This window comes from Pristiophorus japonicus, chromosome 11 (genome assembly GCF_044704955.1).
Source record: "Pristiophorus japonicus isolate sPriJap1 chromosome 11, sPriJap1.hap1, whole genome shotgun sequence".
NCBI classification, from domain to species: domain Eukaryota; kingdom Metazoa; phylum Chordata; class Chondrichthyes; family Pristiophoridae; genus Pristiophorus; species Pristiophorus japonicus.
The window spans coordinates 211,196,910-211,485,267 of NC_091987.1; the positions used below are offsets into that span (position 1 = coordinate 211,196,910).

The following is a 288,358-nucleotide window of genomic DNA, read 5'->3' on the forward strand; positions in this document are numbered from 1 at the left end:
TTAGTGCTTCATTAAGGTGGTCGCCAAAATCACACAGTGCAGCTAGTCTTCTTAAGTGTGCAGCATACTTGGCAATTTCTTGGCCCTCAGGTCGCCGGTAAGTGTAGAACCGGTGCCTGGCTGTGAGGATGCTTTCTTTCGGTTTTAGTTGTTCCTGTATGATTGTTACAAGTTGCTCATAGCTCTTGGTGGTTGTCTTCTCCGGGGCTAGTAAGTCCCTGATGACACCGTAGATGGTGGGCCCACAACTGCTAAGCAGGATGGCCCTGCGTTTGTTTGGTAGTGTGGCCGGTGTGTGTCCGTCCAGGTCATTGGCTTTTAAGAAGTGTTCCAATCTTTCCACAAAAGCGTCCCAATCTTCACCCTCTCTAAATTGCTGAAAGTTGCTGAGGTTAGACATGTTGAGCGTGTGGTTTGTGACCTCGTATTCCCGTCGCCAGTTATAGTGTATGTAGGCACCTTTAGTAATGACTCCACGAGGCAGGGTATGATACTTAAAATGTGTGGACCTGCCGTCCTTTATTTGCAGCTCCTGAGTGCCGACAATAAGCTGTGAGTTCGTTTTTATACTGGGTGTTCATGTAACCCTTGGGTCTCCAGCAGCAGCGCCTTCTGGTGTACAGGTAAGGTGTGTACAGTGTAAGGGTACATTCAGACATCACACAGTAAACAGGCATGCATACACAACTGTACAAGAGTAAGATTGTACCGAGCTTTGTTGAGAACACACATTGACTACTGTGCACAGTTTTGGTTTCCTTATTTGAGGAAGGATAAACTTGCGTTAGAGGTGGTGCAACAAAGGTTCACTGGATTGATTCCTGGGGTGAGAGGATTGTCATATGAGGAGTAATATGTCCTTACTATACAGTATAAATGCACACGAAGCCCATACTTGAGAGAAGGTCACACTGTGACCAGTTACCTTTATTACCAAGACCTCAAGAGACTGAAGGTGGGTGGAGCTTCCTCTTTTATACCGGAAAGTCCAGGTTAGGAGTGTCTCCCGCAAGGTCGCCCCCTGTGGTCAATGTTCTCAAGGTGTACAACTTAGGTCAGCTTATACATGGGTTACAATGATCGTTGAATACATGACAAGGAGAATTGTGTAGAATGGGCCTATACTCTCTGGATTTTAGAAGACTGAGAGGTAATCTTATTGAGAGGGCTTGACAGGATAGATGTTGAGTTTTTTTTCCCTCTGACTGGTCTAGAGGGCATAGTCTCATAATAAGGGGTATGCCATTAAAGACTGAGATGAGGAGGAATTTCTTTACTGGGGTGAGAGGGTTGTGCATCTTTAGAATTATCTGCCCGAGAGGGCTGTGGCTGCTTAATCATTGAGTATATTCAAGGCTGAGATGGATAGATTTTTGGACTCTTAGGGAAACAAGGAATATGGGGATAGGACGGGAAAGTGGACTTGAGGGAGAAGATCAGCCATGATCTTATTGAATGGCGGAGCAGGCTCGAGGGGTCATATGGCCCACTCCTGCTCCTATTTCTTATGTTCTTCACGGTGGGGCGGACAATAATCAAGGGAATAATGGAGGCATGTGAAAAAGCAACGGCAGTAATCATGGGGGATTTTAACCTACATATCGATTGGTCAAATCAAATTGCACGGGGTAGCCTGGAGGAGGAATTTACTTGCCACAGAGGGAGTGCAACGAAGGTTCACCAAATTGATTCCTGAGATCGGGGATTGTCCTATGAGGAGAGATTGAGTAGACTAGGCCTATATTCTCTAGAGTTTAGAAGAATGAAAGGTGATCTCATTGAGACATACAAAAATCTAACAGGGCTTGACAGAGTAGATGCAGAGAGGATGTTTCCCCTGGCTGGGGAGTCTAGAACCAGGGGTCACAGTCTCAGGATAAGGGGTCGGCCATTTAGGACTGAGTTGAGGTGAAACTTCTTCACTCAAAGGGTGGTGAATCTTTGCAATTCTCTGCTCCAGAGGGCTGTGGAGGCTCAGTCCTTGAGTATATTCAAGACAGAGACCAATAGATTTTTGGATATTAAGGGAGATATGGGGATAGTGCAGATAAGTGGAGTTGAGGTAGAAGATCAGCCATGATATTATTGAATGGCGGAGCAGACTCGAGGGGCCGAATGGCCTACTCCTGCTCCTATTTCTTATGTTTTAAATGGAAACCATTGTTTTAATAAATGAGTCAAAAAATAAAAGTCAGAAAATAAAATAAGCAGCTTTTGTCACCATTGTTGTGGTCACAATGTATTCAGTCAGTTCTTTAATTTTATGTTAAGGGAGCACACAATGTTCACTTGAATGGGTGGATAATTGAGGGCTGGTGGGCACAGAGGGGAACGTTCCTGGTCACTGTCCAATTGTGTACTTGACTGATACAGGTGGTTAACTACTTATCTACAGCAGCTACAAAGAACACAAGGATGCCAGGTGCACTATGCAAATATCACTGCAACATAGTATGAATGGAATAAAGCGTGTAAGAATTGCTGATGCAGTTAGATTGCAGTACCTTTCTCTGCCTTCAAAAGTGTTTCAGCAAAAGATTTATTTAAATATGATTCTATGGGGGCCGAAATTCAGCACCTCACCGCCCGCTGCCGCTGACATTCCTCCTGAAGACCCGCCCAGTGCCACTTTCGGGGCGGGCGTGAGCGGGCGGGAGGGGAGAGCCGCCAGGAACCGCCCGCGGACGGCCGAGTGGCGCAACTGAGCTCCCGCCCGCCCAGCTCCCAGATTCCTGCGGGCGGGAGTCGGCGGGAGAACGGGGGGGGGGCGGGCCGCTGGCTGGAGGCCGGTCTGTCCCCCTGACGGTCAGTCTGAAGATCCTGAAAAAAAAGGTAAGTGAAAATTGTAATTTTTTTTTTTCCACAGCGACTTACCTGCGTAGGGTCCCCTGAAGGTCTTCCAATAGTTTAAAAAAAATTTTTCATTGCAGATTTTCTTTTTTCAGGTCTTCGACCCTCCGTGGGCCCGACTCCATCCTCGGCGGCACTTGGGCAACAAGCGCCTCTGCCGCCGAGAATGCGAGCTCCCGCTCGCTGCCGCCCAGATTGGCGGCGTACGTCGTCCATTTGCCGCCCTCTGACCTTCGAGGGTCGTCGGCCATGAATATCCCGCCCAAAGTACCGTCCGGTACCCCAGCGGCACTTGGGCGGGCGGAGGGAGGCCTGGCTGAAAATCGGTCCCTATGACATCTGCCGAGAGGCGCGACCTTTTTTTTCTGATGTATGCAATAGAAATAACTTGCATTTATATAGCACCTTTCACAACCTCAGGATGTCCCAAAGTGCTTTACAGCCAATGAAGTACTTTTTGAAATGCAGTCGCGGGGAAACGCAGCAGCCAATTTGCGCACAGCAAGCTCCCACAAACAGCAATGTGATAATGACCAGCTAACCTATTTTAGGTGTTGATTGAGGGATAAATATTGGTCAGGACACCAGGGAGAACTCCCCTGCTCTCTTTGGAATAGTGCCATGGGATCGTTTAGGTCCATCTGAGAGTGCAGACAGGGCCTTGATTTAATGTCTCATCCGAAAGAAGGTACCTCCGACAGTGCAGCACTCCCTCAGCACTGCACTGGGAGTGTCAGCCTAGATTTTTGTGCTCAAGTCCCTGGAGTTGGACTTGAACCCACAAGCTTCTGACCCAAAGGTGAGGGTGCTAGGTGTTGATTGATGGATAAGTATCAGCTAGGACACCAGGAGAACTGCCCTGCTCTTCAAAATAGTGCCGTGGGATCTTTTACGCCCACCTGAAAGGGTAGATGGGGTCTCAGTTTAATGTCAAATCCGGAAAACTGTTGTTTTGTTCAGGATAAGTTAACTATAATTTCTGCTGAGCTGTGATGCATTGGAAAAATGGGAATCATTTGAAAAATGGTAAATATCTAAACGTGTCATTTCCCCCCCTCCATTGGAACAATTGGTAAATACACTGCCCAATGGGAAACTGAGCCAAGCAGATCAGGAAGCTTGCAGATAAGGTTACTGAGCAGCCCGAAATTAGCTGAGTTTCATCATCATCATCATAGGCAGTCCTTCAAAATCGAGGAAGACTTGCTTCCACTCTAAAAATGAGTCCTTAAGAGACTGAACAGTCTAATGCGGGAATTACAGTCTCTGTCACAGGTTGTACAGACAGTGGTTGAAGGAAAGGGTGGGTGGGGAGTCTGGTTTGCCGCACGCTCCTTCCGCTGCCTGCACTTATTTTCTGCATGTTCTCGGCGATGAGACTCGAGGTGCTCAGCACCCTCCCAGATGCACTTCCTCCACTTAGGGCGGTCTTTGGCCAGGGACTCCCAGGTGTCGGTGGGGATGTTGCACTTTATCAGGGAGGCTTTGAGGGTGTCCTTGAAACGTTTCCTCTGCCCACCTGGAGCTCGCTTGCAGTGTAGGAGTTCCGAGTAGAGCGCTTGCTTTGGGAGTCTTGTGTCTGGCATGCGAACAATGTGGCCCGCCCAACGGAGCTGATCGAGTGTGGTCAGTGCTTCGATGCTGGGGGAGAAATTGAGGTAAGTCTCTTTCTGCCATCTGCGGACTCCTGCTGGGAAGGCCGTTCGATGGCTGTGAGTTGGGAAAAAAACCTGACTTACCTGTAATCTCATTCAGTATTGGGTCTCACACTTGCAGGATGGCCTCTGGGCGAGGTACCAGAAATGCTGAGTCTCTGAATATAGTCAAGGCTGAGACAGATTTTTGGACTCTGGGGGAAGCGAGGGATATGGGGATCAGGCAGGGAAAGTGGAGTTGAGGTCTATGATCAGCCATGATCTTATTGATTGGCAGAGCAGGCATGAGGGGCAGTATGGCCTACTCCTGCTCCTATTTCTTATGTTCTTATCCGCCAGGGCCCATCAATCGTACTGCAGCATGTGTACTGACCAATATTTATCCCTCAGGCTACATCAGTAAAAACAGATTATATTGTCATTATCTCATTGCTGTTTGTGGGATCTTGCTTTGCGAAAATTGGCTGCTGTATTTCCTATATAACAAAAGTGACTGCACTTAAAGTACATCATTGGCTGTAAAGTGCTTTGAAACATCCTGAGGTTATGAACGTCATGAGGTATTATCTCAAGTACCAGTTATTATCTGCTCCAGACGGTAACTTAATATTTGTATGATTTCACTATATTATTATTATTATTAAAAACAGATTGACAGGTCTGAACTTTACTGAGGAGCCTGGGTTCAACATCTACCTTGGCTGACCTCCTGCACCAGCTTTCTGCTTTCCTGTGAAGATTTGTGAATAAAATGAAGAATGTTGACGAATTTACCTAAAAGACAAATCGCAAATTAGCTCAAGTTTGCACTGATTACTCTGGCTTTTGATATTTCCGTTTCAAGTATGAATTTGCAAGCGTACCAATGATGTGGTTGGTTCATCCGCGTCAAAAAAATAGTTATTTCGCATTCTTCCCAAGGATTTCCTGACATATTTAGCTGGGAAAGAAACCCCTTCCCAAATTCAAGTTTTGGTCTTGAATGGCGAATAATCAATGGCCCTGGGATTCTGATTCGGTCTTCCCGCGGGCATTTTAGAGAAAAAATCCGCACTTACCTTAAGCTGCTGCCCATGCCCGCACTTCCGAGCCTGTGGCCTGAGCTGACCGCCAGTCACAGCACGTGCACGTGGGGACGTTCGCAGTGCTGGAGCTGGCGTCACATGGCTCTGGGCAGCCAATCAGGTAAGGTATCATAGTAATAGGAGTTCCGCAGGGTCCTAAACTCCTATTACTATGATTGTGATAGAGCCTCAAACACCCAAAACACTAATAAAAAATAGAAAATAATTACACTACATTCATTTAAATTAAAGTTATTAATGTCTTAAAAAAATAATTTCCCGATTTTTTTTTTTTTAAAGTTGTTTTAAATAAACTTACCGTTGTGGTGAGGGGGCGGGGTTTAATGATAATATATGTTTTAATAACTTTATTTTTAGATGTTTCTGTGTTTTTTAAAACACTTGCACCTGTAAAAGTAGGCTTTTTCAGGCGCAAGATTTTTGAGGCCATTTGTAAGCGTAAATATCGGAAATTTACACTTACAAGTGCCCTCGCTCCCGATCTGGCTACGATCTGTCAAGCCAGAAACTTGACAGATCGGAAATTTCGGTTTCCAGCGCGTGCACATTGCCCGCCAAAAACGGCATTTCCGATGCCTTCCCGCGTCCGTAGGAACTCCGTTCGGAACCGGGTAGGCTGAAATTTCAGGGCCATTATTTTGTCTGAAGGCAATGCACAATGTTCCCTCAGTTTGACTTTCCTCAGCAGAGGAGATATGAAAATGGTGGAAGAGAAAAGCAGAAAGCTGGTACAGGAGGGTAGCCAAGGTAGATGTTGAACCCAGCTTCCTCAGTAAAGTTCAAACCTATCCGTCTGTTTTTAATAATAATACAGTGAAATCAGACAAATATTAAGTTACCGCCTGGAGTAGAGAATAACTGGTACCTGAGATAATACCTCGTGATATAGCGCATAAAATAAAATATTATTGTGTTATTTGGGGGTGTAATATTACAGTAATAAAGCTACTTCTGATATTTGAGTGGCACTGCTACTATGATGCAATCGGAGAGGCATTTCCCAGATTTTTTCCTCCCAAATTGGCCTGGGTTTTTTATCTGTTTATTTGCCTCTCCCAGGAGATGACATGGTTTGGGGTGGGGTGGAGTGTATGTGTTGTGATACACAAGGTATCGCAATTGTGTGGGACAGGCTCGATGGACCCGATGGTCTTTACCTGTCCGTCATTTACCGCATGTGTTCGTATCTCTTCTCTTTGCAAGGTCCTTTTTGGTAACTTTCAAGAATAGGAAAGAGCTCATTTTAATCAGTTTGTAAATGAACCTTTTCTCATGCGATAAGTGGATAGAGGGGGTGAGTTGTCTATTGGATGACACGATAGCCTAAAAGTACTGATCGACGGTATTTTAAACACATGTGCTGACCTATTTATTTTAAGTAGGGTAATATTGTGGGAGATTTTAACCCATTGGACAACTGATAGGATCGGGTGAGATGCTGGTTATAATCCCAACCTAATTTTTTTTTCTCCATTGAAATCTTTGGAGAATAATATTGAGCGTGGTGTAAAACCAGCATTTCACCCGATCTTGTGGGATTCCCAGCCATTGGGTTAGGTTAAAATTATCCTCAAAAATGACACTGATCAGAAAATGTAGGCCCATGTATATTTTATCGATTGGTGGAGTTCATGTATGAAGTGTAGTCACTGTTGTTATTTTAAAGAAATGCCAATTTATGAATAGCAAAGTGCCCAAAACATCAAAAGAGGAAAATAATTTGTTTTGCTGGTGTTGGTTGAGTGGTAAATGTTGTCCAGGATACTAGGAAAGCTCCCCCATAGCACTCACCCAAAACATAACTCCTCTGACACCTTCAGTACTGCACTGCCCTGAGGTGTCACTCTAGATTCTGTACTCAAATCCTTGAATGGGGCTTGAACCCATGAGAGGACTACTGTACAACTGACCCATTTATTTTAAATGGATTACGTGTGTCTAAACTAATGCACAGGCGAATGCTGTACGAGTGCATCGACGCTGCATATAGTAAAGTAGTGATTGTGTAACAGGAGTAATAATCCAGAGAACAGTTCAAATCCCACCGTGACAATTGGAAAATTTGAACTTGGTTGAAAAAAAATATCTGGAAATAAAAAGCTGGTAGCTTTAAAAGTGGCCGTGAAACTAGTGGAATATCACAAGAACGCAACATCAGAACATAAGAAACATAAGAAATAGGAGCAGGAGTAGGCCATTCGGTTCCCCATGCTGTGCCAGGACTCTGGAGTCAGAATAAAGAGACTAAGGTCACACTTACTTAAGTCTACAGTACTCAGTCACATTGCTTTATTTGAGACATAACAAGTATACTCTGTGTAACTTCATTTACCCTCCCATGCACCTGACTGTACCATAAGAACATAAGAAATAGGAGCAGGAGGAGGGCATATGGCCCCTCGAGCCTGCTCCGCCATTCAATAATATCATGGCTGATCTTCTACCTCAACTCCGCTTGCCTGCATGATCCCCATATCCCTTGATTCCCTTAATATCCAAAAATCTCAGTCTTGAATATGCTCAATGACTGAGCATCCACAGCCCTCTGGGGTAGAGAATTCCAAAGATTCACCACCTTCTGAGTGAAGAAATTTCTCCTCATCTCAGTCCTAAATGGCCGACCCCTTATTCTGAGACTGTGACTCCCGGTTCTAGATTCCCCAGCCCGGGGGAAACATCCTCCTTGCATCTACCCTGTCAAGCCCTGTAAGAATTTTGTATGTGTCAATGAGATCACCTCTCATTCTTCTAAACTGGTCGCTTTAGGGCAGGAAACCCACTGTCCTTACCTGGTCTGGGCTCTATGTGACTCCAGTCTCATAACAATGTGGTGGACTCTCAACTGCCCTCTGAAGCAAGCCACTCAGTTACACGCAACAGCTCAAAAAGAAGACCAACACCACTTTCTCGGGACAACTTGCTCATGGGAAATAAAAGAAAAAGGGCTCATGCATGAATGTCACCAATCATGAAATGTTTCCTGTGTCCATGGGCCACATGAATGTTATCTAAGGTTGATAAAAGTATATTATAGCATGTTATAAGCTTGGTCGCATATTATAGGATATTGTAAGGCTAGTTGATTATAGGATCTTGCATTGGAGGCTGTTCAGAGAAGGTTCACTAGGTTGATTCCGGAAATGAGGGGGTTGACTATGAAGATAGGTTGAGTAGGTTGGGCCTATACACATTGGAGTTCAGAAGAATGAGAGGTGATCTTATTGAAACATATAAGATAATGAGGGGGCTCAACAAGGTGGATGCAGAGAGGATACTTCCACTCATAGGGGAAACTAAAACTAGGGGACATAGTCTCAGAATAAGGGGCCGCCCGTTTAAAACGGAGATAAGGAGGAATTTCTTCTCTCAGAGTGTTGTAAATCTGTGGAATACTCTGCCCCAGAGAGCTGTGGAGGCTGGGTCATTGAATATATTTAAGGTGGAGATAAAACGATTTTTGAGCGATAAGGAAGTAAAGGGTTATGGGGAGCGGGCAGGGAAGTGGAGCTGAGTCCATGATCAGATCAGCCATGATCTTATTGAATGGCGGAGCAAGTTCAATGGGCCAAATGGCCGACTCCTGCTCCTATTTCTTATGTTTCTTATGTTTGAATATTATAGGATAGTGTAAGGTTGGTTGCATATTATAGGATTTCTTTTTATTCATTCATGGGATGTGGGCATCGCTGGCAAGGCCAGAATTTATTGCCCATCTCTAATTGTCCTTGAGAAGATGGTGGTGAGCTGCCTTCTTGCAGTCCGTGTTCTGAAGGTGCTCCCACAATGCTGTTAAGGAGGGAGTTCCAGGATTTTAACCCAGTGACGATGAAGGAACGGCCAATATATTTCCAAGTCAGGATGGTGTGTGGCTTGGTGGGGAACTTGAAAGCGATGGTGTTCCCATGTGCCTGCTACCCTTGTCCTTCTAGGGGGTAGAGATGGTGGGTTTGGGAGGATATTGTAAGGGTGGTTACATATTATAGAGCCTTACTTGAGATTCTTTGTGAATCAAGGAGTAATTATGTAGAATTTCCCCTCAGGACACCGAGTGAGATAGAGCCCATTGGTCTGAGTGGGAGGTGGTGTGGGGCGGGTGCGGGGGGGAGCGGGGCTTGATGGGCCAAATGGCTTTTCTTCATTCCACGTTTTCTTGTTTATTTTTCTCTTTTCGTTGCCATAACTTGACCTTTCGAACCCATTGATTGAGTCTGAAGGCACCAGGATGGTTCAAGGCAGAAATGTCCTCCGAACATATAACTGAAATATCATCAACACCCTTCCGAAAAATTTTTTCATTAGAATAAAGATTTAAAGAAACAAAAATGCCAACAGGAGAACCAGTAGATGTGGTGTATTTGGACTTTCAAAAGGCCTTTGACAAGGTCCCACATAAGAGATTGGTGTGCAAAATCAAAGCACATGGTATTGGGGGTAATGCACTGGCGTGGATAGAGAATTGGTTGGCAGACAGGAAGCAGAGAGTTGGGATAAACGGGTCCTTTTCGGAATGGGAGGCAGTGACTAATGGAGTGCCGCAGGGCTCAGTGCTGGGACCCCAGCTCTTTACAATATACATCAATGATTTGGATGAGGGAATTGAGTGTAATATCTCCAAGTTTGCAGATGACACTAAACTGGGTGGCGGTGTGAGTTGTGAGGAGGATGCTAAGAGGCTGCAGGGTGACTTGGACAGGTTAAGTGAGTGAGCAAATGCATGGCAGATGCAGTATAATATGGAGGTTATCCACTTTGGGGGCAAAAACACGAAAGCAGAATATTATCTGAATGGCGGCAGATTAGGAAAAGGAGAGGTGCAACGAGACCTGGGTGTCATGGTTCATCAATCATTGAAAGTTGGCATGCAGGTACAGCAGGCGGTGAAGAAGGCAAATGGCATGTTGGCCTTCATAGCTAGGAGATTTCAGTATAGGAGCAGGGAGGTCTTACTGCAATTGTACAAGGCCTTGGTGAGGCCTCACCTGGAATATTATGTTCAGTTTTGGTCTCCTAATCTGAGGAAGGACGTTCTTGCTATTGAGGGAGTGCAGCGGAGGTTCACCAGACTGATTCCAGGGATGGCAGGACTGACATATGAGGAGAGACTCGATCAACTGGGCCTTTATAGACTGGAGTTTAGAAGGATGAGCGGGCATCTCATAGAAACGTATAAGCTTCTGACGGGACGGGACAGGTTAGATGCGGGAAGAATGTTCCCGATGTTGGGGAAGCCCAGAATCGGGGACACAGTCTTAGGATAAGGGGTAGGCCATTCAGGACTGAGGAGAAACTTCCTCACTCAGAGAGTTGTTAACCTGTGGAATTCCCTGCCGCAGAGAGTTGTTGATGCCAGTTCATTGGATGTATTCAAGAGGGAGTCAGATATGGCCCTTATGGCTAAAGGGATCAAGGGGTATGGAGAGAAAGCGGGAAAGGGGTACTGAGGTGAAGGATCAGCCATGATCTTATTGAATGATGGTGCAGGCTCGAAGGGCTGAATGGCCTACTCTTGCACCTATTTTCTATGTTTCTATGTTTCTAAGCATTATTTATTAATAACACTTTCTCTATGAATTCCAATCCTCATTTGTAAATAGCCCCACAGCTAAACATCATCATCATTTCAAACAGAATTAAATTCAAGGTCTGAGGGGATTTATTTGTTAACGATTAAATTGTGCCACCTCACAGACCTACACATTTCCCAGTAATGGAACAATCTTTCATCCAAAGTTACAGTTTTCATACTTCTTGTGTGTTTTCTACATAATATTTAATTGTTCGCACCACAAAATATAAAACTCTCTCTTGTATCCTGTGGCTAACACAAAGTTTGCTAATTCCCTGCTATTTTTATCCGAGGTAACTTAATACTTGTCACACTGAAAACACCCACACGTTATCTTCAGTCAGTGCAAATGTCTTTCTCTTTATTGTGCCTTGGCATGCCACAATGGTTCTGCTTGACTTCCATTCTTATTCCTAATTCCCTCATTTTTAACTTATGGCCCCTGCTGTTGAAGCCCTGAGAATAATCGAGTTTGCTATTCCCCTTCATAATCTTGAAAATATTAATGAGATGATATTGAGGTTTCCTGTTTTCGAAGAAAATAAAGTTAACTTCTTTAACGTCTCCTCATTACCTCTTAATCCTCCGAATCATTGCTCCCCTTCCTCTCTCCTCAAAAGCAATAATGGCCCACGTTTTGCAGTCGGAGGCTTCCCACGGGCTGCTGCCTCTGACCCGCAAAAAATCTATGGGCTCCAGTTTCGGCCTGAGTTGCTCCTATATTTTGGAGCAACTAGTTTAGAATGGAGCATCTTAAGAAATTGCAATTCTCGGCATTTAGTTTGCTCCAGTTCTAGTGAGTTAGAACAGTTTCATTTTAGAACAGTTTTTTTTTAAAGGGGGGCGTGTCCAGCCACTTACGCCTGTTTTGCAAGTTTAGGCAGCGAAAACTTACTCCAAACTAACTTAGAATGGAGTAAGTGTAGATTTTTGTATGCTCAGAAAAACCTTGCCGACACTTAGAAATCAGGCGTAGCGATCGCGAGATGGTGGGGGGGGTGGGGGGAAAGGGGGGTTTACAAACATTAAACACTTCACTTTTACAATAAGCCATCATCAATAATAAATGATAAATAAATCAATAAATCAATCAAAAAAATGTAAAAATAAAAAAATTAATAAAAATAAAAAAATCACTTTATAAATAAAACATTATTTCTACTCACCTACTGCAGCACCAGGGAGAAGATAGGGGGAGGGGGGAGAAGAGAGGGGGATGGGGGAGCAGAGAGGGGGAGAAGTGAGTGGAGGGGAGTAGAGAGCGGGGGAATAGAGAGGGGGAGGGGGGAGAAGAGAGGGGGAGGGGGAGAAGAGAGGGGGAGGGGGAGAAGAGAGGGGGAGAAGTGAGTGGGGGGAAGTAGAGAGGGGGAGGGGGGAGAAGAGAGGGGGAGGGGAGAAGAGAGGGGGAGAAGTGAGTGGAGGGGAGTAGAGAGGGGGAGGGGGGAGAAGAGAGGGGGAGAGGGAGAAGAGAGGGGGAGGGGGAGAAGAGAGGGGGAGAAGTGAGTGGAGGGGAGTAGAGAGCGGGGGTGTAGAGAGGGGGAGGGGGGAGAAGAGAGGGGGAGGGGGGAGAAGAGAGGGGGAGGGGGGAGAAGAGAGGGGGAGAAGTGAGTGGGGGGGAGTAGAGAGCGGGGGTGTAGAGAGGGGGAGGGGGAGAAGAGAGGGGGAGGGGGGAGTAGAGAGGGGGAGGGGGAGAAGAGAGGGGGAGGGGGAGAAGAGAGGGGGAGAAGTGAGTGGGGGGGAGTAGAGAGCGGGGGTGTAGAGAGGGGGAGGGGGGAGAAGAGAGGGGGAGGGGGGAGAAGAGAGGGGGAGGGGGGAGTAGAGAGGGGGAGGGGGAGAAGAGAGGGGGAGGGGGGAGAGGAAGATGAACGTGGGGGGACGGTGGGAGAGGAAGATGAACGGGCCCTGCCGAGGACTTTGGGCGGGGCCCGCCCCCAGCGAAAGGTCGGGCGGGTGGGCCCCACCGACGAGGTAAGTTGCGTCAGGCCACTCAGCCCGGGATAGGGGTTACGTCCCTTTGGTCTGGGATAGGGTCGGCGCTCGGGAGATGGGACGCGCTGGGAGGGCCGGGAGCTACTGAGCACGCGCACAGCTGCCAGCACTGTTTTTGACGCTGGGCTGTAGCTCCGCCCCCCCAGCAGCTCCTGCTGCGCCACACCGAGCTAGAAACGGGCCTACAGCTATCGGAGAATCGCGAGGTAAGTATTCGGCGCAATTTTTGTTCTATAATTTAGGCGGGCCTCACCGATGTGCGCCGTTCTAGTGGGAGTCCGAAACTTGAGCGCTATGAGTTTACCTGCTGGTCCCGGAGGTTCGGTGACTTGCGCTCCCAGGCCTCTCCGCGTAGACCTGCGTAGAGGCCCACGAATCCCAGGAGTGCGGGCGTTTCGCGAGCGCCCCTGGGATCGCGTGGTCTGGCCCAACCAATGAAAATTTCATCTTCTGTTGGTGTCCCTCCATGTCTCACATTGTGAAACTTCCTTGTCTCAGTCTCAGTTTATTGACAACGTCAGAGCCTTATACTCTGGCTATTTGAAGGGGCACGTATGAAATAATAAATAATAACTTCAGTTGACGTCGTGCATTGTTAAATAGTGGCCACAGTACAATTAATTTTAGGTATTGTTCGAAAAGAATATTTCAGTCGTATCAATCCAACCACAGGTGATGTGGTTACAGACACCTTTTGTGTAGGCCTTCGGTCGGCTTTCTTGATTGGAGACTAGACAATGCCATTGAAGAGCAGAGAGAAAGCAAAGGACTGAATTCCCTCTGAGTGCTACTTTTGGCTCAGAAGAACATAAGAAATAGGAGCAGGAATCGGCCATTCGGCCCCTCGAGCCTGCTCCGCCATTCAATAAGATCATGGCTGAACTGATCTTGGCCTCAACTCCACTTCCCTGACCCCTCCCCATAACCCTTTACTCCCTTATCATTCAAAAATTTGTCTATCTCCACCTTAAATATATTCAATGACCCAGCCTCCACAGCTCTCTGAGATAGAGAATTCCAAAGATTCTCGACTCTCTGAGAGAACTTCCTCCTCATCTCCGTTTTAAATGGGTGGCCCCTTTATTCTGAAACTATGCCCCCTAGTTCTAGATTCCCCCATGAGGGGAAACATCCTCTCTGCATCTACCCTGTCGAGCTCCCTCAGTATCTTACACCTTTCTTCCCCCGTTGATGTACATACATTGATCTGTGTTATTTTAATGCACACACTAGCCTGTTATTTTAAACATGGTGATATCTGCGTTAAAATATCACGGGAGAAATGAAAGCTTTTGAAGGGAAGAGAAGGAGGGGATAAAACCTTGAGTTTTTTGAAAATGCACACGTAGGTTTCAATAAATATATCCATTTGCAGCTTTGCAAACGTTAACTTTTAAAGAGACAATGTCAAATAATTGGGATGGCTGCTGTAATGTTGTGTACAAGCCACACAGTGGGTTGGATTTTGATGTTGTGCATTGTGTAATACGGGTGACAGCGAGTCGACGGCATGTTTTACATCTCTCCCGAACGGAAATAGTAATCAGCAGAGAGATATCGCTTGTTTTACGCTATTGGACCAAATCAAATTTAAGGGTACGGTAACGTAGTGGTTATATAACTGGACTAGTGGACTGGAACCATTGTGGTGGCATACCACCTGAGGGAGCAGTGCGAGCTGGTGCAGGAGAGCGACGTCTTGGAGGAGGGTGACTGGATTGGACGTCACCATAATCCGGGTCGGTGATTGGAGCGTGGGCAGGTACAGCAGGAGCGGCGAGGTTGGGGCGCAGAAATGGCGAGAGATTGTAGAGCGACAAGATCGGGGCCCAGGAGAGGCGTGAGTTCAGGGCCCAGCAGAGCCGAGGGCCCAGGGGCACGGGCCCAGAGGCACGGGCCCAGCCCACACTGCGATATGTGTGCGCACTAGGCCCGTGCAGCAGAGCTGGTCTCCAGTTGTCTTGGTTAACCCGTGCCACTGGACCAAGACCTAGCTCTGTCAAGCCCGTGTGGTGGCTGGTGTGCAACAGCCACCCCATGTTAAAAAAATCCACGCACAGGCATCTTCCACCCTTCAACATGCAGTTAGCGACCTGGAATATGAGTTCCTTCATTGAAACACCTTTTTGGTGTGGAAGCAAAGCATCCTCGATAGGAGGAGCCGCCGAAGATGCAGTAATCCAAAGACCTGGACTAATGATCTGGAGACATGAGTTCAAATCCCACCACGGCAGCTGGGGAATTTAAATTCAGTTAATTTAATAAATCTGGAATAAAAAGCTAGTATCAGTAATGGTGAAAATGAAACTGCCGGATTGTTGTAAAAACCCATCTGGTTCGCTAACGTCCTTTAGGGAAGGAAATCTGCCGTCCTTAATGTGACTCCAGACCCAAGGCAATGTGGTTGACTCTTAACTGTCCTCTGAAATGGCGGCTCACCACCTTCTCGAAGGCAATTAGGGACGGGCAATAAATGTCCGCTTTGGAGGTTACGCCCACATCCCGCGAATGAATTAAAATCAAAATCTACCCCAGTGTAATTGTGATGACTCAGCAGCGGGTTCTGATGTGCCGTTGTGTTCATCAAACAGAAATAGAAACATAGAAACATAGAAAATAGGTTCAGGAGTAGGCTGCAGCTCCATTCAATAAGATCATGGTTGATCATTCCTTCAGTACCCCGTTGCTGCTTTCTCTCCATAGCCCTTGATCCCTTTAGCCGTAAGGGCCGTATCTAACTCCCTCTTGAATATGTCCAATGAACTGGCATCAACAACTCTCTGCGGTAGGGAATTCCACAGGTTAACAACTCTCTGAGTGAAGAAGTTCCTCCTCATCTCAGTCCTAAATGCCTTATCCCTTATCCTAAGATTATATACCCTGGTTCTGGACTTTCCCAACATCGGGAACATTCTTCCTGCATCTAACCTGTCCAGTCCTGTCAGAATTTTATATGTTTCTATGAGATCCCCTCTCATCCTCCAGTGAATACAGGCCCAGTCGATCCAGTCTCTCCCCATATGTCAGTCCTGCCATCCCAGGAATTAGTCTGGTGAACCTCCGCTGCACTCCCTCAATAGCAAGAACGTCCTTTGTCAGACACTTATCTGCAAGGAAGGAGCCTCTCTAGTAATTCATCCCAACTGCTCATTTTAACAGCGTGTTCTTCAGCAATGGTTAAAGCAGCCTCACATTCACGAGAAAGTGTTTGGCAAACGGCGGGGATGGAGAGCGGCCACAAAGTGTTGCAACGCATACAAGTGATATTGTGATACATTTGATGTGCTACGTTAAATGAGTCGAGTGTTTTCAAACAACAAGCGTGTTTGGCAAACACTTTAAAATGAAGGCAGTACTCTTTTAAAGCCTTACCAATTTCTGTCACCACACATTTTATACAATCTTAAAGTAGTCTATTGCAAATTTATAATAGCATTCTTTCACAATAGCTCTATGCGTGACCGCGATCTTTTTTTTAAGTCAAGCCTATTTGTATGTATCAGCTAAATGCAACTGATTGTCCAGATTTCATACATTTGTGTATCACTTAAAACTGTAAATTTTCACCAGCGTTACTTACCAAATGTTTTCGGTTTTCTGGGCGGGCAATTGGGCATTGAGGGGCTCTCGGGAAAGCCTAGCCCAATGTCTTATTATTTCTTTCCTAGTTTCCTGGCTGAGAGCAGAAGAATGTCCCGGCCAACTCTCCTGCTTTAGTCGTGACTGATAGGAAGATGAGAATGGCTTGGAATGACATCCCTTTCACACTTCCCTCCCTCCCAGCGGGGCAGGCGGATGTGCTCAGCATCTCCACACAACTGCACGGCTGATAATCAGGACCGATGGAATCGTGGGCATACTACTGATGTCCCACCACTCCACGGATTGGCACAGTGAGGGGATGCACTATCCCACTCCCCTTGTTCCAGGTGCTTCACTCTGATCTCCAACCATCATTATCATAGGCAGTCCCTCGAAATCGAGAAAGACTTGCTAACGCTCCAAAAGTGAGTTCTCAGCTGGCTGTACAGTCCAATATGGGAATTACAGTCTCTGTCACAGGTGGGACAGACAGTGGTTGAGGGAAGGGTGGGTGGGAAGTCTGGTTTGCCGCACGTTCCTTCCGCTGCCTGCGCTTGATTTCTGCATGCTCTCGGCGACGAGACTCGAGGTGCTCAGCGCCCTCCCGGATGCTCTTCCTCCACTTAGGGCGGTCTTTGGCCAGGGACTCCCAGGTGTCGGTGGGGATGTTGCACTTTATCAAAGAGGCTTTGAGGGTGTCCTTGAAACGTTTCCTCTGCCCACCTGGGGCTCGCTTGCCGTGTAGGAATTCGGAGTAGAGCGCTTGCTTTGGGAGTCTTGTGTTGAGCATGCAGACGATGTGGCCCGCCCAATGGAACTGGTCGAGTGTGGTCAGTGCTTCGATGCGAGGGATATTGGCCTGATCGAGAACACTGACATTGGTGCATTTATCCTCCCAGGGGATTTGCAAGATATTGCGGAGACATTTATATGACTTAGGCAGCAGAACCCTAATGTAAACAAGGCACTGCCTCTGCCATTGGAGGAGCAGTGGCGATGTTCAGCTGTTCCTCTAGGGCCAGAAATGCCAATGGTGCCAAACTGCGATGGTTGCTGCTAGGAACACATGACACTCTTCTTCCTGGCTGTGGCACTGGCTCAGTGATACATGTTCTCTGGCGTCTCTGATGGATACACACCTTCTCCAACTCAGTGGAGGGGGGGGCAAAGTCCAGCCTTTGAACGATAGTGGCACCTGCAACTCTCAATCAACTGCTGATACGTTCGCATGTGCATGCACGGTTGTTACTGCATTGGTGCCAATGCTGCAGAACTTGTAAATGGCAAGGTAAATCTGACCGATCGATTCCATTGAACCATGGGTATCAGCATATTATGGAAGTTATGTTGCAGTTATATGAAGCTCTGGTTATATGCCATTGAGAGTACTGTAGTGAATGATGGCTTGTGACTTTTTGTACAAAGAGGTGTGAGACCTGGGCTCCTGATGTGAAATGTAACATAACTGTAATTAAACTGTTCAACATTGGACTGGGTTTTGTCTCCTTGTAAGTTTGGTTGCTTATTTTTCAATTAACATAATGTGATTTACATCAAAAATCAGGCCAGGAATCCTCGGTACCCGGCCTGTTCCGGATAAGGGATTTTTCCGGACGAGGGGTGGTCACGTTAAATTGGATGGTACAGGTACTGAGCAAGGGGATATCAGGGCTGGCTGGCTTGGGGCTGGGAGTGCGGCAGAGAGATCATGTGGGGGGTGGGGGGGTGGGGTTAGTGTGGTGGATCGTGCGGTCAGGCTAGCGATTGCGGGAGTCGGCAGCGAGGAAGGACTTCAATTTGTTTAATTTGTTCATGTCGGAGTTCTGCGCATGCACCACCCGGTGGCCAGGAATGATTCCGGACGAGGGGTGGTTCCAGATGAGGGAGTTCTGGATAAGGGAGGTTCAACTGAAGTGCACTGAGTTCTGGGCACTGCAGCTCAGGCAGATTATATTGGCTTTGGAGCGGGTTGTATCGCAGATTCACCAGAATGATACCGGAGCTAAAAGGGTCAAACTATAAGTACAGGTTGCATAGACTAGGCTTGTATTCTCTTGAGTAAGGGAAATTAAGGGGTGATGTAATTGGGGTGTTTAAGATGATTAAAGGAGTTGATAGGGTAGATAGAGAGAAACTATTTTCTCTGGTGTGAGAATCCAGAACTAGGGGGCGGAACCTTAAAATTAGAGCCAGGCCGTTCAGGGGTGATATCAGGAAGCACTTCGTCACACAGGGTAATGGAAGTCAGGAACTTTCGCCCCCAAAATGCTATTGAGACTGGGGGTCAATTGAAAATTTCAAAACTGAGATTGATAGGTTTTTGTTGGGTAAGGGTATTAGAGACATGGAACCAAGGCGGAAAACATAGAAACATAGAAAATAGGTGCAGAAGTAGGCCATTCGGCTCTTCGGGCCTGCACCACCATTCAATATGATCATGGCTGATCATTCACCTCAATACCCCTTTCCTGCTTTCTCTCCATACCCCTTGATCCCTTTAGCCATAAGGGCCATATCTAACTCCCTCTTGAATATATCCAATGAACTGGCATCAACAACTCTCTGCGGTAGGGAATTCCACAGGTTAACAACTCTCTGAGTGAAGAAGTTTCTCCTCATCTCAGGCCTAAATGGCTTACCCCTTATCCTTAGACTATGTCCCCTGGTTCTGGACTTCCCCAACATCGGGAACATTCTTCCTGCATCTAACCTGTCCAGGCCCGTCAGAATTTTATATGTTTCTATGAGATCCCCTCTCATCCTTCTAAACTACAGTGAATACAAGCCTAGTCGATCCAGTCTCTCCTCATATGTCAGTCCTGCCATCCTGAGAATCAGTCTGGTGAACCTTCGCTGCATTCCCTCAATAGGAAGAAAGTCCTTCCTCAGATTAAGAGACCAAAACTAACACAATATTCCAGGTGAGGCCTCACTAATGCCCTGTACAACTGCAGTAAGACCTCCCTGCTCCTCTGCTCCAATCCCCTAGCTATGAAGGCCAACATACCATTTGCCTTCTTCATCGCCTGCTGTACCTGCATGCCAACTTTCAATGACTGATGTACCATGACACCCAGGTCTCGTTGCACCTCTCCTTTTCCTAATCTGCCGCCATTCAGATAATATTCTGTCTTCGTGTTTTTACTACCAAAGTGGATAACCTCACATTTATCCACATTATACTGCATCTGCCGTGCATTTGCCCACTCACCTAACCTGTCCAAGTCACCCTGCAGCCTCTTAGCATCCTCCTCACAGCTCACACCACCACCTGCAAACTTGGAGATATTACACTCAATTCTCTCCTATAAATCATTGATGTATATTGTTAATAGCTGGGGTCCCAGCACTGAGCCCTGCGGCACCCCACTAATCACTGCCTGCCATTCTGAAAAGGACCCGTTTATTCCGAATCTCTGCTTCCTGTCTGCCAACCATTTCTCTATCCACATCAGTACATTACCCCCAATACCATGTGCTTTAATTTTGCACACCAATCTCTTGTGTGGGACCTTGTCAAAAGCCTTTTGAAAGTCCAAATACACCACATCCACTGGTTCTCCCTTGTCCAATCTACCAGTTACATCCTCAAAAAATTCTAGAAGATTTGTCAAGCAGGATTTTCCTTTCATAAATCCATGCTGATTTGGACCGATCTCGTCACTGCTTTCCAAAAGTGCTGCTATTTCATCTTTAATAATTGATTCCAACATTTTCCCCACTACTGATGTCAGGCTAACCAGTCTATAATTACCCGTTTTGTCTCTCCCTCCCTTCTTACAAAGTGGTGTTACATTAGCTACCCTCCAGTCCATAGGAACCGATCCAGAGTCGATAGACTGTTGGAAAATGATCATCAATGTGTCCACTATTTCTAGGGCTACTTCCTTAAATACTCTGGGATGCAAACTAACAGGCCCCGGGGATTTATCGGTCTTCAATCCCATCAATTTCCCTAACACAATTTCCCGCCTAATAAGGATTTCCTTCAGTTCCTCCTTCTCACTAGACCCTCGGTCCCTTATTATTTCTGGAAGGTTATTTGTGTCTTCCTTCGTGAAGACAGAACCAAAGTATTTGTTTAACTGGTCCGCCATTTCTTTGTTTCACATTATAAATTCATCTGATTGCAAGGCAATCACTAATCTTCACTAATCTTTTTCTCTTCACATATCTATGGAAGCTTTTGCAGTCAGTTTTTATGTTCCCAGCAAGCTTCCTCTCATACTCTATTTTCCCCCTCCTAATTAAACCCTTTGTCTTCCTCTGCTGTATTATAAAATTCTCCCAGTCCTCAGGTTTGCTGCAGGAGTTAAGATACAGATCAGCCATGATCTCATTGAATGGCGGAATGGGCTCGAGGGGCTGAATGGCCTCCTCCTGTTCCTATGACCCTGTCATAGAACCACTCCTGCAATGTACAGAGTTATTATTTTGTGTCGGGGTAAACATTTACTTCTGCGGACAATCATTTCAGGAGCACTAAACGGCAGCGAACATCTGACTCTCATTAAGGAAAAAAATATATTGTTAAATCCTTTCAGTCTTGGTAGGAATAATGCATCCCGACCCCTTCTCTTTTCCTTTTGAGTTATATTTCAAGTCAAATCTCTGTGACTCTTCCAACTAATTTATTCATTTGAACATTATTACAAAATATATACAGTGAGCTAAATACATTTAATTAAACGGCAGAGTGGAGAACCCGATGAATATCTTTCTTTTCAGCTGGATGATCGGAGGTGGAATCTATATATCCACCTTGGTTAAAAAGAGCAGGCTGGGTGAATGAATTATACACTTATTTACATTTCAGCGTTCACTATTCATTGAAAAGATAAGTGCAATATTGTGTCACAAAATGAAGTATTTTGGTGATGACCAACAGCTTAAAATGGATGCATGTTTCCCAACTTTTACTTCCTGTGTTCTGTTAACTAACATGACCGCCGAGAATGGACACCGGGGATCATTACATGGGTTTCTGCGACCAACGGAGCTTTGTGTTTGCAGCTGGGAACTGCACCTGATCACCCAGGGTGTATCCACTGTCCATTCTTTTACTGAAGGTGCAATTTTAACTGTGAACAGGAAAACCCTCTTATATCCTTCCCTGCTACAGACAGAGTTTGACTCCTCTGATGTTTTGTGAATCGCATTTATGCCATCGCACATATACACAAAACCAGTTTGAATTTGAAGGGGACTTTAAGATGTGCCTCATTGAATATGGATGTGGCAGAAAAGTAGCGTAACTTGTACGGCATGGTCTAACTGCCTATATTACCAAAATAATTACATTTCTGTAATCGCTTTCAGAAATGTTTTCATATTGTCTACTCTCTTAAACTTGGACTAATTTTGTCTCATTTGCCATCTATGTTTGTGCCTCCATGAGATTAAGATAGGTCAACTCTTGGGTTTCGCTTCTCATCATGAATCTTGTTCTTGGTTGACCAATCAGGAAGTGATGTTGATCAACCAGGAAGTGATGTTGACCAACCAGGAAATGTTGTTGACCAACCAGTAAGTGATGTTGTCCGACCAGGAAGTGATGTGGGAGTGTTGACCAGTGCAGGAGAAGACACCTTGTCCAGGTAGGTTTCTTTGCTGACCATGCCTGCCTTAACTGAGGGCTTGCAAATCTTGCTCCTATCGCAGGAGCGTCCAAGCTGTTTGCTTTCATGGGCTGCTTAGGTAACACCATGGAGCCTCAGCGGCTGCATGTAAAATCTAAATCAAATTCCTATTCATCTGCACATGCCTCAAACCTCCTCCAGCCCTACAGACCTACAACCCTCCGAGATCTCGGCACTCCTCAAATTCTGGCCTCTTGCGCAGCCCTGATTTTCTTCACTCCGCTGTTGGCAGCCGTGCCTTCAGCTGTCTGGGTCCTATGCTCTGTAATTCCTTTCGTAAATCTCTCCGCCTCTCTATCCTCCTTTAACTTGCTTCTTAAAACCTACCTCTTTTGACCAAGCTTTTAATCACCTGTCCTAATGTCTTGTTATGTGGTTTGGTGTCAAATTTTGCCTGATATCGCTCCTGTGAAGCACCTTAGGAAGTTTTACTACGTTAAAGGTGCTTTATAAGTGCAAGTTGTTGTTGTTGTCATGGTGTCCAATTTAGGATTTAACTTCCAGTGAGACAACAATACTAAGATCAACCCTTTGTGAACCTCTAAGGTCTATGTTATTCAAACGGGGATAATTGTGATGGAACACTCTCCGTTTGCCTGGATGAGTACAGCTCCAACAACACTCCAGAATCTCGACACCATCCAGGACAAAGCAGCCCGTTTGATTGGCACCCCATCCACCACCTTCAACATTCACTCCCTCCACCACCGGCGCACCGTGGCTGCAGTGTGCACCATCTACAAGATGTACTGCAACAGCTCGCCAAGGCTTCTTCGGCAGCACCTCCCAAATCCTACCGCCTAAAAGGACAAGGGCAGCAGGCGCATTGAAACACCATCACCTCCAAGTTCTCCTCCAAGTCACACACCATCCTGACTTGGAAGTATATCACCGTTCCTTCATCGTCGCTGGGTCACAATCCTGGAACTCCCTCCCTAACAGCACTGTGGGAGCACCTTCACCACACGGACTGCAGCGGTTCATGAAGCGGTGGCTCACCACCACCTTCTCAAGGGGCAATTAGGGACGGGCAATACATGCCGGCCTTGCCAGCGGTGCCCACATCCCATGAACAAATAGAAAAAAAAGTAGATTGACTGAAGAGCCATCTGTGACCAGTTCAATCCAACGTGACTATTTGATGAAGCAGATAAGGTCCTTTGTACTCTCCTCCAGCAGCCTGTGGGCTCACAGTGGGAGTGTTGAAGAGCAATCATCTGTCTCTTATCTGATAGTTTGTTCTTAAAAACTCTATGGACCTGAGGAATGACTAGTTACAGGTTAAATGCCTTCCTGCCATTTGACGGTATAGTGTGTACTCTGGGGGCCGATTTTCAGCATCTCACCGCCCGCTGCCGTCGACATTCCTCCTGAAGATCCGCCCAGTGCCACTTTGGGGGTGGCCTGGAGCGGGCGGGAGGGGAGAGCCGTCGGGAACCACCCGCTGCCGTCCGCGGAAAGCCGAGTGGCGCAACTGAGCTCCCGCCCGCCGAGCTCCCAGATTCCTGGGGTAGGAGTCAGCGCCAGAACGGGGGCGGGCTGCTGGCTGGAGGGCGGTCTGTCCCCGACGGTGAATCTGAAGATCCTGAAGAAAAGGTAAGTGAACGTTTAAAAAAAAAATTTCAACACCGACTAACCTGAAGGTCTTCCGATAGCTTTTAAAATTTTTACCGTTGTTTTATTTTCAGGTCTCCGTGGGCCCGACTCCATCCTCGGTGGCACTTGGGCAGAAAGCACCTCTGCCGCCGAGAATGCGATCTCCCGCCCGCTGCCGCCCAGTTTGGCGACGTACATCGTCCATTTGCCGCCCGCCGACCTTTGAGGGACCTCGGCCATGAATATCCCGCCCAAAGTACCGTTCGGTACCTCGGCAGCAATCGGTGGCACTTTGGGCGGCACTTGGGCGGGCAGAGGCCTTGCTGAAAATCGGCCCCCCGGTCTCTAGTTGGCAGTCCTTGGAGGTTAATACTGGTTCTCCTGCACATGAGGGTTTAGCATCTTCCTGTGACTTGTCATTGTCCTGCAAGTTGGTAATTGCCTCAAGGCTGGGTTCAGAAGACTGGCTTCATTGGCTTCTCTATGAAGACAAGTACAATACTCAGTTAATTCCTTTGGACGACAGTTGCATAGAAAAGGAGGAATGCAGATGCCAGTCAGAATAATTTATATATTTCAAGAAGAGCAGAGGAATATTTTCACATGCTTTCATGACTTTGCAAAAATATTAACAATGTGAACAAGGCTTTCATTATACTTTTACTTTTACTTTATTAGTGTTGAAAATCAATTAAGACTTACAAAACTAGGATTCCGTGGAAAATACTGTCTTTCTTATCTAGAAGTTTGAAATGTTTGGTAATCATGAAGTTCGGCCAGTCAGTGTCTTATTTTTGACTCTTTGTGATTGGGCTTTTTTGTTTTAATCGACTCTGATCCTTGCCGATCTTCGGAGGGATTTGATATGTTCATAGCAATCCCGGGCGCTCCATGGAATCTTCGAAGCTTTGTTGACTTGATGTGTCATCTTGATCTAAGCCTTCTCCGTCTGTGGTTAGGTGGGAAAACATTTTGTACCGAAAGGCCTCCTTTGTGGAATTGTTTGACTAGAACAAAGAATTCAGGGGTGAAATTGCCCCTTTGAAATGACATTGTCCCGGACGTTTGGGGGGCGCTGACCCGGCAGCGCCGTGCCCCACGGATAGCGCCCCGGGCCGGCGAGCAACCGCCGATGATGTCATCGCCGTGCGTGCTGACCCCTTAACGCCCCGCGGGAGGAAATTGCCCCACGTGTCGCGAAGCTGGAGAACATCCGCCGCCAGGGCTGCCCTTTAAAGGGGAAGCCTTTAGTGCCCCGGGCCGCCATCTTTGTTTGCCGTCCGTCTCTTGGGTTGGCCCGACAATGGTAGTCCTGGCATTGACCGGGCCGCCATCACACAGCCCGGCACTCCGCTTCGGCTACTGGGCCGCTGGCTCGGTCGATCGCCTCCTAGGTGGCCCAGTGGCGGCCACCAAAGGGCCTGCAGGGTGAGCAGCGACCCTCCCCTTTATTGGAAGGGGAGGGGTGTTGTAGCGTTGGCCTGTTCTGTGTAGCCCTGGACTGTGCACCGCGCTACCGCCCCGGAACCCGCCCTCAAAGGAAGCGGAGCGCCGGAGATAGCACTTTGCTTCCTTTGAGGGGCGCGAGGCCTAATTCCGCGTTGGGGGTGGGACCTCTGGGTCAGGCGCAGGAAGGTCCGTGCCCCTAATTGGGGCGAAGGGCAATTTCTTGCTCGTCAACATTTTAAAAATGTGGTCCTCTTTGTCTTCTAGCTCTTCTGTGTGTTTCCCACCTTCACAGAGCTCGATTAATTTGCTTCCACTTGTTGAGGAAGAAAACTTAAATAGCTTCAACTAACTTCTGACTGTTGGTCTACTAAGATTCTGGAGCTTGGAATAGGCAACATTCTTGACTGTGCAGTAACTGCTGGATACCTGTCTATTGTGTGTCTTTTGGGCTGAGTACCTGTGTTTTATGAAGCCTGGTGGGCCAAATGTTTAAATCAATGGTTCCTGTTAGTTTACGTATATTCATGGGTACCATACAGCCCTTAGTGTTCTGATGCAGATGGCAGTATTAAACAAGCAGGCCCCAAGAAATTCAAACAGGATTAACTAGCAGGTAAGAAATATAGGCACAGATAAGATGGAATTACCCAGGCTTTGAGAAACGGGTTTCCAGGGATGCAGGCTCTATATTGCCTTACTAACTGACAGTCTGAAAATCACCTTCAATCTTATCCTGGTGACCGGATACTCCTCTTTGAGATCCCGACATGAACATTAAAGATTATCAATATTTTCTATTTTCCCAATGTTTAGAGGTGTAGTTGAACCTAAGGTGGTGTTACTGATAAATATTTCCATCTCATCGCTCTGTTGACATTTAATGGCGACAAAATCCTTGCAAACTACCCGTACTGTGAATTTCACGAATGCTCTTTTACTGAAATTACAGAACATCGTTGCTCTTTCCTGGAGTTGCACCAAGCATTAAGGAAGTGCAACACACTGCCATAAAAATGCCTGAATTACAATACACTATCCCCCAACCCAATGAAATGGTAGAGATTATATAAAATATGATTCCAGAGAATTAACTCATAGCATCAATCGTAATCTCTAGGTGTCAAATGTTGCCTCTAAATTGCTCGAACTGCACTGTTGGTACTTTTATTTCTTTCCGAATATTCTTCCCTCCATTCCGCTGAACCTTGCCAGGGTACGATTTTCAGGCACTACCTTTTAGTACCTTACTTAAGTTTTTTTTTTAATTGATTCTCGGGATGTGGGTGTCTCTGGCAAGGCCAGTGCAATGTATGCACCAGTGAGTATGCTCGCAGGTTTGTGGAGCTGTTGCATTGTGAATGGTTTAGCCAGTCATGTGATGTTCACAAGACTCAATAAAACCCCAGCCCGTTGGGTCTCAGTCATCCACGATGAGGTATGCAGTTGTGAGCCTAGTGGATGAATGGGTAATGTGTAACGTGATTGTTAAACATTTTTTAATAAACCAACTAGTTCTTAATAGCAATGTGTTGCTATAAATTCTTAAGCAAAGAACCCATGAAGCAAATACATTATAGCCAGCATTTATTGCCCATCCCAAGAAGGGGGTGGTGAGCCGCCGCCTTGAACCGCTGCAGTCTGTGTGGTGAAGGTACTCGAGAGACAATTTTTAAAATAGGCGACTAGACATGAGTGTCAAGAGGCTTTCCGACCGTGGAGGTCTTCGTAGCCTCATCCAAAGCTTACAGCACTCATGTTTCCAGGAGGAATCCTCAGATCAGGAGTGGGAATCCAGGATGATATTTTCCCTCACCAGAAGAGGAACATTGAGACAACTTGTAGTAGGCCAACTGCTGATATCAAACTATCGCTGTTAGAATAGAATTATAGAATGGTTACCGGACAGAAGGAGGCCATTCACCCTGTTGAGCCCGTGCCGGCTCTCTGCAAGAGCACTTCAGCTAATCCCACTCCCCCGCCCTTTCCCCGTAGCCCTGCACATTTTTTTCCTTCAGATACTTATCCAATTCCCTTTTGAAAGCCACGATTGAATCTGCCTCCACCACCCTTTCCGGCAGTGAATTCCAGATCCTAACCACTCGCTGTGTAAAAAGGTTTTCCCTCATGTCGCCTTTGGTTCTTTTGCCAATCACCGTAAATCTGTCAGTTTATGACACTCCCAGCATCTCTTTATTTTACATAGGTGAAAAGGGAGATTTACATTTTTAGCTTGACTTGGCTGGAGTTTGATCTCCAGGTAGTTTGACCTTAAGTGCATCTGGTTTGCTCAGCTCTGGGAGAGCCTTATACCATTCCTGTCTTCAAGACGTCACTTTTATGCTAGACATAAAGTGGTGTAAGTGAACACTGATTCAGGGTTTTGAATCCGTGACTTGAAAACACTGCCCCAATCAACTAGTCCATAACGACACAGATAACAAGGACTTCTGTGGTCCAACACGAATTTCAGTGATTACATTCAAAGTATAACATAAACTCTTTGTTGTATTGTTGTATTGCAGTGTTGGGCCACCATCTCTTGTTGGCATGTTGCTGGGCAATGGTTCGTGATGCTCCAAGCTAGTGTTCTGAAGTGGGCAAGAGGATGGTGTCTGATGTTTACTGATGAGAATCACTTTTTCTTTTTATTTACCAATCCAAAATTCACTGGTCCGTTGACCCATAAGCTCGCAAAGCTCACTGGCCCTAAACCAATTTTGGGCAGTCATGGAGTGGTAATTACATGGAAATTTCGAGCCATGCAGATGGACCTATTTTACATCGGGGTTGACTTTCAGTGTTGAACAGTCAGATGACATCGCGTGTAAAGAAGCACTAAGCCCCGTTGTGTCCTCAACTGAACAAATTTCTGTTTTCTCCATTCTTTTCCCAATCCACAATGACACACAAGATAGATGCAGTTCGTGTTTAGAGAAGAGCATACAAGGTGTGTCATCGACGAGCAAAGTCATTTCTGTACACTTTCAGGTTGGAGCTTAGAAGAAAGAAATGTGGTGCAATTACATCCCTTTGGGCACGTTCTTCAGCAGTGGAGGATTTTGATGAAAGCTTTTCTGAACTCCACATTGAAGGTGGTGTAAATGATTGGGTTCACGGCACTATTAACGTATCCCAGCCAGGTGAAGGCACTGTACATGGCTGGAGGGATGTAGCATTTTGTGCAGTGCATGTTGAGGATATGGGTGATAAAGAACGGCAGCCAACATATAATGAAGACACCTAGAAACAAGGGGAGCAGAGATTAGTATTCCGCATTGAAGGCAAACTTCATTCAAAATCGATGACACCTGTGAGGAAACTGTTTAGTTTCTAGACTCAACTATTCCAATGGTCTCCTGGCTGGCCTCCCATCTTCTGCCCTCCATAAACTTGAGCTGATCCAAAACTCTGCTGCCCCCATATCCTAACATAACATAATATAAGAAATAGGAGCAGGAGTAGGTCATTTGGCCCCTTGAGCCTGCTCTGCCAATCAATAAGATCATGGCTGATCTGATCATGGACTCAGCTCCACTTCCCTGCCCACTCCCCATAACCCTTTACTCCCTTATCATTCAAAAATCTGTCTATCTCCACCTTAAATATATTCAATGACCCAGCCTCCACAGCTCTCTGAGGCAGAAAATTCCATAGATTTACAACCCTCTGAGAGAAGAAATTCCTCCTCATCTCAGTTTTAAATGGGCGGCCTCTTATTCTAAGAATCCCCGAACATGCTCCAAGTCCTGTTCCACCATTACCCCTGTGCTCGCTGGCTTACATTGGCTCCTGGTCTACCAATGCCTCAAATTTATATTTCTCATCCTTGTGTTCAAATTCTTCCATTGCCTCGTTCCTTCCCTATCTCTGAAACCTCCTCCAATATTACAACCCTCCGAGAACACTGCATTGCTCCATTCTAGCCACTTTTGCATCCCCAACTTCTGTCACCGCCCCTCCCCCCCTCCCCCACCATTGGCAGCCTTGCCTTCAGCTGTCTAGGTCCTAATCTCTGGAATTTAGTTCCTAAACCTCTCCGCTCTCTCCACTCCGAAAGGCACTTCTTAAAACCTACCTATTCTTTTCCTAATGCCACCTACTTTGGCTCGGTGTCTATTTCTGTCTGATTACACTCTTGCGAAGCGTGTTGGAACGTTTTACTGCATTAAAGATGCTACATAACTGCAAGTTGTTGCTTAGCAACCGTTTCTGAGATCAATGCTGTGAGATAGTTTAAACCCCCTGGGTTAATCGCTACTCCTTGTGCTCCGTGAGGCAGGAGGGATTTTGCGTGGGGGAATAATTGGGTTAAGCAGTGGAGAAGTGAGGATAGATGAATACTCTGGCGTTTTGCTTGATCTTTGAAGATCAGGCAGTATTTATACAGAATTGTCTCTCAGGAGATTAAATGAGCTGGCTGGACTCTTGATCAGATAGATTGTATATAGTTTACGGAGCAAGTGGGCTTGATAGACGGAATGACCTCCTCTCAATCCATGAGTTCTTGCATCTTACTGATATTGTAGAGCCACCATGCCACCACCATTACTTTTGTTTGGCCGGCTCCCCCAGGATATTAATAGATAGATAAATAGAGCTGAAGCGCCGGACCCTGGGACATCGGGGGCCGCCCCGATCTGTGTGAGACCACCACCCCAGGTCGGGGCTATAAATAGAGCTGGAGCACCGGGCCCTGGAACATCGTGGGCGGAGGTGCGACGAATGAGGGTACGGGGCCCAGAAGAGGCGAGGGCCCAGGGGCAGCATGGACCTGCCCACACTACGATACGTGTGCGCACTAGATCCGTGCAGCAGAGCAGGCCTCCAGTCGTCCTGGTTAATCCTTGCCACTGGATAAAGGCCTAGCTCTGTCAAGGAACCGTGTGGTGGCTGGTGTGCAACGGTCACCACATGTTAAAAAAATCCACGCACAGGCATCTTCCACCCCTTCAATTAGAGTTCAGGACCGGAACATCGGGTCCTTCATTGAAACATCTTGTGGAAGCAAGTCATCCTCGCTCGAGGGACCGCCTATGATAATGATGATGATATCATCAATGCTGGAAGAATTATACCTAGAGATGTAAAGGCAAATTTAGGACTAGGTACAATGCACATCATGAATGGGATTATTGAATGAAAGAGGGGAGGGGGTAATTGAAGACACACTCCCACCACCAACCCCCAAGAAAATGTTGCATTTTGACACCATTTTATACATTTTCCAGCATGTATGTGTATGTGTGTCTTTTATATAATCTGTGTCATATATGTATACTCTGTATATACTATGCTGGTACCACTAGAGGGTGCAACTGTGGGAGGCCCAGGCAGGAGCGGTATAAAAGGCTAATCACCACATTGCTGCCTCATTCTGAGTTTGAATCAAGGGACTAAGGTCACAGCAGTTCAAGCATAGCACTAGGCCACGTGGAGTTATTCTACAGATAAGTAGAGACATAGTAACTAGCGACGAGAACAGATCATGGACTTACACACAGAGATGGCTGCCATTGGTAGTTTAGAAAAGTTTAGAGGGTGAAGCCTTTACTCGCGTTTCGTTGACCAGGTATTGCTTCTACACACACCGCTGCACCAAGGGCTAGGATTTAGCGGAATATTTCAGGCTCTCCTTAGTCCACCCTGACCTCAACGATCAGGTGGAAACCAGGCGTTATCGGCAAAACATGTACCATGATCGCGCGGCTGTATCACGCGACATCACTGTAAACGACCCGGTGTTTGCGCTGAATCATGGTCATGGCCCCAAATGGGTCGCTGGCACTGCTTTAGCCACGGAGGGGAATAGAGTGTTTTTTGTCAAACTGCTTAACAGACAAATGCGCAGAAAGCATGTGGACCAGACCAAATTGCGATTTACAGGTAACCAGGAACTACTGGGAGAGGACCTTACCTTTAGCGAGCCACCTACACACACCCAATCAGTCAGCAACAGACCTAACTGCCAACCACGAGGATGACCCCACCATCTCCAACAGTCCTGTCAGACCAACAGCGCTGCAAGACAGCAGTGGCCCGACCAACTCACCCATGTCAGAAGTGACACTCAGATGATCAACCAGGGAGCGCAGAGTTCCGGATCACCTCAACTTGTAATTAACTCGCATCAAAACATTTGGGGGGGGGAATGTTGTCATATATGTATACTCTGTATATACTATGCTGGTACCACTAGAGGGTGCAACTGTGGGAGGCCCAGGCAGGAGCGGTATAAAAGGCTGATCACCAGATTGCTGCCTCACTCTGAGTTTGAATAAAGAGACTAAGGACACAGCAGTTCAAGCACAGCACTAGGCCTCGTGGAGTTATTCTACAGATAAGTAGAGACATATTAATCTGTACATTTAAATGAATCAGATTGAGCATGTGTTGAGGAGTGAGAGTATATTGAAAGAGGAAGTAGAAGAATGGATGGAAGGAAACCAATCAAGAGGGAGGAAAAGAAGCTTGAGTTTGGACTACCTGAAGAGAGGAAGATCATTTGGGAAAATTGAAAAGAGAAGTACATGTCAGAAAGGTTTGGAGAAGAGAGAATGGGCCCAGAACCGGTCTGAGGGTGATGACTAATGATGATGACACTCAGTATGCCCACAATTACATGCTGCCAAGAAAGCAGAGGACACACTTGCCTTGAGAAATAAAAAAATGAGTATACTCTGTGTACCTTCATATACCCTCCCTATGCACCTGACTGTACCATAAGAACATAAAAAATAGGAGCAGGAGGAGGGCATATGGCCCCTCGAGCCTGTTCTGCCATTCAATAAGATCATGGCTGATCTTCGACCTCAACTCCACTTTCCCGCACAGTCCCCATAACCCTTGATTCCCTTAGAGTCCAAAAATCTATCGGCAACCCTCTCATCGCAGGAATCTTTGTTACACTCCCACTAAGGCAAGTTTCCTTAGGTAAGGAGACCAAAACTGTACACGGTACTCCAGGTGTGGTCTCATCAAAGCCCTATACAGTTGCAGCAAGACCTGCTTACTGTTGTACTCCAACCCTCTTTGCAATAAAGGCCATCGTACCATCATTCGTGTAGGGAGGAATGTTTTATCTAAGTCCTGAATTTAGACATGGGGCCATAAATCGCAGGCATACGAAGGAAAAGGGCCTCCGCGGGCGGAGCGTTGGGCTATTTGCCCAACTCCCGCCCGGCAAATGTCCTTCAAATTCTTACACTGGTAAAACCGGGCGTAAGGCCTGCTTTTACCAGTGTAAGAGTTTAAAACAAATAGAAAATATTGAATTAATTTTCAATTTGTAATATGTTTTTAACATTTTATTTCCAGTGTTTGTGATTTTGGGGTATTCCCATTCATACTCATGTGAGCTCCATACATACGGAATTACATTAAGTGTGAATGGGGATTCCTCCCTACTCTGATAGGTTGGGCCGGCCCACGTGATCCCAGAGATGAGTACGAAACCCATCCGATCCTGGGATACGTGAGCCCCCACGCTGGCCTTCGCGTAGAACCCCAGAACCACAAGTCGTCGAACCTCCGGGACCGGCAGGTACTTCCGTAGAAATTATTGCGTTCGGAGGCATCCGCCCGCGGGAAGACTATGAACGCAATTTTTGACCGTGATATACAAGCAGGAGGGCTTTGGTGAGAATGAGTCCTCTTGCCGAGGTGTTTGGTCAGGATGGGATGAAGCAATACTTGCTTAGTTTAAGTTTCTGATTTTAAGTATAAAAACCCATCTTTTAGCCCAATGGATCAGTTTGCTTATTTGATTTTTTCTTGTGGGTAAGGTCCAGAATCTCTTTGAAAAGTATTATAATGGTATTGATTTTGTTAGCTCTAAATATATTTTTAGATTATGTAAAGATTATTTAATATCTGTGGCCTTTGCCTTGCTGAGATGATATCTATTTACTGTGCGTCTGCTCATTCAATTTTTATAATGTAGCTGAATGAATGGAATCTCTTTAGTGGTGAATAAAAGTCATTTATGTTTAATCACATCTGGCTGACTCCTGAGTTGAAATGAAGTAGAGAGAGTCTGTGTAGAGAAAGTAAGGTCACAAATACAGAATCAGTGCGCAGACTATCCATTAGAGCCATTGGAATGTTATAGTGTCAAATCTCCCCTGTGATAGATAACCAATTGAGAGAGATATATATACATACACAGCCTTTTCTACTTCAAGAAAGAACTTACATTGACAGAGAACCTTGCAATTTCTCGGGATATTCCAAAATGCATCACGGCCATTCGATTACTTTTGAAATGCAGCCTTATTATTTTGTTGAAAAACGCAGCAGCCAATTTTGCTCACAGCAAGGTCGCACAAATAACAAGCGAGATATGTGACTAATTTAATCACTTTTGGTGATGTTGGCTGAGGGCTAAATTTTGGACAGGATATCGAGGAGCACTCCCTGCTTTTTTTAAAAAAAGTGCCATTGAATCATTTACGTCCACCTGAACAGTCAGACGGGTGGTTAAACTTCTCATTTAAAAATTTTAAACGAGATTATCCACTTTGGCAGAAAAAAATAGAAAAGCAAATTATAATTTAAATGGAGAAAAATTGCAAAATGCTGCTGTACAGGGGGACCTGGGGATCCTTGTGCATGAAACACAAAAAGTTAGTATGCAGGTACAGCAAGTAATCAGGAAGGCAAATGGAATGTTGGCCTTTATTGCAAGGGGGAGAGAGTATAAAAGCAGAGAAGTCCTGCTACAACTGTACAGGCTATTGGTGAGGCCACACCTGGAGTACTGCGTACAGATTTGGTCTCCGTATTTAAGGAAGGATATGCTTGCATTGGTGGCAGTTCAGAGAGGTTCACTAGGGTGTAAAAGAAAAGATAGCCATCTATGGCTAACTACAGAAATAAAAGATGGTATCCAATTTAAAAACAAGGATATACAAAGTGGTCAAAACTAGTGGGAGGACAGAAGACTGGGAAGCTTTTAAAAGCCAGCAAAGAATGACTAAAAAAATGATTAAGAAAGGGAAGATAGACTATAAAAGTAAACTAGCACAAAAACAGATAGCAAGAGTTTCTATAGGTATATAAAAAGGAAAAGTGTGGCTAAAGTAAATGTTGGTCCCTTAGAGGACAAGACCAGGGAATTAGTAATGGGGAACATGGAGATGGCAGAAACTCTGAACAAATACTTTGTATCAGTCTTAACGGTAGAGGACATTAACAATATCCCAACAGTGGATAGTCAAGGGGCTATAAGGAGGGAGGAACAATCACAATCACAATCACTAAGGAGGTGGTCCTCAGTAAGATAATGGGACTAAAGGCAGATAAATCCCCTGGACCTGATGGCTTGCATCCTAGGGTCTTAAGAGAAGTAGCGACAGGGATAGTGGATGCATTGGTTGTAATTTACCAAAATTCCCTGGATTCCGGGAGGGCTCCCAGGAGATTGGAAAACTGCAAATGTAACACCCCTATTTAAAAAAGGAGGCAGACAAAAAGCAGGAAACTATAGACCAGTTAGCCTAACATCTGTGGTTGGGAAAATATTGGAGTCCATTATTAAAGAAGCAGTAGCAGGACATTTGGAAAAGCATAATTCGGTCAGGCAGAGTCAACATGGATTTATGAAGGGGAAGTCATGTTTGACAAATTTGCTGGAATTCTTTGAGGATGTAACGAACAGGGTGGATAAAGGGGAACCAGTGGATGTGGTGTATTTGGACTTCCAGAAGGCATTTGACAAGGTGCCACATAAAAGGTTACTGCACAAGATAAAAGTTCATGGGGTTCGGGTAATATATTAGCATGGATAGGGGATTGGCTAACTAACAGAAAACAGAGAGTTGGGATAAATGGTTCATTCTCTGGTTGGTAATCAGTAACTAGTGGGGTGCCGCAGAGATCAGTGCTGGGACCCCAACTATTTACAATCTATATTAACGACTTGGAAGAACGACTGAGTGTAACGTAGCCAAGTTTGCTGACGATACAAAGATGGGAAGATGGGAGGAAAAGCAATGTGTGAGGAGGACACAAAAAACCTGCAAAAGGACATAGACAGGCTAAGTGAGTGGGCAAATATTTGGAAGATGGAGTATAATGTTGGAAAGTGTGAGGTCATGCACTTTGGCAGAAAAAATCGAAGAGCAAGTTATTATTTTAATGGAGAAAAATTGCAAAGTGCTGCAGTACAGCGGGACCTGGGGGTATTTGTGCATGAAACACAAAAGTTTAATATGGAGGTACAGCAAGTGATCAGGAAGGCCAGTGGAATCTTGGCCTTTATTGCAAAGGGGATGGAGTATAAAAGCAGGGAAGTCTTGCTACGGTTATACAGGGTATTGGTGAGGCCACATCTGGAATACCACGTACAGTTTTGGTTTCCTTATTTACGAAAGGATATACTTGCTCTGGAGGCAGTTCAGAGAAGATTCACTCGGTTGATTCCAGAGTGGGTGGGCCTCTACTCTTTGGAATTCAGAAGAATGAGAGGTGATCTTATCGAAACGTATAAGATTATGAGGGGGCTTGACAAGGTGGATGCAGAGAGGATGTTTCCACTGATAGGGGAGACTAGAACTAGGGGACATAATCTTAGAATAAGAGGCCACCCATTTAAAATTGAGGTGAGGAGAAATTTCTTCTCTGAGGGTTGTAAATCTGTGGAATTCACTGCCTCAGAGAGCTGTGGAAGCTGGGACATTGAATACATTTAAGACAGAGATAGACAGTTTCTTAACCGAGAAGGTAATAAAGGGTTATGGGGCACGGGCAGGGAAGTGGAGCTGAGTCCATGATCGGATCAGCCATGATCGTATTAATTGGCGGAGCAGACTCGAGGGGCCGTATGGCCTACTCCTGTTCCTATTTCTTATGTTGATTCCAGAGATAAGGGTGTTGACTTATGAAGATAGGTTGCGTATATTGGGCCTATACTCATTGTTCAGAAGAATGAAAGGTGATCTTATTGAAACATATAAGATAATGAGGGGGCTTGACAAGGTAGATGCAGAGAGGATGTTTCCACTCATAGGGGAAACTAAAACGAGGGGACATAGTCTCAGAATAAGGGGCTGCCCATTTAAAACTGAGCTGAGGAGGAATTTCTTCTCTCAGAGGGTTGTAAATCTATGAAATCTGTGGAAGCTGGGTCATGGAATATATTTAAGGCGGAGTTAGACAGATTTTTGAGCGATAAGGGAGTAAAGGGTTATGGAGAGCGGGCAGGGAAGTGGAACTGAGTCTATGATCAGATCAGCCATGATCTTATTGAATGGCGGAGCAGGCTCGAGGGGCCAAATGGCCGACTCCTGCTCCTATTTCTTATGTTCAGTTCTCCCAACGCAGAGGTGAGGGTGCTGAGCCAAACTGACATGTATAGAAAGGGCTGAGGAGCGACTTACGAGAGGTCTTTCTTTTTAAAAAAATTAGTTCCGGGATGTGGGCGTCGCTGGCAAGGCCGGCATTTATTGCCCATCCCTAATTGCTCTTGAGAAGGTGGTGGTGAGCCGTCTACTTGAACCGCTGCAGTCCGTGTGGTGAAGGTGCTCCCACAGTGCTGTTCTCGGGAGGGAGTTATGAAAGAGTTTGATAGGGTAGACCTAGAGAAGGTGTTTCCAGTTGTGGAGGAGACCAAAATTGAGCGTCATAATAAATATAAGATGGTCACTAATAAATAAAATTAAGGAGTAAATGAGAACTTTATTCTGCCAGAGATTAGAATATGGAACTTGCTACCACATGGAGTAGTTGAGGCGAGCAGCACAGATGCATTTAAGGGGAAATTAGATAAGCATACAAAGGAGAAAGGAATAGAAAGATGTTCTGATGGGTTGAGATGAAGTCTGGTTGGTGGAGACTCGTTTGGAGCACAGACCAGTTGGACCAAATGGCCTGTTTCTGTGCTACAATTTCTATGTAGTTCTATGAAAATGCAAGTTCTTTCTTTAACTGACTTGGATGGAACTTTAAGATGATCCCTCATTTTGGATTCCTCCACTGGATGGAAAAGTCATTTCTGTCAATTTGCTTCTTTATTTCAACATCTCCATCTAATGATCCCTTCACCGCCTCATCCTGAGCGAGTGATTAGAGTGGAGACCTTTTGTTGAAGCAATATTGCTCAACCTATGTTACATTTTGTCAGAAGCTAGTTGGGTGAGGAGGGAGCGGGACTTTTTTCCCCTGTATACCAGCTGTTAGGTTTCATCTCTTCCATATCAGTTGCGGCATTAGCTTGATTCAAAAAAGTAAAGGTCCTTCAACTCTACTTCAACATTGTACTTTAGCCTGAAATCAGACAAGTAACTACCCAACCCCAATCCCCTGCCACGGCGATTTAATTTTATCCATTTCCTACGTTAGTCATGCTTCTGACAGTACTGATTGAGATTGGCGACTTAGTGCCGAATTATGCACACCTTCTATGTGGCTTGATTTTCCCCAATTATCTGCGCCGTATTTTTGCACCAGCGTAATTCACTTGGGTAGCATTGTTTTAGGCTACGATGTGTGTCGGGCCACAGTCACAAGTTAAAACGGGGAAACTTTCAACTTTTTTTGGGGCGTAGTCGGGCGTGACTCTTCAAATACGCCCAGAAAATGGCATTGGGGAAAATTGAGCCCCGTATGATGTGGACTGCACCCAACGGGTGCTGGGTTTAGACTTTCCAAACTCACTTCGCATTGGACCCTTACAGCGAGTATGGAGAGGGGTGCTGCACACTGGGTGTTGAGGTTGAGAGTCCCCCTGTAGTTAATGCCATGGATTGCTGCCTCTCCACAGTCAGCCGAGAAGCTGCACTGACCAGAGGTGAAGCATCTCGCCATTAAAATTTAGAAGAGCAACGAGATTCATAAGAAATAGGAGCAGGAGTCGGCCATTGGGCCCCTCGAACCTGCTCCGCCATTTAATAAGATCATGGCTGATCTGATCTGGGGCTCAGCTCCATTTCTCCGCCCGCTCCCCATAACCCTTGACTCCCTTATCAATCAAAAATCTGTCGACCTCCACCTTAAATATATTCAATGACCCAGCCTCCATAGCTCTCTGGGGCAGAGAATTCCATAGCTTCTGAGAGAAGAAATTCCTCCTCATCTCAGTTCTAAATGGGCGGCCCCTTATTCTGAAACTATGCTCCCCTAGCTCTAGATTCCCCCACGAGGGGGAAACATCCTCTCTGCATCTACCCAGTCGAGCCCCCTCAGAATCTTTTATCTGTTTCAATAAGATCACCTCTCTTCGAAACTCCAATGAGCATAGGCCTAACCTGCTCAACCTTTCTTCATAAGTCAACCCCTTCATCTCAGGAATCAGCTGAGTGAACCTTCTCTGAACTGCCTCCAATACAAGTATATCCTTCCTTAAATACGGAGACCAAAACTGTACACAGTATGAGAACGGTCAGGAAGGAAAATGAAAGCACGCATTAGCGGCAAGGTCTACTGGAAGAATTATGTAAAGGGAGGTCAGTACTAACCGAGGACAATGGCCAACATCTGAGTTGCCTTCTTCTCCTTTTGCTGGGACAGCTTCCTTCTGCTCAAGGTCTTGAGCGAAGTTCTCGTTTTGCCGTTCGGCAACGACTGGATCTCAAAAGCTTTGGCTGCTTTGGTTATGTCTTTGGGGTGTCCGTTCTTCTCCCCTTTCATCGGGCTGCCTGCCGGTGTCGGCCCGCTGGAGCTGGCGCCTTGGTTGGCGGGAGCTGGCACAGCCAGCAGGCGGTTGACGACTGCCATTTTGAGCCGGGGTTTCTCCGGCGGCAGGCTGGCGGATGACATCATCTCCATCTCCATCTCCAACTCGTCCTGGTGGTTGACCGCTTCCTGGACCAGGATCAAATATCCCAAAACAAAACCAAATAAATATGCAATGTGCATGTTAGGCCACTGAAAATAAATGCCAGTAAGAACTGGACCCTGTGAGGACATTGAGTAGCAATTTTACAGCAAGATAGAATCATAGAACGGTTACAGCACAGAAGGAGGCCATTCGGCCCGTCGAGCCCATGCTGGCTCTCTGCAAGAGCACTTCAGCCAGTCCCACTCCCCCCGCCCTTTCCCTGTAGCCCTTTCGGGTACTTGTCCAACTCCCTTTTGAAAGCCGCGAATAAGTTTGACTCCACCACCCTTTCAGGCAGTGCTTTCCAGATCCTAACCACTCGCTGCGCAAAAAAGCTTTTTCTCATGTCGTCTTTGTTCCTTCTGCCAATCACCTTAAATCTGTGTCCTCTGGTTCTCGACCCTTCCACCAATGGGAACAGTTTCTCTCTATCTACTCTGTCCAGGCTCCTCATGATTTTGAACACCTCGATCAAATCACGTCTCAATCTTCTCTGCTCTAAAGGGAACAACCCCAGCTTCTCCAGTCTATCCACGTAACTGAAGTCCCTCATCCCTGGAACCATTCTCGTAAATCTTTTCTGCACTTACCTCACATAAGCAGTGATTAACACTCGGAAAGCAGCTTTGAGTAGGATACTGAAGGCAAGATGTCTCATTAAAGAGACAGTGGGAGGCTGTGATGGGGGGAAACGATAGGTTTTTCCGGATGGATGGATAAGCAAAGGGAAACTGAATACTGTTTCGTATCAGTATTTCTTCATGCAATTTCTGTGAGTACGCTTTAATGCACTGATAGTGAGCTGCTGCTCACCAAACAGGGACAGAATGTAATCTATTCAGCAGTCAGTTCTGCACAACATTGACATGTTGCAGAAACTGAGAAAATATACTTTCAGTTCAGTTATCTGGAGAGACTGGAGAAGCTGGGATTGTTCTTCTTGGAGCAGAGAAGGTTGAGGGGCGATGTAATAGAGGTGTTCCAAATTATGAGGGCTTTTGAAAGGGGGTCGGTGGGTCGGTAACCAAAGGTCACAGATTTAAAATAATTGGCTAAAAAGCCAGTGGGGAGATGAGGAGATGGCTTGTTTTACACAGCGAGTTGTTATGATCTGGAACACGCTGCCTGAAAGGGCGGTGGAAGCAGATTCAATCGTAACTTTCAAAAGGGAATTGGATCTCTACTTTAAAAGGAAACTTTTGCAGGGAAAGGGGGAATGAGCAGGGGAGTGGGACTAAGTGGATCGCTCTTTCAGAGACACCGACACAGGCATGATGGGTCGAATGGCCTCCTTCTGTGCTGTAATAAAAACTAATCGCCCGGCGAGAAAATGGATCTTGCACCATTATTCTTGGCAGTTTTCTCGGCGGTTAAGTAAAATGGGTGTTTTTTTAAAAATTTAGTTCGAGGCTGCGGTTGGACTCAGGGAGTGGGGAAAACTTTAAAAAAAAATTATTAAACAAAAGTTTAAAAACATTCCCAAGACACTTTTACACCTAATCGCCATTTTACAATTTAACTTACCATTTTTTTACAGAGTGCTCACCTATCGCCCTGTTTAAGCAGCTGTCACAGGGCGGTTCCCTCGGCGATCTGGACGGGCTTTCGTTGAGACAAAACTTACGCCCTGGTGATTTTCACACCGGTGCACGGCGGTGGTTTGGTGCCGGCGGGTGTTTTCAGATTTGGGCAATACCATTAAAAAAAAAAACAAAAGGGGGAAATTTTCGCCGGGCAGGAAAAGAGCTGTACCGCCGAGAAAATCGCCGAGAACCCGCCAAGAATGAAAGGAAAGTTTAGCTCTGTGATTCTACTTGCAGAGCATTAGGTTGAACAAAGAGTTCAGACGCCGTGCCACTTTGTGACATTGATGCGACGTGCTAGCTGTGTGCTGGCACACAAGGAGCAGGAAATCCTGAGAGACCCAAAGTAAAATGTTTTGATCGTGAGGTGAAAGATGGTCCAGCCTCTGCTTACCCAATGATAAAAAAAAAATGAGCCAATCACAGATCAGGGCTCTGCATGCGGGTCCAAATAAAGATACACTGAGACCCTTTATGGGTGATACCTGGGCGAGCCGCAGGGACGCGCAGTGTAACTTGTGTTTCCCCAGCATGTTTATCGCACCGTTCTGGGATTGGTCGTTGGGATACATGCAATAAGTCAACAAAGTGATAGATTTATTGACACTCACCACTTTCTTTTTATTGACAGGGAAGCTTCCGTTTGACTTCACGATTACCGTGCACAACTTTACATCCTCCGGGTGAGTGCATTTGTCCTAAATATACAAACAACACATTTAATCCATTTTGTGTACTTTGTTTTGTCATTTTGCATCATAAAAACATTAAAATGCAAAATCCTCTTTAAAGTGATAGGAAATGAGACATTGGATAATGAGCTCTCAAAGTGGTTCCTATACAATGAATTACTTTGAAGTGCAAAGTTGTCAGATTGGCAAATGAGTCAGCGATTTTGTGAAAAGTAATATCCCATCAATAGAAATAAGATGAATGGGTAGGTAATGTGTTTTTGGTAATAATGGTTGGGGGAGGAATTTTAGCAAGGCACCAGGAGAATTCTTCGCTCTCCAAATAGCGTTGTGAGCTCCATTTAACATAAATTAGAACCTTCAGGACCATGGGGACAGCACCTTGGTTTAATATCGTGTCTAAAGTATGTTACCTCCAGCAATGCAGCATTCTCTCACTACCCCACCCCGTTTGGGGGCAGTAACGGTGAGGAGGTGCGAGACTTAGCGGCAGGCGCTGAAGTCCCGCCCCTCTCAAAAAAATTCGGGTTACCGCCCGCGGACGGAAGTGGAGCGTTAAATCGAGCACTTCACTTTGCTCCTGGGGCGGTAATGGGGCGAACACCTCAGCAACACTGCACACTGGGCCGTACAGCGCTGCGAGTGTCCCAGGGGCCCGTTGCTCACTTAAAGGGAAGGGTCCATGCTGCCAACTCTGCAAATGAGAGAGAGCCCGACCTGGAGCACTGTGGAGTGGGGGTGGGGTGGGGGGTGCTGCTCGAGCAGAGTGTCGGGCTGAGCGATTGTGGCACCGACCCCGGGAAGAAACCGGGGATCAGCAGCGCCAACAAGAAGTGAGTTTTTAAAATGTTTCACTGGGCCACCTCGCCTTTAACCATCGCCCCCGGTAACGGCTAGGCCGCCCAAGCCGCGCCTCCTGCTGCCGCCGGTGTTTCCGCCCGGCGCTGCGGTCGGGGACGCTCGCCGATGATGTCACGGTCTCCGGGCGCCAGAGATCGGGGCGCAAAACCGTAGCGCCGGCGCTAAACTCGCACCCAATATGGCGGGGGTGGCTGGCAGCGCTGCACTCGGGCAGCAAGGGCATTTGTACCCCACTGGCGCCCCCTGGGGGCACTAAGGGGAGGCGCCCATGCACCCAGTTTCTAGCCCATATGTCCCTCAATCCTTGGAAGGGGCTGGAACCCAGAACTGTACAAGAAAATTGGGGCAAGTCTGCAACGCTCACCTTGCGGCAGCAATTTACCTTTAACGGTGCCCGGATTTCCGACTCAAACCTGCTGCTTCTCTTTGTGTTCACGCGCTTTCTCCTCTTCCGCAGCACTACGTAAATCTGGACATAAACGAGCAGCGTGACAATGAAGGGGATGTAAAACGAGAAAATGGACGAGTAGACAACAAAGTCAGGGTTGATAATGATGCAGACGGTATCATCCCTGGTGTCTGTAATGTAGAAATGATTCAAAGATTATTCGCTCTTTCACTGAAGAGAACTGCTGCATAATAATGTGCTGAGTTTGGCTCATTTGTGCAAAACTGGAACATCAGAGAATACTGTTGCTAGGCATCCATTTTCTAATCCTAGAATCCTCTTGGCCATGAACAACAGTTGCATCTGCTCAGCATCTCCTCCTGTCAATAATTTCAGAAGCAAAGTCGGCCAAAATACAAAACTTGTCCTATTGATCAAAATCATCGCGGAGTTTCAACTCACCCACCCCCCCTTCCCCCTATTTTTAAAATGTATTCATTCACGGGATGTGGGCAAGAGCAGCATTTATTGCCCTCGAGAAGGAGGTGGTGAGCCATCATTACTGAGGATAATTAACAGTCAACCACATTGCTGTGGTGTCTGGAGTCACATATAGGCCAGACCGGCAGATTTCCGTCCCTAAAGGATATTTGTGAACCAGATCGGTTTTTACAACAATCCGGTAGTTTCATGGTCACCATTACTGTTACTAGCTTTTTATTTAATTCCAGATTTATTTAATTAACTGAATTTAAATTCCCCAGCTGGCTGTGGTGGGATTTGAACTCACGTCTCCGGATCATTAGTCCAGGCTTCTGGATTACTAGTCGAGTAACATTACCACTATGCTACCATTCCCTTGAAAGACTTGCATGTATATAATGCCCTTCACAACCTCAGGATGTCCCAAAGTGCTTTACAGTCAATGAAGTATTTTTTGTCGAAACACTTGTGTTAAATGCATCAGCGAATTTGTGCACAGCAAGCTCCCGCAAACAGCAATGTGATAACCAACCAGAGAATTGATTTATTTTTGTTGTTGGATAAATATTGGCCAGGATACCAGGGAGAACTCCCCTGCTCCTCTTCGAAATAGTGCCATGGGATCTTTTACATCCACTTGAGAGGGACTCAGTTTAATGTCTCAGCTGAAAGATGGCATCTCCGACAGTGCAGCTCTCCCTCAGTACTGCACTGGGAGTGTCAGCCTGGATTTTGAGCTCAAGTCTCTGGAGTGGGATTTGAACCCATGATGTTTTGACTAAGAGGCGAGAGTGCTACCCACTGAGCTACAGCTGACACATATAGTAGAAACTGGGGACTGGAACTGGCATTGTATTACCTTGTAGCATGGTGAACTGATGCATTAGCATACTGTGTCACTGGACTGAACGTCGGGGTTTAATTTCCATTCACGCAAAATTATTTTGCACAATATCCAAGGTTCTTTATTTTACACAGGCTAATGGCTGTGTTAAAATATTACAATAAGGGATCTGATGCAAATATCTTGGTCAGTGTGCTATCGGAGAGATTTAAACAATATATATCTATGATTTGGATGAGGGGACCAATTGCAATATGTACAAGTTTGCTGATGATACAAAGCTAGGTGGGAATTTAAGTTGTGAGGGCGATGCAAAGGGACTTCATGGGGATATAGACAGGCTAAGTGAGCGGGTAAGAACATGGACCCGTTTATTCCTACTCTTTGCTTCTTATCTGCCAACCAGTTCTCTATCCACATCAGTACATTACCCCCAATACCATGTGCTTTAATTTTGCACACTAATCTCTTGTGTGGGACCTTGTCAAAAGCCCTTTGAATGTTCAAATACACCACATCCACATCAAAAGGGAGTTAGATGTGGTCGTTACGGCTAAAAGGATCAAGCAGTATGGAGCGAAAGCAGGAGTGGGGTACTGAAGTTGCATGATCAGCCATGATCATATTGAATGGTGGTGCAGGCTCGAAGGGCTGAATAGCCTACTCCTGCACCTATTTTCTATGTTTTCTATGTTTCTAAAATGGAATATAATGTGGAGAAATGTGAAGTTATCCACTTTGGTAGGAAAAATAGAAAAGCAGAGTATTTTTTAAATGGTGAGAGACGGGGAAATATTGGTGTTCAGAGGGACCTGGCTGTCATTGTACACGGATCACTGAAAGTTAACATGCAGGTACAGCAAGCAATTAAGAAAGCAAATGTCATGTTGGCCTTTATTACAAGAGGATTTGAGTACAAGAGTAAAGGCGTCTTACTGCAATTATATAGGCCCTGGTGAGACCACACCTGGAGTACTGTGTACTCTTTTGAGAAAGGATATACTTGCCATAGAGGGAGTGCAGTGAAGGTTCACCAGACTGATTCCTGGGATGGGGGGGATTGTCCTATGAGGAGAGATTGAGTAGACTAGGCCAATATTCTCTAGAGTTTAGAAGAATGAGAGGTGATCTCATTGAAACATACAAAATTCTTACCAGGATTGACAGGGTAGATGCAGGGAGGATGTTTCCCCCGGGCTGGGGAGTCTAGAACCAGGGGTCTCACAGTCTCAGAATAAGGGGTCGGCCATTTAGGACTGAGATGAGGAGAAATTTCTTCACTCAGAGGGTGGGGAATCTTTGGAATTCTCTACCCCAGAGAGCTGTGGAGACTCAGTCATTGAGTATATACAAGACAGAGATCGATAGATTTTTGGATACTATGGGAATCAAGGGATATGGGGATAGTGCCATTAAGATGGAGGATCAGGCATAAGCTCAGTGGCGGAGCAGGCTCGAGGAGCAGAAAGGCCGACTCCTGCTCCTATTTCTTATGTTCTTTTGTAAACCCTCAGAGAGAAAATAAATTAAACTGACAAAATTTTAAGAAACACTTGATATTCCAACCACACTAAAGAAACAAGTGAAATTATCTTACTACAATCAATTATTTATAAAGCTATAGATTATTTTTTCACTTCAAAGAAATGCTTGAGCTCCCATTTGGCAACTGTCCACAGTGACGAGGTCGAAAGTTTTTTTATTCACTGGCCAGGCCGGCATTTATTGCCCATCCCTAATTGCCCCTTGAGAAGGTGGTGGTGAGCCGCCTTCTTGAACCGCTGCAGTCCGTGTGGTGAAGGTGCTCCCACAGTGCTGTTGGGGAGGGAGTTCCCAGATTTTGATCCAGCGACGATGAAGGAACGGCCGATATATTTCCAAGTCAGGATGGTGTGTGACTGGGAGGGGAACTTGGAGGTGGTGGAGGGCCTGCTGCCCTGGTCCTTCTCGGTGCTAGAGGTAATGGATTGGGAGGTGCTGTCGGAGAAGCCCTGGTGAGTTGCTGCAGTGCGTCCTGTAGATGATACACACTGCGGCCACAGTACGTGTGTGTGTGGGTGAAGGTGCTTGTGCGTGTATTTGTGTTTGTAAGCGGGAGTGTGTAGATGTGTGTGTGTATGGATTTTATAGCTTCATAGAAACCACAGTACACATGGAGGCCATTCAGCCCAGTGCACCAGTGCCAATGCTCAACTCTTCAACTAGTTAAGGTTTCTTCGCCAGCACCTCCCAAACACACGACCTCTCCCACCTAGAAGGACCTTCTCAAGGCCAATTAGTGATGGGCGATAAACGCTGGCTTTTCCAGCGATGCCCACATCCCATGAACGAATAAAAAAAAAACCTGGAGCTGTATAATCCAATCCCATTTCGCTTCCCTGTCTCTGCATCAGTTCATATTCTCCCTGTTCAAACATTTCAACATTTTTCAAATCAATCCAAGCTGCATCTTCTGAAGATGCACATCTAACTGCAACAGGAAAATAAGTACATTTTCTTTTCAATTAAAGCATGCTGTTACCTGCATCATTCAGTCCAAATAGTAAGGGGCAAGATATGGCAAATGACAAGGCCCAGACAGTAGAGATCATAACGGTGACTCTTCGCTTGGAGCTATACCGGGTATTATAAAGCATCGGCATGGCAACAGCAGTGTACCTGCAACAGGAGGCAGCACAAGAGCATCATTCAGAAAGTGACTAAAGCATCCTGTGCAATAAACCGTCTTTATCCAACTCCCTGCTCAATTTTGCTTCTGCACTTTTGTGTCAGAACCTTTAAAATTTTAAATATTTGACTGCGTTGAATTTGAATTTGATCTCACGTTCCGATTATAAAGCAACTATCAAAAACAATGAATGTCATTCTCTACGTACAGACAGGTAGTATATATATATATATATATATATATATATATATATATATATATATATGTATGTATGTATATAGAGAGAGAGACACACACACACACACACACACACACACGAAAGAGACAAACAGACAGATCGACACATACATACACACAGGTAGATAGAGAGAGAGGCATGGAAAGACAGACACCTAGAAACATGCACACATTGACAAAATGATTGTTAGACATAAAAGGGGTAAATTTCACCTTCACTTCCTGGGCAGTAATCTCCCAAACGGATTGCCCATCTGTTATAGAACCCATCAGATTTTATAGGAACTTAGGAACAGGAGGAGGCCATTTAGCCCCTCGAGATTGTTCCGCCATTCAATTAGATCATGGCTGATCTGTATCTTAACTCCATCCACCAGCCTTGGTTCTATATCCCTTAATATCCTTAACTAGCAAAAATCTGTCAATTTCAGTTTTGAAATGTCCAATTGGCTCCAAACCACACCAGCTTTTTATGTGAAGACGTGCTTCCTGACATCACCAGCAAACGGCCCAGCTTGATTGTTGAGGTTCTGCGCTAGCCCCTCCAATCACCCTTGTTTTGGACCCCCCACCCCCCACCTCTCCACCCGAGGAAATAGTTTCTCTCTGTCTATCCTATCAACTCCTTTAATCTTCTTAAACACCCCGATTAGATCAATGGGATGGAAGTCGGTCGGATTCCACCATGGACAGGCGACCTGCTCTGCCACATTACTGCCGAGGCGGTGGAAGTGAACCGTACCCCCACAGATCCTTAAAGACACATTCATATTAAGATTTGCCGGTCACGGGTTATTTCATGGGTTGAAGAATGGGATGAGTCCCATAAACCGTTGGTTGGAGCCACAGATCTATTATCTCGCTCGATGAACTCGCTAAACATAGAAACATAGAAATTTACAGCGCAGAAGGAGGCCATTTCGGCCCATCGTTTCCACGCTGGCCGACAAAGAGCCACACGGCCCTCGGTCAGCAGCCCTGAAGGTTACATATAAACCCATGAACAATGACGGAAAGGCAAAGAGCACCCAGCACAACCAGTCCGCCCCACACAACTGCGACACCCCTTATACTGAAACATTCTACACTCCACCCCAACCGGAGCCATGTGATCTCCTGGGAGAGGCAAAAACCAGATAAAAACCCAGGCCAATTTAGGGAGAAAAAAAATCTGGGAAAATTCCTAAAGCTCTATGTTAAAGATAGAAATAGAATTTATCTCAAGCTGGTGGTGTTCGGGTTCAGTGACGAACTTCTCAAGTTTCCTGGTTTTGGGGAGAGCGTGCCGTTAAACCAGTGGGTGATGATCGTGTGTACTGTGGCTGCATTGACCATTCTCCCAGCTCCAGTACACCAGGGAAGGCAAGCGATTATTGTAATCAACTAAATGCTCAAAACGTAATGACATCTGCACGTCATTTCAAACAGGAAAAAAATGGGAAAATCTGTAATGCATTAAATTTGCTAACTGTATCATAAAAGTGACCTTGAAGCTGGTGGATTGTTGTTAAAAACCCAACTGGTTCACGAATTTCCTTTTGGGGAAGGAAGCCTGCCGTCCTTGCCCGGTCTGGGCCTATATGTAACTCCAGTCCCACACCAACGCGGTTGACTCTTCACTGCTCCCTGAAGCAGTCCAGCGGGCCAATCAGCTGTTTCAATCTGCTGCTAGCGGTTCAAGAATATGACTTTCTTGAGGGCAATTAGGGATGGGCAATAAATGCCGGCCTTGCCAGTGACGCCCACATCCCGAGAATGGATCAAAGGCCCAGACCCCTATTTGGGCACCACCTGTGTCCTGTGACACACGGTCACACCTGCAGCTGCACACATCTACCACTAGATGGGGCTTGTTCTGTTGCTGGAAGCCACAGATCACAAGAACGTAACAAGTAGGAGCAGGAGTCGGCCATTCAGCCCCTCGAGCCTGCTCCGCCATTCAATAAGATCATGGCTGATCTGAGCTTGGCCTCAACTCCACTTCCCTGCCTGCTCCCCATAACCCTCGACTCCCCTATTGTTCAAAAATGTGTTTATCTCCACCTTAAATATATTCAATGACCCAGCCTCCACAGCTCTCTGGAACAGAGAAGTCCACAGATTCACAATTCTCTGAGAGAAGAAATTCCTCCTTATTCTGAAGCTATGCCCCCTAGTTCTAGACTCCCCCAAGAGGGGAAACATCCTCTCTGCATCTACCCTGTCCAGCCTCCTCACAATCTTATACATTTCAATAAGATCACCTCTCAGTCTTCTAAACTCCAATGAGTATGGGCCCAACCTGCTCAACCTGTCCTCATAATTTCCATTCATAAGGGAAACTAAAACTAGCGGACATAGTCTTAGAATAAGGGGCCGTCCATTTAAAACTGAGATGAGGAATTTCTTCTCTCAGAGAGTTGTGAATCTGTGGAATTCTCCGGCCCAGAGAGCTGTGGAGGCTGGGTGATTGAACATATTTAAGCCGGAAATAGACAGATTTTTTGAGCGATAAGGGAGTAAAGGGTTATGGGGAGCGGGCAGGAAAGTGGAGCTGAGTCCATGGTCAGATCAGCCATGATCTTACTGAGCAGGCTCGAGGGGCAAAGTGGCCTATTCCTGCTCCTATTTCTTATGTTCTTATAAGACGACCCCTTTGTCTCAGAATCAACCTCGTGAACCTTCTCTGAACTGCCTCCAATGCAAGTATATCCCTCCTTAAATAAGGAGAACAAAACTGTACGCCATACTCCAGGTGTGGTCTCACCAATGCCCTGTACAGTTGTAGCAGTCCTTGTACCTACACTTGCAGAGATATATTGTAAGTGCATACGTTACCTGTCGATGCTAATGGCACAAAGGTTAAGGATACTCGCTGTGCACATCATGACATCAAGCGTGACGAAAATGTTACAATGGATCCTGCTGAATCTCCACTCCCCCACCACCTCGGAACATAAAATAAACACAGACATCCATGTGAATGGAACCGATAGTGACAGCATCACAAATTAATACTTCAATTTATATAACATCTCATCTGGTTAAAGCACTTCACACGATGAAGGGTGATTACTGTTGGTATGTAGAAGAAGACAACTTGCATTTCTATAGCGCCATTCATGATCACCGGATGTCTCAAAGCGCTTTACAGCCAATGAAGTACTTTTTGGAATGCAGTCACTGTTGTAATGTGGGCAAATACAGCAGCCATTTCTGTTCCAGCAACACCGTTCAATCAACCGTCTGGCAAATAACCAGTTACTCTGTCTCTGTTTTGGTGGTGCTGTTGGACAGGATGTTGGGAAAACATCCTGTTGTTCTTCAAATAACCCCACGGGATCTTTTAACCACCTGAACTAGCAGACGGGGCCGTCGATGTACTGCCTTGTGAAAAAATACATCATCTCCAGCAATGCAGAACCTCCCCCAGAAAAAGAGAGAAAGACTTGCATTTATATAGCGCCTTTCGCGCCCTCAGGACGTCCCAAAGTGCGTTACAGCTGATGATCTACTTTTTGAAGTGTAATCACTGTTGTGATGGTAGAAACATGACAGCCAATTTGTGCACAGCAAGCTCCCACAAACCGCATTGAGATAATTGTAGTGTATTTGCTTAATGGGTTCTTTGCTTAAGAATTCATAGCGACACAATTGCTGAAAAGAACTAGCTGGTTTATTAGCGAAGGTTTAACAATCACCCTGGACACTACCAGTTCATCCTCCAGGCTCACAACTGCATGCCTCATCGTGGGGAACCTGAACTCAATGAACTGGGGTTTTATTGAGTCTTGTGAACATCACGTGACTGGCTAAGCCAATCACAGTGCGATAGCTCCACAAACCTGTGAGCAGGCTCACAAGTGCATACATTACGATAATGACCAGATTATCTGTTTTAGTGATGTTGATTGCGGGATAAATATTGTCTAGGACACCGGGGATAACTCCCCTTGCTCTTCTTCGAAATAGTGCCACGGGATGTTTTAACGTCCACCCGAGAGATCAGACGGGGACTTGGTTTGATATCTAATCTGAAAGACGGCACCTCCGACAGTGCGGGACTCCCTCAGCACTGCACTGGAACGTCAGCCTAGATTTTGTGCTCCAGTCTCTGGAGTGGGACTATGGGCTCAACTTACCCCAGTGATTTGCACTGTTTTTATGGCGCGCGCCACTTTTTTTGGCCTAACTTTAAAAATCCAAATTTCCCCAATCTTTGTGTGCCGGCGTAACTCAGTTATGATTTTTTTAGGTTAGTTTTTTTTTTGGGTCATAGGGGGCGTAACCTGATGTCTTGCCAGTTTTTCACATTTATGCAAGTTTGGCCAACTTACATTTCTCCTAGGGGCGTATGTGACCACTCCGAAAAACCTTCTGGGCACTTAAGAAAAACCAGCGCACAATAGAAAATCGCACAGAAAGACGCCATTGTTTTTTTGCGAAGTTTTGGAGGGGGTCAAGAACACATAAAATATCCAATGATCAGGCTTAAATTTTTAAAACTTAAAAAGCAGGAAATTGAAGTTTAATGGAATTCTTTAGGTTTTCATTTTTTGAAAACTGACACGCCACCACTGAACGTGTCCAAACCAGGCTCGAGGGTCATTCCTGCAACTGTTGAATTTAGAAGGGCTGGTTACGTTGAGGTGGGTAGTCAAGGACCAAAAGGGGGAATTGAAGTAGTACATGGCCCTCCGTTGTGTCTGATTCATTAATAGAGTTATAAAGTTGGTGATAGCAACATACATCATCAATTCCATATTTAGACTCATATGTTTCAGACGAATGTTGCATTACAGGAAGCCTCGCTCGCAGCTGCTTAGAATTAAGGATGTTAGCCTCATGCTCAAGACGTAAAGTCCCCAAACAGTCCAAGGTGTAACATATGAGCGAAATAGAGCAGAATCGGTCCCTCATCCGGACACAGGAGCTCGGAGCTCGGCTTCAAAAGAAGCCTGAGGAAGGGGGCTGTGGAAGTCTAACACAAGGCATGAGAAGCCTACACTATGCATCAAAGGATGCCTGGGGGGTGCGTGGGGGGAGGACGTGATTTCCCCGATCGTTGCATCTGTTCAGACCTGGGTGTGGTCCATACTAGGGCGTCGACCTTGGGGTGAGAGAACAAAGAGCCTTGTCCTGCCTGCCATTTTGAGCTTCTTGCAAAGGTACAATTTAATCGTGGGGGCAACACTGACAATGCCTGAGTGAATCCCTCCCCACACTCAGAGCAGGCTCATTCTGTTAGTTGGCGTTTGTTTCTGCTGATGTTAATAACCCTTCAACTAGGCTGGAGTTTAGTGTTTTGTTATTTCAAATAACAGTGTCGATATTTGATGTCTCCAAGATAAGAGGAGACTAATTGCTGTTCTGTTTCTGACTGCTCCATTTTTTATCAGAGCGGAGGAGCAGTGAGAGATCAGGGCCCAGGAGAGACGAGGCTTCGGGACCCTTCAATATGTAGTTCGGGACCTGGAATATTAGGTCCTTCATTGAAACACCTGTGAACTCATCCCTTTTTGGTGTGGAAGCAGGTCATCCTTGATACGAGGGACTGCCTAATGCTATACTAATACTGACAATGCCATATCATGTGCAAGCCTTCTGCATAATGGTGCTGCGGAGGAGACAATTGATTTGATGTCATTGCATGAGGAACCTCAGAGCACGTAGGGTGATGGGCAGGAGGTCTTACCCATGTCGGTTATATCGAGACAGGCATGCGTACCTGCACCTGAGTGATGCAGACTGTGTCAGAAGACTGCGTTTCTGCAAAGAAGTTGTAACCGAGATCTGTGAGTTAGTAAAAGCAGATATGCAACTTAGAAGCATCAGGAGGACTGCTTTGTGTTTTTTTTTGTCAGTTGAAGTGAAGGTTACAGCTGCACTTTCATTCTATGCATCTGGATCGTTCCAGTTACAACTGGGGATGTGTGCGCCATTTCTCAACATGCAACACATATCTGCATTCGGCAAGTGATTGCTGCAGTATATGCCCGGAGGAATGACTACATAAAGTTCCCCATGACCGCCCAGGCAATGTGTGAAAGGGCTGTGGGTTTCTCCAGGATTGCTGGCTTCCCAAAGGTACAGGGCTGCATTAATTGTACGCACATCACCTTGCGAGTACCTTTGGACAAAAAAGGCTTCCACTCCGTGAATGTGCAGCTCATGTGTGACGACATGCATCGCATCATGCCAGTTGATGCAAGATACCGTGGGAACACCCATGATGCGTTCATCATACGCAAGAGTGTTATACCTGCCATGTTTCAGCAGCAGCCTGAAGGGCAGAGCTGGCTACTGGGAGACAAAGGGTACGGCATCACCGCCTGGTTCATGACGCCCCTACGCGTAACCCGGATGGAAGCTGACCGGGAATATAACATGTCGCACATTGCGACACGCAGCATAATAGAGAGGACCATTGGCATCTTGAAACAGCGTTTCCAATGCCTGGACCATTCCGGAGGCTACTTGCAATACTCCTCTGAGATTGTCGGTCAGTTCACTTGTGTGCTGCATGCTGCATAACTTAGCCATCATGAGGCAGCAGCAGCTGGTAGTAGAAGACCCACCTGAGGTGAGAGTGGCTGATGATGATGAGGTAGATGCAGATGATGAGGAGGAGGATGAGGACGAGGAAGCCATGCAACTACCCGAACCCGGAGCATGACGGCGAAGGAGGGCGGGCCGTCATGCCCCTTTAACGATTGCGCCAGCAGTTCATCCGTGAACGCTTTGCTGCCTGAAGGCTCAGCGGCAACTATTCCACATGGACCATGTTTACTGTTTGGGCCTGTTCTGTAATGTTGTGTTGTGTTGATGGAACAAATAATGGAAATGATTCTTCTTTACTTCAAAAAGTTGTGCGAATAATGGAACAAATAATGTAAATGATTCAGTTATAATTTAAAATATATTTTATTCAAAAGTTTAACAAACATTTGTTTGTACTTAACTTTAATAAAAATATTCTTGTATCAAACTTTAAATTTTTCAGTTCAGATTACTTACAAACTTTAAGATCACTTAAAAACTTTAAGATCACTTATAAACTTCTAAACTTGTAAATTTACAAAAAACTTTTATTTTGAGAACAGTTACAACAGTAACAACAGTAATAATAAGAACAACAACAGCAGCAAAGAAAGGCTGCAGCCATCTCTCCTCCACCTTATTCTAAGACCGCCCGCTGCGCTTGGTCTTGGTGACTGCCCGCAAACACAGTGTTTCTCGGGTTGGTACCAAGCTTATTCTTTCGAACATCTCGGGTAGTGCGCATTTGTTGATGGGGGGGGTGGGGGCAGGCGGTAATGTGGAGGGCTCGGCTTGGGCCTCTTCAGAGGCTGGTCTGGGGATTGCAGTGTGAGTGGCAGTTGATTCTGTCAATGGCCGCGCAGTCTGGGCGTGTTCCCTTATTGCAGCAGCTACCTCCGACATTCCCTCCCTCATGATCCCGGACAGTGTTCCCATTTTTCGCGAGAGTGTTGTTATTTCTCCCGACAGTCTCGATACCTCATCACCCACCCCACTGATGGTGTCCAGGAGTGATCGCGTATGGTCAATGCTCTCCGCACTCATTGTCATCATTTGAACCACATCTGTTAGATCCTGCACCTCAGGAGAGCGCAGTCGAGCTCTCCTTCCCCTTCTCGCCCTGTGTGTGGTTCACTGCATCCCACTGGGACCCACAGCCTCGGACGGTGGGGCCTGTGTGTGCCTCGCTGCACCCCATTGGGATCCCCAGACTCGGACGGTGGGAAACCATGGAATGTCCCACCAACATTCAAACCATTAGTCAGGGAAGGGGCTGGCATCTCAATGGTCGGCACCTGCACTTCCTCCAGAGTGAGTACAACAGTGGGGGATACATCCATCCACTCCCCGCCCCCCCCCTCCCCGCCCCCGATGCTCTTGGTCTGGAAGGTGGGATTGGAAGATGTTCTCCTCTTCAGGCTCGTCCGCATCTGAATCTTCCTCTGCATCGTCAGGGTTGGCCTCAAGTTCTGCAAAATATAACAGAACAGTCAAATGGTTAGCAGCAGAGGAGGGGGGCAGGGTTGGTGGCAGGAGTAGGCTCACACAGCACAGGCAGCAGGCTGAGTTGAAGGACCACGATGAATGATAGCACATTGCATCAACCGAAGGCATCCCATGAACCGAAGCATGGCTAGCCCGCGCCATGCTTAACATTTAGCAAAGCCAGACTGTGGAATTTGCAGGACTTACCCCCCTCCCTCGAGTGTGGGCCCAGCTTGTGCAGCGCTGGTTGCTTTTCTCCAGGCAGGACCCATCAAAGCAGCGACCCTGTCTTCCAAGGGTGTCAGTGGCTGCAGATTTGCCGGGCCTCCTCCTGTTAGTTCTTTCTCGTTTGTTGTCTGTAAAGATGAAAATATAACTTTTTAGAGGGAGTGTCTTTCTGCTGGGTGGGACATATGCAGCTGGTCACATTTATATTACAATTGCAATTCCATTGAATGAATGAAAATATTACTTACACTAACTACATGACCAAGGTCCTGCCACTTCTTTTTGCACTGGCCTCCAGACCTCAGGGTGATCACCATTGCACAGTAATCTTCTGCAACTTGGTTCCAGAATTTCTTCATTTCTTTTGGTGGAACTTTTATGTGACCTCTGTTGGTGTCCAGCTCGTGCCACCTGTTCTCAATCACAGTAACTAGTGCCTCCACTTCATCCTGTAAGACATTCTTGGTCCTTGCACCATGTTGCATCTTGAGTTGCAGCTCCAATTTTTCCAATGAGAATTAAAGTTCTCACACACAACTGGCTCTTTAAAAATGGCTGATTGCAGACTGGGAGCTGTACTGGGCATGCGCGCCCATCGGAATCACGTCAAAAACATCATTTTTATTTTCGCGCATGCGCAGAAGGGGCGGCATCGTTTTTCGGCGCAGACATTGGGCTCCACCCCCCGAGGCTATAGGACAGGCTGGGTGGCGCCAATTTCAAAAAATAGAACTGGGAAACTTGCTTCTTTTTTTTTGGAGTAGTCGGGGCCAAGAAAAATGGTCATAACTATGGCAATATGCAAAAAAAAAGGGCATTGGGGAAAATTGAGCCCTATGAATGTAATGTATGCACCTATGAGTACGCTCACGGATTTGTAGAGCTGTTGCATTGTGAGTGGCTTAGCATTGTGAGATGTTCACAAGACTCAATAAAACCCCAGCCAATTGGGTCTAGGTCATCCATGATGAGGTATGCAGTTGTGAGCCTAGTGGATGAACTAGTAATGTGTGGTTTGATTGTTAAACCTTTGTTAATAAACCAACTAGTTCTTAATAGCAATGGGTTGCTATGAATTCTTAAGCAAAGAACCCATGAAGCAAATACATTACAATAAACACGCAACCTTCTGACTCAGAGGTGAGAGTGCTCCCACTGAGTCACGACTGACACTTTAAGGGCACTATAACACAGGAGTGTCAGCCTGGATTGTGAAGTCAATCTTTGGGATTGGGCAGCGGTGGTTTTGAATCCACGATCTGCTGACACAGAGTGGACAGAAACTGGTGTGCTGCACAGGAGCAAAGCTGTCAATAACTTGAAATCTTTCAGGTCTAAAAAATGGCACAAGACTAGAATACTTATTACTTAGCTAAAACGTTTTGGTGACAAGGGCTGGGTGACAAATAGCATTTGAACACGGTCCTTTCAGCTGTGAGACTTAATGGTTGTTGAGGGACCTACCATAAAGCCTGATGTATAAATCATCCCTTCCTTCACGTAGTATGCCCTTCAGGTTTGTAATGGGCGGCTGATCTGATATCGCCCGTACTACGCTATCGCCCAAAGTCAACATTTTTATGACAGGTGGGTTCGGCCAATCTTACCAAAAAAAGTGAATGAGAATAACTTGGAATTATAAGGTCAATTCTACAACCCAACTCCCCCGTTGGGTAAGTCTTAATTGTCCAATTTATACTCCTAGTGAGCGTGGGTCTCAACTGGGAACATGGGATTTATCATAAATTCTGAGTTCCTGTCAGATATTCCTGTCACAGATTTCTTACAATGTCATGTGTAAATTTTACAATGCTATTTTATTCAGTCTCTCCCTCCATAATAATGAAGGAATCCCTGAAGATCAGGCTTTATGGTTACTTTATCATTGAGTCTTTGTGTTAAAATACAGCGTATGTGCATAGGAGCTCCCGTAGTGTTGCTGAAAGAAAGTTAGTGCATTATCTCTCTCTTACCTGCGGCTTTACTCCTTCTCTCTGTCTCTCTCGCTCTCCACTTCTCAGAGAAGGGTTCGGGCAGGAAATAGACAGAGGAAGCAGATGATTGGCCAAAGTCCAGCAGGCGCAGGCCCCATCAGGGTAGGGGGGAGCGGGGGTGGCTGGTCCAGATTGGAGGGCAAGGAATGGCCAAAACCTGGTGGTGGTGGTTGGAGAAGGTGAGGGGTTGAGGGGACAGTGGGATGGCTGAGTCATGGACCATATACAGTGGACCCTCAAATCGCTGGAGAAATACCACAAATGATGTCTTCGCAAGATCCTGCAAATTCTCTGGGAGGACAGATGCACTAATGTCCGTGTTCTCGATCAGGCCAACATCCTCAGCATCGAAGCACTGACCGCACTCAACCAGCTCCGTTGGGCGAGCCACATTGTCCACATGCCCGACACAAGACTCCCAAAGCAAGCGCTCTATACAGAACTCCTACATAGCAAGCGAGCCCCAGGTGGGCAGAGGAAACGTTTCAAGGACACCCTCAAAGCCTCCTTGATAAAGTGCAACATCCCCACCGACATCTGGGAGTCCCTGGCCAAAGACCGCTCTAAGTGGAGGAAGAGCATCCGGGAGGGTGCTGAGCACCTCGAGTGTCGTTGCCAAGAGCATGCAGAAAACAAGCGCAGGCAGCGGAAGGAGTCTCCCCACCCACCCTTTCCTTCAATGACTGTCTGTCCCACCTGTGACCGAGACTGTAATTCCTGTATTGGACTGTTCAGTCACCCGAGAACTCACTTTTAGAGTGGAAGGAAGTCTTCCTCGATTTCGAGGGACTGCCTATGATAATGGAGAACAAGGAGGAACACAAAAGAATTTAAAATAATTCTGTTGTAAAAAATTTTTAAGTATGTAAAATCTTTAAAAAAAAAAATACTTAACTGAAGGCTGTGGTAACTGGAAGCTGGTCATCACAGAGTTACTGTGGAGATGGGTTTGGAATGTCACGAGCTTAAGAAGGCAACTGAATCACCTATCTTGGAGACCAAGTGTGAATAGTTCACAGCAGGAGAATGAAATCAATAGAAGAATAGGACAGAAAAGTGTGACAAAGTAGGGGAACACCAGTGTGACTGTGACAGGAAGTAGATGTTACACAACAGGAAGTGCACGCAGATGCAAGATTTTTTAGTAATTTTACATATTATAAGATGAGCAGATAGCTGGTCCGCTGATTGGGCCATTGATGCATCAAATGCTTCACTAATATCTCCCCTAGTCTCCTTCATTACCCAAAGAGATTACATATGATATACAGCACAGAAACAGGCCATTCGGCCCAACCAGTCCATGCTGGCATTTATGCTCCACTCAAGCCTCCTCCTGTTTTTCCTCATCTAAATCTACCCTCTGTTCCCTTTTCCCTCATATATTTATCCAGCCTCCCCTTAAATGCATCCATACTATTCGCTTCAACCACTCCCTGTGGCAGCGAGTTCCACATTCTCACCACTCTCTGGGTAAACACATTCCATCTGAATTCCCCTATTGGATTTCTTGGTGACTATCTTATATTGATGGCCTCTAGTTATACTCTTCCCCACAAGTGGAAACATTCTCTCTGCCTCTACTCCATCAAAATCTTTTATAATTTAAAGACTTCTATTAGGTCACACCTCAGCCTCCTCTTTTCAAGAGAAAAGAGACCCAGCCTGTTCATCCTTTCCCGATAGGCATACCCTCGCAAATCTTTTTTGCACCCTCTCCAGTTCCTCTATATCCTTTTTGTAATATGGTGACCAGAACTGTACGCAGTGCTCCAAGTGTGGTCTAACCAAGGTTTGATACAGGTTTAGCATAACTTCCCTACTTTTCAATTCAATCCCTCTAGAAATAAACCCTAGTGCCGGGTTTCCTTTTTTGATAGCCTTGTTAACCTATGTCGCTACTTTCAGTGATTTGTGCATTTGTACTTCGAGATCCCTTTGCTCGTCTACCCTACTTACATTCATAATTTCCAAGTTATATGTGACCTCCCTATTTTTCTTACCAGAATGTAATACCTCACATTTATCTGTGTTGAATTTCATTCGCCAATTATATGCCCATTCTTCAAGTTCATTATGCCATATATGTCATCTGGCCCAGTGGATTTGTGAATCTGCAGTCCTTTTATGTGAATCCTCATTGATTGATCTGGGAAGAGGCCCAGTCTCCGCTGGGTGGAGGCTGGGAGGGAAGGCTCGCGCATGAGGTAGGCCCGAACCTGTGGTCAGAGGCTCACCAACTACACGGCGCCAAGCTTACGGCCAACATCTCGCCGTAGGCAATTAGTCTCATACAGCAGTGCCTGGTCTCCAGTCGTCTCTGACCCCCTTGCCACTGGACCAAGACCTTGCTCAGCTAAGCCCGTGTGGTAGCCAGTGTGCAACGGCCACCCCACGTTAAAAGATCTCACGCGCAGGCATCTTCCACCCTTAAGAAGTCTTCCTTGATTTCGAGGGACTGCCTATGATGATGTGAAGATGATTGATCTGGCCTGTGAGCGCTCAATGGCGACACCGGATGTCACAATGGGAACTGGTGCCCTCTCGCCCATGAGCCCAGAATTCACGGCAACAAAAGGTGCGATCCAGTAAGGTCAAACGCTGCTTCACAGTGTGAGCAACAAATCGTAGTAATACCACAAGTCTCACTTCTGCACAGGATTCTGTCGATATTGCTGCTTCTGTGAGAAGGCGAGGACACACATTTCAATTACTTTCTGTCGCCAACAAAAAATATCCCAGCCTGCGGTAAAAATGTAGGTCATTCACAGGACTGTGTAAAACAAGTAAAGGTGTGAGATACATTTGATTCAGCACATTTAGGAATCGTAAAACCTGTTAGACATGAAGAAATCTGAACTCGTTGCCGGTAGTATGGAGATAATCTGATCCCTTCCCTGTGCAGTGGGTGGGGAGTATTGTCACAACCATAAGAACATAAGGAATAGGAGCAGGAATCGGCCATACGCCCCTTGAGCCTGCTCCGCCATTCAATAAGATCATGACTGATCTGATCTTGGCCTCAACTCCACTTTCCTGCCTGTTCCCTATAACTCTTGACTCTCCTGCAGTTCAAGAATCTGTCTATCTACGCCTTGAATATATTCAATGTCCCAGCTTCCACAGCTCTCTGGGGCAGAGAATGCCATAGATTCGCAACCCTCTGAGAAAAGAAATTCCTCCTCATCTCAGTTTTAAATGGGCGACCCCTTATTCTGAAACTGTGCCCCAAGTTGTAGATTCCCTCACGAGTGGAAACATCCTCTCAGCATCTACCCTTTCAACCCCTCTCAGAATCTTATATGTTTCAATAAGATCACCTCTCATTCTTCTAAACTCCAATGAGTATAAGAACATAAGAACATAAGAAATAGGAGCAGGAGTAGGCCGTACGGCCCCTCGAGCCTGCTCCGCCATTTTATACGATCATGGCTGATCTGATCATGGACACAGGTCCACTTCCCTGCCTGCTCCCCATTACCCCTTATTCCCTTATCGGTTAAGAGGAATAAGCCCAACCTTCTCAACGGTTCTTCATCCTTTCGCCCCAGGAATCAACCGAGTGATCAACCAGCGTTCTAAAAGGTTATGAAAGCAAGGCATGGAGCTCAAGAAAGGACTTGTTTCAAGAGGTAGGATGCTGCCTCCTAAACGGAAGCTGGGCTAGGCAGCGGCTTAGTAGTGTGTCATGTTTATGTACATGACAAGCTTATGATATTGGCCAGACTGCTGAGGGAGCAAAGAATGGGCAATCATTTCCCTCAGAGACCCAGCTAGTGAGATACAGGAGAGAAAGGCAGTGGGTGGTACGATGGGCAAGACATGGGTCTTCATTCCTAAAGAGGTAGGAAAGTGTAGAGCGAGCACCTTTTCTTTAAAGCACTCCTCCATTACTCCATAGACAATAAACATACAATGGAACCCGATTGGTTGGTGCCGAGCAAATTGTACAGATGTCCAGAAGGTGACTCAATCTGATGGTGGCACTGTGCAGCGCTGAAAGTTATGGGTTCAAGTCCAACTCCAGAGACTTGAGCACGTTATTCTGTCTCATGACACTCCCATTGCAGCGCTGAGGGAGCGCTGCACTGCCCGGAGATGCCGTCTTTTGGATGAGACGTTAAACCGAGGCCCCGCCCGCCCTCTCAGGTGGACATATAGGATCCCTTGGCGCTGTTTCGAAGAAGAGCAGGGGAGTTCTCCCCGGTGGCCTGGCCAATAATTATCCCTTAGCCAACATCACTACAACAGATTATTTAGTCAATATCACATTGCTGTTTGTGGGAGTTTGCTGTGTGCAAATTACCTGCCAGTGACTACACTTCAAAAATACCTCAGTGGCTGTAAAGCAATGTTCTGAAATCATGAAATGCAAGTTCTTTCTTTTCAACTTCCAGGCATACTTTGAATATAATATTTAACTATTGTTTCCATGGCCTTTATTTGAAAGCAGTCATTCTTTGTATGAGTAGTGCGTGGGGAGGAGAGATTACACTGCTGATTGATAAACAGCTTTTGCCAGTATACCATACTGAAGTACCTTTAGACAAAGATCGACTGCATTTCAAGGAAGTCCGCTAAATGAATTGTTAAAAGTTATTGTTAAACAGTGCTTTAAAATTCAATTTAAATTTAACAGAGGTGACTGTTCTCAACCCTGCTCATCTGTTAAAGGCAGTTGTGAGCGATGCTGAGAACATTCATCAGACATTCTGTTTCACATTTGAAAACAAAGAACAAATAATCATTTCTTTTCCCTGGCACAAACTGATTAGTACAATGATGCAAGCTTAATCTTAAATGGGTTTTGGCAGAGTGGGTTTGATCCTTGTATCTACGTGATCATGATAAGTGATCCCATCGGATATAGAAATGTCTTGTCTTAACGCACCTGTCACACTTCAAAGTGTCGCTCGCCACTTGCACAAAGTGTGTGGGGCACTTGCATCTGATTAAAGGCAAATATATTTGTTACATAGCAATGGATAGGGAGGGGAACATTTCACAGTGAAACATAGAAAGTAAGTGCAGGAGTAGGCCATTCGAGCCTTCACAACCATTCAATATGATCATGGCTGATCATGCAACTTCAGTACCCCATTCCTGCTTTCTCTCCATACCCCTTGATCCCTTTAGCCGTAAGAGCCATACCTAACTCCCTTTTGAATATATCTAACGAACTGGCCTCAACAACTTTCTTTGGTAGAGAATTCCACAGGTTCACAATTCTCTGAGTGAAGAAGTTTCTCCTCATCTCGGTCCTAAATGGCTTACTCCTTATCTTTAGACTGCGACCCCTGGTTCTGGACTTCCCCAACATTGGGAACATTCTTCCTGCATCTAACCTGTCCAATCCCGTCAGAATTTTATATGTTTCTATGAGGAGCAGTTTTTTTTTAAAAAAAGACTAACGGTCCATACTAATTTATTTCTGACTTTGATAATCTGGCTCTTCCCCAAGGAGAGAGGCCAAGATTTACAAGCAGCTACCAACTTACTGACGGATTTCCTTCAGCCGCAGCAATTATGCTCTGGATGACCTTAGACCTATTTTCCTATTTGCAGCAATCAGTTGTAACGGAACAGGTCAGGTTATCAGCAGAATAATACATTGTGCGTTGTATGCTCTATCTTTACGAACAGTATATCACCTGACCGAGTGTGAGCAACATCATGGAGGGACCAGATTAAAAAATAATCTTTGATGCTTTTTCAAACAAAACATCAAATATTTTCACCTGTGAGACTTGCGAAGCCAGATCAGCAACCTTCAGATAGGATGTTAAAACGATATCACACCTGTCTGTTCAGGGAGATAATGTTGACCTCGAGATTCCCCAGTGTTTCGGCCAGAATTCCTCCCCTAATCAATACCACCGACGGCCAATTGCCACTTTGCTGTTTGAGATGTTATTGGCCCAGAATGGCTGCCACACTTGTCAACGTGAAGAGTCAGAGGACTCCAGAAATAGTTTGCTGTTTGATGTGCTTTGAGGGGGGAGAAATTCGGTTGGATCGCGAGGGGCACTACAGGGTCGCTAAAGGGTTTGCAGCCGCGAGCGCCGATATTAGCGCCACTCGGCAAATTCAGCATGCCGGTACCGGCGGCGCTAAGGAATATCGCCCAGGTGCGTCGCGCCGGTGTGCAACGTCCCCCGGTATCGACACGGAAACACAATTTGGTTTGCGTTGCACATGTAGCGCCCCCCTAGTGACCCCCCCCCAGAGAAAGCTGGCGTGCAGAGCTGTCCCAGGGCACTAAGGGAAGGAACGACTGCACGAGATAAGTGTGAGTGATATTTTATTTTTGCGATTTAACTTTATTTGGGGTGAGTAATGTACAAGGAATGTTTTTTGTTCCGATTCTTTTTTTTTGCAGGGAGGCCTCTCTTAGGGCGCTACGAAGCCGGCTCTTTAGCTCGGGATATTCAACTGTTGCCCTGGTCTAGCGCTTGAGAGAGGTGTGGAACACTTCCTTTGGCGCTCTGCTCCACTGTCAGGACACAAAAACTGAATTTTGTTGTTCCCGTCGTGAAACATTTTCCGGCGCTAAATTTAGCGACCACCTGACATTAGCGTCTGAGGAACCCTCCAACCAAATCTCTAGCCTGAGGTGTTTTAGTGATATGATAAGGTGCGATATAAATGCAAATATTCCTTTGTTTCATGCTGCCACTCCAGTGGCAAGGAGGCATCCTAGCAGGGTAAATAAGACTTCGATTTTCGACTGGTTTCAGAACCATTGAACCCTGGGAGTGCATTCTACCAGCTGAAATGTCTCCCTGTCATTAATAGAAAGACTTGCATTTATATAGCGCCTTTCATGACCTCAGCATGACCCGAAGTGCTTTACAGCCAATTAAGTACTTTTGGAGTATAGTCACTGTTGTAATATGGGAAACGCGGCAACGAATTTGCGCACAGCAAGCTCCCACAAACAGCAATGCGATAATGACCAGATAATCTGTTTTTAATAATGCAGAGTGACGGATTTTTATTGGCCAAGACTCTGGGGATAACTCCCCTGCTCTATCTCGAAATAGTGCTGTGGGATATTTTACATCCACGTGAGAGCATACGGGGCCTCGGTTTAACATCTCATCTGAAAGACGGCACCTCCGACAGTGCAGCGCTTCCTCAGTACTGCCCCTCCGACAGTGCAGCACTCCCTCAGTACTGCCCCTCCGACAGTGCGGCGCTCCCTCAGCACTGCCCCTCCGACAGTGCGGCGCTCCCTCAGCACTGCCCCTCCGACAGTGCGGCATTCCTGCAGCACTGCCCCTCCGACAGTGCGGCGCTCCCTCGGTACTGCCCCTCCGACAGTGCGGCGCTCCCTCGGTACAGCACTGGGAGTGTCACCCTAGATTATGTGCTAGAAAATCCCTGGAGTGGGACTTGAGCCCACAACCTTCTGACTCCGAGACGAGAGTGCTACCCATTGAGCCACAGCTGACACGTCACAGATTGAGAAGACACAACAAAAATAACACATTATATCACAGTTATGTAAGTATTTTTCTTTCAATAGGCATGGAAGGTATGCTTTGAACAACAAATTAACTACTCATTCTTGTCCTTTATTGAACTTTGCAGATCTTCATTTGTGAAAGTTCAGGACGGCTGGATATCACCTGCTTTCAAACATAATGGTCCCTACTCCTGTAACAGTTAAGTGTGAAGCTACGGGAAAATATTCGTTTGGTGAAATCGGTTATGCATGAGTGGTTCTCAGTGAGTGCTTTGATAAGGATTGGATTATCTGACGTAATTAACTGAACTTAAATTAACAATTTTCACAGCGTTTCAATGGATTGGATGGAGACAGAGTGACTGATTGCAGCTACTTTGCAAACATTTATATTACAGGCGGTCTGGAAGAGCAAAATGAATTCTCTCTGATTACAACATTTCTACTGATTATATTACAGGATCTTCAGGTCCGGATGGATCCCTTGTGCAAATGGTGCTGTGTGCTGGCTGTGCAATTTTATGCCCCTTTTAAATTGCAGAGCTACCTCTCCACAAAGCCTTTCTGCAACTTCCTGGGGCTCCCAGCACTGTGGAACTCACTGCGTTTACACGGCGGCAATGGAGAGACGTCAGTACACGTACATTTTGCGTCGGCCGTGGCTCAGTGAGCAGCACTCTCGCCTCTGAGTCTGAAGGTTGTGGGTTCAAGTCCCACTCCAGACCCTTGACCACAAAAATCTAGGCTGACACACACCCAGCGCAGTGCTGAGGGAGTGCTGCACTGTCAGTGCTGCTGTGGGTGGGAGCTCCCATTCTCGACGGCAAATGCAATCCTCGGCAAAGTACCGCCAGGGATTGAGTTGGGCCCAGGGAGAGGGGGGCTGATCAAATAAAACATTTTCACAACATAAAAGAAAACCTTCAGGGGGACCCCATCCACCTGATTCCTGGAAAAAAACAATTAAGAAAAGAAGTGGATTAACCTTTTTTTTTTGAAGGTCCTTCATACTTACCGTCGGGGTTAGACCTGCCTCCGCGCGTCTGTCCCTCCCCTTTGCTGCAGCGGACACCTGCCCGGAGCAAACTGGCAGCTCGGCGGGCGGGCGGGCGGGGGGACTCTTCTGCGCGTTGCACGCTTCGCACGCGGTCCCCAGCGGCCTTCCCTCCCCGCTGGCGGGAGGCCTCTGCCAAACTCGCTCGGAGGGGAGACCGCCCAGAAAACTCAGCTGCAGCGGGCGGCGAGTTCACCAATTTCGGGCCCATTATGTCTGATAGCGCTCCTGTGAAGCTCCTTGGGACATTAGTTTGCAGGTGCAGCAGGTAATCAGGAAGGCGAATGGAATGTTGGCCTTCATTGCGAGAGGGATGGAGTACAAAAGCAGGGAGGTCCTGCTGCAACTGTACAGGGTATTGGTGAGGCCGCACCTGGAGTACTGCGTGCAGTTTTGGTCACCTTACTTAAGGAAGGATATACTGGCTTTGGAGGGGGAACAGAGACGATTCACTAGGCTGATTCCGGAGATGAGGGGGTTACCTTATGATGATAGATTGAGTAGACTGGGTCTTTACTCGTTGGAGTTCAGAAGGATGAGGGGTGATCTTATAGAAACATTTAAAATCATGAAAGGGATAGACAAGATAGAGGCAGAGAGGTTGTTTCCACTGGTCGGGGAGACTAGAACTAGGGGGCACAGCCTCAAAATACGGGGGAGCCAATTTAAAACCGAGTTGAGAAGGAATTTCTTCTCCCAGAGGGTTGTGAATCTGTGAAATTCTCTGCCCAAGGAAGCAGCTGAAGCTAGCTCATTGAATGTATTCAAGTCACAGATAGATAGATTTTTAACCAATAAGGGAATTAAGGGTTACGGGGAGTGGGCGGGTAAAGTGGAGCTGAGTCCACGGCCAGATCAGCCATGATCTTGTTGAATGGCGGAGCAGGCTCGAGGGGCTAGATGGCCTACTCCTGTTCCTAATTCTTATGTTCTTATGTTTACTACGTTAAAGGCGCTATATAAATGCAGATTGGTGTTGTTGTCATTGTTTATGCTGCCATTTTGTTAAAGGCACATGCACATCCAGTCCCAATGGTCCTCAAGCGGGCCAAACTGGTGTTTTTTTTTTGTTCCCTTCCAATCTAAAGTGCTTCAAATTTGACCTCACTTTGGTTTTCCACCCAAACTCTATAGCGATTGTCTTTACAAACAAACAAAAGGAGGAACTATTTAGCCGGCTGACGAAAGCTTTTCAGCGCCCAAAGGGTTAATGCATACACAGAGGCACCATCTGGAACATTCTGTCCCCGCGCTTTACGATCGTAAAGAACTGAACAGACAGGGTAATAAACAGAATGTTGAAGAGAAAGGGAGAGAATCTATCTGTGAAGTCAATAATCGACAAATTTTATGCACAATCCGCGCACCTATTAATTGGGACATGAATTTTAGGACAGGGAATATTTGGAGTGACAAGATGAAGCACAATAATTTGTTAGCGCCAAGGTAACCTTGTCTGAAACTCTTGTTGTTTTGAAACACAGTTGAATCCATTAGCGGCCGATGAGGCTGTCAGACTTAAATCTGCTCATTTCCCCCCGGTGAGAACACGGATAGATGAAAGATTCATCACTCAGAAACTGGATGCTTACTTACCTGGGTCCTGCTGGGACAAACGTGATTCAAGTGTAGATTGGGAGCCTTTTTCTTTTGTCAGATGTTTTGTGCATGACCCAGTGCAGTAAAAATTGAGTATTAATTCAGAGTCCTGATGTGTGTCTGCTGTAACGGACTTTTTTCTCCCCCTGGCACTTAGCTACCATCTCCCGGCATCAGAATGATCTATTCGCCAGTTTTATCAATTCAGAAGTTTGGTTATCTCGAAGATGACAGCTTCCCCTTCAGCAGCACACTAAATAGGTTAAAGAAATTCAAATGAGCCACGCAAAGGATAGATTGCCTGGTTGGAGTCATTCGGAATGGAAAAAAAGCAATTTTCACAATTGTTGTCGGATTTAATCTGAGCCTATTAATCCAGCCTTCGGCTCCGAGTGTTGAGCGGATGGGTTAATAACAAGTGTTGGCGCTGTGAGTGCACACATGCCATTCCCTTTAAAGGGACACCGCCTGCCTCTACGGGCTGGCAGGTGGTGTGGATAGGGGCGGGACAGTTGGTGAACCTTCCTGTCCGCCTGTTCCAAGGCCTGGCGAAGATGGCGATTCACAGAAAGTAAAGAAAGACTTGCATTGATATAGCGCCTTTCACTACCACCGGACGCCTCAAACAGCTTCGCAGCCAATTACGTACTTTTGGAGGGCAGTCACTGTTGTAATGTAGGAAACGCGGCAGCCAATTCGCGCACAGCAAGCTCCCACAAACAGCAATGTTATAATGAGCCGATAATCTGTTTTTTTGTGTGTTATGTTGATTTAGGGATAAATATTGGTCAGGACACCGGGAGAACTTCCCTGCTCTTCTTCGAAAGAGTGCCATGGGATCGTTTTACAGCCATTTGAGAGAGCAGACGGGGCCTCGGTTTAATGTCTCCTCTGAAAGACGGCACTTCCGACAGTGGGGCGCTCCCTCAGTGCTGCACTGGAGTGTCAGCCTGGATTTTCTTGTGCTCAAGTCCCTAGAGTGGACTTGAACCCACAACTTTCTGATTCAGAGGCAGGAGTGCTACCTTGTCTGTGCCTGGGGGACCCTGGAGAGGGCGCTTTCGGTGTCCAACAGTACGTTTCAGGCCTTCCGCAACTGGTGTGGGTACCACAGGGTTTAGGGGTCTGACAGACACACGCAACAACCTTGTGATTTAACTTTATAAGTTTCCTTTTGGTTTCCATTTCAAATCTTTCGTTTGTTGTGCCTCCTTGGAACTAAGGGGCAAGTGGTATGTAAATGCAGGTGGTTGTTGTCATGTATCTTACATTATTATATATAACTGTATCCTAACATGCTATACATGACTGTAATAAGATATGACCTGTAACCACCAGCATACCTTACCACCAGGGGTACACTTGCAAGAGACAGGTATATAAGGACAGGTCTCAGGCAAGTGCAGCATTCCAGAGCTGTGAAATAAAGGTGCAGGTCCAGAGTGACCTTGACTTCACTACATGTCTCGTGTGAATCTGTACTGAGGGGACAGGACTTTACAGTGGCGACGAGTTACGGGATTACTGAATCCACAGAATGGCGAACAACGGATCAGATGAAAATACAATATGGGAGACAATTGGGAGGACTTTATAGAAAGGCTCCAGCAAAGCTTCGTAACCAAAGACTGGTTAGGCAACGATAAGGCAGACAAGAGAAGAGCCCATCTCTTGACCAGCTGTGGTTCGAAAACATACGCTTTAATGAAGGATCTGTTGGCACCCGAGAAACCAGCAAGCAAGTCTTTTGAAGAATTGAGCACACTGGTAAGAGACCACCTGAAGCCAGCGAGCAGCCGACACATGGCCAGACACAGGTTCTATGTGGGCCAGAGCATACCCGACTTCATGGCAGAACTTCGGAGGCTGGCTAGTTTATGTGAGTTCTCCGATGAACTGAGGAGAGAAATGCTGAGAGACTTTTTCATTGAAGGAATAGGCCACGCAGGCATATTCCGAAAGCTCATAGAGACCAAGAACCTGACTTTAGAGGCAGCAGCACTGGTTGTACAGACATTATTGGTAGGGGAAGAAGAAACGAGGTTGATTTACAATGCAGGTACGACAACTAACGAAATATCGGAACAAGAAGTTCACAGCAGTAAACAAGCTGCTACCCCCACACACAGACAAAACCGGGAGAACAGGCTCTCGACAGCAGGCAGAAGCCATCAAGGGCCACAGGAATGGCTGTTCACACCTCACCAACACACAATGCGAGCAATCAACTACAAACTGAGAGAAGCTCAAGAGAGATCAGCCAGACGCAGCTCATTCTTTGGGAACTCTTTGAACAATGGAACAGGGCTGTGCTGGAGGTGTGGGGATGGGCACTCATCAAGGGGATGTCAATTTCAGCAGGCTGTTTGCAGAAATTGTGAATATACAGGGCATTTAGCCCGCATGTGCACAAAAATGGCAGCTCGGCTGGTATACGAATCGGATGGGTCGGAAAGCGGACCGGAAGATGGTGAGGACAGTACCCGGGTGTACAGCGGGTCAACATGATCAATGGCCGCTGCTCCTACAACAGGACGCCTCCTATAATGATGAGGGTCCTACTCAACGGGATATCTGTCAACATGGAGCTGGATACGGGAGCGAGTCAATCTCTCATGGGCGCTCAATAATTTGAACAACTGTGGCCGCATAAAAGAGACGGACCAAAACTCACAAGGGTCGACACCACACTAGGGACCTATACCAAAGAAATCGTACCAGTCCTCGGCAGCGCCATGCTCTCTGTCACACACAAAGGGACAGTAAACCGACTTCCTCTGTGGATTGTCCCCGGAAACCCCCCAGCACTACTGGGGAGAAGCTGGCTGGCAAAACTAAACTGGAAATGGGATGATGTCCGTGCCATGTCATTAGAGGAACGGACCTCCTGCTCAACAGTTATAAAGTGATTTGAACATCTCTTTCAGCCAGGTGTGGGCACTTTCAAAGGGGCCAAAGTCAAAATCTACATCACACAGGATGCTAGACCAGTCCATCACAAGGCCAGAGCTGTACTCTATATGATGAGGGAAAAGATTGAACACGAACTAGACAGGCTTCTGCGGGAAGGCATTATATCGCCTGTGGAATTTAGCGACTGGGCAAGTCCCATCGTCCCAGTCATGAAGCCTGATGGATCCGTACGAATCTGTGGGGACTACAAATCTACCATAAACAGAGTCTCCCAACAGGACCAGTACCCGCTGCCCAGAGCGGAGGACTTATTTGCCACATTGGCTGGAGGTAAACGTTTCTCAAAATTAGACCTCACATCTGCGTTTATGACGCAAGAATTGACCGAGGAATCCAAGCTACTCACCACCATCAACACACACCGAGGCCTTTTCATGTACAATCGATGCCCATTCGGCATCAGGTCGGCAGCTGCCATATTCCAGCGCAACATGGAGAGTCTGCTCAAGTCCATCCTGGGGACGGTTGTATTTCAAGACGACATACTTATCACGGGCAGGGACACCGACTCACATCTCATAATTTGGAGGAAGTACTAAAACGGTTGGATCGGGTAGACCGACGAGTCAAGAAATCCAAGTGCCTGTTTCTCGCACCCGAGGTTGAATTTTTGGGCAGAAGGATTGCCGCTGATGGAATCCGCCCAACAGAGTCCAAAACAGAAGAAATTCGCCTGGCACCCAGGCCCCGGAATGTCTCAGAACTGCGTGCCTTTCTCGGGCTACTCAATTAATTTGGGAACTTTATGCAGAACTTAAGCACTCTGCTGGAGCCTCTCCACGTGCTACTCAGGAAGGGGTGCGATTGATTTTGGGGGGATGCCCAGGAACGCGCCTTCAATAAGGCACGCAACCTTCTGTGTTCCAACAGTGTTTTGACTTTCTTTGATCCAGGTAAAAAGCTAGTTCTCACATGCGATGCGTCAGCGTATGGGGTCGGGTGCGTTTTGCAACATGCCAATAGTGCGGGCAAATTACAACCCATAGTTTATGCCTCCAGGTCACTTTCACGGGCGGAGCACGGGTACGGAATGGTAGAGAAGGAGGCACTCACGTGCGTGTACGGTGTCAAAAAGATGCACCGATACCTTTTCGGGGCCAAGTTCGCGTTAGAAACTAACCACAAGCCCCTCACGTCCCTCCTATCCGAGAGCAAGGCAATAAATGCCAACACCTCGGCGCGAATTAAACGGTGGGCACTCATGCTGGTGTCCTACGACTACACAATAAGGCATAGACCAGCCACAGACAACTGTGCCGACGCGCTCAGCAGGCTACCCCCGGTGACCACGGAAGGGTCTGACGAACAGGACTGTGAGATACTCATGGCAATCAATGCCTTTGAGTCCACAGGATCGCCCATGACGGCTCGCCAAATCAGAGCCTGGATGGCCAGCGACCCCACGTTATCCTTAGTAAAAAGATGTGTTCTAACCAGTGACTGGGCAGAGGCTCGCGATGCCTGCCCCCTTCACAGGCGCATGCATGAGCTATCACTACAAGCAGACTGCCTGATGTGGGGAAGCCGAGTAGTCATGCCTCTGCGAGGCAGAGAGGTATTTGTCCGGGAGCTCCATCGCGAGCACCTGGGGATCATTCTCATGAAGGCCATAGCCAGATCCCACGTCTGGTGGTCTTGGAGTTCTGCGTCCGAAGGTGCACCATTTGTGCCCAACTCAGCAATGCCCCCAGGGAGGCTCCACTGAGCCCCTGGCCCTGGCCTACCAAACCGTGGTCGCGGGTGCACGTAGACTATGCGGGCCCATTCATGGGCAAAATGTTCCTCGTAGTTGTAGATGCATTTTCAAAGTGGATCGAATGCACCATTTTAAACTCGAGCACAACCTCCACCACTGTGGAGAGCCTCGCAACCATGTTTGCAACACACGGAATCCCTGACACATTGGTCAGTGACAATGGTCCGTGCTTCACCAGCGCAGAATTCCAAGACTTTATAATTGACCACGGCATAAATCACGTCAAGACGGCACCGTTCAAGCCGGCCTCCAACGGCCAGGCGGAGAGAGCAGTGCAAATCATTAAACAAGGCATGCTTAAAATCCAAGGTCCCACGCTGCAGGGTCGCCTGTCGCGACTGCTGCTGGCATATAGATCTTGTCCGCACTCACTGACTGGGATTCCCCCCCACGCAACTGTTGATGAAAAGGACTTTAAAAACAAGGCTCTCATTAATCCTCCCAGACATGCATGAAATCGTTGAGGCAAAGCGCCGTAAGCTGACTGAGTACCATGACAGAAATTCGAGAGGGAGATGGAATGAGATAGGTTTGTACTAAACTATGGCAGGGGTCCCAAATGGCTTGCAGGGACAGTAACGGGCAAGGAAGGAAACAGGCTACTGGTAGTACAAATGGATAATGGCAAAACCTGCCGGAGGCATGTAGACCAAGTCAAAAGCAGATTTACCAACAACACTGCGGAACCAGAGGCAGACTATAATGTGGAACTCGCACCACACCTGGTGGACAGACAGAGGGAACAACCTGAGGAAATCCCAACAGACAGCCCAGGCGAGTCAACAACAATCACACCAATCGAAACAGACAGCCCAGGCGAGATACCAGCAACCACACCCAAAGAAAAACAGACACCAAGGCAAACAACTGAACCACAACTCAGACGCTCCACGCGAGAGCGTAGACCACCTGAGAGATTGAACCTATAAAGAAAATAAGACCTTGGGGAAGGGTGATGTCATGTATCTTACATTATTATATATAACTGTATCCTAACATGCTATACATGACTGTAATAAGATATGACCTGTAACCACCAGCATACCTTACCACCAGGAGTGCACTTGCAAGAGACAGGTATATAAGGACAGGTCTCAGGCAAGTGCAGCATTCCAGAGCTGTGAAATAAAGGTGCAGGTCCAGAGTGACCTTGACTTCACTACATGCCTCGTGTGAATCTGTACTGAGGGGACAGGACTTTACAGTTGTTGTTGTAATCCTGCCATTTCTTCCATTGTGGGATAAACATCGTGCAGGTTCTACACTGAGCAGAAGATCCGCTCAACCAGGTTACCCCCACCCCTCCCTCCCCCGCCCTCCATGCTCCTTCCCCTGCCCCTCCCACCCCTCTCCCCGCCCACCCCTCCCACCTCTCCCCCCGCCCCCACCACCCTCCCACCCCTCACTCCTCCCCCCCACCCCTCCCCCTGCCTGACCCTACACCCCTCCCTCCTTTGCCCTCCACAGTCCTCCCCACCCCTCTCCCCGCCTGCCCCCCCCACCCCTCCCCCAGCCACACCCCTCCCCCTGCCCGCCCCGGGGAAAAACCACGCCAGCGTGACATTTTGAGTGGGCTGCATGGCTCTTTAAACCTCCAAAAAATAAACGGGAACATTGCTATCCAATATTTATCCCTCAATCAACATAACAAAAACAGATTATCCGGTCATTATCACATTGCTGTTTGTGGGAGCTTGCTGTGCGCAAATTGGCTGCCGCGTTTCCCACATTACAACAGTGACTACACTTCAAAAGTACTTCATTGTAAAGCGCTGTGAGATGTCCGGTGGTCGTGAAAGGCACTATATAAATCCAAATCTTTTTTTCTTTCTTTTTGCTCTCTACCTCTCTTTCCTCCTTTAAGACACTCCATAAAACCTACCTCTTTTACCAAGCCTGCCCTAATATCTCCTTATGTGATTTGGTGTCAAATTTTGTTTTATAACTCTCTTGCAAAGCGCCTTGGGACATTTTACTATGTTAAAGGCACTATGTAAATGCAAGTTACGGTTGTTGATGTTGTAGGCGATGCTCCTGTAATTGTGAACAGCCAATGCTAATGGAGAATCATTCATTCTTCGGGGAAGAAGTACTTCCAATGTTTTATGTGATCTAGTTTATATCTTCCACTTCATCTCAACAACAACTTGTATTTATCATCATCATCGGCGGTCCCTCGAACGAGGATGACTTGCTTCCACATGAGCTCACAAATGTTTCGATGAAGGACACGATGTTCCAGTCCTGAACTTCAATTGAGGGGGTGGAAGATGCCTGTGCGTGGATTTTTTTAACGTGTGGTGACCGTTGCACACCAGCCACCACACGGGCTCGATAGAGCTCGGCCTTTGTCCAGTGGCAAGGGTTAACCAGGACGACTGGAGACCTGCTCTGCTGCATGGACCTAGTGCGTACACATTTCGGACAGTGTGGGCTGGGCCCGTGCTGCCCCTGGGCCCTCGGCTCTTCTGGGCCCCGATCCCTCATTCGCTGCAGCTCCGCCCACTACTGTCCAACACATGCACGCGTGACTCAGTCAAGATTCACGTCTTCGTCTCTCAGGGCAGCTCTATTTAGGCCAGACATCCTCCAGCAACTCCCCCCAAGCTGCCATTCCTCTGGAGCCTGCCCAATCTTTGTTTAAATTATTAATAATTAAACTAGAAAATTCTGGTTATGGTGCCTTTAACATAATAAAACGTCCCAAGACGCTTAACAGGAGTGTTATAAGACAAAATTAAAATCTCACACCGAGCCACATAAGAAGAAATTACGGCAGATGACCAAAAGCTTGTTCAAAGAGGTAGCTTTTAAGGAGCGTCTAAAGGAGGAAAGAGAGGTAGAGAGGCGGAGAGGTTTAGTGGGGGAGTTCCAGATCTTAATCGCTTCAGGAATTATCTCGCCTTTGCTGAATTGTGCCGATGAGGCCGGCTAGGGGCCCAAGGCGAGCTCACCAAACAGCCTAGACCTCAGCCAGCAAATAATCCTGGACACCCAGACACCGAGCTAACTCATCCAGCTCTGCTCCCCTCTCTGGGGCCGCTGACGTGTTTGCTAATCGGCTGGACGTCCTCTCCTCCTTGACATTGAAAAATTGCACCAAAGTGCGTGGGCTGGAAGTTTATGCACCTGCTTAACCCAGCGAGCGGGACTTTGCCTGAACCTGCCAACGTCCGAAGCATTAAAAGAACAGGGATCAGCATCCTCGATAAATTAGACGTGCTGACATAAAGTGGTTGTTTGCATTTAAGAGGTGACAGTAAATCATGGAAACTAGTCATTAAACTAATGGGCAGATTCGGTCGGTGGCAGACATTTGTTAGTGGTTTTTTTTGTTCCAGTCTCTTGGATACACAAAACAGCAGGAGGTGGGTGCATTAGAACAAAACGAGATTTCTAGGTTGAGTGCCATAGTGCAGTGGTTATATTACTGGACCTAGTAATCCAGAGGTCTGGACTAATATTCCAGAGAATGTAAATTGAAATCCCACCATGGGAGTTTCAGAATTTCAATGGAGAAGAATATCAGACAGCGTGTAAACAGAAATCTGACACGCTCTCGCCCGTCTCACATTGCCGCTCAAGTTGAACTTCTATCACCCTCAGATAAGTGCAAGACCTCTGTCCTTCCTGTTTTCTTTTACTAGATCTTTTAATTGGATTTTCAAATTCTCAACCTTGTTTTCAAATTCATGGACTCGCCCCTCCCTATCTCTGTGACCTCCTCCAGCCCTGCAACCCTCCGACACCTCTGCCCACCCCCAATTCTGGTCTCTTGCTCATCTCCGATTTCCATTGGCCCACCATTGCCGGCCGTGCCTTTGGACCTAAGCTCTGGAATTCCCTCCCTAAACCTTTCTGACCCCTCTACCTCGCTCTCCTCTTTTAAGACGCTCCTTAAACCTACCTCCTTGACCAAGTTTTTGCTTAGCTGTCCTAATAACAACTCATGTAGCTCGGTGTCAAGTTGCTGTGAAGCGCCCAGGGACGATAAAGGCGCTATGTTGTTTTTTGTTATTGTGCTTTTTTGTTGTTGTTAAGATGTTTGAGCCTTTTGCAAAGAGTCTCATTCTAATCTGGACACACCTGGAATAGACACCAGCAAAGTATGGGCACTAGTTACTACATTAACACTGATGACTTCTAACTGTTATCAACACAACCACTGGTCACCCTACTCTGTGCTAAAGCAGAAGAGCAGTAATAATGATGTCTTTGCAGTTTGTAAACCTGAGAAAATTAAAGCTGTGGCTTATTGGTTGCAATTCCTGGGTGACTTTTGCTCCTCATTTACTTTTAAGTAAGTTGACAATGGTTGTAATGTTAAGGACATAATTCTCACACGTAAAGAGATGCATCAAGCCAATGACCCACATATATTGAAAGCAGTATTTGAAGATTTATCACTGCAGGCAACCCTGTTGGTATCTTTGCTGGATCGAACTAGTGTTATTAAAATGAATGTGCTCTGTTGCTTGCTATACATTTTTCATATATTGCCAGTCAGATCCTACTCAAAATATTTATTAAACTGTAAAAAAAAATCAGCGCATTCGGTCTGTATCTGAGAAATAAACACAGCTACCATGGTTCAGTGAGGCTTTGACAGTCCTAATTTTTCAATAACCATATCACAGATGCTGTTCTCAACTGTTTTCCACATTACAACAGTGACTACACATCAGCGTGGAGGCCCCGACCTGCGTGAGAACACCAGCGGCAGGTCGGGGCCATAAAAGGTGCGGTGAGCAGCCTCGAGAGCCACGTGGAGGCCCTGGGAACAGCGCGGAGGTTACTTCAGAGAGCAGCGTGAGCTGGTGCAGGAGGGCGACGGCAGCGAAGAGTGACGTCATCAAGGTCCAGGTCGGTGATTGGAGCGTGGGCAGGTACAGCAGGAGCGGCGAGAGACTGTGGAGGGATGTGATCGGGGCCCAGGGGAAACGTGAGTTCGGGCCCAGGGACCCAGGGGCAGCACGGGCCCAGCCCACACTGCGATATGTGTGCGCACTCGATCCGTGCAGCAGAGCAGGTCTCCAGTGGTCCTGGTTAACCCTTGCCACTGGACCAAGACCTAGCTCTGTCAAGCCCGTGTGGTGGCTGGTGTGCAACGGCCACCCCACGTTAAAAAAATCCACGCACAGGCAACTTCCACCCTTCAGGATGTAGTTTGGGATCTGAAATATTAGGTCCTGTGAACTCATCCTTTTTTGGCGTCATCCTCGTTTCGAAGGACTGTCCATGATGATGACACATCAAAAGTACTTCAATGGCTGTAAAGTGCGTCGGGACATCCTGAGGTCGTGAAAGGAGCTATATAAATGCAAGTCTTTCTTCCTGTCTGCTGTCCGGATCAACTTGAGTATAAGTAGCTGAGGAATCAGAAATATCGTTCCAGCTCTTGTCTTTGACTGACGCGCCCTTCAATGGCCGTAATCGGTTTTACCCGAAAGCGTGTTACCACCCAAAGGTGTACCATGCCCTTAAGGTTACATAGAGTCACATAGAATGGATAGCACAAAAACAGGCCATTCGGCCCAACTAGTCCATGCTCCACACGAGCCACCTCCCACCCTGCTTCATCTCAACTTATCAGCATAACCTTTGAAGGTAGTTTATTCACCTTTGAAAATATTTTTCTAAACTTATTTTTCAAACGTTATACCCGTAACATATATGGGAGGGGATGGAACTGGTTTTCATAAAACTGACACAGATTGAAGATAATTGACAAAAAGATACTAGGAAGAAGATGCGGAGAATTTATTTTAAGCATTAAGTTGCTATGATCTGGAATGCACTGCCTGAAAGGGTAATGGAGGGTAGATTTAACAATAACTTTCAAAATGAAATTGGCTATATATTTCAAATGGAAACATGTGCAGGGCTATGGGCAAAAACAGAGGAGTGGGACTAATTGGATAGCTCTTTCACAAGAGGCAGCATGGGGCCGAATGTAAAATTGTATAAACAGGAATTTGGGGAAATGAAAAATCTATTGCGGTTTCAAGCAGTCAAGAAGAGTTCCATTTGGCTCGAAGGCACTTTTATTGGTACGGGTGGAGCGTCCGAAATCCGGAAACCACGGGATCGAGGCCATTCCAGATTTGGGGTATTTCCGGATTTCGGAACGTCATTCCGACGTCCTGAGTCAGGAAACGCCTGGGTCGAGATAAGGGTGCGCCGGAGGTTCGGCGGAGGGTCCGGGGGTGGGGGGGGTGTCCGGGGCGGCATGGTCTGCGGCCGGGAAAAACCTACGTTGAAGACCTACAAAAAAAGGTAAGTTGAAGTTTTCATCTTTAAATTTCCTTTTCAGCGATTTAGTAGGTAAGGGTTTTGTGAATGTTTTGTAAATGTTTATTTTTTTGTTTTTCGGAATTTTTGGGGGGGTGTTTCCCCCCTCCCTCGGCCCAACTCGCAGAGGAGTGATTAGTGGTATTTTTGGCAAAAAAATACCGCTATCGCCATTTAAAAAAAATGTCTGGATTTCGGAACATTTTCCGGATTCTGGACGACCCCTCCATGGATCGGCCCGATGTCTGGATTTCGGAACATTCCGAATTTCGGAACTCCGGATTTCAGACGCTCAACCTGTATCTCCAAACTGGGCATTTTTGTAAATGCCCCCATGAAATGCAGACATAATCCTGTCCCTTTGGAAGAATTTATTTATTGGCAGTCAGCTCTTACAAAAGGTTTTATATCCGAAATGTATAAAGTGCACATACATCAACTAGCACTATTTAATATAAGGAATACAAGCCTTATAGCAACATAACTTGGAGAACTGGGCTCTTTTAAAATACAGATAAAGAATCTCAAATCAAGTCAACATATAGAAAGTGAAACACTACCACCTAGAAGGACAAGGGCAGCAGGCGCATGGGAACACCACCACCTCCACGTTCCCCTCCCAGTCACACACCATCCCGACTTGGAAATATATCGGCCGTTCCTTCATCGTCGCTGGGTCAAAATCCTGGAACTCCCTCCCTAACAGCACTGTGGGAGCACCTTCACCACACGGACTGCAGCGGTTCAAGAAGGCGGCTCACCACCACCTTCTCAAGGGCAATGAGAGATGGGCAATAAATGCCGGCCTTGCCAGCGACGCCCATATTCCAGATAAAATAAAACACTCTCGGCAGGTTTCAAGCAAAGGATTCAGAGATTGTAGGTTCACTGTACGGGTTCTGGTGGTCGATTTAGCCATTGTAGGGATTCTGGTGTTCAGGGTTGAATAAGAACCAACTAGTGCCAATTAACGTGCTGAATGAAAGTTTATCACAACAATATGGTAGATATCCCTATGTATAACGCCCTAAGTAACATAGATTTAAATGGAAAGTATCTCGATATAGAAATAATTTTTTTGTCGACATTTTGTTTGTCGACTGTGTTAGCCATGGTCTCATGAAGGCAGCACACTCGCCTCTGAGTCAGAAGGTTGTGAGTTCAAGTCCCACTCTAGGGACTTGAACACACAAAAAATTTATGCTGACACTTGAGTGCAGTGCTGTCGGTGATGCCATCTTTCGGATGAGACGTTAAACCGAGGCCCTGTCTGATCTCTCCAGTGGACGTAAAAGATCCCACGGCACTATTTCGAAGAAGAGCAGGGGAGTTATTCCTGGTGTCCTGGCCAATATTAAACCCGCAATCAAAATAACAAAAAAAAAGACTATCTGGTCATTATCACATTGTTTGTGGGAGTTTGCTGAGTGCAAATTGGCTGCTGTGTTTCCCACATTACAACGGTGACTACACTCCCAAAGTACTTCATTGGCTGTAAAGCGCTTTGGGGCGTCCGGTGGTCGTGAAAGGTGCTATATAAATGCAATTCTTTCTTTCCTTTACTTCTCAACTGTTTCTTGTCCTCTTGTTGCTGGTGAACATTCCTACCCACTGGCACCATGACCTCGGAGATTCTACCCCCTTGTTGAGACTTCACCAAAAGACTTTACATTCTACAGTGTCAACTGTGTCTCAGTGGGTAGCACACTCGCCTCGGAGTCAGAAGGTTGTGGGTTCAAGTCCCACTCCAGGGACCTGAGCACATAAATCCAGGCTTACACTCCCAGTGCAGTGCTGAGGGAGTGCTGCACTGTCGGAGGTGCCGTCTTTCGGATGAGACGTTAAACTGAGGCCCCGTCTGCTCTCTCAGGTGGGCATAAAAGATCCCATGGCAATATTTTGAAGAAGAGCAGGGGAGTTATCCCTGGTGTCCTGGCTAATATTTATCACTCAATCAACATAACAAAAACAGATGATCTGGTCCTTATTACATTGCTTTTTATGGGAGCTTGCTGTGCACAAATTGGCTGCCGTGTTTCCCACATTACAACAGTGACTACACTCCAAAAGTACTTCATTGGCTGTAAAGCGCTTTAGAAACATAGAAATTCACAGCGCAGACTTTGAGCTGTCCAATGGTCATGAAAGGAGCTATATGAATGCAAGTCTTTCTTTTTTTACTTTTACACCTTTATGTAAAAAAAAAAATTACTTTTGGTTAAAAGCATGTAGCTTACCTCCACATAAACAACCCAGGGCATTACCAAGGTGGCCACAAGTAGATCTGCCACTGCTAAGCTAACAATGAGATAGTTGGTGGTGGTCTGTAGGGCCTTTTCTCTGGACACAGCTATACACACCAACACATTGCCAAATACAATCACAAAGATGAGAAGAGTCAGGAGCATGGCATAATAGTTGTACTGATACTTCTGCTCTGCCTGTGTGCCGTTGATCGATTCTGTCCAGTTTCCATCGTAGGTCTCATTGAAGACGATCATGCTAAAGGGATCCATGGATGATGTGTAGATCCACCCTGTGGCCTGTAATGGAAATGGGAGAGTCAGGTTCGGGCAAAGTAGGCCGGCAATGCAATGCAATCAACTGAAGGTGAGACAAAGTCACAAAGATAATACTCCAATGATGTGACTTTGCTTTCAGTGAAGAATTGGTCCATTTTCAATCTGCGATGCATGGTATGCTTAATCACACCAGCTGAAAAATGACCCGTTCTCTCAGGAAGACAACTGATTATTCCCTCCCTCTCATTCCCTTCAATGCTATTGTAATGATGAAACCACAAAGGAGCTGTTATTGGCACCTGTGGTGAATAATAATTAGTGTATTTGCCTGCAGCAGACAGTGATTTCTCAACATTGAGTCAAGGCCGCCACGAGACATGATTATTATTGACCAGTCCTATAAGTCTCTTTTAATAACACCAACACATTTGCCAACTACAACCACAACGATGAGAAGATTGAGCCACATGGCATTATTGTTACATACATACATACATACATACATACAAACATACATGTGCTCTGGGGAAGTTGAGGGTTAAAGGACATTGTGGGAGCAGGATAGAAACGCTTTTATTCTGGATCAGGCCTTTGCTGTGTTTGACTGGAGAATACTTTGTCACAGCTCCGGCTGTTTCCAGTCGCCAACGCTGACATTTTTCATCTTTTATGAGTACGTGGTTTGCAAATGAAATAAGAGTTGAGCATGAACCAAGTGGCCCAATCAATCACTAAATATATGAGTATAAGTACAGAATGCAGAGGGGACAATTTTATTTTATTCATTGGATATGGGCATTGCTGGCAAGGCCAGTATTTATTGCCCATAACGGAGTGGCTTGCTTGGCCATTTCAGAGGGCAGTTAAGAGTTGGCCACATTGCTGTGGGTCTGGAGTCACGTATAGGCCAGACCGGGTAAGGACAACAGATTTCCTCCCCTAAAGGATATCAGTGAACCAGTTGGGTTTTTGCAACAACCAAGTAGTTTCAAGGTCACCATTACCAACACTAGCTTTTTATTCCACATTTCCAGGAGATGGCTGCACTCCTCTAATTCTGCCCTCTTGAGCATCCCTGATTATAATCGCTCAACCATTGGTGGCCGTGTCTTCTTTTACCAAGGCCCCAAGCTTTGGAACTCCCTGCCTAAACTTCGCCACCTCTCTACCTCTCTTTCCTCCTTCAAGACTCTCCTTGAAACATACCTCTTTGACCAACCTGTGCTAATTTCTACTTATGGCAAATTGTTTATCTCATAATACTCCTGTGAAGCACCTTGGGACATTTCACTACGTTAAAGGCACTATATAAATACAAGTTGTTATTTAATTGAATTTAAATTCCCCAGCTGCTATGGTGGGATTTGAACTTGCATCTCTGGATCAATAGTCCAGGCCTCGGGATTATTAATCCAGTAACATAACCACTATGCTTCTGTAGCTCACAGTTAGTACTTTGTAGCTTGTGTTTGACTGCTGATTGTGAAAAATGGGTGTGTTATTTAACGCCTTTTATTTGAGAGCAAGAAATATTTGTGAAAGAGGCGCTGGTATTGATTTGTATCACACACAAATGATGTACATCTCCCACACAAGTAATGAATTTCTCCAGTACAAAGATGACCATGTCCCGTATATTGCACATACGATGCGTGTTCCAAATTCAGCTTAGTGCACACAGCAATCCCTCTGGTTATTTTTCTAATGTTTCCCTTGGATAATGTCACAGCAGTGGCTGATCCATATGTGGGAGGATATTCGGGAAAAATACACAAAGTGACCCGGAACTTGCCGTCCTGCTGGCAGTGAACTGGCAGCATTCACCATCATTTCGCCTCCGAAACTGACCGCCACTTCGGCAGTTATCACATTGCTGTTTGTGGGAGCTTGCTGTGCACAAATTGGCTGCTGTGTTTCCCACACTTCAAAAAGTACTTCAATGGCTGTAAAATGCTTTGGGACGTCATGAAAGACACTATGGGCTAGATCTTGCACTTAGAAACATAGGAACTAGGTGCAGGAGTAGGCCATTCGGCCCTTCGAGCCTGCACTGCCATTCAATATGATCATGGCTGATCATTTTTGCAACTTCAGTACCCCATTCCTGCTTTCTCTCCATACCGCTTGATCCCTTTAGCCATAAGGGCAACATCTAACTCTCTTTTGAATATATTTAACGAACTGGCCTCAACAATTTCTGTGGTAGAGAATTCCACAGTTTCACAATTCTCTGAGTGAAGAAGTTTCTCCTCATCTTGGTCCTAAATGGCTTACCCCTTACCCTTAGACTGTGACCCCTGGTTCTGGACTTCCCCAACATTGGGAACATTCTTCCTGCATCTAACCTGTCCAATCCCGTCAGAATTTGATATGCTTCTATGAGATCCCCTCTCATTCTTCTAAATTCCAATTAATATAAGCCTAGTCGATCCAGTCTTTCTTCATATGTCAGTCCTGCCATCCTGGGAATCAGTCTGGTGAACCTTCGCTGTACCCCCTCAACAGCAAGAGTGTCCTTCCTCAGATTAGGAAACACACAATATTCAATGGGCGATGTTTCAGCTTTCAGGATCGTTGGAAGATCGCCTATTTTTCTGATCGCTACTTTTGTCTTTTTTGGGGGGGGGGGTGTGGTGGGGGGGGCAATAGCTCAAAGATATGAAATGGGCCTCAGCGATGTGGAAGGCTGCCGTCCCTAGCAACGGCCTTTCTGCGCATGCGTTTTTTTTTGCAAAGAAGGTTTCCCGCCATTCGGGAGGTCAGAGGTCATCTGGGCATGCGCAGAAGGCAAAGGGAGGTAGCGAGAGGGAGACAGACATACAGACAGACAGGAGAGATTATGTCCAACCTGGAACAAGAGTCGGTGGAGAGTGGCCAGGATGTGGAGGGGAGGAGGAGGGCCAAACCCTTCTCCGACGAGGCCAACGAGGCCCTCTTCCAGGAGGTGCACTTGCAGTGGGTCCAATTAATCCGGGTTGTCCTATTGGAGGAACTTTTGTTCCACAGTGCAAGACATAGTTGAAACTGGAAATGCACTGATAGCTTAAAAAAAATAAATGACATCTCCTTCAGATGTGCCAAACTTGAATTATTCCCTCTGCCTGCAGTCCATGATTCTTCATACAGAAAGATAAAATGCTCAAACTTATGGACTCCTTACTACAATCTGTGCTGTTGCCCATTCAATGATAGGAGACATGTTTTGTGACCGTTGAAGATAATCATTGGGGTCTAAATGGACTTCTACTTTCAGATTCCTATTAGGACCCATTGCTCAATGTTATCTCCAAAGTGGAACCTGATGGAAGTGTGAGGCCCCTCTACCTAGCAGTGCAACAGATAACCCGTGGACACTTGCCTACAGGATGTGGCCTAGTTTTGACGCTATACATTATTTTCTACAATATTCTTCACTTTGCTCTGTTTAGTGCTCTGGTACCTTACCCAGGTGGCCATTCTTCATGTGTGAGCCTCAGTAATGAGTGTTGGTAGACTGTTCAGCAGTGCCCCCGCGCACTGTCCAACAGAGCAAATCCTGCCTGACTTCTCTCCTACCCAGCTCAGAGGCCAATTGTAGTATCCCAACTAATGCCCTGGGCAGGATCAGCTAATTCTTCACAGATCTACAACTGAAACTGTGACCTTCTGGTCTGTTTGGCCCTGTGCTATGCTTAGAGCAGGCTCGAGGGGCCAAGTGGCCTACTCTTGCTCCTATTTCTTATGTTTAGTCATGAACCAGCATGATATCATCTCAACCCATAGGTTTATATAGGATATGCAGCACAGAAACAGGCCATTCAGCCCAACCAGTTTGTGCACCATTCGAGCCTCCTCCCATTTTTCCTCATCTAAATCTAGCAGCATAACCCTCTGTTTCCTTCTCCTTTATATGCTCATCTAGACTCCCCTTAAGTATATTTACACAATTTGCTTCAACCATTCCTTGTGGTAGCGAGTTCCACATTCTCATTGCCTTCTGGGTAAAGAAGTTCTGAATTTCCTGTTGAGCCCCAGAGCCTGAATGAGGAAAGCGGCAGTCTATCATTGGACCCACCATCCTATTTGTGATTTTAAAACGTTGAAATTGAGATAATTTAAAGCAAAATGATTTGATTAAACATCAAAATGCAACTGGCAAGAAAAGGTGATGTAAGCTTCAGACACATACGAGTCCCATTCTTAAACTAAAGGAAAGGATTCTGTTATGAATGAATCCTTGATTACTTGGAGAATGCCCTTTGAGATTTCAAAGCTTTGGCTCATTAAAAGTGAAGAAAACTCAACACAATGGATATAACCTCTTCAGTTAAACCCAGCTATTTTCTTAACGACCCATTTAGCAAGGTTACAAACCCAGTCAGCTACAGATTCCCAACTGAGTTGATATTGAAAGGATATTGAGAGGTCATTACAGTTCATATATTAGGAAGGAAAAATAATTCGAATAACACATTATTCACACTGGCAGGAAATGATTTTCATTCTCAGTTGCCATATGCCCCCCAAAAAATGAGTCTAACTGTAAACGATGACTCAACAAAGCATTATGCCTTAACAGGAGGATTTTTCCTGCTGAGCGACCACGTAATTCTAAACGTCACGAGCAGAAGGTGCGGATACATTTACCAATGTGTTGTCATCACCCCTTGTTGCTCTGCTATAGTTATTAATTGTTGCTCAGGGACATGGAAGCATGGAAGCAGAACGTTTGTGTCAAACTCTCCCTCAAGTGGGATCATGAATTTCCACTCCAGTGGAAGGTTCAATTTGTAACGTCACTGGAGCAGAACCTCGAGATGTCACCACATGAGCAGCTCTGTTCACAATATCTGCTCCTTAGCTCTAAGATGCACTTCTAAAGTACCAGCAGTAACTGATGCGCAACATAAACGTATAAGAACCTCCTTTACCCATCACTCTTGTGCTCGCTGACCTACAATTGGCTCTCGGTTAAGCAACACCTCGATTTCAAAATTCTCATCCTTGTTTTTAAATCCCTCCATGGCCTTGCCCCTCTCTCTCTCTGTAGCCTCCTCCAAGATATCTGCACTCCCCTACTTCTGGCCTCTTGAGCATCCCTGATTATAATCGCTCAACCATTGGTCGCTGTGCCTTCTGCTACCGAGACCCAAGAATTCCCTCCCTAAACCTCTCTGCCTCTCTACCTCTCTTTCCTCCTTTAAAATGCTCCTTAAAACCTAACTCTTTGATCAAGCTTTTGCTCATCATCCCTGTAATGTATTTGCTTCATGGGTTCTTTGCTTAAGAATTCATAGCAACACATTGCTATTAAGAACTAGTTGGTTTATTAACAAAGGTTTAACAATCACACTACACATTACCAGTTCTTCCACTAGTCTCACAACTGCGTACCTCATCGTGGATGACCTGGACCCAGCTGACTGGGGTTTTATTGAGTCTCGTGAACATTACATGACTGGCTAAGCCACTCACAATGCAACAGCTCAACAAACCTGTGAGCATACTCACTGGTGCATACATTACAATCCCTAATATCTCCTTATGTGCCTCAGTGTCAAATGTTGTTTGATGGCACTCCTGTGAAGCACCTTGGGACGTTTTACTATATTAAAGGCGCTATATAAATAAAAGTTGTTGTTATTGCAACAAATAGGATTGGAACAATGGGACGATTTCCTTTCATTAGGTTCCTTGTGCAATGCTGTATTTCTACTCAAAGTAATTCTCAGCCTCAGTTCCACTCCAATTGCTTTTATAGAAATATAAACATACAGTGAGACTTTATCCATTGGTGTAAGATGCAACTTTGTTTAGTGTCAGACATGGCTCAGTGGGTAGCACTGTTGCCTCCAAGTCAGAAGGTTGTGGGTTCAAGACCCAGTCCAGAGACTTGAGCATGTGATCTAGGTGGACACTCCCAGTACAGTATTGAGAGAGGGTTGCACTCTCTGAGGTGTTGTCTTTTGGATGAGATGTTAAACTAAGGCCCTTTCAAGTGGCTGTTGAATGTGGATGGCACTATTCAAAGAAGAGCAGCGGCCCTCTATCTAGTGTCCTGGCCATTTACCTATCACTAGTGTCAACCGTGGCTCAGTGAGTAGGACACTCACCTCTGAGCTAGAAAGTTGTGGGTTCGAGTCCCATTCCAGGAACTTGAGCAAGTAAATCTGGGTTGACGCTCCGAGGGAGGGCTGCACTGGCTTTTGGATGCGACGTTAAACCGAGGCCCCGTCTGCCCTCTCAGGTGGCCATAAAAGATCCCACGGCACTATTTCGAAGAAGATCAGGGGTGTTATCCCCGGTGTGCTGGCCAATATTTATCCCTCAATCGACGGAACAAAAATAGATGATCTGGTCATTATCACATTGCTGTATGTGGGAGCTTGCTGTGTGCAAATTGGCTGTCGTGTTTCCCACATTACAACAGTGACCACACTCCAAAATTACTTCATTGACTGTAAAGCGCTTTGAGATGTCCGGTGGCCGTAAATGTAATTCTTCCTATTTTTACTTTCGTACCACTATGTTAAAAAAAAATCATTTTTGGTTAAAAGCATGAAGCTTACCTCCACATAAACAACCCATGGCTGTGTGTGGGAGCTTGCTGTGCGCAAACTGGCTGTCGTGTTTCCCACATTACAACAGTGACTACACTTGCAAAGTACTTCATTGGGTTTAAAGCGTCTTGGGAGGTCCTGTGGTCATGGAAGGCGCTATATAAATGTAATTCTTTTTGTTGCTATGACATTGCTAAATGGGAATTTTATACTGTTGCTGTTTCTGTGTATGTGTCCCTGTTGTCTATCTATTTGCATCTCAGTTCCTATGGTGTGCAATATTCCATTGCATTGCAGGGCAAATTGTTTGTGACTCTGTGACCAGCACAGAGCCTCACGATGCGACAGTTCATTGATTGATTGCCCAGGACATCACACTCATGATGTGGCGCTGCTGATATTCCAGTTGTTAATTTTAATGAACGGAAAATTGGAAATGCCGCATTCTGGCATGGTGACATCTGTGCCCGATTGTCCGATGCCTGCTCCCCATTCAACAACACTCCGCACTGGGAGTCGAGTCTCAGAACGTTTCTGTAATAGTCTAATCATTTTCTTATCAGTAGCACGCAGGATTTTATGGCCACAATTCTTTACTTTACCACTTTCAGGCCTGCAAGATTAACTATTTGCTCACATTCCCATTTATTCTGTACCCTGATCCTAGAACGAAACAAAGAAAGAGGGAATGATAAAAAGAAACTTCCATTTATATGGAGCCTTTCATGACCATCGGAAGTCTCTAAACGTTTTACAGCCAATTAAATTTTTTTGAAGTGTAATCACTGTTGTAATGTGGGAAACACAGCAGCCAATTTGCACACAGCAAGCTCCCACACACAGCCATGGGTTGTTTATGTGGAGGTAAGCTTCATGTTTTTAATCGAAAATAATTTTTTTTTACACAGAGGTGCGAAAGTAAAAAAAGAAAGACTTGCATTTATATAACGTCTTTCACGGCCACTGGACATCTCCAAGCACTTTACAGTCAACGAAGTATTTTTGAAGTGTCGTTACTGTTGTAATGTGGGAAATGCGGCAGCCAATTTGTGCACAGCAAGCTCCCACAAACAGCAAATGACCACATAGTTTGTTCTTTGTTATGTTGGTTGAGGACTCCGGGGATAACTCCCCTGCTCTTCTTCGAAATAGTGCCATGGGATCTTTTATGTCCACCTGAGAGAGCAGACGGGGCCTCGGTTTAACGTTTCATCCAAAAGATGGCACCTCTGACAGTGCAGCACTCCACTGGAGTGGGACTTGAACCCACAACCTTCTGACTCACGGGCAAGGGTGCTGCCCACTGACACACAGCTGAGCTCAGAAGGTTTGCGCGAAAGACACAGAGTAAATGTCCCTGCTGATTTTTCTCTGCCTTTCTTCATTTGTTGTGGCGAAAGTACCGAGCCTTCAATTTATGCCCTCCTGAGGACCCACAGTTCACAGGGAATCACAGATTGACGCCCACTGCATGATATTAAACTCATTTTTTTTCTTGCTGATTTTAAAAACCTGGATGTCATTCAGTTTTTATTTTTAGCATCAAAAACCGGGAGAATCTCAGCGGAAAAATTAGAACTCACAAAATTTGGTGAAAATCAGTTTTGAACCTCTTGGAAATGAGCAAGAGAGCAACAAGGCACAGGTTAGGCTGAACAACAACCCACAATTACTTACACAGCTCAAAGACACCTCTGTTATTGGCCTCAATCGCTTTCCCGAGAGTAATTCAATCTAAGCTTACATGACCATATAATACTGTCACGTTGCCTTAGCTGCAAATAGATTGACAGCATTTGTGAATGGACCCTGCGCTGAGAAATGTCAACTGCACATCACTACCATAGCACCATGAGGCACAAATATGACTAAAGTCTGATTGGCGCGAGTCCGGGGTCGGAGGCCTATAAAAGGCCCAGTGGCAGCGAGAGGCGGCGGCAGTTGGTGAGGCCTATAAAAGGCGTGACTTGTGCAGCTACAGCGGGGAGAGAAGGCAAAAAAGAAGTAGAAAGAAACAGAAAGGTGACGTCACAGCCAAAGGGGTAAGTGATTGGCTGGTGATTGGTGAGTAGTTTTTCTTTCTTCTCTTCTCTAACAGTGAGTAAACTTTAGTATTGTTGTTGCCTATCTAAGGGTTAAGTCATGGCAGGAGAGCTCGGTCGGGTGTTATGCTCCTCCTGTACCATGTGGGAACTCAGGGACGACTCCAGTGTCCCTGACGACTACGTGTGCGGGAAGTGTATCCGCCTCCAGCTCCTGACGGACCACGTTGCGGAGTTGGAGCTGGGGGTGGATTCACTCTGGAGCATCCACGATGCTGAGAATGACGTGAGTATCACGTGTAGCGAGTTGGTCTTACCGCAGGTGAAGGGGCCACAGCCAGATAGGGAATGGAAGACCATCAGAAAGAGCAGTGCAAGGAAGGTAGTGCAGGGGTCCCCTGTGGTCATCCCCCTGCAAAACAGATACACAGCTTTGAGTACTGTTGAGGGGGATGACTCAACAGGGGAGGGCAGCAGCAGCCAAGTTCATGGCACCATGGCTGGCTCTATTGCACAGGAGGGCAGGAAAAAGAGTGGGAGAGCAATAGTGATAGGGGATTCAATTGTAAGGGGACTAGATAGGCGTTTCTGCGGCCGCAACCGAGACTCCAGGATGGTATGTTGCCTCCCTGGTGCAAGGGTCAAGGATGTCTCTGAGCAGGTGCAGGACATTCTGAAAAGGGAGGGAGAACAGCCAGTTGTCGTGGTGCACATTGGTACCAACGACATAGGTAAAAAAAGGGATGAGGTTCGACGAAACGATTTTAAGGAGCTAGGAGCTAAATTAAAAAGTAGGACCTCAAAAGTAGTAATCTCGAGATTGCTACCAGTGCCACGTGCTAGTCAGAGTAGGAATCGCAGGATAGCGCAGATGAATACGTGGCTTGAGCAGTGGTGCAGCAGGGAGGGATTCAAATTCTTGGGGCATTGGAACCGGTTCTGGGGGAGGTGGGACCAGTACAAACCGGACGGTCTGAACTGGCCAGGACCGGAACCAATGTCCTCGGGGGAGTGTTTGCTAGTACTGTTGGGGAGGAGTTAAACTAATATGGCAGGGGGATGGGAACCAATGCAGGGAGACAGAGGGAAACAAAAAGGAGACAAAAGCAAAAGAAAGAAAAGAGATGAGGAAAAGTGGAGGGCAGAGAAACCCAAGACAAAAAACAAAAAGGGCCACTGTACAGCAAAATTCTAAAAGGACAAAGGGTGTTAAAAAAACAAGCCTGAAGGCTTTGTGTCTTAATGCAAGGAGTATCTGTAATCAGGTGGATGAATTAACTGTGCAAATAGATGGTAACAAATATGATGTGATGGGATTACGGAGACGTGGCTCCAGGATGATCAGGGCTGGGAACTCAACACCCAGGGGTATTCAACATTCAGGAAGGATAGAATAAAAGGAAAAGGAGGTGGGGTAGCATTGCTGGTTAAAGAGGAGATTAATGCAATAGTTAGAATGGACATTAGCTTGGATGATGTGGAATCTATATGGGTAGAGCTGCAGAACACAAAAGGGCAAAAAACGTTAGTGGGAGTTGTGTACAGACCTCCAAATAGTAGTAGTGATGTTGGGGAGGGCATCAAACAGGAAATTAGGGGTGCATGCAATAAAGGTGCAGCAGTTATAATGGGTAACTTTAATATGCACATAGATTGGGCTAACCAAACTGGAAGCAATACGGTGGAGGAGGATTTCCTGGAGTGCATAAGGGATGGTTTTCCAGACCAATATGTCGAGGAACCAACCAGGGGGGAGGCCATCTTAGACTGGGTGTTGTGTAATGAGAGAGGATTAATTAGCAATCCCGTTTTGCGAGGCCCCTTGGGGAAGAGTGACCATAATATGGTGGAATTCTGCATTAGGATGGAGAATGAAACAGTTAATTCAGAGGCTATGGTCCAGAACTTAAAGGAGGGTAACTTTGAAGGTATGAGGCGTGAATTGGCTAGGATTGATTGGCGAATGATACTTAAGGGGTTGACTGTGGATGGGCAATGGCAGACATTTAGAGACCGCATGGATGAACTACAACAATTGTACATTCCTGTCTGTCGTAAAAATAAAAAAAGGAAGGTGGCTGAACCGTGGCTATCAAGGGAAATCAGGGATAGTATTAAAGTCAAGGAAGTGGCATACAAATTGGCCAGAAATAGCAGTGAACCCGGAGACTGGGAGAAATTTAGAACTCAGCAGAGGAGGACAAAGGGTTTGATTAGGGCAGCGAAAATGGAGTACGAGAAGAAGCTTGCAGGGAACATTAAGACGGATTGCAAAAGTTTCTATAGATATGTAAAGAGAAAAAGGTTAGTAAAGACAAACGTAGGTCCCCTGCAGTCAGAATCAGGGGAAGTGATAACGGGGAACAAAGAAATGGCGGACCAATTGAACAAGTACTTTGGTTCGGTATTCACTAAGGAGGACACTAACAACCTTCCGGATATAAGAGGGGTCAGAGGGTCTAGTAAGGAGGAGGAACTGAGGGAAATCCTTATTAGTCGGAAAATTGTGTTGGGGAAATTAAGGGGATTGAAGGCCGATAAATCCCCAGGGTCTGATGGACTGCATCCCAGAGTACTTAAGGAGGTGGCCTTGGAAATAGCGGATGCATTGACAGTCATTTTCCAACATTCCATTGACTCTGGATCAGTTCCTATCAAGTGGAGGGTAGCCAATGTAACCCCACTTTTTAAAAAAGGAGGGAGAGAGAAAACACGCAATTATAGACCGGTCAGCCTGACATCGGTAGTGGGTAAGATGATGGAATCAATTATTAAGGTTGTCATAGCAGCGCATTTGGAAAGAGGTGACATGATACATCCAAGTCAGCATGGGTTTGTGAAAGGGAAATCATGCTTGACAAATATTTTGAGGATGTTTCCAGTAGAGTGGACAAGGGAGAACCAGTTGTTGTGGTATATTTGGGCTTTCAGAAGGCTTTCGACAAGGTCCCACACAAGAGATAAATGTGCAAAGTTAAAGCACATGGGATTGGGGGTAGTGTGCTGACATGGATTGAGAACTGGTTGTTAGACAGGAAGCAAAGAGTAGGAGTAAATGGGTACTTTTCAGAATGGCAGGCGGTGACTAGTGGGGTACCGCAAGGTTCTGTGCTGGGGCCCCAGCTGTTTACACTGTACATTAATGATTTAGACGAGGGGATTAAATGTAGTATCTCCAAATTTGCGGATGACACTAAGTTAGGTGGCAGTGTGAGCTGCGAGGAGGATGCTATGAGGCTGCAGAGCGACTTGGATAGGTTAGGTGAGTGGGCAAATGCATGGCAGATGAAGTATAATGTGGATAAATGTGAGGTTATCCACTTTGGTGGTAAAAACAGAGAGACAGACTATTATCTGAATGGTGACAGATTAGGAAAAGGGGAGGTGCAATGAGACCTGGGTGTCATGATACATCAGTCATTGAAGGTTGGCATGCAAGTACAGCAAGCGGTTAAGAAAGCAAATGGCATGTTGGCCTTCATAGCGAGGGGATTTGAGTACAGGGGCAGGGAGGTGTTGCTACAGTTGTACAGGGCATTGGTGAGGCCACACCTGGAGTATTGTGTACAGTTTTGGTCTCCTAACCTGAGGAAGGACATTCTTGCTATTGAGGGAGTGCAGCGAAGGTTCACCAGACTGATTCCCGGGATGGTGGTACTGACCTATCAAGAAAGACTGGATCAACTGGGCTTGTATTCACTGGAGCTCAGAAGAATGAGAGGGAACCTCATAGGAATGTTTAAAATTCTGATGGGTTTAGACAGGTTAGATGCAGGAGGAATATTCCCAATGTTGGGGAAGTCCAGAACCAGGGGACACAGTCTAATGATAAGGGGTAAGCCATTTAGGACCGAGATGAGGAGAAACTTCTTCACCCAGAGAGTGGTGAACCTGTGGAATTCTCTACCACAGAAAGTTGTTGAGGCCATTTCACTAAATATATTCAGAAAGGAGTTAGATATAGTCCTTACTATTAAGGGGATCAAGGGGTATGGTGAGAAAGCAGGAATGGGGTACTGAAGTTGCATGTTCAGCCATGAACTCATTGAATGGCGGTGCAGGCTAGAAGGGCCGAATGGCCGACTCCTGCACCTATTTTCTATGTTTCTATGTTTCTAAGACAAAGTGGTTGATCCTAAAGACCATTTTGCAGTGCGTGCTGTGAGCGGTATACTGAGATGATTAGTGGGGAATCAAAGGCTATGGCGGGAAAGTGGAGTTGAGCTTCAATATCAACCATGACCTCATTTTGAATGGCGGAGTAGGCTCGAGGGGCCTTATGGCCTACTCCTGCTCCCTTTTCTTACGTTCTTATCCGCACAGTGTATCCATTTGCTGTAGTAATTATCAAAGCGCTACATGCATTCTAATAACTGTACACAGGATATACGGCACAGAAACAGGCCATTCGGCCCAACCTGTCCATGCCGGCGTTTACGTTCCACTCAAACCTCCTCCCGTCTTTCCTCATCTAACTCTATCAGAATAGTCATCTGTTTCCTGCTCCCTCACATGCTTGTCCAGCTTCCCCTTAAATGCTATTCGCTTAAACCACTCCCTGTGGTAGCGAGTTCCACATTCCCACCACTCTTTTGGTAAAGAAGTTTCTTCTGAATTCCCTATTGGATTTCTTGATGACTATCTTATATTGATGGCCTCTAGTTTTGCTCTTCCCAACAAGTGGAAACATTCTCTCTGTATCCGCTCTATCAAAACCTTTCATAATTTTAAAGACCTCGATTAGGTCACCCCTCAACCTTCTTTTCTTAAGAGAAAAGAGACCCAGCCTGTTCATCCTTTCCTGATATGATTACCCTCGCATTTCTGGTATCATCCTTGTAAATCTTCTCTGCACCCTCTCCAGTGCCTCTATATCCTTTTTAATAATATGGCGACCAGAACTGCAGGCAGTGCTCCAAGTGTGGTCTCACCAAGGTTCGATATGGGCTTGCATTTATATAGCGCCTTTAACATACAAAAACGTCTTGCAGACTAAGGTGGTCGCTGAGCCAGAGAAGGAGATATTCGGAGGAGCGACCAAAACCGTTTGGTCATCGAGCTTGTTTTGAAGGAAGGTCTTAAAGGAGGAAAGGGAGGTGGAGAGTTGATGGGGGTTGAAGGAGCAGGTCACGGATATGATACGTGACAATCTCTGGATCTGATTTTTGGTCAGAAAACTGTGGGAGAATTCAAGTTTTTTTTTCCAAGTTCGTTTTTTGCTGCTTCAGCGCCTAAAAAAATTGGTGGAAACAGTGCATGAGCCACGTTGCTATCTTTGTAATGTAACAGTAACTGACAGCAGAAGTGGCATTCCTGTAAAAGAAGGATCTGATGCAGTCCTGGAAGAGAGGTGGACACTAAACTGGAATTAAGACAAGAATCCAAAGGTACCATTGGAAAAACGCCCCATAAAAAGCAAGGTGTAAGAATCATGAATCTAAAGAAATTGCAAATTACAAATTAATGATTTTATAAAAGAAGTAGGTATGCCAACTCAGCAGATGAGACAGACTGATGACACAGGAGAAATCCCAGCCAATCAGATAAGAACTACTCAGAGAGCTAAGCTCATTATGAGGTCAGGACACGAAAAATGGGCCGTCAAGCAGACACGACTAAAACTGATAAAGAAAGCAGCGAGGAGGTGTAGAATAAACAACTGTCTGTGGAAGGACATCGCCGCTCCTTCGCCCCGATCTCGCCCTCAAGATGTAGTTCCGGACCTGGAATATTAGGTCCTTCATTGAAACACCTGGGTACTCATCCCTTTTTGGCGTGGAAGCAAGTCATCCTCGTTTTCAGTACCTGCCCGGACTGCAATCAGCGACCTGGATTTGGGTAACGTCAAATCGAGTTGCCCTTTACACAGCCATCGCCATCCTGCACAGCACGCGCTGCTCCCTGCAGTGGTCATCATCATCATAGGCAGTTCCTCAGAATCGAGGAAGACTTGCTTCCACTCTAAAAATGTGTCCTTAGGTGGCTGAACAGTCCAATATGAGAACCACAGTCCCAGTCACAGGTGGGACAGATAGTCGTTGAGTGAAAGGATGGGTGGGACTGGTTTGCCGCACGCTCTTTCCGCTGCCTGCGCTTGATTTCTGCATGCTCTCGCGACGACACTCGAGGTGCTCAACACCCTCCCGGATCGACTTCCTCCATTTTGGGCAGTCTGTGGCCAGGGACTCCCAGGTGTCAGTGGGGATGTTGCACTTTATCAGGGAGGCTTTGAGAATGTCCCTGTAATGCTTCCTCTGCCCACCTTTGGCTCGTTTACCGTGAAGGAGCTCCGAGTAGAGCGCTTGCTTTGGGAGTTTCGTGTCTGGCATGCGAACAATGTGACCTGCCCAGCGGAGCTGATCAAGTGCGGTCAGTGCTTCAATGCTGGGGATGTTGGCCTGGTCGAGGATGCTAACATTGGTGCGTCTGTCCTCCCAGGGGATTTGTAGGATCTTGCGGAGACATTGTTTGTGGTATTTCTCCAGCGACTTGAGGTGCCTGCTGTACATGGTCCATGTCTCTGAGCTATACAGGAGGGTGGGTATTACTACAGCCCTGTAGACCATGAGCTTGGTGGCAGAATTGAGGGCCTGATCTTCGAACACTCTTTTCCTCAGGTGGCCAAAGGCTGCACTGACGCACTGGAGGCGGTGTTGAATCTCGTCGTCAATGTCTGCTCTTGTTGATAAGAGGCTCCCGAGGTATGGGAAATGGTCCACGTTGTCCAGTGCCGCGCCTTGGATCTTGATGACTGGGGGGCAGTGCTGTGAGGCGAGGACAGGCTGCTGGAGGACCTTTGTCTTACAGATGTTTAGCGTGAGGCCCATGCTTTCGTATGCCTCAGTAAATACATTGACTATGACTTGCAGTTCAGCCAGGCAGTGGTACGCCGCTGCATGTTGCTCCCTTTAATGGCTCCGGCCTGCTGATGGTCTTGCAGGCCAAGACCACACCGATTTCCGGGCTGGGCAGAGGGAAAGAGTGTTTGAAGATCAGGCCTTCAAATCTGCCAGCAAGCTCATGCTCTTCAGGGCTATAGTACCGCCCTCTAATGTCGGGGCAGAGGAGCGGCGAGAGTTCATGGAAGGACGTGACCGGGGCCCAGGAGAGGTGTGAGTTCAGGGCCCAGAAGAGGCGATGGCCCAGAGGCAGCATGGACCAGCCCACACTGCGATATATGTGCGCACTTGGTTCGTGCAGCAGAGCTGGTCTCCAGTCGTCTTGGTTAATCCTTGCCACTGGACCAGGACCTAGCTCTGTCAAGCCCGTGTGGTGGCTGGAGTGCAACGGCCACCACACGTTAAAAAAAATCCACGCACAGGCATCTTCCACCTTTCAACATGTAGTTCGGGACCTGGAATATTAGGTTCTTCATTGAAACACCCGTGAACTCATCCCTTTTTGGCATGGAAGCAAGTCATCCTCGCTTCGAGGGACTGCCTATGATGATGATGGAAGGACATTTAGAACAGAGATATGGAAGAAGATTACCTCATGAGGAGGGGAGTGAGCTGTCATAGGCACTCACTCCCCTGTAATTGGACAGTGGAATGGCGCGAGGTATCCACTGGCCCACCGAAAAAAGGTATGTAAACAGGCAACCGAGAAAGAGACAGGCAGACTGAGGAGGGAGCTTCCTTGAGGTGGAGTCCATGCCGGTTTCAGCCTAACACCTTGTCCAAGCTCAAACCTCTGAGGTGGACTCCATGCTGGGTTTGGCCGAACACCTCCACCAGCTCGGGGATTGACCAAAAGGAAGAGACCACTGCCGCAGGCTGCAAGGATCCAATCCGAGACCACCGTTCTGCCTCAACATCCGTCCATCCGTCCTTTCTGGGACCTTAGATTAACATAGAAACATAGAAAAATAGAAAAATAGGTGGAGGGGTAGGCCATTCGGCACTTCGAGCCTGCATCGCCATTCAATGAGTTCATGGCTGAACATGCAACTTCAGTACCCCATTCCTGCTTTCTCGCCATACCCCTTGATCCCCCTAGTAGTAAGGACTTCATCTAACTCCTTTTTGAATATATTTAGTGAATTGGCTTCAACAACTTTCTGTGGTAGAGAATTCCACAGGTTCACCACTCTCTGAGTGAAGAAGTTTCTCCTCGTCTCGGTCCTAAATGGCTTACACCTTATCCTTAGACTGTGACCCCTGGTTCTGGACTTCCCCAACATTGGGAACATTCTTCCTGCATCTAACCTGTCTAAACCCATCAGAATTTTAAACGGTTCTATGAGATCCCCTCTCATTCTTCTGAACTCCAGTGAATACAAGCCCAGTTGATCCAGTCTTTCTTGATAGGTCAGTCCCGCCATCCCGGGAATCAGTCTGGTGAACTTTCGCTGCACTCCCTCAATGGCAAGAACGTCCTTCCTCAAGTTAGGAGGCCAAAACTGTACACAATACTCCAGGTGTGGCCTCACCAAGGCCCTGTGCAACTGTAGTAGCACCTCCCTGCCTCTGTACTCAAATCCCCTCGCTATGAAGGCCAACATACCATTTGCTTTCTTAACCACCTGCTGTACCTGCATGCCAACCTTCAATGACTGATGTACCATGACACCCAGGTCTCGTTGCACCTCCCCTTTTCCTAATCTGTCACCATTCAGATAATAGTCTGTCTCTCTGTTTTTACCACCAAGGTGGATAACCTCACATTTATCCACATTATACTTCATCTGCCATGCATTTGCCCATTCACCTAACCTATCCAAGTCACTCTGCAGCCTCATAGCATCCTCCTCGCAGCTCACACTGCCACCCAACTTAGTGTCATCCGCAAATTTGGAGACACTATATTTAATCCCCTCGTCTAAATCATTAATGTACAGTGTAAACAGCTGGGCCCCAGCACAGAACCTTGCGGTACCCCACTAGTCACTGCCTGCCATTCTGAAAAGTACCCATTTACTCCTACTCTTTGCTTCCTGTCTGCTCAAAAAGGGGGCATTACCAGTCAACTATGCCAGTTCTGGTTATTTAGCAATTTGGCTAGCTAATGGTTACTCCATTTCTACTTAGGCCAGCGTATGTGGCCACTCGAGAAAATCCTTGCGGAGAGTTAAAGAAATTGTCGCAGGCAAGTATATCAGAGGACATTCGGCCTGGGATAGGGACGGGAAGCAGAGAGGACCTGGGCCTGGACCAGCATGAACTCAGGATCGAAGAGAACCTTTTGCATCCCTGGTGAGCAGCTCTAAGGTGGCAATGGTGGGACACCATGTTTCCCTTTTGACTGGTTCGGGGGGGAAACGAGAAGGGAAAGAGAGGACATAGTAGCCTTTGAAAGTGGTTTGTGCTGTCACTGGTCTCAGCCATGGTAGTAGTGGAAACACTGACATTGGATGTCATTGCTGCTTGACTAGGGTTCTCGCTCCTGATTGCTATCCAGTGACTCTGAATGAAAAGCCAACATGCATTGACATTGGATAAGGAAAAGACTAGGCAAAACTGTGATCCTACCCACAAATTGCCTCTTTTCATTCAGTATCTAACAGAAAGGTATCAAAGGACTGCTGGCTTTCGGTAACATGTCCCAGCATGGGGGAAAGCTCCTGTGCAGACAAAAAACCTGAAAATCATTAGAACTGCTCACTCTCCTAAGTGCGGTGAAAGAAATATTAATTATAGCGGGAAGCAACGCCGCTGTGATCTTCATGAACAGATATAACAGATCCCATGATGTAATTTGTGAGGGATCACTGGGACATCCATTGATTGTCTCCATTACCACCATGGCTGAGACCAGTGACAACACGAACCACTTAAAGATATTTTGTCCTCCCTTTCCTTTCTCATTGTCCCCCCCGAACTAGTCAAAAGGGAGACTTGGTACCCCACCACTGCCACCTTAAAGTTGCTTACCAGGGATGCAAGAAAAGATAGACAGACTTGGATTTATATAGCGCCTTTCACAACCACCAGAGGTCTCAAAGCGCTTTGCAGTCAATACTTTTGGAGTGTAGTCATCGGAACATAAAAACATAACATAAGAAATAGGGGCAGGAGTCGGCCATTTGGCCCATTGAGCCTGCTCCGCCATTCAATAAGATCCTGGCTGATCCGATCATGGACTCAGCTCCACTTCCCTGCCTGCTCCCCATAACCCTTTACTCCCTTATCACTCAAAAATCTGTCTATCTCCGCCTTAAATATATTCAATGAGCCAGCCTCCACAGCCAACTTGCACACAGCAAAACTCCCACAAACAGCAATGTGATAATGAGCAGATAATCTCTTTTTTGTTATGTTGATTGAGGGAAAATGCAACACGACAAGCTGAGTACTGTTTTTAAGACCATTTCCTTAATTCACTTTTTCCACAAATAAAAACAGGTAGCAAGATAAGATGAACGATCACAGGAAACGTAATAAAGGCTGAATTGATGTGACCAACCATTGTACATGGAATATATCTATTTTTGGAACTAAATGTGTGAGGAAATTGCCCTTTCAAAATTCGCAGTCTCTCCTTCCCTGTACCTGATTGCAATGAGTGTAAAAGTTTGCAATCGTACTTCAATTGGTAACAAACCACAGCTCTAACTGATTGGCCAATCTCACTCAGAGCATCCAAAATAACATCTGTAAAGGTCACGTTGATATTTAGTTGAGTGGGTGGTCATCATCATCATTATCATAGGCAGTCCCTCGGAATCGAGGAAGACTTGCTTCCACTCTAAAAATGAGTCCTTAGGTGGCGGAACAGTCCAATATGAGAGCCACAGTCCCTGTCACAGGTGGGACAGACAGTGGTTGAAGGAAAGGGTGGGTGGGGAGTCTGGTTTGCCGCACGCTCTTTCCGCTGCCTGCGCTTGATTTCTGCATGCTCTCGGCGACGAGACTCGAGGTGCTCAGCGCCCTCCCAGATGCTCTTCCTCCACTTAGGGCAGTTTTTGGCCAGGGACTCCCAGGTGTCGGTGGGGATGTTGCACTTTATCAGGGAGGCTTTGAGGGTGTCCTTTTAACGTTTCCTCTGCCCACCTTTGGCTCGTTTGCCGTGAAGAAGTTCCGAATAGAGCACTTGCTTTATGAGTCTTGTGTCTGTCATCCGAACAATGTGGTCTGCCCGACGGAGCTGATCAAATGTGGTCAGTGCTTCAATGCTGGGGATGTTTCCCAGGTCGAGGACGCTAACGTTGGTGCATCTGTCCTCCCAGAGGATTTGTAGGATCTTGCGGAGACACCATTGGTGGTATTGGTAGTGGTGGTTGGTGCTCCTATGAGATTAACGGTGAATGAAATATATTTGAAAGTCCCACACTATCTCTTAACTCCGAGAAATGTTGAGGTCTGAATACAGAGTGAAATGTGTTGCATCTCATCCTTTCTCCATAATTCAACGTAGCATCTGTGATTTGCCTCTATAGCCAGTGGAAATCTTAAGGAGGGTTGAGAGTGGGGAGTCTCTTCTGTTAGGCGGTCCCTCGTATCGAGGATGACTTGCTTCCACGCCAAAAAGAGATGAGTTCACAGGTGTTTCAATATTCCAGATCCCGAACTACATGTTGAAGGGTGGAAGATGCCTGTGTGTGGATTTTTTTTAACATGGGGTGGCCGTTGCACACCAGCCACCACGGGCTTGACAGAGATAGGTCTTGGTCCAGTGGCAAGGGTTAACCAAGACGACTGGAGACCAGAGGATGCGGAGTGCATGCACAGAAACACATGTGCAACATGTCAATCTCCTCTCAATGTATTTTCTGATAAACAAATCCTATGCTATTAACCACATGCTATCAATAAAACAAGTATTGAGTACTTAAAGATCTGACTCAGTTACAGGGAACTGTGATTAGTGTGAACATTTATTAAACAACCAAGCAACAACCTCATTCATCAAATTTACAAACTCGTTTAGTTGTATAATCATTATATATTATTACATTTCAGCACTTACATTTTCCAGATTGCTTTTATCATCTTTCAACAGGCTGCTGTGTATAATGAAAGAACTGCCCAATGCCAGATAAGAACATATTAAATAGGAGCAGGAGTCGGCCATTCGACCCTCGAGCCTGCTCCGCCATTCAATAAGATCATGGTTGATCTGATCTTGGCCTCAACTCCACTTCCCTACCTGCTCCCTATAACTCTTGACTCCCTTATCGTTCAAAAATGTGTCCATCTCTGCCTTAAATATATTCAATGACCCAGCCTCCACAGGTCTCTGGGGCAGAGAATTCCAAAGATTCACGACCCTCTTAGAGAAGAAATTCCTCCTCATTTCCGTTTTAAATGGGAGACCCCTTATTCTGAAACTATGCCCCCTAGTTCTAGATTCCTCCACGAGGGGAAACATCCTCTCTGCATCTACCCTGTCCAGCCCCCTCAGAATCTTATACGTTTCAATAAGATCAACTCTCCTTCTTCTAAACTCCAATGAGTACAGGCCCAACCTGTTCAACCTTTCTTCATGTGATATCCACTATCAAATCAGACAAAAAGCTTGCTGTCTCAACCTTATCTTTGAAAGTTGAGAAACCGAGGCATAAGACTAAGTAAAGCCCATCATGAAAGACATCAGGGTCAAAAAGAGAAGAAGATGGCAGAAATCAGGAAGCAACATTAAAGTGATGCCAAGCTTGGAAAGTTAAAGAATGAAGATTGTAAGAGTTGGATTGTGGTGATGGCTCTATCGAAGTATTCCTATGAAGAAAACAAATCGCATTTCTATAGCGCCTTTAAAGCAGGAAAATCAACTAAGGAGTGTGTCCAGATGAAAATTGACATGAACCAAAGGAGGAGAGGTTAGGACAGATGGCCAACTGCTTGACCAAAGAGGTAGGTTTTAATTAGCATCTTAAAGGTGGAGAGGCGAAGAGATTTGGGGAGGTTTGAGACATACATCCATTTAGTTTGTCAAGGCAGGCACAGTTCCCATATTGCTTGCTGAGATTGCAAGAGCAAGAGAAGCCAGACAAAGGTACCAAGCATCCACTGGGGATGGTGCTGATGAGCTTGATGTTTGAGAGTTGAGCTACACAATAAGCAGGATCAAAGTTTCAGAAGCACGTTAAGCAGGTAGCCAGGGAATGGAAAATAGTTTGAACCATTTGCTGGAGTTCTTTCGGATGAGACGTTAAACCAAGGCCCCGTCTGCTCTCTCAGATGGATGTAAAAGATCCCATAGCATTATTTTGAAGAAGCGTAGGGGAGTTATACCCAGTGTTCTGTCCGATGTTTATCCCTCGCTCAATATCACACAAAGAAACAGGTTATCTGGTCATTATCACATTGCTGTTTGTGGAATCTTGCTGTGTGCAAATTGGCTGCTGCGTTTCCTACAGGAGGGCAGAGAAAATGCTTCAAGGACGCCCTCAAAGGCTCCTTGAATAAATGTAACATTCCCACCGACACCTGGGAATCCCTGGCCCAAGACCGCTCAAAGTGAAGGAGGAGCATCTGAGAAGGCGCTGAACACTTCGAGTCTCTTCGTCAGGAGTACGCAGAAGCGGAAGGGGCATATGACAAATCATGCATCCCACCCACCTGTCTCTTCAACCACCACCTGCCCCACCTGTGACAGAGACTGTAGAGCCCGCATTGGACTCATCAATCACCTTACAACTCATCGGTCTGGAAGCAATTCATCCTCGACTCCGGGGGACTGCCGAAGAAGAAAAGTAATTCATAAGAACATAAGAACATAAGAATTAGGAACAGGAGTAGGCCATCTAGCCCCTCAAGCCTGCTCCGCCATTCAACAAGATCATGGCTGATCTGGCCGTGGACTCAGCTCCACTTACAAGCCTACTCCCCATAACCCTTAATTCCTTTATTGGTTAAAAATCTATCTATCTGTGATTTGAATACATTCAATGAGCTAGCCTCAACTGCTTCCCTGGGCAGAGAATTCCACAGATTCACAACCCTCTGGGAGAAGAAATTCCTTCTCAACTCAATTCATTGGCTGTAAAAAGCTTTGGGACATCCTGAGATCGTGAAAGGTGCTATATAAATGTTCTAACCTTGACTATATCGGTAATATTTCTGTAGTTCTGAAAGTACCCCCATGTTCACTTCTTCCTGGTTGTCTGCCAGATGCAACCACTTGAGACCAAACATGTACACTTCATTGATGGTTGTTTCTTCATGATCATGTCTGGCCTTTCACTTAGTATAGACTGGAACCTCAATGTGAAGGTTAGCCTTCCTGTCATTTACTATTGCAAAGCTTGGCCACATTATTCATCTGCTTTCTGCAAAACCTTCGGTAAATATAGAATTGAAGGAGATATGAAGATCTTCCATTGTAGCTATCTGCTATCTTGCAGCCATCAGTTCTTCTAAAGTAATAATATATTGTCTGCAGCTCTGACAGCTCATTCCTCAAGTGACTCAGATTCTTCAAGGAATTTGCTTATAAAAGACAGGTAACTCACTATGTCACCAACATCAAACAGCTTACCCCAAACCTTGCTCATGTAGATCACATTATCATGAAGTAATCATCATCATAGACAGTCCCTCAGAATCAAGAATGACTTGCTTCCATACTAAAAATGAGTTCTCAGGTGACTGAAGAGTCCAATGCGGGACCTACAGTCTCTGTCACAGGTGGGGCAGACGATGGTTGGAGGAACGGGTGGGTGGGGTTCCTAGGCTGCCACACGCTCCTTCTGCTGTCGATGCTTGGCTTCAGCTTGCCCTCGGTGAAAAGACTCGAGGTGCTTTTCCTCCACTTTGGGCGGTCTTCGGCCAGGGGATTCCCAGGTGTTGATGGGGATGTTGCACTTTTTCAAGGAGGCTTTGAGGGTGCCCTTGAAACATTTCCTCTGCCCACCTGGATCTTGCTTGCTGTGTCGGAGTTCTGAGTAGAGCACTTGTTTTGGGAGTCTCGTGTCAGGCATGCGGACAATGTGGCCCATCCAGCAGAGCTGATCGAGCGTGGTCAATACTTCGATGCTGGGGATGTTGGCCTGAGCGAGAACACTGACATTGTGTGCTTATCCTCCCAATGGATTTTCAGGATCTTGCGGAGGCAACGTTGGTGGTACTTCTCCAGTGTATTGAGGTGCCTACTGTACATAGTCCTTGTCTCTGAGCCCTATAGGAGGGCGGGTATCACCACTGCTTTGTTGACCATGAGATTGGCGCCAGGTTTGAGGTCCTGGTCTTCAAACACTCTCTTCCTCAGGCGAACGAAGGCTGCACTGGCACACTGGAGGCGGTGTTGGACCTCGTCATCGATCTCTGCCCTTGTTGACAGTAGGCTCCCGAGGTATGGAAAATGGACCATGAAGTAAACTTGGTGGTTGATTGCCCCCAGTTCATATCAAGGGCAAGAAATACTGGGATTTGATTGACTTAGAGCAAAAACTAATCAATATTGGTTGGTTGGCTGGCCTGAGGAGTGGTTGCAGTAATATGCCTTCACACTGAGCCATTTCCGGATCCTGGTCTTGAAGTCTGGTTACAATTCTGTTCTGTTGGTCAATCGACTCAGGCAGAATTCCATCTGACATTTCATGTACTGAGATCAGAATTCACCAGTGGCTGGCTTAATCTCCAAGGCCATGAAAATATTCACAAAGACTTTGCAAAGTCAAACACAAACTCGTTTGTGCAGAGCCTCAAAGGGAAGATATCCTTCGAAGATTCAATGATGTGGACCCTCACTGTGAAACACAATGGGGAGGAGAAGGAGTGAAACATGGTTACCAATAGAAATCAGTGGAAAAAAACATGGCAAAGCACAAAAGTAAAAATAAATATAATCAGTACTTACTGCACCAACATCAGTGCTAACGCTGTTTTCATATACCGCACAGGTTAGATTAAAATCTGTGGACTGTTACGTTCAATTCGCTAAACATGTTGTTTCTGATGCACTGCAGAATCGACCAATTTCACAGGGTGTGACCAAAATGAATAACACTGAGATAGAAGTGGTCACCACCTGTTCCAGAATGGCTGAGAACATAAGAACATAAGAAATAGGAGCAGGAGTAGGCCATACAGCCTCTCGAGCCTGCTCCGCCATTGAATACGATCATGCCCGACGAATGTCTGTCCCACCTGTGACAGGGTTTGTGGCTCTCGCATTGGACTATTCAACCACCAAAGGACTCACTTTAGGAGTGGAAGCAAGTCTTCCTCGATTCCGAGGGACTGCCTATGATGATGATGATGATGATGGCATTGACTCAGGTCCACTTCTCTGCCCGCTCCTCATAATCCCTTATTTCCTTATCGGTTAAGAAACTGTCTATCTCTGACTTAAATTTATTCAATGACCCAGCTTCCACAGCTCTCTGGGGCAGCGAATTCCACAGATTTACAACCCTCAGAGACTAATTTCTCCTCATCTCAGTTTTAAATGGGCTACCCCTTATTCTAAGATTATGTCCTCCAGTTCTAGTCTGCCCCATCAGTGGAAACATCCTCTCTGCATCCACCTTGTCAAGCCCCCTCATAATCTTATACATTTCGATAATTCTTCTGAATTCCAATGAGTAGAGGCCCTACCTATAGTGTCTCTGCACCTTGTTACAAACTCACATGAGGCATGTATATATCAGACACGGTCACGCTGTGACCTTCACTTTATTCCCAGGACCAAGGAGACCTGACCCTGGGTGGGACCTCCCCTTTTATACCTGGAAACCCAGGTGAGGAGTGTCTCCTGCAAGCTCACCCCCTGTGGTCAGGGTGTGCATTTCAAGGGTACAGGTACCGTGTGCATGAGTTACAGTTACATAACTATTGTCATTGCAAGATGGTGAAATACATGACATCACCTACTTAACCTTTCCTCATAAATCAACCCCCTCATCTCCGGAATCAACCTAGTGAATCTTCTCTGAACTGCCTCCAAAGCAAGTATATCCTTTCTTAAATATATCTGAGGGGGTCACATGATGTCTGTTTCTCTTCTACGGTGTCTATTTCTGGTCCAATCACCTATTGGACAGGGATGGCATTGGATATGTTCGATATAGGTGGGGGTACATACTATAAATCTCTCTGTGTTCAGTATAGGTGATGCCTGTACAATTATTTTGCATTCAATGTAGCAAGCAATTAGGAAAGCAAATGGTATGTTAGCTTTTGTGACAACGGGCTTCGAGTATAAGACTAAAGAAGTCTCACTACAATTATACAGGGCAGTGGTGAGACCACACGAAGTCACTGTGTACAGTTCGCATCTCCTTACCTAAGGAAAGAGAAACTTGCCATGGAGGGAGTGCAGAGAACGTTTACTGCACTGGTCCCTGGGATGAGGGGATTGCCCTATGAGGAGAGGTTGAGTAGACTAGACCTATATTCCCTAGAGTTTAGAAGAATGAGAGGTTATCTCATTGAAACATATAAAATTCTTAAAGGGCTTGACAGGGTTAATCCTGGGAAAAATGTTCCCCGTGGCTGGGGAACCTAGAACACGGGGTCACTGTCACAGAATTGGCAGGCCATTTCGGACTAAGAATGAGGAAAGGTTTCTTCAGTCTGAAGGTTGTGAATCTTTGGAATTCTCTACCCCAGAGGGCTGTGGATGCTCAGTCGTTGAGTATATTCAAGACAGGGGGCGATACATTTTTTGGAACAAAGGGATATAGGGATTGCGCGGGAAGGTGGAGTTGAGGTAGAAGATCAGCCATGATCTCATTGAATGGCAGAGCTGGCTCGAGGGGCTGAATGGCCTCCACCTGCTCCTATTTCTTATGTTCTTATATAAGTGAAGATCTGTGCTGTTAATCTCTCCTTTTGGGTGCCGATAGATCCGTTCAGAGCCTCTATGCAGAGTGTAACATAGAAACATAGAAAATAGGTGCAGGAGTAGGCCATTCGGCCTTTCGAGCCTGCACCACCATTCAATAAGATCATGGCTGATCATTCACCTTAGTACCCCTTTCCTGCTTTCTCTCCATACCCCTTGATCCCTTTAGCCGTATGGGCCATATCTAACTCTCTCTTGAAGATGTCCAATGAACTGGCATCAACAACTCTCTGCAGTAGGGAATTCCACAGGTTAACAACTCTCTAAGTGAAGAAGTTTCTCCTCATCTCGGTCCTAAATGGCTTACCCCTTATCCTTAGACTACGTCCCCTGGTTCTGGACTTCCCCAACATCGAGAACATTCTTCCTGCATCTAACCTGTCCAGTCCCGTCAGAATTTTATATGTTTCTATGAGATCCCCTCTCATCCTTCTAAACTCCAGTGAATACAGGCCCAGTCGATCCAGTCTCTCCTCATATGTCAGTCCACACATCCCAGGAATCAGTCTGGTGAACCTTCGCTGCACTCCCTCAATAGCAAGAACATCCTTCCTCAGATTAGGAGACCAAAACTGAACACAATATTCCAGATGAGGCCTCACTAAGGCCCTGTACAACTGCAGTAAGACCTCCCTGCTCCTATACTCAAATCCCCTAGCTATGAAGGCCAAAATACCATTTGCCTTCTTCACCGCCTGCTGTACCTGCATGCCAACCTTCAGTGACTGATGTACCATGACACCCAGGTCTCGTTGCACCTCCCCTTTTCCTAATCTGCCACCATTCAGATAATATTCTGCCTTCGTGTTTTTGCCCCCAAAATGGATAACCTCACATTTATCCACATTATACTGCATCTGCCATGCATTTGCCCACTCACCTAACCTATCCAAGTCACCCTGCAGCCTCTGAGCATCCTCCTCGCTTTAGCGATTGGATTGTAAAAGAATTGCATCATGTTTGATGTTTGTTTCCAGTTGTCAGAAAATTACTTTTTTGTTATCAGTAAAAGAACAGGAACTTGGGAAAGATAAGTGGGAAAATGAATACTGTTCTACAAAACAAAAAGCACCGTGCAGTTCACAATGAGATTACAAATTACAGGACGCCCAAGGCGTAAAACATTTTTTGATGATTAATTGAGAAGCCTTTGATAAGTAGTTAGAGATCACTAAGGATAAAACTGTGTGCATGCAGATTAATTTTAGAAGGGGAATGTCACGAATGCACCTCTGAGTATGCACACAGGTTTGTAGAACTTTTGCCGACTGCCTGCCTCTTTTCTGCGGTTACACCCGAGCCAGGGTGTCCCTGGAGATGGAGCACGCGGTGTCCACCGATACGCTCGCAGCCTTCCGCGGAAGGTGGGCGCTGGAGGGACTGGAGTGCATCATCACCCCCGGCAACCAAATTTTAATTTGATCTGGTAGTGTCTAAAGTTTAATTTGTTCATTTTGTCACTTTTGGTGCCCCTTTAATAAGGGGGCATTTGATTTACAGGTTCAACTAAAATAGTTGTGGAGCTGTTGCATTGTGAGTGGCTTAGCCAGTCACATGATGTTCACAAGACTCAATAAAACCCCAGTCCATTGGGTCTAGGTCATCCACGATGAGGCATGCAGTTGTGAGCCTAATGGATGAACTGGTACTGTGTAGTGCGATTGTTAAACCTCTGTTAATAAACCAATTAGTTCTTAATAGCAGTGCGTTGCTATGAATTCTTAAGCAAGAACCCATGAAGCAAACACATTAGAGGGAAGAATATTTGGGGTCCTTGCATTTATCCTTCTATTTGCCCTGTTTGTCTCCTTGTTCTTCTTCAGGCACCTGTCCTATGTCCCTTATATTGTGTGTCATTTTGTCAGTGTGGGTTGTGTTTTTCCTGTGCATGCCAAATTATTCACAGTGACGGAGATTTATTTCTTACAGATGTTTCTTTTTCCAGACTTTGAACTCCCAGCGGGGGGAGCCTTGTGTACTGGAGCTTAATTTGGAAAATCCCAAATTTCCGATACCGGCTTCTGGTGGGTAAGGCTCCCTACTGGGGATGTGAAGTCAAGTAAATTATTCCTATAATTGACAGCTTGTGTGATCGTATCCCTTGGAACTGATTGAAAGAAATATCCTTGTACCATCCCCAGTGCTTCAGGCAGGCCTGGTTACTCTAAACATTGTTACTAGTTACAGAACTGATTTACTTTAACGTACAGGCACTGTAGATTCTAGCTTTCATCCATCATAGGAACAGAAGCACTCACGACCGAACTCCCAACTATCACCCTCCATAAACTTGAGCTCATCCAAAACTCGGCAGCTCATGTCCTAACTCGCACCAAGTCCCGCTCGCCCGTCACTCCTGTGTTCACTGACCTACGTTGGTTGCAATAACATCTCCATGTTAAAATTCTCATCCTCATGTTCAAAGTCCCTCCATGGCCTCGCCCCTCCCTATCTCTAGGACCGTCTGCAGCCCTACAACCCTCCGAGAACTCTGCGCTCCTCCAATTCTGGCCTCTTGTTCATTCCTAACTTCCTTCGTCCGCCCATTGGCGATCGTCAGATGTCTAGGCCCTACGCTCTGGAATTCCCTCCCTTTAAACCTTCACCTCTCTATCTCTCCCTCATCCTTTAAGACGTCCGTCAAAATCTATTTCTTTTACCAAGATTTTGGTCACCCTTCCTAATATCTCCTTAGGTGGCTCGATGTCAAATTCTGTCTGATTACGCTCCTGTGAAGCACTTTGGGACATGTTACCATGCTATATAAATGCAAATTATTGTTGTTGTTGTCTGTGAGATACATTATAAACAACCATATACATTTTTATGATTTAAAAGATTGTCCTACCTAAGCATGTTTTACGATTCTTCGTTCCTGTCCTGAAGGTTCTTGCCTCTGATTTGCTTTGGAATACATTCTGAGAGGGACTGGGTGAAGCAGTCCTTTCACCTCTGGGACCTGAGTCTGTGTCTGACTGAGGAAGGTGGAACGATAGTCTCCTCCCGTTCACGATCATGACCTCATGCCAGCTGTGGCTCAGTGGGCAGTGCACTCGACTCTGAGTCAGAAGGTTGTGGGTTCAAGCCCCACTCCAGGGACTTGAGCACATAAATCTAGGCTGACACTCCCAGTGCAGTGCTGAGGGAGTGCTGGCACTGTTGGAGGGGCAGTACTGAGGGAGTGCCGCACTGTCGGAGGGGCAGTGCTGAGGGAGTGCCGCACTGTTGGAGGGTCAGTACTGAGGGAGTGCCGCACTGTCGGAGGGGCAGTACTGAGGGAGTGCTGCACTGTCGGAGGGGCAGTACTGAGGGAGCGCCGCACTGTCGAAGGGGTGGTACTGAAAGAGTGCTGCGCTGTTGGAGGGGCAATACTGAGGGAGTGCTGTGCTGTCGGAGGGACAGTACTGAGGGAGTGCTGTGCTGTTGGAGGGGCAGTACTGAGGGAGTGCTGTGCTGTTGGAGGGGCAGTACTGAGGGAGTGCTGTGCTGTCGAAGGGACAGTACTGAGGGAGTACTGTGCTGTTGGAGGGGCAGTACTGAGGGAGTGCTGTGCTGTCGGAGGGACAGTACTGAGGGAGCATCACACTGTCGGAGGTGCCGAGTTTTGATGACATATTAAACCGAGGCCCCATCTGCTCTCTCAGGTGGATGTAAAAGATCCCATGGCACTATTTCGAAGAAGAACAGGGGAGTTATCCCCGGTGTCCTGACCAATATTTATCCCTCAATCAGCATAACAAAAACAGATTATCGGGTCATTATCACATTGCTGTTTGTGGGAGCTTGCTGTGTGCAAATTGGCTGCCACATTTCCCGCATTACAACAGTGACTGCACTCCAAAGTTACTTCATTGGCTGCAAAGCGCGTTGAGACATCCAGTGGTCGTGAAAAGTGCTATATAAATGCAAGTCTTTTCTTTATGAGTGAACGTTTCTTAGAATCCGGGCATTCACTTCCGGCCCAAACCCTATGCCAATGATTCGACTGAACTGCCCTTACCTTGGCACTAGTCTCACTGAGAGAGACCGGAAGTATGGCTGATGAAGTCAATTGATAATGCTGCTTGATGCAGGAGAGGGATCTAGCTTTGGCTGATGTTGAGGCACAGTCCTGGATGAGTGTCATCAGGCACACTGGAGTACTTGCTGCTGACGTTGAGTGTGATGAGAAAAAGGAACTTCCATTCCCCATCACTGTGGATTCCATTGAGACTCGGGCACCGTACCTCAGTGCCACAATATTACCGAGTTTTTTAATGTTATAGCTGAGCTGAATTAATTTACTACCGGTCAATGCAAGCAAAATCTCTTTGCAGGTGATGGCCATCTACGTGTGGTCAGAGGCTAACTCAATCCCATAGGCTTTAAAAACCCAAGGGTTACTTTGTGATTTATCCCCTCCTGTTTTTAACGTGGTGCCGCCCTGCACTATGAACCTTGGCCTTTCACTTAAGGTCTTTCAATCAAAAAAAGCATAAACCAGAAACATATCTAAACATCACAGTAATTGACCTACAGATGCTTGGAACCATTTGGGAGTAAGTTGGAATCCATATTTGGCCCATTACTTGGCGAGAGTTCACCAGACTGATTCCTGGGATGGGGGGATTGTCCTATGGGGAGAGATTGAGTAGACGAGGCCTGTATTTTCTGGAGTTTAGAAGAATGAGAGATGATCGCGTTGACACATACCAAATTCTTACAGGGCTTGATAGGGTAGATGCAGGGAGGATGTTTCCTCTGGCTGGGAGTTATCCCCAGTGTCCTGGCCAATATTTATCCCTCAACCAACATCACTACAAAAACAGATTATCGAGTCATTCTCACATTGATGCTTGTGGGAGCTTGCTGTGTGCAAATTGGCTGCCGCGTTTCCTACATTACAACAGTGACCACACTTCAAAAGTGCTTAATTGGCTGTAAAGTGCTTTGGGACATCCTGAGGTTGTGAAAGGTGTTAAATAAATGCAAGTCTTTCATTCTTATTTATCTAGTTCTCTTTTGAAGGCTACTATTGAATCTGTATCCACCACCCGATCAGGCAGTGCATTCCAGATCCGAAACACTCGTTGCATAGAAAAGGTTTTCCTCATGTTCCACTCCCTTTATCTTTTCCCATAGACCTGCAACTTTTTCCCTTTCAAATATTTATCCAATTCCCTTTTGAACATTACTTCCACCACCCTTTCAGCCAGTGCATTCCAGTTCATAACAACTCGCTGTGTAAAATCAATACTCCTCATCTCCCCTCTGGTTCACGTTCAATTATCTCTGTCTCACACACAAACACCTATCGATTTAAATAGCCCAGCAGGGCAAGTGTTGACATTGCTGTGGCCAATCGATTTAACGAGCTAAAATCCCACAATCTTCCATCTGGTGAGCCCTTAATCTGGGATGGGTCGTCAGAGTGAGCCAGAAAGTGGAATGGGAGAAAAATGAAAGCATGACTTCTCTTGCCCTGAGCAAACGACTCCCGAACATTGGTAGAAAAGAAATACTTTGGGGTAACAAACTTTCTAATGGATTAAACTTTTTTTTAGTCTCAGCTGTGGCTCGGTGGGCAGCACACTTGCCTCTGAGCCAGAAGGTTGTGGGTTCAAGACCCACTCTAGGAACGTGGGCACAAAAATCTAGGCTGACACTCCCAGTGCAGTGCTGAGGGAGTACTGCACTGTCAGAGGTGCAGTCTTTCAGATGAGACATTAAACCGAGGCCCCATCTACCCTCTTAGGCGGGTGTAAAAGATCCCGTGGCACTATTTCGGAGAAGAGCAGGGGAGTTAGCCTTGGTTTCCTGGCCAATAATTATCCCTCAATCAACATAACAAAAACAGATTTTCTGGTCATGATCACATTGCTGTTTATGGGAGCTTGCTGTGCGCAAATTGGCTGCTGTGTTTCCCACATTACAACAGTGACTACACTCCAAAAAGTACTTCATTGGCTTTAAAGCGCTTTGAGACATCCGGTGGTCGTGAAAGGTGCTATATAAATGCAAGTCCTTCTTTTCTAAGGAGATATTAGAGCAGGAGAAGTAATATATACTTATTTGTAAGAGCTCAAGTTTATGGAGGGTGAGAGGTGAGAGGCCGGTCAGGAGAGCATTGGAATAGTGGAGTCTGGAGGTAGCAAAAGCATGGCTGAGGTTTTGAGCAGAGGCCGAGGTGGGGGGGCATATGACGGAGGTTGGAGTAGTGGTCTTGGTGATGGAGAGGATATGGGGTCGGCAGTTCAGCATGGGTTCAAAGAGGACGTCGCGGTTTAAAAGGTTACTTTTAAAACTTGGGTGCATTTTATATATGGATTAATTAATCTTGCCTGCCCAGGTCAAATTCAGGTCAGTCACAAGTTCTCATTTTCAATCTATGGGCAGTTGTATTCAAATTGAGATAACATCAGATGCCATATTTCCTACTGTTGCCGCTATAGCATAATTTAGCTGTGTCTCACATTGCTACAGAAACTGGGAGGGGATGTAGAATTGTAATCCCTCTCCCAGGGAGGTCGACTGATTACACTACAGCCGGCCTTACCTAACTTTTGCAGATGTTCGAGCCCTAGAGCGACCACATTCCTCCCATTCCCACAGGAGGGCTCCCACGTGGAACTCGCTACCACAGGGAGTGGTTGAAGCAAGTATAGATGCATCATCATCATAGGCAGTCCCTCAAAATCGAGGAATACTTGCTTCCACACCAAAAGTGAGTTCTCAGGTGACTGTATAGTCCAATACAGGAATTACAGTCTCTGTCACAGGTGGGACAGACAGTGGTTGGAGGAAAGGGTGGGTGGGGAGTCTGGTTTGCCGCACGCTCCTTCCGCTGCCTGCGCTTGTTTTCTGCATGCTCTCGACGACGAGACTCGAGGTGCTCAGCGCCCTCCCCGGATGCTCTTCCTCCACTTAGGGTGGTCTTTGGCCGGAGTCTCCCAGGTGTCGGTGGGGATGTTGCACTTTATCAAGGAGGCTTTGAAGGTGTCCTTGAAACGTTTCCTCTGCCCACCTGGGGCTCGCTTGCCAGGTAGGTGTTCCGAGTAGAGCGCTTGCTTTGGGAGTCTTGTGTCAGGCATGCGGACAATGTGGCCCGCCCAACGGAGCTGGTCGAGTGTGGTCAGTGCTTCGATGCTGGGGATGTTGGTCTGATCGAGAACACTGATGTTGGTGCGCCTGTCCTCCAAGGGGATTTGCAGGATCTTGCAGAGACATCGTTGGTGGTAGTTCTCCAGCGATTTGAGGTGTCTACTGTATATGGTCCACGTCTCTGGTATAGATGCATTTTAGCGGGGGCTGGACAAGCATATGAGGGAGAAGGGAATAGAGGGTTATGCTGATAGATTTAGATGAGGAAAGACGGGAGGAGGCTCGAGTGGAGCATAAACGCTGGCATGGACTGTGTAATGTATTTTCTTCATGGATTCTTTGCTTAATAATTCATTGCTATTAAGAACTAGTTGGTTTATTAACAAAGGTTTAACAATCACACTACACATTACCAGTTTAACCACAAGGCTCACAATTGCATACCTCATTGTGGACAACCTAGACCCAACCGACTGGGGTTTTATTGAGACTTGTGAACATCACATGACGGGCTAAGCCACTCATAATTCAACAGCTCTACAACTATTTTAGTGCAAAACAATAAATCAAGTGTCCCTTGATTAAAGAGGGGACTAAAACCCACAGATTATCCAATAAAACTTCTTAACAATAAACGGTCAAATTAAAATTTTGTTGCCGGGGGTGATGATGCCCTCCAGTCCCTCCGGCGCCCACCTCTTGCGGAAGGCCGTGAGCGTACCGGTGGACACCGTGTGCTCCATCTCCAGGGACACCCCGGCTCAGATGTAACCGCAGAAGACAGGCAGGCAGTCGGGCTGACAATAGCTCTACAACTATTTTGTTGCAAAACAAGAAAAACAGTTAAATCAAGTGCCCCCTTATTAAAGTGGGGGGGACACTCCAAACAGTTTTCAAATGCCTTATTTTGTTTTTTGGGGGTTTTTTGGGGGGGTTTTTTGGGCACTAAAACCACAAATTATACAAGTGCCCTCTGTAAAAGAGGAGGGTAACACTAAAACCCGGCAGTAAAACAAATTAAACTTTAAAACATATAAAATCAAATTAAAATTTGGTTGCCGGGGGTGATAATGCACTCCAGTCCCTCCGGCGCCCACCTCTCGCGGAAGGCCGCGAGCGTACCGGTGGACACCGCGTGCTCCATCCCCAGGGACACCCTGGCTCGGATGTAACCGCGGAAGAGAGGCAGGCAATCGTGCTGACCATAGCTCTACAAACTTGTGAGCATTCTCACAGGTGCATACGTTGCAGACTGGTTGGGCCGAATGGCCTGTTTCTGTGCTGTATATCCTATGTAATCCTATGTAATTAGAGAGGGAATCCCCAGCTGAGAGGGGAAATCCCCAGCAGAGAAGGGAATGCCCGGGGCGACTATCCTTTGGGAAACTCACCAGGGTCAGCAGTTGCCATGGTGGGCAGACGCAAGGCCCAACTTCATGCCAAGTGATTGCTTCAAAAAGACAACGTTGAGTCTCACTTTACTTCAAATGCGCAGGAGACCGAATGACAATCATAAAACTGGCCTTCAAATAAAAAGGAGTCTGGCTCTCAGGAAACAACCTTTGGCCAAACGCTGTGGTCTGAGGGAGAGTCTGAGATTCCTGCAGACTTGTCTGCCGAAAGTTTCAACACAGCTGACAGGTTGGCATGAAAGACGGGTGATAGCGCAAAAGTTACCATTCAGAATTTTAAAAGTATTAATAGTCTCTTCTGGAAAAATGAACGTGCCTCTGCTGGCAAGGTCTTGTGTCTCTAATGGGAGGCAATGAGAACTGTTGCTGTTCCCCTGAGAAAACCATTGACGTACTGAGTTAGCCTGAGCTGCAGGAGCAGGAAAACCAAAGTCTGACCCATGGAGCGTGTGAGAACCTAACACACACTTTAGCAAAATATTTGAAGACATTCTTCAGATGTGGGCGTCACATGCAAGGCCAGTATTTATTGCCCATCCCAAAGTTCCCTGAGAAGGTGGAGATGGGTCTTCATCTTCTTGTGGCAGTCTTGATACAGCGGAGTGACCCGCTGGGCCACCTCGGAGGGCAGTTCAAAGTCAACCATATTGGTGTGGGACCGGAGTCACATATAGACCAGACCGGTAAGGGCGGCAGGTTTTATTCCCTAAAGGACCAGGTAGGTTTTCACAACAATCCGATAACCATAGTCACCTTTTTACTCGACTAGCTCCGTTGGGCGGGCCACATTGTCCGCATGCCAGACACGAGACTCCCAAAGCAAGCACTCTCCTCGGAACTCCTACACGGCAAGCGAGCCCCAGGTGGGCAGAGGAAACGTTTCAGGGACACCCTCAAAGCCTCCCTGATAAACTGCAACATCCCCACCGACACCTGGGAGACTCCGGCCAAAGACTACCCTGGGTGGAGGAAGAGCATCCGGGAGGGCACTGAGCACCTCGAGTCTCGTCGCCGAGAGCATGCAGAAACCAAGTGCAGGCAGCGGAAGGAGCGTGCGGCAAACCAGACTCCCCACCCACCCTTTCCTTCAACCACTGCCTGTCCCACCTGTGACAGAGACTGTAATTCCCGTATTGGACTGTTCAGTCACCTGAGAACTCACTTTGAGAGTCTTCCTCGATTTCGAGGGACACCCTATGATGATGATGATGAATTCCAATTTAAAAAAAAAACTGAATTCAACTTCTCAAGCTGCCATGGTGGGATTTGAACTCACGTTTTCTGGATAATTAGGCGTGTGCATGAGGCAGAAGGATGTGCAGGAATGGCCAAGTTGGGGTTGGTGTAACCCTCTGCCCAATGTTCTGCTTCTCTGTGTGGGGATTTTGGTGAAATCACACCTGGATCATGTGTGCAGCTTTAGGGCTAGAAATTCAACTCATTTGCATCCCTCATTAGTACCTCCAGGGGGCGCTAATGGGTCGCGAATGAGTTACCGCCCGGGCGGGACGCCGCTAACGACTACTGCCATATTGGACTGGACTTTAGCGGCGGCGCTACGCCGTTGCGCCCCGATCTCCCTGTGCTGAGATCGTGACGTCATCGCCGCGCGCATCGCACCCCCCCGCCCGCCCCCCCAGTGAGCAAACCTCGAAATTCGCTGTCGCCCCCTGCTGCAGCGCTGGGCGAAAACACCGACAGCTGCAGGAGTCGTGGCTCGAGCGGGGGCGATGATTAAAGGCGAGGTGGCCCGGTGACAAATTTAAAATAACTTACCTTCTGGTTGGCGCTGCGGATCCGGTTTTCATCGCGGCGTCCTGGCCACGATCGCTGAGCCCGGCGCTCTGTTCGAATGTTGGGCTGATCGCGCGGCACCCCCGCTCCCCGGTGGTCCAGGGAGTTCCCTCTCTACTTTGCAGAGTCGGCAGCATGGGCCTTTCCCTTTAAGTGAGGGCCGCGGCCCCTTGGACACGGCAGCGCTGCACGACCCAGTGTGCAACGCTGCTGAGGTGCCCGCCCTGTTAGTGCCCCAGGAAGGACGCGGAGGGCTTGATGTGCTCCATTTCCTTCCCGGGGGCGGTAACCCGAATTTCTGGCGCCTGGCACTTCGTCTCGCGCCCTCCTGACTGTTACCGCCCCCAAACGGGGCAATACTGAATTTCTCCCCATTAGTCTCCATACCCAAGGAAGGATAGTCTTGCCTTAGAAGGGTTGCAACAAAGGTTCACTCGATTGGTTCCTTGGATGAGAGGGTTGTCCAATGGGGAAAGGTTGAGCAGAATGGTCTGCAGTTTAAAAGAATGAGCAGTGATCTCATTGAAACGTAAGATTCTGAGATGGCTTAACAGGCTAGATGCTGAGAGGCTGTTTTCCATGGCTGGAGAGTCTACAATGAGGGGGCTAGTCTCAGGATAATATAAGAACATAATAGGAGCAGGAGTAGGCCACCTGGCCCCTCGATCCTGCTCCGCCGTTCAATAAGATCATGGCTGATCTGATCTTGGCCTCAGATAAGGGGTCAATCAGTTAGGACTGAGATGAGGAAAAATGTCTTCACTCGGAGGGTTGTGAGTCTTTGGAATTCTCTACCCCAGAGGGCTGTGGATGCTGAGTCGTTGAGTATATTCAAGGCTGGAATTGATAGATTGTCAGTCTCTAAGGGAATCGAGAGAACAGGCAGTAAGGTGGACTTCCCATTCAATAAGATCAGCCATGATCTTATTGAATAGCGGAGCAGGCTTGAAGGGCCATATGGCCGACTCCTGCTCCTGTTTCTTATGCAAAGACCACTTGGAAAGAGTATAGTTAACACTTAAAGTCTATGACCTTTCATCAGAACTTCAGCAGCAGTTCTGACGAAGGGTCATCGGCCCACAATGTTAACCCTGTCTCTCTCTCTACAGATGCTGCCTGACCTGCTGAGTGTATTCCAGCATTTATATTTCAGATTTGCCGTATTTTGTTTTTATTATTTTCAAAATTCTCATCCTTATTTTCAAATCGCTCCATGGCCTCGCTCCTCCCTATCTCTGGAATCTCACAACCTCCCGAGGTGTCTGTGCTCCTCTAATTCTGGCCTCTTGAGCATCCCTGATTATAATCGCTCCACCATCGGTGGCCGTGCCTTCTGTTGCCTGGGCCCCAAGCTCTGGAACTCCCTCCCTAAACCTCTCCACCTCTCTACCTCTCCTTCCTCCTTCAAGACGCTCCTTAAAACCGACCTCTTTGACCGAGCTTTTGGTCACCTGCGCTAATTTCTACTTATGCGGCTGGGTGTTTAATTTTTTAAATCTCGTAATACTCCTGTGAAGCGCCTTGGGAAGTTTCACTACGTTAAAGGCGCTATATAAATACAAGGTGATGTTGGTGTTGTTATGGAAGGAGTATAGCCGAGATTCAGAAGCTCAGTACATGTCTGGTACAATGTCAAGCTCCACCTCCCAGACTTCCACATAGAGGCACTCAGAACGGGCAGACAAAGTCCTCCCTGGTAACGCTGATAGGAAAATGCTTTTTTTAGTACAGGGTCTCTACGCGGTTAGTGACAATGTGGTGAATGCTGTTTACTAGAGTGTAGTACAAGGCGATAATAATTCACCATCTGCTTTTGCTTGTTACTTTTAATTGGATCCACTGTACATTCTTTCCCCTGCGCACTAACACCTAAAATAAAACGCCTTTCTGAAATCCCATATTGTCAATCCCAATTAAGTGCATAGAATGTATTACCAATTACAGCATATTAGTCGCTGGAGAAATACTACCAACGATGCCTCCGCAGGATCCTACAAATCCCCTGGGAGGACCGACTCACCAACATTCGCGTCCTCGACCAGGCCAACATCCCCAGCATCGAAGCACTGACCACACTCAATCAGCTCCGCTGGGCAGGCCACATCGTTCGCATGCCTGACATGAGACTCCCAAAGCAAGCGCTCTACTCAGAACTCCTTCACGGCAAACCAGCCATAGGTGGGCAGAGGAAACGTTACAGGGACACCCTCAAAGCCTCCCTGATAAAGTGCAACATCCCCACTGACACCTGGGAGTCCCTGGCCAAAGACCGCCCTAAGTAGAGGAAGTGCATCCGGGAGGGCACTGAGCACCTCGAGTCTCATCGCCGAGAGCATGCAGAAAGCAAGCGCAGGCAGCGGAAAGAGCGTGCGGCAAATCAGACTCCCCACCCACCCCTTTCCTTCAACGACTATCTGTCCCACCTGTGACAGGGACTGTGGTTCTCGCATTGGACTGCTCAGCCACCTAAGGACTCATTTTAAGAGTGGAAGCAAGTCTTCCTCGATTCCGAGGGACTGCCTATGATGATTAAACCTTTTGGAAGAACGTACATTTATATAGGCACCATTCACGACCTTAACATAGAAACATAGAAAATAGGTGCAGGAGTTGGCTATTCGGCCCTTCGAGCCTGCACCGCCATTCAATGAGTTCATGGCTGAACATGGCTAAGACATCCCTCGGTGCTTCATAGCAAATGAGGTACTTTTGATGTGTAATCGCTGTTGAAATGTCAACAAACATAGCAGCCAATTTGTGTACAGCAAATGCCCCACCAACAACCACGATGTACACAACAAGGTAACAGGTAGATTGTGGTTCGGGCCAGTCTTTGGGCCCAGACTCGTGCTGCCCGTACCGAGAGGCCCGAAGGATCGATTGAAATTGCCCCTTGGGCCTCCTGAGCACACTGAGCCAACCGACGCGAGTTGCACCTCCACAGGGAACTCGTCCAAGCCTGCCTCACTGGTACCGGCTCTCAAGTGAGTCCCGGGACACGGGAGGGGATTTGAACAGGCAATTGGAGGCCGATTGCGTTGCGTGTGGAGCCTTTAGAAAAACAAAAACTACTTACTTTTTGCTGGTAGCCATCGGGGCCGACGGAATGAATTCTGAGCTGGACAGGCCCAAAGCTCGACCCGCTCATCAATTCAACTTGTGTTCGTGCCCCTAATTTACATATTTAAGGGGCCTAATGACAGTTTTAGGCGACTTCCTGGGTCGCCTTTTAAAAAAAAAAAGGCCCCCACAAAAGTAGCAGTGGGACCAACACCTGTGCTGGTTTGATGCAAGTAACTTTGCCCCAGAAAAACAGGTGGAAAGTATACTAATTTCTACCCGATATGTTTCAGTGGTGTTGGGTGAGGGATAATGCTTTTCCACGACAGCTCCCCTGCTCTTCGACAGTGCTGTCGAATATTTTACCTTCACTTGAGAGGGAAGCTGGGGGTTGGATTAATGAAAGAGAAAGACTTGCATTTATATAGCGCCTTTCACGACCACCGGACGTCTCAAAGCGCTTTACAGCCAATGAAGTACTTTTGAAGTGTAGTCATTGTTGTAATGTGGGAAACGTGGCAGCCAATTTGTGCACAGCAAGCTCCCACAAACAGCAATGTGATAATGACCCAGGTAATGTGTTTTTGTGATGATGATTGAGGGATAAATATTGGCCCCAGGACACCGGGATAACTCCCCTGCTCTTCTTCGAAATAGTGCCACGAGATCTTTTATGTTCACCCGAGAGGGCAGACGGGGCCTCGGTTTAAATGTCTCATCCAAAAGACGGCACCTCCGACAGTGCAGCGCTCCCTCAGCACTGCACTGGAGTGTCAGCCTAGATTATGTGCTCCGATTTCTGCACGGGAGTTTGAACCCACAACCTATTGACACTGAGGTGAGAGTGCTACCCACTGAAGCAAGGCTGACACATATTGTGCATTCCCAGGCTCTTGCAGTGACCCATGATGGTATGTGAATGGAGAAATTGTAAAAATGCCAGAGGGGAAAGGGAAAGGTTTTTTTATGCAGCGAGTTGTTGTGATCTGGAATGCACTGCCTGAAAGGACAGTGGAAGCGGATTCAAAAGCGAATTTTGGATAAATACTTGAAAAGGAATAAATTGCAGGTTTATGGGGAAAGACCGGGGGAATGGAACTAATATGGTAGCTCTTTGAAAGAACTGGCACAGGCACGATGGACCGAATGGCCTCCTTCTCTGCTGTACGATTCTATGATTCTACACGGAGGGGTGCAACACAGGTCATTTTAACCCAGTGCAGCAAAAACTGATAGGCTGCAGCTTAAAGAATCACCGAATGCTTTTTCAACCGGCGTGGGCACAATGGACCAAATGCCCTCCTTCTGTGTCATAATATTTCCATGAGCCTGTGCCAGCTCTCTGCAAGAGCACCTCAGCTAGTCCCACGCCCCCGCCCTTTCCCCGTAGCAACGGACAGCCAAAAATGGACAGCAAGCTGACATCAATATTGGACGATGTAGATAAAGTGGCCAATCTATTTTGCAGGACTATCTTGCTTTACGAACTTGCAACCTGTGACTGTAAACAAACCATTTCACTGGCAACGGTTGATGAAAGTGTGCCAGAAAGATAATGCCAAGCACGACGATTCTTCTTGACTAATGCGATATGGCACGGCCCATTTGCAGCATATGTGTTGCCTCCCTGGTGATGGATTAGGATCAGTGAGTAACTCATGCTCCGCAAGTAACTTGACAAACTTTAACACGTGACAGACGAGAACTGCCTTGGGAATCAGCAAACAATCCAAACAAGCAAGGCAGGCTGAGGAACTCAGAGCTCGAATTTGAACTCAAATCTTTTACTTGTTCAGCTTACATCCTGGTATACCAGCGTACGGATGCTTGCCTCGCTCGGCTGAAAATATTTCCTGCTTTATCTTAGCAGTGGTGATAACTCACCAGGGGGTATGGTAGCATCAGTGATTATGTCACTGGACTAGTAAATCCCGAGGCCTGGACTAATGATCCAGAGACATGAGTTCAAATCCCACCACGGCAGCTGGGGAATTTAAATTCAGTTAATTAAATAAATCTGGAATTAAAAAGCTAGTGTGAGGACCATGAAGCTACCGTGGTTGTCATAAAAACCCATCTGGTTCACGAATGTCCTTTAGGGAAGGAAATCTGCCACCCTTACCCAGTCTGGCTGATATGTGACTCCAGACCCCACAGCAATGCGGTTGACTCTTAACTACCCTCTGAAATAGCCCAGCGAGACACTCAGTTAAGGGCAATTAGGGATGAACAATAAATGCTGGCCTTGCCAGTAATGCCCACATCCTGTGAATAAAGTACAGAAATGATTTAAAATGGATTAATGTCAATCTAATGGAGTGAGGAATTCCAGGTAGATATTTTAAGCATTCTTATCCTAATGTCAGTGTCAGCTGTGGCTCAGTGGGTAGCACACTCGCCTCTCGAGACTTGAGCACATAAATCTAGGCTGACACTCCCAGTGCAGTGCTGAGGGAGCGCTGCACTGTCAGAGGTGCCGTCTTTCGGCTGGGACATTAAACTGAGGCCCTGTCTGTCCATGGCACTATTTGGAAGAAGAGCAGGGGAGTTATTCCCAGTGATCCAGCCAATATTTATCCCTCAATCAACATCACTAAAACAGATTAGCTGGTTATTATCACATTGCTGTTTGTGGGAGCTAGTTGTGCGCAAATTGGCAGCCGTGTTTCCCGCATTACAATAGTGACTACACCTCAAAAAAGTAATTCATTGGCTGTAAAGCACGTTGAGACAACTGGTGATCATGAAAGGCGCTATATAAATGCAAGTCTTTCTTTAAAATTTTTATAATATATCTATGCATTCATATTATATCTGCTCACCCAAGGTTAAGTTACAGAGACTCATCCATCCTTATAATATGTCTACTCTCCCACTCTTACCATCCTTTGACCAGCCATTAAACCCAAGAATGGCCACAGGCGGTTTGCCCCTCTGAGATTATCTCCCTACTGTGGCAAGGACAAATTTAACATCATTCTTCACTTTCCCACTCAAAAATTGAATGGTGAAAGGATGGTGGAGGCAGAAACCCTCATCACATTTGAAAGGTACTTGGCACTTAAAGAGCTGTAATCTACAGGGCTATGGACCTGGTGCTGGAAGGTGGGATTAGGCTGGGTGGCTCTTTTTCGACCAGCGTGAACACGATGAGCCAAATGGTCTCCTTCTGTGTCGTAATCTTTCTATGGTTCTGTGGTGAATTTCCGCCTCCTTAGCTCGATGCCACTAAGGCCCATTGGCACTGTGATTCAGGTTTCCCAATTTAGCAGAGACTGGGGTTGCTATTGGGACCTTCTGGCTTGTGTTCACTAACTTGGCCCAGGTGTTGCTCCTCGTCCTGGTAAATCAGATGACTGGGGCCAATCCCCTTTCCACAATATAAACACATAATTCAGGCCAACATTGCAGTACTGAGGGAGGGCTGTGTGATCGGAGGTGCTGCTTTATGGATGGGATGCTATACCAAAGCCCTACCTGCATCTTCTGGTGGTTCAGGTACACAAGAAAATAGGAACAGGAGGAGGCCATTCAGCCCCTCGAGTCCATTCCACCATTCAATGAGATCATGGCTGATCTGTGACCTAACTCCATATACCCACCTTTGCCCCATAATCCCTTAATACCTTTGGTTAACAAAAATCTATCCATCTCAGATTTAAAATTAACAATTGAACTAGCCTCAATTCCCATTTGTGGAAGAGAGTTCTAAACTTCTACACCTTTGTGTGTAGAAGTGTTTCCTAACTTCAATCCTGAAAGGCCTGGCTCTAATTTTTAGACTGTGCCCCCTAGTCCTAGTCTCCCCAATCAGCAGAAATAGTTTGTCTCTATCTACTCCATCTGTTGTCCTTAATATCTTGAAAACTTTGAACAGAGCATCCCTTAACCTTCTAAATTCCAGAGAATACAACCCTAGTTTGCGTAATCTCACATTGTAATTTAAGCCTTGGAGTCCAGGTATCATTCTGGTAAACCTACGCTGCACTCCCACCAAGGCCAATGTATCCTTCCTAAGATGTGGTGCCCAGAACTGCTCACAATGCTCCAGGTGTGGTCTGACCAGGGCTTTGTACAGCTGTAGCATGACTTCTACCTGCTTCTTTTATTCTGGTCTTCTAGATATAAAGGCCAGATGTTAACGACCACTATTTGAACAAGAGCTTGGAGTTCCCCTTGTGTCATCACCAACAATCCTCCAATCAATACCACCAAAACCGATAAAGTGGTCATTTATCTAATCGTTGCCTATGGGATCCTGTTGTGCGTGATTGGCTTGTGTTCATCTGCAATAGCAACAGTGACAACGTCACACGTTAAACCGAATCCATTGTGAAGCACTTTCAGATGTCCCAGGTGCGATAAAAATTGACGGTCATGCCTTCTTTGAGACACTTTCTCACGAGGGAGTCACAGGCCTCAACGCATGTGCGAATCAGGTGACAAACATCAGAATATTACAAGTTCTTGCAGGATCTAAATTCTATAAACTCCAGGCTCAAGCTGAGACTTCAGCAGCCCCCGCATCCAAGCAAATCTGCTTCAAGTAAGGATGCAACATCCTCCCTTTATACCCTCTCAATACCTTTTATCTTCAGACGGCCCAAAGCTCACAACAGGATTACCAAACATCTGAAAATATACTTATTCTTATGCTGAAAGCACCGGCCATGCATAATAAGAACATAGTACCCAAGGATATAATGATTTATGAAAAATAAACCATTTATGTTGCACCTTCCACAACACCAGACCAAGTGACCTGATCTACACTAATAAGAACATAAGAAATAGGGGCAGGAGTAGGCACTATGGCCCCTCGAGCCTGCTCCGCCATTCAATAAGATCCTGGCTGATTTTCTACCTCAACTCCACTTTCCTGCACTATCCCCATATCCCTTTATTCCCCTAGACTCTAAAAAGCCATCTGTTCCAAACATAATTTTGAAAGTACAATCGACTCTCATCTCTGAAGCTGGAGGCTTGAAAGAGAATTGTATAGTGTATCATTACAACAATAGCTTTTACCTGCTATGCTGTCCTTGACCGTGATCAGTTGTCCTGCTGTGAGAAAAACGACTTGCCCTGCACCAGAACTATGTGTGTTCTCCCTGCAACTCCCAGGGAGAGATTGAAGAGATCACAGATTGCAGTCTGGTATTGGAATTGTAATGACTCGAACAGCAGTTACTGTATGCAACCTCCTGCCCCTCCATTCATCCCCCCTCCCCACCCCCATCCAAAATCAAATGCTAGCCTGAGAAAATCATGACATTATGTTAAGGTCAAAGTACATCTCCAGTAATGCCACGGACTGGATCTGTCAGCCGAGGAAAATACAATGTAATTTTTCTTAAAAGCTAACTCTAATACATATTGATTTTTTCATATCAATTTTGCTCAGCAGGAAGCATTAAGGAGACAGCATTCGGAAATTGCTATTTTCTTCTGTGAATTTTTTTTTAATTCCGTAAGAGGAGGGTCATCATTGCTGGGGAGCTGAATGTTTTCCGCACTTGTTGCATCCACTACTTGTGTTAGATGCAGATTTAAAATCCTACTCTGCTCTAACAACAACAATTTAATTTATATAGCGCCGTTAACGTAGTGAAACGTCCCAAGGTGCTTCACAGGAGTGTTATGAGATTACAAATTTGACACCAAGCCGCATAAGTAGAAATTAGTGCAGGTGACCAAAAGCTCGGTCAAAGAGGTAGGTTTTAAGGAGCGTTTTGAAGGAGGAAAGAGAGGCAGAGAGGTTTAGGGAGGGAGTTCCAGAGCTTGGGGCCTAGGCCACAGAAGACACGGCCACCAATGGTTGAGCAATTATAATCAGGGATGCTCAAGAGAGCAGAATTAGAGGAGCGCAGACACCCAGGAGGGTTAACAATATGCTTTAACTTCATAACAGCAACCACACCTGAGCTATGGCCATGTCCCACACCAGCCGTGCAGGAGACATTTAAGAGTGAGAATGATTACTGGGGCATTTTCTGCTGTTAACTCTCACATACACATCAAAGAAAGAATGTGTCACAGCACATCAGTTAAGTCCATTTTTTGAAGTGTAGTCAATCTTGTAAAAGCCCATGGGAGCCAGGGCAAAGTGGCAAGTTGGATCCAAAATTGGCTCAGAAGCAGAAAGCAAAGGGTGATGGTTGATGGGTGTTTTTGCGACTGGAAGGATGTTTCCAGTGGGGTTCCGCAGGGCTCAGTACTGGGTCCCTTGCTTTTTGTGATATATATCAATGATCTAGACTTGAATATAGGGGGTATGATTAAGAAGTTTGCAGATGATACTAAAATCGGCCGTGTGGTTATTAATGAAGAAGAAAGCTGCGGACTGCAGGAAGATATCGATGAACTGGTCAGGTGGGCAGAACAGTGGCAAATGCAATTTAATCCAGAGAAGTGTGAGGTAATGCATTTTGGGAGGGCTAACAAGGAAAGGGAATACACATTAAATGGTAGGGTACTGAGAAGTGTAGAGGAACAAAGGGACCTGGGAGTGCAGGTCCACAGATCCCTGAAAGTAGCAGGCCAGGTAGATAAGGTGGTTAAGAAGGCATACGGAATGCTTGCCTTTATTAGCTGAGGCATAGAATACAAGAGCAGGGGGGGTTATGCTTGGACTATATAAAACACTGGTTAGGCCACAGCTGGGTTACTGTGTGCAGTTCTGGTCACCGCATTACAGGAAGGACGTGATTGCACTGGAGACGGTACAGAGGAAATTTACGCGGATGTTGCTGGGAGTGGAGAATCTTAGCTATGGGGGCAGATTAGATAGGCTGGATTTGTTTTCATTGGAACAGAGGAGGCTGAGGGAAGAACTCATTGAGGTGTATAAAATTATGAGGGGCCTAGATATAGTGGATAGAAAGGGCCTATTTCCCTTAGCAGATGTGGTCAACAACCAGGGGCCATAAATTTAAAGTAATTGGTAGACGGTTTAGAGGGGATTTGAGGGGAAAGTTCTTCACGCAGAGAGTTGTGGGTCTGGAACTCACTGCCTGAAAGGGTGGGAGAGGCAGAAGCCCTCACCACATTTAAAAAGTACTTGGATGTGCACTCGATGTGCCGTAACCTGCAGGGTTACAGACGAGGAGCTGGAAAGTGGGATTAGGCTGGATAGCCTTTTGTTGGCCGGCATGGACACGATTGGCCAAAATGGCCTCCTTCCGTGCTGTAAATTTCTATGATTCTATGAAACACTGCAGCCAATTTACGCACAGCAAGGACCAACAAACAATAATGCAATAATAACCAGATAATCTGTTTTAGTGATGTTGGTTGAAGGATAAATATTGACCAGCACACCAGGGAGAACTCCCCTTTCTTCAAAATAGTATGATAAGATCTTAGTACGTCCACCTGAGATGGTAGACTGGGGGTTTAATGTCTCACCTGAAAGACGGCACCTCCACCAGTGGCACACTCCCTCATCACTGCACTGGAGTGTCAGCCTAGATTTTTGTGCTCAAGTTCTAGGAGTGGGACTAGAACCCATGACCTTCTGATTCAGAGGCAAGAGTGTTGCCCACTGAGCCACGGCTGATACCTAAAACTCTGAAACTGAGATTAGGTTAAGATTGGCAAAGCTCATTTCAATTTGGCTCCTGATCAATAGCCAAGAGACTTTAGTTTAGACTGGAAGTAGGATTCCACCAAACTACATCTCAGTTTCTTTCAACATTTTAAGCTCAATGGACATATTGGATATGCTACAGTGGCTGGGAAGCACAAAAACAAATGCAATGCCCAATTTCTATAAGAACATAAGAAATAGGAGCAGGAGTCGGCCATTTGGTCCCCCGAGCCTGCTCCACCATTCAATAAGATCATGGCTGATCTTCGACCTCAACTCCACTTTCCCGTCCGATCCCCATATCCCTCGATTCCCCTAGAGTCCAAAGATCTATCTATCTCAGCCTTGAATATACTCAACGACTCAGCATCCACAGCCCTCTGGGGTAGAGAATTCCAATGACTCACAACTCTCTGAGTGAAGAAATTCCTCCTCATCTCAGTCCTAAATGGCCGACCCCTTATCCTGAGACTGTGATCCCCCTGGTTCCCTGGTTCTAGACTCAACAGCCAGAGGAAACAACTTCTCAGCATCTATCCTGTCAATCCCATTCAGAATCTTGTATGTTTCAATGAGATCACCTCTCATTCTTTTAAACTCCAGAGAGTATAATTTGCTCAATGCGTCACGTTTGGTGCCTACATGTATTGGATCGACATTAGAACTGATTGGCTGGGCTCATACAGGCAGCAGGGAGGTTCGCCCTCCGGCAATGCACAGCGGAACCATGGTCACATGATGTCCATGATGTTCTAACATGCACTTTGGCCAATGAAGCTTCCGACCAACAACGTGAACTCACACAATTGGGCTCATAACTGTCCAATCACACCATAGCCGAAATGGACTTATGGTTAAGTGTGTTCCGTCACGTTGAGGTTGAGTGAGTGTTCCTGCTCCTCGCCATTATCCAGTCACCCCTGCAAGAAATAACTCCTGTGTGGACTGCGGGTTTAGTCTCAACTGTGATGTTGTGTACATAGAAACATAGAAACATAGAAAATAGGTGCAGGAGTAGGCCATTCGGCCCTTCGAGCCTGCACCACCATTCAATAAGATCATGGCTGATCATTCACCTCAGTATCCATTTCCTGCTTTCTCTCCATACCCCTTGATCCCTTTAGCCTTAAGGCCCATACCCAACTCCCTCTTGAATATATCTAACGAACTCGCATCAACAACTCTCTGCGGAAGAGAATTCCACAGATTAACAACTCTTTGAGTGAAGAAGTTTCTCCCCATCTCGGTCCTAAGTGGCTTACCCCTTATCCTTAGACTGTGACCCCTGGTTCTGGACTCCCCCAACATTGGGAACATTCTTCCTGCATCTAACTTGTCCAGTCCCATCAGAATTTTATATGTTTCTCTGAGATCCCCTCTCATTCTTCTAAACTCCAGTGAATACAGGTCCAGTCGATCCAGTCTCTCCTCATATGTCAGTCCTGCCATCCCGGGAATCAGTCTGGTGAACCTTCGCTGCACTCACTCAATAGCAAGAACGTCCTTCCTCAGATTAGGAGATCAAAACTGAACACAATATTCCAGGTGAGGCCTCACCAAGGCACTGTACATCCGCAGCAAGACCTCCCTGCTCCTATACTCAAATCCCCTAGCTATGAAGGCCAACATGCCATTTGCCTTCTTCACTGCCTGCTGCACCTGCATGCCAACCTTCAATGACTGATGTACCATGACACCCAGGTCTCGTTGCACCTCCCCTTTTCCTAATCTATCACCATTCAGATAATATTCTGCCTTCATGTTTTTGCCACCAAAGTGGATAACCTCACATTTATCCACATTAAACTGCATCTGCCATGCATTTGCCCACTCACCTAACCTGTCCAAGTCACTCTGCAGCCTCAAAGCATCCTCCTCGCAGCTCACACTGCCACCCAGCTTAGTGTCATCTGCAAACTTGGAAATATTACATTCAATACGGAAAATCGTGGGCAACTTCTGCCCAGATTTCTAATAAGGTCCCCCTGGCCCACCCAACTCATGCTCAGATGGAAGTTTGCCCCATAATGTACAACATTTGGACAATATATTGAAAAATAATATGACATAGACAGTAGGGTAGAAATTCCAATTGGGGGGAGTGGGGGGAGGGGGGGATGCGGTGCCTGTAACTGTGATGCTATCCTGATGCTGGGTTTGCAATTTGGGGTGGAACGCATAAATATATATATATATATATATACCTGCCCCTCAACTTTTCTGGTAATTTGTCATTCAGCTGCGGTCACGTTATGGCTACCCCATGTTATGTTAAAAATTCATATTTTGGGGGGAGGGTGTTATTCCAGGGCTACCCAGGGAATTCAGCCCAGGTTATGCCTGATGGCCAAGAACAGGGTTCCATTCCTGGTGGGCTGGATTTTCGGTTGTCTAACGTCTCAGTTAGCAGCCAGAGGCGGGGTTAATGTGAGCGCTAAAGGTTTCCGACCTCGAGCCCAGCGTTTAGCGCCCCAATGGAAAATTCAATCGAGGCTCACTGGAGGCGCAAACCGTTACCGCCCGGCTGCTGACGATCGCTCCGATCCTGACGTATCCCTGGAGCAACGCCCACGGTTTGGCCTCATTGAGCGCCCGCCAAAAACAACATCTGGAAAAACAGTGGGTACAGGCTGTAGCGTCGCTAACTGGCGGCTACATAAAGGGACGAGGAAGCGCTTCCCTCGGAGGGTCACAGTCAGTGCAACGTTTACACACAGCACGGTGCGTGAGCCTCCGAGTTTGCCGCGGCAGACAGACGTAACAGTGCAGGGGGAAAACAAGTGGTCTTGAAAACTTTAATGGGTTCGTTACTGTGCCGCGCCTTTCAGACTCGGCTTTTCCCGGGATCGGATTCAGAGTTCCGCGCATGCGCAATGGGTCCGCAGAATGTACCGACTGAACTTTTGTTATCGCCCCCCCCCCCCCCCCCCCCCCAGCTCTGGTGTGCAACGGCTGATTTATCGCCTGTCAGCTCTTCGCCCGATTCTGACGAATTTCTGGGCGGGAGGCGCAAACTTTTTCAAGGCCCTAAAAGTACCGCTCCGCCTGGATTAACGGCGCGACAGAGGCGTGACGGAATTTCACCCCCAAAGGCTCCTGCAGGCATCCTCACCCCTAAGGCTGATTGATTACCATGGACCTGACAACCTGCCCATCAGGGGAAATTCCCCAGTGCTTTTATTGCCTTGCCTCCCCTTGGGCCTGATTCAGGCCTCAGGTAATGCCCCACTTTGGGAATGGCAGAGTGCTGTTCCGGCTTTAGCCTCCGACATTCTCGGGTGCCCCTACAGGTGTGGAGGCAGTTATCCCGGTGCTGATGTCGATCCCCTTCCTCAGAACATGGCGGTTCAGTGAGTGCTCCGACAGGCTCATGCCCTTGGTCGCAGCCAGCGCCCTCATGGAGCGGTTAAAGTGCACTTTAAAGTAGGCCAAGACCTAGCTCTGTTAAGCCCGTGTGGTGGCTGGTGTGCAACGGTCACCCCGCGTTAAAAAAAAATCCAAGCACAGGCATCATTCACCCTTCCAAGATTTAGTTCGGGATCTGGAATTTTAGGCCCTTCATTGAAACACCTGTGAACTTTTTGACGTGGAAGCAAGTCATCCTCGATTCGAGGGACTGCCTATGGTGATGAAAGTGCGCTGATCCAGTGAAGTGCATCAGAGCACAGGTGAAATCGTGGTACGGCACCACGATGACGTCTAGCCGCCGGTAACGGCAAACTCCCAGATACTTCTTCCGCTTCCCGCTGTCCTGCTGACTGTCCAGGTCGTTGGTGAGAAACCCTTTCAATGGGAAACTCAGGAGTCAATAAACGTCTTCCCAAAAATATTCATTGTGTTTGTGAAAGTGAGAGATCTCCGTTTAGTGGATTCAAAATCTACTCAGTACAGGTTCGAGTCAGGTACAGCATGGGATAAATACAGAGTCAAGGCAAGCTCTCTCTACTGTCCCATCAAACACTCCCAGGGCAGGTACAGCACGGGGTTAGATACAGAGTAAAGCTCCCTCTACATTGTCCCATCAAACACTCCCAGGGCAGGTACAGGGGGTTAGATACAGAGTAAAGCTCCCTCTACACTGTCCCATCACACACTCCCAGGGCAGGTACAGCACGGGTTAGATACAGAGTAAAGCTCCCTCTACACTGTCCCATCACACACTCCCAGGGCAGTACAGCACGGGTTAGATACAGAGTAAAGCTCCCTCTACACTGTCCCATCACACACTCCCAGGGCAGGTACAGCACGGGTTAGATACAGAGTAAAGCTCCCTCTACACTGTCCCATCAAACACTCCCAGGGCAGGTACAGCACGGGGTTAGATACAGAGTAAAGCTCCCTCTACACTGTCCCATCAAACACTCCCAGGGCAGGTTCAGGGGGTTAGATACAGAGTAAAGCTCCCTCTACACTGTCCCATCACACACTCCCAGGGCAGGTACAGCACGGGTTAGATACAGAGTAAAGCTCCCTCTACACTGTCCCATCAAACACTCCCAGGGCAGGTACAGCACGGGGTTAGATACAGAGTAAAGCTCCCTCTACACTGTCCCATCACACACTCCCAGGGCAGGTACAGCACGGGTTAGATACAGAGTAAAGCTCCCTCTACACTGTCCCATCACACACTCCCAGGGCAGGTACAGGGGGTTAGATACAGAGTAAAGCTCCCTCTACACTGTCCCATCACACACTCCCAGGGCAGGTACAGCACGGGTTAGATACAGAGTAAAGCTCCCTCTACACTGTCCCATCACACACTCCCAGGGCAGGTACAGGGGGTTAGATACAGAGTAAAGCTCCCTCTACACTGTCCCATCACACACTCCCAGGGCAGGTACAGCACGGGGTTAGATACAGAGTAAAGCTCCCTCTACACTGTCCCATCAAACACTCCCAGGGCAGGTTCAGGGGGTTAGATACAGAGTAAAGCTCCCTCTACACTGTCCCATCACACACTCCCAGGGCAGGTACAGCACGGGTTAGATACAGAGTAAAGCTCCCTCTACACTGTCCCATCAAACACTCCCAGGGCAGGTACAGCACGGGGTTAGATACAGAGTAAAGCTCCCTCTACACTGTCCCATCAAACACTCCCAGGGCAGGTTCAGGGGGTTAGATACAGAGTAAAGCTCCCTCTACACTGTCCCATCACACACTCCCAGGGCAGGTACAGCACGGGTTAGATACAGAGTAAAGCTCCCTCTACACTGTCCCATCAAACACTCCCAGGGCAGGTACAGCACGGGGTTAGATACAGAGTAAAGCTCCCTCTACACTGTCCCATCAAACACTCCCAGGACAGGTACAGGGGGTTAGATACAGAGTAAAGCTCCCTCTACACTGTCCCATCACACACTCCCAGGGCAGGTACAGCACGGGTTAGATACAGAGTAAAGCTCCCTCTACACTGTCCCATCACACACTCCCAGGGCAGGTACAGCACGGGGTGAGATACAGAGTATTCAAATGACCCCCAATCCCAGAATTTGAAATCCGTGGCAGGGCACAGTGGTGGATGAAAGTCACACCCCTCCCCCTCCAGAGACTTGGCGAAATTTCTGGGATGACAAGATTGGTTCAGGTGAAGGAGGCCCTTTGTCATCTTTTATCTCTTTTGTTCCAAATGATCAACTCTGGCGGCTTCTGAAGTATGTCCATCCTCTGTGTGAGGAAATATCTCCATCCTAGACTTGCCCTTTCAACCATGACTCCCTACCCTCTTATCCTATAAAAAGAAAAGGAAGAAATTCTTGCACTTCTATAGCACCTTTCACGTCAACAGGACACCTCAAAGCGCTTTACAGCCAATGAAATATTTTTGAATTGTAGTCACTTGTAATGCAGGAAACGCGGCAGCCAATTTACGCACAGCAAGCTCCCACAAACAGATTAATTACCAGATTAGCGATGTTGGTTCAGGGATAAATATTGGCCAGGACACCGGGGAGAGCTCCCCTGCTCCTCTTCGGAAATAGTGCTACAGGAATCTTCTACGATAAAGGTGACCTGAGAGGGCAGGGGGGGGCCTCGGTTTAACCTCTCACCCCAAAGACGGATGTAATGTTCTGTAACGTGACATCAGTCTGGTTATGGTGGGATACAGGAGCTGAGGACCAAACAGTTCTTGCCTCATTACTGTAACCGTTACCCTTTGCACTTTATGACTGAACACCGGATACATTGCATCAAAAAAAACATACTGCAAATTTACATTATCAAAAACAGTCGGCCGTCGATCATGCAAAATAACAAATGTCTGACAGCGAATTTACCGAGATAATCCAATTCTTTTGGTTTTACTGAAAACTGCAGGAGTTGTGGCCTCACAGTTGGTGATGTCACTAGAGACACTCGATTAAATTAGTGTTTTGTAATTCACTGTCGGACATCTGTTAGCTGACAGCCAGAACTGATACGCATTGTAAAATTGTATAAAATGGAAGCAATACTTCATACAATGCAGTGAGGGTATTCTCTCGTAATAAGATCTGTTGTATTTCATTATTGTGTCTCGTCGCTAGACTAGTGGCCTAGTTGGCTGCATGTTATCTACAGGGCTGTAGTGATACCCGCCCTCCTGTATGGGTCAGAGACGTGGACAATGTACAGTAGACGCCTCAAATCGCTGGAGAAATACCACCAACGATGTCTCCGCAAGATCCTGCAAATCCCCTGGGAGGACAGACGCACTGACATCAGTGTTCTCGATCAGTCCAACATCCCCAGCATCGAAGCACTGACCACACTCGACCAGCTCCGTTGGGCGGGCCACATTGTTAGCATGCCGGACACAAGACTCCCAAAGCAAGCGCTCTACTCGGAACTCCTACATGGCAGGCGAGCCCCAGGTGGGCAGAGGAAACATTTCAAGGACACTCTCAAAGCCTCCATGATAAAGTGCAACATCCCCACCAGCACCTGAGAGTCCTTGGCCAAAGACCGCCCTAAGTGGAGGAAGAGCATCCGGGAGGGCGCTGAGCACCTCGACTGCATGGAGGCAGTGGAAGGGGCGTGCAGCAAACCAGACTCCCCACCCACCCTTTTCTTCAACCACTGTCTGTCCCACCTGTGACAGAGACTGTAATTCCCATATTGGACTGTTCAGTCACCTAAGAACTCACTGTTAAAGTGGAAGCAAGTCTTTCTCAATTTTGAGGGACTGCCTATGATGATGATGATGTTGTCAGTACTGGTAAGGACTAGCCTGATTACAGAGCCACATTTCTCTCTCTCTCGAAATATTACGTATGTTTACATGACACTCTCATTTCAACACTGGGTAGAGAAGCATCGGATTCATGGCACAAAGCATTTCACAGCAACACTTAAAGCCCATTCTGGTGTCTATTCCAGAGATGAGAGGGTTGCCCTATGAGGAGAGATTACATAGGAAATAGGAGCAGGAGTCGGCCATTTGACCCCTGAGCCTGCTCTGCCATTCAATAAAATCGTTACTGATCTGATATTGGCCTCAGCTCCACTTCCCTGCCCGCTCCCCATAACCCTTCACTTCCTTATCATTCAAAAATCTGTCTATCTCCACTTTAAATATATTCAATGACCCAGCTTCCACAGCTCTCTGGGGTAGAGAATTCCAATGATTCATGACCCTCTGAGAGAAGAAATTCCTCCTCATTTCCGTTTTAAATGGGCGACCCCTTATTCTGAAACTATGCCCCTAGTTCTAGATTCCACCACAAGGGGAATCATCCTCTCTGAATTTACTCTGTCGAACCCCCTCAGAATCTTATACATTTCAATCTCATTCTTCTAAACTCCAATGAGTATAGGCACAACCTGCTCAACCTTTCTTCATAAGACAACCCTTTCATCTCAGGAATCAACCTCGTGAACTTTCTCTGTACTGCCTCTAATGCAGATTAAGTAGATTGGGCCTATACTCTCTGGAATTTAGAAGAATGAGAGGTGATCTCATTGAAACGTACAAGATTCTGAGGGGGATTGACAGGGTAGATGCAGGGAGGATGTTTCCCCCGGGCTGGAGAGTCTAGAACCAGGGGTCACAGTCTTAGGATAAAGGGGTCGGCCATTTAAGACTCAGATGAGGAAGGATTTCTTCACTCAAAGGGTTGTGAATCTTTGGAATTCTCTACCCCAGAGGGCTGTGGATTCTGAGTCGTTGAGTATATTCAAGGCAGAGATCGATAGATTTTTTGACTCCAGGGAAATCAAGGGATATGGGGATTGGGCGGGAAAGTAGAATTGAGGTCGACGATCAGCCATGATCTTATTGAATGGTGGAGCAGGCTCGAGGGGCCATATGGCCTACTCCTGCTCCTAGTTCTTATGCTCTTATGATAGATTTTTGTTGGGTAAGAGTATCAAGGGATATGGAGCAATGTTAGGTAAATGGAGTTGAGGTACAGATCAGCCATAATTTTATTGAATCGAGGGGCCGTATGGCCGCCTCCTGCTCCTAATTCTTATGTTCTTATGGGTGCAAGCTTCAGTTAATTGGGGAAATTATGTACAAGAGGTCCCGTGTCAAATCCAACAGTGTTCACTGTGCCACTTGTGCCCACCTTGCTCATCTAAAATGGCAGCATAATGAATCCACTGACCTTGAGCTTGAGGCTTGAGAAGTCCATGAGGAACATCAGAAAGGGAGGGTGTCATTCAGCCCCTCGAACCTGTTCCACATTCCATTACATCAAAGCTGATCCTTCCTTCAACTCCATTTACCTGCCCTTTTCTCCTTGGTAGTCTTAACTGACAAAAATCTATCGCTCTCCATCTTGAAAGTTTCAAGTGACCCCCAGCTTTTGGAGGAGAGAGTTGTGGAATTGCACTACCCTCTGTGTCAAAATGTGCTTCTTGACATCACTCCTAAGTGGCTGAGTTCTAATTTCAAGATTATGCCCTCTGTTTTCGGACTCCCCCACCAGAGTATTCTTTTAAAGCTACGAATCATTTTGAAAAGTTGTTATGAACATTTATTTTCTTTATTACTGTGGAGGGTGAAATGTTTACATTGCAAGTATATTATTTGCCAATATTTTTCTACAATATTATTGATGGCAGCTACAGTGGCTACAAAGGTCGCTGTAAACACGGTACGGAGGATAGGATTTCCGTTGAAATTTCCCTCGTGCATTTAATCGGCTAAGAGAAGCTGAGTGTTTTACTTGCTGCTAGCTCCTTTATTATTCCATATTTTTCCAAAACGAGCCTTGATCAATGACCCTGAAAACAGAGTAAAACATACCTCTGGGATACATAAGGAGCTGGTTTGTGCAATCGGGAAAAGTTGAAAAATGACAATAATGTCAGTGATTTTGCAGAGGAGGAATACTGAGGGGTCGAAATTCCATTTCTACCGGCACTCGTTACTGCCGGAGAGGGGTGGCTAATGGCCGGGAAAGTCCTACCATAGGTGGTAAGAAACATAAGAAATAGGAACAGGAGTAGGCCATTTCGCACCTCGAGCCTGCTCCGTCATTTAATAAGATAAGAACATAAGAAATAGGATTTGGAATACGCCATTTGGCCCCTCGAGCCTCTCCGACATTCAATAAGATCATGGCTGATCTGATCATGGACTCGGCTCCACTTCCCGGCCCGCTCCCCCTAACCCTTCACTCCCTTATCGCTCAAAAATCTGTCTATCTCCGCCTTAAATATATTCAATGACCCAGCCTCCACAGTTCTCTGGGGCAGAGAATTCCATAGATTTACAACCCTCTGAGAGAAGGAATTCCTCCTCATCTCAGTTTTAAATGGGCGGCCCCTTATTCTGAGACTAGTTTTAGTTTCTCCTATGAGTGGAAATATCCTCTCTGTATCCAACTTGTCGAGCCCCCTCATTATCTTATATGTTTCGATAAGATCATCTCTCATTCTTCTGAACTCCAATGTGTAAAGGACCAACCTACTCAACCTATCCTCATAAGTCAACCCCCTCATCTCTGGAATCAACCTAGTGAACCTTCTCTGAACAGCCTCCAATGCAAGTATATCCCTCGTTAAATACGGAGACCAAAACTGTACGCAGTACTCCAGGTGTGGCCTCACCAATACCCTGTACAGTTGTAGCAGGACTTCTCTGCTTTTATACTCTATCCCTCTTGCAATAAAGGCCAACATTCCATTTGCCTTACTTGCTGTACCTGCGTACTAACTTTTTGTGTTTCATGCACAAAGACCCCCAGGTCCCTCTGTACTGCAGCACTTTGCAATTTTTCTCCATTTAAATTATAATTTGCTTTTCTACTTTTTCCTGCCAAAGTGGATAACCTCACATTTTCCCACATTACATTCCATCTGCCAAATCTTTGCCCACTCACTTAGCCTGTCTATATCCCTTTGCAGATTTTTTGTGTCCTCCTCACAATTTGCTTTCCCACCCATCTTTGTATCATCAGCAAACTTGGATACACCACGTTCAATCCCTTCATCCAAGACATTAATATAGATTGTAAATAGTTGAGGGCCTAGCACCGTTCCCCGCGGCACCCCACTAGTTACTATTTGCCAACCGGAAAATGACCTAGTTATCCCGACTCTGTTAGTTAACCAATTAGTTTTCTGTTAGTTAACCAATTCTCAACCCAGCTCCGTGAGCTTTTATCGTGCAGTAACCTTTTATGTCATCATCATCATAGGCAGTCCCTCGGAATCGAGGAATACTTGCTTCCACTCCTGAAGTGAGTTCTTTGGTGGCTGAACAGTCCACTACGGGAACCACAGTTCCTGTCACAGGTGGGACAGATAGTCATTGAGGGAGGGGGTGGGAGGGACTGGTTTGCCGCACGCTCTTTCCGCTGCCTGTGCTTGATTTCTGCACGCTCTCAGCGATGAGACTCGAGGTGCTCAGAGCCCTCCCGGATGCACTTCCTCCACTTAGGGCGGTCTTTGGCCAGGGACTCCCAGGTGTCAGTGCGGATGTCGCACTTTTTCAGGGAGGCTTTGAGGGTGTCCTTGTAGCATTTCTGCTGCCCAACTTTGGCTTGTTTTCCGTGAAGGAGCTCCGAGTAGAGCACTTGCTTTGGGAGTCTCGTGTCTGGCATGCGAACTATGTGGCCTGCCCAGCGGGGCTGATCGAGTGTGGTCAGTGCTTCAATGCTGGGGATGTTAGCCTGAGTGAGGACGCTGATGTTGGTGCGCCTGTCCTCCCAGGGGATTTGTAGGATCTTGCGGAGACATCGTTGGTGATATTTCTCCAACAACTTGAGGTGTCTACTGTACATGGTCCATGTCTCTGAGCCATACAGGAGGGCAGGTATTACTACAGCCCTGCAGACCATGAGCTTGGTGGCAGTTTGAGGGCCTGGTCTTCAAACACTCATTTTCTCAGGCGGCTGAAGGCTGCACTGGCACACTGGAGGCAGTGTTGGATCTCGTCGTCGATGCCTGCTCTTGTTGATAGGAGGCTCCCGAGATATGGGAAGTGGTCCACAGTGTCCAGGGCCGCGCCATGGATCTTGATGACTGGGGGGCAGTGCTGTGCGGTGAGGACAGGCTGCTGGAGAACCTTTTTATGTGGCACCTTATCGAATGCCTTCTGGAAATCCAAATACACCACATCCACTGGTTCCCCCTTATCCACCCTGCTTGTTACATCCACAAAGAACTCCAGCAAATTTGTCAAACATGATTTCCCTTTCATAAAACCATGCTGACTCTGCTTGATTGAATTATGCTTTTTCAAATGTCCTGCTACTATTGCTTAATAATGGACTCCAGCATTTTCCCAACGACAGATGTTAGGCTAACCGTTTCCTGCTTTCTGTCTGCCTCCTTTTTAAAATAGGGGCGTTACATTTGCGGTTTTCCAATCCGCTGGGATCTCCCCAGAATCCAGGGAATTTTGGTAGATTACAACCAATGCATCCACTAGCTCTGCAGCCACTTCTTTTAAGTTGCTAGGATGCAAGTCATCGGGTCCAGGGGACTTGTCTGCCTTTCGTCCCATTATTTTACTGAGTACTACTTCTTTAGTGATAGTGATTGTATTAAGTTCCTCCCTCCCTATAGACTCTTGATTATCCACGATTCGGATGTTTTCAGTGTCTTTTACGATGAGGACCGATACAAAATATTTGTTTAAACTCTCTGCCATTTCCGTGTTCTCCATTATTAATTCTCCAGTCTCATCCTCCAGGGGACCAACATTTACTTTAGCCAATCTTTTCCTTTTTATGTTCCTGTAGAAACTTTTACTACCTGTTTTTATATTTTGTGCTAGATTACTTTCATAATCTATCTTCCTTATCTATTATTTATTTAGTCATTCTTTGCTGACTTTTAAAAGTTTCCCAATCCTCTGGCCTCCCGCTAGTCTTGGCCACATTGTACGCCCTTGTTTTCAATTTGATACCATCCCTTATTTCCTTAGTTAGCCACGGATGGTTATCCCTTCTCATAAGAATATAAGAACATAAGAATTAGGAACAGGAGTAGGCCATCTAGCCCCTCGAGCCTGCTCCGCCATTCAATAAGATCATGGCTGATCTGGCCGTGGACTCAGCTCCACTTACCTGCCCTCTCCCCATAACCCTTAATTCCCTTATTGGTTAAAAATCTATCTATCTGTGACTTGAATACATTCAATGAGCTAGCCTCAACTACTTCCTTGGGCAGAGAATTCCACAGATTCACAACCCTCTGGGAGAAGAAATTCCTTCTCAACTCGGTTTTAAATTGGCTCCCCCATATTTTGAGACTGTGCCCCCTAGTTCTAGTCTCCCCGACCAGTGGAAACAACCTCTCTGCCTCTATCTTGTCTATCCCTTTCATGATTTTAAATGTTTCTATAAGATCACCCCTCATCCTTCTGAACTCCAACGAGTAAAGACCCAGTCTACTCAATCTATCATCATAAGGTAACCCCCGCATCTCCGGAATCAGCCTAGTGAATCGTCTCTGTACCCACTCCAAAGCCAGTATATCCTTCCTTAAGTAAGGTGACCAAAACTGCACGCCTTCTTTTGCAGCCTTTCCTTCTCATTGGGATATATTTTTGTTGAGAGTTATGAAATATCACCTTAAATGTTTGCCACTGCTCATCAACCGTCCCATACTTTAATCTATTTTCCCAGTCCACTTTAGCCAACTCTGCCCTCATACCTTTGTGGTCTCCTTTATTTAAGCTTCGGACCCTGGTAAGCAGCGTCCACACCTCCGGAGAAATTTAGTTGGGTCTTTGGTAACGGCGCCAAGAGGTAATGCTGTGTCCTCCAACGCCACCCGCATGATGACGTCATCCAGCGTGCGACGCCCCCTTGGCACCGCTATTGCAATATTTGGTTTCAACGCCGGCCTTCCCGACAGCCTGAAAAAAGTGTGTCATCTCGGGCGAAATCGCCCCGAGAGCAAGGTAAATGTTCTTTCTTTATTTATTTCTGCATTTTGTCATTAGTTGTAACAGTGTGGAAGTTGTGTGTGTGGGGGGGTGGGGGGGGGGGGGGGGGGGGTCCGGGGGGGGGCCGGGGGGGGGGGTCGGAGAAGTGTTAGTTTTTTTTTTCCCCCGTTTTTTCACCCAGCATGTCGGCAACCTCCCGTTGCAAAATTCGGTCAGCCTCCTGAGTTCCCGCCCTGTTGGCGCCCGAGAACAAGTGTTCAACGCCACTTTTTAGCGCTGCTCTCTCATCTTTGAGCGTAAAAACTCATTTTGGCAGTGGGAGCCTACACCTAATGGCCGGCAGTAAAATCAGCATTCGGGCGGTGACATCACCTCAAAAACGGAGATACCGAACTTCGGCCCCTGCAGGATTAGAGGAGTCACCATATTGATAGATGCAAGAGAACAGAACACACAACAATAACAATTTTCATTTATATAGCGCCTTTAACCTAGTAAAACTTCCCAAGGTGCTTCCGAGGAGCGTAATCAAATAAAATTTGACACATAAGGAGACATTAGGGCAGTTGAGCAAAAGCTCGGTCAAAGAGGTAGGTTTTAAGCAGCGTCTTAAAAGAGGACAGAGAGGTAGAGAGGAGGAGCGGTTTAGGGAGGGAATTCCAAAGCTTAGGGCCCAGGCAGCTGACGGCACGGTCACCGATGGCGGAGCGACTAAAATCGGGGTCGCACAAGAGGCCAGAGTTGGAGGTTCGCAAAGATCTCGGAGGAGGTTACAGAGATAGTGAGGGGCGAGGCCATGGAGGGATTTGGAAACATGGATGAGAATTTTGAAATCAAGGCGTTGGAGATGGAGGAATAAACTCGCTGAAAGACGAGAGCAAAAGGGTGGAATATAATAAAGGATTGAAGGTGGGAGGAGAACATACAGATGCTACTTGTTACTTGTTAGGTTTGTCTTTGCTCCCCTTCACTAGGCCTAGTTCGTTATCTGGTAGTCAGCTCTGTGACACACACTCCCTTAGTTCTGCAATACCGGATCTTTCAATTACTTTTTTATTTTAACTTTGCCTTTCCAGGAATTGATTCACAATATGAAGAGGATAAGATCATTTGGCACAAAAATCCCATCTTTTTTTGGAAACCCTGCTCCCCCACCTTCAAATCAAGCCCTTAATCTCTTATTCGTAAATAACCTTATTGCCTCCTGAACCCAGTGATAGTGTCTGCTCAATGGCTTCTCATCGGAACATATTTCACAAATTGCTGACCTTCTTCTGAGTGTTAGCTGTGTCACAGTGGCTAGCACTCGCGCCTCTATTTCGAAGAAGAGCAGGGGAGTTATCCCCGGTGTCCTGGGCCAATATTTATCCCTCAATCAAAATAACAAAAAAAAACGGCTTATCTGGTCATTATCACATTGCTGTTTGTGGGAGCTTGCTGTGCGCAATTTGGCTGCTGCATTTCCCACATTACAACAGTGACTGCACTCCAAAAGTACTTCACTGGCTATAAAGCGCTTTGAGGCGTCCGGTGGTCGCGAAAGGCGCTATATAAATGCAAGTCTTTCTTTTTCTTGACTTCCCTTCCTGCTTCTAATTGAACCCTTTGTTGGTTTTCCTAACCAGTGTGGTGTCAGGCAGCTGTGGTTGATATTAACTTTATAGCGTTGATTTGTTTTCTAGATGGAACCACACAGTGTGACACTAGCTTGCTATGAAATAATCCTGGACAACGCAGACTCACCACTGGGGTCAGAGAAGATGAGGTCATGAACCATCTGTGGCTTTTGACAGTGCTCACTCAGCTGACAAGAGATATTCAGACAGTATAGTTAAGGCAGGACCCTATAGCACTGCTTCCCCACTCAAAAATAAATCCGGTTCCATTTTTCTGCAGAGCATCTTATATGGAACGGATGTGGATCTCCCAAGTTCCTTGTTCCTTGCCACTGGAACAAGACCTAGCTCTGTCAAGCCCGTGTGGTGACTGGTGTGCAACAGCCACCACACGTTAAAAAAATCCACGCACAGGCATCTTCCACAAGCTTTAACAATCACATGACACATTACCAGTTCATCCACCAGGCTCACAACCACCTGCCTCATCGTGGATCCCCCAAACACAACTGGCTGGGGTTTTATGGAGGCCTGTGAACATCACGTGACTGGCTAAGCCACTTCCAACTCAACAGCTCTACAACTCTTTAAGAGTAAGCAAATAAACATTAGGTCAAGTGACCCCCGATCTGGGGGACACTCCAAACATTTCGCAAGGCCCTTTTTTTTTGTTTTTGTTTGGGGTTTTTTTTGTATTTTTGTAGATTTTTTTAATGTTTTTTTTTTGGGCTCTAAAACCAAAATTTACAAGTGCCCCCTATAAAAGGGGAGGGGGACACTAAAACCGGCATTTAAAACAAATTAAACTTTGAAACATATAAAATCAAATTAAAATTTGGTTGCCAGGGGTGATGATGCACTCCAGTCCCTCCGGCGCCCACCGCGTGCTCCATCTCCAGGGACACACTGGCGCGGATGTAGGCACGGAAGAGAGGCAGGCAGTCAGGCTGAACGACCCCCTCGACCGCCCGCTGCCTGGACCGGCTGATGGTACCCTTGGCCGTGCCCAGGAGCAGTCCTACGAGGAGGCCCTCGGACCTACCCGCTCCCCTTCGCACAGGGTGCCCAAAGATCAGGAGAGTGGGACTGAAGTGCAACCAGAAATTGAGGAGCAGCCCCTTTAAATAATGGAACAGGGGCTGCAACCTCGCACACTCCATAAAAACATGGAACACGGACTCTTCCAAGGCGCAGAAATTGCAGGCGGCCTGGGAGCCCGTGAACCGGCTTAAAAATTTGTTGCACGGGACTGCTACGTGCACCACCCTCCAGGCCAAGTCCCCGATAAATATTGGGAGGACTCCCGCGTAGAGTGCCCTCCATCGGGGACCCCGCCTCCTCCGGACGGCAAGATGGTGCGCCATGGCGTGTCCGGACGGCAGACGAGGATGGCAAAGTTGAGAGTGTGCAGGAGCAGCCCGTACAGGAAACCCCTCCGTGCGGAACTGAAAGGCACGGAGGGGATTTCCCCGAGGCGGCTCAAGTTGTGAGGCGCCGGCTCCCGAGGGAGGTTCCGGGGTTTGGCGCCGATGAGGAATTCCGTCCGGACGGGGGTCAGTTCGGACAGGATCTCCCCACGTGCTTGAGCCTCCTCGACACACATAACGGAGTCAGGGCCCAGAGCTGTTTTTAGCGACTCGATGGCATCGGCCGCGCGGCGGACGTCGGCCAAATTTAGGCGCCGTGCCAGCATGTCTGGCGCCATCCAGCCCGCTCCTCCGCCATCGAGCAGGTCCCTGACCCTGGTCACCTCACCAGCCACAGCCCTCTCGTCCGCCTGCAAAATTCAGCTTTTACCAAGATTTGAACTCGGATTGCTGGATGCAAAGTCCAGAGTGCTCACCATTACACCATTTAACCAACAGTCAGCAGCTCTACAAACCTGTGAGTATCCTCACAGGTGCACACATTACAACCGTACTCTAAGGGATGTACCTTAAGTCTTAAGTCTTGCCCAAATGATACAGACACTTCCCTGGAGCACAGCTGGAAATTTAATGTGAAACAATATAAGCCAACCAGACACACTTGCTCACATCCAGTGCTGTCTTCATGTTAGGGTTAAGTTGGTTCAAATCAGACAGTCTCCTTCACATATTCAGTGCCACTGACTTTGATGAATTAAGCTCTATGCTTTGCAGGCAGAAGTTCAAATACAGTGTTAATCATCCCAAAGTGAATCAGAATTACCGAAAGCTGAGGGCTGTGAGAAATTTGTGACTGTGCTATTCCGGTATAGTTTCTCCAGGACTTTCTGTGCTGGCAGTAATCTTCAGGGTTCATTTTGTGGGATATGACAACAGTGTCTACTCTCCAGAAGTACTTAATTGGCTTTGAAGCGCTTTGACATGTCCAGTGGTTGTGAAAGGCGCTATATAAATATATGTCTTTCTTTTTATCTGGTCCCTATTACGACTTTGTCTTATTGCTGCACCATCTAGTCAAACACAAAATATGACGTTGCCACCAACATTTGTCAAAATTGCCCAAATTGTTTGCCACCTTCCCTTGAAGTCCCTGCCATGTATTGTACCGAGGCTGCCATTAATATCTAAGAACATAAGAATATGTTGCCATGCAGTGCCCTCCGGCATTCCCAAAGCTACTGCCATTCTTTTGAATGGTGCCATGACCCTCCAGAAGGCAAACCAGCAGCAGCTCCGTACAAGTTGTTGACGATTTCAGAGACATCACTTGGCCCCATCAGCTCTGATACCGAACCTATCTGTGTCCTCGGGTCACCTCTAAGCCACCTCTAAGTCTTCGCTTTTCCAAAGAAAACAGTCAAACTTGTTCAATCTTTGCCGATAGCTGTATTCTCTCAGCTCTGGTACCATTCTTGTAAATCTTTTTTGCACTTTCTCCAGTGCTCGCCCATTTAAAATGGCAATGAGGAGGAATTTCTTCTCTCAGAGGGCCGTGAATCTGTGGAATTCTCAACACTCAATGAGTGAAGAAATCCTTCCTCCTCTGAGTCTTAAATGGCCGACCCCTTATCCTGAGACTGTGACCCCTGGTTCTAGACTCTTCAGCCAAGGGGGAAACAACCTCTCAGCATCTACCCTGTCAATCCCCTTCGGAATCTTGTACGTTTCAATGGGATCACCTCTCATTCTTCTAAATTCCAGAGAATATGGGCCCAATCTACTCAATCCTGCATTAGAGGCAGTACAGAGAAGGTTGATTCCTAAGATGAAGGGGTTGTCTTATGAAGAAAGGTTGAGCAGGTTGGGCTTATACTCATTGGAGTTTAGCAGAATGTGATCTTATTGAAACGTATAAGATTTCGAGGTTGAGTGACAGGGTAGATGCAAAGAGGATGTTTCCCCTCGTGGGGGAATCTAGAACTAGGGGCCATAGTTTGAGGATAAGGGGTTGCCCATTTAAAATGGAGATGAGGAGGAATTTCTTCTCTCAGGGTTGTGAATCTGTGGAATCCTCTGCCCCGGAGAGCTGTGGAGGCTGGGTCATTGAATGATAAGGGAGTCAAGGGTTATGGGGCGTGGGCAGGGAAGTGGAGTTGAGGTAAAGGTCAGATCAGCAATGATCTTATTGAATGGCGGAGGGGCCAAATGGCCTACTCCTGCTCCTATTTCTTATGTTCTTATGTTCTATGTCCTTTTTTATAGTATGAAGGCGCAAGTTTCTTTTCAGACTCAGACAGAGTGAGATGATAGTTTGTAGTGTGACACTTACTGTAAGGAAAGAAGTGACATGATAAACACGAGCCATTTTATTCGAGAGTTCTTTCTCATGAAAGGCTTTGATTTGCTTTTCCACAATATATGAATTCAATCTGCCGTCTCCTAGCCCAGGCTATGATAGATCTGTTCGAGTGTCTTTGTTCATGAACCTAAGGAAGTGCAAAGGAACATAAAGCTGAACAATGAGTGTAGACCTGATTCATCTGTCTGATTCTCCTGTAAAAGTGTTTTTTAACACATATCTATCCAGCAGCTCCAATCACCACCAGACAGGGATACAGAAAATTGTTTTTTTTCTTTCATTTGAAATGCATTTTTATGTCTCAAACTCTCTTTTGAGTGGTTTTAGAAAATGGATTTCCTGCTAGAATCATGCTTCATTTTCCTGCAATTTTCTTTCTGAAAGGTTGGTAAGAGAGGCGAGGCACAGTACTGGAACAGGAGTGCTGGTGTATTAAATCGTTGCAAATTGGCACACACAATACCCCAAAGAATAACTTGCATTTATATAGCGCCTTTCATGATCTTAGGACATCCCAAAGCACTTTACAGCCAATGAAATACTTTTGAAGTGCAGTCACTGTTGTAATGTAGGAAACATGACAGGCAATTTGCGCACGGCAAGCTCCCACAAACAGCAATGTGATGATGACCAGATAATCTGTTTTAGTGATGCTGATTGAGGAACAAATATTGGCCAGGACACTGGGGTAAGCTCCCCTGCTGTTCTTCAAAATAGTGCCATGGGATCATTTACATCCACCTGAGAGAGCCTCGGTTTAACGTCTCATCCGAAAGGCGGCACCTCCAACAGTGCGGCACTCCCTCAGTACTGCTCCTCCGACAGTGCGGCGCTCCCTCAGTACTGCCCCTCCGACAGTGTGCGCTCCCCCAGTACTGCCCCTCCGACAGTGCGGCGCTCCCTCAGTACTGCCCCTCTGACAGTGCGGCGCTCCCTCAGTACTGCCCCTCTGACAGTGCGGCGCTCCCTCAGTACTGCCCCTCCGACAGTGCGGCGCTCCCTCAGTACTGCCCCTCCGACAGTGCGGCGCTCCCTCAGTACTGCCCCTCCGACAGTGCGGCGCTCCCTCAGCACTGCCCCTCCGATAGTGAGGTGCTCCCTCAGTACTGCACTGGGAGTGTCAGCCTGGATTATGTGCTCTCAAGTCTCTGGAATGGAATTTGAACCCACAACACTCTGACTCAGAGGCTACCCACTAAGCCAAGGCTGACACAATGTACTGTTATAAAATGTAACTGATATTTGAAATATTACCATTCCTGGTTGGTTGGGTTGAAATTCCCCCTTAAGTGTTTTGTTATTCTACATTTGTATTTCAAAGCATCTGCTATCAATATCCCATTTAAAAATTGAATCATTAACGCGCACCATGATTAATTATAATGTATGGTTTATTTCCCTTGTCCGTTGCCATCAAATTATTGAATATTAAGTTTCTTCGGAGAGTAATGATATCATTAAAGCAGACTCAAAAGGTGAAATTGTTCTTTGACAGTAGTGCATGATGGGCAATAGCAAATCGATAGCTTGTTTTACATCTGTTGTCTGATATTTTTGCCAATTTTACCGGTACTACATAGAGAAGAAGCAATCATATGTAACGGCCATGGCCTAGTTTAATGACCTCACCAGGTTATCAGAGCATAGGTGTTTTCAGATGTATAACAGGACTGATAACTGAATCACAGAGAAGCACATGGGTATACCCTAGAACAATAGTCCAGCCCTTCAGGTTATGAATAAGGAAAGAACTTGCATTTATATAGCACCTTTCATGACCTCAGGTGTACTAAATCACTTTACAGCCATGAAGTACTTTTGAAGTATAGTCACAGTTGTAATGTAAGAAATGCGGCTGCCAATTTGCACACAACATTAAATTGCATCATTTTTCTTGTCCCAGAAGCAATGTCACTTGGTGGCACTCAGGTTAAATGTCTCTCATCATGTAATTCATGTTAGCACACTGTAGCCTCACAACTACATGCTTGCTCTCGTACGCCTGCTATTATTGCCATCCATTTCACCAGTCCTGACTGCTTGTGACTGCGGGATCTGGAGACTGAAGCAACAATTAACGCTGTGCATTTCTCCTGCACACCACGCCACGGAATACCAGGTGCCTGGCGCAGGACATCCCGGCATCTGCATTTAACAACACATAAAGCAATGGCCATGATTGGCTTCCACTCTGGCCTGGCATAAGAAACATGAATTAGGAGCAGGGGTAAGCCATTTGACCCCTTGAGCCTGCTCCGCCATTTAATAAGATCATGGCTGATCTTCTACCTCAATACTTGCCCGCGCTATCCCTTGATTTCCCTAGCGTCCCAAAATCTATCGATCTCAGCCTTGAATATACTCAACGACTGAGCCTTCACAGCCCTCTGGGGCAGACAATTCCAAAGATTCACAACTCTCTGAGTGAAGCAGTTTCTCCTCATCTCAGTCCTAAATGGCCGACCCCGTATCCAGAGACTGTGACCCCTGGTTCAGAGCCTTCGACCAGGGGGAAACACCATTCAGCATCTACCCTATCGAGCCATCCAATAATTTTATATGTTGTGATGAGATCACGGCTCGTTCTTCTAAACTCCAGAGACTATGGGCCCGTTCTACTCAATCCCTCCTCACATGACAACCCTCCCATCCCAGGAACCAATCTAGATGAAGATGTGGGATCGCGGTGCCTTCAGTGTGTTCTTGAGAATGTATACCTTTCTTAGGTGTCAGCTGTGGCTCAGTTGGTAGCACCCTCACCTTTGAGCCAGTGATTATGGGTCCAAGACCCACTCCAGAGACTTGAGCACAAAAATCTAGGCTGACACTCCAGTGCAGCACTGTCAGATTGCCGTCGTTTGGGTGAGACGTTAAACTGAGAACCCATCTGCCCTCTCAAGTGGACACAAAAGATCCCATGGCACTATTTCAAAGAAGAGCAGGGGAGTTATCCCCGGTGTCCTGGCCAATATTTATCCCTCAATCAACATCACTAAAACAGATTATCTGGTCATTATCACATTGCTGTTTGTGGGAGCTTGCTGTGTGCAAATTGGCTGCCGTGTTTCCTACATTACAACAGTGACTACACTTCAAAAAGTACTTAATTGGCTGTAAAGTGCTTTGGGATGTCCGGTACATGTGAAAGACGCTATATAATTGTAAGTCTTTCTTTTTAATATTTCTACGTATTCTTCAATCTCTTCACCAGCTACCACATTCCTCGTAAGAGATCCACAAAGTAACAGATGAAGATAAAATACTGTCCAAGCTGACCAAAATGAACAGTTCTGTTGTTCTTCCAGAGGCAGTTCGGAGAAGGTTCACTAGGTTGATTCCGGAGATGAGGGGGTTGACTTATGAGGAAAGGTTGAGGAGGTTGGACCTCTACTCATTGGAATTCAGAAGAATGAGAGGTGATCTTATCGAACCTTATAAGATTATGAGGGGGCTTGACAAGGTAGATGCAGAGAGGATGTTTCCACTGATGGGGGAGACTAGAACTAGAGGTAACAATCTTAGAATAAGGGGCCTTCCATTTTAAACTGAGATGAGGAGGAATTTCTTTTCTCAGAGGGTTGTAAATCTGTGGAATTCACTGCCTCAGAGAGCTGTGGAAGCTGGGACATTGAATACATTTAAGACAGAGATAGACAGTTTCTTAAACGATAAAGGAATAAGGGGTTATGGGGAGCGGGCAGGGAAGTGGACCTGAGTCCATGATCGGATCAGCCATGATCTTATTGAATGGCGGAGCAGGCTCGAGGGGCCGTATGGCCTACTCCTGCTCCTATTTCTTATGTTCTTATCGGCTGAAGTCAGGAGACAGTGGAAAAGATTGCTGAAGAGCAAGATCTCTAACAACACTGACAATCTCTTACTCACTACATCATTCCCTGTCTCCTCTTCCCTCAGCAACCCAGAGACATCCAGTTGAGGGGTTACAGATAGCATGGATGCCCGGTAAAATACAGAGCACCAAGGGAGACAGATGTGGAAGTGGATCCTGATGTTGCTGACTGAAGGTATGTCAACCCATGGCTGCAGTGCAAACAGCTCACGATGTCAGCGAACCTGCCATTAAGAGACTCGGACGTATATGCGACGGCTTTGCATGGCTTCCCCCAAGATGTGCAGCAAATGTGTCTGGGTTGGGGGTCAACGTGAGACCAAGCAGCCCACCCATCTGAGTCAGGCTCTTTCTTTCCAAAGTTGAGGAGGCGTGAGAAATCTTAACAATGAAGCAGTTTCTAGATGTTTTCTGAACCAAAAGCCAGTGTAGGTATCTCAAGGCACAATCCTACATGAGATTCCTGACCCGTGTTCCATTTAGAACATGAATGGATGGAAAATCCTGCAAGTTAGATTAACCCTCCCTGTCTCAATTTCCAATCTTTGCTCCCAAAGTACGTACCTGAGGGTAAATTCAACGATAACCTTGGTGTCATATTTGACCCTGAAATGAGTTTTGACCACATATCCGCAGCATAACGAAGACCGCCTATTTCCACTTACGTAACATCGCCCATCTCCACCCTTTGCCTCAGTTTATCCACTGCTGAAGCCCTCATCCATGCCTTTGTTTCCTCTAGACTTGACTATTCCAACGCACTGTTGGCTGGCCTCCCACATTCTACCCTACGTAAATTAGAGGTGATCCAAAACTCGGCAGCCCGTATCCTAACTCAGACCAAGTCCCATTCACCCATCACCCCTGTGCTCGCTGACCTACATTGGCTTCCGGTTAAGCAATGCCTCTATTTCAAAATTCTCATCCCTGTTTTCAAATCCGTCCATGACCTCGCCCCTCCCTATCTCTGTCATTTTCTCCAGCCCAACAACTCACCGAGATGTCTCTAATTCTGCTCTCCTGAGCATCCCTGATTGTAATCACTCAACCATTGTTGGCCGTGCCTTCTGTTGCCTGGGCCCTAAGCTCTGGAACTCCCTCCCTAAACCTCTCCACCTCTCTATCTTTCTTTCCTCCTTCAAGATGCTCCTTAAAACCTACCTCTTTGTCCAAGATTTTGGTCACCTGCGCTAATTTTTCTACTTATGCGGATCGGTGTCAAATTTGTATCGCAAAATTCTCCTGTGATGTTTCGCCTAATTAAAGGTGCTATATAAATACAAGTTGTTGTTGTTGACAACGAGCTCCCAGAGGAGCGACCGTGGGTGCAAGAAGCACGGCTCTGTAATAATGCTCCGGCGGTGGAGCATTGATTCCCCGATCTTTGCTCTTTCAGGCTCAGCTACCTGTTGGGTTGTTGCTCTATTTTAGGTGCCACTTAGGTTGCCAACTCTGGTTGGACATATTCCTGGAGCTGTTGTCACCTGACTTCCTGCCTCCAACTGCCACCTCCCACCATTGGTCAGCCGACATGTCCATCCTCGCAGGGCACCACCTACCCTCGGCTAATTGGAAAACGAATAGATTCTTCATTGGCCAATTGGATGATTTTTGACTTTGATCAATCAGCTTTTTATCCCCCCACGTCCAATATTTTTATTACTTGAAACAAAAGTGTTCAAAGAAAATTTGAAAAGAACACAATTTTATAGTGCCCCAATGATTTTTCTCATGGGGTTACTCACAGCAGTTTTTTTTATTCATTCCTGGGATGTGGGTGTCGCTCGCAAGGCCTGCATTTGCCCGTCCCTAATTGCCCCTTGAGAAGGTGGTGGTGAGCTGCCTTCTTGAACCGCTGCAGTCCGTGTGGTGAAGGTGCTCCCACAGAGCTGTTAGGGAGGGAGTTCCAGGATTGTGACCCAGCGACGATGAAGGAACGGCCGATATATTTCCAAGTCAGGATGGTGTGTGACTTGGAGGGGAATGTGGAGGTGGTGGTGTTCCCATGGACCTGCTGCCCTTGTCCTTCTAGGCGGTCGAGGTCACAGGTTTGGGAGGTGCTGCCGAAGAAGCCTTGGCGAGTTGCTGCAGTGCATCTTGTAGATGGTGCACACTGCAGCCACGGTGCGCTGGTGGTGGAGGGAGTGAATGTTGATGTGACCCGCGGATTACTCTAAGTCCTGGAGGGTTGGCACACTTGATGTTTAGATATAGAGTGAAAAACATATGATCAAAATTCACGGTTATATTTCTGCAGCATCTGATGCCCATGTTTGGTATCACACGGAATGTGTTCGTGAAGGGTAAACTATCAGATGGGAAGCAGCAGTACGAATCTCTGAATGTGCTGTGAAATGTATCGTTACAAATATGTAGAAATTATATTTGCAGATGTTCCATCAAAACAAACAGAATGTACTTGAACAGATGAATTACTCATTAGGGTCACAAAGCTCTGGATCGCATTACATTACTATTTTTTCCACTTTTCTCCTCTCTTGAATGTGTTGACCCACAATGAATTCCACAGATGCTGACAGCCCTCTGTTACTTCCTGTAAGTAGCTATCTCCATGTCCGAACCTAGACAGCGAGTGATGGAAATATGGACCCATCACAGCCAAGATTGATCATATCTTCATCTGACATCCAAGCACATGCACGTCCTCAATAAAAACGGGGGATCAATTGAAATCTTCACGACTGAGATGCACAGATTGTTAGTCGGTAGGAGTATCAAGGGATGTGGATCAAGTGTAGTTGCGGTACCGATCGACCATGGTCTGACTGAATGACTGAAGGGGCTGAATGGCCGACTTCTGTTCTTAGCCCAGCAGGAGAGCTTTGGATACTTATTTTTCTTCCGGGCCAGAAACACTGATGCCGATACCTCGCGTGCCACCCAATGAGATCAGCCGGCTCAGCGTCAACTGCGAGTTGAACTGGAATCTTTCTGTTCCGTTTGGGTCCAGTTCCACACTGGGTGAACCACACCACAACTGCTCCATTGTGGACCTCCCGCACTTGTTCAAAATCTTCCTGTCTCACCAACTGTTCCCTGGCAGAGGCGGTGGGGAAAGCAGCTTGGTGTGAGGCCCGTTCCGTTGTCTTTCTTGACTCGGTTATTGGAAGGTGCAGTAAAGCAGCCCCCAAGGTGCGTCACTCTCCCAATATTCCCTCGCTCTAGGAAGCATCTAAACTCCACTTGCCCACTGCCCCACCTGCTCCAACACGGGCAGGATTACTTACCTGGCAGGGGAGTAACCATGATCAAGAATTTGCATTCTCCCAGGATGAGGCTAGCCCATTGCACTGCGGGGGTGCTGACGTGGGATACTCGACTGCAAAATTTATGGGCTGGATTTTCTGGTCCTTTGCGCTACAGGTTTCGCCCCGGAGCGGCGTGAAAAGCGGCGGTGACATCTCTTGCGCCCCGTCACGCTCCTCCGGTCGGGTTTTACGGTGGCGCGAAGCAGCACTACCGGGAAGAGCTGCGCTCCCAGTTGTGACACCTGTGCAAGTTTTGACTCTTGCCCGACCCATCCACCCGGAAGTGCGTCTGCAATGACCGTCAGGGAAATCAGAGCGGTCCAACCATGCCGGCGACGCAGAGGAAGGTAGTGTGCTGTAAAAGTAAGTGCGAGTGTTTTTAGCGTTTACATTTTTGTGCGTTTTGTGTTGCGTTGGCGTGGGCAATATTTTAGGAATGTTTTGCTGGTTGTTTTTAGGGTTCCCACCCCTCCCACTCCGCAGGCGTCTCTCACAGCACATTCGGCTCGGGAGTTTCCCATGCTTGCGCCAAGAGAGGTGTACAACACCTCCCCTAGTGCTGTGCCCCCTGACTTGGGGCCCAGATGCCCAAGCTTACATACTATACCGCAGACTATTCCCGGCCGGTAACTTTCCCGCCCCGCCTCCATTGTTGTCCCAAAAATAGAAAAGACTAAGATCCAGCCCTTTAAATTTAAGATGTGAGATGCATGTGTGAGCCATAGCATGCCGACATTTCAGCCATATTGCGATTGAATCCACCGTCTTCTTCAAAATGAATGTTGTTAATTCTGTAAAATGTCAGAAGATTGAATGCATGAGGAACTATTAGAGTGCCTGCATTGTATTCGTAAGTAGGATTGTACACCCTGTAAGAAATTTTGAATTGGAAGAAATTGTGAGTTGTAAAGAAATAATAGTCTTATAATAAAATATGGGTTTCTCTAGCTCAGCAGTTTGCCTGAGCTGATGTCACAGTACAAATCTAATCACGTCAGATAAAGATTACAAGGGCATAATGCAGAAACAGGTCTTTGTAAGAGGTCAAGCATGGAACCCTGTGATAAACAAACTGTCCAAGAGAAGGTAACCAGCGGTCTAAACAATATGGGATGGGGGAGCGTTTTCATCTGAAAGTTGAGACAAAGAACTTGACATACCATTGGGCACTGTGGTTTGGGAAAAGCCCTTGCAGGTTAGATAGCCCTGTCCATATTCCACCCCGGGCCCACCCCTAAAAAAAAGAATAAAAGAGAGATCTAAAGAGCCTTTAGCACAGACGGTGGAGGGAAGCGCTAATCGCACATGCCAGCCATCTGTCCGATCGGGATTGATACCAGCTGCTTGTCATGGTCGTATGTCGACTATGTCTATCCTGATTGTGTGTTGTAGTTGATTATCTTTGAGCTATCGCTCCTTAGTGAAATGACCTTTGACGCCTAAGACCCTTTTGGGTAATGACCAATGACTTCTAAGACCCTTTTGGGTAATCTGTGATCCAAATCTTACAATCCAGCCACTCATAAAAGGCTGAATCTCACCCATGAATCTGCAAAGGCTCGTTGTAGAAATGACAGTTATGGATGCAGCTTAAGTCTATTATCACTATGTCATTAGCACTGCATCACATTATTTCAGCGTGATAGAGATTCACAAAAAGTATTGCATTAAGTCCTTTAAAGAAGGAATCAGTCTGAGCTAATAGATAACAAGTGAAGCATTAAGATTGGAGACAGCCTGAAAGAGGCTGTATACTTGGAACAAAGTCTGCTCCAACTTTACTGCCAACTAACTAGATTTCTGTCTTAAGTAGTCACACATTATTATTATTAGTAGATATAAAAGACTCCTTGGCATTGTTCACTGATGATAAGGTGGTTGACTACATATTTAAATGGTGGCTTTTAAATATTAGAGGTTTATAAACACATTTTTTACATGTTTTTGATTGGTACGTCTTAAGTATGTCATGGGTCTTCATCATTCTTCAAAGGCAGTCCCTCGGAATCGAGGAAGACTTGCTTCCACTCCCAAAGTGAGTTCTCTGGTGGCTAAACAGTCCAATATGAGAGCCACAGACCCTGTCACAGGTGGGACAGACATTCGTCAAGGGAAGGGGTGGGTGGCGCTGGTTTACCGGGCGCTCCTTCCGCTGTCTGCGCTTGACCTCTTCACGCTCGCAGCATTGAGACGCGAAGAACTCAGCGCCCTCCCGGATGCACTTTCTCCACCTCGGGCGGTCTTCGGCCAGGGTCTCCCAGGTGTCAGTGGTGATGTCACATTTTACCAGGGAGGCTTTGAGGGTGTCCTTCTAACGTTTCTGCTGCCCGCCTTTGGCTCGTTTACCATGAAGGAGCTCCGCATAAGGCATTTGGTTAGGGAGTCTCGTATCTGGCATGCGAACTACGTGGCCTGCCCAGCGAAGCTGATCGAGTGCGGTCAGTGCTTCAATACTGGGGATGTTAGCCTGATCGAGGACACTGATGTTGGTGCGCCTGTCCTCCCAGGGGATTTGCAGGATCCTGCGGAGACATCGTTGGTGATATCTCTCCAGCGACTTGAGATGCCTTCTATACATTGTCCATGCCTCAGATCCATACAGGAGGGCGGGTATTACTACAGCCCTGTAGACCATGAGCTTGGTGGTAGATTTGAGGGCCTGGTCTTCAAACACTCTTTTCCTCAGACGGCCAAAGGCTATACTGGCACACTGGAGGCGATGTTGAATCTCCGCATCAATGTCTGCCTTTGTTGATAAGAGGCTCCCGAGATATGGGAAATGGTCCACGTTGTCGAGAGCTGCGCTGGGAATCCTGATGGTTGGAGGGCAATGCTGTGCGGCGATGACAGGCTGGTGAAGGACCGTTGTCTTACGGATGTTAACCATAAGGTCCATGCTTTCATATGCCTCAGTGAATACACTGACTATATCCTGGAGTCATGGGTAATACTGCATGGTTAGCACAGACCAATCAGAAAGCTAGCAGGAACTCTTCAATCAGACAGACAAAGAACAGGAGGAGGCCATTCAGTCCCTCGGGCCTGCTCCACCATTCAATTAGATCTTGGCTGGTCTGTACCAAAAATCCATTTATACGCCTAATTGCCATTTCATTATGAATATTCAACCCCCTCCCCTTTGTACCCACTTCCCAACTATTTGTGGCAGAGCCGACAGCTGATTCTGTCCTGCTCCCTGGAAATCTCGTCCTCTCTGCCTCTTCTGTTCTTTCTCCACCTCCCAATGTCCATGTTTTCTGCCGAACCTCCCAATCTCCCCCTTCCTGTCTCAGCCTCCCAGTGCCGCAGCTAGGAATGGGAATTTTATTGGGCCCCGATTTATGGTGGTTGGGCAATTTTATCGCACAATTATTTCAAGTCACCACTTTATTTTAAATCTGAGATTGATAGATTTTTGTTAACCAATGGTATTAAGAGGTATGGGGTATGGTAGCATAGTGGTTATGTTACTGGACTAGTAATCCAGAGGATATGAGTTCAAATCCCACTACACCAGCTGGGGCAATTTAAATGTAGTTAATTAAATAAAGCAGGAATAAAAAGCTACTATTAGTAATAGTGACCATGAAATGACTGTCTGCTCTCTCAGGTGGGTGTAAAAGATCCAATTGTATGATTCAAAGAAGAGAAGGGGAGTTTGCCCCAGTGTCCTGGCCAATATTTATCCCTCAATCAACATAACAAAAAAAAATGATCTAGTCATTTATCACATTGCTGTTTGTGGGAGCTTGCTGTGTGCAAATTGGCTGCCGTGATTCCTACATTACAACAATGGCTACACTTCAAAAGTACTTCATTGGCTGTAAAGCACTTTGAGATGCCTGGGGGTCATGAAAGGCGCTATATAAATGCAAGTCTTTCTTTTTTATTTATATATGTCCAAGTCTTATATCGCTAGATGTTTGGATACTAAGGGAATCAAGGGATGTGGGGATAAGGCGGGAAGGTGGAGTCGTGCTAGACGGTCGGGCATGATTTTATTGAATGGCGGAACAGGCTCAAAGGGCCGAATGGCCTACTCCTGCTCCTATTTCTTATGTTCGCCATTGGAAATTCCACTGGGAGGTCATAGAAAGAATCCAAGGTTTCCAAATCGGCATTGAGCCCAACTCGGGTAAATCCCTGCAGGGTGGGAACATCCATTGGCTGGTGAATCATTCACTGGGAGCTTGCTGAGGGGCTGCTCGGTCAAGTGCACAGGACTGAGAAGCTGCAGCTGACCCTTTCAGTGGCGTTTGTCAGTCATTTCAGAGCATGCTGTTCTGCAGCAGGGTGGCACCTGAAAGAGGTGACTAAAGCACAATAAACATCGGAAATGACTGACAAACGCCACTTTTAAGAAAAGAAAACATTTAATTCTTTTGCACGACAAAAAAATAAGTTGATTCAAATGTTGTTTACCTATCAGGGTGAAGGTGGATCTAACATTGTCCCATGTGAAGTTCGGAAACGTCAGCAGTGATCTGTGAATGAGTGAACACCAGGGGGCGCAAATAGCGCACCGGAACAGACAAGGAGCTGTTAGTATGTTTAACCTGTTCTCTTCAAGCAATTGGGCCTTTTTTGCACGTTTCCCAAAAGGAAGACTTGATTACTAATATTCTTGGGACCCGTTGCTAAAGCGGCAGCTCAGTGTCACACCTCAGCGCGGTCCGAGCTTGATTGCCTGGTCTTTGGTGCCACGGGTGAGCACGTTGCTGCCAGGTACGACAGAGCGATCGGGTGAAGCTCTATACCCGTGACTTCACCACACAACACGCTTCTGCGAGCTCTCAGTGCGTGATCCGGTCGATGTGGCCCACCTGCCCGGAGACTCGCTCGGTCCCGAGCTCGCTGGCCTGCATTGGCGCCTGGTCCGGGAACTCCTCGATTTTAAAATATTCATCCAAGGGTTCAAATCGCTCTGTGGCCACACCCTTCCCCAATCTCTGTAATCTCCTCCGGCCCTACAGCAACCCCGCCCACCCCGAGATATCTGCCATTCTCCAAATCTGGCTTGTTGCGCGTCCCCGATTTTAATCGCTCCACCATCGGCGGCCGTGGGACCTAAGCTCAGGAATTCCCTTCCTAACTCTCTCTGCCTCTCTCTCTCTCGCTGCTTTAAATCGCTCCTTAAAACCTACCTCTTTGACTAAGCTTTTGGTCATCTGTCCTGATATCTTTTTATGTGACTCAGTGTCAAACTTCTGTCCGTTCGAGCTCCTGTGGAGCGCCTTGGGACGTATTAATACGATAACGGCGCAATATAAATACAAGTTGTTGTTGTAGTAGGTCATCACTCCATTCATTTCTCAGTCATTTTCTTCCCCTACTTTAGCACCACACCTGCAGCATTCTCTGGGCCGCAATAAGCAGCAGGTGATCTTACCGCATCTTCATAGGCGGTCCCTTGAACGAGGATGGCTTGCTTCCACATGGGTTCGATGTTTCAATGAAGGACCCGATGTTCCAGTCCTGAACTCCAATTGAGGGGGTGAAAGATGCCTGTGGGTGGATTTCTTTAACGTGTGGTGACCGTTGCACACCAGCCACCACACGGGCTTGACAGAGCTCGGCCTTTGTCCAGTGGCAAGGGTTAACCAGGACGACTGGAGACCTGCTCTGCTGCACGGACCTAGTGCGCGCACACATCGCACAGTGTGGGCTGGCCCCGTGCTGCCCCTGGAGTCTTACTTATGATTGAAGTAAAGGAATAACGTTCGAAGCTCTCGGTGTACTTGTGTCTGTCCTCAGCTGGTTTTACAGCGAACGAGTACCATCGCCTGCAGTCGTGCTGTACTCCTGTAGTTATCGGCGCTCATTTATATAAAGCAGCCAATCTCTGGGAACCCAACAGCAAGACAAATCGTCATTTCCATGGTTCTCGGAAGCTGTTGTTAGGTGTCCAGTCCTAATTTAAAGAGCAGAACCAGACGACCTTTCCTTTAACAATGAGAATGGTTGGTCTCCAGCCTTAATTGACAGTGGTGGCATGAAGGAAGAATAAGTAAGGGCTTGTCAGGGGAGGTGGAAGGCACTGAGGTTGCAGTCGGGATCTGAAGCAACAGAGGTACCACTGACTGACTCGAGGTCTAAGCCAACAAGAAGCTCACTTTGTGCTTATTGTGGCCCAGAGATTGCTGTAGGTAGAGGAGGTGAGGCTAAAGTGGTGGAGGACAGTGATGAATAAATTAAGGGTACTGTAACATAGTGGTTGTGTTACAGGACTAATAATCCAGCGACGCGAGTTCAAATCCCACCACGGCAGCCGGGGGAATTTAAATTCAGTTAATTAAATAAATTTGCAATTAAAAAGCTAGTATCAATAATGGTGGCCATGAAGCTACCGGATTATCGTAAAAACCCATCTGGTTCACTAAGGTCCTTTAGGGAAGGAAATCTGCCGCCCTTACCCGGTCTGGCCGAGATGTGACTCCAGACCCACAGCAAAGTGGTTGACTCTTTACTGCCCTCTGAAACGGCCCAGCGAGACACTCAGTTGTACCAAACTGCTACGACAAAGTCAGCACTGTGGGAGCACCTTCACCACACGGACTGCAGCGGTTCAAGATGGCGGCTCACCACCTGCTCAAGGGCAATTAGGATTGGGCAACAAATGCCAGCCTTGCCGGCGCCGCCCACATCCCGTGAACAAATAAATGTAAAACAAAATGGATGAAGGGTTCCCATGGCTTAGTGAGTTGCCGAGCAACTTGGACCAAATCTGTGCAGCGTTAACAGGTGGCAACCAGAACCGTGATATGATGCTACGACTGAACACAGCACTCCCTGGGTGGGATGGAGGGAGGGAGGGGGCAGAAGTTTAGCCATTGTTCCCTGATCCCTATTCAGTGACCTTTTACAAGGTGTGCATGTGAAGGTGAGGCCGGGAAAAGGCTCAGCTGTGAGGTCCAGTCCTGTGGTCGAATAGCTTGCTGCCACTTCTTGCACGCACTTGAATGACGGCCACTTGAGAAGGATATGGGAAACCAACAGGGGGCTTGCCTGTCCTAGTGAGGGGTTTACACCTTCAGGAAAGGAAAACAAAAATAAAATACAGGTGGATTCTCTCTGATCCGGAACCCTCGGTACCTGGCCTGTTCTGGATAAGGGATTTTGCCGGACGAGGGATGGTCACGTTAAATTGGATGGTACAGGTACTGAGCAAGGGGATATCGGGGCTGTCTGGCTTGGGGTTGGGAGTGCGGCAGAGAGATCATGGTGGGGGGGGGGCGGGGGAGAGGTGCTGGATCGCGGGGTCAGGCCAGAGATTGCAGGAGTCGGCAACGAGGAAGGACTTCAATTTGTTCAATGTCGGAGTTCTGCGAATGCGCCACCCGGTGGACGGGAATGGTTCCGGATGAGGGGTAGTTCTGGATAAAGGAGTTCTGGATAAGGAGGGTTCAACCTGCAGTAGAGGCAGATTAAAAAGAATGGGATCCGTGACATGAGTTCGCACAGAGATCAAAGTTGATGAGGTCACATTCGCGCACTGCATGGCAGAGAGCACTGCTCTTGCACAGGAGAATGGGGCACTTAGATGAAGAGAGCCTGCCGTATCGCTAATATGGCCTGCTTGATACATCTGTGAGCGCTAGTCTGCATCTCAATGTTTTTTGTCATTTGTTTCTAAATTAATGGATAATTTCAACATGTATTTTCCTGCAAACTGCTCTGTGGTTCAATGTTAGATCATAGCGCTGTCTTTTCAAACCTGATTACGGGATTCAATTCAGCACAAGAGACAGGATGAATGTTTCCTGTCCTATAACCTACCTGAGTTCAAGCAGCCTTTAATTCAGCTCCCCACAGGCGTGTTTACAGCACAAAGCTATCGATGCATTAGGCACTAAATTATATTAATCAGGTCACCTTGCCTTGAAAGGTCACAGGAAGTGAAAGTGTAAGAATCCATAATGGGACATATGGCTGCAGCTGAGATTAAGCAGGTTCTGCTTTGATTAATCACCCGGACAGGATAAGAGTCTGAGGGGCTGTTCTTCTTGCCATGCTAGCATCCAGATCTCTCTCTCCGGCCGAAATCTAAAACAAATGGGTTACGGCCGCCATTAAATGAATGTAACCAGAAACTCACAACTTTCCTTGTCCTTCTCGCTCTCTTTCTCTCTTTCACCAATACTATTATAATCAGCGTTCCTCTTCAATTTGCTCCCTTTTCCCTCCTACTCTCCAAATAAATTCTTGTCTTTCTCACTCTTTCTCCTCTTTGCATCCTCAATGTGCCGGAATCAAGACTCATCGCATCGTCTTATACTCATTCCTTCCCAAGTCTTCAAAACTGTGGATCTGCTCAACACTTCTCGGTCTTCTCTTTCTCTTATAATCTACAAGGTTTAAAAACTCAAGCTTGGCATCACCTGACCATTACTTCTTCATTTCCCTAATCTTACCTCCTACTCTTTTAGAAATGCTTGTAAGAACATAAGAAATACGAGCAGGAATAGGCTATTCGGCCCCTCGAGCCTGCTCCACCATTCAGTAAGATCATGGCTGATCTTCTACCTCAACTCCACTTTCCCGCCCGATCCCCATATCCCTTGATTCTCTTAATATCCAAAAATCTATCGATCTCCGTCTTGAATATACTCAACGACTGATCCTTCACAGCCCTCTGGGGTAGAGAATTCCAAAGATTCACCACCCTCTGAATGAAGATGTTTCTCCTCATCTCAGTCCTAAATGGCCAACCCCTTATTCTGAGACTGTGACCCCTGGTTCTAGATTCCCCAGCCCGGGGGACACATCCTCCCTGCATCTAACCTGTCAAGCCCTGTAAGAATGTTACATCTTTCAATGAGATCACCTCTCATTCTTCTAAACTCTAGAGAATATAGGCCTAGTCAATGCAATCTCTCCTCATAGGACAATCCCCCATTCCAATCCCAGGAATCAGTCTGGTGAATCTTCGTTGCACTCCCTCTAAGACAAGTATATCCTTCCTTAGGTAAGGAGACCAAAACTGTATGCAGTACTCCAGGTGTAGACATAGAAACATAGAAAATAGGAGCAGTAGTAGGCCATTCGGCCCTTCGAGCCTGCACCGCCATTCAATATGATCATGGCTGATCCTCTATCTCACCAGGGCCCTATATAATTGCATTAAGACTTCTTTATTCTTATACTCAAATCCTTTTGTAATAAAGGCCAATAAGATTGAGTGGGTCGTGACCATTCCTGTTAATAAAAAGCTGCACCATCCTTAATTTGGGCATGACCAATGATGTAGTCACATGTATCTTCATACCGGACGATAATGCAAACAGTCACAAAAAAACAAAAACACTGTTTCTTTCTCTCCCTCTCTTGCACAAATCAAACACACACAACCATACATACTCCCACAGTGCAGTCACACACACACAACTGTATGCACTGCCTCACACACACATCAACAGCCCAATAATTTATAGCATGAGTTAATCCTACAGTGCATCTATCACTGGAACATTGGAACATTAGGGTAATGTATGCACCTGTGAGTATGCTCACAGGTTTTGTAGAGCTGTTGCCCTCACAACTTGAGCCTCCTCCGGGAAATCCTCTCCGTGTCTTTCAGTTCTGCACGCAGGGCATTCCTGTACGGGCTGCTCTTGCACACTCTCAATGTTGCCATCCTCGTCTGGCATCCGGACACGCCATGGCGCACCATCTTGCCGTTCGGAGGCGGTGGGGGTCCCCAATGGAGTGCTCTCCACGTGGGAGTCCTCCCTCTCTTTATTGGGGACTTGGCCTGGAGGGTGTTGCATGGAGCAGTCCTGTGCAATAAGTTTTTAAGTTCACGGGCTCCCAGGCTGCCTGTAATTTCTGCAGTCTGGAGGAGTCCGTGTTCTATGTTTTTATTGAGTGTGCGAGGTTGCAGTCCCTCTTCCAATATCTGAAGGGGCTGCTCCTCAAATTCTGGCTGCACTTCAGTCCCACACTCCTGATCTTTGAGCACCCTGTGCAGAGGGGAGAAGGCAGGTCGGAGGGCCTCCTTGTAGGACTGCTCCTGGGCCTGGCCAAGGGGGCCATCAGCCGGTCCAGGCAGCGGGCGGTCGAGGGGGTCGTTCAGCCCAACTGCCTGCCTCTCTTCCTTGGTTACATCCAGGCCAGGGTGTCCCTGGAGATGGAGCACGCGGTGTCCACCGGTACGCTCGCGGCCTTCCGCGAGAGGTGGGCGCCAGAGGGACTGGAGTGCATTATCATCCCCGGCAACCAAATTTTGATTTGATTTTAATGTTTAAAGTTTAATTTGTTTAAGTTATCGGTTTTAGTGCCCCCCTTCCCCTTTTTGCCAGGGGCACTTGTATAATTTGTGTTTCGAGTGCCCTCAAAAAAAACACAAAAAAACAAGGGGGCACTTGTTTGAAAGTGTTTGGAGTGTGCCCCCCCCCTTTAACCAGGGGGCACTGGAATAAAGTGCACAACTAAAATAGTTGTAGAGCTGTTGCATTGTGAGTGGCTTAGCCAGTCACGTGATGTTCACAAAACTCAATAAAACTCCAGCCTGTTGGGTCTAGGCCACCCATGATGAGGTATGCAGTTGTGAGCCTAGTGACTGAACTGGTAATGTGTAGTGTGATTGTTAAACTGTTGTTATTAAACCAACTAGTTCTTAACAGCAGTGCGTTGCTATGAATTCTTAAGCAAAGAACCCATGAAGCAAATACATTGCAATTAGGAACAGGAGTAGGCCATTTAGCCCCTCAGGTCTGCTCCGCCATTCAATTATATCGTGGCTGATCTGTACCTCAACTCTATTTTTCTGTCTTTGTTCAATGTCCCTTGATAACCTTACCTAACAAAAACCTAGCGATTTCAGTCCTGAAGGCTTCAATTGTCCCAGCATCCACGGCTTCTTTGAGGGAGAGGGTTCCAAATTTCCACTGCCCTTTGGGTAAAAAATTACTTCCTGATTTTGCTCCTGAACGGCCTAGCTATAATTTTAAGATGATGTCCCCTTGAACTTGATTCTCCCAGCAGAGGAAATAATTTCTCTGTATCTCCCCTATCAACTTCTTTTAACACTTCATACATCTCGCTCAGATCATCCTGAAATCTCTCATACTCAAGGGATAACAAACCAAGTTCATGCAACCCCTCCTCATCCTTCAACCTTCAAACCCCATGATCTGAATCTGCAGAAGAATGTTAAGATTTTCACCATGTAAAAATGATAGCTGCGTCACTGGTCAGTCCTATTGAATATTTCCAGATATCCCTGATGCTTTAGCATATCAGAACAAGAAGAGCTTTCATGTTCTCAGCATGTAGACCCTAATAAATATTCCAGTGCTGCACCACGCATTACGTTGCTGTGCATGTCTGGCTCACTGTCAGAAACACAACCAAGCTTTGAGTGGCCGTGGCTCAGTGGGGAGCACTTTCACTTCTGAGTTGTGGATTGAGGTCCCACTCCAGGGACTTGAGCACAAATTTAAGGCTGACACTCCAGTGCCGTGCTGAGGGAGTGCTGTGGTGTTACCTTCGGGTGAGACATTAAACCGAGGCCCCGTCTGCCCTCGCAGGGACGTAAAAGATCTCACGGTCACTATATCGAAAAAGAGCGGGGGACTTCTAACCACTGTACTGGCCAATACTGATCCCTTGACCAGCACCACAAAACAACCCAGATTATCCGTGGAGAGGGAAACAGAGTTAACGTTTCGAGTCGATGACCTTTTGTCAGATCATCAACTTGAAACAGATTCTCTCTCCACAGATGCGGTCTGATCTGCTGAGTATTTCCAGCAATTTTATGGTTTTATTTCAGATGTCCAGCGTCCACGGTATTTTTCTTTTATAACCCAGATTATCTGGTCATTGCTGTTTGTGGGAGCTTGCTGCGCACAAATTGGCTGCCGTGTTTCCTACATTACAACAGCGACTACACTCCAAAAGTACTCCATTGGCTATAAAATGCTTTGAGACGTCCTGAATTCATGAAGGGTGCTATATAAGTATTTGTCTTTTTTTAGTCATTTCTTCCTCCAGTTGTTCTTTGCAAATGTAAAGCCCCCACCAGCCCACCAGAGAGGATTAATAAACGATCTCCTAGTAAAGGATCCTCGAGGAATGAGTGACCATAACATGGTTGAATTTCAAATTCAGTTGGAGTGTAAGAAAGCTGGATTTCAATCCAGTGTCCTAAGCTTAAATAAAGGCGACTACAAAGGTATGAAGGCAGAGTTGGCTAAAGTGGACTGGGAAAATAGATTAAAGTATGTGACGATTGATGAGCAGTGGCAGACATTTAAGGAGATACTTCATAACTCGCAACAAAAATATATCCCAATGAGAAGGAGAGACTGTAAGAGAAGGGATAACTATCCGTGGCTAACCAAGGAAATAAGGGATGGTATCAATTGAAAACAAGGGCGTACAATGTGACTAAAACTAGAGGGAGGCCAGAGGATTGGGAACATTTTTAAAAGCCAGCAAAGAATGACTAAAAAAAAAATAAAGAGACAGAAGATAGATTATGAAAGTAAACTAGTACGAAATATAAAAACAGATAGTAAGAGTTTCTACAGGTACATAAAAAGGAAAAGAGTGGCGAAAGTAAATGTTGGTCCCCTAGAGAATGAGACTGGGGAATTAATAATGGGGATCAGGGAAATGGCAGAGATGTTGAACAAATATTTTGTATTGCTTTTCACGGTAGAAGACACTAAAAACATCCCAATAGTGGATAATCAAGGGGCTATAGGGAGGGAGTAACTTAATACAATCACTATCACTAAAGAATTAGTACTCGGTAAAATAATGTGTCTAACGGTGGACAAGTCCCCTGGACCTGATGGCTTACATCATAGGGTCTTAAAAGAAGTGGCTGCAGAGGTAGTGGATGCATTGGTTGTAATCTAACAAAATTCCCTGGATTATGGGGAGGTCCTAAAGGATTGGAAAACCACAAATGTAACGCCCCTATTTAAAAAAGGAGGCAGACAGACAGTAGGGAACTATAGACCAGTTAGCCTAACATCGGTCGCTGGGAAAATGCTGGAGTCCATTATTAAGGAAGTAATAGCAGGACATTTGGAAAAGCACAATTCAATCAAGCAGAGCCAGCATGGTTTTATGACAGGGAAATCATGTTTGACAAATTTGCTGGAGTTCTTTGATGATGTAACGAGCAGGGTGGATAAGGGGGAACCAGTGGATGTGGTTTATTTGGATTTCCAGAAGGCATTTGATAAGATGCCACATAAAAGGTTACTGCACAAGATAAATGTTCACGGTGTTGGGGGTAATATATTAGCATGGGTTGAGGATTGGCTAACTAACAGAAAACAGAGAGTGGGTCATTTTCCAGTTGGCAAACAGTGACTAGTGGGGTGCCGCAGGGATCGGTGCTGGGACCTTAACTATTTACAATCTATATTAATGGCTTGGATGACAGGGTTGACTTATTAGGATAGGTTGAGTAGGTTGGGCCTGTACTCATTGGCGTTCAGAAGAATGAGAGGTGATCGTATCGAAACATATAAGATAATGAGGGGGCTCGACAAGGTGGATGCAGCGAGGATATTTTCACTCATGGGGAAACTAAAACTAGGGGGCATAGTCTCAGAATGAGGGGCTACCCATTTAAAACTGAGATGAGGAGGAATTTCTTCTCTCAGAGGGTTGTAAATCTATGGAATTCTCTGCCCCAGAGAGCTGTAAAGGCTGGTTCATTGAATATATTTTAGGCAGATTTTTGAGCGATAAAGGAATAAATGACTATGGAGAGTGGCAGGGAAGTGGAACTGAGTCCATGCTAAGATCAGCCATGATCTTATTGAATGGCGGAGCAGGCTCAAGGGGCCAAATGGCCGACTCCTGCTCCTATTTCTTCTCTTCTTACGTTCTTATGTTCTCCGCCTGGTGAAAGTTAATCTTTCTCCTTGCAGCTGATATCACATCCAAGTTGTGTGTGAAAACAAAATCATCTCAGAATAATTTTTCGGGGATGATATAACTTATCTTGCCTTAGGCAGGACGGAATAATACTGAGATCTTCAAAGCAGTGTTATATGTAATGTTTGCTTCTTCGTTCATTCTGAATCTACATTAGTTATTCTTATGGACTAGATTATCTGCCCATTGACTATAAATTCTACACAAGTTTTGAAATTCGATACTGTTCAGTCCGAACAATTATTTTTTTTTCTTCCAAGAATTGATTTGTAAACATTTGAATTTTTTACCGTTGTGAAAAAAACCTCCAAACACAAATTTATTTTGCGACCATGTGATCTTCACACATAAAGCTTGCTTGGAATGTAAAAAATCTTATTCCATCCCAATCCCCACGGGAAGGTCAAATTCTGCAAAGTAATATCTTAAGATCCCGCTCTGTGTAATCTGCGGGGAATCAAAATATTTCCTACATGAGTCACTTAATACGATGTGAATGGAACATTTTATGTCAGTCACACAACGCACAGTGTTCAATTACCTTAGGAGCCGCTGTAAGATGATTAATTAGTTGGCTGTCTGCCAGGTCCATTATCTTTGTGGGTTTCACTCCTGGGTCTCTTTACCTAACTCACTGGTACATATAGATAGTAATTCATTCCCCCCAACCCCGCACGCCAACAACTTATTGCATTTGCAAAATGCTCATACAGGCTGGCCGATCGAAGAGTTTAAGATCAGAGCCCTCGTGTTCCCTAAACTACTTGCAGCATAAAGCAGGAGGAGGAGGACGAGTGATGGGCAGGCAGCTGGTGGGAATGGCTCTCTCAGTGACGTGCCAAAGAGAGCAGTGCAGCTTCATTTTAGGACAGAAGTAAGATGTAACAGAAAGCTGAAATCCCTGAGGCTGAAAGCAATCTTCACCCCGCCCTCCCCAATCTCCTGTGCTCACTGTGCTGTTTCCACTGCATCATCGCAGAATAGCTTCATGCAGAATATAACAAAACCTTGACCTGCCCTGAGGGCTCCACTGGTACGTACATTAGCCAGTAAGTCAATGACAGCAACTACACCTTGTATTTATATAGTGCCTTTAATGTAGTAGAACATTGCAAGGCGTTTCAGAGGAGGCATGAGACCAAATGACACCGAGCCACCTAAGGAGAAATTAGGGCAGGTGGCCAAAAGCTTGGTCAAAGAGGTAACACGAAAGACTTGCATTTATATAGTTCCTTTCACGACTACCGGATGTAGGTTTTAAGGAGCGACTTAAAGGAGGAGAGAGAGGCGGATAAGTTTAGGCAGGGAATTTCAGAGCTTAGGGGCTAGGCAACAGAAGGCACGGCCACCAATGGTGGAGTGATTATAATCAGGGTGCTCAAGAGGGAAGAATTAGAGGAGTGTAGATATCTCGCTGGGTTATGGGGCTGAAACAGAGAAACATAGAAAATAGTGCAGGAGTAGGCCATTCGGCCCTTCGAGCCTGCACTGCCATTCAATAAGATCATGGCTGATCATGCAACTTCAGTACCCCATTCCTGTTTTCTCTCCATACCCCTTGATCCCTTTAACCATAAGGGCCACATCTAACTCCCTTTTGAATATATCTAATGAATTGGCCTCAACAACTTTCTGTGGTAGAGAATTCCACAGGTTCACAATTCTCTGAGTGAAGAAGTTTCTCCTCATCTCGGTCCTAAATGGCTTACCCCTTACCCTTAGACTGTGACCCCTGTACTGGACTTCCCCAATATCAGGAACATTCTTCCTGCATCCACCCTGTCCAATCCAGTCAGAATTTTATATGTTTCTATGAGATCCTCTCTCATTCTTCTAAATTCCAGTGAATATAAGCCAAGTCGATCCAGTCTTTCTTCATATGTCAGTCCTGCCATCCTGGGAATCAGTCTGGTGAACCTTTGCTGCACTCCCTCAATAGCAAGAATGTCCTTCCTCAGATTAGGAGACCAAAATGGTACACAATATTTAAGGTGTGGCCTCACCAAGTCCCTCTACAACTGCAGTTATCATGGGTGACTTTAATATGCATATAGATTGGGCTAACCAAACTGGAAACAATACGGTGGAAGAGGATTTCCTGGAGTGCATAAGGGATGGTTTTCTAGACCAATATGTCGAGGAACCAACTAGGGGGGAGGCCATCTTAGACTGGGTGTTCTATAATGAGAGAGGATTAATTAGCAATCTCGTTGTGCGAGGCCCCTTGGGGAAGAGTGACCATAATATGGTGGAATTCTACATTAGGATGGAGAATGAAACAGTTAATTCAGAGACCATGGTCCAGAACTTAAAGAAGGGTAACTTTGAAGGTATGAGGCGTGAATTGCCTAGGATAGATTGGCGAATGATACTGAAGGGGTTGACTGTGGATGGGCAATAGCAGACATTTAGAGACCGCATGGATGAACTACAACAATTGTACATCCCTGTCTGGCATAAAAATAAAAAATGGAAGGTGGCTCAACCGTGGCTATCAAGGGAAATCAGGATTAGTATTAAAGCCAAGGAAGTGGCATACCCGGGGACTGGGAGAAATTTAGAACTCAGCAGAGGAGGACAAAGGGTTTGATTAGGGCAGGGAAAATAGAGTACAAGAGGAAGCTTGCAGGGAACATTAAAAACGGACTGCAAAAGCTTCTATAGATATGTAAAGAGAAAAAGGTTAGTAAAGACAAATGTAGGTCCCCTGCAGTCAGAATCAGGGGAAATCATAACAGGGAACAAAGAAATGGCAGACCAATTGAACAAGTACTTTGGTTCGGTATTCACTAAGGAGGACACAAACAACCTTCCGGATACAAAAGGGGTCAGAGGGTCTGGTAAGAAGGAGGAACTGAGGGAAATCCTTATTAGTAGGGAAATTGTGTTGGGGAAATTGATGGGATTGAAGATCGATAAATCCCCAGGGCCTGATGGACTGCATCCCAGAGTACTTAATGAGGTGGCCTAGGAAATAGCGGATGCATTGACAGTCATTTTCCAACATTCCATAGACTCTGGATTAGTTCCTATGGTAGCCAATGTAACCCCACTTTTTAAAAAAGTAGGGAGAGAGAAAACAGGGAATTATCGGTAGTGGGTAAAATGATGGAATCAATTATTAAGGATGTCATAGCAGCGCATTTGGAAAGAGGTGACATGATAGGTCCAAGTCAGCATGGATTTGTGAAAGGGAAATCATGCTTGACAAATCTTCTGGAATTTTTTGAGGATGTTTCCAGTAGAGTGGACAAGGGAGAACCAGTTGATGTGATGTATTTGGACTTCCAGAAGGTTTTCTACAAGATCCCACACAAGAGATTAATGTGCAAAGTTAAAGCACATGGGATTGGGGGTAGTGTGCTGACATGGATTGAGAACTGGTTGTCAGACAGGAAGCAAAGAGTAGGAGTAAATGGGTACTTTTCAGAATGGCAGGCAGTGACTAGTGGGGTACCACAAGGTTCTGTGCTGGGGCCCCAGCTGTTTACATTGTACATTAATGATTTAGACGAGGGGATTAAATGTAGTATCTCCAAATTTGTGGATGACACTAAGTTGGGTGGCAGTGTGAGCTGCGAGGAGGATGCTATGAGGCTGCAGAGTGACTTGGATAGGTTAGGTGAGTGGGCAAATGCATGGCAGATGAAGTATAATGTGGATAAATGTGAGTTTATCCACTTTGGTTGTAAAAACAGAGAGACAGACTATTATCTGAATGGTGACAGATTAGGAAAAGGGAAGGTGCAATGAGACCTGGGTGTCATGGTACATCAGTCATTGAAGGTTGGCATGCAGGTACAGCAGGCAGTTAAGAAAGAAAATGGCATGTTGGCCTTCATAGCGTGGGGATTTGAGTACAGGGGCAGGGAGATGTTACTATAGTTGTACAGGGCCTTGGTGAGGCCACACCTGGAGTATTGTGTACAGTTTTGGTCTCCTAACTTGAGGAAGGACATTCTTGCTATTGAGGGAGTGCAACGAAGGTTCACCAGACTGATTCCTGGATTGGGGGGACTGACATATCAAGAAAGACTGGATCAACTGGGCTTGTATTCACTGGAGTTCAAAAGAATGAGAGGGGATCTCATAGAAACGTTTAAAATTCTGATGGGTTTAGACAGGTTAGATGCAGGAAGAATGTTCCCAATGTTGGGGAAATCCAGAACCAGGGGTCACAGTCTAAGGATAAGGGGTAAGCCATTTAGGACTGAGATGAGGAGAAACTTCTTCACCCAGAGAGTGGTGAACCTGTGGAATTCTCTACCACAGAAAGTTGTTGAGGCCAATTCACTAAATATATTCATAAAAGGAGTTAGATGTAGTCCTTACTACTCGGGGGATCAAGGGGTATGGCGAGAAAGCAGGAATAGGGTACTGAAGTTGCATGTTCAGCCATGAACTCATTGAATGGCGGTGCAGGCTCGAAGGGCCGAATGGCCTACTCCTGCACCTATTTTCTATGTTTCTATGTTTCTATGCAGTAAGACCTCCCTGCTCCTATACACAAATCCTCTTGTTATGAAGGTGATTACAGAGATAGAGAGGGGCGAGGTCATGCAGGGATTTGAAAACAACATGCTTTCTGCACCAAACAATGCTTAAACAAATACCACTTTCATCTGAAATATGCTGAATAGAGAGAAAGAGGCCGGTAGGAAGTTAGATATGCAGTAGTATATAGTTCCATATGCAAATACAAAGCTTAAATCTAACGTACAAGTCACTTGAATTTACAAGTCACACTCTTTTTAAAGCTGCCTTTTTAACAAACTCACTGCAAAGTGCATTGATTTATAAGCCACACCCCCAATAGTTAGTGGTCATAAAATGGACATGAAACTGCAGTCTGTGCACAAGATGCGACGGTAGATACTGACACTAGACAGAGTAATATTGATATTCCTGCCTATGTCCTGATAGATGAAAATTGTTACCAGTGTACTTATTTTGATTCTAATGCAGAAATCCCACCTCCCCCCCCCCCTCACCCCGCGACACCCCCACAATATTTGCTGATGCTCCCGATAGGTTGAGGGAGGTCTGCAGACCGAACAAGAGATTGACAAGCACATCTTTTCAGCAACAGCACATGGGTATCCAAATTCAGCCCGCAGTATAAACAGGACAAATGTGGAACATGGAAACTGTGTCAGTGCAGGGTAGCTTTCACTGCTGATGGTTGAAAGATAGATTTGAGTAATAATGAGCCTTTTGGTTTGCTAGAATTTTCAAGATTTTTGTTCTCGGGATGTGGATGACACTGGCAACACTGTCATTTATTGCCTATGAGAGAAGTAAGAGTCAACTGTGTAGCATGTTACGTACGAATCACAGGGAGCCCAGACCTGATAGGGATCACAGGTTTCCTTCCCTGAAGGGCAGTGATGAACCGACTGGGTTTTGACAACAATCTGTGGTTATGCTTTACGGTTATTTTATCTGGTGCCAGCCCACAGATTTACAACATTCAATTTTCCAATTTGCCATGGGGGGATTTGGACTCACAGCGTCAAAGATTGCTAGTCTATTCCCATTGCCTTTAGACCACTGCACCCATCTCAACGAGCACCCCCAAAATAGATTAACTGGTCATTCATCTCTAAGCTGTTTGTGGGATCTTGCTGTGTGCAAGATGCTAGTTTTGCTTCCATAATAAGAACCATTGTGCTTTGAAGTAATTCATTGCATGTAAACGTGTTTGAGATGTTTTTCAATGATGTGATACGATACCATCTAAATGTAAATCGTTCTTTTAAACCAAGAGCTTAGAAAATATCTCAGGCGGAATCGCTGGCTTGGCTGTCTTTACATTATTAATGTTCATAAACAGCCTGTGCTCTGGAGTTTAGCAGAACGAGAATCTTATAAAATATACACGATTCTGAGGGGGATTGACAGGGTAGATGCTGAGAGGTTGTTTCCTCTGGCTGGGGAGTCTAGAACTCGGAGGCACAGTCTCATGATAAGCAGTCGACCATTTAAGACTGAGATGAAGAGGAATTTCTTCACACAGAGGGTTGTGAATCTTTGAAATTCTCTACCCCAAAGGGCTCCGGATGCTGAATATATTCAAGACTGAGATCGACAGATTTTTAGATTCATGGGGAATCAAGGGATATGGGGATTGGGTAACCAAGTGGAGTTGAGGTCGAAGATCAGCCAAGATCTTATTGAATGGTGGAGCAGGCATACCTACTCCTGCTCCTAATTCTTATATTTTTAAAAGCTGACAAGATAATCGGTTCTTCACTAAATTTTAAAGATACAGAGAACTTCATTAACGCCTGGCCAGCTGAAGCAGTCTATCATGTTGCTATGTTTCCAACTGATCGTGTGACAAGGGGTCGCACTGGTTATTGGGGCTACCCCATTAAATAAACAGTATGGGCCATGTCTTTCCTTGTGTTGCATCATGAAGCAAAAGGAAAAGGCTGTCCGACAGATCAAATTCTGAAGCGCTTGACTCTCGATTAGAATGCTCCAGTTTCCAGCCCTGGGGCTGCTTCAGATGGCTGAGTCTCATCTGTTCTGAGCTTGGCTACTTGATGTAATGCCATGTGGAAGTGGGGCATTACATCTTAGGATGTAAGGGGAATGGGGAGAGAGCAACTGGCATAGCCTCTCCAGACAGTACTGAATTGTGACCCTGTTTTAGATCACATGCGAGCATCTGGATTATTTGTGGCTTGAGGAAGTCGCTTGCCAATGAGAATTGTCTGAAAGGTTTAATTGGAGAGTGGAAAGCAATTAAATATATGTACTCCGGAGCGCTCTGTATTAACTTGCTAATAATATATATTTATTGAAAAACCTGCTTTGTGCGCTAAAGATTATTCATGATGGAATAGGCTTTCGATATCATGCACAGCATCCATACAGTGTAACTTTTATACAAGGGTATAAGCAGACTAAATGAGAAGCTTAGTTCTGAATATATTTAATGGTAGATACGTACCACAAAATCTATAAGGTAAACTACACCAATCTTTAAGTCACACACTTATATTACTGTGACCATTTAGTAATGGTCAAAAAATAACTAGGAGTGGGCGTCGTGTTTAAGTTGCTTTTCTATATTTAGAAGGCATCAAAGTGTACATGAATATGAGACTCATATACTGTATCTTATGTTTACCCCTCAGGCTGAATATGGGAATCAGTTCTAATACAATTTGTTTAACATCACAGCATCTCAGTCTCAGAACCATGCACAGTGCTGAAAATCCAATCAATGTGTACATGTATATATGCAGAGACAGCATACCATAATATCCAGTGTAAATATCACAGCTCTATATATAACCCATATATGGTTGCACTTTAAAATACATTATGAGTCGACGAGTGTAAATTGCTGTCTTACATTTAAAGTACATCGAGCATGGGTGGTAATGTGACTTGTCCTCTGGCAATTACAGTAGATTGAGAGATAATAGAGGTAATTACTCTATATTTTACGTTTTGTGACCTAAGTCTTGAATGCATAGTGTAACCTCTACGTAAGTGTAAGAATATGAAAACTGGTAAATAATATTTAGTACAATACAGAAAATATAGAGCAGGGCAGGTACGTGAAAGAATTATGGGTTGTTATACCACTTTAGAGCTCACAGGGTCTTCAGAGTTCACTGAAACTTTCCTCGTTGAATTTTTCAAAGCCCCTGGAATGGAGTCTTGCCACTCTTGTTTGGGTGTTCCTTTGTTTCTCTCGCTCGTTCTCTCTCTCTTTCTCTCTCACTCTCTTTGTCCCTCAATATATGATTTTCTCACCAAGTTTTAGCTGGGGAAGTATCAAAAACCAAAATAAATAGGTCCAAAATCTCATTGTTAGCATTATACTGTGTATCGAATGAAAGCACATATAGTGACAGAGAGAGAAAAATTAAACTCAACTGGAGTCGTAATTATAGGCTCTCACAGAAAAAAAGATAATTGAACGAGGAACAACCAACAATGGATATTCAATCAGACTAATTGATCTTCTAGATGCACTTTTGCATAACTCTAGAAAACACAGTAAGACATTTCACAAATGATCCATGTTGTATTCCCAAACTGGCTTCTTGGGAATTCAGACATCAGTTCCCAATTTCTACTGGCTTGACTATATCTGCCATTAATGATACAGTGAGACAAAAACCCTGAGCTGAAGCTGAGAATCCGACTATGTTGCTGCACTGATAATACTCTCATCCAGTTTCTACGTAACTGGCTCCCTAGTTGACTGCTTAGGAACAGGTGCAGCTAGAATGTAGCATTCTGTGATAGCATTGCATAAAGATTTCCATGATAAAATTCATTTAGAGAATATACCAGAGTCAACCAATATTATTTATACAACACAACACATTTTGATGCAGATAAACACACATTCCTAATGGTAAACCATTCAAAATAAGAATCCATTCACTATATTACTGTTGATTAGTGCAGGCAGACTTCAGTATAGTACAGCATAAGGCAGTGTTTTCTTATAACACATCATTTATCTTATCGAACATTGTTCAAGATTAAGTCCTATATCTGATGAAAAATTCCATGAATTAATATTTAATCCCACTGGTTCCATACACTACTAAAGTACCTACCCTTACAGGTCCTAGTCTTTACATCTGTGTATGCTATCTGAATAAGATCATTCTTTTTGCATCATTGAATGTTTGGATTAAAGAAGGATAGTTTTATCTGAAAATGCCTGGAGGAAGACTTTCATTGTGTGAAGACTCCTCTATCACCAATGGTCCATTGAGCACTGACTGTTTCCATCAACAGGATGGGATTTGGAACCCATCCACCTCACTGAGTGGAAACGTACACTCACAAGGCAAAGATGTGCTCACTAACATCATAAGATCTGATCCACCAAGCTGGTCTGTATCCTAACAACAGAATCCATTCTCCAGTGAATCTTGCCTCTCTTGTGAGTGTCATGTACCTGAGCTATGGTGCTTCCTATTCATACTCCACTAGCATTCTAGGTCAAAAATCTTCCCTTCTAAAAAGGACAAATGTGGAACCCAAAAGTTGGAAAGTTTGTTGTGAAAAGAAAGCAGCCATCAATTCTATATTTCCACATCTTAGCATTATTATCTGTAAAAGGACTGATAGCCATAGCCAATATGGAACATCCCAGTGTATAATGTGCAATGGATAGGTGAGAGAACTGGACAACACTCTCCTAGAGCTGTGTTAAGAAGTTCTTGTCTACCTAGATGTACACGTGTCTGTGTTTAAACACATTTTATGCACAGAATTGCAAATATAAGGTGGAAATCTCCAACTCTGATCATTTTACTGAGAGCTGATTTCTGTGACTTACTTTACATGGCTTACTACAGTATATTTCCCATCCGCTCCCCATTGGTTTTTTATTCATTCAACACACCTCTGCCTGTGTGTACATAACTGTGTGTGTTAATAATTGTGTGAATTGTCAGTGTGAGCATATTCTCTGTGCATGAATATGGCTGTGTGTGTGTGAGAGAGAAGCGGCTGTATTGCTGCGTGAGATTGTTGGTAAGTGTGTGTGTTAACTGTGCTTGTATGAAAGAGAACGATTTGAAAGAAGAATATAAATGGTTGAGTGTTCATTATACTTCAATCAGCTTTGCAGACAGCACTTTCAGCTTATTATCCCGCAAGTTATTTATGATTGCAACTAGCAGTATGAATTACTCTACAGGATACAATATTTCAACACTTTCAGCTTTCAGAAATAAACAAAAAGCGCTCTCACTTTTTAAAGACAATCTTCAAGGTAAGTCGCTCTCATCTTCAGAGTTCTGCTTAAATGGAAAATCAAGTGGCTGTCGGAGAGATGTTTTCTGGTGTGAATAATCCCTTTGCTCGTTGCGGACTGTACTCGCGTTTAAAAGAAAATGAAACGCCAAGCCATCAAAAGAATCATCCGAGAAATTAATTGGATCATACAGTCGCAGCCTTGTTGAACCAGTATAAACATGTCCTTGCATTCTCAACCAGCAACGAGGAAAGCTGTTAAGATGTAGTGCGCTTGCTTAAAACAAGCCCTATGCTTAACACTGGGACGTGTCCGGGTCCTTTATCGGCGCTTAACTGACTCGGCAACTAAAATATCGCTTATAAATCCTAGTTTCTGTGTAAATCGATGTTAATCCTGTGAAAGTTATACCAGAGCTATTACTTTGAGCAAACCCGTATCCTACTTTGACGCGGCCACTATTTGTCGACAGAAAAGTTTGTTTAATCTGTGCAATTAATTGTTTTTCATCCCCCACCCCACAAAAGACAAATGCAGGAACCGCTTTGACGTAGAATTTGTATCTTACCTTATCGAGCCATAAAATGTCCAAATTCGCTTCCAAATTGGCTGCAAAAAAAAAGTCCTCGTTCCCCTGCTGGTAAAATCCAAGCACAGATTTGGGCTAAATAAAAGAGAACGAGGGAAGGGACACACACACACACACACAAAAGTCTGTTTCAGCAAAGGTGCAGCTCAGGAGGGAAGGGGGGAGAGGCACTTGGCCATGGCTGGATGAGCCGGCAGCAGCACCCAGTGGCTCCTCTCCCTCTGTTGGGAGGTGTTGGAGAAGTGCTGGGGAGATCAGCACCAGCCCCGGTGGACAGCTCCCAGCGTCTGCGGCGCTCCTGCGCTGGTGACACGCCTCAGCAAGCCCGGCAAAGCTGACACTCAGGGCGAGGGCGCCTGGCAGCGAGTGGCTGTAACCAGGGGACAAGCGCTTCCTCAAAAATACAAGGAGAGCTGGCAGTGCATCGCCGTCAACCCCACGCACACACAAATCGCGATCTGTGCAACAACCAAAAAAAGAAACTGCCTGGTAATATCTACAGTAGATCCACATTCTGCTTTGAGCGCTGTTATGTAAGCCCGTTTGTGTCACATACAAGCGAGTGGCCCACCTAGGACTATTGCAGCTTAACTGCAGTTTGTAATTACATGTTTACCTGGCATAAGCTAACATATTGTGTGTACTTTGTAATGGCTGACTGTCTCCTTGAAACCTGCCTCTCTGACCAAGCTTTTGGTCAACTGTCCTATCTCTCCATGTGGCTTGGTGTCAAATTTGGTTTGATAATCACCCCTGTGAAGCGCCTTGGGACTTAAGAATGAACATTAAAAAATAGGAATCCCTCGACCCTGCTCCGCCATTCAATACGATCATGGGCTGAACTGATCTTGACCTCATCTCCACTTCCCTGCCCGCTCCCCATAACCCTCGACTCCCTTATCGTTCAAAAATCTGTCTATCTCTGCCTTGAACATATTCAACGACTCACCCTCCACAGCTCTCTGGGGTAGAGAATTCCACAGATTCACCAGCCTCTGTGAGAAGAAATTCCTCCTCATTTTCATCTTAAATGAGCGACCCCTTATTCTGAAACTTTGCCCCCAAGTTCTAGATTCCCCCACGAGGGGAAACATCCTCTCAGCATCTACCCTGTCACGTTTTACTATGTTAAAGATGCTATATAAATGCAAGTTGTTGCTATTGTCCATTTGCAAATGTCTCTTTTGATGGAATTAATTCGTTCAGCCAAGTATTTACACCTCTCACTCGTTATAGCAGAGGTGTCTTAGTATTGTCAGATGCACTCCTTCTCTGACTATACATGTGGACTGGTTCCTGTTAAAGTATATATCTAGGTCAGTGCATCTTAAAAACTTTAAAATAGACATAATTCCGATACACTTTAACAGCATTGTCTTTCTCTGTTGAATTTTTAACATTGTTTAAACAATAAATGTTGATGACATCATTGAGCAGTTGGTTCGGACGAGGTGGTAAGTCCCTCGGGATGAGAGAGCTGAATTAACATCAGTAAGCACAAGTCACAAACCCAGAGGGCACCAATGATTTTACAAGTTCAAGAGTTTATATTGATTCCGCTCCCTCCCACACTGGAGGTCAGGCTTGTTGAGCTCTCAGCAACCACCAGAGCCAATTCTATAGACACCAATCCTGGCTACAGAGAATCAGAGACATTTACAGCACAGAAGGAGGCCATTCGGCCCATCGTGTCCATGCCAGCCGACAAAGAGCCATCCGGCCTAATCCCACTTTCCAGCTCTTGGTCTGTAGCCTGCTAAGGGAAATAGGTCCTTCCTCTCCACTCTATCTAGGCACCTCATAATTTTATACATCTCAATTAAATCTCCCCTCAGCCTCCTCTGCTCCAAAGAAAACAGCCCCAGGCCTGTCCAATCTTTCCTCATATCTAAAATTTTCCAGTCCAGGCAACAGTTGATGCCCCAAAAAACTGGTTGAATTAATATTTTTTTATTCTCAACAGTCTGATTTTAAGGGAGTAACTGGTGATGAAATTCCCTCTTTAAGACTAATACTTGAATGGATGCTTATAATGGCTTCAGGTTTTAGAGAGAGGTAAATATGATGATTGGGTTTAATGTGGGTTTGTTTGTGAGACTTTAAAATATACGGTACAATTAAATAAGATTGAGACCATTGCATCGCAACATAGGCATCTGACACACCTAGAGTTTAGATTGTGTGAGTAAGGCTGAGAGACGGATTGGAAGATGCAGGGTTGGCCATTGCTCAGTTAGAGAGTTATTTAGACTGCTCACTGATGTATCAACATAGTCAGGTATTATTTTTTTTCTTCATTATTTAATTTTCTCCCATGACAAATGTTATATCCTCACTAAGAGATCAGGAAGAAAACTTGGTCTAGGCTTCTGCTATGCACAGACTTCCATAAGATAGAGGAGGGCAGCCTGTATTACAGCGTTCCCCTTCTAGACAGAGTACCCTAGGAATAAAACATAAAAAAATAATTCCTCTCATTTACACAGCTGCTTTTCCTTCTCAAATCCGTGCTTTAACTGGAAGAGATCCAGTGTGTTGCTTCAATGAAGTAGCAATTCGAAAGGGATCGGCATTCCTTCTGATATCTGCTTCACAGTATCTCAGTAAGCCCAGAAGGAAGGTCATAAGAACAAGAGAAATAAGAGCAGGAGTTGGCCATTTAGCCCCTCGAGCCTGCTCCACCATTCAATAAGATCATGGCTGATCTGATCTTGGCCTCAACTCCACTTCCCTGCCCGCTCCCCGTAACCCTCGACTCCCCTATTGTTCAAAAATCTGTCTACCTCCGCCTTAAATATATTCAATGACCCAGCCGCCACAACTCGCTAGGGCAGAGAATTCCGCAGATTTTCGACCCTCTGAGAGCAGAAATTCCTCCTCATCTCCATTTTAAATGGGCGACCCCTTATTCTGAAACTATGCCCCCTAATTCTAGATTCCCCCATGAGGGGAAACATCCTGTCTGCATCTACCTTGTCAAACCCCCTCAGAATCTTATATGTTTCAATAAGATCACCTCTCATTCTTCTAAACTCGATTGAGTATAGGCCCAACCTGCTTAACCTTTCTTCATAACACAACCCCTTCATCTCAGGAATCAACCTAGTGAACCTTCTCTGAACTGCCTCCAATGCAAGTATATTCTTCCTTAAATAAGGAGATCAAAACTATACGCAGTACTCAAGGTGTGGTCTCTCCAATGCCCTGTACAGTTGTAGCAAGACTTCCCTACTTTTATACTCCATCTCCCTTGCAATAAAGGCCAACATTCCATTTACCTTCCTAATTACTTGCTGTACCTGCGTGCTAATCTTTTGTTAGATTAGCTGAGAGTTTAAATCCAAGTCTAAATTGCAATCAAACACAACTGGTTGCATTTAACTGCTTTTTCAGCAGGTCCAGCAGTTGGGGCTCTATGTGGGAATAAAACATTCTATTTTGGGGTGGGAGTATGGGGAGATAAGCGAATAGAACTCATTCCTTCCTGCAGATTATTTTTCAGCCCATTGAACAATGGCCCAAGAGTCCCAACAAACATGAGGTAACTATGATGATCTATTTAAATGAAATGCAGGTAATTATCCCTATCAAGATGAATTCTCACCATCCAAGCCTATTTTTAAACTGAACCATTTGCAAAGATTTGTCATTGAATATTTTTTTGTGTTCTGTGCATCCATATTAATTTGTATTGAAATATATATATATATATATATATTTTAAATGATTGGAAAGTATTGGTTGATGAAGTGTCAAGATTCTTGGCACCACCTGGGTTGAAAACAGTAAGAGACAGAGAAAAAAGAAAGAAAGACTTGCATTTATATAGCACCTTTCAGGACCAGACATTTCAAAGCACTTTACAGCCAATGAAATATTTTTGGAGTGTAGTCACTGTTGTAATATGGTAAACGTGGCAGCCAATCTGTGCACAGCAAGCTCCCGCAATGTGATAATGACCAGATAATCTGTTTTTTTTGTTATAAGAACATAAGAACATAAGAATTAGGAACAGGAGTAGGCCATCTAGCCCCTCGAGCCTGCTCCGCCATTCAACAAGATCATGGCTGATCTGGCCGTGGACTCAGCTCCACTTACCCGCCCGCTCCCCGTAACCCTTAATTCCCTTATTGGTTAAAAATCTATCTATCTGTGACTTGAATACATTCAATGAGCCAGCCTCAACTGCTTCCTTGGGCAGAGAATTCCACAGATTCACAACCCTCTGGGAGAAGAAATTCCTTCTCAACTCGGTTTTAAATTGGCTCTCCCGTATTTTGAGGCTGTGCCCCCTAGTTCTAGTCTCCCCGACCATTGGAAACAACCTCTCTGCTTCTGTCTTGTCTATCCCTTTCATTATTTTAAATATTTCTATAAGATCACCCCTCATCCTTCTGAACTCCAACAAGTAAAGACCCAGTCTACTCAATCTATCATCATAAGGTAACCCCCTCATCTCCGGAATCAGCCTAGTGAATCGTCTCTGTACCCTCTCCAAAGCCAGTATATCCTTCCTTAAGTAAGGTGACCAAAACTGCATGCAGTACTCCAGGTGCGGCCTCACCAATACCCTACACAGTTGCAGAAGGACCTCCCTGCTTTTGTACTCCATCCCTCTCGCAATGAAGGCCAACATTCCATTCGCCTTCCTGATTACCTGCTGCACCTGCAAACTAACTTTTTGGGATTCATGCACAAGGACCCCCAGGTACCTCTGCACCGCAGCATGTTGTAATTTCTCCCCGTTCAAATAATATTCCCTTTTTCTGTTTTTTTTCCCAAGGTGGATGACCTCACACTTTCCGACATTGTATTCCATCTGCCAAACCTTAGCCCATTCGCTTAACCTATTTAAATCTCTTTGCAGCCTCTCTGTGTCCTCTACACAACCCGCTTTCCCACCAATGTTGATTGAGGGATAAATATTGGCCAGGACATTGGGGAGAACTCCCCTGCTCTTCTTCGAAATAGTGCCATGGGATCTTTTACGTCCACCTGAGAGGGCAGACGGGGCCTCGGTTTTGCGTCTCATCCGAAAGACGGCACCTCCGACAGTGCAGCGGAGCTCAGCACCGCACTGGAGTGTCAGCCTAGATTTTTTGTGCTCAAATCCCTAGAGAGCGATTTAGTTGATGCCAAGTCTGGGGTTTAACAGGTTGGAGAAGGACGGGAAGACAGAGAGATGTAAAGAACTGCATAGTCTGTAGAAAGCATGTTGAAGTGGGAGGTGGTGTGATGATTTGTCATTTTCACACAATAATGTTTGAAAGAGGTAAACGAGCATTCGGCTCAGAATATTTGGAACTTAGGAGGAACAAGAGAGGACATTTCAGAAGACCATAGCTCACAATAGTATTAATGAAAGGTTGCATATCTATGGTACGTGCAAAAGACTTTTTTGAGGATTTACCCAGAAAAAAAGTAACTGGCTAGATCATCAATTGCAAGGGAAGCTAATTAACTTGTACGATTGAAGTTTAAAGATCACTAGAAGATCACCCTTGGCCAACGACTTTCTCTATTATTTAGTTCTCTCGCCTGTCAGGCTCTTGGCCAGGGAAGATAAGTGATTTGATGATCTACTCATTAAAGCCAGCAACACTGACTTGAATGTCAAGAGAGAGACTTTGGTCTTCTCAAAAGCCTCTTCTGGCTCGGTACTAACAAAGTTTGTCCTTTTAGAAGAAGCTCAAGGAAAAATAATAGTCAATACAAGGCTTGGAACTTATATCTCCTTGGTAGGAGCCTAATGTTTGAATGCATTTGCTGTCTGCTTGTCAAATAGTTAATCTTCTAAGTTATAAAATGATACTACAGGATGCTGACAGCTTGAAACTACTCTCCTCTCTTGCCCCCCTCAAAACAGAGAAGTTTCAGGTACTCATTTTGTGTACTGCATATAAATGTTATACTATAATTCATTATGATTGAAGCTTTATCTTGTTTGAATAAAATGAATTTTAAACTGCATCCAATCATGTAAAAACTGGGATAAGATAGGCACAAATAACAACTGCAATATCACAACCTTAAAGATATTTATATCTTCAGTGTATTTTTTATCTTTAATCTAACTGACAGAATTTTAGCTCCACCAAGGTCTAGTTTATCCAGTGAGTAGCTGAGCCATACAGACCAGAAATTGCACAGAATATACGGCACAGAAACAGACAATTCAGCCCAAAAAGTCTATGCTGGCGTTTATGTGCTACTCAAGCCTCCTCCTGTCTTTCCTCATCTAAATCTATCAGCATAACCCTCTATTCCCTTCTCCCTCATTTGCTTGTCTAGCCTCCCCTTAAATGCATTTATACTATTCGCTTCAACCTCTCCCTATGGAAGCGAGTTTCACATTCTCACCACTCTCTGGGTAAAGAATTTTCTTCTGAATTCCCTATTAGATTTCTTGGTGACTATCTTATATTGATGGCCTCTAGTTATGCTCTTCCCCACAAGTGGAAACATTCTCTCTGTATCCACTCAATCAAAACCTTTCATAATTTTAAAAACCTCTATTAGATCACCCCTCAGCCTTCTTTTTTCAAGAGAAAAGAGACCCAGCCTGTTCATGCTTTCCTGATATATACACCCCGCATTTCTGGTATCATCCTTGTAAATCTTTTCTGTACCCTCTCCAGTGCCTCTATAGCCTTTTTATAAAATGAGTCAGAAATTTGTGGGTTCAAGTCCCATTCCAGAGACTTGAGCAAAAAAGTTTAGGCTGACACTCCCAGTACAGTACTGAGGGAGTGCTGCGCTGTCGGAGGGACAGTACTGAGGGAGTGCTGCGCTGTTGGAGGGGCAATACTGAGGGAGCGCTGCACTGTTGGCGGGGCAGTACTGAAAGAGTGCTGCACTGTTGGAGGGGCAATACTGAGAGAGCGCTGCACTGTCGGCGGGGCAGTACTGAAGGAGTGCTGCACTGTTGGAGGGACAATACTGAGGGAGCGCTGCACTGTTGGAGGGGCAGTACTGAGGGAGTGCTGCGCTGTCGTTGGGGCAGTACTGAGGGAGCGCTGCACTGTTGAAGGGGCAATACTGAGAGAGCGCTGCACTTTTGGAGGGGAGCAGTACTGCAGGAGTGCTGCACTGTTGGAGGGGCAATACTGTGAGAGCGCTGCACTGTCAGAGGGGCAGTACTGAGGGAGTGCTGCACTGTCGGAGAGGCAGTGCTGAGGGAGTGCTGCACTGTTGGGGGTGCTGTCTTTTGGATGAGACTGTTAAACCGAGGCCCCATCTGCTCTCTCGGGTAGACATAAAAGATCCCATGACACTATATTGAAGAAGAGCAGGGGAGTTATCCCTGGCCAATATTTATCCCTCAATCAACATCACTAAAAACAGATTATCTAGTTGTTATCGCATTGCTGTTTGTGAGAGCTTGCTGTACGCAAATTGGTTGTCATGTTTCCTACATTACAACAGTGACTACACTCCAAAAATCACGCAATTGATTGTAAAGCGCTTTGAGACATTGGTGGCCATGAGAGATGCTATATAAATGCAAAGCTTTCTTCTTTCTGTACTGTTGATCACATTAGTATACTTTTCTATACATTGTGTTGTTTCTCTTTATAGAGTAAAGTTTTTCAGGTTTTGCACATACCAGGTACATGTTGGCTGTGGGTGAGGCATTGGCATTAGGACCTCATACAATTTATGCTTATGTTTCTGTATTCATTATTCTGCCTTGCTCTGCTATTTCTCTACTATGATAACACAGCTGTTGTGGAAGAGATAAAAATAATATTTCTATATTGCATTCTGAACCAGGCATTCTTAACTTATGTGTGACATGAAGTGACAAACACTTTTGAGCAGTTCCATGCAAAATAATCTATATTAGTCACCTTGTGTGTAATTGGAAGTGAGGCATTCAGTAAGTTTTATCTGGGCTACGCATTTTAATCTTAGTCACTCTATTGTTTTAATATTGAGAATAAAAATACACGCAAACAAGAGTGAAAAGAGTCTTCGTGATCCGAGCATTTGGGATTTTGGAACAAACTCACTTAAAAGGGGAAGGAGAACCTGTGGGAAGAAATGCATTAAATGGAAAGTACTTTGCCTATTTCAGCTCTCAATGTTTTTAGATTAATCTCTTCCAAAATGGTCACTTATCTTCTCTTCTTCTAAGACAGTTCCCCCGGAGTCGAGGATGATTTGCTTTCATGAGTTCTAAAGTGGCTGATGAGTTGTATGTGGGACCTACAGTCTCTGTCACAGGTGGGGCAGACGGTGGTTGGAGGGCCGGGTGGGTGGGGGGCTTGGGTTGTCGTGGGCTCCTTCCGCTGTTTGCGCTTGGCTCCCGCTTGCTCCCGGCGAAGAGACTCGAGGTGCTCGGCACCTTCTCGGATGCTTCTCCTCCACTTTGAGCGGTCTTGGGCTAGGGAATTCCCAAGAGTCGGTGGGAATGTTACATTTTTTTAAGGAGGCTTTGAGGGTGACCTTGAAGCATTTTCTCTGCCCACCTGGGGCTCGCCTGCCGTGACGTAGCTCAGAGTAGAACACTTGTTTCCGGAGTCTAGGATCGGGCATGTGGACAATGTGGCCCGCCCATCGAAGCTGATCGAGTGTGGTCAACGCCTCGATGTTAGCCTGAGAGAGAATGCTGACATTGGTGTGCCTATCCTGCCATTTGTAAAGCCTAGTTGACTGGCATTTGCTGAAGCCACCCTTGAGTTGCAAACAGTCTGTGCGAATGCACTCTCATTCAGAGGAATTTCTTTTATTCATCTCATGTTTGAGCTTCACTTTGCTTTTCCTGTCATCACTATTCTCCCGAAAGTGGCAACTCATGTCAGCATTTGGCTCTGTGGGTGGTTATTGGCATTCAGTACCTTGCCAAAACTCCATTTCTCAGTTCTGAGTTCGGAGAGTAAGAACTTTTGGACTGACAGTGCCTTCCTGATGCACCCATGCTCTCCTCGCCCACATGAGAAATTGACAGGCTGGAAAAGACCAACTGGTCCATCAAAACTGCGCCACACGTTAATGGCTGGAGCATCGTGACTAAACACTTCCTTCGCCCCCCCCCCCCGTCCCCCGCTTAACCCTTGCCCCAATCATTCCTTATCCCCACTCTCCCACAGCCATGTATTCTCCTTGAAGAGGCAAAATATCCCTGAGCCAATAAAATACACCGAAAAGCACGGGAGTCATTAGATAGCGATTAGGTTTGGGAACCCTAGCTGATTTTGGCATTGCACATTTGAACATGTGCATGGAGAATTTTGTTTCACATTTAACCTTCATTGTTTGCTTTCCCTGCTTCTGGTTCATATATGGATTTGGTATTCTTGGTTGGTGCCTCGAATGTTTTTTTTTACTAATGCAGGGCACTGTATGATGGCAGCAGCCTGGACGTTTTGGCAGGTGACTTTGCATCATGTGACAAGGATCGACAAGTTTTGCAACATTATCATGGTGTTAGACCAAGGAGCACAGTATTTTCTTAACCTCGAGACTACTGGAGGTTCAAGAAAACATAGAAACATAGAAACATAGAAAATAGGTGCAGGAGTAGGCCTTTTGGCCCTTCTAGCCTGCACTGCCATTCAATGAGTTCATGGCTGAACATGTAACTTCAGTACCCCATTCCTGCTTTCTCGCCATACCCCTTGATCCCCCTAGTAGTAAGGACTACATCTAACTCTTTTTTGAATATATTTAGTGAATTGGCCTCAACAACTTTCTGTGGTAGAGAATTCCACAGGTTCACCACTCTCTGGGTGAAGAAGTTTCTCCTCATCTCGGTCCTAAATGGCTTACCCCTTATCCTTAGACTGTGACCCCTGGTTCTGGACTTCCCCAACATTGGGAACATTCTTCCTGCATCTAACCTGTCTGAACCCATCAGAATTTTAAACGTTTCTATGAGGTCCCCTCTTATTCTTCTGAACTCCAGTGAATACAAGCCCAGTTGATCCAGTCTTTCTTGATAGGTCAGTCCCGCCATCCCGGGAAACAGTCTGGTGAACCTTCGCTGCACTCCCTCAATAGCAAGAATGTCCTTCCTCAAGTTAGGAGACCAAAACTGTACACAATACTCCAGGTGTGGCCTCACCAAGGCCCTGTACAACTGTAGCAACACCTCCCTGCCCCTGTACTCAAATCCCCTCGCTATGAAGGCCAACATGCCATTTGCTTTCTTAACCGCCTGCTGTACCTGCATGCCAACCTTCAATAACTGATGTACCATGACACTTAGGTCTTGTTGCACCTTCCCTTTTCCTAATCTGTCACCATTCAGATAATAGTCTGTCTCTCTGTTTTTACCACCAAAGTGGATAACCTCACATTTATCCACATTATACTTCATCTGCCATGCATTTGCCCACTCACCTAACCTATCCAAGACACTCTGCAGCCTCATAGCATCCTCCTCGCAGCTCACACTGCCACCCAACTTAGTGTCATCCGCAAATTTGGAGATACTACATTTAATCCCCTCGTCTAAATCATTAATGTACAGTGTAAACAGCTAGGGCCCCAGCATAGAACCTTGCGGTACCCCACTAGTCACTGCCTGCCATTCTGAAAAGTACCCATTTACTCCTACTCTTTGCTTCCTGTCTGACAACCAGTTCTCAATCCATGTCAGCACACTACCCCCAATCCCATGTGCTTTAACTTTGCACATTAATCTCTTGTGTAGGACCTTGTCGAAAGCCTTCTGAAAGTCCAAATATACCACATCAACTGGTTCTCCCTTGTCCACTCCACTGGAAACATCCTCAAAAAATTCCAGAAGATTTATCAAGCATGATTTCCCTTTCACAAATCCATGCTGACTTGGACCTATCTTTCCAAATGCGCTGCTATGACATCCTTAATAATTGATTCCATCATTTTACCCATTACTGATGTCAGGCTGACCGGTCTATAATTCCCTGTTTTCTCTCTCCCTTCTTTTTTAAAAAGTGGGGTTACATTGGCTACCCTCCACTCGATAGGAACTGATCCAGAGTCAATGGAATATTGGAAAATGACTGTCAATGCATCCACTATTTCCAAGGCTACCTCCTTAAGTACTCTGGGATGCAGTCCATCAGGCCCTGGGGATTTATCGGCCTTCAATCCCATCAATTTCCCCAACACAATTTCCCGACTAATAAGGATTTCCCTCAGTTCCTCCTTCTTACTAGACCCTCTGACCCCTTTTATATCCGGAAGGTTGTTTGTGTCCTCCTTAGTGAATACCGAACCAAAGTACTTGTTCAATTGGTCTGCCATTTCTTTGTTCCCCGTTATGACTTCCCCTGATTCTGACTGCAGGGGACCTACGTTTGTCTTTACTAACCTTTTTCGCTTTACATATCTATAGAAACTTTTGCAATCCATCTTAATGTTCCCTGCAAACTTCTTCTCGTACTCCATTTTCCCTGCCCTAATCAAACCCTTTGTCCTCCTCTGCTGAGTTCTAAATTTCTCCCAGTCCCCGGGTTCCCTGCTATTTCTGGCCAATTTGTTTGCCACTTTCTTGGCTTTAATACTATCCCTGATTTCCCTTGATAGCCACGGTTGAGCCACCTTCCCTTTTTTATTTTTACGCCAGACAGGAATGTACAATTGTTGTAGTTCATCCATGCGGTCTCTAAATGTCTGCCATTGCCCATCCACAGTCAACCCCTTAAGTATCATTCGCCAATCTATCCTAGCCAATTCACGCCTCATACCTTCAAAGTTAGCCTTCTTTAAGTTCTGGACCATGGTCTCTGAATTAACTGTTTTATTCTCCATCCTAATGCAGAATTCCACCATATTATGGTCACTCTTCCCCAAGGGGCCTCGCACAACGAGATTGCTAATTAATCCTCTCTCATTACACAACACCCAGTCTAAGATGGCCTCCCCCCTAGTTGGTTCCTCGACACAATGCTACCCCACCTCCTTTTCCTTTTATTCTATCCTTCCTGAATGTTGAATACCCATGGATGTTGAGTTCCCAGCCCTGATCATCCTGGAGCCACATCTCTGTAATCCCAATCACATCATATTTGTTAACATCTATTTGCACAGTTAATTCATTCACTTTATTACGGATACTTCTTGCATTAAGACACAAAGCCTTCAGGATTGTTTTTTTAACACCCTTTGTCCTTTTAGAATTTTGCTGTACAGTGGCCCTTTTTGTTCTTTGCCTTCGGTTTCTCTGCCCTCCAATTTTCCTCATCTCCTTTCTGTCTTTTGCTTTTGTCTCCTTTTTGTTTCCCTCTGTCTCCCTGCATTGGTTCCCATCCCCCTGCCATATTAGTTTAACTCCTCCCCAACAGCACGAGCAAACACTCCCCCTAGGACATTGGTTCCAGTCCTGCCCAGGTGCAGACCGTCCGGTTTGTACTGGTCCCACCTCCCCCAGAACCAGTTCCAATGCCCCAGGAATTTGAATCCCTCCCTGCTGCACCACTGCTGAAGCCACGTATTCATCTGCACTATCCTGCGATTCCTTCTCTGACTAGCACGTGGCACTGGTAGCAATCCCGAGATTACTACTTTTGAGGTCCTACTTTTTAATTTAGCTCCTAGCTCCTTAAATTCATTTCGTAGGACCTCATCCCTTTTTTTACCTATGTCGTTGGTACCAATGTGCACCACGACAACTGGCTGTTCTCCCTCCCTTTTTAGAATGTCCTGCACCTGCTCCGAGACATCCTTGACCCTTGCACCAGGGAGGCAACATACCATCCTGGAGTCTCGGTTGCGGCCGCAGAAGCGCCTGTCTATTCCCCTTACAATCGAATCCCCTATCACTATCGCTCTCCCACTCTTTTTCCTGCCCTCCTGTGCAGCAGAGCCAGCCACGGTGCCATGAACTTGGCTGCTGCTGCCCTCCCCTGATGAGTCATCCCCCTCAACAGTACTCAAAGCAGTGTATCTGTTTTGCAGGGGGATGACCACAGGGGACCCCTGCACTACCTTCCTTGCACTACTCTTCCTGCTGGTCTTCCATTCCCTAGCTGGCTGTGGACCCTTCTCCTGCGGTAAGACCAACTCGCTACACGTGCTACTGACGTCATTCTCAGCATCGCGGTTTTGCCCACTTTCAGCTCGTGCATTGTGATGCTGAAACAAATACTAGTATTAAAAGCAAAAAAGAAAGACTTGGATTTATATATGTCTTTCACGACCACCAGACGACTCAGTGCTTTACAGCCAATGAAGTACTTGGCGTATAGTCACTGTTGTAATGTAGGAGTTGGTTGAGGGCTAAATATTGGCCAGGACACTGGGGAGAACGCCCCTGCTCTTCTTCGAAAATCATGCCATGGGATCTTTTATGCCCACCTGAGAGGTTGAATGCTTCAGCCAAAAGACAGCACCTCCAACAGTGCAGCACTCCTTCAGTACAGGACTGGAGTGGCAGCCTAGATTTTGGTGCTCACATCCCTGGAGTAGGGACTTGAACCCACAACTCTCTGAATCAAAGATAGAAGTGTTACCCACTGAGCCACAGCTGACACGATAGCAACTATTCATGTTTTCCAAACCAATGTAATAACTTGCTAATTTTATTCCCCGTTATTGTAGCACTGCAGGTGTATGTGATGTCAGTAGGTTTTGGATAGAAATATTACTGAGATAGGCTCAGATAGTTCAGCATTTGTTGTGGGATTGCCATCGGTGATATTTGTTGGAAGCCGATAATAAATGTGAGGATATGCCCTCTGGTTCTGTACACAGGAGATTTACCATGTTGCGAGGATCTAATGGACACAATTCTGAATGATCAATTATGCAGTCACCAATTGGTTTTCAAAAGACCCAAAAGAGATGCTGATAGACTGAGGCAGGTCTCGCCAAATCCTTCCAAGTATGTACCGCCCTGAGTTTAAAGCTCTCTTTGATTTAATTTAAAAGTAAATTCTGTGACAGAACATGTCCGAGAGGGCTAAATGGAGACACTCAACACATGATCATTATTTCAACTGTCCTAATATGAATATGAAAAATGTTTAATCCATACTGTTGAAATGTAAATTCATTGCTGTGTTTTGAACTAGTTTTTTTAGTTGTTCTGGGATGTGGGCATTGCTGGTAAGGCCGCATTTATTGCCCAACTCTAATTGCCCTTGAGAAGATGGTGGTGAGCCGCCTTCTTGAACCGCTGCAGTCCGTGTGGTGAAGGTGCTCCCACAGTGCTGTTAGGGAGGGAGTTCCAGGATTGTGACCCAACGACGATGAAGGAATGGCCGATATATTTCCAAGTCAGGATGGTGTGTGACTTGGAAGGGAACTTATAGGTGGTGGTGTTCCCATGCGCCTGCTGCCCTTGTCTTTCAAGGTGGTAGAGGTCGCGGGTTTGGGAGGTGCTGCCGTAGAAACCTTGGTGAATTCCTGCAGTGCATCTTGTAGTTGGTACACACTGCAGCCACGGTGCGCCGGTGGTGGAGGGAGTGAATGTGGACAGTGGCGGATGGGGTGCCAATCAAGCGGCTACTTTGTCCTGGATGGTGTCAAACATCTGGAGTGTTGTTGGAGCTGCACTCATCCAGGCAAGTGAAGAGTGTTCCATCACACTCCTGACTTGTGCCTTGTCGATGGTGGAGAGGCTTTGGGGAGTCAGGAGGGAGACACTCGCCGCAGAATGCCCAGCCTCTGGCCCGCTCTTGTAGCCAGGCTACCAAGGCTTCAAAATTGTTCTTCTTTCCCGCTGTCTCCTGAAGACACTGATTCATGCTGGGGGATGGTTCTACAATTGCCAGTAGCTCCATGCTATTTCCCCAGAATAGCCATTCTTCACGTGCAAGGTGACACCATTGATTCCTGCCTGGATATTTAACCGTGAAAGCTTCAATGCTGGGTCCAATCCAGTTCTCATTTGCTAAACATTACAACAGCGACTACACTTCACAAAATACCTCATTGGCTGTAACGCGCTTTGGGACGTCCAGTGGTGGTGAAAGACGTTATATAAATGCACGGCTTTCATTCATCTTTCTAACACACACTCTCACACATGAGCACTTCCCAGCAGAAATCAACGATGAGTGGGAATCCCCTTACCTAGTTTAAGGCTTACCACCACTTTCTCAAGGACAGCTAGGGACAGGCAATAAATGCTGGCTTTGCCAGCAACGCCCCCATCCTGAGAATGAATTAAAAAAACAGGCACATTTGTAACATCCTTGCTGTTGTCCTGGCTTGAATCAACTAACTCAACACTGAGTGGGGCTGAACCTGTGATCTTCCTGACCTGTACAACTTGGTAACCACCACCAGGTGGCACTTCTATCTTTCAGGCCGTTGGAAACCTAACTATTGCTTCTTGATTTGCCTAATCTCCTCTCTCTTAGGTTTGGGGGCTACCACAGGCCGTGTTATTTTACCCAGATAACTCGATTAAAAACAAACTAAGGTCAATGGATTCAACTCAATGATGATCGTACTGTTGAATAAAAGGATGGTGCAAGACTGTAAGCTGCTTTCCATAATCCGGTCCCAGATCACCTTGCCACATGTGGTCTGGACCTCCCCTCTGAGATCCTCCCAGACTTTGCCCAGGAATAAATGACAAAAGGTTATGCTAATGTTGTGCGCCAGGTACCTATCCTATATCGTGGAAACAGCTATTGCATCCGCTGGGGGGGGGGAAAAAACATACGGAAAGTAACTAATGTCTGAATACTTTAGGGACATTGGGCTCAATTTTCCCCAAAGCATTTTTTTGGCGTACTTGAAGAGTGACACCCGATTTTTTGGGGCCTAAGTACGCCAAAAAATATATATTCTAAGTTTCCCCGGGGTCCGAGAATGGAATCGGACAGCCTTAGGGCGGGGTTGGAGGTAAGTTGCTGCTATGTGTTTTTCGATTCTTTCAGTGTGCCCGGGCATCTGCTGCGCCGATTTCCTTAACTCTCCGGAAGGCTTTTCTGCAGAGGCCACATACTCTGGCCTAAGCACAACTGGAGTAACTCTCAGCTGGCCAAACTTCCCCAAACGGCCAGAATTGGCGCAGATGGCTGGTTACTCCCCCTGTGGCTGAAAATAAAAAACGACCTCAAAAAATCGTAACTGAGTTACGCTGGTGCGAATTGATTGGGGAAACTGTGGTTTTACAACTTAGGCCAAAAAGAGCAGCCTGCTCCAAAAAATCAGCGGAAATCACTGGGGAAAATTGAGCCCATTACGAGCCAATGCTCTAACTGAGTGGCTTTTTTGGCACACCAACCATCTGAGGGACTCCATTTGCAACCTTCATCTGAACCCTGAAATAAGATCCCTGCTCTGAAATCAATCCTTGCCATCTGTTCTTTTTCTCTAATCTCTGTTTTATGTGGGGTTCTGTTGGTAATTTAATATTTTATTTACACGTAAAAATCCACTCCGTGATCTCCTCGGCATGAAGATAATGTATGTTCGCAGTCTCTTTATATCTCAGCAATTTTCTCTGCTCAATTTATTCCCTGCAGTAAAACATTAATGGGCTAGTCTTTCCCCTTCATTTTCGGCGTTTTTCTCGGCGGTACAGCTGTTTTTTTGTGAGAAACCCACCCGGCGAATGTTTCCTCTTCATTTTTTTAAAGAATTCCGCCCACATTTTGAAAAGACGGGCGGGGAGCAAACTGCCCGCGTGCACTGCCGAGAAAACCACCAGGATCCAAGTTTGGCCTCAATGGGGACCCGTATACACCACCGCGGGAACCGCCCAGGGAATGGTGCCGGAAACAGAGCGGTTGGTGAGTATCCTGCAAAGAAAGGTAAGTTAAAGGGTTTTTTAAAATTATTTTTAAAATTCTATCACAGCGATTACGTTAAAAAGTGTCCTGAGAATGTTTTATAACTTTTTATTTTTTGTTTAATTGAAAAAATATTTTTTGAGTTTTTCCCCTCCCTAGGCCCAACCGCAGCCTCGGACTAAATTTTAAATACTTGCCGTCCATTCCGATAAGAACCGCCCGTTTCACCTAGTTCCGCCTTTAACCGCCGAGAATATTGATGCAAGATCCATTTTCTCACGGGTGAGATCTTTTTACGTTTTTTATGAAAATTTTCGCCAGTGTTATTTGCAGAATCTTAGCGGTTTTTCTGGGTGGCAATCGGGCGGTGGGGGGGCTTTAGGGAAAGCTGCCTAGCCCATTGACTCCTTTCTGGGGTAGTGTGAGCATTCCCTGGTAACTTGCCACGATGGCAAGGTTTGTGATAGAGTTCGCCGTGGGGAAAGCTGCAGCTGAACCTGATCCAGTCCCCAGGCACACTTTCACCCACCGGCCTTCTGGATGGTGAGAAAGAGTGAGCACATTGGCCAACTTTCTTCGCCCCCGGACCAGAAGAATCTGAGGTCAGTGTCATCGCCTTTTTTCACCTCCGTAACATCATACGCCTCCGCCCCTGCCTCAGCTTTCCTGCTGCTGAAACCCTCATTCATGCCTTTGTTACCTCTAGACTTGACTCACTCCTGGCTGGGCTCCCACATTCTACACCACGCAAACTTGAGGTCATCCAAACTCAGCAGCCCGTGTTCTAACTCGCACCAAGACCCGTTCACCCATCACCCCTGTGCTTTCTGACCGACATTGGCTCCCGGTTAAACAACACCTCAATTTCAAAATTCTCATCCTTGTTTACAAATCCCTCCATGGCCTCGCCCCTCCCTTTCCCTGTAATCTCCTTCAGCCTCACAAACCTGCAAGATGTCTGCGCTCCTCAAAGTCTGCCCTCGTGAACATCCCTCATTGCAACTGCTCAACCATCGGTGGCCGTGCCTTCAGCTGTTTGGGCCCCAAGCTCTGGACCATCCTCCCTAAACCTCTCCACCTCTCTACCTCTCTTTCCTCCTTTAAGGCGCTCCTTAAAACCTAACTCTTTATCAAGCTTTTGGTCGTCTGCCTTAATTTCTTCTTTTGTGGCTCGATATCAAATTTATCTGTTTTGTCTTGTCATCACCATCATCATAGGCAGTCCCTCAGAATCGAGGAAGACTTACTTCCACTCTTAACATGAGTTCTTAGGTGGCTGTACAGTCCAATACGAGAACCACAGTCTCTGTCACAGGTGGGGCAGATAGTCGTTGAGGGAAGGGATGGGTGGGACTGCGCTTAATTTCTGCATGCTCTCGGCGATAAGACTCGAGGCGCTCAGCGCCCTCCCGGATGCACTTCCTCCACTTTGGGCGGTCTTTGGCCAGGGACTCCCAGGTGTCAGTGGGGATGTTGCACTTTATCAGGGAGGCTTTGAGGGTGTCCTTATAACGTTTCCACTGCACACCTTTGGCTTGTTTGCCGTGAAGGAATTCCGAGTAGAGCGTTGCTTTGAGAGTCTCGTGACTGGCATGCCAACTATGTGGCCTGCCCAGCGTACTGATCAAGTGTGGTCAGTGCTTCAATGCTGGGGATGTTGGCCTGGTCGAAGACGCTAACATGGTTCATCTGTCCTCCCAGGGGATTTGTAGGATCTTGCGGAGACATCGTTGGTGGTATTTGTCCAGCAACTTGAGGTGTCTACTGTACATGGTCCATGTTTGTGAGCCATACAGGAGGACGGGTATTACTACAGACCTGTAGACCATGAGCTTGGTGACAGTTTTGAGGGCCTGGTCTTCAAACACTCTTTTCCTCAGGCGGCCGAAGGCTGCACTGGCGCACTGGAGGCGGTGTTGGATCTCGTCGTCAATGCCTGCTCTTGTTGATAGGAGGCTTCTGAGATAAGAGAAGTGGTCCACGTTGTCCAGGGCCGCTGCAAAGCACCTTGGAAGTTTTACTAAGTTAAAGGTGCTATATAAATAAAAGTTATTATGAAGTTAAGTTATTATTGCCCATGTTACCACACTGGCTGACTCAGCACAAGCTGGGATTGGATTCTGTTGCACACTCCTATTTTGGTCTGTATGGCTCAGGTTGGATAAATGTGCTGACCCATTTTCGAAGGTACGTGAGGATGAGGAACATTCAGGGTTACGGACAAAAAGCGGAGCCATGGGACAAAGCACGACCTCTCGCCCAAAGAACTGGCACAGCCACGATGGGCTGAATGGCCTCCTCCTGTGCTGTTATGAGTAAACGAGTTGACGGCACAAATTATTACAAATGGGTATGATTTGGTGGCCATTACAGAAACGTGGTTGCAGGGCGGCCAAGACTGGGAATTAAACATACAGGGGTATCTGACGATTCGGAAAGATAGACAAGAAGGGAAAGGAGGTGGGGTAGCTCTGTTAATAAAGGATGATATCAGGGCAGTTGTGAGAGACGCTATTGGCTCTAATGAACAAAATGTTGAATCATTGTGGCTGGAGATTAGAGATAGTAAGGGGAAAAAGTCACTGGTGGGCGTAGTTTATAGGCCCCCAAATAATAACTTCACGGTGGGGAGGGCAATAATCAAGGGAATAATGGAGGCATGTGAAAAAGGAACGGCAGTAATCATGGGGGATTTTAACCTACATATCGATTGGTCAAATCAAATCGCACGGTAGCCTGGAGGAGGAATTCATAGAATGCATACGGGATTGTTTCTTAGAGCAGTATGTTACAGAACCTACAAGGGAGCAAGCAATCTTAGATCTGGTCCTGTGTAATGAGACAGGAATAATAAACGATCTCTGAGTAAAAGATCCTCTTGGAATGAGTGATCACACTCATGTTTAACTAATTGACTGGAATTCTTTGAGGGTATAACGAGCATGGTGGATAGAGGTGTACCGATGGATGTGGTGTATTTAGATTTTCAAAAGGCATTCGATAAGGTGCCACACAAAAGGTTACTGCAGAAGATAAAGGTATGCGTAGTCAGAGGAAATGTATTAGCATGTATTAGCATGGATAGAGAATTGGCTGGCTAACAGAAAGCAGAGAGTCGGGATAAATGGGTACTTTTCGGGTTGGAAATTGGTGGTTAATGGTGTGCCACAGGGATCAGTGCTGGGACCACAACTGTTTACAATATACATAGATGACCTGGAAGAGGGGACAGAGTGTAGTGTAACAAAATTTGCAAATGGCACAAAGATTAGTGAGAAAGCGGGTTGTGTAGAGGAGAGAGAGAGGCTGCAAAGAGATTTAGATAGGTTAAGCGAATGGGCGAAGGTTTGGCAGATGGAATACAATGTCGGAAAGTGTGAGGTCATCCACCTTGGGAAAAAAAAACAGTACAAGGGAATATTATTTGAATGGGGAGAAATTACAACATGCTGCGGTGCAGAGGGACCTGGGGTTCCTTGTGCATGAATCCAAAAAAGTTAGTTTGCAGGTGCAGTAGGTAATCAGGAAGGCGAATGGAATGTTAGCCTTCATTGCGAGAGGGATGGAGTACAAATGCAGGGAGGTCCTTCTGCAACTGTATAGGGTATTGGTGAGGCCGCACCTGGAGTACTGCATGCAGTTTTGGTCACTTTACTTAAGGAAGGATATACTAGCTTTTGAGGGAGTACAGAGACGATTCACTAGGCTGATTCCGGAGATGAGGGGGTTACCTTATGATGATAGATTGAGTAGACTGGGTCTTTACTCGTTGGAGTTCAGAAGGATGAGGGGTGATCTTATAGAAACATTTAAAATATTGAAAGGAATCGACAAGATAGAGGCAGAGAGGTTGTTTCCACTGGTCGGGGAGACTAGAACTAGGGGGCACAGCCTCAAAGTACGGGGGAGCCAATTTAAAACTGAGTTGAGAAGGAATTTCTTCTCCCAGAGGGTTGTGAATCTGTGGAATTCACTGCCCAAGAAAGCAGTTGAGGCTAGCTCATTGAATGTATTCAAGTCACAGATAGATAGATTTTTAACCAATAAGGGAATTAAGGGTTATGGGGAGCGGGCGGGTAAGTGGAGCTGAGTCCATGGCCAGATCAGCCATGATCTTGTTGAATGGCGGAGCAGGCTCGAGGGGCTAGATGGCCGACTCCTGTTCCTAATTCTTATGTTCTTATGTTATGTTCACAGTATGGTTGAATTTGTAATACAGATTGAGGATGAGGAAGTAGTATCTCAAACGAGCATACTATGCTTAAACAAAGGGGACTACAGTGGGATGAGGGCAGAGTTGGCTAAAGTAGACTGGAAACACAGACTAAACGGTGGCACAATTGAGGAACAGTGGAGGACTTTTAAGGAGCTCTTTCATAGTGCTCAACAAAAATATATTCTAATGAGAAAGAAGGGCGGTAAGAGAAGGGATAACCAGCCGTGGATAACCAAGGAAATAAAGGAGAGTATCAAATAAAAAACCAATGCGTATAAGGTGGCCAAGGTTAGTGGGAAAATAGAAGAGTGGGAACATTTTAAATGACAGCAAAGAATGACTAAGAAAGCAATAAAGAAAGGAAAGATAGATTATGAAGGTAAACTTGCGCAAAACATAAAAACGGATAGTAAAAGCTTTTACAGATATATAAAACGGAAAAGAGTGACTAAAGTAAATGTTGGTCCCTTAGAAGATGAGAAGGGGGATTTAATAATGGGAAATGTGGAAATGGCTGAGTCCTTAAACAATTATTTTGCTTCGGTCTTCACAGTGGAAGACACAAAAACTTTGCCAAAAATTGCTGGTCACAGGAATGTGGGAAGGGAGGACCTTGAGACAATCACTATCACTAGGGGGGTAGTGCTGGACAGGCTAATGGGACTCAAGGTAGACAAGTCCCCTAGTCCTGATGAAATGCATCCCAGGGTATTAAAAGAGATGGCGGAAGTTATAGCAGATGCATTTGTTATAATCTACCAAAATTCTCTGGACTCTGGGGAGGTATCAGCAGATTGGAAAGCAGCTAATGTAACGCCTCTGTTTAAAAAAGGGGGAAGACAAAAGGCAGGTAACTATAGGTCGGTTAGTTAACATCTGTAGTGGGGAAAATGCTTGAAACTATCATTAAGGAAGAAATAGCGGGACATCTAGATAGGAATAGTTCAATCAAGCAGACGCAACATGGATTCATGAAGGGGAAATCATGTTTAACTAATTTACTGGAATTCTTTGAGGATATAATGAGCATGGTGGATAGAGGTGTACCGATGGATGTGGTGTATTTAGATTTTCAAAAGTCATTCGATAAGGTGCCACACAAAAGGTTACTGCAGAAGATAAAGGTACGTGGAGTCAGTGGAAATGTATTAGCATGGATAGAGACTTGGCTGGCGAACAGAAAGCAGAGAGTCGGGATAAATGGGTCCTTTTCGGGTTGGAAATCGGTGGTTAGTGGTGTGCCACAGGGATCGGTGCTGGGACCACAACTGTTTACAATATACATAGATGACCTGGAAGAGGGGACAGAGTGTAGTGTAACAAAATTTGCAGATGACACAAAGATTAGTGGGAAAGTGGGTTGTGTAGAGGACACAGAAAGGCTGCAAAGAGATTTAGATAGGTTAAGCGAATGGACTAAGGTTTGGCAGATGGAATACATGTCAGAAACTGTGAGCTCATCCACCTTGGGAAAAGAAACAGTAAAAGGGAATATTATTTGAATGGGGAGAAATTACAACATGCTGCGGTGCAGTGGGACCTGGGGGTCCTTGTGCATGAATCCCAAAAAGTTAGTTTGCAGGTGCAGCAGGTAATCAGGAAGGCGAATGGAATGTTGGCCTTCATTGCGAGAGGGATGGAGTACAAAAGCAGGGAGATCCTTCTGCAACTGCATAGGGTATTGGTGAGGCCGCACCTGGAGTACTGCGTGCAGTTTTGGTCACCTTACTTAAGGAAGGATATACTGGCTTTGGAGGGGGTACAGAGACGATTCACGAGGCTGATTTCAGAGATGAGGGGGTTACCTTATGATGATAGATTGAGTAGACTGGGTCTTTACTCGTTGGAGTTCAGAAGGATGAGGGGTGATCTTATAGAAACATTTAAAATAATGAAAGGGATAGACAAGATAGAGGCAGAGAGGTTGTTCCCACTGGTCGGGGAGACTAGAACTAGGGGCCACAGCCTCAAAATACGGGAGAGCCAATTTAAAACCGAGTTGAGAAGGAATTTCTTCTCCCAGAGGGTTGTGAATCTGTGGAATTCTCTGCCCAAGGAAGCAGTTGAGGCTAGCTCATTGAATGTATTCAAGTCACTGATAGATAGATTTTTAACCAATAAGGGAATTAAGGGTTACGGGGAGCAGACGGGTAAGTGGAGCTGAGTCCACGGCCAGATCAGCCATGATCTTGTTGAGTGGCAGAGCAGGCTCGAGGGGCTAGATGACCTGCTCCTGTTCCTAATTCTTATGTTTTTATGTTCTTATGTTCTTATGTTATGTTTCTATGATTGTAAGTCACTTTTTAATGAGTCACATTAACCATACCTAGGGAAGGGTGGGAAAAGATTGTAAAATCTGATTCCATAGGAACTTTCGCAAGGCAATTGGATGTGTATTTGAAGAGGATTCATTTGCAGGATTATGGGGAAAAAGCTGGAGTGCGGGACTAAATTGGACAGCTCTTTCAAAGAGCCAGCACAGGCCGATGGGCCAATTGTCCCCCGATTCTGCACTGTAAGATTCTATGAAAGCTTTAGGAAGACTCTATTGCTGGAAGAGTCAGGAATAGCCTGTACTGTGTTGTGCATCACTGAGCAATACAGAGCAGGAACTGTCAATTTTCTCACTTTTGCTCCTGTTTCGAAGGCATTCTCCCGTATGGTTCCACAGACACTGTCTGACCTCTGATAATTCAGGCAAACAATTACTGTTCATGTGTGAGCTTTGATGGCGAGTGGTGACAGATTATAGTGTGCTGGTAGTGGCTGATTGTGGCAGCAGGGACACTGAGAGTGGCATACTTATGGTAAACGAGCCAAAGGTGGGCAGCGGAAGCGTTACAAGGACACCCTCAAAGCCTCCCTGGTAAAGTGCGACATCACCACTGACACCTGGGAGACCCTGGCCGAAGACCGCCCGAGGTGGAGAAAATACATCCGGGAGGGCGCTGAGCTCTTCAAGTCTCAACGCAAAGAGCGTGAAGAGGTCAAGCGCAAACAGTGGAAGGAGCGCGCAGCAAACCAGCCCCACCCACCCCTTCCCTCAACGAACGTCTGTCCCACCTGTAACCGGGTCTGCGGCTCTCGTATTAGACTGTTCAGCCGCCAAAGAACTCACTTTGGGAGTGGAAGCAAGTCTTCCTCGATTCCGAGGGACGGCCTATGATGATGATGACCTATAAAGTGTAGTCACTGTTGCAATGAAGTGAAACACGGCAGCCAATTTACACACAGCAAGCTCCCACAAACAGCAATATGATAATGAGTAGGCAATTTGTTTTAGTGATGTATGTTGAGCGATAAATGTTGACCAGGACACCTGGGATAACTCCCCTGCTCTTCTTGAAAATAGTGACACGGGATCTTTTATATCCACCTGAGCCTTGGGTTAATGGCTATACTCCAAAAGTATTTCATTGGCTGTAAAGCGCTTTGAGACATCTGGTGGTCATGAAAGGCGCTATATAAATCCAAGTCTTTCTTTTCTCATCTGAAAAACGGCACCGCTGACAGTGCAGCACCCCCTCAGTGTCAGTCTAGGTGATGTGCTCAAGTCTTTGGCCTTGGATTAGGGTTAAACATGACCCTCTGACTCTGAGAACATAAGAACATAAGAAATAGGAGCAGGAGTCGGCCATTTTGCCCCCTGCCCGCTCCCCATAACCCTTTACTCCCTTATCATTCAAAAATCTGTCTATCTCCGCCTTAAATATACTCAATGACCCAGCCTCCACAACTCTCAGGGGCAGAGAATTCCATAAATTTAAAACCCTCTGAGAGAAGAAATTTCTCCTCATCTCAGTTTTATATGGGCGGCCCCTTATTCTGAGACTATGCCCCCTAGTTTTAGTTTCCCCTATGAGTGGAAATATCCTCTCTGCATCCACCTTGTCGAGCCCCTTCATTATCCTATGAGTTTCTATAATATCACCTCTCATTCTTCTGAACTCTAATGGGTATAGGCTCAACCTATCCTCATAAGTCAACCCCCTTATCTCCGGAATCAACCTAGTGAACCTTCTCTGAACAGCCTCCAATGCAAGTATATCCTTCCTCGAGTTGGGAGTGCTACTCACTGAACCAAGGGTATTCTCTTTTACACGCTGACCTGCTGGGTTCTTGTAGCATGTTCTGTCCCTGTTGCTGCCTTGCAACAACCGTACAGTTTTTCCCAATCTGACCCAATGTTGCTTGCCTTCGAGGTTGGGGAAGACGGTTCAGATGGTTGGCTCTTCTGATTTTGTTTTACAAGCGTTTGCAGAACTCTGATAAGACAGCTTATGTCCCTTCGTCTAAGTGTGTGTGTCTGCAGTGGTACAGGTGCATGTGTGGGTAGCAGCCAAAAGGTGACTGGCATTGGCAAGGCAGATGCGCGGATTAGTTCAATGCCATTGCTGGCCACAAGCCCAGTGATATCCAAGACAACATACGATTCAGTTCAGAAGTGATATTTAATCCCTGTTAATAATTCGGCACGGTTGGATAAGCAATCATCCATCTGCCAACCAACAAGTGCCTGCAAATTGGTAGATTTCTCTCATGACGGTTCAGCAGGATCCAACTTCTTTTATATTTCAACAATTGATGTTTTTGTCCTGTGGGCCGAGAAGCTCTTTTTTCCTTTTCCTCCCACTCCTGAAGGAGGCACGGATACCCAGGTGCTGCCTGCCTTCTCTCACTCATGTTGGAGCTTCAGGGATCAGTATTGAGAGTAGTTTCTGGCCCCCGCGGGCTGATTAACAGCCCGACAGGCCGCGACGTGACTGCTCCTTCCCTGGCCGTAACATCTTTATTGACCAGCCGATGGGGTGCTGTGTCCTAATATGACAGGAGGTGTTTATGGGCTCCCAAAGTCCCATTAATTGGGAGCAGAGGGTGGAGCCATACACCGGACGCAAGTATCCCATTGGCTGTTAAAGGAAAGAAAGACTTGCATTTATATAGCGCCTTTCACAACCACCGGCCATCTCAAAGCGCTTTACAGCCAATTAAGTACTTTTTGGAGTGTAGTCACTGTTGTAATGTAGGTAATGCGGCATCTAATTTGCGCACAGCAAGCTCCCACAAACAGCAATGTGATAATGACCAGATAAACAGTTTTTGTTATGTTGATTGAGGGATAAATATTGGCCAGGACACCAGGGTTTAACTCCCCCTGCTTTTTTTTCGAAATAATGCCCTCTTTTATATCCACTTGAGAGAGCAGACGGGACCTCGGTTTAACATGTCATCTGAAAGACGGCATCTCCTCAGCACTGCACTGGGAGTGTCAGCCTAGATTTCTGTGCTCAAGTCCCTGGAGTGGGGACATGATCCCAGAAGCTTCTGCCTCGGAGGCGGGAGTGCTACCCACTGAGCCAAAGTTTCACTCTGATTGGGAGTTAATGAAGGCGGGCGGTGGGGTGGGGGGGAAGTGATCACAAGCAAGCCCACTCTTCCCTTTGCCTGATAGCATCACGTGTACATTTTTCCTTGGGGGCCACTGCCTAGCACTGGGGAACGCCAGCGGGTTTGTCCTTCCATAGCCCAGAAACGGTGCAGCCATTAATGGATAGAAAGAGAAAAAAAAAGACTTGCATTTCTATAGCGCCTTTCACCACCTCAGGACATCCCAAAGCGCTTTACTGCCAAAGTGCAGTCACTGTTGTAATGTGGGAAACTTGGCTGCCATTGCACACAGCAAGCTCCCACAAACAGCAATGTGATAATGACCATTTTTAAAATCTTGATTGAGGGATAAATATTGGCCAGGACACTGGGGAGGACTCGTCTGCTCTTCTTCGAAATAGTGCCGCGGGATCTTTTACGTCCACCTGAGAGAGCAGACGCGGCCTCGGTTTAATGTTACATCCCCTCTGGCAGTGCAGCACTCCCTCAACACTGCACTGGAGTGTCAGCCTATATTTTTGTGCGTGGGTCTCTGATGTGAGATTTGAACCTGCAATCTATTGAGTCAGAGGCAAGCATGCTACCCACTGAGCCACTGAGACCAATCAGCCTAGTATCAGGAGAATTCAGATCTGAGAGCTTTCTGGTTTATGTGGCTAGGGTATTGCTGCCAGTGTGGAAATCTCTAAAACAATCACTTGCTCTTACGCACAAGTACTGCAATATAAGGGCTACATACGAGTGAGTCACACACACTATTGGGATGAGGTTGCAAATGCGATATTAATAATGGACATGTTAACATATTTATATTAAACTCCTTCATCTGTTGTCTCACCAAGTTAACACCTCGTTATAAATAGCAGTAAGAAGGATTTCATATGATTACTTTGCTATATTTGTTACTGGTACCGCACATTGTGATGTTAATCCAAGATATAATGGTAAGTACTGCATGGAATCGAATATGGCCAGGGTGATCTCCTGGGCTTGTTTTGATCACCTGGATGGGTCGGAGAGGAATTTTCCCAGATTTTTCTCCCTAAATTGATCTTGGTATTTATCTGGTTTTTGCCTCTCCCAGGAGATCACAAGGCTCCGGTTGGGGTGAAGTGTCGAATGTTTCAGTGTAAAGGGTGTCGCAGTTGTGTGAGGCGGACTAGTTGGGCTGGGTGCTCTTTGCCTTTCCGCCATTGTGTATTGTTCATAGGTTTATATGTAACCTTCAGGGCTACTGACCGAGGGCCGTGCGGCTCTGTGTCGGCCGGCGCGGACATGATGGGCCGAAATGGCCTCCTTCTGCGCTGTAAATTTCTATGTTTCTATGTTGTCAACTGTGTTCAACTACATTAAAAAAAATGATCATTCTCTCTCCTCCAAGCAGTGATGTGTTATGTACTCGCTGGACTGGATGGGGTGTGGCTTTGAGTATCTGTTCCCAGTGGTTGATGCCGCCAATGGGCAAACATGGTCCATTTAATGGAAACATGGATAAAGGCTAATGGTTCAAGTCCCAGCCCCAGTCCCAGATACAGACAGGAGCCTTGTCTACCGGCAGTGGGTGCTGAACAGCCCTGAACAGCGAGCGGCTGAATTTCTGCTCTGTACTGTTACCGAGACCGTGCTCCCTGCCAGGGGCAGAGGATAGGAAGTTGAACACCATAAAATATAAGAGCAGCACCTAAAGGAGCTGGTTAGCATGCAGTGCCAGCTGTGGCAAGTGGGTAGCATACTCGCCTCTGAGTCAGAAGGTTGTGGGTTCAAGTCCCTCTCCAGGGAGTTGAGCACATAACAAATCTAGGCTGACACTCCAGTGCAGTGCTGAGGGAGCACTGCACTGTTGGAGGTGCCGTCTTTTGAATGAGACGTTAAACCGAGGCCCCGTCTGCACACCCAGGTGGACTTAAAAGATCCCATGGCACTATTTCAAAGAAGAGAAGGGGAGATATTCCCAGTGTCTTGACCAATATTCATCACTCAATCAACATAACAAAAACAGATTATCTGGTTGTGAAATCACCGTATTGCTGTTTGTGGGAGCTTGCTGTGCGCAAATTGGCTGCTGCGTTTCCCACATTACAGCAGGTACTACACTCCAAAAGTACTTCATTGGCTGTAAAGCCCTTTGAGACGTCTGGTGGCTGTGAAAGGCACTGTATAAATCCAAATCTTTCTTTCAGCCTAAACGTTCAGCATAATGCATCCCTATGCAGTTAATACCAGAAAATGGTTATTAAAAATTCTCTGTTGTGGAGAATATTTGCGACTGTGCAGTTCCCTGTTATCTCAGGCTTCCTTTTATAAACTTGCACAATGTTTCTGTCAATTTCAAGTCAATTTCTAGGACAGTATCCTTTCCTATCATGGAAGTCAATAGGCAGGTTGGGCAGATTCTGCACTGGCCCAGCAGAGCTATGCGTTGAGCTTGAATTTTGACTAAGATTGATCGAGTTAAGGGTATTCATGGACATGGAACCAATGGCAGGTAGATGGAGTTGAGAGATAGAGCCACCATGATCTAATTAAATAGTAGGACAGGCTCGAGGGGCTGGATGGCCCACTCCTGTTCCTATGACGGACCTCATAGCTCGATCAGCAACCCAATATCCCAGTTGATTTTCTTTTGAAACCCTTCCAGTTTGTCAAAGCGAAGTGTGGCCAATAGAAGCTCATGGGCCCACAGTTAATTACCGTGCAGTGCTTAGTCATCTGACGGGAAAGTGCGCCTATAAAAATAATAACTGCTTCCATTACACTGCTTTGTACATCCAAGCAGCAGATACAGTGACTGCAAACACAACTGCACAGAACTAAAGCGTTGGGTGCTCCCAGAGGCAGAAGAGAAATATTCAACATATTGAAATGCTAATGGTGTATTTTTTGGCAAATTACATTTAAATTAGGCACAAAATAGCCCTAGCAACCAAGTGATGATGTGGCCAAAAGGCACAAAAGTTGTAATTATATTTCTGAATTAATATCACATTCCTGTGCCAAGTCCAGTTAGCTTATTGAAGCTGTGGAAGTCACAGTCATGGCATAGTTGTAGGGAATATAAATTCTGCGGCAGAGCAGGAATACATTTAGCGTTGCACGCACTGCTGCGATGATCCTGGGCAATTTATTTTCTTTTCAGAATCAAATCAATGGACAGCTGCTCCCCTAGTGGCTCGTTTTGCTAAGTGCATCACCCACTGTGGACCTGAGCCACACTGACCAGGGTGGAGTCGGGTTCAACCCCGAATCTGTACTGAATGAGGTCATTCCAACCAAGGCGGAGTCAGGGGGCAATACTCCACCTCAACCCCCACTAGGAAGAAAGAAAGACTTGCATTTATTATAGCCCCTTTCATGAATGAAGTACTTTTGGAGAGTAGTCACTGTTGTTATGTGGGAAACGCGGCAGCCAATTTGCGCACAGCAAGCTCCCACAAACAGCAATGTGATAATGACCAAATAATCGCTTTTTTGTTATTTTGATTGAGGGATAAATATTGGCCAGGACACCGGGGAGAACTCCCCTGCTCTTCTTCGAAATAGTGCCGAGGGATCTTTTACATCCGCCTGAGAGGGCAGACGGGGCCTCGGTTTAAGTTCTCATCCGAAAGACGGCCCTGGAGTGGGACGTGAACCCACGACCTTCTGACTTCAAGGTGAGGGTGTTACCCACTGAGCCACAGGCTTAAGGAGGGGGGACGGGGGGGGGGGGGGGGGGGGGGAACCAGCCAGGGCCCTTTGCTCCTGATTACCCACAATAGCTTGTAGAAACATAGAAACATAGAAACATAGAAAATAGGTGCAGGAGTAGGCCATTCGGCCCTTCTAGCCTGCACCGCCATTCAATGAGTTCATGGCTGAACATTCAACTTCAGTACCCCATTCCTGCTTTCTCGCCATACCCCTTGATCCCCCTAGCAGTAAGGACCTCATCTAACTCCTGGCTAATCTCAAGCTTCTGTCATCCAACTTTGTTGTGGTACCAAAACAGGAGGCCAATGTGCTTGTCCCATCAGGAATGAACGCGGTTTTGATTCTCACACATCCTCCTTCACAGGACTCACAAGAATCAACTTCAAAAAGTGGCTTTGGCGGCATTCCCTTTAAATCCAGGTGCAGTGATAGAATTAATGGTCTGAAATTCCCCTCCGCCCTGCGGCTGATAATTCGAATTAAGGTTGATTGCGGAGATGCGGGATCAATTGACTTATGAGGAAAGATTGAGAAGGTTAGGCCTCTACTCATTGGAATTCAGAAAAATGAGAGGTGATCTTATCAAAACGTATAAGATTATAAGGGGGCTTGACAAGGTGGATGCAGAGAGGATGTTTCCACTGATGGGGGAGACTAGAACTAGGGGGCATAATCTTAGAATAAGGGACCGCACATTTAAAACTGAGATGAGGAGGAATTTCTTCTCTCAGAGGGTTGCAAATCTGTGGAATTCTCTGCCCCAGGGAGCTGTGGAAGCCGGGACATTGAATAAATTTAAGACAGAGATGGACAGTTTCTTAACCGATAAGGGATTAAGGGGTTATGGGGAGCGAGCGGGGAAGTGGAGTTGAGTTCATGATCGGATCAGTCATGATCGTATTAAATGGCGGAGCAGCCTCGAGAAGCCGTCTGGCCTACTCCTGCTCCTATTTCTTATGTTCTTATGTTCTTATGTTCTTATGAATTGCCGCCAAGACAGAAGGGGGCGGAGATTGGAGGGAACTTCAGCCCTTTTGGATACCAAAATGAACGGGGCGGTGTTGAGGGTAGCACATGCAGATAGTTAATGTGATACTGCTTGGAGGCTTCCATTGTTCTGGCCAGTTCCTGACACTAGCAGCTCACATGGCATGTAGCTGTCCTGTCTGCTGTTTGCTACTCCCATTGAAGTGGGACTTTTAGAGGCCCACTGCAGTGACATAGTTTTGCAGCCTGGGAAAATTGTTTGGGAAAAAAGGAATTGGGCCTGCTATTAAATACAGACATATTGTAGAATGTCAAATTGTAGCCAAATTGCACATGAGCTGAGCAAAAACAATGACAGGATGTAGCCTCGCTGCTAGAAACTGCAAACTAGGCGACCTGAGCATTCTTAGACGACAGACAGAGATGGCAACCGCAGGTCAAGATGAACATACATCTTTATGGATAAGAGCGTCTACCATGATCATGGAGCAAATACACCTTCTGGCCCGCTAGGTAAGCGCAACTTGGAGATGCCAAAAAACGTGCTGTGGAAACATTCTCAAACGTCATGAGCTTATATTCAGTTCTTGCGGTTAAGCTAGATGCGCTTTTGAAATGTCACGGAGAGTCTGTGGTTAGTTCCTTGGCACATACGGACTGCTTTTTTTGTCTTTAAAAGCTGGGTAAAATCTCCAACGGACAGATGGTTTTTAGACTTCCTTCCAAACTGCCAATCTCCCTTGGCCAAGGTATTCTCAAATAAACATATTTTGATTCTTTAACAGATTTGTGTTGAGCCTCTATTTTGGTTTCACATCACCGGTTGTCCCGACTAATCTCCAATATGAGCATATCCTAATCGGACAATGGCCTCTGACACAGAAGCAAGTTCTAACAGTGCCTCTGGGTATTTTAATGGGACTAGACTCAGATCCGCCCTGAAATGGGTGGACACTGATGACATCGCTTCCATTACAGGCCAGGCAGCCTCACGACAAAGACCACTTTCGTTCCATACAGACTGAGGTCTGAGGTCGGAGGTGAAAAGGTCAGTGGCCCAACCCACCACACCACCAATCCCTTGTGCCTTGAACATGTTAAGGTTCAAGGTTGGAGGGTCAAATCGTACAAATCTGTGATTATTTCTCATGGTTTTTTAAAAAATTATTAACTGGGCTAGGCTTCCCTTCCATTAGAGTTTTCAGCTAATCTTTATTCTCATCGTGCGTGGCTATATTCTGCCCGACCTGCTGCGTTTCAAGTTGCAGACGTTTCCAGCAGTGCCATTTAGCGGGTAACGGACCTTGAGACATGACAGAAGCAAAAGTTGAGTCCTGCAGCGAGTGATCAGCTCCTGCTGCTGCCATCGTGAAGTTAAACATATTTTCATTGCACAGCACTTACAGCAGAGTATTTTTAGCTTGACCTGCAGCTCTCTCTGTCGATACCTCCTTTGATCAGTTTGGTTCATACATTGGATATTTGCCACAATTTTCTCTCCCCTCCCCTCTCTCAAGATGTTGACTCGTGGCACAGTTTGGTTCCTCGGCCATCACCATCCGCATGATCATAGAATCGTTCAGCACAGAAGGAGGCTATTCGGCCTCGTAAGGATGCTCGCAGGGTTGTAAAGCTGTTGCTGGAGGAGTCCGTGTTCCATGTGTATGTACAATGTGTGGGATTGCAGCCCATATGCCATTATTTGAAAGGGCTGCTCCTCAATTTCTGGCTGCGCTTCAGTCCCACGCTCCTGATCTTTGGGCACCCTGTGCGGAGGGGAGCGGGCAGGTCGGAAGGCCCCCTCGTAGGACTGCTCCTGGGCATGGCCAAGGGGGCCATCACCCGGTCCAGGCAGCGGGCAGTCGAGGGGGTCGCTCAGCCCAACGGCCTGACTCTCTTCCGCGTTAACACTCGCGCCAGGGTGTCCCTGGAGATGGAGCACGCGGTGTCCACCGGTACGCTCACGGCCTTCCGCGAGTGATGGGCATCGAAGGGACTGGAGTGCATCATTTCAACAGGAAACAAAATTTTTAATTAATTTGATTTGTCAGGTTACTTTTAATGTTTGTTAGTTAATTTGTGGGTTTTTTGCCCTTACAAATGGGGACACTTGAATTAACGTTACTTCAAAATAGTTGTAGAGCTGTTGTATTATGAGTGGCTTAGCCAGTCACGTGCTGTTCACAAGACTCAATAAAACCCCAATCAGTTGTGTCTACGTGACCTAGCAGATGAACTGGTAATGTGCATTGTGACTGTGGAACCTTTGTTAATAAACCAACTAGTTCTTAATAGCAATGTGTTGTTAATTCTTAAGCAAAGAACCCATGAAGCAAATACATTACCCAGGCCCATCGTGTCTATGCTGGCGCTGTGAAAAAACTATCCAATTAGTTCCACTCTTCTGGGCTTTCCCCACAGGCCTGCAAATATTTGATACCAACTGAGCCAGAGCTGACACTACTTCAGCACGAGGTGAATATTGAACGTGGGATCTTCCAAGTCATCGGAGAAAGCCTAGTTTATTTCCTGAAATAAATTTCTAACCCATTGCCTCCACCTTAACAGGGGTATGGTAGCATAGTGGTTATGTTACTGGACTAGTAATCCAGAGGCCTGGGCCAATGATCCGGAGACGTTTTCCACTGGAGTTGATAAGATGTCATAGTCCAACCAAGCTCAATTACAGTGACATCGCTGCACTTCCGTATCACATGACAGGAAGGAGGGGCGAGATTTCAAGTGTTCACTAATTGTAGTAAATGTCTTCTTTACAAACAGAGCGGGCAGGGAAAACATCTATCGCGAAGACTAGTTATTTTACAATATGATGAGAGCTGGGGGGAGGGTATGATGGGCATGGACTGATAAGAAGAAAAGGCTTTACTAAATACTACCCCAATTTTTATAGAATTTCAACGCTCATGTGTGTGTATGTGCGTGTGCACGTGCACGCGTGTGTGTGTGTGCTTGTGCGTGCGTGTGCATGTGTGTGTGCGCACATGCGTGTGTGTGCGCACATGTGTGTGTGCACATGTGTGTTGTGCGTGTGTGTGTATATTGTGGCCAGTTTTTTCGCTGGTTCTAATTTGATACTGGTATCTCTGTTCGAGTAATTTGAACCTTCAGCAGGGAGTTATACTGCTGGCTGGGTCTGCACCACCTTGTTAAAGTGTCCTCACACTAAAGGGAGTGGAAATTGGCCCTGAACAGTAGAGCAAAACAGGGCGATAGTTTTATCTGACACTGGATTTTTCTCTTCCATGGGAAATGCGCTATTGCCGAGGAGGTATCATAAAATCATGGAAATTTACAGAAGCTTCCTACATGGTCACCTCCCCTCACATTCCTTACTTGCCCCACTCCAGTTCCGAGAATTGCATCTGGCACAGTTGGACTAAAAAAATTACTGATCTAGCAAGCAGCCCTGGACAAACACTTGCACTTCTTTAATAAAGACAGAAAATGCTGGAAATACTCAGCATCTGTGCAGAGAGAAACAGAGTTAACGTTTCAGGTCGGTGGCCTTTTGTCAGAACTGGAAAAAGTTCGAGATGTAACAGGTTTTTAAGTAAGTGAAGGGACAGAGAAAGGGGTGGGTGGGCGGGGAGGGAAGGAAAGAACAAACGGGAAGGTCTGTGATAGGGTGGAAGAGATGAAGAGACAAAAGGGACGATGGTGCATAGCAAAATGAGATGGTAATAGGACAAGTTAAGAAACAAAAGATGAGTCTAGATAGGATGTAAATGGAAATGACAGAATCATCAAAGTGGCTATGTGGAAAAAAATAGAGGCAGAGGTTATAGTCTGAAATTATTGAACTTGATGTTGAGTACAGAAGGCTGTAAAGTGCCTAACCGAAAGATGAGGTGCTGTTCCTCGAGTTTACATTGAGCTTCGTTGGAACAGTGCAGGAGGCCGAGGATGGAGAGGTCAGAGTGGGAATGGAGCAGAGAATTAAAGTGAGAGGCGACAGACATCTTTGTCACTTACATTATCCAGGCTATCTCTGAGATAATTAAAATCATTCATTATTGTGGCCCTGTTGTTTGTGCCCTTTGCCCTTCCGGAGATGAGGGGGTTACCTTATGATGATAGATTGAGTAGACTGGGTCTTTACTCGTTGGAGTTCAGAAGGATGAGGGGTGATCTTATAGAAACATTTAAAATCATGAAAGGGATAGACAAGATAGAGGCAGAGAGGTTGTTTCCACTGGTCGGGGAGACTAGAACTAGGGGGCACAGCCTCAAAATACGGGGGAGCCAATTTAAAACCGAGTTGAGAAGGAATTTCTTCTCCCAGAGGGTTGTGAATCTGTGGAATTCTCTGCCCAAGGAAGCAGTTGAGGTTAGCTCATTGAATGTATTCAAGTCACAGATAGATTTTTAACCAATAAGGGAATTAAGGGTTACGGGGAGAGGGCGGGTAAGTGGAGCTGAGTCCACGGCCAGATCAGCCATGATCTTATTGAATAGCGGAGCAGGCTCAAGGGGCTAGATGGCCTACTCCTGTTCCTAATTCTTATGTTCTTATGCTCTCATTTATCTATACATTTCTTCCTCTATTTCATGGTCACTATGCCAGTCTGTAATAAACTCCCAATAGTTCCCTCTTGCCTGTCAGTCCTGAAATCGCAGAAGTTAATCTGCAGGTTATATCACACATCAGTGTTCTCGATCAGGCCAACATCCCCAGCATCGAAGCACTGACCACACTCGACCAGCTCCGTTGGGCGGGCCACATCGTCCTCATGCCCGACACAAGACTCCCAAAGCAAGCGCTCTACTCGGAACTCCTTCACAGCAAACGAGCCCCAGATAGGCAGAGGAAACATTTCAAGGACACCCTCAAAGCCTCCCTGATAAAGTGCAACATCTCCACACACACCTGGGAATCCCTGGCCAAAGATCGCCCTAAGTGGAGGAAGAGCATCCGGGAGGGCGCTGAGCACCTCGAGTCTCGTCGCCGAGAGCGTGCAGAAAGCAAGCGCAGGCAGCGGAAAGAGCGTGCGGCAAACCAGGCTCCCCACCCAACCTTTCCTTCAACCACTGTCTGTCCCACCTGTGACAGAGACTGTAGTTCCCGTATTGGACTGTTCAGTCACCTGAGAACTCACTTTTAGAGTGGAAGCAAGTCTTCCTCGATTTCAAGGGACTGCCTATGATGATGATGATATATACCAATTCAGCACAAACATCATTTCAAAACAATGCAATGTGTACAGCAACATAACCCATTAGAGCCCGATAACACTGTATCTGTGTGTCCAACGGCTCATCATTGCTCAAAAAAGGACATTGTGGAGAGAAGCATTGTAATCATAATTTATTGATTTCTCATCAATATTCTCTTTACTATAGCAGTTAAACATTCAGGCTGATATCTTCCTCTGGGTGCTGGAGTTAACACATCCATAGACACCCATGTAAACAGAATTAACAGATTCTCTATAACTAGCAGACAGGGAAATATTGAGATAGAACAGGAATTAGAATGTATCGAATTTTAGGCAGTTTAGATCCCTGTTAACACAGGGCGCTGTTTTAATACAATCTCACACAAAGTCCTGCTTTTTATTTAGAATTACAGAATAACAGAATAGTACAGCACAGAGGGAGGCCATTCGGCCCATCGAATCTGCCCTTTCGGAGGGCAATCCAGTCAGTCCCACTTCCCCAGTGTTTCCCCAGATCCCTGCAATTATTTTCTCCTTGAAGTATTTATCCAATTCTCTTTTGAAGACTACTATTGAATCTGTACGCACCACCCTCTCAGGCAGTGCATTCCAAATCCTAAACTCTCGTTGTGTAAAAAAGTTTCCCCTCATGTCGCCTCTGGTTCTTTTGTCAATCACCTTAAATCTTCGACCTCTGGTTATCGATCCTTCAGCCATTGGAAACCGTTTCTCTTTATTTACTCTATCTAAACTCTTCATGATTTTAAACACCTCGTCTTGGGGTAACAACCCCAGCTTCTCTAATCTATCCACCTAACTATAATCCTTCATCCCTGGAACCATTCGCAGTAAATCTCTTCTGTACCCTCTCCAAAGTCTTCCTAAAGTGCGGTGCCAGAATTGGACACAATATCCAGCTAGGGCTAAGCTAGTGTTTTATAGAGGTTTAGCTTAACTTCTTGGGTTTTTGTACTGCATGGGGGCCAGAATTCATCAACTTACCGCCCGCTGACGCCCGACTGCCGTCGACATTCCTGCTGAAGACCCGCCCACTGCCACTTTCGGGGCGGGCGTGAGCGGGCGGGAGGGGAGATCCGCCAGGAACCGCCCGCTGATGGCGCAACTGAGCTCCCGCCCGCCAAGCTCCCAGATTCTAGCGGGACGGGACGGCCGGCTGGCCGGAGGTTGGTCTGTCCCCGACGGTGAGTCTGCAGAACCTGATAAAAAGGTAAGTGAACATTCTTGTAAATAAAAAAAAATTCAACAGCCACTTACCTGGATGGGGTCCCCTGAAGATCTTCAGATAGTTTTTTAAATTTTTTTTACCGTTGATTTTTATTTTCAGGTCTTCGACCCTCCGTGGGCCCGACTCCATCCTCGGCGGCACTCGGGCAGCGAGCGCCTCTGCCACGGAGAATGTGACCTCCGGCCCGCTGTCGCCCAGATTGGCGGAGTACGTCGTCCATTCGCTGCCCGCCGACCTTCGAGGGACCTCGGCCATGAATATCCCGCCCAAAGTACCGTCCGGTACCTCGACGGCCATCAGCGGCACTCGGGCGGGCAGAGTCCTTGCTGAAAATCGGACCCACATGCCTCTAAATATAAAGCCAAGGATCCTATATTCAAAAAGGAGTTAGATGAAGTCCTTACTGCTAGGGGAATCAAGGGGTATGGTGAGAAAGCAGGAATGGGGTACTGAAGTTGCATGTTCAGCCATGAACTCATTGAATGGCGGTGCAGGCTAGAAGGGCCGAATGGCCTACTCCTGCACCTATTTTCTATGTTTCTATGTTTCTATTAATGGCTTTGTTAACCTGACCTGCCACCTTCAAAGATTTGTACACAAACATACCCATATGAAGAAAATCATTTCATGTTTGGTTTTAATTTACCTCTGGCTGTCACTTTGTGATTGATGTCACAGTTCAGCCTTTGGTAATGACATTCCAGTGCAATAAATACTACGTTGTTTGCAGTACATTGGCCAAGAGTTTCTGCTTTGGGCGCAAATCATGATAACAAATCTCCGCTCAAACCCATTTGCATAATCGCCAAACGTAAAATCTTTCCGGAACCAGTACAATTGGGCAGCATTTGAGAGAGTCATTTTTTTTAAAAATTGCATTGAAAATATTCCTTGATATACTTGAGTGGTAACCTGGTGCAGTTTTATCAATACAGTTGGAAATGGGTTTATCACAAAAAGTAAGCATTTTTAATTCAGAGTATCTAGTCCACCACCTGTGAGTAACCCGATTTTAAATAACTGAAAATTACTTTGAAAAGCTATTTTTTTTCGGCAGCGAGTCGTGATCTGGAATGCGCTGCCTGAAAGAGCAGTGGAAGCAGATTCAGTAGTGGCATTCAAAAGGGAGCTGGATAAATACTTGAAGGGGAAAAAAAATGTACTGGGCTGTGAGGAAAGACCGGGGAATGGGTCGAATTGGTTAGCTGTACCAAAGAGCCGGCACAGGCATGATGGGCTGAATAGCTGCCTTCAGAGTTTTATCTGTTATGTTTATCATGTACTTGTGAATGACTCCACAAAGCAATGTGTTGTACTTGAACTGTAGTGAGCTTGGTCCTTTATTCCAAACTCCAGTGTGCAGCTTTTTATACAGGGCCCTGCCACCAGGGCAGGAAATCCCCGATCTCCACCAGTTGCACCCTCTAGTGGTGCCAGCATGTATGAACACGGTGTGAACCTTATTGATAGTACATCAGGTAATCAAGTCTCCGTCTTGTACAATCTCACAGTGACTACACATCGTCACACAGTCAGCATATACAACAATATCCTTCAGTTATTCCATGAGAGTCAACATGTCATCTTGTCCTCATGCAATATTCACATATACGAACCGTCCAGTGGGAGCCACTGGACAGTGACCACGACCTGCCACCCACACTGACTTCTTCCCTCCTCCCTGACCACAACAACAACAACAACTTGTATTTATATAGCACCTTTAACGTAGTAAAATGTCCCAAGGCGCTTCACAGGAGTATTATAACACAAAACAAATACATTTGACACCGAGCCACAGAAGAAGAAATTAAGGCAGATGACTAAGAGCTTGGTCAAAGAGGTAGGTTTTAAACAGCATCGTAAAGGAGGAAAGGGAGGCGGAGAGGTTTAAGCAGGGAGTTCCAAAGCTTGGGGCCCAGGCACGGCCAGCGATGGTTGAGCGATTATAATCAGAGATGCTCAAGAGGGCAGAATTAGAGGACTCAGACATCTCAGGGGAGCTATCCCCGGTGTCCTGGCCAATATTTATCCCTCAATCAACAATACAAAAAAGCAGATTATCTGGTCATTATCACATTGCTGTTTGTGGGAGCTTGCTGTGCGCAAGTTGGCTGCCGCGTTTCCCACATTACAACAGTGACTACACTCCATAAGAACATAAGAAATAGGAGCAGCAGCAGGCCATACGGCCCCTCGAGCCTGCTCCGGCCATTCAATAAGATCATGGCTGATCTGATCATGGACTCAGCTCCACTTCTCTGCCCGCTCCCCATAACCCCTTAATCCCTTATCGGTTAAGAAATTGTCTATCTCTGTCTTAAATTTATTCAATGTCCCAGCTTCCACAGCTCTCTGAGGCAGCGAATTCCACAGATTTACAACCCTCTGAGAGAAGAAATTCCTCCTCATCTCAGTTTTAAATGGGAGGCCCCTTATTCTAAGATCGTTACCTCTAGTTCTAGTGGAAACATCCTCTCTGCATCCACCTTGTCAAGCCCCCTCATAATCTTATAAGATTCGATAAGATCACCTCTCATTCTTCTGAATTCCAATGAGCAGAGGCCCAACCTCCTCAACCTTTCCTCATAAGTCAACCCCCTCATCTCCGGAATCAACCTAGTGAACCTTCTCGGAACTGCCTCCAAAGCAAGTATATCTTTTTTTCAAATATGGAAACCAAAACTGCACGCAGTATTCCAGGCCTCACCAATATCCTGCATAACTGTAGCAAGACTTCCCTGCTTTTATACTCCATCCCCTTTGCAATAAAGGCCAAGATTCCATTGGCCTTCCTGGTCACTTGCTGTACCTGCATACTATCCTTTTGTGTTTCATGCACAAGTATCCCCAGGTCCCGCTGTACTGCAGCACTTTGCAATCTTTCTCCATTTAAATAATAACTTGCTCTTTGATTTTTTTTACTGCCAAAGTGCATGACCTCACATTTCATTGTACTTCATTGTCTGTAAAGCGCTTTGAGACATCTGGTGGTCGTGAAAGGCGCTATATAAATATAAGTCTTTTTTTCAAAGTCTGTTCCGTACACTCCACTGCGAAGTGTCATGCTTACTTGAAACGTCTTATTGTGAACCAGAGGGGAAAGTAGATTGCTTGACAAATGTCACCGTGAGAAAAGTAACTTTTGCACTGAAGCTTATTCAGGACGGTGGAGGCACAAATTGCTGCGCTATTTCTTTGAATTTCTTTGAGCTGCTGTTTCAACCTCAGCGCTTAAATAGCTTCATATTGCCATTTCTAAAAAGGAACTTCAAATTGTGCTTTAATTCATTAATGGAAGAAATCTGGCTGACTGGCCCACTTAACCTTCCCTTACAAAAGACATTTTTGCAGCTAATCAGATTTACTTTTATTATCTTTGACCATTTATAAATTTGAACCACCATTAGTTACTGGGGATGATTTGAAGTCAGTAATCACACTGACTACAGGACCAATTAGTTCCAAACTATGAGATTGAATTCCTGGTGCAGTGATCCAGCCTTTTGTATCCATCACTCAACTTAATTTATTGGCCATGCTTTGTATCTAAGAATTGATGGAGTGTATTGATCCATTCCGTTTCTTGTGTTGGACATGAGCATTGTCTGGTCATCAACGGTTTGAAGTGAGAGAGTGAGTGGCAAGAACCAGTTAATATTAGGTAGGTTGCATCCTTTCTTCTTGTACATTTGGACTAGCGTTTTTCGGATGAGGCCGTAAGCCGAGTCCCTGTCTACCTGTTCAAGAGGGCATAAAGGAGAAGAGAATTTACTCCGTGTCCTGGCCAAAATTGCTCCCTCAAACAGCACCATCCCAAAAACAAACAAATGAACTGGTCATTCATTCACAATTCGCCGTTTGTTGGATCATACCGTGTCCAAATTAGTGGCGGAGTTTACAACAATTATTCACGGGATGTCCGGAGGACCTGATAAGGTGCCGTATAAATGTAATTTCTTCTGGGTTTCTTTTACATCTGAGTTGAATCTTTATTCACTTCAGAATTTGCAATCTCTCACTAATGTTGTCCTCTCCCCCATGTGGAGGTGTTGACTTCCTGCTGAGGTACAGTTGCAAAGGGATAGCTGCCCTCTGCTACTTCCCTCAATTAGCTATTGTTCACAGTTACAGGATATTGGACTATGGGCAGCATTCATCTCTTCTTAGGCAGTCCCCGGAGTCGAGGATGACTTGTTTCTAAACATAAAATGAGTTCTAAGGTGACTGATGAGGGCAATGTAGCCCAGGTCCCAAACTTCATTTTAAAGAGTGGAGGATGCCTGTGCGTGAATTCTTTTAACGTGGGGTGGCCGTTGCACAGCAGCCACCACACGGGCGTGGCAGAGCGATGTCTTGGTCCAGTGGCAAGGCATTCCAAGATGACTGGAGACCAGCTCTGCCGCAAACCAGGATCTACTGGTGATGTCGTGACACCAGCGGTAACCCATTTAACAAATAATAAGAATCACCCCAAACACAGATGTAAACCTGACCTGGAGCAAAAGCTTAACAACAACTTGCATTTATACAGCGCCTTTAATGTAGTCAAACGTCCCAAGGTGCTTCAGACAGAATTTGACACCGAGCTACATAAGGAGATATTAGGACAGGGGACCAAAAAGCAATGGTCAATGAGGTAGATGTTAAGGAGCATCTTCAAGGAGGAGAGAGAGTAGGAGAGGAACATCGTTGAACTAGTGGCAGAATGTAATAAGAGCAAGCTTTAGGAGAAGAATGGTTCTTATTCCACAGGAGTGGACATTAATCATGGGACCTGGAGTGATATTGAGCTGTACATATCGGAAGGTGTAATGTGTGCACCTGTGAGTATGCTGACAGGTTTGTAGAGCTATTGTCCACTGGTACGCTCGCGGTCTTCCGCAAGAGGTGGGCGCCGGAGGGACTGAAGTGCATCATCACCCACGGCAACCAAATTTGAATTTGAATTAAGTTGATGGTCAAAATTTAATTTGTTTATTTGTTGGTTTTAGTGCCCCCTTTAATAAAGGGGCATTTGATTTTTGATTTTTGATTGATGGTTTCAACTAAAATAGTTGTAGACCTATTGATTGCGCCCTTAAAAAAGGGGCACTTGATTTAAAAGTTTTGCAAAAATAGTTGTAGAGCTGTTGTCCATTGGTATGCTCGTGGCCTTCCGCGAGAGATGGGCACCAGAGGAACTAGAGTGCATCATTTAAGCAGGGAACAAAATTTTGATTTAATTTGATTTGATATGGTTCCCTTAATGTTTAATTGTTAATTTGTGTTTTTTGATGCGGGGCACTTAATTTAAAGTTACTTGACATGGGCAGCATTACTGCAGAGCCAAACCCAGTTCCCCTATGACATATCAGAACATAAGAAATAGGAGCAGGAGTAGGCCATTTGGCCCCTCGAGCCTGCTCTGCCATCATTCAATACGATCATGGCTGATCTGATCTTGGCCTCAACTCCACTTTCCTGCCCATAATTCTTGACTATCCTGTAGATCAAAAATCTGTCTATCTCCGCCTTGAATATATTCAATGCCTTAGCCTCCACAGCTCTCTAGGGTAGAGAATGCCAAAGATTTACCACCCTCCGAGAGAAGAAATTCCTCCTCATTTCCGTCCTAAATTGGCGAACCCTTATTCTGAAACTATTCCCCCTAGTTCAAGATTTCCCCACGAGGGGAAATATCCTCTCTGCATCACCACCACAGAGGCGCACTTTCAGCAGGGGCTGCTGGATAGACTTTAGGGATCTGAGCCAATACTGGTTCCATTCTCCCTCAAGGAAGAGTCCTAATTGCTGCGGATGCCCTGGGTGGATCAGCTCACTCACCATAGGAAATCGTATCTACAACCTCTCTGATCTGTATGGATCAGCCATTCATTACTGGGTAAGGCTGAAGTCTTTCCTTCATGGCAGGTAGCATTCTCCGTGAGCAGGTACTATCTTCCTCCTGCCCCCATTCCATCTCCTTTGTAGGTCCCATTTATCCGTTCACTGCCAGTGTCTGAGAGAACGGTGATAGACTATATTCCCAGTCCTTCAGAAAGGTTATTCTTGGCGATATTCTTAATGCTGTGTCAGCTGTGGCTCAGGGGGTAGCACTGTCTTCTCTGAGCCAGAAGGGTGTGGGTTCAAGTCCCACTCCAGCGAATTGAGCAGAAACACCTAGGCTGATACTCCCAGTGCAGTGCTGAGGGAGTGCTGCACTGTCGGAAGTGCTGTCTTTAGGATGAGACATTAAACCGAGGTCCCGTCTGCTCTCTCAGGTGGACGTAAAAGATCCCGTGGCACTATTTTGAAGAAGAGCAGGGGAGTTATCCCTGGTGTCCTGGGCCAATATATATCCCTCAATCAACATCACTAAAAAGGTTATCTGGTCATTATCACATTGCTGATAGTCGATGTATTTACTGAGGCGTACGAAAGCAAAGGCCTTACACTAAACATCCGTAGACAAAGCTCCTCCACCAGCCTGTCCTCGCCGCACAGCACTGCCCCCCAGTCATCAAGATCCACGGCGCGACCCTGGACAACGTGGACCACTTCTCATATCTCGGGAGCCTCCTATCAACAAGGGCAGGCATCGACGATGAGATCCAATACCGCCTCCAGTGTGCCAGTGTAGCCTTCGGCCGCCTGAGGTAAAGAGTGTTTGAAGACCAGGCCCTCAAAACTGCCACCAAGCTCATGGTCTACAGGGCTGTAGTAATACCTGCCCTCCTGTATGGCTCAGAGACAGGGGCTATGTACAGTAGACACCTCAAGTTGCTGGAGAAATATCACCAATGATGTCTCCGCAAGATCCTACAAATCCCCTGGGAGGACAGGCGCACCTACATCAGCGTCCTCATTCAGGCCAACATCCCCAGGGGCATATTGGCCCAGGACACCAGGGATAACTCCCCTGCTCTTCTTCAAAATAGTGCCACAGGATCTTTTACGTCCACCTGAGAGAGCAGACGGGACCTCGGTTTAATGTCGCAGGCCACATAGTCCGCATGCCAGACACGAGACTCCCAAAGCAAGTGCTCTACTCGGAGCTCCTTCACGGCAAACGAGCCAAAGGTGGGCAGTGCAAATGTTACAAGGACACCCTCAAAGCCTCCCTGATAAAGTGCAACATCCCCACTGACACCTGGGAGTCCCTGGCCCAAGATCGCCCTAAGTGGAGGAAGTGCATCCGAGAGGGCGGTGAGCACCTCGAGTCTCGTCGCCGAGAGCATGCAGAAAGCAAGCGCAGACAGCGGAAAGAGCGTGCGGCAAATCAGTCCCACCCACCCCTTCCCTCAACGACTATCTGTCCCACCTGTGACAGAGTCTGTGGCTCTCGTATTGGACTGTTCAGCCACCAAAGAACTCGCTTCAGGCGTGGAAGCAAGTCTTCCTCGATTCCGAGGGACTGCCTATTATGATGATGATGATGCTGATTGTGGGAGCTTGCTGTGCGCAAATTGGCTGCTGCATCTCCTACATTACAACAGTGATTACACTTCAAAAGTACTTCATTGGCTGTAAAGGGCTTTGGTATGTCCTGAAGCCGTGAAAGGCGCTATAGAAATGCATGAATGATCAGATCAAATAAAATCTGATTTTACATCTGCACTACAAGTCTTCGCTCAGCATCTTCCCTTGGCATCTCAGTGAAGGCCTTTAGCACAGATCTGGAGGTGTGACAAAGGGGTGCGGCCCTGATTGGAGTAGGAAGCCCCGCCTCCTGTGAGGGGTAACTGACCCAATCAGTGCGACGCTTTATCCTGACTAACCCTGGGCACAAATGGAAGAAGACATTTGCAGGTAGCAGGAGGAGCATAAAGGTAGATGCACCAGCTTTATACACAGGGGCCGAGATTGGAGAACTTACCACCCATTCCTGCCACCGACATTCCTCTGCTCGTAAGTAGACTCCTGCCTGCCGAGATATCAGATTGGTGCGGGCGGGAGTCAGCGGGAGTCGGCGGTGAACCACTTGCGTGAAGGCTGCTCTGTCCCCGACGGTAAGTGGCAAGGTCCTGTAAAATTATTTCTTTACAGGGACTTGCCTGGATGGGGTCCCCTGAAGGTCCTCAAATATTTTTTTTGTTGGTGATGATTTTTATTTTTACCTCTTTGACCGCTGCCCCCCCCCCCATCCCCCCCACCCCCCTGCCCCCCCCCCCCCCCCCCATGGGCCCGTTTCCATCCTTGGCGGCACTTGGGCGGCAAGCGCCTCTGCCGCCGAGAACGAGACCTCCCGCCCGCTGCCGCCCAGATTGGCGGCGTACGTCGTTGACTTGCCGCCCGCCGGACTTCGAGGGACCTCGGCCATGAAAACCCCGCCGAAAGTACCGGCTGGTACCTCGGCAGCCATCGGCGGCACTCTGGGTGGCACTTGAGCAGGCGGAGGCTTTGACCAAGTTCGGCCCCTGCAGGCTACCGTGTGCAAGCACCAACACGGATTCTAGCTGGCAGCAGCATTTCAGCAATCAGGAAGGCAAATGGAATGTTGTCCTTTATTGCAAGGGGGATGGAGTATCAAAGTAGGAAAGTCCTGCTACAACTGTACAGGGCGTTGGTGAGACCACACCTGGAGTACTGCGTACAGTTTTGGTCTCCTTATTTAAGGAGGGATATCCTTGCATTGGAGGCAGGTCAGAGAAGATTCACGAGGTTGATTCCTGAGATGAAGGGGTTGACTTATGAAGAAAGGTTGTGCAGGTTGGGCCTGTACTCAATGGAGTTTAGAAGACTTAGAGGTGATCTTATTGAAACGTATAAGATTCTGAGGGGGCTTGACAGGGTAGATGCAGAGAGGATGTTTCCCCTCGTAGGGGAATCTAGAACTAGGGGGCATAGTTCCAAAATAAGGGGTCGCCCATTTAAAACGGAAATGAGGAGGAATTTCTTCTCACAGAGGGTCATGAATCATTGGAATTCTCTGCCCCAGAGAGCTGTGGAGGCTGGGTCATTGAATATATTTAAGGTGGAGATAGACAGATTTTTGAACAATAAGGGAGTCAAGGGTTATGGGGAGCGGGCGGGGAAGTGGAGTTGAGGCCAAGATCAGATCAGCCATGATCTTATTGAATGGCGGAGCAGGCTCGAGGGGCCAAATGGCCGACTCCTGCTCCTATTTCTTATGTTCTTATGTTCAAGAGCAGGGATGAGGAGGAGGTCTTTGGGAAGCATCCATGACAACTATGGAGGAGCCCTGTTATTCAAAAAATGCTGTAAGGTTGCTCTTTACGTTGAGAAATCCATGTTGACATGTCTCTAATTAGCCAATATTTCTCTTGCTGCTCAGTAATTTTATCCTGTATTATATAGGTCTCATTTTACAAAATCACGCATCCAACAGATAGCGTGTGTCAAGGACCTACAGGGCACACTCCCCACCACTTCCCACTATCCTTTTTCACAGAATCTTCGAACATTATTTCCCACATTTCAAAGTGCGTCACTGGCTGTAAAGCGCTTTGAGACGTACGGTGGTCGTGAAAGGCGCTATATAAATGCCAGTCTTTCTTTTATTTACTATCTCAGCTGCTCTCCCGCTTTCCACTTATTACAGAATTTAAATACTGCAGGGAACAGAAGGTTCCTAATTCGATCACTTATATTTGAAGCATCAGCCATCTGTTTTTTTTAAATGGATGTTTTAATCTCCCGCCCAATGTCACTCAGCACTTCGCCTCTGGGAGATTGGCCACAAATGACAAACTGGAATGGGACTAAGAAAAAAATATTTTGTACTTCATACATTTTAAATGTAACTTTTGTTAACGGTACGTTTTAACGTAGTGACAGGATCGTTGGAAAGGACAATGGACCGAGCTAAGGCGACTTGCAGGACAATGTGAGTTTGATGGCTACCTGGAGCAAATGCTCAGAGACTTTTTGTACTGGGCATTGGCCACGAGACCAGCCTACGAAAACTTTTGACTGCAGAGACACCGACCCTCAGTAAGGCCATTGCAATAGCACAGGCGTTTATGTCCACCAGTGATAACACCAAACAAATCTCTCAGCACACAAGTGCTAGCAATGTTCATAAATTAACTGGAACTGTGTTTGCAAGCAGAAATGTACAGGGCAGAAACCATGAGTCTGCAACTGCCAGCAGGCCTCAGGTGACCCAGATGACTCAGAATCCCCAACAAAGGATCAATGTAAGGAAATTCACACTTTGTTGGCGTTGTGGAGGCTTCCATTCAGTCTATTCATGCCGCTTCAAAGGGTATGTTTGCAAGAGCTGTGGAACAATGGGGCACCTCCAACGAGCTTGCAGACGAGCTGCAAGCTCTGAAAAACTTGCTAACCACCATGTGGCAGAGGAAGATCGGTCCATGGTGGATCAAAGCAATTTCGAGCCTCAGAGAAAGGAGGCAGATGCTGAAGTACACGGGGTGCACACATTTTCGACGAAATGTCCACCTATAATGCTAAATGTAAAATTGAATGGCTTACCCGGTAGCTATGGAACTGGACAATGGCATTAGCCAATCCATCATAAGTAAAAGGATGTTTGAGAGACTGTGGTGCAACAAGGCATTCAGACCAGCCCTGAGCCCCATCCACACGAAACTGAGAACGTACACCAAAGAGGGTATCACTGTCCTGGGCAGTGCCATGATCAAGGTCACCTACGAGGGCACAGTGCATGAACTTCCACTCTGGATTGTCCCGGGCGATGGCCCCACATTGCTTGGAAGGAGCTGGCTGGGCAAAATCTGCTGGAACTGGGATGACATTCGAGCACTATCACATGTCGATGAGGCCTCATGTACTCAGGTTCTTAACAAATTACCTTCCCTTTTTGAGCCAGGCATTGGAAATTTTTCCGGGGCGAAGGTGCGGATCCACTTGTTCCTGAGGCACGACCCATTCACCACAAGGCGCGAGCGGTACCTCACATGATGAGGAAGAGAGTGGAAATCGAGCTGGACAGGCTGCAACGCGAGGGCATCATCTCCCCAGTGGAATTCAGCGAGTGGGCCAGCCCGATTGTTCCAGTACTCAAAAATGATGGCACAGTCAGGAATTGCGGCGATTATAAAGTAACTATTAATCGTTTCTCGCTACAGGACCAATACCCGCTACCTAAGGCAGACGATCTATTTGCGATGCTAACAGGAGGCAAGACGTTCACCAAGCTCGACCTGACTTCAGCCTACATGACGCAGGAGCTGGAGGAATCTTCGAAGGGCCTCATCTGCATCAACACGCATAAGGGACTGTTCATCTGTTCACAACAGATGCCAGTTTAGAATTCGATCGGCTGCAGCGATCTTCCAGAGAAACAGGGAGAGCCTACTCAAGTCGGTACCACACACGGTGGTCTTTCAGGATGACATATTGGTCACGGGTCGGGACACTGCCGAGCACCTACAAAACCTGGAGGAGGTCCTCCAGCGACTGGATCGTGTAGGACTGCGGCTAAGGAGGTCGAAATGCGTCTTCATGGCAACAGAAGTGGAGTTTTTGGGGAGAAAGATCGCGGCAGACGGTATTCGGCCCACAGACGCCAAGACAGAGGCTATCAGGAATGCACCCAAGCCACAGAACGTCATGGAGCTGCGGTCGTTCCTGGGACTCCTCAACTATTTTGGTAACTTCATACCGGGGTTAAGCACCCTCTTAGAGCCCTACATGTGTTATTGTGTAAAGGTGAGAACTGGGTATGGGGAAAAAACCAAGTAATTGCTTTTGAGAAAGCCAGAAACATTTTATGCTCCAACAATCTGCTTGTATTATATAACTCGTGTAAAAGACTTGTGCTAGCATGTGACGCATCGTCGTACGGAGTCGGGTGTGTATTACAAGCTAATGTTGCGGCGAAGTTGCAACCTGTCGCCTATGCTTCCAGGAGCTTGTCTAAGGCTGAGAGGGCCTACAGCATGATTGAGAAAGAGGTATTAGCGTGTGTGTTCGGGGTAAAGAAAATGCATCAGTACCTGTTTGGCCTCAAATTTGAGCTGGAAACCAATCACAAGCCTCTCATATCCCTGTTCGCTGAAAACAAGGGGATAAATACTAATGCTTCAGCCCGCATACAAAGGTGGGCATTCACGCTATCAGCGTATAACTATACCATCCGCCACAGGCCAGGCACCGAGAACTGTGCGGATGCTCTCAGTCGGCTACCATTGCCCACCACGGGGATGGAAATGGCGCAGCCTGCAAACTTGTTGATGGTGGCGCAGCCCGCAGACTTGTTGATGGTCATGGAAGCATTTGAAAATGATAAATCACCTGTCACGGCCCGCCAGATTAGGACTTGGACCAGCCAAGATCTTCTGCTGTCCCTAGTAAAAAACTGTGTACTGCATGGGAGCTGGGCCAGCATCCCCGTTGAAATGCAAGAGACAATCAAGCCGTTCCAGCGGCGAAAGGACGAGCTGCCCATTCAGGCAGACTGCCTGTTGTGGGGTAACCGCATAGTGCTACCCAAAAAGGGCAGGGAGACGTTCATCTCGGATCTCCACAGCACACACCCGGGTATAGTAATGATGAAAGCGATAGCCAGATCCCATATGTGGTGGCCTGGTATCGACTCTGACTTAGAGTCCTGTGTACGGCAATGCAGCGTATGTGCTCAGTTGAGCAACGCGCCCAGAGAGCCACCACTAAGTTTGTGGTCCTGGCCCTCCAGACCATGGTCGAGGATCCATGTCGACTATGCGGGCCCGCTTCTTGGGTAAAATGTTCCTGGTGGTGGTGGTTGCTTTTTCAAAATGGATTGAATGTGAAATAATGTTGGGAAGCACCGCCACCGCCACCATTGAAAGCCTGAGGGCCATGTTTGCCATCCACGGCCTGAATGACATACTGGTCAGTGACAACGGGCCATGTTTCACCAGTGCCGAATTTAAAGAATTCATGACCCGCAATGGGATCAAACATGTCACCTCGGCCCCGTTTAAACCAGCCTCCAAGGGGCAGGCAGAGCGGGCAGTACAAACCATCAAACAGAGCCTTAAACGAGTCACAGAAGGCTCACTCCAACCCGCCTGTCCTGAGTACTGCTCAGCTATCGCACGAGACCCCACTCGCTCACAGGGGTGCCCAGGCTGAGCTACTCATGAAAAGGACACTTAAAACCAAACTCTTGCTGGTTCACCCCAACCTACATGATCAGGTCGAGAGCAGGCGGCAGCAACAAAATGTAAACGATGGTCGCGCCACTGTGTCACGGGAAATTGATCTGACTGACCCTGTGTATGTGCTAAACTATGGACATGGTCCCAAGTGGATTGCGGGCACGGTGATAGCTAAAGAAGGGAATAGGGTGTTTGTAGTCAAACTAGACAATGGACAAATTTGCAGAAAACACCTGGGCCAAACGAGGCTGCGGTTCACAGACTGCCCTGAACAACCCACAGCAGACACCACCTTTTTCGAGCCTACAACACACACCCAAAGGATCAACAACACCACGCCAGACCAGGAAATCGAACCCATCACGCCCAACAGCCCAGCAAGGCCAGGCTCACCTCGCAGCCCTGCAGGGCCAACAACATACCAGCCCAGCGAGGGCACAGCCAACACACCAGAACAGACATTTGTACCGAGGCGGTCCAGCAGGGAAAGAAAGGCTCCCGACCGCCTCACCTTGTAAATAGTTTTCACTTTGACTTTGGTGGGGGGGGGGAGTGATGTTGTGTATCTGTAAAGCATGCACTCCCATGTTCCGCCACCAGGGAGCACAACCCCTGAAGTCCCAAGGGATCCCAGCATCCCTTGGGAGCACTGTATATAAGCCGGCCCCTAAGGCCTGTTCCTCACTCTGGAGTGTCTTATTTAAGACTGAGGTCACTGTTACTTTAACCTCCCGGTGTGCAGCCTCATCTGTGTTAGGAACACAATAGGGTTAGGGCAGGATTGTGCTCAACTATCGTTCCCCTCCCCCTCCCTCTCCCCAGTGCATTAAAATGGCTCGCTAATGTTCACAGTTACAGCTCAACCATTAATAAAAGTCAATTAGCTCCTGTAGGATCTTAGCCAGCAGGAGAACCCAAGGAAATCATGTTTGGCAACAACAACATGTATTTATATAGCGCCTTTAACATAGTAAAATGTCCCAAGGCGCTTCACAGGAATGTTACAAGACAAAACAAATGAAGTTGACAACGAGACTCGTAAGAAGAAATGATGGCAGCTGAATAAAAGCTTGGTTAAAGAGATAGATTTTAAGGAGAGTCTTAAAGGAGGAAAAACAGGTGGAGAGGTTTAGGGAGGGAGTTCCAGAGCTTGGGGCCCAGGCAGCTGAAGGCACGGCCACCGATGGTGGAGAGATTATAATCAGGGATGCTCAATAGGGCAGAATTTGAGGAGCGCGGACATCTCATGAAGTTGTGAGGCTGAAAGAGATTACAGAGATAGGGAGGGGTGAAGCCATGGAGGGATTTGTAAGCAAGGATGAGAACTTTGAAATCAAAGCATTGCTTAACCGGGAGCCAATGTAGGCTAGCGAGCACAGGAGTGAAGGGTGAGCGGGACTTGGTGCAAGTTAGGACATGGGCTGCTGAGTTTTGGATGACCTCAAGTTTACATAGGGAAGACAGCCAAGAGTAGTCAACTCTAGTTGACAAATCTGTTACAGTTTTTTGAGGTTGTAACTGGCAGAATAGATAAGGGGGAACCAGTAGATGTGGTATATTTGGATTTTCAGGAGGCATTCGATAAGGTGCCACACACGAGGTTCTTAAACAAAATTAGGGCTCATGGGATTGGGGCTAATATGCTAGCATAGATTAAGGATTGGTTAACAGAGAGAAAACAGAGAGTAGGAATAAATGGGGCATTTTCGGGTTGGCAGGCTGTAACTAGTGGGGTACTGCAAGGATCAGGGTTTGGGCCCCAGCTATTCACAATTTATATCAATGATTTGGATGAGGGACCAAATGTAATATATCCAAGTTTGCTGATGATACAAAGCTAGGTGGGAATGTAAGTTGTGAGGAGGATGCAAGGAGGCTTCAAGGGGATATAGACAGGCTAAGTGTATGGCTAAAAACTTGGCAAATGGCATATAATGTGGAGAAATGTGAAGTTATCCACTTTGGCAGGAGAAATAAAAAAGCAGAGTACTTTTTAAATGTAAGAGATTGGGAAATGTTGGTGTTCAGAGGGACCTGGGTGTCCTTGCACACGAATCAATGAAAGTTAACCTGCAGGTACAGCAAGTGATTAAAGCAAATGGTATGTTGGTCTTTATTACAGGAGGATTTGAGTATAAGAGTAAAGATGTCTTACTGCAATTATATAGGGCCCTGGTGAGACCGCACCTGGAGTATTGTGTTCAGTTTTGATCTCTTTACCTAAGAAAGGATATACTTGCCACAAAGGTTCAGCAGACTGATTCCTGGGATGAGGGGATTGTCCTATGAGGAGAGATTGAGTACACTAGGCCGATATTCTCTCGAGTTTAGAAGAATGAGAGGTGACCTCATTGAAACATACAAAATTCTTACAGGGCTTGACAGGGTAGATGCAGGGAGGATGTATCCCCCGGGCTGGGGAGTCTAGAACCAGCGGTCACAGTCTCAGAAGAAGGGGTCGGCCATTTAGGACTGAGATGAGGAGAAACTTCTTCACTCAGAGGGTGGTGATTCTTTGGAATTCTCTACCCCAGAGGGCTGTGGAGGCTCTGTCGTTGAGTATATTCAAGACTGAGATTGATATAATTTTGGATATTAAGGGAATCAAGGGATGTGGGATTGTGCAGGAAAGTATTGAGCTAGAAGATCAGCCATGATCTTATTGCATGGCAGAGCAGGCTTGAGGAGCCGAATGGCCTACTCCTGCTCCTATTTCTGATGTTCTGATGTTCTTATGAGTCAGCATCTTCCTGTAGGACCTTACCCAGTAAGGGTCAGTGCTTTCCTGTACACATTACCTGTAGAAGTCAGCACTTTCCCGTACAAACATTACCCAACCGATTGCTTTTCTTCATCATATCATCATCATCATCATCATCATAGGCAGTCCCGAAATCGAGGAAGACTTTCTTCCACTCTAAAAATGAGTTCTCCGAGAGCAAAGGTATCAATACGAATGCCTCTGCTCGCATCAAGATGGGCACTCACGCTGTCTGCATATAACTATGTAATTCACCACAGGCCAGGTACAGAGAACTGCGTTGATGCCCTCAGTCGGCTACCATAGCCCACCAGCAGGAATTACAGTCTCTGTCACAGATGGGTTGGAGGAGAGGGTGGGTTGGGAGTCTGGTTTGCCGCACGCTCCTTCTGCTGCCTGCCCTTGATTTCTACATGCTCTCGGCAACGAGACTCGAGGTGCTCAGCGCCCTCCTGGATGTGTTAATTCCTGGATTCTTTTACTTCAATCTGGTTCAGTAAAATTACTGAGTCGAATACCTCTTGTGCTTTGAACAAAGCAGTCTTTATTACAGGCCAGTAAGACCTATCAGACAGAAGATATACTCTCTGGATAGAGCGTACACACTCCCTACGGATAGGTGAAGTTACATCGTAAAGCGTTAACAGTTATACAGTTTTGAAATCAGATAACAAAATACAAATGGATTGACAGTCTAACTCAGCCACTCATTAGTCAATCTATATGAGATGTTCTTCTTGAAAGCTCAAGTATTGCCTCCAAATGTTTCAATCTAATGGTGTGACTATTTACTGAGACCTTGCAATTTTGCAGATGTATTTCATGTTACAATTATATATTATTGGCAGGATTAGTGACTTGAAACCTTGAGACAGACTGTTAGCTATGCTGATGTTGCACTATTTGCAATCTGACATTCTCCCAGCTATTCTTCCATGGCTTATACATTTTCATATATCCCGTTTACTTTACTGTCCTTAATTCCATATATTCCGTTCAGATATCCACAGATGCACTTCCTCCACTTAGGGCGGTCTTTGACCAGGGATTCCCAGGTGTCGATGGGGATGTTGCATTTTATCAAGGAGGCTTTGAGGGTGTCCTTGAAGCGTTTCCTCTGCCCACCTGGGGCTCACTTGCCATGTAGGAGTTCCGAGTAGAGCGCTTACTTTGGGGGTCTTGCGTCGGGCATGCAGACAATTTGGCCCGCCCAACGGAGCTGGTCGAGTGGGATCAGTGCTTCGATGCACAGGACCATAACAGCAGGAGTTTGTAGCTTCAGGATAATCCACTGGTGAAGGGAACGCCCTGCCTGGGCGGCAGCTGTTGTCTCGTCACTGTGTATCAGGAGATTGCCGCTGGGACCTCGGCAAACCACCTTCCAAACCAATTTTAAATCACAGCGACAATGAGCTTCACGGTCATTTCAAATCATTAACTTCTTTGCTTTGCGTCCCAAGCCACTACTGTGCTGTGATGAAACCAAAGCACGTTGCCCATTCTTAATGACATACTTATTAATATTTAAATGGGACACACCACGGAATAACATCATTTGGAGCCTTTATGCTGCAAATGGACGATTATTGGATTAGTGCAGTTATTAAAACACAAATAACTTGCATTTTGATTAAATCTTAGCAGTAGGATTTACACAGACTGCCCAGGGATAACACTCGGAGCCATGTGATGGGATCGGAAAATTACAACAGGTTAATTTCACACCTTGCATTTGCTAAATTTCCCTGCATTCGTGGTAATCGCTAATTGAAGGTAAGTGATGTTCTTGATTGATCTTCTATCTGCAGTTAAGCTGCACGTCCATTAGGTTAGAAGATTATATTGACCCTGAAATTACGGTTACTCCGGGTGCATACGATACGCACACTCGCCCGAAAATCGCACGCATCCCCGGGAGAAGGGCCTTCGCGGGCAGAGATTTGGGATATTTGCCCATCTCATGTCCTTAAAACTCTTACACCTGGTAAGAACATAGTTCAAATTAATTGAAATTGAATTAAATTAAATGTTTGAGGGAAAAAAAATGTTTTTGAAATTTTTAAAAAAATGCTTTAATAGGGTTAAAAATAAACTTACCTTAATGGACAGTGTTTTTAAAGACCTGCTCTTACCAGCATACGAGTTTTACAATTTAATTTTTCTATATTTTATCACTAATTTGTATATTAAAAACCCTGTCCAACAGGAAGGATATGAAGGCTTTGGAGAGAGTGCAGAGGAGATTTACTAGGTTCCTTGCAGTGATGCGTGGGATGACAGTTATGTGGATAGACTGGAGAAGCTGAGGTTGTTGTCCTTAGAGCAAAGAAGGCTAAGAGAAGATTTAATCGAGGTGTTTAAAACGATGAAGGGTTTAGATAGAGTAAATAAAGAGGGACTGTTTCCAATGGCTGAAGGGTCGATAACCAGAGGGCACAGATTTAAGGTGATTGGCAAAAGAACCGGCGGCCACATGAGGAAAAATGTTTTTACACAACGAGTGGGTAGGCTTTCAAACGCGCTGCCTGCTGGAGCGATGGGTACGGATTCAATAGTAGCTGTCAAATGGGAATTGGATAAATACTTGAAAGAGAAAAAACATTGCAGGGATTAAGGGGAAGGAGCAGGGGACTGGGACTAACTGGATCGCTCTTCGAAAGAGCCGGCGCAGACTCGATGGGCCGAATGGCCTCCTTCTGTGCTGTACTATTTAATGATTCTCTGTAAAATTGGGAGAGATGTAAAACGGGCTGCCGACATTGCTCTCGCCCATTTTACACTATTGCACAGCTTCAAGTTCTACCCCAAGATGTAGAAAATCTAAAACAAAATAACGTAACGGGCTGGACTAGCTCAACAGATCTGCCGAGAGAGCAGATCGAAGTTCTAGTCCACACATTCCCGGCTTGTTGCCGCCTCTGTTTGTGTCCCAGGGGGCCGGTAATGGCGACGGGAAGCGTTTCCGGGCGGGCGGCCAGCTCCCAGTGCCGGGTTTACGGGGACGCGGGGCAGTACCGCCCGGGAGAGGCGAGCCGGTGTGCAGCGCCCCCTGGTTGCGAGATCGTTTCGAAATTTGTTTCGCCCCCGATCCGCAGCGCCACACAGCGCCCCCTAGTGAGACTGCCTGGGAAAGCTGGCGGTCCGAGCTGTAGCAGCCGCTAGTGAGGGAAGGAATGGCGACCTTCGGTAAGTGTGATTGTTTTAAAAAAAATTTAATTTTTGCGATTTGTGTTTACGTGGCGTCAGTAAGGTATGGGGAATGTTTTTGGTGGTTTTTATTGCCAGTTTTCTTTTTCCTAGGGAAGCCATTCTTATGGCGCTCGCAGGCCGGTTGTTTAGCTCGGGATTTTCAGTTGCTCAGCTGGCCTAGCGCCCTAAGAGAGTTGAGTAACTTAGCGCTCCGCCCCACACTCAGGGCCCAGACGGTGAATTTTGCGGCTGGAGACGCAAATCATTTTCCGGAGTAAACTTTTACCGCTCCACCACCATTACTGCCTCAAAAGAGGCGTGACTGAATTTCCACCCCCTGCAGTGTTAACTAGTCTGTTCTCTCCAGTTTTTTCCCTGTACAAGTTGAGTTGATCTGCAATAACAACACCTTGCATTTATATAGCGTCTTTAATGCAGTAAAACATCCCAAAGCACTTCACAGGAATTGACACCGAGCCAACGAAGGGGACATTAGGACAGTTTGGTCAATGAGGTAGGTTTTAACCAGCGTCTTAAAGGAGGTGGAGAGGCAAAGAGGTTTGGGGAGGGAATTCCAGAGTTTAGCGACTCATTACCATCACCATAAGCAGTCCCTCGAAATTGGGGAAGACTTGCTCCCGCTCTAAAAGTGAGTTCATAGGTGACTGAACAGTCCAATACGGGAATTACAGTCTCTGTCACAGGTGGAACAGCCAGTCGTTGAAGGAAAGGGTGGATGGGGAGTCTGGTTTTCCGCACGCTCCTCCCGCTGCCTGCGCTTGTTTTCTGCATGGTCTTGGCGACGAGACTCGAGGTGCTCAGCGCCCTCCCAGATGCTCTTCCTCCACTTAGGGCGGTCTTTGGTCAGGGATTCCCAGGTGTCGGTGGGGATGTTGCACTTTATCAGGGAGGCTTTGAGGGTGTCCTTGAAATGTTTCCTCTGCCCATCTGGGGCTTGCTTGACGTGTAGGAGTTCCGAGTAGAGCGCTTGCTTTGGGAGTCTTATGTCAGGCATGCGGACAATGTGGCCCGCCCAATGGAGCTGGTCGAGTGTGGTCAGTGCTTCAATGCTGGGGATGTTGGCCTGGTCGAGGACGCTAACGTTGGTGCGTCTGTCCTCCCAGGGGATTTGTAGGATCTTGCGGAGACATCGTTGGTGGTATATCTCCAGCGATTTGAGGTGTCTATTGTATATGGTCCACGTCTCTGAGCCATATAGGAGGGCGGGTATCACTACAGCCCTGCAGACCATGAGCTTCGTGCCAGATTTGAGGGCCTGATCTTCGAACACTCTTTTGCTCAGGCAGCCGAAGGCTGTGCTGGCACACTGGAGGCGATATTGAACCACGTCGTCAATGTCTGCCCTTGTTGATAAGAGGCTCCTGAGTGGTCCACGTTGTCCAGGGCCGCACCGTGGATCTTGATGACTGGGGAGTAGTGCAGTGTGGCGGGGACAGGCTGGTGGAGGACCTTTGTCTTACGGATGCTTAGTGTAAGTTTGCTCAATGAGGTAGGTTTTAACCAGTGTCTTCAAGGAGATGGAGAGGCCAAGAGGTTTGGGGAGAGAATTCCAGAGTTTAGGGACCAGAGGGCTGTAGGCATGGCCACCAATGGTGGGGTGAAGGAAGAGCGTGGGACAGAGGGAGGTGGGGGTTGGGGAGTGGGTATTTGCATGAGGCCAGAGTTGGAGGAACCAAGAGTTCTCTGTGGGTTTGTATGACTGGAGGTGGTTACGGAGATGGGGAGGAGTGAGGCCATGGAGGGATTTGAACACGAGGATGAGAAACTTTGCAATGGGGACAGATCCTCGACCAGGCCAACATCCCCAGCATTGAAGCACTGACCACACTTGATCAGTTCTGCTGGGTAGGGCCACATGCCAGACACGAGACTCCCAAAGCAAGCACTCTACTCGGAACTCCTTCACGGCAAACGAGCCAAAGGTGGGCAGAGGAAACGTTACAAGGACACCCTCAAAGCTTCCTTGATAAAGTTCGACATCCCCACTGACACCTGGGAGTCCCTGGCCAAAGACCACCCTAAGTGGATGAAGTGCATCCGGGAGGGCGCTGAGCACCTCGAGTCTCATCGCCGAGAGCATGCAGAAATCAAGCGCAGGCAGCGGAAGAAGGAACGTGCGGTGAACCAGTCCCACCCTCCCTTACCCGCAACGACGATCTGTCCCGCCTGTGACAGAGACTGTAATTCCTGTATTGGACTGTACAGGCTGTGGCTCTCGTATGGGACTGTTCAGCCACCTAAGGACTCATTTTAAGAGTGGAAGCGAGTCTCCCTCGATTCCGAGGAAATGATGATGATGAAGGATGCTGCAACAACAGACTAATGTCTTCTTTCTTGTGTCATTCTTTGCATTCTGCAAGACGGTATCTCAATAAGCTTGCCTTGCTCAAACAGAATTGTGCCACGGGAGCCAACATTACAACAGTTTGTTGGTAATGATCAGTTCCAATTAACGCATGTAAATGACTGTCCAGCTGCGCATAAGAAATTAGCAGCTTCAGTCTCCTCTGTTCAACCTCCCACCCACCACACATGCTCAGCAGCTATCTGCTTTGCTTGCAATAAACGCTGAAATGAATATAGATGAGCTACTTATTTACAGTGGAAATTACATTTTAATGTGGAGCTGATTGGATGTTCTAAATTTAAAATACAAATAAAAGCCTGGGAGCTTTGTTTGTTCCCCGAAGGTTTCTTTTAGTCTCTGAAGTTATTTCTCTTCTTTGTTCAGTTCTGGAGTCAGAAAGTTGTGGATTCAAATCCTGCAACATAGAGTAGGCTTCAATTTCAATCAAGTGCGAGAGTGCTCTGTGGTTGGAGATCCTTTGAAGAAGACACTAAGCGGCCCAAATTGCCCCTTTTTATAGCCCCGTTCGTGCCTTTGGGGGGGAGGGGTGCGCTAATGCGGCGCAATGGGGTTTTCGCCCGGGGGAGGAGGCCGTGGAAATTGCCCCGGAGATTTGAGTAGGGGGGCTGCCCCGGCAGTGCCGCACCCTGCAATTAACGCCCCGGGCCCGCGTGCAAATGGCGATGGCTTCTTCGCCGTGCACGCTGACCCCTTTGCCCCCGGCAGGGGAAATTGCCCCTGTGGGTCACGAAGCTGGCGGATGCCCACTGCCTGGGCGCCCCCTTAAAGGGGACATGTTTAGCATCCTGGGCCGACACTTCAATTTGTCGGCCATAGCGCAGCCCGGCACTCCGCTTTGGCAGCCGGGCTGCTGGCTCGGTCGATCGCGTCCCTGGTGGCCCAGTGGCTGGCTACCAGAGGGCCTGCAGAGTGCGCAGTGGCCCTCCCCTTTAATTGAAGAAGGGTGGGGGAGGGGGGGGGGGTGGCGATATAGCGCATAACCGCTCCGCGGATCCGTGTAGCACTGTCCCTCTCAGCGCCCCGCTTCCTTGGAGGGGGATACGGCCCAATTCCACGCCGGGGGCAGGACTTCTGTGCTGGGTGCAGTAAGTCACCGCCCCGGAAGATCACCACCCCCAATCGGGGCAAGGGGAAATTTTGGCCACTAAAGCTTTTGGAAGAAACATTAAACAGTCTGCCCACTCTGGTGGATGTAAAAGATCCCATGGCACTACTTTGAAGCAGACCAGGGGCGTTCTCCCCAATGTCCTGACCAATATTTATCCCTAACATAACAAAAAATAAAAACAGAATATCTGGTCATTATCACATTGCTGTGTGTGGGAGCTTGCTGTGCGCAAATTGGCTGCTGCGTTTCCTACATTACAACAGTGACTGCACTCCAAAAGTATTTCATTGGCTGTACAGCGCTTTGAGATGTCCAGTGGTCGTGAAAGGCGCTTGGTTTAACGTCTCCTCTGAAAAACGACACCTCCCACAGAGCAGCACTCCCTCAGCACTGCACTGGAGCGTTGGTTTGGATTATGTGCTCAAGTCCCTGGAGTGGGACTTAAACCCACAACCTTCTGAATCAGAGACGTGCATGCTCCTCACTGAGCTGATGCTGACACCTAATTTATCTTATTGTTCTTTATGGGATCTTGCTATGTGTAAAATATACCTTTCTTTCTCTCTCTCACTTTCTGTCTTTCATTCTTTCTCTCTCCCAAAGAGAACTAGACAAACCACACATCACAGTAACATTTAGCATTTTGTCTGTCTTGCTACAGGTCGGCTATAAGTTGCGAAGAGCACATTGAACACACCACAATTTCTGCACTGTCAGGGACCCCCGTGGGGATAATTCCTTCCAGCAACAGTTTCATTCCTTACTTCTGATTTATTGTCTTTAGGGCAGAGAGCTGCTGCAATAAACATTTACATTTCTGTGCTTTTGCACTTTCTCTCAATATAATAAGCCCATTCTGACCCATTTGGCTGAACCTTGAGAGCAATGAATCTACCAAAAGGTCAGAGTCATAAACTACTTTGCTTTGACTTTCTGAGAGATGATAGAATATCGTGCCCGTTCCTTAAGTATCGAGTAAAGATGCCTCATTTTCAGTGAAATGGTTGCGTACTTTTATTAACTGGTTATATGAGATCTTCCCTCAATGGATCAGTAGGTGAATGTACTGCTGGGTGCCAAACAGACAGCATGGTTCCCTGATCTTTGTCGAGTTGAGTAGATTGGGCCTGTACTCGCTGGAGTTTAGTAGAATGAGAGGGGATCTCATTGAAACAAGATTCTGAGGGGATTGACAGGGTAGATGCAGGGAGGATGTTTCCCCTGGCTGGAGAGTCTAGAACCAGGGGTCACAGTCTCAGGATAAGGACTGAGATGAGAAGTTTCTTCACTCAGAGGGTGGTGAATCTGTGGAATTCTCTCCCCCAGAGGGCTGTGGGTGCTGAGTCGTTGAGTATATTCAAGGCTGAGATCGATAGATTTTTGATGCTGAAATTTCCCCAGGAGTTGTTACTTTTTTTTTGGAGCAACTTGATTTTTCTGGACTATCTTTTTAGTTGCAATTCTGGCCATTTAATTTGTGCCAGTGTAAGTGATTTAGTTAGGTTTTTTTTTAGTTCCGTTTTTTTTCTCAAAAGGGGACGTTCCCAGCCACCTACCCCTGTTTTAGGTGTTTGGCCAGCAAATAGTTGCTCCAAACTAACTTAGGCCAGCGTATGTTGCCACTTTTGTCTGCACAGAAAAACCTTAACTAGAGTTAAGGAATCGGTGCAAGTAACTACATTTAAAACACGACCAAGCACCAAACAAAGCACAAAAAGTAATAAGCAAATAATTAACAAATAAAATAGAAGGAACCCTGTCCCTAAATCACCAAAATCAAACAGTAAATAATAAATAAAAAAACAGAAGTCCTACCTTAGGGAACACAGCGGGCCGCCGATGAGGGAGCCCATTCGGCCAGGGCTAGGGGCGGCGTGCTTCGGGCCCCTCCCACACACCCTGCAGCGCGCACTCACAGATTCGGCCTGCCAGGAGCTATTGCACATGCACGCAGACTCTAGCGCGCATGTGCAGAGGTCCCGGCACTGTTTTCAGTGCCGGGACCTGGCTCGGCCCCCAATCCATCGGGCCACACTGTGCCACGGCTGAAGAGAGGCTGAGGGGAAACAAGAATACTGGCGGCTTTTTTCAGCGTGCTTGGAGGCGGTCAAAAACGGCGCACCTCATGTGAGGGCACCAGAAAAACAGGTTAGGGAAGAGCCCTTGGACTCTAGGGGAATGGAGGGGTATGGAGATCAGGCAGGAAAGTGGAGTTGAGGTCGAAAATCAGCTATGATCTTTGTGAATGGCAGAGCAGGCTCGAGGGGCCATATGGTCTACTCGTGTCCTAATACTTATGTTCTTACGTATTCTTGCGCGTTAACAGATCTCAGCCAGGGTAGCATTTTGCTATAATTGACCTTAGCATTCCCCAGGCTAAAGGTAGATTAAAAAGGGTCTCCTGCTTCTGATTATTAATCGGTGATCCATGTTGGAAATGTCTGCTGTGCACACCGCAGGTGAAGACAAGGTCGGGTTCAGCTCTGATGCCTCTCCCATGGTCAAATAACCTTGCTGTCATTCACCGATGAAGAATGGCGACTTGGGTGAGGTTTGGTACTGGTTAGCCTGTCATCTGTCATATCGAAACCCATCACCATGTTGAAGAGAGTCTAAACTGAGCTGACCTTGATAAAGTGCAACATCCCCACTGACACCTGGGAGTCCTTGGCCCAAGACCGCCCTAAGTGGAGGAAGAGCATCCGGGAGGGCGCTGAGCACCTCGAGTCTCGTCGCCGAGAGCATGCAGAAATCAAACGCAGGCAGAGGAAGGAATGTGCGGCAAACCAGACTCCCCACCCACCCTTTCCTTCAACCACTGTCTGTCCCACCTGTGACAGAGACTGTAATTCCTGTATTGGAGTGTTCAGTCACCTGAGAACTCACTTTTAGAGTGGAAGCAAGTCTTCCTCGGTTTCGAGGGACTGCTTATCATGATGATGATGTAGAGCTTTTGTCTTTGCCCTCTTAGCCTAAGTCAGGGAGCTCAGGTTGGCAAATCCGAGGCTTAGCGGACCTTAGATGCATGCAGAAAGCATTGCTCGAAGGCTACCAACAGAGTCCTGGTAAACCTCCCATTGCTTGTCCAGTTAGGGCAACCCGACATAGAATGATATAGAATGTACAGCACAGAAACTGGCCAGTCGGCTCAACAGGTCCATGCAGATGTTTATGCTCCACACGAGCCTCGTCCCACCCCTCAGCTCCCACTTGCAGTGTGTGTAGGTCAGGCGAGGGCAGGATCAGTCTTGGCTGTGAGGCCCCTGCAGTGGTATAGCCTGACAACACTCAGTGCCAATGTCAAATATGAAGAATGGCCATTTGACGAGACATTATAGGAGAACAGGTGCCTTCAGAACTGTGCCCCAGGAAGGAGTCACTATTGAGGAGGGGAGGAGAAAAAAACTGATGGGGCAAAAACAAGGGGTTTGGAGCCTATTGCCCCCACAAAAGGTAGATGATTTTTTTTGTTTGAAAAGAAAGACTTATATAGCGCCTTTCATGACCACCGGATGTTACAGAATCATAGAATCATAAAAATGTACAGCTCGGAAGGAGGCCATTTTGGCCCATCGTGTCCGTGCCGGCTGACCAAGAGCTATCCAGCCTAATCCCACTTTCCAGCTCTTGGTCCGTAGCGCTGCAGGTTACGGCACTTCAAGTGCACATCCAAGTACTTTTTAAATGTGGTGAGGGTTTCTGCCTCTACCTCCCTTTTGAGGCAGTGAGTTCCAGACCCCCACCACCCTCTGGGTGAAGAAGTTTCTTCTCAAATCTCCTCTAAACCTCCCCCCCAAACACTTTAAATCTATGTCCCCTGGTTGTTGACCTCTCTGCCAAGAGAAACAGGTCCTTCCCATCCATTCTATCTAGGCCACTCATAATTTTATACACCTCAATCAAGTCTCCCCTCAGCCTCCTCTGTTCCAAAGAAAACAGACCCAGCATCTCCAATCTTTCCTCATAGCCAAAATTCTCCAGTCGAGGCAACATTCTTGTAAATCTCCTTTGCACCCTTTCCAGTGCAATCACCTATGTCCTGTAATGTGGTGACCAGAACTGCACACTGTACTCCAGCTGCGGCCTAACCAGTGTTTAATACAATTCAAGCATAACCTCCTTGTTCTTGTATTCCATGCCGCAACTAATAAAGGCAATTATTCTATCTGCCTTCTTAACCGCCTTATTTACCTAGCCTGTTACCTTTAGGGATCTATGGAGCTGCACACCAAGGTCCCTTTATTCCTCTACACTATTCAGTGTTGTACTTTACAGCCAATGATGTACTTTTTGAAGTGTAGTCACTGTTGTAATGTAGAAAATGCAGCAGGTAATTCTCACACAGCAAGGTCCCATAAACAGGAAAATGATAATGACCAGATAATCTGTTTTAGTGATGTTGATTGAGAAAGAAAGAAAGATTTACATTTATATAGCGCCTTTCACGACCACCAGACATCTCAAAGCACTTTGCAGCCAATGAAGTACTTTTGGAGTGCAGTCACTGTTGTAATGTGGGAAACGCGACAGCCAATTTGCGCACAGCAAGCAGAAAAGTGATAATGACCAGTTAATCTATTTTTTGTTATGTTGATTGAGGGATAAATATTTACCAGGGATAACTCCCCTGCTCTTCTTTGAAATAGTACCCATGGGATCGGAAAATTATTGGAATTATTGGAAAAAATCCTGAGGGACAGGATAAATCTTCATTTGGAAAGACATGGATTAATCAAGGACAGTCAGCCTTGTTAGACCTTCCCAAATGCATTACCTCACACTTATCTGGATTGAATTCCATTTGCCATTGTTCTGTCCACCTGACCGGTACATTGATATCTTCCAGCAATCTGCAGCTTCATTATCAACCACACAGCCGATTTTAGTGTAATCTGCAAACTTCTTAATCATACTCCCAACATTCAAGTCCAAGTCATTGATATATTCCACAAAAAGCAAGGGACCCAGCACTGAGCCCTGTGGAACCCCAGTGGATACATCCTTCCAGTCACAAAAACACCCATCAACCATTATCCTTTCCTTCCTGCCTCTGAGCCAATTTTGGATCCAACTTGCCACTTTGCCCTGGATCCCATGGACTTTTACTTTCGTAACCAGTATGCCATGTGGGACCTTATCAAAAGCTTTGCTAAAATCCATATACATTACATCGTACGCACTGCCCTCATCGACCCTCCTGTTTACCTCCTCGAAAAATTCAATCAAGTTAGTCAGACACGACCTTCCCTTAACAAATCCATGCTGACTGTCCTTGATTAATCCATGTCTTTCCAAATGAAGATTTATCCTGTCCCTCAGGATTTTTTCCAATAATTCCAATAATTTTCCGATCACTGTGGTTAGTCCCATCGCGCTTTACAGCCAATGATGTACTTTTTGAAGTGTAGTCACTGTTGTAATGTAGAAAATGCAGCAGGTAATTCTCACACAGCAAGGTCCCATAAACAGGAAAATGATAATGACCAGATAATCTGTTTTAGTGATGTTGATTGAGAAAGAAAGAAAGATTTACATTTATATAGCGCCTTTCACGACCACCAGACGTCTCAAAGCACTTTGCAGCCAATGAAGTATTTTTGGAGTGCAGTCACTGTTGTAATGTGGGAAACGCGACAGCCAATTTGCGCACAGCAAGCAGAAAAGTGATAATGACCAGTTAATTTATTTTTTGTTATGTTGATTGAGGGATAAATATTTACCAGGGATAACTCCCCTGCTCTTCTTCGAAATAGTACCCATGGGATCTTTTACATCAACTTGAGAGAGCAGACAGGGTCACAGATAAACATCTTATCTGAAAGGCAGCACCTCTGACAGTGCGGCACTCCCTCAGCACTGCACTGGGAGTGTCAGCCTGAATTTTTGCACTCCACTCGCATGGAGTGGGACTTGAACCCACAACCTTCTGACCCGGAGGCAAGTATGCTACCCACTAAGCCACGGCTAACACTCAGTTAGAGCTGAGATGAGGAGAAGTTTTTTTCTCTCAGAGGGTTGTGAATCTTTGGAATTCTCTGCCCCAGTGGGCTGTGGATGCTCAGATGTTGAGTATAGTCAAGGCTGAGATCGCTAGATTTTTGGACTTTAAGGGAATCGAGGGATGTGGAGATCGGGCGGGAAAGTGGAGTTGAAAGTGAAGCCGTCTCACCCCGCGAAGCTGTCGGTGGCATTGCCTCACGCCAACCTTGGGTCCTGCGGGGCAATTTCCCTCGCGGGCGATCAGGGGTCGTCGAGCACGGCGGAGAGCGATCCAGTTAGTCCCTCTCCCCGGCGCTTGTCCCGTATTCCTGCAATTTTTCTTATAACACCAGTTCTGAATAATAGCTGTATTTGTCTTTTGTGCTAAAGGTCACTTTTCAGAATATAGTGCAAAGTCATTCAGTTGGCTCTTAAATAGACAAACTCATTAGTGCTGGGTCTGTGCATTCCATTAACCTGCTTACCCTTGCAAACAATTAATGAGAGGACAGAAATGCTTCTTTAGCTGGAATCATGGAACTACTGCATGTTAACACACATGTAGCCCCTGCAGGAAATGCTCTCCCTCTCCAATAGATCTATTTTAATGAAACCTGCTTACCTGCTACATTGAAACCAAGAGACCGGGGTGGTTAGAGACTGATGGTAATGGGGAGATGGGCGGGGAAAGGAGGCTGGTGGGGGAGCGGAGGATGGAGGGGAGGAGCGGGGGAGAGGAGGGGGGAGGGGGAGGGGAAGAGTGGGGGAGAGGTGGACGGGAGAAGGAGGCTGGTGGGGGAGAGGAGGGAGGAGCGGGGGAGAGGTGGGTGGGGTTGGGGCGGGTAGGTAGAGATGGGGGAGGGCAGGGAGGGGAGGAACAGGGAGAGGCGGGTTGGGGGAGTTGAAGGAGGCAGGGGTGGCGGTACACTTCGCAATGGAAGTGATTACAGAGAGCAGCGTTTCACACTAACTGTGTAATGAGGCTTAGAAGCCCAGAAATCCTTCAGTCTGGATGATATGGCATGTCAATCATCCTGCCAGCATCCATTATTCTCTACGTCAGTGGAACTGGAATAGTAACGAGTTTATTTTTTTCCTTAATACATGGTAATTGAAGAACGTTGAGCTATTTTCTGAGATGTGACCTTTGACAGAAAGGGCATACGCAGCCTTTGCTGATAACTGGGAGTGTCAGCTGTGGCTCAGTGGGTAGCACATTCGCCTCTGGGTTTGAAGATTGTGGGTTCAAGTCCCACTCCAGGGACATGAGCGCAAAAATCTAGGCTGACACTCCGCAGTGCTGAGGGAGTGCTGCACTGTCGGAGGTGCCATCTTTTGGATGAGATGTTAAACTGAGGCCCCGTCTGCCATCTCAGGTGGTGAGAAAGCAGGAATGGGGTACTGAAGTTTCATGTTCAGCCATGAACTCATTGAATGGCGGTGCATACTCGAAGGGCCGAATGGCCTACTCCTGCACCTATTTTCTATGTTTCTAAAAGATTCAATGGCACTATTTCGAAGAAGAGCAGGGGAGTTGTGTCCTGGTCAATATTTATCCCTCAATCAACATAACTAAAAAAACAGATTATCTGGGACATTATCACGTTACTGTTTGTGGGAGCTTGCTGAGCGCAAATTGTCTGCTGCGTTTCCCACATTACAACAGCGACTACACTTTGCATGTACTTCATTGGCTGTAAATCACTTTGGGACGTCCTGAGGTAGTGCAAGACACTATATAAATGCAAGTATTTCTTTCTTTTGAACCTGGGACAACCTTTTGCTGAAGGGTGAGAGGAGGTGAGGGAACAGCAGTGAATCGCAGCTGACACAACATCCGACCGTTTCACGAGCTGTGCATGAAGGCCCAGTGACAACTAAAGCAGCAATACAGTACTGCAAAGCCATAGGTGGAGAAGAGCTGGGCCTTTAGTGGTTCCACTGACATAGAGAATAATGGATGCTGGCTGCCGCTATCATTGACATACCATAATATCCCCGCTGAAGGATTCCTCATCAAACTGTTAGCTCTCTGAAAGCATTTCCATTGTGCTTTATGTACAGAGTATTACTGCACTTTTTTTTACCTGGACAGACTTGCACCTACGTGACAAATACACATATTCGGAACTTAATATAACTTTTCCTTTCATTGGGTCCAAACGCGGTGTTTTGCTTCTGTCGCGTTATATAAGAATTAGGAACAGGAGTAGGCCATCTAGCCCCTTGAGCCTGCTCCGCCATTCAACAAGATCATGGCTGATCTGCCTATATTCACTCACTTGAGCTTCCTACTGATCTCCATCTGTCTTGCTCTCTGTTCCCTCTGAACCTAACTGTCCATTATGGGTGGTCTCCCATCATTGCGTTAGACTCTTCCTCCCCAATTGTAGAACATAATCGGGCTGGATTTTCGGGCTTTGCTGTTTTCGGGGCAAAAACAGAGGTGGGGCCGGGAAACTTATCGCCTGATTAACGTTTGCTCTTAATGGAGTAATTTTTGCCATTTGGGCCCTGCTCCAGGGGCGCAGCATAAAGGGAGGCGTTGTACCACTTTCGCGGCACAAAAAACAAGAACCTCGCCAACGTTAGTGCAGGGTCAGGAGCGCTCCGAGAGAGACCTTGGGAGGGGGGAAAATAAACAACAAAAACATTCACAAAGACATTGCCACCCTTACAACACAAATTACAAAAACACACAAGAATAAACACTGGAGCTGCCCTTTTTTGCGGCTTATCCACCTCACCACCGCCGGCAGTGCTGGACCGCTGTGTTCTCCCTGGCGGTCATCGCAGGGCGTGTTTCGGGGCATACGGGTCAGGTGCGAATCGAAACTTGTCGCAAGGCAAGGAGAGCCGTTGCACAACCCGGTGAGGCTCCCCCCCGGTGGTGTTGCTAAGCGCTGCCACCAAACCCAACCCGAGGATCGCGACCGGATGAAAAAGACCTCGCCGCCCAATTTTTCGGCGCGGATTGGCAAAACCAGGGTCGCAAATGACCCGGAAATCTAGAATAACTTTTCGCAATAAGCAATGATCATTAGGGCTAACAAGTTTGTCCATTTTTAGTTTAGGGCTAACAAGTTTGTCCACCTTCTCACTATATTCTTCAACGCTTTGGAACATCCAGAGATCATGCGAGGCACTATATAAACACAAGTCTTACCCTTTCTTTCTTCCTTCCTTTCTTCCCTTCTTTCTTTCCTTTTTTCTATCTTTCTTTCTTTCTTTCTTTCTTTCTATTTTTCTTTCTTTCATTCTCTTTCATTCCTTCTTTCTTTCATTCATTCATTCTTTTTTCTCTCTCTTTCTCTCTCTCTTTCTCTTTCTTTCTTTCCTTCTATTTTTCTTTCTTTCATTCTCTTTCCTTTTATCTTTCTTTCATTCATTCATTCATTCTTTCATTCTTTCTCTCTCTCTTTCTCTCTCTCTCTTTCTCTTTCTTTCTTTCATTCTTTTTTTCCTTCTATCTTTCTTCCTTACATTCATTCTTTCTTTCTTTCTCTCTCTTTCTCTCTCTCTCTCCTTCTCGCTCCTTCTCTCTCTCTCTTTCTCTTTCTCCTTCTCTCTCTCTTTCTCTCTCTCTCCTTCTCTCTCTCTTTCTCTCTCTCTCTTTCTCTTTCTTTCTCTTTCTTTCTTTCTATCCTTTGTTCTTTCCTTCTTTCTTCACTATTAGTTGTCCCTTCAACCCATTTATCCTGTTCGATTTGAGACATCCCACGAATGTTTTCCCTTTGAGTGAAAAAGTTCCCCCGCCTCTCCTTACACTTAACTTCCACTATGACCGTCTCTTGCACTCTGCTTTGTAAGAACTGCCATTGCTCTGTTACTGCAAGCAAACAGTCTGCCAGATGACTGCATCAGATAAGTTCTCATCAGAAAATGTTTCCTTGGTTGAATCTGATTCACTCACCCTTATAAGTTACACAGTTATTTTTCTCAGAAATATTAATAATTAGTTCACCCCGGTGTCATTACACTATAACGAATTTCTAACTCTAAATTCAACATTCACTGATGCAAAGAATTTTAATGATTTATGAACCTGTTGAAATAGGTTGAGCACTTTCGAATAAAGATAGAAATTTTGTTGGTAACTCAATGATAGGATGACACTCCTTTAATCTGAAAAAGAAATAAGAATATAGGACCAGGAAAGGGAATTTAGTCCATTGATTTTAAGTCTACATTTTGTGCCGCAGTAGTCTAGCCTGGATCCTTCAACTCCTTTTTGAATTTGGAATTTATCCATTTCCTTGTTGAATGCTTTAATCAAATTCATATCCATTGAGTTTAGAACATAAGAACATAAGAAATAGGTGTAAGGAGAACCTGCTCCACATTCAATAAGATCGTGGCTGATCTGATCTTGGCCTCAACTCCACTTTCCTTCCTGTTCCCCATAACCCTTGGCGGTAGTTTAAGGGTTTGCAGCCCTGAAGAGTTGAATCTGTGCTGTGTCGCATCAATGATAAATACTTTCATTTGTTTATTTTGAACCCTAACCTGATATTTGAAATGGGTTTTTGTTTGACACAAATGGATTACATGTTTGTTACGGATCTTGTGGCACTATTTCGAGGAAGAGCAGGGGAGTAATCCCCGGTGTCCTGGGGCCAATATTTATCTCTCAATCAACATAACAAAAACAGTTTATCTGGTCATTATCACATTGCTGTTCATGGGAGCTTGCTGTGCGCAAATTGGCTGCTGCGTTTCTCTACATTACAACCGTGACTACACTCCAAAAAGTACTTAATTGACTGTAAAGCGCTTTGAGACATCCTGTGGTCATGAAAGGTGCTATATAAATGCAAGTCTTTGTTTTTTTCTTTCTAATATTGCACAGTGTAATTTTGCCCCATAAATCAGAAGTCATGAATCTTTTATGGTTTCTTTGTTTATAATGACGTTCACTGTTTCTTATCTTTTGGTTCAGAAAAAATAAAAATCTCTTTATTCCCTTCATGAGCTTCAAGTTAGAACTGACCCATGCCCTAGTGCTGCAGTTCATCGCCCCCGTAACCCCAACATCACGTGCACACAATCACTCTCACAACATCATGCACTCAGATACTCTCTCATACTCACTCACCTCACTCACTCTCCCTCTCTCACTCACACAATCACTCACACAACATCACACATTCACATAATCTCTCTTACTCACTCACCTCACTCACCTCTCACACTTTCCCTCACTCACTCTCCCTCTCTCCCTCTCTCACTCACACACTCACTCACACAACATCACACACTCACATATACTCTCTCATACTCACTCACCTCTCTCACCTCTCACTCTTTCCCTCTCTCACTCACACAATCACTCGCACAACATCACACACTCACATACTCTCTCACATACTCACTCACCTCACTCACCTCTCACATGTTCCCTCTCTCACTCTCCCTTTCTCCGTCTCTCAGTCACACAACAGTGATGTTGATGGTAACATTCTCACAGATAGCTACGTAGACCCTTCATAAGACTTGCCTCCTGTACCTCTTTTGTTTCCAAAAAATCAACCATCTGTCAAGAATTATAGCCTCAAAATTATGCTGTGTGACATTAATGTATGAAACCTAATTGGTTTGAATTAAATCAATTAATTTGTTATTTTAATAAGGGGCGTTACCCTGTTAACTTAACACACAAATGTTTTTTCTGTCTCTTCATTATCTTGAATGTTTTGGTGGAGTGACGAGCCTGGATGGCACCATTCGTGAGATGGCTCGGGGCTGGCACTGATCGCAAGAATGAGCGAAGGTGAAATAACGTCTGCCGATTACAGCCCTGGCACCTTTGCTGAAATTGCCCTCCTAACTGCACTATGCTAGTTCAGCTCCTCTCACAGTCAGCAATGAAGGGCAGCTTGTGACCCAGGCATTGCAACTAACCCAAACCCTAAATGCAGCTCAAAGAGTGAGCTGCATCGGTCGATGGCTGCCCACTTCCTCCTGATTGGTTGTAAGGTGGCACTGACAGAATCTTGGCAGCATCTATTTGCTGGTCGAGGTATGGTACACACCATCGGGCAACAGAAAAAGGAGAATAGGGCTGTGAACTTAGAAAATAGACAATTCGAAAAGAAGCACACAGCTGCCTCACAGAAAATTAGTTCATCCAATAACTTAAATGCCCTAAATGTAGTGTATTGATCAATTCCATTTTTGTATCTGACACTTGATGCAATGTACTGATCCAGTCCACTGTTTGTATCTGACACTTGATGCAATGTACTGATCCAGTCCACACTTTGTATCTGGCACATGAGGCACTGTACTGATCCAGTCTGCAGTTTGTATCTGACATTTGATGCACTGTACTGACCCATCCATCCTGAAGAGGAGTCAGGGTGAGCCATACTGGTTGAACAGTAGAGTTGAACATGTTCTGAACTACCTGTGCCTGGAGTCTTTATTTACTATTGTACTGATCCCAAGATCAAAAGGTCTCCGGGTCAGTTCCTGGTCCGTGCTGAGTTACCTCAGCTCCGCCACAACAGCGAGGTCACTATAATCGACTTTTGCACCCTGTGAGAAATCAGCTGGCATTCCCACTCTTGATTGCAATTTTTAAAATTTTCATTCAAGGCCAGCATTTATTGCCCATCTCTAATTGCCCCTTGAGAAGGTGGTGGTGAGCCGCCTTCTTGAACCGCTGCAGTCCGTGTGGTGAAGGTGCTCCCACAGTGCTGTTAGGGAGGGAGTTCCAGGATTTTGACTCAACAGCGATGGAGGAACGGTTGATATATTTCCAAGTCAGGATGGTGTGTGTGACTTGGAGGGGAACTTGGAAGTGGTGGTCTGATCTTCGCCTCATAACCCTTGGCGGTGCGCCGGTGGTGGAGGGAGTGAATGGAAGGAGTGATTCACTGTTGGAAATGTGTAGGGGTGTTGATGGTGAATGAGGTGAGGTTTGATCTTAGCTGTGCTCCCCCCACCCTATCAGCTGTTGCCCATGGAGATAGCCATTTGACATAGCAGAGGGGCCTGAGGGATATGCAGATAGATGTAATGTATTTGCTTCATGGGTTCTTTACTCAAGAATTCATAGCCACACATTGCTATTAAGAACTAGTTTGTATCTGACATGTGATGCATTGTATTGATCCAGTTCACAGAACTAGTTGGTTTATTAACAAAGGTTTAACAACCACACTACACATTATCAGTTCATCCACTAGGCTCACAACTGCATACCTCAGCGTGGATGTTCTAGACCCAACGGGCTGGGGTTTTATTGAGTCTTGTAAACATCACGTAACTGGCTAAGCCACTCACAATGCAACAGCTCTACAACTATTTCAGTTGAAACAATAATCAAGTTCCCCCTTATTGAAGAAGCAAATTAAACAAATTCAACTTTAAACTCTACAACTATTTTGGTAGAACAAAAATCAAGTGCCCCTTGACTAAAGAGGCACTAAAACCGACAAATTAATCAAATTAATTTTTTACCAGAAACTGAAATCAAATTAAAATTTGGTTGCCGGGGGTGATGATGCACTCCAGTCCCTCCGGCGCCCACCTCTCGCGGAAGGCCACGATCGTACCGGTGGACACCACGTGCTCCATCTCCAGGGACACCCTGGCTCGGATGTAACCGCGGAAGAGAGGCAAACAATCGGGTTGAACGACCCCCTCGACCGCCCGCTGCCTGGACCGGCTGATGGCCCCCTTGGCCAGGCCCAGAAGCAGTCCTACGAGGAGGCCCTCCGACCTGCCCGCTCCCGTCCGACTTTAACCTGTGAGCATACTCACAGGTGCATACATTAGGGTTAGATGAAGTAACGTGGGAAGAGGCTGGACTGGAGCATATTAACACCAGCACAGACCAGTTGGGCCGAATGGCCTGTTTCAGTGCTGTAAATTCGAAGTAATCTCGCTGCATGAGTCTGAACCTTTAGGAGAAGATGGGAAAAAACTGGGAGATAAAAACAGAGAGACATCAACAGAATAGAAATGTCAATTGGGCCTGCCATTATACTGGTCCATTCAATTAAATGATTTGGGTTGGATTAGCGGAGATGTGCCTGACAAAAATAGGTACAGAAAGGAGATCACACTGGAATAAATAAGTGGAATAAATAAGTGGAATAAATGGATTCAGATTGCCTTCAATAGATGCAAATTCGTAATGAGGAGCTTAAAAGCACTTGTTCTGTAATATCTTTATTTAAAAGTAAAATTATCCTTTGTCTGCTGAAATCTAGTCTTAACTACATCTCAGCTATGCTTTGATAGTGCTCTTTGCAAGTGGTGCCCCTGGTTATGGAGTGAAATGAACAGACAATGATTGCATTTTGGAATACGAAATGAGTGCATACAAATGAGTGATGTCCTTTTGAAGGTTTTTTTCTCTCTCTGGACAGGAAGACATAAACAGACATTCTGAAGTATAATTATGCCTCCGTGCCATCATCTCACGCGCTCCCAGCCCAGACTTTCCGTGCATTGCCGTCACATATGCTGGCTTGTGCTTTTTCTCATCATCGGGATTTAAAAAAAAAATCAAAGTGTTACAAAGAATTATGATTTACATTTTTTTTTTATTCTGCCTATTTCAGGGATGAGGGATTAGAGTTACGTGGATAGGCTGGAGAAGCTGATCTCCTTAGAGCGGAGAAGGCTAAGAGGAGATTTGATAAAGATGTTCCAAATCATGAATGGTTTAGGTACAGTAAATCAAATCATCGGAATCGAGGAAGACTTGCTTCCATTCCCAAAGTGAGTTCTTTGATGGCTGAACAGCCCGATAGGAGAGCCACAGACTCTGTTACAGGTGGGACAGACATTGGTCGGGGGAAGGGGTGGGTGGGGCTGGTTTGCCGCGCGCTCCTTCCGCTGCCTGCGCGTGACCTCTTCATGCTCTTTGCGTTGAGACTCGAAGAGCTCAACGTCCTCCCGGATGTACTTTCTCCACCTCGGGCGGTCTTCGGCCAGGGTCTCCCAGGTGTCAGTGGTGATGTCACACTTTACCAAGGGGGCTTTGAGGGTGTCCTTATAACGTCTCCGCTGTCCACCTTTGGCTCGTTTACCATGAAGGAGCTCCGCATAGAGCATTTGCTTAGGGAGTCTCGTATCTGGCATGCGAACTACGTGGCCTGCCCAGCGAAGCTGATCGAGTGCGGTCAGTGCTGGTATTGCAGTACTTCCAGGAACGGTGCAGTGGCTCTAGGCCTTTTGGCTAAGAGCATTGGCGCAGAGTGATCCTTGATGTGTGCAAGGTGACCTCTGTGATTTGACAAAGAATTGGAACGATTGGCTACGAATTTTAAAAAAAAATTGTTAATTTTAAAAGGGGTTTCTTTTGAAGAACTTTTCCACGAAGGACAGGTGGACAGGCATGGTCCAACTGGTGGGGGCATTTCGCGGCAGCGTGGCCAGACCCATCCTTCTCAACAATGGGGACAGGTAGAACCTACGTGCTGAGGGACGCACTTAAAATTGGTGCAGTCGCCGCAAAGGCACGGTGGGGAAGGGCCACAGTCTAAAGCCCTTCCGCCACGGAAAACCCGGGGGCAGGAATCAGTACAAACCTCCCTCGGGCTGTATTTGTAATTTACTCTTTGTGTACATAGAGCACCAAATCTGTAAACACCAATGTCGTGCCATGTACAATGCAAGGTGTGTTATGAAATGCATGTTTGGAAAGAAAAAATGTAAATGTACTGTCACCCATTCCGGGCACTGTATTGTAACACATAAAATGTAATTTGTGTAAATGTACCACAATGTACCCTGTTAATTGTACTGAATCGCAGTTGAACAGAAAAACGAGAAATGTAACGAACGGAACTGCCGTCAGCACCCAGATGTATTGTATGGGATTGCTGACCGCAGCGAAATGTAATGAAATGCCATTGAATGTACTGTACAGATTCTTTTTATGAATAAAGTATATTTTGAAATAAAAAAAAAAATTTGCTTAGGGAGTCTCGGCCTTTTGGCTAAGATCATGCGTAACTGACCTGACAGGGGAGTAGCCACCATAACCCCAAGGTGGTTCTCCCTGGATCAGGAAGGTATATGCTTGCTTTTTTGGAAATAGGAGGTGGGTGGGGTGGCTTGACCCATCCACCTCCATGGAGGTGTGTGGGGGGCCTGACCCATCCACCTCCATGGCATGAACCTGGTATTGCAGTACTTCCAGGAACGGTGCAGTGGCTCTAGGCCTTTTGGCTAAGAGCATTGGCGCAGAGTGATCCTTGATGTGTGCAAGGTGACCTCTGGTGTTTGTGATTTGACAAAGAATTGGAATGATTGGCTACGAATTTCAAAAAAAAAAAAAAAAAAATTTGCTTAGGGAGTCTCGTATCTGGCATGCGAACTATGTGGCCTGCCCAGCGAAGCTGATCGAGTGTGGTCAGTGCTTCAATACTGGGCATGTTAGCCTGGATAAGGGGAACCTGTTACTGGGGCTTCAATACTGGGGATGTTAGCCTGGATAATGGCAGAAGGGTCGATAACCAGAGGGCACAGATTTAAGGTGATTACCAAAAGAACCAGAGGCCACATGAGGTAAATGTTTTTTATCCAATGAGTGGTTAGGATTTGGAATGCGCTGCCTAATAGGGTGGTGGATACAGATTCAATAGTAGCCTTCAAAAGGGAACTGGATAAATACTTGAAGGAGAAAAGCAGGGAGATGGGAAGAGAGCGGGGGAGTGGGACTGACTGGATCGTACTTCGCAAGAGCCGGCGCAGACTCGATGGGCTGTTTTGCTCTTGATTATGGACACGACACAGAGCTAAACTGTCTTCCGACACATCCTTTCCCACTCGTACGCTGTGGCATTACACGATGGGATGGGCAAATATCATCAGGTAAATTCAAAGAAAACAAAGATTTTCATTTATATAGTGCCTTTCACAAACACCGGACGTCCCAAAGCACTTTACAGCCAATGAAGTACTTTTGAAGAGTAGTTACTATTGTAATGTGGGAAACGCGGCAGCCAATTTGTGCACAGCAAGCTCCCACACACAGCAATGTGATAATGACCGGATAAGCTGAGTTTATTATGTTGACTGAGGGATAAATATTGGCCCAGGACACCGGGGATAATTCCCCTTGCTCTTTTTCCAAATAGTGCTGTGGGATCTCTTTTGCATCCACTTGAGAAGGTAGACGGGGGCCTCGGTTTAACATCTCATCCGCAAGACGTTAAACCTTCTGAAAGAGCAGCGCTCCTTCAGCACTGCACTGGGAGTGTCAGCCTAGATTATCATGCTCAATCCCTGGAGTGGGACTTGAACCCACAACCTACTGACTAACGGTTGGGTGAGTGAGGCCAGGAGTGTGGCATCTAGGGCTGCTAACACTCCAGGTGTGGCCTGGCGTCTCCAGGAATTGAAAATTAATTGCAAACAAGACCTTGGAGAAAAATCACGGAGGGCATTAAAACAAATGCTTTTTATCATTTTCGATGAACATTTCTGTTTATTATATATATATAAATATTGGAGATGGGGGAAAAAAAGTCTGTATGACTGACTGTCAAGAATCATCCAATCGGGTAATGAAGAGTCTATTCGTTTTCCAATTGGCCATGGGAAGGTGGTGGGGTGTGATGATGGATGTGTTGGGCGACCAATGGCGGGAGAGTGGGGGGTGGGGCAGTTGAAGGCATGAGGTTGTAAGGGATAAATTGTAAGAGTTGCAAATAGGTGGTCAGATTTATGTATAACGCAATAAACTGCATCTTTAACTTAGTAATACTTAAATAGCCAAAGTCAGCAGTTTTTGAAGAGAAGTCTCTGAGGAAGAGATAAAGAAGCCAGTATGTTGGTACAGTTACTCGGGGCGATGTGCAAACTGGGGTAGAGGGCAAAGAATGGAACAACACAATGATGGGAGATGGACAGTTGTATATACCACTCAGAGTCTGTCTGATAAGAGTCGACAAAGCAATGTAACTCCGCTGATGGCAATAGACCTATCGATGATTTTATAGGAGGGTGCTCCTCTCCAAAACCTGTATAAACTGTATTTGAAACCTCTTGTATTTCGGAGGTTTAGACTGAACCTTCCCGTGCATTGCTCGTAATAAAGCCGGTAAACCTGAGGTTTTGTTTGTTTATACAGTGGGAGCTGGGCGAGGTGTCGATTAACTATATCAGTTAGTCCACCCCGAGGGAGAGAAGCCTCCTTTTTACCCCTACAAGGTTGTGATGAAACCTCCAGTATTACATTTAACCAGAGTTGGCAAGTCTCCGGGGACATGTGCAGCCAGATTGGGGCATTTTACTGTTGGGACCCGCGTTACAGTTACACGAAGTAAGAGCTGAAAACTATTGTCGAGTTAAATTATAAACTGTCCAGACTGTATCGCTCCTCATTAATGATCTAAGTGATCATTGGTGTATATCTCTTTATAAAAGCATCAATGAATGGTGTCTCAGTGTCAGCTCTTGTACGTGTACAATGCACATTGGCTACAAATTGGCCATTCATTCACGTCTGGCATTGCACAGACTGTCTCATCAATTAGCTCTGCAAATGTATAGTATAGAGCGGTTGTGATTTCAAGTCCCAATCCGTAGACTTTAACATCAAAATCCAAGCCAACACTCCCAGTGCAGTACTAAGGGAGCGCTGCACTGTCGGAGGGGCAGTACTGATGGAGCATGGCACTGTCGGAGGGGCAGTCCTGAGGGAACGCTGCACTATCGATGAGGCAGCACTGAGGGAGCGCTGCACTGTTGGTGGGGCTGTACTGATGGAGCATGGCACTGTTGGAGGGGCAGTACTGAGGGAATGCTGCACTATCGGTGAGGCAGTACTGAGGGAGCGCCGCACTGTCAGAGGGGCAGTACTGAGAGTGCTGCACTGGCAGTGCTGAGGGAGTGCTACACTGTCGGAGGGTCAGTGCTGAGGGAGTGCTACACTGTCAGAAGGGCAGTGCTGAGGGAGTGCTGCACTGTCGGAGGGGCTGTACTGAGGGAATGCTGCACTGTCGGAGAGGCAGTACTGAGGGAGTGCTGCACTGTCAGAGAGGCAGCACTGAGGGAGCGCCACACTGTCGGAGGGGCAGTACTGAGGGAGTGCCACACTGTCGGAGGGGCAGTACTGATGGAGTGCTGTACTGTTGGAGAGGCAGTACTGACGGAGTGCCACACTGTCGGAGGGGCAGTACTGAGGGAGTGCTGCATTGTCGGAGAGGCAGTACTGAGGGAGTGCTGCACTGTCGGAGAGGCAGTACTGAGGGAGTGCTGCATTGTCGGAGAGGCAGTACTGAGGGAGTGCTGCACTGTCGGATGAGGCAGCACTGAGGGAGTGCTGCACTGTTGGTGGGGCTGTACTGATGGAGCATGGCACTGTCGGAGGGGCAGTACTGAGGGAATGCTGCACTATCGGTGAGGCAGTACTGAGGGAGCGCCTCACTGTCAGTGGTGCCGTCTTTCGGATGAGCCGTTAAACCACGGCTCGGTCTGCCCTCTCAGATGGACACAAAATATCCCACGGCACTATTTTGGAGTGGGACTTGAATCCACCAACATCTAACTCGGAGGTGAGGGTAGTGCTACCCACTGTCACGGCTGGCATCTAAGTGAACAACAGAGTGCTTTACCCGCCTCTGGGTGGTGGAGGTTCAGATGTTGTTGCACGTTACAGAGAGGAAAAGAGGACCCTTTCTAAGACAATGCATGTAACGTACGGCCAAATAGTTTGTGTTATTATTGGTGCTAACAGCTCTCCCATGGTATTGCTCATGGTGATAAATTCTATAACAACAGTCTTGTGACCTGCAGTATTATGCTGCTGCTACAGTGCAGCTGTGCATAATTTCGGCAACCACTTTAAACCCACGAGCTCCAAGTATTGCTAATGGCCACATCTGGGGTCAAGTCATCATCATAGGCAGTCCCTCAGAATTGAGGAAAACTTGCTTCCACTCTTAAAATGAGTCCTTAGGTGGCTGAACAGACCAATACAAGAACCACAGTCCCTGTCACAGGTGAGACAGATAGTCGCTGAGGGTAAGGGAGGGGGGGACAGATTAGCCACACGCGCTTTCCGCTGCCTGCGCTTGATTTCTGCATGCTCTCGGCGACGAGACTCGAGGTCATGTAGAAGGTTAATGTCTCTCGGCCCACTGGCATCTAAAATCCCCAGCACCTCCTCAAAGTCACAACGACCCAGCAGGAAATGGCTGTTTTTCTCACCCTCTCCCTTTTTATTTCAAATCATTTTTGCATCTGGAACAAAAATGTAACACTTTGAAGTGTTGTATCTCAAGTGTGACGAATGCACACCATAGACACACGATATAAATAGATGGAAATGGAGGAGATAGTCATTAACCTACAAGGTGTCAACAAGTTTAAAAAGTCCTAATTTTACATGGCAGCAAATGACGAGGGTACAGTTATACTTCTGTCAAACTGCAACAATTGTAAACCAGAGGTAAAGGGAATACAAGTTAAATATTTACAACTGGAATTTCACAAATTATCCAAATATATTTCCCAGTAGATTTCAAAAATAGTATGTGGATTTGTGTTTAAGCGTGTTTATTGCTTTTAACTGCGTCTCTGCTAAACAGGGACTGGAGACTAAAGACAAATAGCACATTAAGGACTATTAAATGAGCAAAATGCTGAGTGGAGCAATACTCGATAGACCATGAGGAATTTATCAAACGGCAAAGGGTAAGGAAGAATAATATGATCGATAATTGCACAAGTTTACTGGTGTTTTTTTCATTAAGAAAAATGTCTGGGCTGGAACCTCCACCACTCAATCTGTCCCAAAGCCATTTTGTACATTCAGGGCATCGTTCTAATTTACTTTTAAGCTGACAAACTTGGCCTGGCTGTAACTTTGTTCCTGTGGGGAAGCTCAGCGTGCCTGTGCTATTCAATCACTCTTCCAGTGCTTTTCTCAAACAAATATTTGTCTGGACCACAAGCCCTCATTCTCATGACTGCAGAAGGAACAATTATCTGTTTGAAAATGTTCTAGGGGCCGAACAAGGCATCTGTCTGCCCGAAAGGGGCGGCCACAGGGTGGCGGGATTTGCCGCCAACTCTCTGCGGAGGGACCGCCATTTTGTAAAATTGCCCTTCGTGAGTTTTGGAGCGGTGTCCGGGACCGTCCTGCCGGGGCGGTTTTCCCGCCTCGGCGTGCACGCACCGACCCCTTACCGACCGGCGGGGACCCTCTCGCAAAATTGCCCCTCAGGAAATGGCCCCTTTCCCGGTATTGCCCCGCGGGAGTGGCCCCACCGACGATCGGTGCCCCCGACAGCTTTCTGTGTCGGTGCACTCGCGGTGAAATGGCGGTTCGGCTGCCCTTCAAGGGGACAGCGCACTGCCGCGGTCGCCATGTTCATTTGTTTTTTCAAGGTCCGTCCCGACAATTACAGCCACGGGTTCGGCCGGGCCGTCAACAGGACCCCTGCCATCCCCTCTTGGGTGCCAGGCCGCTAGCCTGTCCGAAACCCTCCCTGGTGACCCAGCGTTTGCCACTAAAGTTCACAGAAGTTAACTGAAGGGGAGGGACAATGTGACGCGCCAGCGCGATGATGTCATCAGCCTGGCACTGATGACTAACAGCCTCACCCCCATTTCTGCCCCCAGCATGATGACACTTCCACCCTGCTCGGATAAGATCCCAGAAATGCTGAATTTCCCCAATGCACAGGATGGCCGGACACACCGAAACCGGTCAGTGTGCCTCGTTTACAGGGGTGGGCAATTTCCGCCCCATTTAAAACTTGTTTCTTCATAATTTATTTTCAAGAGGTTTGCCCGCAGGGTTCCTTTGAAAAGCAACATCAGAGGGAAGTTCCTCCTGCCAATAATGTTAGTGAACGAGTCGGTGTGAATACGAGGCAGACTAGATACTGCGAGCTTAAAGGAAGGTGTGACCGCAGTCCTTTATTACAGATCTCAGAGTGCCTCTCCAGCCTGTGAGGCCTCCTTATATACAGGTCTCCCAAGGGATTGTGGGATCCCTTGGGACTCCAGGGGATAGGGCCTCTGGTGGTTAGACATGGCAATTACAGGTTTACATACATAACACTAGCCATGTTTAATATTTCACTATCGGGCCGCAAAGCGTTCGACGCAGTTATGGATCGATTTGAAAATGAAAGCATCTCATCATTTATATGTTATTTCGTACGGTGGGAAAAGCTTATTATGGGATGTCTAGATTGTCTCTCCGTTCGACGGCCTCCTGAGATGCCGAGTGGAGAAATGAGATGCCTCCCGCCCTGCAACAGGTCTCAGTGGACAGGTCGATGTGACGTGTTCCAGGGTCTGGGACTCACGGCCACAGACGCACTTTGGGCCGTCCCTCACGTTCCACGTGTGGGGCAGGTGGGCGCAGCATCTGTGCCCCGTGTGGGTTGGGTCGGGCGCTTGCTGCCCACTGTCTCCAAGGGAGATCGAAGCCAGGGACCTCTGCTATGGGGTCAGTGAGGAGGTGTTGGTAATTTATGCTGCATTTGTCCCACGATTCCGCCCATCTGGATAGTGGATCGATACCGGCTGCGTCAATATTGGCCGCTGTTTCCCAGAGCAGAGTGACTGCTGCCAACGACCAGAAGCTGTACAGAAGCACACTGCGCATCAATCTGGAACCGAAAGCTTGTTTTTTTTTCCACAGAACATTTTTGACCGGCATTTTTGAAGCAGCCAGCACTCTCCCGACATTTTCCTTGCTCCCTCTTCGACATTTTTCCCGTTCCTTCCCGGCATTTAGATTATATTTTTTACCGAGCCTGCTCCCGTGACGAACCAGCAGCCCGCGTGCGCAGTCCCGGTTCTTGGCAGCAGTCGCGTCCTTCCCAGAATTGCCGGAACGCTTTCCTGGTGTTTTTTTTCCAAGTCCTGGTAAACGGGAAGGCCGGTGTTTCTGGTGATTTTTTTTTTCCATCTCACGGAGCGCGGTGGCGTTGCGGAAAATGGCGGGTGCGGCAATGAGGGACCGTACCAGGAGCCACTCGGTTGGAGAGGACTTTAGCGACCCTGCCACCAACCTCACGGCGGCGTTTAGCTTCACATCCACTGATGACAACCTACACGTGGTGTCCCTGTGTGTGTGATAGGTCACCGAGAACATGCCAGCTAATGTCATCAAGAAGATGGCCGAACATGGCTTCCCGAAAAACATAAAAGCTTTGATAATTTATATAGCACTGCAAGCACTACCGTAGGATTGTCTTAGAAACATCTCGACAGCCTTGTGTACAGTTAATGGGTTAGAACCACCACTTTTTTTGCATGCTTAATGCCCACTTAACGCCCATTTAACCGCTCAAATTAAGTATAACGCCCATATATCGCCCATTCTGGCACAAAATGGAAACTGATGGCTTTTTTAGGTGACTTATCGTTGAGCGTTATTTTCCCAATGGGCTTAACGTTGAGAAAAATATCGCCGCTCGGTTGTATTTAACCCTTTCACGGTAAGGAATCGCCAGTGTGTAATGGTCCAGCTATCTGAGACAATGCGCAACAAGGTTATGTTCAATAACAAAAGTTTAATACCAACATTGGTCTGAAACCATAAGTATCACAGCCAATAATACCCAACCCCTGCCCACACCCCACTTTTTTGAACATTGACATAAATCACATGTTCAACATGTCCACCAACACAGAATACAAAGGCAAAGCAGGAGCATGGTCCCAGCCGGAATCAGCAGAATGGCCAAGTTCAATGTCCAGCGTTACTTTCCGCATGGAATTAACGCCGAGATTCAATATTAACACCCACCCACCGTTTTTTGTCGGAAAGAGCATATTTACCCAAACTAGCGGCCATGGAAATCGCCCAGCGTCAATTTCACCACCTCGCACACATATCGCCCACAATATCGCTCGCTCAAAAAAAACGCACACAAAAAGTGGAACTAATCGGAACGAACTCCAGCAGTGTGGCTGGCATTTGTTAAATCCCACTCTTACGTGAGGAGCTGATATCGGAAAGATTTGCCTGAAAGAGCACTGATGTGAGTGACAACGCTGACACACTGCTGTGTGTGTGCAGCTCAGACATCAATGGTGCCCATCACCTTGGTGCCAGTTAAAGTTTACCTTGATTGATAGTTAAGTTGTATTTAACCCTTTCACGGTAAGGAATCGCCAGTGTGTAATGGTCCAGCTATCTGAGACAATGCGCAACAAGGTTATGTTCAATAACAAAAGTTTAATACCAACATTGGTCTGAAACCATAAGTATCACAGCCAATAATACCCAACCCCTGCCCACACCCCACTTTTTTGAACATTGACATAAATCACATGTTCAACATGTCCACCAACACAGAATACAAAGGCAAAGCAGGAGCATGGTCCCAGCCGCCATACATTGCGATAAATTGCATACATCCAGATGGAGATATAACACAGCCATTGCGTGCGTACATGCACCTCACTTTCCTTCCCCCTCTCCTTCTTCTCCCCACCTCTACCCCTTCCCCTCCTCGCTCCACAATGCCTGGCCGAGGAGCTCCTCAGGCGGTGCCTCATTGGGGGGGGGAATGAAGACAGGTGGGTTGGTTGCACGGTTACGGGAGCGGGGGCTGCCGAGGAGGCAGCATTCTCTGATGCAGAAACAGGATCTTGGTCCTTGCTCTCATCTGTCATTCGCAGTGGGGGTGCGGAACCTAGGTGTGGAGTGCCATGTTCGGGGACCACTGGGAGCCCTGTGGCAGCAGTGTTCCTGGCTATCACATCCAGGGACTCCGCCATGCGCCGAATGTACTCGGTCATGGTGGCCAGATGTCGGGATATGCCCCCCCAATGCTTCAATGAGCTGGTCACCAATGTCTACAGTCCTCTGGGACAACTGTACCATCTCTCCGCTTTCATGTCGCGCTCATGGAACAGACCTGCCGCGTCCACGAGGCCTCCGCGGGGTTGGCGCCGTCCTGGGGACAAATTGGGTGCTCTGTGGAGAGGTGCTTGGGGCTGGCACCTCCAGAATGGAGGCGGGAATGACTGGAGGACCACTAGATGGCCTTGGGGGTGGAATGGGTTGTGGAGCGTGGCGATGCAGGTTCTTCGAAGTCCACGCTCTCATCCATCGAGAACAGACCCAGCAGATTGACGGGCGACAATCGGAGCCCCTCAGCACCAGATGTAGTAGGTTCATCCGCCGATTCCTGCCCCGCGCCCCCACCCTCTGGCCTCTGTGGCCTTGCCTGGGGCCACGCTGCTGGCTGAGCTGCAAGACACAAATGAGGTTATTAGAGGAGAAGGGGGTGCTAGGGTGACAAGGTGAGTCCAGCGCTACACACAGCATATGCACGACAGAATCACCACTGCTCTCAAAATCATCGCAGACATCACATTTCATGACCTTCAACACATTGTGCATTGCAATGATTTTCATTCGGCCAGCATTATTTCTATGACACTTTTAGAAATCATCTGTCATATATGATTGTTCGGATATGAGTGGGTGTGGCATCTATTGACTTTACATCACGCAATGGTGTAAGCTTTACTCACGTGGCATCACTTCAGGGTCTGCAGATGCGTCCATGGCTGTCTGGGGGTGCTTCTCCACGAGTGCGAGCACCCGCTCCTCCATCTCAGTGATGTCGCTGGAGACTGGTGGCCCCCCACCCATTCGCCTCTACACGGACCTCATAACTTCTTCTGTAAAAGGTGACAGGACGACATGGCATGAGATCATTGCGTGATATCATTGTGAGGTACTGTCACAGAGACTGATACAACACATAACCGACAGATGTAATCATGATTATTATGATTATTATCATTCTTTACCTAAAGATGTACACCGTGACCGCAGGCTTTGAGTAAAACATTCCCGGTAATAGTGCAAGACCTCACATCGGCTGATAGTCACTCATGACTGTTACAAATCAAATTATATAAATACATAAGTACATGTAAATCAATCTAATACTTTTGCAGATCCCACAAGGTGATTCCATCGTTTGCGGCATTGGTTGCCCTCACGCACCTTGTTGGTCGCTGACGAGTCCACCTCTACTATCTCGGTCTATATCCTCTGGTAGGCCTTTGGGGTGGGCTTCCCACGCCCTCCCTGTGTCAAATCACCCCAACGTGGCTCGACCTCCTGCGGGAGGGAGGAATTTGCCTCGTCTGAGAACCTCCTGGCTCTTTTGCGGCCTCCAATGTGTTCCTCTCCCACCTCACTGCTCTCTCCAGCATCAGTCTCCACAACGTGCTGTTATGTCTCCTCCTCTCCCTCCATTATAGGCCAAATTTGGTCAAATATGTGGCTGGTAACAGCTACTTGTTGTTTGCCTACTTGCTGTGAAACTCTAAAGTCTCCCTCCTTCCTCCCAAAGCAGCCACACCACACCCAGCCACGCCTTCAGTCCCTCTGAGCCCCCTCTCTCTCTGTCTCCTCTTCTGCGCATGTCATGGTGACCCTTGACCTCCAGAAACACGAGAATCGAGCGTTGCCATGCCATTGCTAAGGATGGCCACACTTTACGGCAGAAGGTCAAAAAAAATTTAACCCTACCGCCCACTTGATATCGCTCACAGTAACGCCCATTTTCAAAAATGTAAACTAGGTATATTGAGAATGGGTGAGAAGCCGGCAATCTGAAAACCCTTTTTTACCGCCCACATCGGAAATAACGCCCATTTTTGGGCGATGAGCACAAAAGCGGAGGTTCTAGCCCAATGACTTTAAACTATAGTGAGTGTGGTTACGTGGGCAAACACAGAATTCAGTTTGCAATCAGAGAGATCCCAGTTAATCTGCCTTTTGGTGGTGTTGGTTGAGGGAGGAAAAACAAGAGATATTGGGAGAGTGGGGTTTTTCAGATGAGATGTTAAACCAAAGTCCTGTCTGCCTTTCTGGTGAAGACTTTGAAGATCCCACTGTACTATTTGAGGAAGAACAGAGGAGTGTGACAGTAAAATAGACTCTGAGGTTCAAGCTCACAGATCCCACGTTCCTTCAGTATCGCATCCCACTCGTCATTATTTGACTGTGGTGGCTGTAATATATGCGCTTCATGGGTTCTTTGCTGAAGAATTCATAGTAATACATTGCTATTAACAACGAGTTGGTTTATTAGCAAAGGTTTAACAATCACACTACACATTCGCAGTTCATCCACCAGGTTCACAATCACCTGCCCCATCGTGGATCCCCCGAACCCAACTGGCTGGGGTTTTATTGAGTCTTGTGAACATCACGCGACTGGCTAAGCTACTCACAACTCAACAGCTCTACAACTATTTTAATTACAGGCAACTCTCGATTATCCAGGTCCCTTGGGGATTGGACTGTGCCGGGTAAACGATTTCTCCGTTAGAGCGAGTTGACATTACAGTTAATGCTTACGGTACTGCAGATGTGCTCTAACCAATAGCTGTAGCATATCTTCTAATCCTTGAATTCTAGTCCTCTGGATCTAAAGTCCATTAGGCTTGTTTGATTACTTCCTGTAACTGTTCATGGCACTTTAATGAATTATGAGAGGCAGTGGACCTGTGTGCGAGCAGCAACGGGAGCTGAGGCAAGGCAGAGCGCTTAAAAGCAAGGCTCAACAGGCAACATTCGAAAGGAACATCAGAGTTTCAAAGTGAGGTCACACACACGGAATTTTAAATGCCGTTACAACGGTTTACCGTTGCAACGGACAGTCGAGAGTTGCCTGTATAATATGAAGCCAAGTGCTCCCTTTTGTAAGGGCAACAAAACCCCACAAATTAACTAATAAACCTAAAAGGGAACCGTGTAAAATCCAATTATAATTCTGTTCTCTTCAACAGCTCTACAACTATTTTGTTGTGAACAATGAAATCATTAAAACATGTGCCCCCTGATTAAAGGGGGGGTCACTCCAAACACTTTCAAACAAGTGACCCCTTGTTTTTTGTTTTGTTTTCAGGGCACTAAAAACACAAATTATACAAGTGCCCCCTGCTAAAATGCGGGGGGGAGGGGGGGCACTAAAACCAGCACAATAAACAAATTAAACTTTCGACAAAAACCATCAAATTAAAATTTGGTTGCCGGGGGTAATGCTGCACTCCAATCCCTCCGGCGCCCACCTCTCACGGAAGGCCGCGAGTGTACCGGTGGACACCGTGTGCTCCATCTCCAGGGACACCCCGGCTATGAGCATACACACAGGTGCATCTATTACAGTGGGAACCACAGATCAGCCCAATTTATCATTCACGTATTGTGTTTCTTTTCCTCCTCTCTTCCCCCTCCTTAATCCAGACCAATTATAGTGCTCTTTCGTTTTTACCTTCATGAGATCAATTGACTCAGCGCTGACCTAACGTCAACAAACCCGCTCGCTGGATAAGCTCCTGAGGGTCCAAAAAGAGATAGCACACCATTAACAAGTGTTACTGCTGCAGCATTTGCAATTTGAAATCTTGCTTTGAGTGAACTGCTGTATTTTGTGATCTTGGATTCATTATATTATTGTAGTAATAATATTTAAACTGAAGCCTTTTTATCTTGAAGACCCAACAATTCCAAGTCTGTTTTCTATTGGGTAATGTATGTTCACGCCTGACCATAGAGTAACGAAACTGTTTCCAATGGCTGAAGGGTCGATAACCAGAGGCACAGATTTATGGTGATTGGCAAAAGAACCGGAGGCCACATGAAGGGAAGCTTTTTTATGCAACGAGTGGTTAGGATTTGGAATGGACAGGATGGTGGGTGCAGATTCAATATAAACTGTTGAAGGAGAAAAACTCGCGGGGATCTGGGGAAAGAGCGGGGAAGTGGAACTTAATTGGATAGCTCTTCGGAAGAGCCGGCACTGACTCGATGGGCCAAATGGCCTCCTTCTGTGCTGTACTATTCTATGATTCGAGAGGCTGGGTTTTCAGTTTTTGGGGCGATGATGGCAGTGAGGAGGTAAAGTTTGCGCCTGCGAACAGTTTGCATCTCAGTAAGTAACAGTGGGCAGCTGGGCCCTGAGTCAAGGGGCGCAGCGGTAAGGAGGCATAAAGAAGGCACATGGCATGCTGGCCTTCATAGCAAGGGGATTGGAGTATAGGAGCAGGGAGGTCTTACTGCAGTTGTACAGGGCCTTAGTGAGGCCTCACCTGGAATATTGTGTACAGTTTTGGTCTCCTAATCTGAGGAAGGACATTCTTGCTATTGAGGGAGTGCAGCGAAGGTTCACCAGACTGATTCCCGGGATGGCAGGACTGACATATGAGGAAAGACTGGATTGGCTAGGCTTATATTCACTGGGACTTAGAAGAATGAGAGAAACGTATAAAATTCTGACGGGATTGGACAGGTTAGATGCAGGAAGATTGTTCCCGATGTTGGGGAAGTCCAGAACCAGGGGTCACAGTTTAAAGGTAAGGGGTAAGCCATATAGGACCGACATGAGGAGAAACTTCTTCACTCAGAGAGTTGTGAACCTGTGGAATTCTCTACCACAGAAATTTGTTTAGTCCAGTTCGTTGGATATATTCAAAAAGGAGTTAGATGTGGCCCTTACAGCTAAAGGGATCAGCGGGTATGGAGAGAAGGCAGGAGTGGGGTACTGAGGTTGCATGATCAGCCATGATCATATTGAATGGCGGTGCAGGCTCGAAGGGCCGAATGGCCTGCTCTTATTTTCTATGTTTCTATGTTGTACACCTCTCTTGGGCGCTAGCGGGGGAAAACTCCCGAGCTAACGAGCCGGACCGGGAGCGCTCCGAGAGACGCTTGGGGGGGGGGGAACAAAACCCTAAAAAAAACCTCACAAAAACATTCTCAAAACATTGCCCGCGCCATCACAACACAAATCGCAGAAAAAAATTGAAAGAAAAAAACAACTGCAGTTACCTTAGGAGTCATTACTCACCTCTCCGCTGCCGGCAGCGTTGGACCGCCCTGATTTCCCAGGCGGTCAGTGCGGGGTGCGCCGCGGGGCGGAGGGGTCGAGCAAGAGTCAACACTCGCGGCGGTGTCACAACCGGGGGCTTTGCACACCGGGCACAGCTCTTCCGGGCGGTGCTGCTCCGCACCGTTGCTAAACCAGACCCGAGAATCACAGCGGGGCGCTGGAGGCTGTCCGCGCGCCCAGAACACCTCGCCCCCGCCATGCCGCCACTCCGGGACGAAAAACGGAGCGGAGAGGAGCTGAAAATCCACTGCTTGGATTCATAAATATATATCAACACCATTTTCTGTTGCCTTGAAAGACACAGTACTTTTTGACGGAACAGGCAATGAATCACAAGGCCAGTAGAAATACTCATCAACGCTGCTCCAGGGTAGCTGTCCTGGTGACAAAGAAGATGCTTTTCTGGCAAAATATTTTGACATTGCCGCAGACATATTGGGAGGTGCGGCTGACTTTGAGGGACTCGGACATAAGACGTCGCAAATGGGGATGTGAGCGAGCCATTTTGGATTTACTGATCAGCATCATTTTAATCCCAGTAACCCATAAAAGTCGATCGTGCTGCACCCTTTTTGAAGGGAAAATTGGAGTTGCATTTCGCCGCAGCAAAACATTTGATTACCAGCCATTTTTCTTTTTCACGCCTTAAGTTAACCTTGTCAGTTTGTCTTCGAAGCGCTGAGACAACAAAATAGGATTCTAGGTGAATGATCAGCCATGATCTTATTGAATGGCGGTGCAGGCTCGAAGGGCCGAATGGCCTACTCCTGCACCTAATTTCTGTTTCTATGTTTATTTACAAGAAACGATGACCGAGGCATTAAAAAAATCTTGTAACTTATTTATGACTCTTGTAATTTAAAGCTTATGAAGCGTTCCTTTTTTGAACTCCTGACTGAGTCAATCACTGGGAAAATATACAAATCCTGAATGAACACAAAGCAACGCCTCTGTGGAGTATTGACTTTATGGGGAACAATAGAAATGATTTAATATTTGTTCAAGAGGTTCAGATGGTGCTGTTTTAATATGAACTTTGCACTTACTTTGATAGTTGCTGATGTTTCTTGTCATTCGATCCTGGGACATGGACATCGCTGGCAAGGCCCGCATTTATTGCCCATCCCTAATTGCCCTCGAGAAGGTGGTGGTGAGCCGCCTTCTTGAACCGCTGCAGTCCGTGTGGTGAAGGTGCTCCCACAGTGCTGTTAGGGAGGGAGTTCCAGGATTTTGACCCATTGACAATGAAGGAACGTCGATATATTTCCAAGTCAGGATGGTGTGTGTAACTTGGAGGGGGACGTGGAGGTGGTGGTGTTCCCATGCGCCTGCTGCCCTTGTCCTTCTAAGTAGTAGAGGTCATGGGTTTGAGAGGTTTGGGGTCAATTTTTCTGCCAACGGAGCGTACCAGAGATGAGTGATGCCATTTGTTCATATTGGGGAGTTGAATACCAGGGGGGTGCACTGTCAGTGAACTGGGGGTGGGGGGAGTGCATGTTCAGTGCAGCGGGCTGGGGTACAGTGGGCTCGGGATACAGAGCTGGGATCCAGAGGACTGGGGTGCAGTGGGTTGTGGCATAGAGCTGGGATCCAGGGGACCCAGTAATGGGGAAAATGTTGGAATCAATCATTAAGGATGAAATAGCAGAGCATTTGGAAAGCAGTGACAGGATCGGTCCAAGTCAGCACGAATTTATGAAAGGGAAATCATGCTTGACGAATCTTCTGGAATTTTTTGAGGATGTAACTAGCAGAGTGGACAAGGGAGAACCAGTGGATGTGGTGTATTTGGACTTTCAAAAGGCTTTTGACAAGGTCCCGCACAAGAGATTGGTGTGCAAAGTTAAAGAGCATGGTATTGGGGGTAATGTACTGACGTGGATAGAGAACTGGTTGGCAGACAGGAAGCAGAGAGTCGGGATAAACGGGCCCTTTTCAGAATGGCAGGCAGTGACTAGTGGAGTGCCGCAGGGCTCAGTGCTGGGACCCCAGCTCTTTACAATATACATTAATGATTTGGATGAAGGAAGTGAGTGCAATATTTCCAAGTTTGCAGATGACACTAAACTGGGTGGCGGTGTGAGCTGTGAGGGGGACGCTAAGAGGCTGCAGGGTGACTTGGACATGTTAGGTGAGTGGGCAAATGCATGGCAGATGCAGTATAATGTGGATAAATGTGAGGTTATCCATTTTGGGGGCAAAACCACGAAGGCAGAATGGCGGCAGATTAGGAAAAGGGGAGATGCAACAAGACCTGGGTGTCATGGTTCATCATTCATTGAAGTTTGGCATGCAGGTACAGCAGGCGGTGAAGAAGGCAAATGGTATGTTGGCCTTCATAGCTAGGGGATTTGAGTATAGGAGCAGGGAGGTCTTACTGCAGTTGTACAGGGCCTTAGTGAGGCCTCACCTGGAATATCGTGTTCAGTTTTGGTCTCCTAATCTGAGGAAGGACGTTCTTGCTATTGAGAGAGTGCAGCAAAGGTTCACCAGACTAATTCCAGGGATGGTTGGGCTGTCATATGAGGAGAGACTGGATCAACTGGGCCTTTATTCACTGGAGTTTAGAAGGATGAGAGGGGATCTCATAGAAACATATAAGATTCTGACGGGACTGGACAGGTTAGATGCGGGAAGAATATTCCCAATGTTGGGGAGGTCCAGTACCAGGGGACATGGTCTTAGGATAAGGGGTAGGCCATTTAAGACTGAGATGAGGAGAAACGTCTTCACTCAGAGCGTTGTTAACCTGTGGAATTCCCTGCCACAGAGAGTTGTTGATGCCAGTTCAGTAGATATATTCAAGAGGGAGTTAGATATGGCCCTTACGGCTAAAGGGATCAAGGGGTATGGAGAGAAAGCAGGAAAGGGGTATTGAGGGAATGATCAGCCATGAACTTATTGAATGGTGGTGCAGGCTCGAAGGGCCGAATGGCCTACTCCTGCACCTTTTTTCTATGTTTCTATGTTTCTATGACTGGGACGCAGTGCACTTGGTGGCAAGGCGGGGGATGCAGAGGGTTGGGATTGCAGAGCTGGGGTTCAATCCACTGGTTTCAGTGCGCTGGGCTATGCTGTACCTCAATGAATTTATTCCAGGATCCCTTTAACTTGATTATCACGGATAATTTGTGCTGGAAATAACACATCTTGTTGACGTATTTGCTTACAGTGCATTAAGTTGACTGAACTCTTTATCACACCGTTGATAGATTATACATATTCAACCAAATACCCCTGGTACTGATTGAATTCGGTACAAAGGGCAAAATTAACATACTGTGCTCTTTAGTTAAATTATCTACAAGTGAATGTGTTTTTACTTTTGATTAACTGGACACTGGATCATTCCTTCGGCTAAGCGATGTAATTGAGTGCAGAGTATGTGTGCTTCCTGCACTGTGTTGAGTTAGTAGAGTAGATCTAGATCTAGATTGTGGAAAAAGATAGATGTATAAGTCATGTCACCCATTATCATCATAGGCGATCCCTCAAACGAGGATGACTTGCTTCCACAAGAGTTCACAGATGTTTCAATGAAGGACCCGATGTTCCAGTCCTGAACTCCAGTTGAGGGGGTGGAAGATGTCTGTGCGTGGATTTTTTTAACGTGGATTTTTTTAACGTGTGGTGACCGTTGCACATCAGCCACCACACGGGCTTGACAGAGCTCGGCCTTGGTCCAGTGGCAAGGGTTAAACCAGGACAACTGGAGACCTTCTCAGCTGCATGGACCTAGTGCTCGCACATATCGCAGTGTGGGCAGGCCCGTGGACTCCGTATCCTCATTCGCCGCACCTCCGCCACGATATTCCAGGGTCCGGCGCTCCAGCTCTATTTATAGCCCCGACCTGCGGTGGTGATCTCACACAGGTCGGGGCGGCCCACGATATATCGGCACCCATCACCCCCTGTGCTCACTGACCTACATTGGCTCCCGGTTTTAAGCAACGCCTCGATTTTGAAATTCTCATTCTTGTTTACAAATCCCTCCATGGCCTCGCCCCTCCCTATCTCTGTAATCTCCTCCAGCCCCACAACCCCCCGAGATGTCTGCGCTCCTCTAATTCTGCTCTCTTGAGCATCCCTGATTATAATCGCTCAAGCATTGGTGGCCGTGCCTTCAGCTGCTGAGGCCCCAAGCTCTGGAACTCCCTGCCTCTCTATCCTTGTCACTGCCTCCCTTTCCTCCTTTAAGACGCTCCTTAAAACCTTCCTCTTTGACCAAGCTTTTGCTCATCTGCAGTAATTTCTTGTTATGTGGCTTGGTGGCAAATTTTTGTTTTATTACACTACCGTGAAATGCCATGGGATGTTTTACTATGTTAAAGTGTCTGAAAAGTGTTTACAAAGCTCGGTGGGACAGTAAGCTGTGAGGAGAACACAAAAGAGTCTGCAAAGGGATTTAGATAGACTGAGTGAGTGGGCAGTAAGGTGGCAGATGGAATATAATGTAGGAAAATGTGAGGTTATTCACTTTGGTAGGAAGAAAAGCTGAATATTCTTTTAAATGGTGAGAAACTTTAAATGTTGGTGTTCAGAGAGATTTGGATGTCCTTGTGCAAGATACACAGAAAGCTGGCATTCAGGTACAGCAAGCAACAAGGAAGGCAAATGGCATGTCGGCCTTCATTGCAAGGGGGTTGGAGTATAAGAGTAAGGAAGTCTTGCTGCAATTGTACAGGGCCTTGATGAGACCACAACTGGAGTACTGTGCACAGTTTTGGTCTCCTTGTCAAAGGAAGGATATACTTGCCTTGGAGGCGATGCAACCAAGGTTCACTCGATTGATTCCTCGGGATGAGAGGGTTGTCCTATGATGAGAGATTGTGTAGAATGGATCTCTACTCTCTGGAGTTTAGAAGAAATGAGAGGTGATATCATTGAAGCATACAAGATTCGAAGGGCATTGAGAGGGTAGATGTTGAGAGGAAGTTTCCCCTGGCTGGCGAGTCTACAGCGATGGGGCACAGTCACGATAAGGGCTCGGCCATTTAAGACCGAGGTGAGGAGGAAGTTCTTCACTCAGAGGGTTGTGAATCTTTGGAATTCTCTGCCCCAGGGAGCTGTGGATGCTGAATCGTTGAGTATATTCAAGGCTGAGAAAGATAGATTTTCAGACTCCAGGGGGATATGGAGATTGGGCGGGAAAGCAGAACTGAGGTCAAAGATCAGCCATAGGAGCGAAGAGAAGTGTTCCACACCTCTCTTGGGGCGCTACGTTAGATGAGCAACTGAAAATCCATTGCTAAAGAGCTGGCTTTGGAGTGCTCTAAGAGAAGCCTCCTTGTAAATAAAACTTGGCACAAAAACATAAAAAACATTCTCTGTAAAGTACTCCCCCCAAATAAAGGTGAATGTCGGAGCAGACTCTCGGGGCCAGATGACCTACTCCTGCTCCTATTTCTTATGTTATGCACCAAATAAATTACTTTGGAGTGCAGTGACAAAACAAATGAAGGAGGCAATTCGCATGCAGCGAAGGCCCGAAATAGAAATGAGATTAATGACATGTTAAGTTTGTTTTTGGTGATAAGCAGAAAATGGGACATGTTCTTTAGTATTCCCCCGAGCCAAGCAGGCAAGGTTTTAGTTTAATGCCTTACCTTGAAGTCAGCACCTCCACTAATGCAGCACTCCCTGAGTACTGCATCATCATCATAGGCAGTCCCTCGAAACCGAGGAAGACATGTTTCCACTCTATAAGTGAGTTCTCAGGTGACTGAACAGTCCAATACGGGAATTACAGTCTCTGTCACAGGTGGGACAGTGGTTGAGGGAAAGGGTGGGTGGGGAGTCTGGTTTGCCGCATGCTCCTTCCGCTGCCTGCGCCTGTTTTCTGCATGCTCTCGGTGACGAGACTCGAGGTGCTCAGCGCCCTCCCGGATGCTCTTCCTCCACTTAGGGCGGTCTTTGGCCAGGGACTCCCAGGTGTCGGTGGGGATGTTGCACTTTATCAAGGAGGCTTTGAGGGTGTCCTTGAAACGTTTCCTCTGCCCACCTGGGGCTCGCTTGATGTGTAGGGGTTCCGAGTAGAGCGCTTGCTTTGGGAGTCTCGTGTCGGGCATGCGGACAATGTGGCCCGCCCAATGGAGCTGGTCGAGTGTGGTCAGTGCTTCGATGCTGGGGGTGTTGGTCTGATCGAGAACACTGACGTTGGTGCGTCTGTCCTCCCAGGGGATTTGCAAGATCTTGCAGAGACAGCGTTGGTGGTATTTCTCCAGGGATTTGAGGTGTCTACTGTATATGGTTCACCAAGTCTCCGCTTAGATCAGGAATTCAGATTCTGAAGTGAAGCGAAACCATCTGACTCACGGGTGTTTCTGCCTTCGGCTCAGTCAAGCTGACGACACAATTACTTGCATTTATCTAACACCTCTCACATGGTAAAACGTCCCAAGGTGTTTCACAAGTGAGTAGTAGGACAAAGAGTCTCACCGAGCCAAAGAAGGAGGCTTTAGGACAGGTGACCAAAAGCTTGGTCAAAGAGGCACGTTTTAAGAAGCATCTTAAAGGAGGAGAGAGGCGGAGAGTTTAGTGAGGAAATTCCAGAGCTTGGGGCCTAGGCAGCTGAAGGTACAGCTGCCAATGGTGGAGCAAAGGAAGTGGGGAAGGCACAATAGACCAGAGTTGGAGGAATGCCGAGCTATCGGAGGGCCGGAGGAGGTTACACTGATAGGGAGAGGCAAGGTTGTTGAGGGATTTGAACATGAGGTTGCAGATTTTCTAATAAGTGTACATTCATCCATCATCATCATAGGCAGTCCCTCGTATCGAGGATGACTTGCTTCCACGCCAAAAAAGGATGAGTTCCCAGGTGTTTCAATGAAGGACCTAATATTCCGGATCCTGAACTACATCCTGAAGGGTGGAAGATGCCTGTGCGTGGATTTTTTTTAACGTGGGGTGGCCGTTGCACACCAGCCACCACACGGGCTTGACCGAGCTAGGTCTTGGTCCAGTGGCAAGGATTAACCAAGACGACTGGATGGAGCTAGTGCGCACACATATCGCAGTGTGGGCTGGGCCCGTGCTGCCCCTGGGCCCCTGGCCCCGAACACACGCCTCCCCTGGGCCCCAATCACTTCCCTCCACAGTCTGTCACCGGTCCTGCTCTATCTGCCCCTGCTCCAATCACCGTCCTGGATCTTGATGACGTCACTCTTCGCTGCCATCACCCTCCTGCACCAGTTCGCTCTGCTCCCTGTATTGGCCTCCACGCTGCTCCCGGGCTGCCGTACCTCTGCACCTTTTCTGGCCCTGACCTGCCGCAGGTGTTCTCACGCAGGTTGGGGCCTTTCCCTGTATCGTAGCAGCAACGGCATTTTTTAAAATACTTAATCGGCTGTGAAGTGTTAAATTTGTGAAAGGCTCTATGCAAATGCAAATTTGTTCTTTCTTTCTGCTTCTGATCATATTCCAGAGACTCCAGCTGGAAAGTATATGTGTTGATATCATGAGAGGATATGATTTCCAAGCCACACTTCCCCCAAGGTTGCCACCTGCCCTGAACTTTCATCTTTCGCTACTTTCTCTCCTATCTCCCCTGATGCCCTCCCTGAGCTCATCTTGCCATGAGACCAAGCTCCAGTTCTCTCAACTATATTCCCACTAAATTACCGACTATGCAACTTCCTTTCCTGGACCCTATGCTAGCTGATATTGTAAACATCTCCCTCTCCTCAGGCACTGTTCCCCTCCCTTGCAAATCTGCCGTCATCACCCGCCACCCCCCCCTCAAAAAAATTGACCCTTCCGTCCTTGCAAGCTACCACTCCATCTCACCCTCACTTTCCACTTCACAGTCCTTGAACGTGTTACTGCCTCCAAAATCTGTGCCAACCTTTCCCATGCCTGAAACTTTCCAATCAGGTTTCTGCTTCTACCACAGCACTGAAAAGGCCCTTATCAAAATCACAAATGATAACCTATGAGACTGTGAGCACAGTAAAACATCTCTCCTCCTCCCTCTTGACCTGTCTGCAGCCTTTGACACGGTGGACCATCCTCCTCCAGAGCCTCTCCTCCGTTGTCCAACTGGGTGGAACTGCCCTCACCTAATTTCATTTTAATCTATGCAGTCATAGCCAGAGAATCTCCTGCAATGGCTTATTTTTCCACTCCACACCGTTACCTCTGGATTCCCCCAAGGATCTATCCTTGGTCCCCTCCTATTTGTCATCTACATGTTGCCCCTTGGCGACATCATCCGAAAACACGCCAGGTTCCACATGTATGCTGACAACCCCCAGCTCTACCTCACTACCACCTCTTTCGACCACTGCCTATGCTTGTTCGACATCCAGTAATTGATGAGCATAAATTTTCTACAGTTAAATATTAGGAAGGTCAAAGCCATTTGACTTCAGCCCTCGCTACAAATTCTGTTCCCTAGCCACTGACTAGTGGCTGGGGCCAGGGATTAAGTCAGTGGTACATTCATACTCCATCATGGAACCCCTGAGTTTGGTTCAGATTTGGTAACTCATTCCTCGCTGATCTACCTCCAAAGTTACACCAGAAGATTGGGGAATCCCCTCATCTTCAGCATTGCTGTGGACGGTGCGTGAATGCATCTTATAGTGCCGCTATTCTCTCCTTCCGCCCTGTCGTCTGTCAGCCTTGGATCAGTGAGTAGCGCTCTCGCTTTTGAGTCAGCAGGTTCAAGTCCCAATTGCAGAGATTTGGGCTTATAATCTGGTCTGATACTTGAGTGCAGTACCAAGGGATTATCGGAGGTACTGTCTGATCCAGTAAACCGAGGTCCCACCTGCCCTCCTGGGTGGCTGTAAAAGATCTCATGGTATATTCAACAAAAACCAGAGGTGTTTCTCCCAATGTCTCGGACAATATTTATCCCTCAACCACTGAGCCAGCCATCTAGTCATTTATCTCATTGCTGTTTCTGGGACATTACTACGTGCAAATTGACTGGGGTGGTTCACAACATTAACAATAGTGACTACATTTCAAAAGCACTTTGTTGCCTTATCTGCACTTTGGGACATCCTGAGGGTTGTGACAGGCGCTATATAAATCCAAGTTCTTTCGTACTGACAGTGCTGTGAAATTCACCCACAACGCAACCATGGCATCTTCCACAATAACGGCAGCTGGAACTAGTTCTACTTGAACTAAAGTGGTGTGATTAAAAGATGACTTGCAGCTCTACGCCACCCTTGCAGAATCACTTTCAGCAGTTCTCAGTAGGAAACAGATGGTACATCTCACTTTTTATTGAACACATCATCTTTCTCCTGTTAATAGTGTTTGCGCACTCCTGCCAATGCTGACATTGGAAGGTGTGGATAGGGTCAGCAAACTGCATTAGGTAATGGAGGATGTGTAAGGCGAGTGTGAGTCACTGTGATTGTTGACAATTAAATTTTTCTTCTTAGGCAGTTCCCCCGGAGTCGAGGATAACTTGCTTCCACACTAAAATGAGTTGTCAGGTGCCTGATGAGGCCAATGTGGGACCTACAGTCTCTGTCACAGGTGGGGCAGACGGTGGTCGGAGGGCCGGGTGGGTGGGGTGCTTGGGTTGTCGAGCGATCCTTCTGCGGTTTGCGCTTGGCTTCCGCGTGCTCCCGGCGAAGATACTCGAGGTGTTCGGCGCCTTCTCGGATGCTTCTCCTCCACTTAGGGCGGTCTTGGGCCAGGGACTCCCGAGAGTCAGTGGCGATGTTGCATTTTTTCAAGGAGGCTTTGAGGGCCTCCTTGAAACCTTTCCTCTCTGAGTTAGATGGTGGCGGCCCAACCACCGGACGTCACCAATCCATCGACATCGGGCGGCGAGGGGGTGAGGAAACCGGTAAAAACGTGACACCGGAGACTGGGGGGGGGCTGCGGTCGGCGGGGGGCAAGGAGCGGAGGAACGGCGGGCGGTGAGGACGGAGGATCGGCGAGCGGCGAGGAGCTCCAACAGCAAGGTCGAGGCCCAAGAAAATTTCAGCACAATTAAATAAAAGGAAGAAGAAAAAGCAGGTGGAAGGAGAATTGTTTCCTCAGACCATACAGTTTATCCTTTACCTAATGAGTACATGTATGAAGCGGGCTCATTAACTCACAAAGTCCACCAATGATTTAACGGATCAGTGAATTGCGCGCTATGGTGCTGAGCCATACAAATCGGAAGATCCCAGGTTCAATGCTCGCTTACCGTTGAGTTAGTTGATTGCAAATGGCGTAACAGTAGGGGTATGTTCTTGGGACTAGCCCCCCACCGTGCTGGGAAAGGGGAAAGTTCAGTCCCTCCTGATCACTCTCCAATGAGCGCTGCTAGAAACTGTGTCGATGTTGGGTAGGTTAGCATAGTGGTTATGTTACTACACTAGTAATGCAGAACTAGGAGTAATAATCTGGAGACGTGTGTTCAAATCCCACCATGGCAGCTGGGGGAATTTAAATTCCGTTAGTTAAATAAATCTGGAATTAAAAAAATACTAGTATCAGTCATGGTGACCATGAAACTACTGGATTGTTGTAAAAACCCATCTGATTCACTAATGTCCTTCAGGGAAGGAAATCTGCCGTCTTTACCTGATCTGGGCCTATATGTGACTCCAGATCCCCACAGCAATGTGGTTGACTCTTAACTGCCCTCTGAAATGGCCCAGCAAGCCACTTATTCAAGAAGGTGACTCACCACGACCTTCTCAAGGGCAATTAGTAACGGGCAATAAATGTTGGCCTTGTCAGCGACGCCTACCTCCCCGTGAGTGAATTAATAAAAAGGTGGGGTCGGGATTGGCAGTGAAGCCCATTGGTTGAAACATCTGCTGGCACTTGCTGTTCAAGCTGACAACTGAAAATTGTCCATTTTGGTGAGGTATCAACACCTTCAGAAGAGGAAGGGGGACTATCTCTACCTATGGTCTCTACATGAAGTGCTAACTCTTTAAGTTACTGATGAACTTGCTGTGCATTTCTGGAATTTTTATGGTTTTGCTTTTGGAGTATAGAAGACTTGTAGTGAAGAAAGAGTAACTAATGAGAACCGGGGGAAATATTACTTTTTGAAGGTAAATATCTGGAGGTCACTCTGTCAGTTTGACACTCTTGCCTCTAGATTAGAAAGTTGGTGGTTGAAAACCCAATACGAGTAATTTAATCTCGTAATGCAGGCTGGCACTCCAGTGCACCGATGTCTCCGCAAGATCCTGCAGATCCCCTGGAAGGACAGATGCACCAACGTTAGCATCCTTGATCAGGCCAACATCCCCAGCATCGAAGCACTGACCACACTTATTCAGCTCTGCTGGGCAGGCTACATCGTTCACATGCCAGACACGAGACTCCCTACTTGGAACTCCTACACGGCAAGCGATCCCCAGGTTGGCAGAGGAAACGTTTCAAGGACACCCTCAAAGCCTCCTTAATAAAGTGCAACATCCCCACCGACACCTGGCAGTCCCTGGCCAAAGACCACCCTAAGTGGAGGAAGAGCATCCAGGGAGGGCGCTGAGCACCTCGAGTCTCGTTGCCGAGAGCGTGCAGAAAGCAAGCGCAGGCAGCGGAAGGAGCGTGCAGCAAACCAGACTCCCCACCCACCCTTTCCTTCAACCACTGTCTGTCCCACCTGTGACAGAGACTGCAATTCCAGTATTGGACTGTACAGCCACCTGAGAACTCACTTTTAGAGCGGAAGCAAGTCTTACTCGATTTCGAGGGACTGCCTATGATGATGATGATGACAATTCTGGGGGAGTGCTGCACTACCAGAGATGTCAACCTTCCTTGAGACTTTAACCAAAGTCTAGTCTATCTTTCCTGGTAGTTCAGGTAGATATTAAAGATCCCATATCTCTATTTGAAGAAGAGCAGCAATTTATCCAAGTGCCTTGGCCAACATACCTCCCGCAACTAACAGTACCAAAACCAGATTAACCAGCCATTCACCACATTGCTGTTTGTGGCAATTTGCTGTATGCAAAATCGCTACCACATTTGCCTACATAACAACAATGACATGTATTTCAGTCTGCCTGAAGCACATGCAACATAGACTAGACTTGTATTCCCTCGAGCATCGAAGATTAAGGGGTGATTGAATGGAGGTGTTTAAGGTGATTAAAGGATTTGATTGGTTAGATAGAGAGACGCTATTTTCTCTAGCGGGGAGAATCCAGAACAAGGGGACATAACCTAAAAATTAGAGTTTGCCCATTCAGCGCAGATATTAGGAAGCACTTATTCACACAAATGGGAGTGGGAATCTGGAACTCCCTCTCGGCCAAAATGTTGTTGAGGCCAGCGGCCAATTAAAAATGTCAAAACTTGAGATTGATAGATTTGGTTCTGCAAGGGTTCTGAGGGTTACAGAACCAAGGTGGCTAGATGGATACAAATCAGCCATGATTGAATAGAATGGTGGATCATGCTCGAGGGGCTGACTGGTCTCCTCCATTTCCGATGTTCCTACGCCTGACACAAAACTCCCAAAGCAAGCGCTCTACTCGGAACTCATACACCGCAAGCGAGCCCCAGGTGGGCAGAGGAAACGTTTCAAGGACACCTTCAAAGCCTCCTTGATAAAATGCAACAACCCCACCGACACCTGGGAGCCCCTGGCCAAAGACCGCCCCAGGGCCTGATAGTCTATATCCCAGAGTACTTAAGGAAGTGGCCCTAGAAATAATGGATGCATTGGTGATAATTTTCCAACAGTCTATCGACTCTGGATCAGTTCCTATGGACTGGAGGGTTGCTAATGTAACACCACTTTTTAAAAAAGAAGGGAGAGAGAAAACGGGTAATTATAGACCAGTTAGCCTGACATCAGTAGTGAGGAAGATGTTGGAATCAATCATTAAGGATGAAATAGCAGCACATTTGGAAAGCAGTGATAGGATTGGTCCAAGTCAGCATGGATTTATGAAAGGGAAATCATGCTTGACAAATCTTCTGGATTGTTTTGAGGATGTAACTGTTAGAGTGGACAGGGATAAACCAGTGGATGTGGTGTATTTGGACTTTCAAAAGGCTTTTGACAAGGTCCCACACAAGAGATTTATGTGCTAAATCAAAGCACATGGTATTGGGGGTAATGTACTGATGTGGATAGAGAACTGGTTGGCAGACAGGAAGCAGAGAGTGGGGATTAATTGGTTCTTTTCAGAATGGCAGGCAGTGACTAGTGGAGTGCCGCAGGGCTCAGTTCTGGGACCCCAGCTCTTTTCAATATATATTAATGATCTGGATGATGGCATTGAGTGTAATATCTCCAGGTTTGCAGATGACACTAAACTGGGTGGCGGTGTGAGCTGTGAGGAGGACGCTAGGAGGCTGCAGGGTGACTTGGACAGGTTAGGCGAGTGGGCAAATACATGGCAGATGCAGTATAATGTGGATAAATGTGAGGTTATCCACTTTGGGGGCAAATACACAAAGGCAGAATATTATCTGAATGGCGGCAGATTAGGAAAATGGGAGGTGTAACGAGACCTGGGTGTCATGGTTCATCAGTCACTGAAGGTTGGCATGCAGGTACAGCAGTCGGTGAAGAAAGCAAATGGCATGTTGGCCTTCATAGCGTGGGGATTTGAGTATAGGAGCAGGGAGGTCTTACTGCAGTTGTACAGAGCCTTGGTGAGGCCCCACCTGGAATATTGTGTTCAGTTTTGGTCCCCTAATCTGAGGAAGGACATTCTTGCTATTCAGGGAGTGCAGCGGAGGTTCACCAGACTGATTCCTGGGATGGCTGGACTGACATATGAGGAGAGACTGGATCGACTGGGCCTGTATTCACTGGAGTTTAGAAGGATGAGAGGGGATCTCATAGAAACATATAAAATTCTGACATGACTGGACAGGTTAGATGCAGGAAGAATGTTCCCGATGGGAAGTCCAGAACCAGGGGACATAGTAGTAGGACAAGGGGTAGGCCATTTAGGACTGAGATGAGGAGGAACTTCTTCACTCAGAGATTTGTTAACCTGTGGAATTCCCTACTGCAGAGAGTTGTTGATGCCAGTTCATTGGATATATTCAAGACAGAGTTAGATATGGCCCTGGTGGCTAAAGGGATCAAGGGGTATGGAGAGAAAGCAGGAACGGGGTACTGAAGGAATGATCAGCCATGATCTTATTGAATGGCGGTGCAGGCTCGAAGGGCCGGATGGCCTACTCCTGCACCTATTTTCTATGATTCTATGTTTCTAAGTGGAGGAAGAGCATCCGGGAGGGCGCTGAGCACCTCGAGTCTCGTCGCCGAGAGCACGCAGAAAACAAGCGCAGGCAACGGAAGGAGCGTGCGGCAAACCAGACTGCCCACCCACCCTTTCCCTCAACCGCTGTCTGTCCCACCTGTGACAGAGACTGTAATTCCAGTATTGGACTCTACAGTCACCTGAGAACTCACTTTTAGAGTGGAAGCAAGTCTTCCTCAATAATGATGTCCGTACAATAAAATGCTTTTTCAAAGCAAATCCCCCTTAGTTAATTAGAGGGTTATATTTAGATGTGTGTGAAATATCCACGCCACGTTTAGATCCGGAGACATGTGAAAATCGTCACCAAAACTGAAATGGTACTGCCTGTTAGAATGTAACACAGTCTCTTATACTGTGATGACTTCAGTCTAACATCTGGACCTGACCGAATGCCCATTTATATTGACATGCCTGTGTGAGTAAAGAGACAGTCTCGGTTCTTAAAGCCTAACCACTCAGTCGGCACAGAGTCACCGACATTTCTGAAATTGCCTTCCATTTTCTGTCCACCGGTGCTCGTCGCCGCACCGCCGGTGTTGCCGCCCCATCGGGCACGTGCCGGACCAGCACCGACAGGCGGTGACCCCCTTTCTGCCCCGCGTGGGAAATGGCCCCATGGGAGCGGATTGGCCGCCGCTCGGTGCCCCCGACAGCTTTCCCCGGCGGGACGCTGCCAGAGGCTGGGCGGCGCGCCCACCCGTAAAGGGGAGGGTGGACTGCCGCGGTGGCCATTTTATTTTTACTTCTCAGGCGCCTCCAAGTTTGGCGGCCACGGGTTCAGCCACAGGCAGCCCGGCACTCCCTCCTGGGTGCCAGGCCCGGCGGGCCCGGCCGAAACCCCTCCCGGGCGGCCCAGCGGGTGCCACTAACGTGGCCGCAGAGATTGCAGCGGCTCTCCCCCCCCCCCCCTCCCCCCCCCGTCAGCCGACGCGGCACGTCGGCATCGCGCTGACGTCATCGGCGACACGCTGACGACTCCGGCTCACGTCCGCCCCGATCGAAGGGCACTTCCACCCTGCAGTTCACCACCAACACCGCCCCGAGCGGGAAAAAGCGTTATCGAGCTGACTATTGCTCAAATCTCCGCCCCATGGATTGGGACAGAGAAAAAAACTAAATAACTCCACTTTTTAGTCACGGGGTGTGGGGGATGAGGCGGTGGGGGGGTGCGGCTGCCCCATAAAGTTTTAAACCATAATAAGGTCTTTTGTCAATTGAGTTTGGGTCATTAGGAACCCGAACAAAATACCACAAAGGCAGTTAAATGCTTCAAGCACACAACGCTATCATTTTGAAGACTCCACTTTAGTTGAAGTGGGATTGAAGAGTGTGGGGAGAGGCAGAAGGTTATAATTGAGGTTCCCTAGCTTGATTGAAAGCCTTTTGTCCAAATCTATCCCCAAGGACTGACCTTCATTAGGCTGTCTGTGTTCTCCATTGTAAACCACTGCCTATCAACAGTTTCCAATTCATCAACCCTCGGGCGCCGGGAACGTCAGGGAATTCTCTCCTGCCTGGCCAGCTATTTCTTAAAGTTTCAGCTTCTGTGGCTGATAAACCTCTAACTGTGTCTGAGCAGCTCATTAATCACTGATAAACATATTCTTCCTTCTTCCTTCCCCCCTTGTCACCATTCCTGTATAAATTGTAACTTTCAGTTTGGATTATCTGCCCAAATATTTCCTTATGTTGCTCGCTGTCAAATTGTGTTTTGATAACGCTACTGCGAAGAACGTGGGGATGTTTTGCTAAGTTAAAGGCGCTATATAAATATAAGTTGTTGTTGTTGGATTAGTTCTCATTTAACTTTAATCTTGCACTTTTCCTTATTTATTTTATGTTTAAAGATGAGACTTCCTATTAAATGATACACCTTCTCTCTAACCGTCCCCCCACCCCCCAACATTTCTCTCTGCCTCCATCTTCCTGCCGTTCATTCAGCATGGGAATGGCCAAAACCCAGTTACAGAGGACGTTTGCATCTGCTCCTTCAGGAGACCAACAAAGAAAGCCTTGCATTTATATAGCACCTTTCACGACCACTGGACGCCTCAAAGTGCTTTACAGCCAATGAAGCCAATGTCGGGGGTGCTGCCTTGTAGATGGGACGTTAAACCGAGGCCCCGCCTGCTCTCTCAGGTGGATGTAAAAGATCCCATGGCCACTATTTTGAAGAAGAGCAGGGGAGTTATCCCCAGTGTCCTGGGGCCAATATTTATCCCTCAATCAACATCATTATCACATTGCTGTTTGTGGGAGCTTGCTGTGCGTAGATTGGCTGCCATGTTTCCCACATTGCAACAGTGGCTACACTTAAAAAGTACTTCATTGACTGTAAAGCACTTTGGGATGTCCTGAGGATGGGAAAGGTGCTATATAAATACATAGGCTGGAAATTGCCCTTCGCTCCGATTGGGGGCGGTAACCTGCCGGGGCCTTCCTGAAAGTCCCGCCCACGACGCGGAAAGGAAGCGGACCGCTGTCTCTGGTGCTCAGCGTCCATGGAGGGGCACTTCCGGGACGGCAGCGCCTCTGGGAAATTGCCCCACGGGTCGTGAAGCTGGTGGACATCCGCCGCTGGGCCCCTCCTCTCTTAAAGGGGAGGCCTTTAGCGCCCAGCACCCAGCGCCGCATTGATGAGAACATAAGAACATAAGAATTAGGAACAGGAGTAGGGCATCTAGCCCCTCGAGCCTGCTCCGCCATTCAACAAGATCATGGCTGATCTGGCCGTGGACTCAGCTCCACTTACCCGCCTGCTCCCCGTAACCCTTAATTCCCTTATTGGTTAAAAATCTATCTATCTGTGACTTGAATACATTCAGTGAGCTAGTCTCAACTGCTTCCTTGGGCAGAGAATTCCACAGATTCACAACCCTCTGGGAGAAGAAATTCTTTCTCAACTTTAAATTGGCTCCCCCGTATTTTGAGGCTGTGCCCCCTAGTTCTAGTCTCCCCGACCAGTGGAAACAACCTCTCTGCCTCTATCTTGTCTACCCCTTTCATTATTTTAAATGTTTCTATAAGATCACCCCTCATCCTTCTGAACTCCAACGAGTAAAGACCCTGTCTACTCAATCTATCATCATAAGGTAACCCCCTCATCTCCGGAATAGAAACATAGAAACATAGAAGCATAGAAAATAGGTGCAGGAGCAGGCCATTCAGCCCTTCTAGCCTGCACCGCCATTCAATGAGTTCATGGCTGAACATGAAACTTCAGTACCCCCTTCCTGCTTTCTCGCCATACCCCTTGATCCCCCGAGTAGTAAGGACTACATCTAACTCCCTTTTGAATATATTTCGTGAATTGGCCTCAACTACTTTCTGTGGTAGAGAATTCCACAGGTTCACCACTCTCTGGGTGAAGAAGTTTCTCCTCATCTCGGTCCTAAATGGCTTACCCCTTATCCTTAGACTGTGACCCCTGGTTCTGGACTTCCCCAACATTGGGAACATTCTTCCTGCATCTAACCTGTCTAAACCCGTCAGAATTTTAAACGTTTCTATGAGGTCCCCTCTCATTCTTCTGAACTCAAGTGAATACAAGCCCAGTTGATCCAGTCTTTCTTGATATGTCAGTCCCGCAATCCCGGGAATCAGTCTGGTGAATCTTCGTTGCACTCCCTCAATAGCAAGAATGTCCTTCCTCAAGTTAGGAGACCAAAACTGTACACAATGCTCCAGGTGTGGCCTCACCAAGGCCCTGTACAACTGTAGTAACACCTTCCTGCCCCTGTACTCAAATCCCCTCACTATGAAGGCCAACATGCCATTTGCTTTCTTAACCGCCTGCTGTACCTGCATGCCAACCTTCAATGACTGATGTACCATGACACCCAGGTCTCATTGCACCTCCCCTTTTCCTAATCTGTCACCATTCAGATAATAGTCTGTCTCTCTGTTTTTACCACCAAAGTGGATAACCTCACATTTATCCACATTATACTTCTGGTGCCGCGCAGATTCTCCGCATAGCGCTGATCCTCTACAACGCCCCTCCCCTTCCATTAAAGGGGAGGGCCCCTTACGGACTCTGCAGTTTACGCACTGCGCACCCATTGGTGGTCACCACTGGGCCCCCGGGGAGGCGATCGACTGGGCCTGGCACCCAAAGCAGAGTGCCGGCTGCACGATGGCCGCCACTGTCGGACCGACCCAAGGTTCGGCCGACAAAGCTGGCGGACCGCGGCGGTAAAGGCCTCCCCTTTAAGAGGGGGGGGGGAGGGGGCCCGGCGGCGGATGTCTGGCAGCTTCGCGACCCGTTGGAGCAATTTCCCCCCACGGGTGCAGAGGGATTGGCACAGGACGGTGAGGGGTCGCGCTGGTTGCACTAATCGCAGGGCACGGCGCTGCCGGGACAGCGTCCCCCCCAAACCTCCGGGGCAATTTCCCAGAGGCGCTAACATCCCCCCTCCCCTGGGTGAAAACAACATTGCGCCTCGTTAGCGCTCCCCGGAGGCAATTTCGGCCCCCGCGTGTTTATGTTTTTTTTTGGCTTTATTCCAACTCATTCTTCCCTTTCCAGCCTTGGCTCTTGAGAATTCCAGGTCGTGCGAATTCAGATTTCTGTCTAACGCTAGAAATTCAATTGGTTCTTAAAAAAAACCTGAACTCCACAACACACGGGTTGCAGTTATCCTGAAGCTGATGCTGGTGTCAGGGGGACAACTGTTCAATGTACCAATGGTTAACAATGTTGTAGTGCAACAGCTCATGCTAGACTGAGGCCAAATGTTCAATGGAACTGGGGCATTATTACCTTGCAGAATGCTACTAAACATCCTTCTGCTGCCAAATGTCAAGCAAACTCCTTTCTCCTCTAGTTCACAATAACACGCTTCGAGTAAGCATGAGACTTCGCAGTGGAGTATACGGAACAGACTTTATTGATACACAGTGGAGGTGATGAGTGACTACAGAGCGTGACTTTACCGGTTTCTGTTTCTTTCGAGTACACTAGGATTACACAGGATATACAGCACAGAAACAGGCCATTCGGCCCAACCAGTCCATGCCGGCGTTTATGCACCACTCGAGCCTCCTCCCGTCTTTCCTCATTTAAATCTATCAGCATTACCCTCTATTCCCTTCTCCCTCATATACTTGTCTAGCCTCCCCATTAAATGCATCGATACTATTCGCTTCAACCACTCCCTGTGGCAGCGAGTTCCACATTCTCACCACACTCTGGGTAAAGAAGTTTCTTCTGAATTCACGATTGGATTTCTTGGTGACTAGCTTATATTGATGACCTCTAGTTATGCTCTTCCCCACAAGTGGATACAGTCGCTCTGTATCCACTCTCTCGATACCTTTCATAATTTTAAAGAAACTCTGACAAACTGTTGAAATCGATGCTCCCTTATGCACCATATTTTGACTATGTCAAAGGAAAATGTCAAAATGACCTATCTATTTCCCAAATCTTCTGAAAACAAACTATCTATATAAACAGTTTGCAATTGTTTATCTCAGAACCATTTCCCTGAAACGAGGTTCCTGCGGTAACATTTTCTAGCATCTTTGACCAATTGTTATCTGTATCTAATGGATACCTACTTGCCAAGTTTATTACCAGAAAATTAAACACTAATCATTCATGGATGCTGTCACCACAAACACTTCCCTTACTCAATCACTTTACACTTCAGAGAACAAGCAATGTCTACTCCTCACCTCCCTTCAATGTCTTCCTGTTTATATCAGGAAGCCTAACAATGCATTTCCTTTTACCACATGTCCAGAAAAGCCTGCTGCTTTAAGGCACAAAGTAGTTCGACTATTAAACTTTGGTTGGAGGGTTGTGAAGGGGCTAATGTCGGGCGGGCGCTAAATTTAGCGGCGGAAAATTTTTGGCGACAGGATCAGCAAAATTCCGTTGTTGCACCCCGATAGTGGAGTGGGGCACGAAGGGAAGCATTCCACCCTTCTCTTGGGGTGCTAGGCCGGGTGAGCAACTGAATATCCCATTGCTAAAGAGCCGACTTCATAACAACCTGAGAGAGGCCTCCCTGGAACAAGAAAAAATCGAAACAAAAACCATTACTCACCCCAAATAAAGTTAAATCACAAAATATATATATATATCAATCACACTTACCTCCTGCAGTCATTAGCACCCCAGGACAGCTCTGCATGCCAGCTTTCATGCCAGCTTTCTCTGGTGGGGTTACTAGGGGGCGCTACTGGTGCAGCACAAACCACATGTTGTTTCCTGTGTCGATACCCAGGGGCGTTGCACACTGGCGCGACACTCCCGGGCGATAACTCCTCAGCACC

At 46.5% G+C, this 288,358-nt stretch overlaps 1 protein-coding gene and 1 pseudogene across 1 annotated transcript; one reads left to right on the forward strand and one right to left on the reverse strand.

Moving 5' to 3' along the window:
• Positions 1–28,454: 28,454 nt before the first annotated feature.
• Positions 28,455–178,159, reverse strand: drd2b (dopamine receptor D2b). Its single transcript, XM_070893142.1, has 8 exons — positions 178,109–178,159; positions 80,585–80,890; positions 49,798–49,907; positions 46,597–46,733; positions 42,743–42,939; positions 41,419–41,505; positions 38,863–39,208; positions 28,455–28,651 (listed from the first exon to the last, which is right to left on the reverse strand). The coding sequence occupies exons 2-8, from the start codon at positions 80,861–80,863 to the stop codon at positions 28,455–28,457; spliced, it is 1,353 nt and encodes a 450-aa protein (XP_070749243.1). The 5' UTR covers positions 80,864–80,890; positions 178,109–178,159.
• Positions 178,160–253,947: 75,788 nt separating this feature from the next.
• On the forward strand, positions 253,948–254,186 carry LOC139276599 (U2 spliceosomal RNA; annotated as a pseudogene).
• Positions 254,187–288,358: the final 34,172 nt, after the last annotated feature.

Coding starts and splice junctions, on each gene's coding strand:
- drd2b (XM_070893142.1), bottom strand. CDS start 80,863: ATGGATCCCTTTAGCATGATCGTCTTCAATGAGACCTACGATGGAAAC. Junction 46,734..49,797: donor TGTGCCATTAGCATCGACAG/GTAACGTATGCA, acceptor CTCCTGTTGCAG/GTACACTGCTGTTGCCATGC. Junction 42,940..46,596: donor ATTTGGACTGAATGATGCAG/GTAACAGCATGC, acceptor TCTACATTACAG/ACACCAGGGATGATACCGTC.